Here is a 286029-nt window from a genome sequence, read left to right as displayed (position 1 = left end):
AGCAAGGCAAATGCTAGACTGGGATATTCTCAGGATAAAATTTTGTTTGTTTCTTTTATATTGTTTTGTGTTTTGTTTCATTTAGTGTGTTTGTAAACATTAAGGTTTCTGCTCATAATTTATCTGGATTAAAGGTGCTATACGAATATCAGTAGTTATAAAAAAATATGTCCAATGTCAGAATTAAGAACTCTGATTTAGGCACTATTCTATAATAGTGTAATTCTTTGTAATGTATCATCTTATTTAATAGAATATTGGGTTGTTTGGGATTTTTTTCTTTTCCTTACCCTGAAGCTTGTAGGATCTTGGTTCCCTGACCAAGCATTGAACCTAGGCCCCGAGCAGTGGAAGCAAGTCCTAACCACTGGACTGCAGGGAATTCCCTCTTTAATACAATATTGAATTAGTTAAAGATTTCCTTACTGATAAAGAAGGTAAGAGGCTTAATGGCTGAGGTTTGAACCCACCTTTCAGTGTTCCACATTCCCTCCAGAGCTTTCCTCACTGTTTGTTGAAGATACTTTCATTGACTATTTCTCCAAATTGCCACCAAAAGTTTTACGGCTGAAACAACAGGAAAAAGTGGGAGAAGTTTGTGACCTCTACAATATCCGTGGGAATAATAATTATATAATTAGATACTGATATAAGTTCTGCCTTGTTCAAAGGTGAATCTTAAAATTGAGAAACACATCAAAAATTCTTTACATCTGTTTTATTTTAATAAGTCTCTAGTTGTGATAAAGCAGTTGCCCCTTAATTAACAACTTTACAAATTAAATCTATTGATAAGTGACTTGGATTGGAACAAAGTGATACAATATTTGCCTTGAGCTTTATGTTTTTCTAAGGGCAGAAAGAACTATACATAAAAGGTCTTAACGACCTGGATAACCATGATGGTGTGGTCACTCACCTAGAGCCAGACATCCTGAAGTGTGAAGTCAAATGGACCTTAGGAAACATTACTATGAACAAAGCTAGTGGAAGTGATGGTTTTTCCAGTAGTCACGTACGGATATGAGAGTCAGACTACAGAGAAGGCTGAGCACTAAAGAACTGTGGTCCTGAAGGAGACTCTTGAGAGTCCCTTTGCAAGATCATGCCAGTCAATCCTAAAGGAAATCAACCCTAAATATCCAGTGGAAGGATTGATGCTGAAACTGAAACTCCAATACTTTGGCCACCCAATGGGAATAGCTGACTCACTGGAAAAGACCCTGATGCTGGGAAAGATTGATGGCAGGAGGAGATACGGGCAGCAGAGGATCAGATGGTTAGATATCATCCCAACTTAATGGACATGAATTTGAGCAAACTCCAGGGAATAGTGGAGGACCGAGGAGCCTGGCATGTTGCTATCCATAGGGTTAGAAACAGTCAGACATGACTTAGCAACTGAAAAACAAAATCTTTCTATTTAATCCAATGTTTAAAAGCTTATCATGGAAATTCTTAAAAAGAAACCTTGGGGATACCATATTTTTATTAATGGAGCAACTAAAGCAAAATTTCTATAAAAGAAAATTCCGCCAACAACCTAAAGGGATTATTAAGGCACTTTAAAAGATACAAATAAGTGCTATAAAAGAGATGATAGCATAGTGCTATGGGAACTCTGTAACATTAATACTGAAGAGAAACATTCCCTTTTTATCATAATATTAGTTTGCATGTTGAGGGAAGAAATTAAACCCTCAAGCTAATAAACTATGATGTTAATAAAAAACTGACAATCTATAAGTCTATACTACCCCAAAACTATAAAGTTAAAATGTTGAATCATTTCTGGCCATTTAAAGTAGTCTAACTGTATTTTTAAAGAAAATAAGAGGTCATTGCTATCAGTGAAAAACTAATGTTGACACTGTTTTGCTTAAATATTAGGATCAAAATTTAATCACTTCTCTGAAAAATCATCTAGATGGAAAAAACTTTATAAGCAAATATATGTAAGTATGTGTGTGTGTGTGTGTATATGCATATAAACACACATCACCAAGAGTGGACTGCTTTATAAAATAAAATATTCCAAGAAAGAACAAAACAAGTGAGTTATTTTTTAAAGCAATTTAAAGCATGCTAGTGACACAGCAAAAGTGGTTTTGTTAGTGTTGTTATTGAAGTCAGTGCAAATGTCCTCAAGGGGGAAAAAGAAAAGTGCGTCTACAACTAGAACAGGTTCTCCGCTGGACAGTGAGGTAGAAGCCCTGGTGTCTCTCTGCTGCTTACTTGTTTCTGTTCTTAAACCAAGCTCCGGGCCTCGTAGTTTCTAATCAAATGCTGGAGGAGTACCTGCTGCTTCCTGAGTTGCCAGAGTGACTTGTCTCCTACCCTTCTCTCTCTAGTAGGGTCAGAAACATATCATAACCCTAGTAGGGTTAGAAACATATCATCTAGGCCTTCATTTAAACACAAAAGCTTCGTAAAAATAGATTTGCTAAATTATGGAAATTCTTTTATTTCAGTGGTCAACAGACTGTCATGAGTCAATATCAGATGAGATGTGGTTAGAACATGTACTTCCTATTCCCCAGTCAGCTGTATTGTGACTCTGCCGTTTGCTACAGGTTTTCATTGCAAATGTATTCTCTTTAGAGTAATAAGGTGAACATTCTGATTTCTCAATGTTGTATAAAATTTTTTGTAGAATTTTCTACAATATTAAAGTGTTTCTTCGGTTATGTATGTTCTTAACATAGAACTGGAACTTCCAGAAATCACCTAAAAGGTCTGTCTCTGGGCAAATACAAGTCTAAACCATTTAAAACAGTTCATTCTGTTTTAAAAGGTTGGAGTTTCCATGCTTGTCCTTGAAAACCTGTCTAGCACGTTTCATTATGTGAGTTTCAAAATCATCTTTTCTCTAACCATTTTAAAGTACCTACTTTTCAGCTGTTTCTTATATATTACACCTAAAGCACAACTGACAAAAGGTAGATAAGTTGGAATTCATCAAAATTAAGAACTTTCGTGCTTCAATGGACACCATCAAGAAAATGAAAAGAAAACCCACAGACTGGAAGGGAAAATTTTGCAAATCATATTTATATTATATATATATATGTATATATATATAGAGAGAGAGGCCATCCAGCATATACAAAGAACTCCTAAAATGTGACAATGAAAAGTCATCTCAATTTTTAAATGGGCAAAGAATTTAAACAGGTATTTCTCCAAAGAAGATGGATATACAAATGCCCAATACACACATGAAAAGATGCTCAGTGTCCTTAGTCATGAGGGCAGTGCAAAACCACAATAAGATACCACCTCATTTCCACTAGGATGAGTGTGATCAGAAAGACAATGACAAGTGCTGAGGAGGATGTGTAGAAATTAGAACCTTCTTACATTGCTGGTGAGAATTAGTGCAGCTGCTTTGGAAAACTGGTAGTTTCTCAAAATGTTAACGATATGATCCAGCAAGTCCATTCATGCAAAAACTTGTATGTGGGGACTTCCTGGTGGTCCAGTAGCTAAGACTCCACCCTCCCAATGCATGGGCCCTGGGTATCAATCCCTTGTCAGGGAACTAGATCCCACATGCTGCAACTGAGTCTGCATGCTGCAACAAAGGCCCAGTATGGCCAAATAAAAACTAAAAAATAAAAAACCAAACCTGTACATGAATATTCACAGCAGAATTATTGATAGTAACCAAAAAGTGGGAACAATCCAGGTGTCCATCAACTGATGAATATATAAACAAAAGTGGTATATCCATTCAAGGGAAAATTATTCAGCCATAAAAGGAATTGATACATGCTATAAAATGGATGAAACTTGAAGATGGTATGCTAAGTTAAAAAAGCTAGACATTAAAGGCCTCTTGTCATATGATTCTATTTTATGAAATGCCCACTGATATGAATTATTATGAATAGGCAAATCCATAAAAACAGAAAGTAGATAACTGGCTGTCAGTGAAAGGAGGCTAGAGGGGAACGTGACTGCTAATGGGTATGGGGTTTCTTTTTGGAATGTGGAAAAGGTTCTGGAATTAGACAGTAGTGTTGGTTGTACAACCAGGAGAATATAGTTAAAAAAAAGGAAAAAAAACCACAGTACACTTTAAAAGGATGAATTCTGTGGTATGTGAATTTGTTATGGACTGAATTATGTCTCCCAAATAGATGTAGTCTTAACCCCTCCTGTGGGCGCAGGAGGGCCAAGAGGAGCCACTCCACGTTCAAGGTCAGGAGGGGTGGCTGTGAGGAGATACCCCTCGTCCAAGGTAAGGAGCAGCGGCTGCGCTTTGCTAGAGCAGCCGTGAAGAGATACCCCGCGCCCAAGGTAAGAGAAACCCAAGTAAGACAGTAGGTGTTGGGAGAGGGCATCAGAGGGCAGACACACTGAAACCATACTCACAGAAAACTAGTCAATCTAATCACACTAGGACCACAGCCTTGTCTAACTCAATGAAACTAAGCCATGCCCTGTGGGGCCACCCAAGACGGGCGGGTCATGGTGGAGAGGTCTGACAGAATGTGGTCCACTGGAGAAAGGAATGGCAAACCACTTCAGTATTCTTGCCTTGAGAACCCCATGAACAGTATGAAAAGGCAAAATGATAGGATACTGAAAGAGGAACTCCCCAGGTCGGTAGGTGCCCAATATGCTACTGGAGATCAGTGGAGAAATAACTCCAGAAAGAATGAAGGGATGGAACCAAAGCAAAAACAATACCCAGCTGTGGATGTGACTGGTGATAGAAGCAAGGTCTGATGCTGTAAAGAGCAATATTGCATAGGAACCTGGAATGTTAGGTCCATGAATCAAGGCAAATTGGAAGTGGTCAAACAGGAGACGGCAAGAGTGAACATCAACATTCTAGGAATCAGCGAACTAAAATGGACTGGAATGGGTAAATTTAACTCAGATGACCATTATATCTACTACTGCGGGCAGGAATCCCTCAGAAGAAATGGAGTAGCCATCATGGTAAACAAAAGAATCCAAAATGCAGTACTTGGATGCAATCTCAAATACAACAGAATGATCTCTGTTCGTTTCCAAGGCAAACCATTCAATATCACAGTAATCCAAGTCTATGCCCCAACCAGTAATGCTGAAGAAGCTGAAGGTGAATGGTTCTATGAAGACATACAAGACCTTTTAGAACTAACACCCCAAAAAGATGTCCTTTTCATCATAGGGGACTGCAATGCAAAAGTAGGAAGTCAAGAAACACCTGGAGGAACAGGCAAATTTGGCCTTGGAATACGGAATGAAGCAGGGCAAAGGCTAATAGAGTTTTGCCAAGAGAACGCACTGGTCATAGCAAACACCCTCTTCTAACAACACAAGAGAAGACTCTACACATGGACATCACCAGGTGGTCACCACTGAAATCAGACTGATTATATTCTTTGCAGCCAAAGATGGAGAAGCTCTACACAGTCAGCAAAAACAAGACCAGGAGCTGACTGTGGCTCAGATCATGAACTCCTTATTGCCAAATTCAGACTTAAATTGAAGAAAGTGGGGAAAACTGCTAGACCATTCAGGTATGACCTAAATCAAATCCCTTATGATTATACAGTGGAAGTGAGAAATATATTTAAGGGCCTAGATCTGATAGATAGAGTGCCTGATGAACTATGGACGGAGATTTGTGACATTGTACAGGAGACCGGGATCAAGACCATCCCCATGGAAAAGAAATGCAAAAAAGCAAAATGGCTGTCTGGGGAGGCCTTACAAATAGCTGTGAAAAGAAGAGAAGCAAAAAGCAAAGGAGAAAAGGAAAGATATAAGCATCTGAATGCAGAGTTCCGAACAATAGCAAGGAGAGATAAGAAAGCCTTCTTCAGCGATCAATGCAGATAACGAGGAAAACAACAGAATGGGAAAGACTAGAGATCTCTTCAAGAAAATTAGAGACACCAAGGGAACATTTCATGCAATAAAGGACAGAAATGGTATGGACCTAACAGAAGCAGAAGATATTAAGAAGAGGTGGCAAGAATACACAGAAGAACTGCACAAAAAAGAGCTTCATGACCAAGATAATCATGATGGTGTGATCACTCACCTAGAGCCAGACATCCTGGAATGTGAAGTCAAGTGGGCCTTAGAAAGCATCACTACAAACAAAGCTAGTGGAGGTGATGGAATTCCAGTTGAGCTATTTCAAATCCTGAAAGATGAAAGATGACCAACCTAGATAGCATATTCAAAAGCAGAGATATTACTTTTCCAACAAAGGTCCATCTAGTCAAGGCTATGGGTTTTCCAGTAGTCACGTATGGATGTAAGAATTGGACTGTGAAGAAAGTTGAGTGCCAAAGAATTGATGCTTTTGAACTGTGGTGTTGGAGAAGACTCTTGAGAGTCCCTCGGACTGCAAGGAGATCCAACCAGTCCATTCTAAAGGAGATCAGTCCTGGAAGGAATGATGCTAAAGCTGAAACTCCAGTACTTTGGCAACCTGATACAAAGAGTTGACTCACTGGAAAAGACTTTGATGCTGGGAGGGATTGGGGGCAAGAGGAGAAGGGGACGACAGAGGATGAGATGGCTGGATGGCATCACCGACTCGATGCACGTGAGTTTGAGTGAACTCCAGGAGTTGGTGTAGGACAGGGAGGCCTGGCGTGCTACAATTCATGGGGTCGCGAAGAGTAGGACATGACTGAGTGACTGAACTGAACTGAACTAACCTCTTTTACCTCAGAATGTGACCTTATTGAAAAACAGGGTCATTGCAAATGTAAATAGTTACAATGAGGTCATATTGCAGTAGGGTAGGACCTTAATCCAATCTGACTAGTGTCCTTGTAAGAAGAGAAGAATGCCACTGGAAGACACAGAGGGAAGATGTACATGTGAAGATGGAGGCCGAGACTGGAGCTACACTGCCACCACGGAGAAATGCCTGGCCCTGCCAGAAGTTAGAGAAGCAAGATCCTCCTTCCCCAGAGGCTTTGGAGGGAAAATGACCAGTCAACACCTTGACTTTGGCTTTTAGCTTTCAGAATTATGAGAGAGTAAGTTTCTGTTTAAAACAAGATTCTGGTACTTTGTAATGGCAGCCCTAGAAAAATAACAGATTTATCCCTCGAAGTTTCAAAGAAGGAGTTAGTTACAAAGAAGTTAAGAGACCAGGCCATTCTCAGCAGAAAGTAGTTGCTCACTATACAAAGTAAATGCAGTCTACTATGATGGAAGGAAAAGACATTACAAACAAATCTTTACTGTTCAAAAAATCAAAAGACTAATAGCTATGTTTTCAGTTATTTTACTTAGTAATGCTATTTCGGTTCCCAAAATACAGCACATTCTGTTGTTGCTTTTCTTTTCTGCCTACTGACTATGGTAAGGTGGTGTATGCAACTATGCAATCAGGAAAGCCACCTTACCATCTGGGTTTTCACTCTTCTCATTTACAAAATGTTCTTCTTCCTTCATATTTTAATGAGAAACAAATGACAGGGTGCATCTGAAAACACTTGAAACTCCAACTGTAAAGCATTTATTCTTTCAATGCCATGATTGTAGCTCTTATCTAAATTAAGCCTTATTCAAAAGTCTTAATTAAAATTTTCTTAAGGCTATGCTTACCAAACATGCTTGATCCTACAAATCATTGGAAGAAAACTTATAAAATCCAGATATTTGGAGCTCACCCTAGAACCACTAAATTAGAGTCTTCAGAGAAAGGGCCCAAGACTCTTATTTTTAGCTAGGCCCCGAGTGACTCAAAAGATCTCACAAACCTAAGAAAGAAATTCTTCTCTGTCAATATCTGCTTACGCGTAGTGTGCCTGGAAACATAAGGAAAGCATATTGAAAAAAATGAGTGCCCCTACCCCCACATGCCAGAAAGTAATAACATGCTAAAAACAAATGATCAAAACACAATGGGAACATGGAATAATATAAAATAAGTGTCCATGAGTTTATGCTAAATATAAATTATTGAATAAATGGTGAAAAATAGACAAATCCCTCATGCAAAAGAATTCCAAATAATTTATGTAAGGCCTAACTCCCTACCCCTTAAATGTGGGCTGCAGGTAGTAATTTCCTTTAAAAAAGAAGGGAAGGAAAGAAGAATAAACTTTACACTGGAGAAGCTTTAAAATATTAATTACCTCAGCCAGGTGATCAAAATTAACATCAATAATAAAAAGCCCTTGACACTGGGCTTCCCTGGTAGTTCAGCTGGTAAAGAATCTGCCTGCAATGCAGGAGACCCTGGTTTGATTCCTGGGTCAGGAAGATCCCCTGGAGAAGGGACAGGCTACCCACTCCAGTACTTTTGGGCTTCCCTGATGGCTCAGACAATTAAGATTCCACCTGAAATATTGGAGACCTGGGTTCAATCCTTGGGTTGGGAAGATCCCCTGGACAAGGGCATAGCAACCCACTCCAGTATTCTTGCCTGGAGAATCCCATGGACAGAGGAATCTGGCATGCTATAGTCCATGGGATCGCAAAGAGTCAGACACGACTGAGCAACTAAGCGCACACACACTCCTGACACTATATGATGAGAATGGCACTTTACCTTTGTGGTCTTCTTTCTAAAAACCCATAACCCACTCTAATTATGAGAAAAACATCAGACAAAACCATATGGAAGAGTATTCTATGAAACACCTGGCCAGTACTTTCCAAAGCCATCAAAGTTATCAAAAACAAGGAAAGTTTGAAAAACTATCAGAACTAGGAAGAGCCTAAGGATGATGACAAAATGTAACAAATTCTGGATGGGATCCTAGAACAGAAATGGGACATTAGTTAAAAACTAAGGGAATCTGGACTTCCCTGGTCATCCAGTGGTTGGAAGTCCACTTGCCAATGCAGGGGACACAGGATCAATCCCTGGTCCTAGAAGATTCCACATGCTGTGGGGCAACTGAGCCCTAGATCAAGAGTCCACGAGCCGTAACTACTGAGCCCGTGTGCTGCACTTACTGAATATTCCAAGCTTAAAGCCTGTGCTTTGCAATAAAAGAAGCCTGCACGCTATTGCTAGAGAAAATCTGCACACAGCAACGGAGACCCCGCACACAGCAACGGAGACCCCGCACAGCCAAAAGTGAGTTAAATTTTTTTAAAAAACTAAGGAAATCTGAATACAGTATGAACTTTAGTGAAGAAATAAAGCATCAGTTTGGTTCACTAGTTGAAATGTACCATACTAATATATAATAACATATTAATGGCAGGCAAAACAGGGTCTGTGGTATATGGCAACTCTTTACTAACTTCCCAACTTTTCTATAAATTTAAAACTGTTTTAAATTTTAAAGTTTATTTAAAAAGAAAGAGAAAATCTGTTTCAGAATGTCTGAAGTATATGGTCCAGTAATCTGCATTTTTACCCAACACTTGTTGTTCATCTTCCTTCTTGCTTTTTAGTGCTTCTACCCTAACTAAGGTCAGCTCCCAGCGTGGCTTTCAGCCTAAAGCAGAATGACTGTAGGCTGCCTGACCTCTGCCTACAAGAAATGTAACGCTATTTAACACAGGTACGATAAAGTAGGTCAGCTCTGCCTCTGTCTACCTCTGCTTTTAGGGACTAGTCAGAACAGGTAACTCTGTCTCTGGTCGCCAGCAGGAACAGGTGTGGTGGAACAGAAAAGCAGGTACCTGGCTTCCACTTTGAGAGTAACACCCATCTTAATAAGTCTCAAAACACCTTAGTCACTTCCCTTTTGTTGTTGCTGCACCCTTTTCATGCATTACTTCCTTGGGCTCCATTCCAGATAAAAGAAATCAAGTGCCAAGCACGACCCTACAGAATGAACGCCTGAAGATGGCCACAATAAATAATGCTCCTGGACCCCTGTTTCTAGCAGTCATTTCTCTAGTCTGAGTCAGCAGCTAGGCACACTCCTACTGCTTTTTCTGTCCGCTCCTAGAGATAGCACCCGCGCCTTCTGCAGCTGAAAAGACTGGAGCACTGAGTGGTATAAACAGCGGTGTTTAGACTAGAGATCACTAAGATCTAGGTATAACAGACTGAAGGATCCCTCGTAATCCATACTACTTTATCAACATCTGAATGTTAAGTATCCAGGGAAGAAAACTGGTAAGAAAAATAGGGCAGATCTCAGACCTAGAAGGACAAACACTGCTCGAGTTAGTTCCTTTTGAAGTCCTTGGAAACCACATAACACGAACAGCAGGTGATGCTATTTTCATCACATGGTCATTGCCGCACTCAGAGGACAGGGAAATAATGCACCCTGCTCATCGGCGTTCACACCCGTGTTGTATTTCTGTGTGTCCCCTGCTACAGTGTTGCTCAGCCAACCTGTACACACAGGTCTTTCCATCTTTGCACAATCCTTCTATTTTCTTAACCACTTCTGTCATCGTTCCCTAAACTTCCCTCCCCTTCACTCAGCCTATTCTGTTCGGACTGAAGAAGTAGAGACTCCTGATTCATGATGACCTTGAGTGAGATCACAGCTAATTAGGAATGATCATATCTGTGAAGAGCATTTCCCTTGAACTCAAAACCCAATCACCACAGAAACTTAAGCACCTATACTGTGCAAGGCCCTGTGGAAATATAAGGAAGGGCCAGGGCAGAAAGAGAACTGAACTCAAGCACCAATAGATATGGATTCTAATTCCAGATCTGCCTATGACTAATTTTGTCAGTGTGGGCAAGTCAGCCTCCTGGCTTCAGTTCCTTCTCTGCTAAATAACTGAGCATAGTGTGACCAACTATCCCAGTTTGTCTAGGATTGCCAGGGCCAGCACTGAAAGCTGTGTCCCAGGAAACTTGTCAGTACCAAGTGAGCCACGACAGTTAGTTCCCCTCTTGCACAGGCTATTTGACTGGTTCTGATACTTCTAAGCATCAGATGCTTCTCAAGGCATGTTGTTTATGACCTTTTATGAGTGCAGACTGAGTCACAGAGACACAGGGTGGTGGCTACAACGAGAAGAATCTGCACGGCTTCCTGCCTCTTGGGTTGTGACTCACCAGGGATGTTGCAGGGCACCATTCCTAACATCTCAGGGGAAGAGATCAGCTGAGAATGGTACACTAAGGCAGAAGACACTCTTGGGTTTCCCAGTGGGAAAGAAATTCAAAAGCAATGGACTAGTGAGAAGAATTTGCAGTAAATGTTGAGGCTGCCAGCACTCTTGTAAGTGAGCCAATGGCCTCTTAAGCTACATCTACAACTGACGAGCTTCTTGGCCACCACCCCAATGAAGGCTCCTTTCCCAGTTTAGACTATATTCAAATGGCTTGGCAGTAAGGCTTTTAGCATACTTAGATATACAGACTTACTCCAGCAAGAGAGAATATGAAATCAACTTTCTAATTAAGGCTTAAAAATTTTTTTAATGCAAAAAACAAAAACAAAAAACAGAGTGAGTGACTGCCACTGCTGAGGTTGATAACAGAATCTGTTGTCCTATTTTCATGAGTTTTAAGAAAAGGATCCTCAGGACTTCCCTGGTGGTCCAGTGGGCAAGACTCCATGCTTTCATTGTAGGGGGCACAACCTCTATCATCCTTGGTCAGGAAATGAAGACCCCACATTCCACATGCTGCGTGGCACTCCGGATGGGGTGGGAGATGCTAGCCTAACTTGAATAGAAAGACAGCTGAACCCAAGGCCTTAAGTAGATTTACTACATGGCAAACAACTATAGAGGTTGCCAGCTGGCCCTGAGCTGACTCAGAAAAATGATGTAGCTTGCTACAGATTTATACTTAATTTAGAAGCAGTCTTCAGAATCACCTTGCATATTTTTATGCGCTTGATTTCATTTTGACTTTATGCTTAAGATCAACTCCTATTTCAATCTCACCTTGCGGAATAAATCTGGCCTAATTTCCTTCTCAGTCATTCTTCTTAAATTCCTGGATCCAAAACACAAGCCCCAAATAATTATTGAGTGGAGATAGAATAAATGTACATGGAGAAAGTCAAAAGAGCTAGATTAACACAGGCTATTTAAGGAGCTAAGAAAGAAATCAAGGACTTTCTCTAACTCAAGAAATTAAGAGAGCAGTTTTGTAAAGTCTCTTACCCACTCTTGGCCAATCAAAAATACAGTAAAGTCATGGACTTCTCTGGTGGCGAAGTGGTTAAGAAACCGCTACCCATGGAGGTGACACAGATCTCTGGTCTGGGAAGATCCCACAGGCAGCGGAAAAACTAAGCCCACACGCCACAACTACTGAGCCAGCCCTCTGGAGCCTGCGCTCCGCAACAAGAGAAGCCACCGCAATGAGAAGCCTGCAATTAGAGAAAGCTCATGAGCAGCAACAAAGACCCGATGTAGCCAAAAATAAACAATAAATAAATGTTTTAAAAAATAAATTAAAAAATCTTTTAAAAAATACAGCAAAATCAAGTTAAACTGGTTTAATAAGTGTGTGCCAAACAGTATTATAGTATTTCCCCTAAGCAAATTTGCTCCTCTCCCCTGTTAGCTCTAGTGTAGTATAATCAAAAGCAATTAACAAAGAAAACATTTAGCTATAATTTCAAGAGTTAACTGTCTGGAGACTAACTATGACACAAATGAAAATGCATTTTTACCCATAACCTAGACAGCAGTAAAGAGATCTAATGACACGGATATCTATAGAAGACATTTTTGGTGACATAAGGTCAACATAGGATAGAATGGCTAAATAAGAAGACTCCGAGCATGGGACTTTATTTTATTTTAGCCACGCCATGTGGCCTGTGGATCTTAGTTCCCCAACCAGAAACAGAACCTATGCCCTTGGCAGTGAAAGCACAGGGCTCTAACCATTGGACCACCAGGGAATTCCCTAGGCTTGAGACTTAAAATTCTTTCACTTGAGGAGTATTCATTATATGTTACCTAACAGACTGTGAAGAAATGGAAAGATGTGTGCTGGTTTGCCTTGTCCACCCTGGCAGGTGATCAAAGTTCCCTTAATCAGCAAGACTGGGCCATCTGTCCTGTCCACTTCCCTCTGAGTTTGTTAATCTCTCACCTATGGAGCTGAGAGAGAGCAAGAGGAGGGGTTGTAACTTCTGTAAATCCTACCTGGGAGGGAATTTCTGACAGATCAGATGACAACAAATAGATTGAATCACAGCCTGATTCAGCCTAAGCATGTATCAGAACTATCAAACTCTTCTAACCAGATGTCAGTGATGTACTCACATCCCAGCAGACATCCTCTGGGCGCCTACTGTGTGCTGGGGACACTCAGCTTAGAAGGTGCATAAATTCTTCCTGATGGTTTTTTCCTATAAGATGAGGAGTTGTAGGTGTGGAGAGTTCAGGAGAAAACCCTATTTATATCAGTGACTTTTTGGTATTTTTAATAGTAAAGTTATATATATTAAATTGATCTCTAAAACTTGATCATCTAGGGTTCTGTTTGCCACCTCATCTTGGTCCTCTGAAAGCAGGAAATTTTTTTCCTTAAGTCACTCATTTGGGGTTAAGAATGAAAGTCATTTGCTATTTTATTCCCCTCCAAATCTCATACAGATCTAAGGTACCATTCTGTAAAGAATAAAAAGGCTAGATTCTTGGCTACATGCAGCTCTCCTAACCAGAACTCAGTATAATGGTGGTCTGGGCATGATGTGGCCTAATATGGACAAGAAGTGGGGCTTCCCAGGGGATGCTAGTGGTAAAGAATCCACCTGCCAATTCAGAAGACATAAGAGATGCAGGTTCAATCCCTGGGTGGGGAAGATCCCCTGGAGGAGGGCATGGCAACCCACTCCAGTACTCTTTCCTGGAGAATCCCATGGACAGAGGAGCCTGGCGGGCTGCAGTCCATAGCGACAAACAGAGTCGGACACGACTGGAGCCACTTAGCGACACACGCTCACATGGATGGGAAGTGCTGACTGGGGGTGGGGTGGAGGTCTATCCTGACTAGAGAAAGGCATTAGCACCACGTGTTCTTGGCCCAAATATTCTAGACCACAGGATGTGGTATTCCTATTGCAACCAAAACCTTAGAACTCCAGGTTCTAGTCCCAAAGAACATAAAATGCAATGAGGTGAATCTATATTTTGCCTCTCAAATGGAGTCACATTCTTCATCATGTTTCCAAAGTTTCCAGGAAAATTAAGCATTTTGTGCTCTTTTTAAAAAAAACAAAAAAAAACAGGTCAGTAATTTAGCCTGTTGGTATGAAAGTCTTGCTATAAAGTTCTGTTTTATCTGGCAGGCTAAAAAATCCCACCATCTTCGGATGTTGCTGCAATTAGTGAGATTCTGCACATTCTGCCCTTTTCATTTTTAGGGATAAAGTGAAAGTGTCAGTCACTCAGTCATGTCCAACTCTTCACAGCCCCAGGGACTATCATCCACCAGGCTCCTCTATCCATGGGATTCTCCAGGCAAGAATACTGGAGTTGGTTACCATTCCCTTCTCGAGGGGATCTTCCCCACCCAGGGATCGAACCTTGGTCTCCAGCATCTGCAGGCAGATTCTTTACCATCTGAGCCACCAGGGAAGCCCTTTTTAGGGATAAGTATATATGAAATAAGGCTTTTAAATACATTATTGTTATCATTATTATTATTTTGGTCACACTGAGTTTTGCAGGATCTCAGCTCCCCAACCAGGACTGAACCCAGGCCACAGCAGTGAAAGCCCAGAACACTAACCACTAGGCAACCGGAACTGCCAAGGTTATTGTTCTTCCTTAGTGCTATAAAGAAGAAAGGACTTCTTCCCAAGCAACTCAACCTTCCTGAGAAATTAAATGTCCATGTAAGTGTCCTTCAGAATAGCCACATATGCAGAACACGAAGGGAATGGATTGTCCCTCAGTAGTTTCTTCTGGTCCTAAGATGCAGACAATCTGAATCTTTATTATAAAGCAGTACATTTAATAGCTTATCCTGGCTTTCCAGTCTTAGGTCCAGATGATGTTGATACCCAAGAAAAACTGGATTGCCAAGAAGGATGATGGCCAAGAAGGATGTCAACAGGTCAAAGGACTCTAGCTGGCAAACAAGAAGCCCAACCTTCATGTTGTAAGGGAGCAAAATTTGCCACCTGAAGACATCCTCATGGCAGGCAGATTATTTCAAGCTGCAAATAATTAAGGCCCAAAACACTCAGAAAGAAACTTTGACCTTTCCCTTAACTGACTAAAAGAATGTAGGCAGAGGATCTCTTCTACCAGGAGCTGTTACCATAGATAACTATAGTATGAATTTGGTGTGGTTAGACAGAGAGAAACCTAACAAAGTCTGTTAAGTCCTCTCTGTGTCCCACTGTCTCTGCATGCCCAGCAAACATTTATCTACCAAACATTTGCTCTTCCATCTCTAAGTGCTTTGCCTCCTTACCCTTTGAAAGTCCCAAACCACTACTCCAAACATCCTCTTTCATCTTTAGCTAAAGATGTTCTTGCCTGGAGAATCCCAGGGACGGGGGAGCCTGGTCGGCTGCCATCTATGGGGTCGCACAGAGCTGGATACGACTGAAGTGACTTAGCAGCAAAGTTGATATTTAAGATAAAGGCTTCAGCCATTTTAGCAAGTTACTCAGGGCTTCCCAGGTGGCGCAGAGGAAATGAATTTGCCTGCCAAAGCAGAAGACACAAGAGAAACGGGTTTGATCCTTGGGTCAGAAAATCCCCTGGAGGAGGAAATGGTAACCTACTCCAGGATTCTTGCATGGGAAATCCCATGGACCAGGGAGCTGGTGGGCTATACAGTCCATGGGGTTCCAAAGAGTGGGGCACAATTGAGCAGACATACACACACAGCAAGTTACTCAGTTTACCTGGATCCCCTCCAGGTATACATGTGATTAAACTTCTGTTTGGTTTTCTTCTTAATCTGTCTCATGTCAATTTTTAGACAAGCCAGAAAAAACTAGAAGGGTAGAGGAAAATGTCTTCTTTCCGATAATGTCACGAGAGCCATGCAGTCTCCCAACTTGCAAGACTACTCAGGGAAGGGGCAGTTGACCCAGAGACACTTCAATGTGTCCCTTACCAACAGTGTAGCCAATATCACCAGGATTACCATGATTATTGCCATGATTTGCCTTTGAGATCACACCTGCCCCCCAGCACCACAGCTATCCTGAGACTGCCAGGCTAGCCAGAATGTCCTGAGAACAAACAACCAGCAAGACTCACCAGAGAGAAGCCAACAGAGACACCCCTAGATGGACCACTGGGGTCGGCAACCAAATTCCAGGTTAGAGGCAGATATGGTCATCAACTTGATCAGCCAACTCAGGCTGGAGGGACTGTTTTGTGTTGCATAAATCTGTGTTTTTTTGTAGAAGACAAAAAAATTTTTTTTTTAAGTACTTAGGTTCATTTTGGAGAAGGAAATGACAACTACTGCAGTATTCTTGCCTGGAGAATCCCATGGGCAGAGGAGCCTGCTGGGCTACAGACCATAGGGTTGCAAAGAGTCAGACACGACTGAAGCGACTTAGTAGCTGCAGCACCAGGTTCATTTACCTATTTGTTCAAACCTCTATGATTACAAACCTAGAAAAGCTTTTGAATTATGTTGCCTTATTTTCATTTATTTATACCATAAAATTACTATAGTCCCTTCTTGAACTAACACTCTATGTCTTTCATCATAGCATCTTCATGCTGTATTCTTTGGTATATCTTATTTGAAAATCACATGAAGAGAAAAGTTTTAACTTCGTTGTAAGGCCAACAGTCATGTCTTAGTGATCAATATGGTCATATATCTGCTGCTCAATAAATGTTTTCTGATGATTATAATGACCAATGCCTTTTTTCCATTCTTTGAACCCAGGCATTTTTGCCACTAATTGGTCACAAGCCTAATATTAGGACTCCTTACCTTTGGGTACAATCCTACCCTTAGGAATTTATTCTAAGTAAATATTAAAAACAACTGGTAAAAACATACAAAATAATTTATTTGAAGGGTTATTTATAATAATTCAGAACTTTTTACAGCCCATGCTGTGCAACAAGGGAAACCACCACAATGAGATGCCCGTGCATTGCAACTAGAGAGTGGCTTCCGCTTGCTGCAGCTAAAGAGAGTCTGCACGCAGAGATGAAGACCCAGTGCAGGCAAAAATAATAAATAATGTTTTAAGTTCATAGACACTGTAAGATAAGGATTTGTTAAAAAATGTATAAAATCCAAGTGCTTCTGGGATCACTGAATGCTGTTTCTCAGTGCCAGAAATAAATACTGTGGGATGTATTGAGATGAGAGCATACATACTTTGTTTTCTGCACCCAGGAATCCACAACACTGAGTGGACTTGTGTTTTTTTCTCCCTTCCTTCTGAGAACACAGAACTCCATCAGGGCCTTATGAAATATAACCAATGAGGCTATGAGGTATTTCTGGTGAAATATGGCAGAGCTATTTCCAGGAAAAAGGTTCCTTCCCCTTAACGTAGGAGAGAACTCTGCTTCCTACCCAAGTAGTCTGAAGAAACACTGTTTCATAAAAGTATATCAAGAAACTGGAAAAATGCCGTTCTTTTCCTTGCTATTCCAGTTTCTGACTGAAAAAAAATACTGGCGACCTCACAAGCTGGAAGTTATTCTGATCAATCTCAGAAGTCTGGTTTGCTCTGCCAGGATCACTATTTTAAGCCTGTTCCTGGGGCTCTGTGCCACCTTTGCCTGCAACAAGGGAACGGAAACCCTCTGCCTTTTCTCCATAGCCAAGGGGCATTTGTACCTACCTTCTCCAACCCTCCTCCCCTCTCCCATTGAACAGTCTGTGTTTCTTGGCTTGTTGTACCTTCAGTCAAGGGGAGTATCAAAATTCAAAACTCTGGAAAGACTTGTCTCCCAGTGTGAGAAAGGTAACACAGGTGAGATGGGCGTGCCCCACATCACTACAGCAGAGAGGAAGGGGTTTCTGGCTGCCCAAAGTGAATGTCTAGACATATGTTAAACAAAGCACAACACGGTTAAACAGTGATTAAGAGTCTCCAACTACGAGTACAGCCTTATATTTTGAAGACGTCAACTACAAGTACCCTGGAAGCTTGAATTAGAGGCCTAGCACTGCCTATAGTGTAACATCCCTGTCTCGCCCATGAAGCCACTCACCATTTGTAGCACTGTACAAGAAAATGCTCTCAAAGCCCCAGATCATAAATAAACCAGAGAAACAAATCAGCAACTCCCCCCACCTTACTCTTACACTGACCTGGGACTCCACAACTTGTTTACCCTGGTAAATGTGCTGACTTCATGTATCTCCATTGTATACACATTTCTACTGCAAAAGACTGAGAGAAAACTTTAAATCCATTTAGAAAAGTTTTGATGATCCTCAGCAACAACAGACATGTTGAGAAACAGGTACACACACTCGCCATTGGTAGAAGAGTACCTGGTACAACATCTTAGGGTCCAGTTATGTAATAATATCTACTTTTTCACTTTTTTTTTTTTTTTGGCCATACCACACAGATTGCAGGATCTTAGTTCCCTGACCAGGGATTGAACACACACCCTGAGCAGTGAAAGTGGAAAGTCCTAACCACTTGACCTCCAGGAAATTTCTAATACCTATTTTTTTTAAGTAATATATATGTTTTTATTTTTAAAAGTACATATAAGTAACATAAATGTCCATTGCTAAGACTCTCTGATTAAAGCATAATATAAATAAATAAATATTGGCATAATATGAAACTAATTCTTTTCAAGGAGCAAATCAGTTGTGCTGGTGTGTGAAAATGTCCAACAGACAACTGTTGAAAAAAAAAAAGCTGCAAAGCAGAATGTATATTATGCTCTTATTTATGATTCTATTAGTAGATCATATATGTGTGTTTATATACAAGTTCTTTGTTGAAGCATGTATGTGTATGTTTGTATGTGTGTGCTTTTATTACCATGGAAAATTTCCAGAAGGATATATAAAGTGAAAGTGAAAAGAAAGTGAAGTCACTCAGTCGTGTCCGACTCTTTGCGACCCCATGGACTGTTGCCTACCAGGCTTCTCTGTCCATGGGATTTTCCAGGCAAGAATACTGGAGTGGGTTACCATTTCCTTCTCCACGGGATCTTCCCGACCCAGGGATCGAACCCAGGTCTCCCGCATTGGAGGCAGGCACTTTAACCTCTGAGCCACCAGGGAATATATAAGAAACTATTAATGGTCATGAAGAACGAGTACCAGGAAATCACGCTATATCACTATTTACTGCTGAAATTTTTTACATGAACACAGTTTATCATTTAAAATGCTGACGAATAAAAAAAATATCAGTGCATTTAGCATGCTACCTTAGGCACAACTCTGGAAACATAATTAACCTTCCTTAATGCTAAAAATCAAGAATCTCAGAGTTGGTTCTGTGTTGAACAAAATTCTGCCTTTTGCTGGCAGCTTCTGAGCCCCATTAGTAATTCTGGCTACTGAACAGCCCAACAAGAAACATTAGTGCGTAAAGACCTTCCATGAACCTCTGTGTGTCAGTAAATCGGTGTCTAGAAATGAGAATGTGCCCACGATATTGTTATAAATCACCATACACACACTGCCTTACATGCTCTTCAGTTTAGATGCTTAGCTGTTTTCAACGCCCCTCCCGTGGGGTAACTAAGTGAGAAGATCCTTCTGGATTTCTATTCCTTAGAGGAAGGAGGGCAGGTAGGTCCCAAGGTGACTCTAGTATTTTCTAATTACTCCATCCACCTTCCAGCTAGCCACTAAGAGACTGAGAGATCAAAGGACTGGGGACTACTGGCGAAGTTTCTGTTTTGTTGAGTCATTGTAAATACACCCTCTCATTTCTAAGGCATCAGCTTCTTCGATCCCATCACGATGTTTTATCATTGGTTACTTTTATAGTAACATTTATTTGTGTTATTTAAGTGTGTTCACTGGTCCCGGGGAACTCTGTGGATTTAAGCGCTACCATCCGGGGAAGAAGTTTATGCTCTGTCCTCCAATCACCAATGAACGCAAGCTCAGATCCAGTAGCTGCCAGGCTACTGGAGAGAGGAGTGACTGACAGCCCAGAGTGAGGAAGTCACACACTCAGAGCTCGCGCAGGGCGGCTGGGGTGAGGAAGGAGAGCTGCCCGCAGAGGCAGCCAGCTTGTGCCCTGCTCTGAATCCTGGAGGATGGTGGGCAGAGCCCTACTCTAGGAAGAGACAAAATCACACACCTACCAATGGAGCTCCCTGAGCCACGGTGATGAGCTCCAGGCTCAAAGAAGGCACTGAGAAAAGAGAGCAAGAGGACGGAGGAGCAGGCAAACATGGAGCACAGCTCTCTCCACAGACCCATCAGGAATGCACCTCAAACAGAAGTGCACACAGAATACCAGCTGGGAGTGGCCAGGAGTACCTGACCAGCAGAAAAGAACCACACAAAACTCGGCAGGGTGAAGGAACTAGTGGGGAAACAGGAGTGTTAGTAGGACTGGACCTGCCCTCTGCAGGTGGGGGAACTGAAGCAGGGGTCCAATCCCCACATCGGGGCAACTGTCTGAGACAGCAGAGAAACATCTAAGGCTGAGAGTGAAACCGCTGATCTGTGGCAGCCTAAATAGAATGAGAATCAGATAATCCTTGCTACAGCCATACACGCCCTGGACAGAAACGCTGGTCCTCTGGAAGGCACAGTAGCTGGAAGCTAGAGTTTAGGGACTGCGGATCAATCCCACAGTGAGGGCTGCTGTTGGCTGAACAATAGAGAGGCTGGCCCATCAAATGCCTGACACACTGAACTGCAGAGCAGGACCCCAGTCAGGGTGCCCCTCTATGTGCCTGACGCGCCAAACAACTGAGAAGGACCCCAAGGCAAGGGAGCCCTCTAAGCGTCTGAACAGGTGGAGTTACAGAGAAAGACTGGTCAAAGAGGCCTTCTGATTGCCTGCTACAAGAGGCTCAAAAAAAGACTCTGACAGGGCCATAACTCCTGTGGCAGAAGCAGTCATGTCCCTGCATACTTGGTGCCTCCAGGGTCCCCACAAGCCAAGCAGCTGCACCATCGTCACACTCAACTCTCAATGGGGCAGAGCTGCCACAGGCAAAAAACGTCTTGCGCCTATCCATGCAGGGTCACTTTGGTCATGCCCAGCTCTGTGCAACCCTGTAAACTGTGGCCTGCCAGGCTTCTCTGTCAGGGAAGGGGGTTCTCCAGGCAAGAATACTGGCGGGTATTGGCCAACACTGGTTGCCATACCCTTCTAGAGCACTATATTTCCTGCTGCCCTAGCCACCAACTCCCCTGAGTACCTGGTGTTGCCAGAACCTTGCAACCCAAGCAGCTGCACCACCCCCATACCTGGCCCTCACAGGGGCAAACCCAAGCCCTCCAGGGCAGCCTCAGGGGCAAACCCCAGGGAACGATCCACATGCAGAGGTGGAGATAAAACCACAATTGAAACCCAGGCCAGTGTGGCTAAGGAAGAAGACCCGAAACCCTCCCACCAGCTGTACAAGCTGCAGATTAAACCCACACGATCAACTAGGCAGACTCTGTGTCTATGGAATATATATAAAAGGTCATTGAGAGCTCCCACAAAGAAAACACACTAGCTCTGATAGCTGTGGACATTGGAGGCAAGAACACACAGGAGTAGGACCAGATTAGAATCTGAGCTGCTCCCACAGCAGACCCAGAGATCAGTAGTGTTGGAGGGCATCCTAGGGAGGTAAGGTGGACTGTGACTCCCAGCGAGGGAAAGGACTCTGACAGCAGTGACTCAAGAAAAACATTTATTATTCTCATTTTTTGACTTGTTCTGTAGATGCTTTTGGATTTTTTTTTTTTTTCATTCTTCCCCCCTCTGTTGTAGTTGTCAATTTTCTTGGCACTATGAAGATGGTGACTGAAGCCATGAAATTAAAAGACGTTTACTCCTTGGAAGAAAAGTTATGACCAACCTAGATAGTATGTTCAAAAGCAGAGACATTACTTTGCCAACTAAGGTCTGTCTAGTCAAGGCTATGGTTTTTCCTGTGGTCATGTATGGATGTGAGAGTTGGACTGTGAGGAAGGCTGAGCGCCAAAGAATTGATGCTTTTGAACTGTGGTGTTGGAGAAGACTCTTGAGAGTCCCTTGGACTGCAAGGAGATCCAACCAGTCCATTCTAAAGGCGATCAAGCCTGAGATTTCTTTGGAAGGAATGATGCTAAAGCTGAAGCTCCAGTACTTTGGTCACCTCATGCAAAGAGTTGACTCATTGGAAAAGACTCTGATGCTGGGAGGGATTGGGGGCAAGAGGAGAAGGGAACGACAGAGGATGAGATGGCTGGATGGCATCACGGACTCGATGGACGTGAGTCTGAGTGAACTCCGGAGTTGGTGATGGACAGGGAGGCCTGGCGTGCTGCGATTCATGGGGTCACAAAGAGTCGGACACGACTGAGAGACTGAACTGAACTGATGAAATCCAATTTAGCTTTTGAGCTTTGTTTTGGTCCCTCAGTTACATTTTTTACTGTTGTTATAAACCTCTGCCTCTACATTGGGCTTTTGCAGATCTGTGGAGTTTTCCTTTTTTTTTTTTTAATTTTTTTAAATTTTAATTTTTTAAACTTATTATTATTTTTTCTACATTTATTCCTTTGTTTGCTTTTCCTATTGTTCTTTTCCCCTTGCAGTTAATCTTTAATGTATATAAATCTTCTTTATCTATCTCTTTTTAACTTTGCATATCCTTTCTTTCTTTCCTTTCCACTCAACATATTTGTTAGTTTTATTTTCATTGGTTTATTCCCCAATTGGCACCTTGCTTTTGTTTTGTTCCAGTAGATATAATTCTTGGTTTACTTTGTTGGCCATGTCAATCTATTGTACTTTATTTTTTGTTGGACTGTTTTGATTTTGCAGTTCTGTGAGTTTTCCTTTTTTTCCTGTTTTTTCTTTCTTCTTCTGTTTCTTCTCTTTTCTCTTTTTAATAGTTTTAACTTTTAACTTTTTGTTTTAGTTAGTTTTGTTCTTAACTGGTAAATATAATTTTTGATTTCGTTTGTTCGCAGGGTCAATCTACTTTATTTTTGTTGGACTGTTTTGACTTTGCTCATGGATATAATTGTATATGTGTATATTCCATTATTTTAATTATTATTTGCCTGATTTTGTAACTGCTATTTCCCTGGAGTTCACCTTCGGTTTCTCATTTTTGGATATTCGTTTTAATCTCACTTAATGCCATACAAACCACTTGTGGAATCTTCGTTCCTGACCAGATATCAAGCCCTGAGCATTTGTAGTGGAAGCACTGACTCTAAGACCCTAGATTACCAGAGAACTAACCTAGGGAGTATCAAAAAGTGAGAACTCACACAAACAAAACCACTTGAATACAGACCCAGCATCACTCAACCACGAGTAGCACCCTGTGCAGGGGGCTTCATCTAAACAACGAACAAGACAAACACACAAATCCAATTATCAGCAGACACGACTACCACCTCACTCAGCCTTGCTCATCAAAGGAAAAACAAACAAACAAAAACTCAACCCAAATCTCACCCTGTAAGAAGCTTACACAAACCACTGGACCAACCTTAGGAGGGCAGAAAACAAAAGGAAGAAAGAATTCAACCTTCTTCATGGAAAGAATTCAACTTCCCTTGAAGCCAGGGAAAAGGAGACCTCAAACACAAGAAGTTAAAAAAAATAATAATGAAAAGGCAAAGGAATACTAACCAAATGAAGGAACAAACTAGAAACACAGAAGTCCAAATAAATGAAGAGAAAATAGGCAAACTACTTGAAAAAGAATTCAAATAATGATAATAAAGATGATCAAAAACCTTGAAAACAAAATGGAGAAAATGCAAGAATCAATTAACAAAGACCTAGAAGGATTAAAGAATAAACATGCAGAGACAAACAACAGAATTACTGCAATTAAAAATACTCTAGAAAGAATCAACAGCAGAATATTTGAAGCAGAACAAATCAGTGAGCTGGAAGATAAAATGGTGTAAATAACTTCTGAAGGGCAGAAAAAAGTAAAAAAAATGAAAAGAGCTGAGGACAGTCTCAGAGAGCTCTGGGACCATATCAAACATTCAAATTATAGGGGTCCTAGAAGAAGAAGAGAAAGAGAAAGGGTATGAGAAATTTTCTGAAGAGATTATAGTTGAAAATTTCCCCAACATGGAAAAGGAAACAGTCAATCAAGTCCAAGAGGCACAAAGGGCTCCATACAGGATAAACCCAAGGAGAAACATCCCAAGACACATACTAATCAAACTAATAACGACTAAACACAAAGAAAGAATACTAAAAGCAGCAAGGGAGAAGAAACAAGTAACATACAAGGTAAACCCATACGCTTAACACCTGATCTTTCAGCAGAAACTCTGCAGGCCAGAAGGGAATGGCAGGATGTATTTAAAGTACTGAAAGGAAAAAATCTACAACCCTGATAACTGTACCCGGCAAGGATCTCATTCAAAATTGATGGAGAAATAAAAAGCTTTTCAGTAGCACCAAACGCCTTTACAACAAATGTTAAAGGGACTTATATAGTCAAGGAATACAAGAGAAGAAAAAAGATCTACAAAATCAACTTCAAACAATTAATAAAATGGCACTGGGAACATATATATCAATAATTAATTTAAATGTAAATGGATTAAATGCTCCAACCAAAAGACACTGGCTGGCTGAATGGATACAAAAACAAGACCCATATATGTGCTATCTACAAGAAACATATTTCAGATCTAAAGATACATATAAACTGTAAAGTGAAATGATGGAAAAACATATTCCATGCAAATGGGAAGCAAAAGAAAGCTGGAGTAGCAATCCTCATACCAGACAAAATAGACCTTAAAATAAAGAAGATTATAAGAGATAAGAAAGGACACTACCTAATGATCAAGGGATCAATCCAAGAGGAAGGCATAACAATTGTAAATATCTATGCACCTAACATAGGAGCACCTCAATACATAAGACAAACACTAACAGACATAAAAGCAGAAATTGACAGTAACACAATAACAGCAGGAGACTTTAACACCCCCCTCACACCAATGGACAGATCATCAAAACAGAAAATTAATAAGGAAACACAAGTCTTAAATGACACATTAGATGAGATGGATCTCATTGATATCTTGAGGACATTCCATCCAAATGCAGAAAAATATACCTTCTTCTCAAGTGTACAAGGGACATTCTCCAGGACAGACCACATCTTGTGTCACAAATCAAACCTCAGTAAATTTAAGAAAACTGAAATTGTATCAAGCATCTTCTCTGACCACAATGCTATAAGACTAGATACCAATTACAAGAAAAAAACTGTAAGAAACATATACACCTGGAGATTAATACATTTCTTAATAACCAACAGGTTACTGAAGAAATCAAAAGGGAAATAAAAAAATTCCTACAAACAAATGAAAATGAAAACATGACAACTCAAAACCTGTGGGATGCAGCAAAAGTAGTTCTAAGAGGGAAGTGTATAGTAATACAATCCTACCTCAAGAAACAAGAAAAACCTTGAGCAGACAACCTAACTTTACACCTAAAATAACTGGAAAAAGAACAAAAAAACCCTAAAATTAGTAGAAAGAATAAATAGACAGATTCTTAGAAAAGTCCAAGCTTCCAAGACTGAACAAGAAAGAAACAGAAATTATGAACCACCCAATTAAAAGCACTGAAATGAATCTGTGATCAAAAATCTCCCAAAAAACAAAAGCCCCGGACCAAATGGCTTCACAGGAGAATTCTATCAAATATTTAGAGAAGAGCTAACGCCTATCCTTCTAAAAACTCTTTCAAAAAATTGCAGAGGAAGGAACACTTCCAAACTCATTCTGCGAGGCCACCATCATTCTGATATCAAAACCAGACAAAGACAACACAAAAAAAGAAAACCACAGGCCAATATCACTGATGAACACAGATGCAAAAATCCTCAACAAAATTTTAGCAAACAGAATTCAGCAACACATCAAAAAGCTCATACACCATGATCAAGTTGGGTTTATTCCAGGGATGCAAGGATTCTTCAATATATGCTAATCAATCAATGTGATACACCATATTAACAAATTGAAAGATAAAAACCATATGATAATCTCAAAAGATGCAGAAAAACCTTTGACAAAATTCAGCTCCCATTTATGATTAAAACTCTTCAAAAACTGGGCACAGAAGGAACCTACCTGACACAGTAAAGGCCATATATGATAAGTCTACAGCAAACATTATTCTCAATGGTGAGAAACTGATAGCACTCTCCCTAAGATCAGGAACAAGACAAGGGTGTCCACTTTCGTCACTATTATTCAACGTAATTCTGGAAATCCTAGCCACAGCAATCAGAGAAGAAAAAGAAATAAAAGGAATCCAGATCAGAAAAGAAGTAAAGCTCTCACTGTTTGCAGATAAAATGATACTGCACACAGAAAACCCTAAAGATAGTATCATAAAATTACTAGAGCTAATTTAGCAAAGTTTCAGGATATAAAATCAATACACAGAAGTCACTTGCATTTCTATATACTAACAATGAAAATTCAGAAAGAGAAATTAAGGCATCAATCCCATTCACCATTGCAACAAAAATAATTAAATATCTAGGAATAAACCTACCTAAAGAGACAAAAGAACTGAATGCAGAAAATTATAAGACACAAATCAAAGACAACATAAACAGATGGAGAGATATTCCATGTTCCTGGGCAGGAAAAATCAATATTGTGAACATGGCTATACTACCAATCACAATCTACAGATTCAATGTGATCACTATCAAATTATCAATGGCATTTTTCACAGAACTAGAACAAAAAATTTCACAATTCATATGGAAACACAAAAGACCCCGAATAGCCAAAGCAGTCTTGGAAAAGAAGAATGGAGCTGGAAGAATCAACCTTCCTGACTTCAGATTATACTACAAAGCTATAGTCATCAAGACATTATGGTACTGGCACAAAAACAGAAATAGAGACCATTGGAACAAGACAGAAAGCCCAGAAATAAACCCATGCACCTATGGGTACCCTATTTTTGACAAAGGAGGCAAGAATATACAGTGGGGCAAAGGCAGCCTTTTCAATAAATGGTGCTGGGAAAACTGGACAGCTACATGTAAAAGAATGAAATTAGAATACTTCCTAATACCATACACAAATATAAACTCAAAATGGATTAAAGACCTAAATGTAAGACCAGATATTATAAAACTCTTAGAGGAAAACATAGGCAGAACACTTGATATAAATCAAAGCAAGATCCTCTATGACCCACCTATCCTAGAGTAATGGAAATAAAAACAAAAGTAAACAAGGGGGACCTGATTAAACTTAAAAGCTTTTGCACAGCGAAAGAAATTGTAAGCAAGGTGATAAGACAACCCTCAGAATGGGAGAAAGTAATAGCAAATGAAACAACTGACAAAGGATTAACTTCCAAAATATACAAGCAGCTCATGCAACTGATTGCCAGAAAAGCAAGCAACCCAATCAAAGAGTGGGAAAGAGACCTAAACAGACATTTCTCCAAAGAAGACATACAGATGGCTAACAAACACATGAAAAGATGCTCAACATTGCTCATTATTAAAGAAATGCAAATCAAAACTACAATGAAATATCACCTCAAACCAGTCAGAATGGCCATAATCAAAAAGTCTAGAAACAATAAATGCTGGAGAGGGTGTGGAGAAAAGGGACCACTCTTGCACTGTTGGTGGGGATGTAAATTAATACAACCACTGTGGAAGACGGTATAGCGATTCCTTAAAAAACTAGGAATAAAACCACCATATGACCCAGCAGTCCCACTCCTAGGCATATACCCTGAGGAAACCAAAACTGAAAAAGACATTTTTATCCCAATGTTCACTGTAGCACTATTTACAATAGCTAGGACATGGAAGCAACCTAGATGTCTATTGACAGATGAATGGACAAAGAAGTTGTGGTACATATACACAACAGAATAGTACTCAGCCATAAAAACGAATGCATTTGAGTTAGTTCTAATGAGGCAGATGAACCTAGAACCTACTATACAGAGTGAAGTAAGTCAGAAAGAGCAAGATAAATACTGTATTCTAATGCATATACATGGAATCTAGAAAAAATGGTACTGAAGAACTTATTTCAGTCAGTCAGTTCACTCACTCAGTCATGTTTGACTCCTTGTGATCCCATGGACTGCAGCATGCCAGGCCTCCCTGTCCATTACCAACTCCTGGAGTTTACCCAAACTCATGTCCAAGTCGGTGATGCCATCCAACCATCTCATCCTCTGTGGTCCCCTTCTCCTCCCACCTTCAATCTTTCCCAGCATCAGGGTCTTTTCCAAGGAGTCAGTTCTTCACATCAGGTGGCCAAAGTACTAGAGTTTCAGCTTCAGCATCAGTCCTTCCAATGAATATTCAGGACTGATTTCCTTTAGAATGGACTGGTTGGATCTCCTTGCAGTCCAAGGGACTCTCAAGAGTCTTCCCCAACACCACAGCTCAAAAGGATCAATACTTCTGCGCTCAGCTTTCTTTATAGTCCAACTCTCACATCCATACATGACTACTGGAAAAATCATAGCTTTGACTAGACAGATCTTTGTTGGCAAGGTAATGTCTCTGCTTTTTGATATGCGGTCTAGGTTGGTCATAACTTTTCTTCCAAGGAGCGAAATATTTATTTACAAGGCAACAATGGAGAAACAGACATAGAGAGTAGACTTATGGACATGGGGAGAGGGGAGGAGATGGTAGACAAATGGAATGAGTAAAATGGAAACTTCTATTACCATATGTAAAATAGACAGCCAAGCCAGAATTTGCTGTATGGCTCAGGAAACTCAAACAGGGGCTCTGTATCAACCTAGAGGGGTGGGATGGTGAGGGAGATGGGAAGGAGGTTTAAAAGGGAGGGGGATATATGTATACCTATGGCTGATTCATGTTGAGGTTTGACAGAAAACAACAAAATTCGGTAAAGCAATTATCCTTCAATAAAAAATAAATTAAACAAAACAAGAAGGCACTGAGCCACTGTTTACCCCTCAGTCCAGCTGTTTTTTGGGTCTCCCTTTGGAGTATAGCAGAGAATCCCAGCCTGGATCTTGTTCTGAACTGAGTTGATAATTCAGGTAACAGGAAAAACAGTTGGGACCCTCATCTGGAGGTCGCACACTGTTGCCTTTATTATTTAAGTCAGGATATCCTGTTCTAAGGATACATGAGGGGCTTGGGCTTATATACACACTGAAGAGTCTGGGGGAGCAAATTCCCCTAAAGGGTTTCTCTCAAGCCCCCTGAGTAACTGCAGACACTCATATCCCCCAAATCTGTTAGATTTTGGATTAGGGAATTTTGAACTGTTTTTTTTCTTTCCCAAGGATCTACTTTCTCGCCATTCTTGGTATAAATAGCATTCTGAAAAATAAAGGTAACAGCAAACAGACAAACAAACAGAATCAGATAGTTCAGGAAACCAGAGCGACCGAAAAGAACCTTTCTTCCCCTCTAAAGAATATGTGTGTGGGGCAGGGGGGGTGGAGGGGGGCACGTGTGTCCTATTTAAATCATAAAGAGAGTTATACTATACATTGTCTTGTAACCTTTTTTCTCTCGTCTCTGATCTTGTTTCTTTGCCTGCCTCTACCCCTCCTTCATTTTGCTTCTATCCTCATTCTTTCGTGAAAGAATAGATAACGTGTCTATGGTAAGAAGGGAAGGCTCAAAAACATCATGCATGACAAGGGAAAACATGTAGCGCTTAAGCCAGACTGACTCTTAGCTTTACTACTAAGTCAAATTCTAATACTTAACCTCTGTCTCCAAGCTTCTCTACCTGCAAAATAGTGGGGCAGATAATAATGGCATCTACTTCTTAGGGGTATGGACTAGATTAAATGAGATCACAATTAAAGCAGTTAGAGCAATGCCTGGGATTTGGTAGGTGCTCAAAATATTTTAGTTCTTAGTTACTAAGAGCTTCTCTTTCAGTGTTTGCATATTTTAAAAATAGAGCAGTTCTCTGTCTCCTTTTGCTACCATAACCCCTTCTCTGCTCTTCCTTCTCCTATAGGCTCTTCTTCCCCCTTTCCTTCCTCTTCCTGTCGCTATAAATTCTTATACTCCTCTTCCTTCTCTTACATGCCTATTCTTTTCCCATTTCCTGTAGCTGCCACTGCAGACACAACAAGCCATGAAGAACCCTGTCCCCATTCAAAGGCACTGCCACACCTTGGGGCTGTCACCATTTCCACTGGCCCAGTTCAGGCTCTCAATCAGATTGCTTCCTTGGCTGGAGACAGGCCATCATGGTGGCACAATGCCTCAGGAGCCCTGGAAATGACTCACCAAAAGGGGGTGGAGACTCACTCCTGAATATCTGTGAGTCTGGGGACACCATAGGGCCTGGAGCATTATTAAACTTTTGTAACATTTTTAAATGTGTTTTTGAAGACTCGGCTCTATTCCTGAGCCTCAGAACAAAATCACGGGTACTAGGGAATAGAAAAGGAACATAGAGGATTGTCAAGGCACAAACAAGGTGCTCTAAACATACTGATTAAATTAAGAAGGGCAGGGAGCTTCACTGGTGGCTCAGTGGTAAAGAATCTTCCTGCCAATGCAGAAGACACAGGTTTGATCTCTGATCTGCGAAGATCCCGTATGCCGCAAAGCAACTAAGCCTGTGCACAACTATTGAGCTTGTGTCCTAAAGCCCGGGAGCTGCAACTACTAAAGCCTGAGCATCCTAGAGACTGTTCAGTTCAGTCGCTCAGTCATGTCCGACTCTTTGGGACCCCATGAACCACAGCATGTCGGGCCTCCCTGTCTATCACCAACTCCAGGAGTTCACCCAAACTCATGTCCATCGAGTCGGTGATGCCATCCAGCCATCTCATCCTCTGTTGTCCCCTTCTCCTCTGGCCTTCAATCTTTCCCAATATCAGAGTCTTTTCAAATGAGTCAGTTCTTTGTATCAGGTGGCCAAAGGATTGGAGTTTCAGCTTCAACATCAGTCCTTCCAATGAACACCCAGGACTGATCTCCCTCAGAATGGACTGATTGGATTTCCTTGCAGTCCAAGGGACTCTCAAGAGTCTTCTCCAACATCACAGTTCAAAAGCATCAATTCTTCTGCACTCAGCTTTCTTTATAGTCCAACTCTCACATCCATACATGACCACTGGAAAAATGATAGTCTTGACTAGACGGACCTTTGTTGAGAAAATAATGTCTGCTTTTTAATATGCTGTCTAGGTTGGCCATAACTTTCCTTCCAGGGAGTAAGCGTCTTTTAATTTCATGGCTACAGTCACCATCTGCAGTGATTTTGGAGCCCAAAAAATTAAAGTCTCACACTGTTTCCACTGTTTCCCCATATTTGCCATGAAGTGATGGGACCAGATGACATGATCTTCGTTTTCTGAATGTTGAGCTTTAGGCCAACTTTTTTACTCTCCTCTTACACTTTCATCAAGAGGCTCTTTAGTTCTTCTTCACTTTCTGCCATAAGGGTGGTGTCATCTGCATATCTGAGGTTATTGATATTTCTCCTGGCAATCTTGATTCCAGCTTGTGCTTCACCCAGCCCGTACTCCACAATAAAAGAACCCACCACAATAAGAAGCCTGTGCACTGCAACTTGAGAGTAGCCCCTGCTTGTCGTAACTAGAGAAAAGCCCATGCAGCAACAAAAACCCAGCACAGCCAAAAATGAATTAATTAAATTTAAAAACTGATTTAGATTATTAAAAACAAAACAGTTGGTAACTGCAGGGACTTCCCTGGTGGTCCAATGGTTAAGAATCCGCCTGCCAATGCAGGGGACTTATGTTTAATCCCTGATTCAGGAAGATCTCACATGCTATGTAGCAACTAAGTCCGTGGGCCACAACTACTGATCCTGTGTGCCCAACTACTGAAGCAGGTGCACCTTAGAGCCTGTGCTCCACCACAAGAGAAGCCACTGCAATGAGAAGCCGGAGTACTGCAAGAGAGCAGCCCCCGCTCGCCATAACTTGAGAAAAGGCCAAACAGCAACAAAGAAACAGCTCAGCCAAACATAAACAGACATACACATATATACATATTTAAGTGTCAACTGCGGGAAGTGCAATGAAGAGAGTTTGAGTTCTCTATTGCTGCCAACCAAACTACCCTGCAATTTTCTATATAAAACACCAAGAGGCTCCTCCTCATCCTGCTCTTGCTTTTCCTTTCTCTCTCCCCCCATCCCCTGCCCCTCCTCCTCCTCCTCATTATCATCATCATCTAAGGGTCCTAGGGGTGGGCTGGGCTCAACTGGAGGTTTCTGACTTGGGTTTTCTCATGGCATTTAAGTCAAATGGTGACTGGGGCTGCAGTCGCCTCAAAGATTTCTCTCATATATCTGGTGACTGATGCAGCTGATGCTGGCTGTCACCTGGGACCTCAGCAGGCCAGCATACATACCAGAACACATTCGAACCCAGGAATCCAACTAGGGTCTCCTGCATTGCAGGTGGATTCTTTACCAGCTGAGCCACCAGGGAAGCCCCCATGAGAGTTATAGCCATCCATATGACAGAGAAGAGGGATCAGAATCCAGCTCCTGATGGGAAGAGTGCTTAGGAATGTAGACATGTTTTAAAACCACCACGGTCTTCAAGTTCTGAGTGCCGGGGACTATTTGGAGTATGCCAGCTGAGGGTACTGTGTTGTCAAAATTAAAGGAATATCAGACAGGGAACACATTCACTTCGTTTTCACAGGAATGTATCTTTGATCCCATGTTCAAAGGTCTTCGAGCTCTCTAAGTCTCTATGTCTTAGATTATCAGCCTTCCTCTCAGGTCTGATGCCTAGAGGATAGCAGGATGAGCCACATACCACCTGTGGTCCTGTGGCCTCCCTACCAAGTTTCACAACAAATGTAACAGCCCTTACTATCCTCATTCAATATTTACCATCCCTTCCTTCTAGGGCTCACTCAAGATGGAGGAATCTGGGATCTGCTAGGGCTAGAACAGTCTACAAAGAACTGGACATATACAAGACAACCAACATCTTATGTTCTCTCTTTCTGAGGCCATAACCACGAAAATCAGTAGCTAGAAACAAACATAAGGAAATTATCTATGCTAAATTACACACTCGCACATAACTTAGCGACTGAACACAGAGAGAATGTGCTGGCTGACAGTACAAGCTTCCCAAAGACACAGTCCTCATCCTGGCTCTGCCACTTACTAGCTATGCATAAAGCAAATCATCTATCTTCTCACCTCCCCATCTATAAAATGGGAATGATAATAATAATGATATCCTACCCTATCAAGGATTATACAGGATGGTATAGGGTCGGTAAACTTAAGCCTAAAAACACGTTTGTTAGAAGTAACATTTTAAAAATATTTATAACTCTATTTGACAGCTGATGTGCACCTCCCCAACCCTCTCCCCACCCTCCTACCCCCTTCACCCCCGCCAAAACAGTCATTCTAGGCACTTTGCCTTGCCCATCCAATGGGGTTGTACCAAGAATCACACAAAGTGCTCAGGCCCCAGTGTATGGTATATGTTTAGGTATGTGTATGTGTTCTTCTGATCAATAACCACTGATCCACACAGGTAACAGCTGAGGTGTCTGCTGTCTCTGTTTTTCAGCACTCTGAAGTACCTACACCATTCAGAAAGCAAAGGAATTTTCTGCTAAGATTTCCTACAGTCTGTCTGCCAAGGTACATTATACAACCATTTCTTTCTGAAGTCTCGCTGCCTCCCCATGATGGTGACAAAAAGTAAGATGCTTTTCTCCAGTTTTCTAGAACTTGCAGGCCTTCCTTTATCCACAACCTGGGGGAATGCTGTTCAAGCCCCAAGGATAATACCTGCTTTCCCCGCTGCTTCTCAAGACACCCTTGCTCAGTGGTTCTCAACATGTGTTTCACAGACCCTGAAGGGTTCCTGAGACCTTTCAATGGTGTTGGAGAAGTCAAAAATATTTTCAAATTACAGTAAAATGTTATTTGTCTTTTTTACCAGGTTGGCATTTGAACCAATGATACAAAATAGTGATGGGTAAAAAATGGTGGTATTGTAGCACTAATTAAGATGATGGTACTGAAGGGGTCCAGAATTTGCTACTATGGCATAAAAATTATTTTGAGCAGAAGGCATTGGAGTTCCTGAAGTCCCTTATCTGCTTAAAAGTAGAGGCTCCCAAAGGAACTCAACTGTCATAAATCCCCTGCTCTGGAGCAAGTACTATCCCTGGAAATGAGAAGTCTCCAAACCACCCTCCTCCCCTCCAAAAAAAAAACAGTTTCTCCTAAGGGGTCATTCATCTTTCCAAAAGATCATTTGTTTTCCTTTCAGTACCCTTTCTCCCCAGACCCTTATTTTTTAACCTTTTATTTTGTATTGGGGTATAGCAGATTAACAATGTTTTGATAGTTTCAGGTTAACAGTGAAGGGAGTGAGCCCTACATATACATGTATCCATTCTCCCCCACACTCCCTTCCCATCCAGGCTGCCACATAACATTGAGCAGAGTTCCATGTACTACACAATACATCCTTGTTGGTTATTCATTTTAAATATAGCAGTGAATACATGTCCACCCCTTATATCCCTTTCACCCATCCTTCCCCCAGGCATTCATAAGTTTGTTCTCTAAATCCCCAGACCCTTCTTAAGTAAAGTCAACTGTTTTCCTTTAAGTGCCCTTCTCTCTCTTTCCCATAATAAGGGGGCATAAAAGCCCCAAATTTTAATTTCATCCAAATTCCACCTTCTTGAGTTACATTTTTCTGTGAACTCCAGTGTATCCTTATTTGAATAAAAATCTGTCTTGTCTTTTGCTAACCTGTTTGCCAGTTTAATGTGGAGATACTCAAGCACAGAATCTAAAAGGGTACAGGAAAAGTTTTTTCTCCCCAACAGTACCAAACTACAGTAACAGTTGTATTCTGTCTACCACACACCTGCAGTAAAGAACAAAACAGTTTCACTTAAGAATGTCCTTGATGAAACAGTAAAAAGTGTTACTTTCATTAAATCTTGACCCTTGTGTACACATATTTTTAATACTGTGTGTGATGAAATGGGAAATACAGGATATGTCCTGCTACAGAGCACTTCTGTTACAAAGCACTCAAGCAACTGAGCTGTGAGCTAAACTAGCTTTTTTTTTTTTTTCCATTATAATTAAAAGAATGACTAACAGACAGTTGTCTTCTTTGTACCTGGGCTTTAGGCTGGTATTTTCTACCAAAGAAAGTTAGCCTGCTAGTTAAATATAAAGAAGTGACAACATTTATTGCCAATGATAAAATACAGAATTTTCGGAAAACCTGTACAGCCTGATGTGTTAATGACTTTTATGATGAGATCAATGGTGACGACAAATGTATATAATATCACCATTTTGATATTACATGCTGAAAGATGTTAACATTTGGAAGATCTGCATGATTCGTTCACTCAGTGAGCCAATATTTTTCTGAACGTCCACAGAGGATGTTACAAATTCATGAAGGGCAGAGAATCCACTCTTAGTGCAACACACAGATGCATGGATTTAATGTAATGGTACACAAAAAGTTAATTTATCTGGTTTCAGATTCTACACTATAACTATACTATAAGGAAATTACCACTTGTTGAGTTTTAGTATAGTACCTGTTAAAAAACAAAATTCAGCGGAGCAAATGTGAAGATCTAACTGGTTTTACTCAACAATTCATGAACTGGACAACATCCTGTCTAGAAAGCAGGAGAGCAAAGGTAAGGTTTTTAAAGGCAGAAGGAGGGTGGGGCAAAGCCGCTATTAACAAAAGAAAAGAAAGGATGGTTTCAGGCCAGGTTTCCTTCTTTCAGGATAAGGATAAGGATCTATCATGCAGATTACCTTTTCTTCCTTTCCCAGGGGAAGAAGGATATACAAGGGTGCAACAGATTATCTCACTGGTGCTGACCAACCAGAGAATCCCAAACTGGCAGATTAAGCATACATTCCTGGGTAAGATCAAAACTGCAATGATAACCGTATTTAATCCACGTTTGGTATCAGGAGCTTCAGCATAAGTGACACTATCTGGGGCTCCTGATTTTCTCTGAAAAACAAAGTGAAAGTGTCAGTCATTCAGTCATGTCCGACTCTTTGTGACCCCATGGACTGTAAACCGCCAGGCTCCTATGTCCATGAGATTTCCCAGGCAAGAAAAGTGGAGTGGATTGTCATTTTCTTCTCCAGGGGATCTTCCCAACCCAGGAATCGAATCTGGGTCTCCTGTATTGCAAGTGGATTCTTTGCCATCTAAACCACTAGGGAAGCCTAGTTTTCTCTTTAATATACCCCAAAAGAATATCCACAAATTATCTGAAACTAACATGCAAAAAAAGACACTTTTTGGTTTTAAATAATATTTAAGAATATAAAGAGGTCTTAAGATCAAAAAGTTTGAGAACCATTGCTCTAACTATTCTTACAAATCTACTTTTCCCTTTTACCTTCATAAACTCTCCAAGTTCTTCTTAAGACTCAAGGTAAGCAAAAGACAGAGAAACTTATAGGGCACTTTTATTATCTGTGTTGATACAACCTCTGAGGAAAGAACTAACTGACTGATAAGAATGGGGGGAAAAAAGAGGAAAAGAGAGAGAAGAGATAATATCTCAAAATATTATCCAGCACACATGTAAAGCACTTGGCATAGTATCTGCCCTAAGTAGCAGTCAACAAGGCCAGTATCACCATCATTATCTTTATCTTCATCACAATTATTATTATTGTTTTGTCCATGTTTCTAAATTTTTTAAAGATCTTTGTTTATTTTTGGTTACTTGGGTTCTTTGATGCTGCATGTGGGCTTTCTTGGTTACAGCGAGCAGTGGCTACTCTGTTGTGGTATTCCCACTGCAGTGGCTTTTCTTACTGTGACGCATGGGAGCTAGGGCATATGCGCTCAGCAGTTGAGGCTCATGGGTTTTGGAGCACAGGGGCTTCAGGAGTTACAGCTTGCTTAGAGGCAACTCTAAGCCAGAGGCAATGTGGGCTCTTGCTTCCCTGGTGGCTCAGTGGTAAAGAATCTACCTGCCAATGCAGGAAACACTGGTTCAATCCTTGTGTCAGGAAGGTCCCTTGGAGAAGGAAATGGCAACACACTACAATATTCTTGTCTGGGAAATCCCATGGACAGAGAAGCCCAGTGGGGATGGGTTGCATAAGAGTCAGACACGACTTATAGAGTAAACACAATAATGTGGGATCTTAGTTCCCCATCAGGGAACCCTCTTACCCTGCTTTTGAAGGCAGATTCTTAACTGCTGGACTACCTGGAAAGTCCCCTCTAATGGTATTTATATGCCAATGAATCTTATATTTCCACTGTCTTGAGACAATGTATCCTAGAGTTTTAAATTCGGACCTTTCCATTTCCTTATGATTAAAAATACTGTCACCTCCTCAGACAGAGTGGGGGCCTATGACACTTGTAAACAGGTCACACTTGAGGAAATGTTTCCTCTTTTATCAACCTGGGGAGGGTTTAGGTTTTGAAATTACTATTTCTCTGAAGACCTTATATATATATAGACAGATACAGATATAGACACACGTTTTATTGAAGTGTACTTAACTGACAATGCTTTACTATTTATTTTCAGTTGTATCTCTGAAGGTTTTTTAAATCAGGGGTTATGCTTAAGCAGAAAGACTGAACTAAACATAACGAAAACCAGAAAGTAGCACTGTTACTGAGTCCAGGCTTGCTCTGCTCGCTATACAACAGGCCAATGAATCCGAGGGATGAGGTGTTGAGGCAGGGAAAAATGCCTTTATTTGGAAAGCTGGCTGACCGAGGAGACAGTGGACTAATGTCTCAAAGTAACGATCTTCTGGGAGCCTGGGTGCCAGGTTCTTTTATAGAGTCAGAGAGAGAAGCAATGAGAAACTAAAGTCAAACTGCAGAATAGAGAGGAAGAGGGTGAGGAAGTAAAGCAACAAGGGTCTTCAGTCTTGCAAAACATCTCAGGGAAGGGTCCGGCTTTGGAAGACATGTGTTAATCTCTTCTGTTCATAGGGGGGCAGTTCAGTTCAGTTCAGTCACTCAGTCTTGTCTGACTCTTTGCAAACCCATGGACTGCAGCATGCCAGGCTTCCGTGTCCATCACCAGCTCCTGAAGCCTGCTCGAACTCATGTCCTTCAAGTCGATCCTCTGTTGTCCCCTTCTCCTTCCACCTTCAATCTTTCCCAGCATCAGGATGTTTTCAGCTCGTTGCATTAGGTGGCTAAAGTACTGGAGTTTCAGCCTCAGCATCAGTCCTTCCAAAGAATATTCAGGACTGATTTCCTTTAGGATGGACTGGTTGGATCTCCTTGCAACTCTCAAGAATCTTCCCCAACATCACAGTTCAAAAGCATCAATTCTTGTCTTGTCTCAAAAGCATCAACTCTTATTTTTTAGCTTTTCTTTTCAACAACTACTTTCCCCCCACTTCTCTTTTTTTACGTGCCCCTAGACTTGGTAAAACCATAAAGAGTTCTGCTTCAAAGATTATTGTAGAACCAGTGCTAAGCAGGACAGTGGTTACATGCAAAACAATTTTGAGTATCAAAGTCATGGACAAAAACGCTACTCAATACTGAAAGAAAATAGAATGTGTGTTCTTTCTATAAACTGAACACTGTTTTTAGCTTTAGGAAAAATGTCTTCACTTGCTTCCATCGTATATCTCATTCTTGGCCATGGTCAATGAAAATCTACCGCTAACTTGACATAAAAAATTAAAAGGTGATCCCTAGACTTCATTCTCTCATTTTAAAATTTCAAAATACTAGTGAACTAAAGAGCTGTTTTTTTTTTCACTCTCATTCAGCAAAATACATCATCATGGGTTCTCACAGAAAGGACTGGTATGTGACTACCAAACCCCACATCTCAGTGCTAAATAAATATAAACACACTAGAGAATATAGGAATATTTACTAAATCACTTCTCTTTAATTGTTGCCCCTGCTAGGGTAGAACTTCTCAATTTTATGGTACTGAAAAGTCATCTACGGTGTTTAATAAACTATAGATTCCTAGACTCCATATTTAGAGGTTATGATTTGGTAGGTCTCAAGTAGAATCCAGGAATCTCTCAATTACTAAATATCTTAACTGATTCTGATTCAGGTGATCAGAAATACTATCCTGGGATTTTTACTACTGACTTGAAAGCTAAACATTCTTATCAGTTCTATTCTTGGCCAATTATTTTCAAATTTTTTAGTTTCTCCATTTTTCAAAACTGAGGTGATCAGGCTGATCAATCTGATTCCTTGGGATAGGTAAAGTTGAACATAAATATGTTGACATTTATTCCAGAAGACAGAGACCAATATGTTGAACAAAAAGAACTGCCTGCTTTAAATGAATGAGTGATTAAAATAACAAAATACAAATAATAAGCTAAAATCAAAACTGGGAATGGAGAAAGGAATGGAAGGGGAGTGTGTAACCTTTATGCAGGTAAACCAGAATCATCTCTCTCTATCAGGTAGTTAGAATAGGAAAAAGGAGTCCAGAATGGCGGTGGCTAAAAGACAAGGAAGGGAAAAGCCCACGAAAATAAAATAAAGGAAGGTCCAAGGACTGGAGTGAGGACCTTAGAGAAAACAAACAGCACTCCTGGCTAGCCCAATTTACATAGGGCAGGCTCAGGGGGAGGAGAAAAGAACATATAAAAAGAGGGGCCAAAATTGGGCCAGGGGGCCTCCCTTCTCTTCAAGTCTTTTGGGTTGGCATGCCCTCATGCCTCGAGGATATCTTTTCCTTTACTTTCTAAATAAAACTGAGCTGTAACACGGACCTATAACACTGGTCCATTAGAGGGCTGTAACGCTGGTCTGTTGCTTCAAAATTTGTTGCGACTAGACAGAACTGAGGAAATTACAAACTCCCCCAACACTGTGATAAAGGTTCTCAATCCTAATCCATAATATCCTCATACTGCAGAGAGCTGTCACAGAGCACACTTGCTTATGAGGCAAATTTTTCTTTCATCTGTTAGCCTGTCCAGCCTACTGGGGTGTGTCAAGCCTGATAATTTCTGAATGAGAAATATAAGCCACCAACATCAGAAACTAAGTCCTGATAAACATGTAACTTCCATTTACATTAATCATTAAATTCTCCTACAAAGTACCTATCCTAAGGAAAAATCTAAAATATAATATATATATATACACACACACATATTATAAACAGAACATTTGGGCTAGTGGTTATTTCTGCAGGGAAAAAAGAGAAGATGATGCAACTGAAGAGAAGCATACAGACAGGCTTCTAAGTTACAGGTAATGTTTTATTTCTTAAGTTGTAAGTGGATACTCAGCTGTTCCTTTTATTATTAACCTTTACCTGTTCATATATGCTTTATATAAACTTTTATATAAACCACCTGAAATTTTTAAAATTATACTAAAAAGTTGTATCTTAAATTGTAGTCATTTCAGAGTTTATTTTATTATTAACCTTTACCTGTTCATATATGCTTTATATAAACTTTTATATAAATCACCTGAAATTTTTAAAATTATACTAAAAAGTTGTATCTTAAATTGTAGTCATTTCAGAGTTATTCATAATAACAAGCAGTCTATTTGTTGGAATGTTTAAAGTGAACATTGGTTCAGCCATACACTGAATGGGAAGTCATTCAATTATTTTAAATATGGTTATGTAGCACTATGGGCAAAAGAAAGCTTATGATAAGTTACCAAAAATTATGTGACAAATCTTTTAACTGTTAAGTTTTAATAACACGGTTGTTACAACCAAGTGAAACAGTTCAAAAAATAGGAATGTATGCTATTATGATATCATGATTATTTTCAGGAAAAAAATAATAAGCATTTCCCCCCTTGCTTTTTCTAATTATCTTTAGTGTCATTGTGTTGTTTTTAATAATTAAACTTTCTATTACAACAACAACAAAAATTCCCCCCAAATCAGTTTTTGGTTCCACTATAAATCAACATGACCAGAAATTGCGCTGGCTTCTAAGATTTTATACAGGTGAAAATTTTCATGAAAAAGCAATAAAAAGTCAGAAAATAATATCTTTCCCTTAGATGCTTCTCAGTAGCCTCTCAGACTCTGAACCTCAAAGGCAAATGCCTTGTGCTAAGATTCAATTGTTTGCCAACTGCTGAGTTTCCCCTCCTTTTGGTTCCTATCATTGGCCAGCTTGCCTTTCCATCACCAACGACCTCCAGTATCTTAGTCACACACACCTCAAGGCAAGAAGCTGACTAATCCTAATGCTGGGGCGGCAACCTTTCACATAGTGCCCATTGCTACTCATTGCACAATATATTTGACGAGGAATGATAAACGCCATGGTTTACATTCGACTCCAGTCACCCTGTCAGTACCACCTGCTTAAGTGGGTAAACATCACCCACTGCCTTTAGAAAGTCACTGACATTATGTTTCAGGCTCCCTAATGTTGTGTAACATGAGAGTGGGGAGCAGGGCAGAATCTATGAGGAAGAATTGGAAGCAGATGAGGATATTAATCAACTTGGGCCTTATTTATGAAGGAAATGAAAAGCTGAACACATAATGAGTTGTAGCTACAAATAAACTTATTTTCAAGATTTAGAATTTAAGGACTTGAACAGGTAAATGAATTAACCCTCTTAACATGTTTCTATTAGTCCACGATAAAGAAGTAAATCTCTCTAGGAGGCAGGAACATTTTTTCAGTTGACCAAAATAAGCCAAATAGGGAAAAGCAATTGTCCTACTGTCTAAAATTCTGTCATAATTTTATCACTTTTACAATACAGAATGTGTTTGACTGAAGAAACCCTTATAAAAAGAAGGTTCTGTGGTTTGTTTCTTGAGATTGCAATTGCCTCTTAAAAAAACCCTATAGCCATTCCAGCTGTCTCAAGTCGGTAAAGAACATGCCCACAATGCAGGAAACACTGGAGATATGGGTTCAATAGGGGTTAATTCCTGGGTCGGGAAGATCCCCTGGAGGAGGGCATGGCAACCCACTCCAGTATTCTTCCCTGGAAAAATCCCATGGACAGAGGAGCCTGGCAGGCTATAGTCCATAGTTCACAACGAGTCAGATACAACTGAAGTGACTGAGCACACAGCACACAGCCACTCTCAGGTGAGGGGGGAAGACGGGGGATAAAAAACCCAAGTGAGAGGAGAACAAGGGTTTCAATCGTGATTTGCTCTAAAAATAAATATTATCCTCCCTAGATCGTTCTGTCTGTGGGAATACGCAGCACACACAGTTCGGTCCATTTACTGCGGCTAGATTAGTTATTCTTAGTCTTCTATCTCCCCTATGTACATAGTGTGGCAGTAACACTAATATAAAAGCCACACGCAAATTTTGTTTGCTAACAAGATTCCAGACCACTAAAGAAAGGACATGGGGTTCTTTAGCTAAAGAAAAGAAGGAATAGCAAAATTACTTTTTTTTTTCCATTGGCTACAAGGAATGTGCTTTGAAATTGGGTGATAGAGAAAGGCAAAAGCTAGCTTCCCTTTGATATGGTAGAATCATATAGAAAGTTATTCAATGGTTAGCAAGATTACATTCTAATCAATCTGGCTACATCTCCTCAAGACTGAGGATAAAGGAAGGTCCTTAGAATAACTATCTTTGTATAATAGGTCTAAATCATACTAAGACACACTAACCAGATTATCTACTTTGACTTGCTCTTTCATTAATATTCAGAAATCACCATGGTTGGAACCTCATTAACTGACAAAACTTGAGCGTGGAAGGTGTTTCAAACTTGGACTTGTTTCCAAAAGGAGCGAAAGGCAAAACTCACCTTCTGCTTGATGAATCACCAATAACTACCCCACTGTTCTGGGTATAACTGGTCCTCCTGCTAAAATTCAATCCTTAAATATCTGTGATGAAGAATTTCACCCGTGGCCCCTAGATGCACAGGAATTATTTTAAATCTCATTTTACCACAGTTATTATTTTACAGTGGGGGCAAAAAAAAGAAGACCAGAATAGATTTTATGGGTTATACTCCAAATGGTGGTGATGCTAGCCCCGGCTTGTTATGTCCAAGGGGAATATGATTATTTTCTTCCCTAAAAACAAAACAAAACAAACTGATAGGAAGAACAGACCTCAGGAAACAGGAGACTAAGAAAACATATTCAATCTACTCTCAAGACTTGGGCTTCCCAGGTGGTGCTAGTGGTAAGGAACCCACCTGCCAAAGCAGGTGACGTCAGAGACATGAGTTTGATCCCTGGGGCGGGAAGATTCCCCGAAGGAGGGCATGGCAACCCACACTAGTATTCATGCCTAGAGAATCCCATGGACAGAGGAGTCTGGCGGGATGCAGTCCACAAGGGTGCAAAGAGTCAGACAGTACTGAAGTGAGTTAGCATGCACTGAAGACTCAGATATAATCCGTCCCCCTTCCCTCACTCGCCCGTCAAATTCACTTCAAATAGCTCAGAGTTAGGGTTATACTGGGTTATGCCTGGATTTTTGAAACGAAGTTAGCTGAGGAATAGGTATTCACTATATTGGGGAGTATTCATTATTTGTATTTTCTTCAGAGAAATATACCTAGGAAGCAATTTGCAAATTGAAGGATTTTATGTTTTTTACAAAGCATATTGCAAATAGCAATTGATCATCTGAAGCAGTTTTCATAATTTATTTATTCTCAGTCATTTTCTCCCTCCTGTTGGAATACTAGCCTATAATGTTATTATGAAGGTTTTGAACTCCTTTCTGTTCATTAGGTACTAGACTAGAATTACAAGAGAACTTCTGTCATCTGTGGTAGGACCTATAGTAGGGAGAATGGTACATTTAAAGTCAGCAGTCAAACATGGCCAAATGCTATTCTCTCTGCTTTCAAGTTAAGGGAATCGAAGCCTTGATAAAGAATAAATGGTTTAATCCAGATTACAAAATCAATCAATGGACTAAAAACCATTAGCAGATGCTAAGACTCTTGATTCAAAACTCAGTCTTTCCACTAAACCACATTACTTTAGATAATTGCAGTGTAAGAAACTATTGAAATGGGAAAATATCTGAGGGAAGTAGCGTATGTAAACTGAATATTTTGAAAAGAATTTAATAAGAGTCTAAAATAAGCCAATACATGATGTACAAAGCACTAGTAAAGGTAAATACACAGGTAAACATAAAAGATAGTATAAATGTTATTTTTGTTTGTAATTCATTCTTGCATCTGATTTAAGAGACAACTGCATAAAGTACTGATTATAAAAATGAGTTGATGGGTATATGATGTATAAAGATCTAATTGTATGTCAATAATAGCACATTGGAGAAGGGAGGAAATAGCTACATGGAATAAAATTTTTGCATACTCTTGAAATTCAGTTGCTATTAATCCAAGCTTGATTATTTTTATATTAAGATGTTAACTCTAATCTCTAGCATAACCACTAAGAAAACAACTCAAAAACATACAGAAAAAGATACAACAAAGGAACTGAAATGATATACTAGAAAATAACTATTTAACAAAAGAGAAAGCAGTAATGGAGAAATATACATAAAACACAGAAAACAAGTAACAAAATGGCCAATGTAAAAACTATGCTATCAACAATTTCCTTAATTGTAAATAGACTAAACACTCCACTCAAGAAGCATACATTTGCAGAATGGATTAAAAAAATTTCAACTATATGCTGTCTGAAAAAAGACAAGCTAGATTTTCCAGGCAAGAGTGCTGGAGTGGATTGCCATTTCCTTCTCCAGGGCATCTTCCTGATCCAGGAATTGAACCCGAGTCTCCCACATTGCAGGCAGACACTTTACCGTCTGAGCCACCAGGAAAGCCCCAGATTCAGGTACAAACATATTTCCCCGAAAAGAATGGAAAAATATACACCATATAAACAATAACCCAAAGGGAGCTGGAGTGGCTATACTAACATCAGACAAAAGAGATTTTAAGGGAATCCCCTGGCATCCAGTGGTTAAGACTGCTTTCATTGCCTACAGCCTGGATTCGATCCCTGGTCAGGGAACTAAGATCCCATAACTCGAGTGCCCCCCTCCAAAAATGATTTTAAGACAAAAATTGTTACTAGAGGCAAAAAGGCAAAGAAAGATATAGTTTAACGTTAAAATGGTCTGTCTGTCAGGAAGACATAACTAAATATATATGCACTTAACAGCAGATCCCCAAAATACATGAAGTAAAAACTAATAAAACTGATGGGAGACACAGACAATTCAACAATAATACCTGAAGACTTCACTTTCAATGATGACTAGAACAACCAAACAATTGATTAATAAGGAAACAGAAGACTTGAAAAATACTATTAAAAAAAATACTACAAACCAACTAGACCAAAGGATATTCACTCAACAAAAACAATATACATACAAACATCTTCATGACTTAAAATAAGTACAAAACATGTACACTGAAAGCTATAAAATATTACTGAAAGATTAAAGATGAACTAAATAAATGAAAGATATTTCATGTTTATGAGTTGGAAAATGTTATTAAAATGGCAATACTTCTCAAATTGATGTACATATTCAGCATACTCTCTATCAAAATCAGAGTTTAGTTTTCTTTCTAATTAATTTTTCTTTTTTTAATTTGTGGCCACACTGCATGGCTTGCAGGATCTTATTTTCCTGAGCAGGGATCCAATCCAGGTCCCCAGCAGTGGAAGCTCAGCAGCCTAACCACTGGACCACCAAGGAATTCCCATCAGACCTTGTTTAGACATTGAAGCAATCTAAATGTCCACTGACAGATGAATGGATAAAGATGTGGTTCATAGGTACAATGGAATATAACTCAGGCGTAGAAAAGAATGAAATAATGTCATTTGCAAAAATATAGACAGACGTAGAGATTATCATACTAAGTAAGACAGAAAGACAAATATAATATGATATCATATACATATGGAATAGAAATAATGCTACAAAAAAACTTATCTATAAAACAGAAATAAAGACACTGACGTAGAAAACAAACTTATGGTTACCAAAGAGGAAGGTTCAGTTCAGTCGCTCAGTCATGTCCAACTCTTTGCGACCCCATGAACCATAGCATGCCAGGCCTCCCTGTCCATCACCAACTCCCGGAGTCCACCCAAGCCTATGTCCATTGAGTCGGCAATGCCATCCAACCATCTCATCTTCTGTTGTCCCCTTCTCCTCCTGCCCTCAATCTTTCCCAGCAACAGGGTCTTTTCAAATGAGTCAGCTCTTCGCATCAGGTGGCCAAAGGATTGGAGTTTCAGCTTCAACATCAGTCCTTCCAATGAACACCCAGGACTGATCTCCTTTAGGATGGACTGGTTGGATCTCCTTGCACTCCAAGGGACTCTCAAGTCTTCTCCAACAATACAGTTCAAAGGCATCAATTCTTCTGCACTCAGCTTTCTTTAAAGTCCAACTATCACATCCATCACGACTACTGGAAAAACTATAGCCTTGACTAGACGGACCTTTGTTGACAAAGTAACGTCTCTGCTTTTTAATATGCTGTCTAGGTTGGTCATAACTTTCCTTCCAAGGAGTAAGTGTATTTTAATTTCATGGCTGTAATCACCATCTTCAGTAATTTTTGGAGCCCCCCAAAATAAAGTCTGACACTGTTTCCACTGTTTCCCCATATTTGCCATGAAGTGATGGGACTGGATGCCATGATCTTAGTTTTCTGAATGTTGAGCTTTAGGCCAACTTTTTTACTCTCCTCTTTCACTTTCATCAAGAAGCTCTTCAGTTCTTCTTCACTTTCTGCCATAAGGGTGGTGTCATCTGCATATCTGAGGTTATTGATATTTCTCCCGGCAATCTTGATTCCAGCTTGTGCTTCCTCCAGCCCAGTGTTTCTCATGATGTACTCTGCATAGAAGTTAAATAAGCAGGATGACAATATACAGCCTTGACGTACTCCTTTTCCTATTTGGAAACTGTCTGTTGTTCCATGTCTAGTTCTAACTGTTGCTTCCTGACCTGCATACAGGTTTCTCAAGAGGCATGTCGTGGTCTGGTATTCCCATCCCTTTCAGAATTTTCCACAGTTTATTGTGATCCACACAGTCAAAGGCTTTGGCATAGTCAATAAAACAGAAATAGATGTTTTTCTGGAACTCTCTTGCTTTTTTGATGATCCAGAGGATGTTGGCAATGTGATCTCTGGTTCCTCTGCCTTTTCTAAAACCAGCTTAAACATTTGGAAGTTCATGGTTCAGGTATTGCTGAAGCCTGGCTTGCTTGGAGAATTTTGAGCATTACTTTACTAGCATGTGAGATGAGTGCAATTGTGCAGTAGTTTGAGCATTCTTTGGCATTGCCTTTCTTTGGGATTGGAATGTGGGGAGGGATAAATTGGGATTGATATACACATGCTACTAAATATTAAATATATAACTCATAAGGACCTGTACAGTACAGGGAACTGTACTCAATATACTGTAATAACCTATATGGGAAAAGAATCTAAAAAAGAGTGGTTATAGTCATATGTATAACTCAATCACTTTGCTGTACTAGGACAAACTTGTAAACTAGCACAACATTGTATATCAACTATACTTCAGTAAAATTTTAAAAATAAATAGAAGTCTGACACCCATCTGGAAAAAAGTGAAAAGTCAGATACCAATGTAAAAACAAAAAAATCAAAGTCTGTTTTTTTGAAATTGACAAATTAATGTTAAAATTTATATGGAAATGGAAACAACCCAGAATAGCCAAAATGATCTTGAAACAGAAGAACAAGGTTGCAGAGTTCATATTTCATCATTTTAAAACATATTACAAATCTATAGTAATCAACAGAGAGTGGTGCTAGAATAAAGACAGAAATTCAGATCAATGAAACATAATTGAGAATCCAGATAAATCTTTACTCTTATGGTCAGTTGATTCTCAACAAAGCTTCCAAGGCAAGCCATGGGAAAATAATAGTCTTTTCAACAAATAGTGATAAGATAACTGGGTATCCATCCATGTGCAAATAAGAATAAAGTTGGACTCCTAGATCATAAACTGAAATATACGAGTTTAAACTGTAAAACTCTTAGAAGGAAACATAAATGTAAATCTCCACAATCTTGGATTAAGCAATCATTTCTTAGATTCTGAAAGCACAGGTGACAAAAGAGAAAACAGGTAAACCGAACTTCATAAACATTTTAAACTTTTGTGCTTCAAAAACACCATCAAGAAACTGAAAAGGCAATATGCAGGATGGGAGAGTGTATTTGCAAACTGTATCTCTGACAGGGGACTTATATCCAGAATATATAAAGAACTCTTACAACTCAACAATGAAAAGACAAATAACAAAATCTTAAAATGCATGAAGAATCTGAACAGACTTTATCCAATAAGCACATAAAAAAATGCTCAACACCATTAGTCATTAGGAAAATGCAAATCAAAATCACAAGATACTACTCAAACCCACTAGGATGGCTATATTTAAATAGACACTTCAGGCTGAAATGGACATTTTCCAGTATTCACCAAAATGACACAGAGGGAAAGAGGAGAAGCACCTGCTCTATGTTCTCTAGGCCTTTTAGAAAACATGTTGCTATTCCTTTGGCCATATACATGCAAATCTACAAAGAAGGTGATACTGTAAACCTGAAGGGAACAGACACTATTCATAGAGGAATTCCCCACAAATGTTACCAAGGCAAAACTGAAGCATCTACAATATTACCCAGCAGGCTGTTGGCAGTGTTGTAAATAAACTGGTTAAGGGCGATTCTTGCCAAGAGAACTAACGTACATATTGGATGTATTAAACACTCTTAAGAGCTGAGACAGCTTCCTGAAACATGTGAAGGAAAATGACAAGAAAAAGAAGGAAGCCAAAAAGAAAGGTAGTTGGAGTCAACTAAAGCACCAGCTTGATTCAGCCAGGGAAGCACACTTTGTAAAAACCAATGGAAAGGAGTCTGAACTGCTGAAATCCATTCCCTATGAATTTATGGTATGAAAGGTATAAGAAAAATGAACAAAGGGCCTCTGGACTGTTCCTTTAAAATGATTAACTGTTTATTCACTATATTTCAATAAAGCTACTATCAAAAGTATATATATATATACACACACACACACATAATGTATACACATATGTATAAACTATATATTTAAATAGGTATATGATATATACAATGTACACATCAGAAAATTGAATATAAACTGAAAGTAAATAATAAAAAAACCTTAAAATCCTGAAAAGATTTCAAAGAAAATGAATATCAATAATGATATTCAAAGAAAAACTAGTACAGATAACATTTCCTTGAAAGCTTGGTGTTAATTTCCTTGGTCAAGAAACTCTTTGCCTTAATCTCTAGATTACCTCAGCATATATGCACATTCTCACATCAATAATACATATATACAGTCTGCTGGAGAAGGCAATGGCATCCCACCCCAGTACTCTTGCCTGGAAAATCCCATGGACGGAGGAGCCTGGTGGGCTGCAGTCCATGGGGTCGCAGAGAGTCGGACGCGACTGAGTGACTTCACTTTCACTTTTCACTTTCATGCACTGGAGAAGGAAATGTCAACCCGCTCCAGTGTTCTTGCCTGGAGAATCCCAGGGACGGGGGAGCCTGGTGGGCTGCCGTCTATGGGGTTGCACAGAGTCAGACACGACTGAAGCAACTTAGGAGCAGCAGCATACAGTCTGCAGGTATTATCAAGCCATTGGCATTTACCTAGTAAATCAAACACTATTTCCTGGGCTCCAAGTTTATATTAAATTCTGATTTACCTTCCTAGGTGTTATAGACAAGGATTCTGGTAGGCTGTGGCAAATGACCTTAAGGGAAGTAATTTTGTCTCTGAATGACCTAGACAGATTTTTCTAAGCAGCTTTACTTGAATAACTGCTCACCTCTAACTCTACTATGGCAGACATTGATCTCTGAGAGTATAAGTTTAATCCTTAAGGCTGAAGAAAACCAGCTAGTTTTCTCAGCTCAGATAATCAACTGGCCCTCAGGCATCTTTAGTTAGCTGATAAAAGGGATAAAAAGGACTCCTTGAACAACACATGAGATGAGATGGTACTGGGTAGATGAATTTTGGACTTTGATGATGTAAGAAGTCCAATAAAAGGGCTTAAGACTTGTTTAATGTCATTAACTTCATATTGCTTAACATGGTCATAATATATATATGCAATATATGATTTTAATATAACATATACATTTATAATACATGTTAGATATATATTATACATATATATTTACATTTAGAAAAAAGTCATGTAAATATTATCAAAATCCTAATAATAACCTCAAGGTGGCAGGTGATTATTACTAATTTTCTTTTCATTCTATTGGACTTTCTCAACTTTTTAACTGTATATATTTATTACATTAAAAAATTTTTTTAATTGCCAAAGTGATTGTAAAAGAAATTTAAACACTAAAAAGATATATAAAATGAAAATCAAAGTGCTCTCCTTTATTCCCTTGCTTCTGACTCTTTTCAGAGGAAATCATTTAACAGATTGATGTATCTTCTTTTAAATTCTCCTTTTATGCTTATTCATACTATAAAGAGTTTTTAAATGGGATCTTGATGTGTTTATGATTCTGCAACTTTCTAGTTTTAAATATCTGTCATTTTTTAAGTCAATCTTCTTTGAAACATCGGCACAGATTAAGTGAATTTGTGTAGATTTCTTCATGTTGCCATTGATGGGACATATAGGCTGTTTCCAATAGTCAGTAATCTTAAAAGCACTGCAATAAATGCCCTCGCATATTTATTCTTCTATACTCATGCTATAATTTCTATATGCTTGATTCCTCAAGCTGTATTTTTATCATGGTGTGTATGTGTGTGTGTATGTGTGTGTGTGTGTGTGTTGAGGGGATCATGAAATCTGGATATATAGAGCTTCTGCAGCCAGGCTTTCTGGATTCAAAACCCATCTTTGTTGTTTGCCGACTGTGTAACCTTATACAGATCACTTAACTTTTATGGGCTTCCCTTGTGGCTCAGCTGATAAAGAATCTACCTGCAATGTGAGAGACCTGGGTTCAATCCCTGGGATGGGAAAATCTCCTGGAGAAGGGAATGACTACCCACTCCTGTATTCTGGCCTAGACAATTCCATGGACTGTATAGCCCATGGGGTTGCAAAGAGTTGGACACAACTGAGTGACTTTCACTTCACTTTACTTCACTTCACTTTTACAGGACTTCATCTCCCCATGTGTAAAATGGAGACAATAACACTATCTCCCTTGCAGGGTTGTTAGGAGATTAAATAAATAAATAATTAAAAAGCACTTAAAAGGGTACCTGCACATAGTAAGTAATCTGTATGGATGTGTGTGTGCTTAGTTGCTCAGTTGTGTCAGATTCTTTGCGACCCCATGGACTGTAGCTAGCCAGGCTTCTCCGTCCATAGGGATTCTCCAGGCAAGACTACTGGAGAGGGCTGCCATGCTCTCCTCCAGGGGATCTTCTCAATCCAGGGGTCGAACCCAGGTCTTCTGCATTGCAGGCAGATTCTTTACTGTCTGAGCCACCAGAGAAGCCCAAGCTCTCTATAAGCATTCTTAAGTGAATTTTAAAAATACCTGTTCCTTTCATTATCCCCTATAATGCAACCTCTTTAATTTATTATTTAACAAAAACGTATAAGAATACACTTACTCAAATTATTTTGAGTTTTAAAAAGCTTAAACAGTGGACATCCCTGGTGGTTAAGACTCAGCGCTCCCAATGCAGGAGGCCCAGGTTCCATCCCTGGTCAGGGAACTAGATCCCACATGCTACAACTAAAGATCCTAGGCAGCCAAATAAATAAACAAATAAATATATTTAAAAAGCTTAAGTAAATAACTATAGCGATCTCTCCATTGACAATAGGTTAAATGATGCTATAACTTAAAAATTAAGAAATATTTCTGTAAGATTGCCTCAAAATGCCATTATTGCTTCCTTTAACCTCTCACACCTCCCAGATTGTTTTTAAAAATCATTTTTATTAGGGAATTTCAAATATACACAAAACTACAGACACTAATATAATGAATCCCCACTTATTACCCAGATTCAATAGTTATCCTCAGTTCAGTTCAGTCGCTCAGTTGTGTCCAACTCTTTGCGACCCCATGAACCATAGCATGCCAGGCCTCCCTGTCCATCACCAACTCCCGGAGTTCACCTAAAGCCATGTCCATTGAGTCAGTGCTGCCATTCAATCATCTCATCTTCTGTCGTCCCCTTCTTATCCTGCCCTCAATCTTTCCCAGCAACAGGGTCTTTTCAAATGAGTCAGCTCTTCGCATCAGGTGGCCAAAGGATTGGAGTTTCAGCTTCAACATCAGTCCTTCCAATGAACACCCAGGACTGATCTCCTTTAGGATGGACTGGTTGGATCTCCTTGCACTCCAAGGGACTCTCAAGTCTTCTTCAACAACACAGTTCAAAAGCGTCAATTCTTCTGCACTCAGCTTTCTTTAAAGTCCAAGTCTCACATCCATACACGACTACTGGAAAAACTATAGCCTTGACTAGACGGACCTTTGTTGACAAAGTAATGTCTCTGCTTTTTAATATGCTGTCTAGGTTGGTCATAACCTTCCTTCCAAGGAGTAAGTGTATTTTAATCTCATGGCTGCAATCACTATCTTCAGTGATTTTGGAGCCCCTCAAAATAAAGTCAGTCACTGTTTCCACTGTTTCCCCATCTATTTGCCATGAAGTGATGGGACCAGATGCCATGATCTTAGTTTTCTGAATGTTGAGCTTTAAGCCAACTTTTTCACTCTCTTCTTTCACTTTCATCAAGAGGCTTTTTAGTTCCTCTTTACTTTCTGCCATAAGGGTGGTATCATCTGCAAATCTGAGGTTATTGACATGATTCCAGCTTGTGCTTCCTCCAGCCCAGTGTTTCTCATGATGTACTCTGCATAGAAGTTGAATAAGCAGGGTGACAATATACAGCCTTGACGTACTTCTTTTCCTATTTGGAACCAGTCTGTTGTTCCATGTCCAGTTCTAACTCTTCCTTCCTGACCTGCAAATAGGTTTCTCAAGAGGCAGGTCAAGTGGTCTGGTATTCCCATCTCTTCCAGAATTTTCCACCAGTTTCTTGTGATCCACACAGTCAAAGGCTTTGGCATAGTCAATAAAGCAGAAATAGACGTTTTTCTGGAACTCTCTTGCTTTTTCGATGATACAGTGGATGTTGGCAATTTGATCTCTAGTTATTCTGCCTTTTCTAAAACCAGCTTGAACATTTGGAAGTTCATGGTTCACGTATTGCTGAAGCCTAGCTTGGAGGATTTTGAGCATTACTTTATTAGCGTGTGACATGAGCGCCATTGTGCAGTAGTTATCCTCAATGCATGGCCAATTATGTTTCATCTTAACTCCACCTACTATTCTCTCAAACAATTTTGCAGCAAATCCTAATTATCGTATCACTTCATCTGTAAATATTTTAGTATGCTTCTCTAAGCAATATGACTCTTTTTTTTTAGGAAATATAACCATTATATCATTATCATACACTAAAGACAATTAACAATAATCCCTTAATAGCAAAATATACAGGAGAAACTGTAAATTTATACAATCATTATATGTTTTTCTCCTAATACACTTTTAAAAATATGTAATAAAATAGAATTATTTACAGAACTTAGGTTCTCGAAAGTTTTCTATGAGCTAATTTTTTTCTATGAACTAAATCAGATCCTACTTTTCCTTTAAGTGATAAAGTACTTATTATGCACATGAGTAGGCTAATGAAGAGTTAACAGCTTTTTTTTTTTTTTTTTTTTAGCCTTGGAGCAAGAACACCTACTAGGAACATAAAACACAACTTTTACAACTATTATTTGTTTTTTGTCTATTGTATCAAGGGACATATGATGGATACAGTGAATTTGTAAAAAAGCGTCAAAATTCTAGAATTTATTTTTAAATATATCATTTTTGAAACCTTTAGAATAGAAGAATGATTCCTAGAAGACAGCATTAGTAAGAATTAGTCATCTCAAGCTAAACTTACTATCTTGTTCTTTTAACTTTCAATTTTGAAATAAGTTTCAGTTCAGTTCAGTTCAGTCGCTCAGTCATGTCCAACTCTTTGTGACCCCATGAACCGCAGCACACCAGTCATCTCTGTCCATCACCAACTCCCGGAGTTCACTCAAACTCAAGTCCGTCGAGTCAGTGACGCCGTCCAGCCATCTCATCCTTTGTTTAGACACACACAAAAAAAGAGAGTTCCTACATATATGGAGTTACCCATGTTCCCAAAATGTTACTAGGATGCCATAGTTGAAATTAGTGAGTTTCAAGAAGGCAATTGACAATATTTCCTCCAAAATTTTGGATATAAATATATTCATTTTGTATTATAAGACTCAATTTTGGTTTCCATTTTCTTAGCATTGTGACTTTTTAAACAAAAGAACATTAAAATTCCTATCATCAAGGAGGAAGTAAGCAGGTCAGGTTATAAATACTGTTAGGTAAAGCTGTTACCTGAACAACTACACCATGAGAATATTATTTAATGGATAAATAACTGCTTGGTAAAAGGTTTATCATTCATCAGAGCCTTTGTTTTGGCCATATTCTGTCCAACACCTTTATCTAATTGACTACTAACAAAGAATTTGGGGGGACGGCTGATACCTTTCACTACCCAGACAGGATTCAAAGAGATTGCCATAGGATGCAGCATTGACCCAGAACCAACAAGACAAAATTTAGTAAGTCTAAGTATTAAGGAAAAAAATATCAACTGCTAAATTAAAAGTCTGAAGGAAAGTTGGCTTGGCAGTTCAGGGAGCAAGAAGTAAGGGCTTTAGTTCAGCAAAGTCTGTATGATGTGAGTGTCACTCTCTGAACCCAATGCAATGGATGATGGCATTCCTCTGTCCAGGTCTGACCACCTTTAAAACACATTTTCAGGCTTAGGAGTTCTTAGTTAAAGTATGTCAGAAGACATCAGAACATGACCAAGGAGGGTAAAGCCATTGCAGGAACTAGACTTATTTTGCCGGGAGAAGAGAGGGTATGGGAATCATGACTGTTGTCTTTGTTTGGTGACATGTCCTATGGAAGAGGGAGCAGACCTAGGATGCCACACCAGAGAGCTGAACTAATAATGTAATATTATTAATAGCAGGCACTTTTGAGTGTTTATTTAATATGTGGTAGGCATTTATATGCTTTATCTTGTTTAATATAATTATTCTATGTGGGGTTAGTTTCTATTATCATCTTAATCTTATACATTAGGAAAACAAAGCTCAGAGAGGCCAAGGCAACATACACAGCAAGTCAAAGTAGCTGATGTCTATAGTGAATTAATATTTGTAATACATTTAGAAGGGTGTTAGGACATGATAAATACCTAATAAAATCTAGCTGCAAGAATAATAAGTATTATACTAATTATATTTAAATATTATTGTTGTTGTATTGACTTAGGCCAGTGGTTCTCAGCCTTGAGCCTTGGCTATACAACTGAATCACTTCAAAAAATACTGATGTCCAGATTCTATGTTCAGAGACACTGATTGAACTGGCCTGAGAAATGGCCTGAGCATCTGACATTTTAAAGTTCCCCAGGTAAAGAAAACATTCACAAAGACACATCTGATAAATACTATTATCGAAATACACAAAGAACTCTTAAAATTCAACAATAAGACGAAAAATCAGCTTAAAAAATGGGCAACAGATCCGAACAGACACCTCACTGAACAAGATATACAGATGACAAATAAGTATATGAAAAGATTAAAAGAAAAGTATATACTTTCATAAGTATACGAAAAAAATATGTTCCATATCACATCAGTAGGGATTTGCAAATTAAAATAATATACCATTATACATCTGTTAGGATGGTGGGCAAAATCCAAAACACTGACAACAACAAATGCTGAAGGGACTGTGGAGCAACAGCAACTTTTACTGCATATGGAAATGCAAAATGGGGGAAATTCCTTGGCAGTCCAGTGGTTAGGACTCAGTGCTCTTGATCCTTGGTCAGGGAACTAAGAGCCCACAAGATGCGTGGCAGTGTCAAAAAAAAAGCAAATGGTACAGCTACTTTGGAAGACAGTTGAGCAGTTTCTTATAAAAGTAAACATATTCTTGCGGGAGGGAGAAAGAATTAGTTGAAGGTAGTCAAAAGGTACAAATTTCCAGTTATAGGAAAAAATATGTGCCAGGAATGTAATTTATAACATAATAATGATAATTAACAATGCTGAACATTATAAGTGGAAGCTGCTAAGAGATTAAGTCCTAAGAGTTCTTTTTCATCACAAGGAAGAAGTATTTTTTAATCTGTAATGTGTTATCTATATGAAATGATGGATAGGTTCACCAAACCTATTGTGGTAATCATTTCATGATATACGTAAGTCAATTAAAATATGTTGCGTTCCTTAAGATTACACAGTGCAGTGTGTTAATTACATCTCAATAAAAATGGAAGAAAAAAAAATTCTTACCATACAATCCAGCAACTGTGGTCCTTAGTATTTATCCAAATGAGTTGAACACTTATGTCCATGTAAAAACTTGCACCTGGGTCTTTATAGCAGTACTTTTATCGCCAAAACTTGGAAACATTCAAAATGTTCTTCAGTAGGTGGATGGATAAACTCTGGTACTTCTAGACAACAGAATATTATTTGGCCCTAAAAACAAGCAAACAAAAAAAAAAGTTATTAAGCCATGAAGAGAACCTTACATGCACATTATTAAATGAAAGAAACCAATATGAAAAGGCTATATATTATATGATTTCAACTATGCAACATTCTGAATAAGGTAAAACAACAGACTCAGTGAAAAGATTAGTGGTTGTTAGGGGCTAGATGAGAGTGGGATGAATAGGTAGAGCACAGGTGATTTTCAGGGCAGTGAAAATATTCTGTATGATATTATAGCAGCGGATATGTCAAGATATGTTTGTCTAAACCCACAGAATATATACCACACTAAAAGTGAACTCTAATGTAAACTATGGAATTTGAGTAATAATGGTTTATTGACATACATTCATTGTCAGAAATGTACTAGGTCGTGGAGTACTTTTGACAGCTGTGCATGTATAGGGGCATTTATAAAACATTTGCATGTATAAAACATTTTTAAGATTTATTTCTTCTCCATAGGAACTGTCTTCCTATTGCCAAAAACTAGACCCTTTCTCTCTCCACTGCTGGAGGATTTTTCCAATCTCTCAGTTAATCTCCTTTTCAAGGTAGTTCCTATTAGCTATTCTGGTCACTCTCGCCCTATACATCTTTGTAAGACTCTTTAGAACTTTTCCAGTCAATGTTCTAGTCCAGAACTTGCTACTTTACCTCAGCATAAATTCTGTATCGCACACATTTAAGTCCCTGCTGACTTTTGCTCCTATTTTCTCCATCATTGCTTAACGCTGGTTTTTGCTTGAGGCACAGGTCCTCTTTCCTTTGTTTTATAACTGATCAGGCTTTGCTTTCTTCTTCCTCCTCCCTTGTAGTGTTCACTTTATACCCATTTCTTCGGGGTCCAAATAAATGCCACTTCCTCCTTGAAGATTTTCCTGGCAGCTCCAAGTCACATTCATAGCTCTCAATCATTCTTATGTGCTGTAGTTGGGACAAGATAGTGGAATCCTCAACTCTTATCTCTTAATTTGACCTATGAGCAGGAGACCTAGGAACTTTACCTGCTATAGTGGGACATGTATCTATAGATATTCGAGGTGCAAATGCGTAATTTACAAAATACTAGTTCTTCAAAGATATGCAACAGCTCCTCTGCTTAAAGGAACACGCCTCAAATACACGCATTTTTGTTTTTTAAATACAGTGGGTGTAGGAGCATGGGTTTACTTATCTCACAAACCAAGGGATTCATTTCTTGATTAAAAAAAAAGAAAGCTATATCACATTTCCAACTAATTACGTCTCAACTGTCTCCAAGAGCTTCTCATAAGCAGGCATATTTTGTTTTCAACGCGTGTGAAATAAAACGTTCGAAGGGAATAACTATCATACTTAATATCACAACCCATAGGAAAAAGTCGAAAACACACTCGAGGTACTGCTGCTTCCTGGGAACGCCACCGGGCCTGAATTCAAACCTTTTGGAACCTCAGTTCTCTCGTCTGTACATAGAGAGGATACTTGACATTATTTACCTCCCAGGGTTGTGGTCAAAGGTTTTCTTTCTGAACTGCCGGGCAGTTTGCCTCCCAGGACCGAAGGGTGGCGCTTTTCTTCCCGCGACGCACTTCCGTGCGCGAGGAGGGGAGACCAGCGAGGAGAAGCTCTCGCCGGAGGCCGGGCCAGGACAGGTTGGGCCGCAGCTTCGACGTGCAGCGTTGGGGCTTTCAGCAGGAGCACGCCAAGTGTATACACACCGTGCAAAACACGCTCAGCGTGCGTGCACCCGTATGTGCGCGGTGCTGGGAGCGCGCTGGAATTGACAACGAAACGTGAAGCCGCAGAGCGTACGATAGGAAAGCGACAGCTGACGAGGCCGAGGGAGCCGTAGACCTTCTGTAGCGGCGACGAAGCTACCGGTCGCTCCGCGCCCCTGCGCTCTGCGACCCTGCGCCTCGGGCCGACGGGTCTCCACAGCGCCCCACGTGGCGGCCAGCGGGGTCGCAGCCAGAGGAGCCCATTTGCTCCGCCTCCGCGGCGCACTGCTGCCCTCCTCAGCTTCCCCGCCCGGCTCTCCCCCAGCCCTCTTCCCTTCCCCCTCCCAGATCGCGATGGACGCGGTCTCCCCGCGCCGCCGCCGCTGGCAGCACGGCGCGGGCCTCTAAGCTGCAGGGCCTCTGGAGCCGCGTGCCGGGGTCGGGACGTGAGCTGGCTGCCGCCGGTCTGGGGAACCTCTGGCTTTCCTGTCAGCAGGTCCCCGCGGAGGAAGGGGAGGGACAAGGCGCGGCTTTTCCTGTGCCGTCAGCCCGGCTCGACCTGCGCGGCCTGCGGCTTCCTGGGAACTCGAGGGCCGCGGCCGGGCCTGGCTCAGCCCGCGGCCTGCTTGGAGCTGGACCGGAGCGGTTTGAGACGACGGCCTGGGTAAGAGCTTGAGGAAAGGGGACGCAGGAGCGCCTTCGGCGGTCGGAAGGGTCAGGCCTGGTTCCGGGATCAGGGATGCCTGGCGGTAGCCCGGGAGCGAGACCCCAGCCCCTGGTGAGGTCGGCGGGCTGCCGCCGACTCACCCGCTTGGCCCCTTTGTTTACCTCCCCCGACTCTGCCCACGGCGGGCCCCGGCTTGTCCGAGCCAGAGCCCATGGCTGGCCCGCCTTGTCCTTGAGAAAGGATCGCCGCCCGACGGGACCAGGGACGTCCCGCCGGGCCTCGGAGTTCCGGGCGCCGCTCCCGGGAGACCGATCGCCCTGCCTGCTCCGGCCTCCTTCTCTCGGGTAGAGAGGCTCGCAGCTCCACCTCCAAAACTTACCCTCCTCCTCGACACAGGTAGCTAACTTAGCCGGGTTTGGTTCGGGAAAACCGGAGCGCAGTGCCTGCGTCTCCCGGCGCCGCGTCGGCAGGGCCCCGAGTTTTGGGTCACCCTTGCAGATCGCCGCCGTTGGGTGCCCACCGGAACCTGCCGCTGGATTTATGCACCTGCAGCTGGTTTACAAGGGACCCAACGCTGTCCTCTCGTCAGAGTGCTTTTGAGTTTTTGTATTGACTTGCCAGTTGGGGCTGCTTCTCTGTTGTTGGCTGCTGTTGTTTTTAACCAACTGCCCCGTTCGGTGAGGATGGGGAAGGAGGACCGCAGATTGGCCTGTGTTCTGATCTGTAACGTGTTAGTCCATTGCACTTACTTGTAGCATTTCTTTTTAAACTTTTAAGAACAGTTGCTGCTACTGCCAAAATTCCTAATCAAATCATAGATGGATCTTGTATATCGTTTGTATTTGGACATCTTAAGGATAGCAGTAAATTAAATCAGCAGAATTTAAGAAATTGAAGTTAATTTTAGAGACTTGATTTGGAGGGGAATTGAATCAAAGTGCTAAGTTTCCTTAAAATACTGAATCTAATCCTTATCAGAAAATCAGCTTTGGGTGACGGAGGGGGAAAGAAGTTTTCTGGGGAAAAAAAAGAACCCTTAGTAAGGTGGTGTTTGCCTTTTGGCAAACATGTTCGTGATAGCAATAGTGGGATCCGAAGCTTGTTTGACTGTCTTTGACAAAGACGGCTCTGGTTTCCAGTTTAAGCAGCAGCCTAATCAGCTTATACTCTTGTGCAAAACTGGTTTTATTTAGTACAATGTATGAAGTTAAACCCGAGGAATAAGGAAAGTTGGAAAACTACGGTTAAGTACACTATCCAAACATACTTACAAGTCTTTTCTAATTCCTAGGACACCAAGAAAATCTGGCTCTAGCCGATGTAAAAGAAAAGAAAAAAAATTAAGCCCACGCTGTTCAGTCCTGGACATTTAAAGGAATTTTTGCCTTTGCTTTTTAAATTTAAGCAAAGAAGCCTAAGAAACAATGGCAGATGTGGACCCAGATACTTTGCTGGAATGGCTGCAGATGGGACAAGGAGATGAAAGGGACATGCAACTAATAGCCCTTGAACAGCTCTGCATGCTGCTTTTGATGTCTGACAACGTGGATCGTTGTTTTGAAACGTAAGTACAACCCTTCATCATTTTCATTTGGGGATGCTGTAGTGACATGGGCATAACGTGTTTTCAACCATCTGCTGATTTGAGTTTGTATAGAATTTTTCTTTAGTGAGTTTTATTTTTTTAATATAAATTTATTTTAATTGGAGGCTAATTACTTTACAATATTGTATTGGTTTTGCCATACATTGACATGAGTCCGCCACAGGTGTACATGTGTTCCCCATCCTGAACCCCCCCCCCCCCCATCCCATCCCTCTGGGTCATCCCAGTGCACCAGCCCCGAGCACCCTGTATCATGCATCGAACTTGGACTGGCGATTTGTTTCACATATGATAATATATATGCTTCAATGCCATTCTCCCAAATCATCCCACCCTTGCCCTCTCCCACAGAGTCCAAAAGACTGTTCTATAAATCTGTGTCTCTTTTGCTGTTTCACATACAGGGTTATCGTTTCCATCTTTCTAAATTCCATATATATGCGTTAGTATACTGTATTGGTGTTTTTCTTTTGGCTTACTTCAGTCTGTATAATAGGCTCCAGTTTATTTAGTGAGTTTTAAAACTTATCTTTTGAAAAGCTTCTGTAGTTTTGCATTAACAATCTTCTGAGAAATAAAAATTGGTAGGTAAACTAACTCCAGTAATGATAATTGTGATGACACAAATACGTGTTTGTTGACTGAATAGGAATTAGTAGAGAATGCTAATTCTACCCCATAACCTGACTGATTCATTTTCAAAACATGTTATGAACTGAGAAAATGCAAATGCTTCTTCATTTCTGTATCAATAAATTGACTTGAAATTGATATGAAAATACAGATAATAATGAATACATTTCCAACTGCCCTTTTGTCATTGGTAAGTTTTAGGACACTGTGTTTTTTTGGCATTGTTGTTTTTGGGGTTTTGTTTGTTGGTTTTTGTTTTTTTGGTGGCACTTTGCGGCTTTCTGGATCTAAGTTCCCCAACCAGGGATTGAAGCCAGGCCACTGCAGTGAAGGCACTGAGTCCTAACCACTAGAACACAGACTGTCAGGGAATTTCCTGTACTGTTAAAGCAACTTATGGCTTTGTAAATTTCAGTTTGGAGAGGGTATAAATTGAATGTTAACCACATGGCATAGTTTTTGGAATAGTAGAAGCAGATTGAGATTTGAGAGTTTAAGCAGTTTTATTTAGAGGATTATGTAGAATTTGTGCAGAAATGTTAAGGAATCATTACTAGGTTGGCCATTAATGCCATGTTTTTCCTCTTATGTGATACTTGCAAATACTGAACACATTTGTTTTTTATTTATTTTATATTTATAGTTTTGAATTCTGGTGATAAGTAAATGAAAACTCAGATGCTTCTTTATTGGTTTTAATGCCATTTTGAAGTAATTAGTAGAAAATGTTTGAGATGTTGACAAAATTTGGTATAACTATCTTAATTTCTTTAAGGTGGGAATAAGGCTGTATTACTCAGTAAATTGATGTATTTTTGATCATCTTCATTTTTGAATGGATCATTAATGAAGATGAATTAATAAATGAATAATTAATAATCTTAGTTGTAAGTCCCATTGAGGCGGTTCCAAATCGCAGTCTGTGGCTCATTTATTTCAAGTAGTTATTGGCAAATTTTGAGAACATAATAATCTAGCCCCTCTGTTAACACTTGTTTTGGTCAGAATCATAGAACAGTGAAATAGATTTTTGAGCGTTCATAGCTTTCATTAGAGGGTTTTCATTAACCTGAGAATTACATCTGGTATTTTAAAGAGTTGTATGTACCAGTCACATCAACTATCATATCTTCCATTAAGTACTAACATGTAGTAGTAGAGGTATTTGTAATGACATTTTTAATAAGTGTCATTATATTAAGACAGTTTTAAAGGAAATTGTTAAAATGTCAAACTCATCAATGCAAAATCCTACCATCCTAATATAATTGTTATTCTTTTCATTATCCTTTCCAGACTTTGGTCATATTTAATATAATGTGAATGAAATTAAAACCAGATTCAATTTATATTTTTTATTTACTAAGTGTAGGTATAAGAGAATTTCAAATTGGAATGGTTAGCCTTGTTTTATTTAGTATATCAGTAGCTTGTCTATCAAAAGTAGACAATTGATTAAATTTATGGCAGTTGTTTTTTAAACCTTTATTTAGCTTGCTTTCTTCATTCAGGAGCCAGATTTTCTTGTTGTCAGAAGGAAAATTGTCTTTAGTTTCTTTAAACCAGATATTCAGCATGGTGAGGTGGAAAGAATGGCTGTGTGTCATCAGAGACCTGGGTTCAGATTCTTGTTTGCTAAATGAAGTTTACCCCTTGAGAGCTTTACTTTCTTCCTCTGTAAAAATGACAGTAATCTCATATCTGGTTCGCTTCTTGTGAGGAGTAAAGGAAAGAATGGATGTGAAAAGTGTTTTGAGTAAAGTGAGCTAACTTAATGTCATTAAATATCTAATGTTGAATTTTATTTGGAGACTTTATTTCATGAAACTGTGGTGGGTTTTGAAGAACCTTTAAAAATTCTTTTGAAACAGTCAACAAATAAGACAGGAGAAAAGTAGGATGATGTGCACATTTTAAATATGGGTGAAAATATCTCTTTTAACTTAATTTCATAAGATAGTAGCAAGAAGTCCTTTTAGTTATGTCAAGTAAAGCAAAAGATGCCTATATATTCAGATAGGTTTTTGTCTGATTAGCTTTTATTAGTAGTTATATGTTTGTTTAGTCAGCAAAGGCGTATAATGTGATATATAAATAATGGCCTTTGGAATGAGATAGACATGAGTATAGGTTTTCATGGAGATTGAATGTGATAATACAAGTGAGATGCCTAACAGTGCTTTAAACATAACAGTTAAGTGTTTCTTTTTCTTTAACTTAATATTGTACATGGCTATCCATTTTTTGGTACCCATTCTGACTTTTTTTTTACTTTGTTTTTTGCTGTGCTGGGTCTTCGTTGCTCTGCAGGCGTTTCTCCAGTTGTGATGAGCAGGGGCTCCTCTCCGTGGGTTGTGCGAGCTTCTCATCCCCGTGGTTTCTCTTGGTATGGAGCACAGGCTCTAGGCGCTTGGACTTCAGTGGCTGCAGCCTGTCGCCTCTGTAGTTGCCGCACGGGCTCCAGAGCTCAGTAGTTGTGGCGCGCGGGTTTAGTTGCTCTGAGGCATTTGGGATCTTTCCTGACCAGGGATTCAACCCGTGTCTCAGGTGGATTCTTTAGACCACTGAGCCACAAGAGAAACCCCTTGACGGTCTTTTTGAAGTTAAGGGATATACGTTTTCTGTGAAGCTGTGATACTTCTTACTAATGCCTAAACTTAACAAGGTAATGCTCTAGAAAGTAAAATTCAAGTTCAGAGTTAGTTTTTGCTTTCATCTGTGATACATTAGTGAGTTAAATTTAATATGTTATACATTTGAGATAAATTTAATGAGTTATAAATGAGTAGTTTTGCATTCGCATCAAAATAGATGATCATTGTACATATTCTTAAAAGTAGATAAATCCTGGGCAGTTGTAGATCCTGCTACTAAATCTTCAAGTAATATAATTTATGTCTTCTGGGAAGAATCTAACATCTCCCCAGAAGATCCAGTAAATGGAATATTAGGGATAGTGCTTTTAGTCACCAGAAAGCTCATATTAAAAAAATAATCATTTTACTTAATTATGAAGATGCAGAAGGATATACAGTAAAGTGTAAGTCTCTCCCTTTCCTGTCTCCTGGGTGACCAGTTCTCCTCTCCAGAGGCAACCACCATTAATCATTTTCCTGGTGTATCCTCCCAGAGAGAAATATCCTAAGAAAGACTGCCTCAAGTTTGGATTCCAATACTGAATACAGTGGTAAAAGCCTCCTATTGTGTATGTACAGTAAAAGCTATTTAAAAATATCTACACCAGTGATAAATCTTTTAATCTTTTAAATTGTCTTCCTACTTTTTATTGTTAAAAAAAAAATGACGAAAGCAGATAACAATCTCTGCTCTTACGGTGCCTAGTAGTCTAATAAGGAACACATATTAAATAATTATAGAAATAAAATTGTGATTACAGGCTTTGATAAGTGCAGCGAAGGAAAAGTTCAGAGTGCTGTGACAGCAGGTAGCAGGGGCATGACCTGGAGGTAGTCAGAGTGGTTTTTCTTAGAGATACGAAGGATGAGTAAGAATTTAAAGGATGAAGTATAAGGTGGTGAGATAGAAGGATGTTTAAAGGGAAGGCAACATGTGAAGAATTTTGAAGTGGGATGAGCATGTCGTGGTTGAGGAATTTGGAGAAAGGTAGTATGACTGGGCATGGAAAGGTCTCTGGAGAACTGTGTTGAAAGTTGGGGCAAGAGCAGATGGAATCTTGTGTATGCTTTTGGTTTTTTCTTAAGAGCAGTGATGTAAAAGAGTGAGTGATGGAATTAAATGTGTCTCTTAAAAATACTAATTTTTTCTGCCCTATGGATAATAAATGTGTGATGAGGACAGAATAGATGCTTGTAGAATAGTCAAATAGTTGAATGATTGGATATCAGAGTGAGAAAGAAGACAGTACCATGGATAATTCAGATTACAATGGATGATGCCATTCAGTGAGAGAGAAAGTCAAAAGAGCACCCTCTTTTTGTTTTTTTTGGTCACACCACATGACTTGTGGGATCTTAGTTCTCCAACCAGTGATTGAAACCGGACCCCTGCAGTGAAAGCATTTAAGTCCTAGCCACTGGACCACCAAGAAATTCCCAGGAGGACCATGTTTTGGAGGGGTGGAGATCATGAATTTGGATTTGGCTAGATTCTCATATCTGCTTTGCATTTATTGTGTTGCATTATGTTGTTTTGATTGCAATATATGAAAAAATTATCATCCTCCAATAGATGTAGCTGGGAAAAGGAGGAATGTTGTAATGATGTCTTTGCATAATTTTGTAGTCTCCTTTGATATCATACCCAAAGTGGGCAAAGTGATAGTTTCTTAAGAGTTAGTTATAATGTGGATTCTGAAATCATGTCAATGAACTTGTACTCTTGTAGATTAAAATCTATTGGCCTGTTTGGTACTTTGGGTGGGTGGTTTTTGTGTTTTTTTTTTTTTTTTTTTAACCCAAGTGTAAGTTTAAAAGATCTTGCACTGGTCATGTGAAAAATACTGATCTGTTGAGTTATACAGATATTCCTGGTGTTGCTATATACCATTCTACACTGTCACAAACTCATATTTGTTATTATAAGTACTTAATCAGAAAAGTCTTCAAATAATGGGATCTGTCAAGCTCATGGTGGCAGGAGCAAGTTTTTCAAAGTTGTAAGTTTTGCTTGAAAGCTCAGATGTTATCATTGGCACCAAATACTGTCAGTTGTTTTTCCTTGAGGTGGAATGCTTGCTTGGTTAATTTTTGAAAAAATGTTTGCTAGATATCCAAGTCTGAGTAACCACAATTTGTCTAAAGTTCTTTCAGGTAAAAAAGATGTTGCATGAAACAAGTGGCTAGTTCAACTCTCCAGCAGTTGTGAACTACATTTCCTTGACATAACCATCTTTCTTGAGTATGCAGAAGTGCTTTATGCTTACTTCCTATTTGTTTAAGTAGAATATTAAAAAAATACAAATTAAAAGGTTTGAGATTGTGTGGCAGAAACCAACACAATATTGTAAGTTTTTTTAAGTTAATTTAAAAAGGCTTGAGGTTTAATCAAATGTATGCATATATATATATTTGCTTTATCAAAGTAGTGAAGTTGACCTTTTCTTTTCATGTGATAGCTTGGCAATGAAAATACAAAATGATTACCAATGGTACAGTTTAATGCTGCTGCCTTGATTCACGCTAAAGCACCAGCAGTTTTATCCACCATTGCTTTTACATCATTAGTGTACATGTCAACACAAGAAAGAGTGATTAAAGAAGAGAAAGGACAGTTGTGCTGAATACGGGTGAGAGGTCAAGTATGGTGAAGACTCAAAGATGTCCTTTGGATTTAGCAACATTCTCAAGATCATTGATCTTAATGAGGACCAGACTTGAATGGGTTGAGGAGTAACAGGAGGAAATGGAGACCAGAGTGTGGAAAACTTTTGAGACAGTTGTATTGGGAAAAATAGTGTGGGGCTTTTTCTTTTAGAGGTCATAGAGGAGAGAGAATGGAGAATTCGTAGTATTCAGATTCTGAGAAACTGGGGGAACGTTGGCTGCTGTCAGTAGTAGTGCTTTTTAAACTTTAATGTGCATACTGTGAAGCACCTGGGGAACTTGTTAAGATGCAAATTCGGATTCATTTGGGCTGGTGTGGTGCCTAATATTCTACATTCCTAGTATGTTCTCAAATAGCGCTGAAGCTGTCGGTCAGAAAAATCCCACACAGAGTGTCAAGGCTCTGATGCACTGATGAAGAGATAGACTTATGGTAATGTGTTTCTTATTGTAAGGCAGGGAAGATGAAGATTTTTAGGTTTGATGGGAAAAACTTGGAGAGATTTATGTCTGATGACATCTATTTTCTCCCTAAAGTAAGAGATTTTAAAAGAATGGTAACACTGAGAATTGGTTTGGGGAAATGATTATGTTCAGGTAGTGCTAGTGACTTCATAACAGATGCCCCTGCCTATAAGCTAACAATACGCAGAGCTACAGTCATAAAATATTTTTATGGTATTTTTTCCCCCAGTTTTATTGAAGTGTAATTGACTATATTCTGAAAATACTGATTTGAATGTATCATTCCCTTTTATAAAATCTTTTGTGCTCTTTACCTAGTGAATACAATTTAGATGCCTTCAAAGACCTCTGCTGTATCTCACACAGACATACTGTTACTTTTGTTTTCCATTGCTAAGCATAGTGCCTGGTGTACAATAGCTAATAGCCAGATACTGAACACCTTGAAGAGGTTCTGAACAACAGTAGAGTCTACATATTGAAATTTGACTTACTCCTTTTCCTTTTAGAGGGAAAGCTGTAATTTTCAACTGTTACGCTAGGAGTTATTGTTAGCTAAGAAATACACAAAGTCCAGAATGGGAGCAGGGGCAAGAATGGAATAGAAGATAAAGTGGGGTCAAAAGATGTTATTTATTATCTTCAGGAAACAAAATGTATTAATCTTTTACATTTAAAATTTTTAGTGTTTTAAAACTAAGTGTTCACTTTACAGACTATATTCAGTAAAACATCGCTATTATAGATAACTTTATTTTTAAAATGTTTGCTTTCTTAATATTGTACATTTCTGAAACCTTGGCCCAAGTCCAAGTGATCTAGTGTGGAAAAGCATATGGTAGTAATAGTATAGAAGATATTGCAGTTCTCAAGAGAAATTCTTTGTAACCTCATGAAACTTTTTTTGTTCTTGTTTTAAGTTATCTCTACTTCCATTAGCGAAAGATTCTTTCGTCACTGCAAGTAGTATTTTGGAAAGTTGCTTAAGTTGAATTCATCTGAAGATTCTACTTTGTCTCATTTTTGTGGTTGACTGGTCTGACAGTAGTTCCGTGGAGACTGAGTGATCTTAAACTTTCCTAATTTGGCCACCTTTGGGTCTTTAAGTTGGTCTAGTATAGAACTAGATTGGATTTAATATGTAAAAGTAATTTCTACCTATGGTATAAGAGGTAAATATTTAGTGAGTTTAAAAGTTTTAATAACCATTTAATTGTGATGCATCTAAACTTTTGTGCCATAGATGTATTCTTTCAGTACCATTCGGGAAGGACTGTGATTATTGTATACACGCAATTTAATTTTCTCTTAACTTTATTTAAATGACATATGGATTTTGACACACACAGAGTCATGTAACCACCACAATTGAAATTCAGAACAGTTCTATGGAAAATGAGAGATAAAAGTGGATTCCCTTTTTGTGTTGTGGGAAGGTGTAGGGCAGGGGAAGGAGACCTGATGGAGACTGGGCTTGTGTATGGGGATTAGAGAAATGTTAGAGAGGGACTGGGCATAAGGATGAAGAAGCAGATCACTAAGAGAGCTGATGGGATTCTTTTTGTTTGGTTTCTCTTTCTATAAGCAAGAAAGTTCTTACCTTTTCTTGATATCATTCATTAAGCAAATAAAACTTGAGTATCTTCCCATATGCAGAGAACCCTGTTGGTTGCTGTGTGAAGTACAACTCTATTCCCAAGGAGCTTGCAGATTTTTAGGAGAGAGTTACAGTGGATAACAGAAAATGAAATATAAATTGTCAAAGTAAATTAAAACCAAAAAAAAACCAAAAACAGGAGTCTTGTTTGGGTAGTTAGAAAAGGTAAGCCTGAAATTGAGGAGGTAACATTTAGGCTCACAGGAAGGATGACAAAGAACCAGCCATGGGCAAAATTGGGAGAAAAGCATTTTAGGCAGAGGGATCATCTCACACATTAGTATCTATTTGTTTTTATCCTTCTATCTGTTCATCCCTGCTGAGTTCATCCCCAGTTCAAATCTAACATCGCAGGGTTCATTCTAGTTTTCTTTTTTGTGTTTCCATCTCCAGGCTACAATGAGAAATCTGGCTCCCATTGTCCTCCATATATTTATATGCTTATGTATTTGATCACTTCCCTCGTCTGTATCAGTTGCTCATTACTGGGACATGCCCCTCCACAAAGGCTCTCTTTGTCTTGCTCATGCTCTTACACATTATTCCAGACAGACTTCCTCTTCCCTCTAGAAATACCTTCCTCAACAGTGGATGTCCAGGTGGCTATTTCAGTAGTTCAAACAAGAGTTTGAAGTTAGTTAAGATTAGGTTTGTAAAAGATGGTGTGGAGAGAAGTGGACAGATTTAGGATATATTTTAGAGAGAAAATTGTTGGGGTTTAACTAATGGATTGGATGTGTAATGTGAGCAGAATTAAGGGGGAGAACTAAAGATGATTGTCCGGTTTCTGGATTTCTGTTTGGCTGTAACCTTTGCAAAGCAGTGATTTGGGATGGAGGCATATTTGTTTTGAATATGTTTATTTTAATATGCCTGTGATAATTCTAAATGGAGATAGTGATTTAGTTGGTCTGGAGCAGAGATAATATTTTGGGAGTTTTCACAGTATGTAGATGAGATTTACAGCTATGGTGTATGAACAAAGGGAATAGATGAGATCAACTAGAGAAGAGAAGGGAGTTTAGAACTGAGGCGAGAATGGAAAACCAATGGAGTCACTAAGCCAAGAGAAAATTGAAGACAAGGTGTGAAATAACTCATTGAATTTTCTTGATTATGTAAATTTTTTTCTTCATATCTGTCACACCAAGGAAAAGTTGTGTTTGTAGTTGTAGCCTAGGAAAAAGGAAAGAAATGTGAAGGTCTTGTTCATAAGAACATAGTCAAGTGCTTATTGAATTATCATGAAGCTCAGGTTGAATTTAAAGACCTAGATGAAATACCTGTCAACACAGGGTTACTTTGGAAATGATAGAAAGAAATTGATACTAACCAACAAGTAAAAAGATGGTTTTAAGGCCTTATAAATGTTTATATCATGATGACTGTCTTAAAGCAGGCTATCAAGCAGAATGTTAAAAAAAAACCACTTGTGATAATTTGTTTTAGTTGCAGTATGAACTTTCAAGTAATATAACTATAGTTCTTTCAACTATTCTGTGCTTTTCAGAATCCATTAATTACTCTTTACATGTTTTCTCTACTTCTTTTGCTCAATTTATAGTTAATTTGTATTGTTGAGGTTTTTGTAAATTGCTTTGGTTTCTGAATTGAAAAACTAGTGAATATTGCCTAAAATACTTTCTCATGCTTGAAAAAGTAACTCAGGAGCTAGGAAAACAAATTTTTTTTTTCTTGTCCAACAGCCAAAAGTTTACAACAGATATTTTATACCACACCTTTAAAAAGTTCCCAAAGCAGGTTTTCATTGTACCTGACATAAAATAAGCTTTTACTTATGCAGAGTACTTTTATTTTTCTCTTAGAAATAAAATTAATCATAGTTAAAAGCTGAGGATCTGTTTAGAACATTCTGATGTTTGTTTTTTAATTGTCCTTTTAAATTGTTCAAGAACACGAGCAGGGAACATAGCTTATTCCCCCAATAAGATACCCATTTCCCCATGAAATATAGATAATTATACTGAAAATTTCTCTTAAATTTTGTGTTTTGATGACTAGTTTTTTGTACTGTGAAGATGAATAATTTTCTTATTCTTAATATAAAGCATATGGTAGATCCATTCTTGCCATTTACTGTGACGACTGTCAACTTCAAAATTTTATTCTTTTTCAAAAGCTACTGTTTTCTCGGCGGGGGGTGGGTGGGGACTACTTTTTAATAAGACTGTGTTGTTTCTCAGTAGTATTAACGCTTTTACAATCTTACCTCTCCAGTATATTAATACTACATATACCAATGCAGAGAGCAGTAAAAATGCTTCAAGATTTCAATATGCTAGTCATTCTAATTTTCCCTGAGAACTACTGGACTGTCTTCCATAATCTAATCTTATCCTCCTCCTCAGAAAAATTACAAGTAACTAAATTTGGAAAGGAATATGTCAAGGCTGTATATTGTCACCCTGCTTATTTAACTTATATGCAGAGTACATCATGTGAAATGCAGGGCTGGATATGAATCACAGGCTGGAATCAAGATGGCTGGGAGGAATATCAGCAACCTCAGACAGGCAGATGATACCACTTTAGTGACAGAAACTGGAGAGAAACTAAAGAGCCTCTTGATGAAACTGAAAGAGGAGAGTGAAAAAACTGGCTTAAAAGTAAACATTCAAAAAACTAAGATCCATGGCATCCAGTTCCATCACTTCATGGCAAATAGATGGGGAAAATGCGGATACAGTCAGATTTCATTTTCTTGGGCTCCAAAATCAGTGTGGATGGTGACTGTAGTTATGAAATGAAAAGACGCTTGCTCTTTGGAAGAAAAGCTATGACAGACCTAGACAGTGTGTTAAAAAGCAGAGGCATCACTTTGTCAACAAAAGTCCATATAGGCAAAGCTATGGTTTTTCAGGTAGTCATGTACGGATGTGAGAGTTGGACTGTAAAGATGGTAACAACAATCCTATATGGAGGGCAGCAAAAGAGACACAGGTGTAAAGAATAGACTTTTGGACTCTATGGGAGAAGGCAAGGATGGGATGATTTGAGAGAATAGCACTGAAACATGTATATTACCATATGTGAAATAGATGACCAGTCCAAATTCCATGCATGAAATAGGGCACTCATGCACTGGGACAACCCAGAGGGATGGGATGGGGGGGTTGGGAGGGGGTTCAGGATAGGGGGACACATGTACACTCGTGGCTGATTCATGTTGATGTATGGCAAAACCCACCACAGTATTGTAAAGTAATTTGCCTCCAATTAAAATAATTAATTAAAAAACAAAGATGGCTGAGCGCTAAAGAAATGATGCTTTCGAACTGTGGTGCTGGAGAAGACTCTTGAGAGTCCCTTGGACAGCAAGATCAAACCAGTCAATCCTAAAGGAAATCAACCCTGAATATTCATTGGAAGGACTGATGCCAAAGCTCCAGTACTTTGGCCACCTGATGCAAAGAGCTGACTCATTGGAAAAGATCCTGATGCTGGGAAAGATTGAGGGCAAGAGAAGGGTGAGACAGAGGATGAGATGGTTGGATGGCATCAGCGACTCAGTGGGCATGAGTTTGAGTAAGCTCAGTGAGAAAATGAAGGGCAGGAAGCCTGGCATGCTGCAGTTCATGGCGTCACAAAGAGTTGGATATGACTTGGCGACTGAACAATAGCAACAAAACAATGTGACCTAGGTTGCCACTGATGCTGGCTAGTAAAACCCACTTGTGTTTAATCACTGAATGCAAGAGGCCTTTATCTTTGATAATATTTCTGCTGCTGGACCGCTAAAGTGAACATCATCCAAGCAGATTAGAAAGGGCAACGTTACTTTGGCTTTCATACAGATATTTTTTAAAAACTGTTAAAGATATGTGCAGACTAAAATTTGGACGGAAAACAGTTCAGCTGAAATGTTGAGAATACAGTAAGCTTTCTGTATCCACACTATTTAATTTATGAACTTGAATATCCTGAGATTTTGGTATCTACAGGGGGCCCTGAAATCTTTCCTCTTTGAATATGGAGGAATGACTATAGTGCCTTTTGCGATATCTGTAGATCATTTAAAGTTCAGTTTATGCAACTAGGTTAAAGTGTTTGATGGCATATAACTGCGATCTCTACTAAATGTAATTTATGTTTTTTATTATTTAGGTGTTGATAAAATGTTGATTTAAAAATGTAAAATGTGCTTTTGATAAAGCTGTCTTATACAGGTTTATATAGCACACATTAGCTATTCATAGGAGGGAAGGGGAGCTAATAAATTAGTTTAATATGGTGCCAAGGTACTGAGCTAAGTGTTGAATGTGTATAATTTCACCAAATCTTCATAACATCCATATAAAATAGATATTGTTTAGATATTATCTTTGGTTTACAAATGAGGAAACAGGACCAGGAAGGTTACACAGCTGTTGTCCTGTGTTTTACCCTGGTCTGTTAAACCCTAAATCAGCATTTGTTTCCATGAAACATGAATTGAACAATTCCCATAAAACATGAATTGAACAACATTCCTGGCATTCAGGAACTCTTAATGTAAATAAGGAAATAAAATGATACATTAAACAGTGTGGGTACTGTTTTTATGAGGCCTTAGGAACATGAAAGTACCACTTAACTATTTGCAGAGGTTAGGGAAGGTTTTACAGAGTTGATGTTGGAGCTGAGTATTGAATAGGAGTGTTTTCTAAACATGGTTTCAAGTTAATGCTGCTACTTTAAACTGTTTACAACCTGATATTTTCAGCAGTGATGAAATTAGCATGTGACTGTTGTTATGGCAACAAAAGCAATATGAGAAATATTACCTAATATACATGTGGAACGGAGTATTTAACATAATGTATTATGTGATAGTTTTTCCTATCTGTTACATTGGTGACTTTTGGATGTTAAGAATTTAGTAATCCTGGGTGTAATATGATTTCTTTCACTACAGATGTCCTCCTCGCACTTTCTTACCAGCCCTCTGCAAAATTTTTCTTGATGAAAGTGCTCCAGACAATGTGTTAGAGGTAACAGCCCGTGCCATAACATACTACCTGGACGTATCTGCAGAGTGCACCCGAAGGATTGTTGGGGTAGATGGAGCTATAAAAGCACTTTGCAATCGTTTGGTTGTGGTTGAACTTAACAACAGAACAAGCAGAGACTTAGCTGAACAGTGTGTAAAGGTAAGTCTTCATTATTTATTGGTACATGTGAAGATCTCTCAGAGAGTAAACAATACCTGTTTTGTAGGTGAAAAAAATACAAGCATAGTGAGATTAAGTAACTTGCTTGGGGTGATACAGGTAGTTAGTGGCAGAGAGCCAAGATTCAGTGATGAGTAATTTGAATATTAGGAAGTCTGAGTCTAGGGACTGTGCATTTAATTATTTTGCTATACTCCTGTTAGAGTTAGCCGTTTCATTTTTTTCTTGGTGGGACCAATCATTAACTTTATGTGACTCTAAAAGCACCAGTACTGGTAAGTAGTTTATTGGAGCTGCTTGGTGAACATATTTAGACTTTATGTGATTCACTTTTTTAAAAAATTCCCAAATATTTTCATTCTTTTTATGATTCTTGCTGCTCTCAGTTTAGTTCAGTCGCTTAGTCGTGCCCGACTCTGCGACCCCCATGAATCACAGCATGCCAGGCCTCCTGTCCATCACCAACTCCCGGAGTTTACCCAAACTCATGTCCATTGAGTCGGTGATGCCATCCAGCCATCTCATTCTCTGTCGTCCCCTTCTCCTCCTGCCCCCAATCCCTCCCCGCATCAGAGTCTTTCCCAATGAGTCAACTCTTCGCATGAGGTGGCCAAAGTACTGGAGTTTCAGCTTTAGCATCATTCCTTCCAATGAACACCCAGGACTGCTCTCTTTTAGAATGGACTGGTTGGATCTCCTTGCAGTCCAAGGGACTCTCAAGAGTCTTCTCCAGCACCACAGTTCAAAAACGTCAATTCTTCGGCACTCAGCTTTCTTTACAGTCTAACTTCCACATCCATACATGACTATTGGAAAAACCACAACTTGGACTAGACAGACCTTTGTTGGCAAAGTAATGTCTGTGCTTTTTAATATGCTATCACTAGTTTAGCAATTTTCAAACTTTTTGCCTCAGGATCCCTTTATAAGTCTTAAATTATTAAGGACCCACAAAGAGCTTTTGTTTATGTAGGTTCTGCTTGTTTCTATTTACCATCTTAGATATTAAAACAGACTTTAGAAACATTTATTCATTTATCATAAAATGACAGGCTCAATATGTGTTAACATGCATTACATTTTTAATGAAAATATACCCCGAAGAAAGAGAAATTTAGTGAGAAAAGTAGCATTGTTAAGCATTTTTGTGAGTGTCGTTTGAAATGTGTGACTTAATAGAAGACAGCCAGATCCTAATATTTGCTTCTGCATTCAGCCTTTTGCTATATCACAATTCATATAACTTTTAGAAAACTCTACCTTACACTCCTAAAGGAATAAGAAAGAAAAAGACAATTACTGTTATAGTATTATTATGAAAAAAAAATCAGGGACCCCTGAACATGTCTTCCCCATGCTTTGAGAGTTGTTTTTGTAGGTATTAATATCTTGACTTTCATCTCTGTGTTTATAGTTGTATTTCTGTCTGTGTCTGGCCTCGGAGAAAGAGGTATCCGTTTTTCTGTTCAGAGATTTTCCCCCTCTTGCTCACATCACTTCAGTTTTCTTCCAGAACTAGGACTTTACTCCATTGCATATATTCACCGAGCTATATTTTCAAACTTTTTCTTATCTGTTAATACCCTGCTCTCCCTTTCTCTCTTTCCTTTGCAGATTATTAATTCATTCATCACTTCTTCAGTGGTAGTATTTCCTAAGGTTCTGTTTTTACCTTCTTAAAGCTATATATTTAAGCTTTAAGATGAGATTTGTCTATTTGCCTAGACAATCTCATCTATGAGCATCAGTACCATTCATATATAAATATATGCCCTTTACATCTTTATCTCTAGAAGTGACTTCTCTCTCAAGTTCTAGACTCCATATTCAAAGGCCTGTTGGACATATTCACCTGGTTGCCTGAATTCATTCTTTCATTACAGATAAACTCCTCTCTTGATAAGTGGCATCAACTTGTACTCAGTCACTTTAGACAGAAACCTGTACTTTATCTTTTATTTCCTTTTCTCCACTCCGCACATGTAATGAATGATCAAGTGCTTTTCTAGTTTATTTCCTTCTATTTGTTCCTGCCGTTATTGCCTTGGTTAAGCCCTCATCCTTTCAGGAATATTAATGCTTGAGTTTTTGCGTTTGCCTCTATACTCTTCCTATACCCTGTTTTCCCCAGTTATTAACTGGAAATCCAATCATATTATTTTCCCTGCTTAAAACATTTTTCTTGCTTATAGCATAAAGTCTAAATTTCTGGTATGCCTGTAAGAATTATGGACCCTAGTTCTAGTTCTACCTGAATGTATTAAACATCATATAATTTAGAAAATAAAAGTGATTTTTATTTATTTGTGTTTAAATACTTATTTGGCTGCTCTGGGTCTTTTAGCTGTGGGATCCTTACTTGCAGCCTGCAAAGCACTGTGGTTGCAGCATGTGGTATCTAGTTTTCTGACAAGGGAACCTGGTGCCCCCTGCATGGGAGTGTGAAGTTTTAGCCACTGGGTCACAGAGAAGTTCCAAAAAGTAATTTTTTAAAATGTATTTTTAAACTTTTTTATAGTGAAGCAAGTAAGATGTTTATTAGGAGGAAGAAGTGTACAGTACTTGTGGATAGACACATGGGTGGGCTCAGAGAAACTTGCCCCCAAAGTGATTTTTAATGTCTTAATATTTGAGAGTAGTGTGAAGATAATGAATAGTGTAATAGTTGGCATTTATTGATTTGTTTTTTAATGTCTAGGACTTTTATAGACTTTTGCTAAATTACTTGTAGTTCTTAGTTTGCCGTACAGGCTTCACCACCTAAACCAATGCTGTCTAATACGGTAGCTATATGTGACTGTTGAACACTTCAGATGTGGCTACCCCAAATTAAAGTGTGTTTTAAGTATAAAATATACATGGGTTTTTGAAGACTAAACGTACATGTACAAAAGATACCAATAATTTTTATATTGATTACATGTTGAAATAATGACACTTTGGACATATTGTGTTAAATAAAATATATTAAAATTTATTCTGTTTTGCTTCACTTTTTTTTTTTTTAATGAAAGGTTAAGTGTGTACAACAGGCTCCAAGACTTCATTCTAGCTATTGATAGCAGCTTTGTATGGTAGGAAATCCGGATGTTTAAATAAGAATGGAATTAAAGATCATTGCCTCAGGCACAAGGGACAGCTTTCTGCCCGATTTCTTAATTCCACTTGTGGCCAGGGGGCCCTTTTCACGGCCTGCTCCTTGAGTTTCTTCTTTTCTAATTTCTGTTTCAACTTGAATGCCTTATCTTCCCTGTCCATCTTGTTGGTCACCTTCTTGGGCTATTTCAGGGACTACTTCTTGCCGTCTTCACAGCCAGATATGGCTCCTGCCTCTCACACCCACCCTTTCTCAGACCCTGCCCTTACTTTTTAAAATGTGACTTCCAATATATTTGGAGGGTGTATCATGTTCTGTCATTGTTGAAAATGAAAACTGGACTTACTGTATTCTTCTGTTAATTTTATTTTACTGTAGGTTTTAGAACTAATATGCACTCGTGAATCAGGAGCAGTCTTCGAGGCTGGTGGTTTGAATTGTGTGCTTACCTTCATTCGTGATAGTGGACACCTGGTTCATAAAGACACCTTGCACTCTGCCATGGCTGTGGTGTCCAGACTCTGTGGCAAAATGGAACCTCAAGATTCTTCTTTAGAAATTTGTGTAGAATCTCTGTCTAGTTTATTAAAACATGAAGATCATCAGGTAATTAAATAGCTTCTGTATACTTTATTTTCAAAAAGTGATTTTATAGTGTCCTCTGGTTATAACTATGATATAAAGTTGACTCTTAAACAACCTGGGGGATAGAGGTGCTGACCCTCTGTACAATTGGAAATGTGCATGTAACTTTATAGTCTGCCATCCCTATCTGGGGTTCCAAAGCTATGGATTCAGCCAACTCTTGATTGTATAGTTCTGTAGTATGAATTTAGGGGGGGAAAATATCCACATATAAGTGGGCCCATGCAGTTCAAACTCATGTTGTTTAAGGGTCAGTGTTAGTGTAATTGGAACTTTTTGTTTGATGAGGTAGAAATAATTTCTCTTTCTCTCATTTTATATTTCTATATGGTAATCTTTTTGTTTGTTTCTTTGGCAATGAGACACTTTAGAATATAAAAGTGGCATGTGTTTATTCTTAAGATTTAAACATTATAGAAATATATGATTTCTAAAGCTGCACTTAATACCCAGTGAAATTTGTTGGCTCAGCACAATTTTGCTAAATGGTAGTTTTCATTCAAGTAAAATAATAGTTTTAAAAATTTTAAATGTGTAAATTTTTGTTAAATTATCATCTTTTGAAAATAAAACTTGACTTCTAGTGCCTTTTTACCATGATGTTATTTTTAGCTATTCATCAATTATCTTGGCCTAGTTATGCATAATAATAATAAAGATTTATTGAGCTTTTTACTGTTCCTCTAGTTTCTTGACATATATCATCTTTTGAGCTCAGACAATGAATTATAGGTACCGTTACTATTCCCATTTTGCAGATAAGAGAATTGAGGAACAGTTAAGTAATATCCTCAGGTTATACAGTTACCAGAATGAGGAGCCAGGATTCAAATCTAGACTGGTGGTATCCTTTGCTGCAATTGCCTTTCTTAGTAGTTCACTGTTGAAATAAATAGTACTAGTCCTTTTTAAGTGAATTTTATTCACATGTATATTCTTTACATCATTAGGTTTCAGATGGAGCTCTGCGATGTTTTGCGTCACTAGCTGACCGATTTACCCGTCGTGGTGTTGACCCAGCTCCATTAGCCAAGCATGGATTAACTGAGGAGCTATTGTCTAGAATGGCTGCTGCTGGTGGTACTATATCAGGGCCATCATCAGCTTGCAAACCCAGTCGCAGCACCACAGGAGCACCTTCCACAGCTGCAGATTCCAAATTGAGTAACCAGGTCTCAACAATTGTAAGTCTGCTCTCAACACTGTGCAGAGGCTCTCCAGTAGTAACGCACGTAAGAGTGGTTTTTTTCCTTATTAGTCTTTTCAAAGATGTGTCTTTGTATAATGAGAATAGATTAAAACTTTCTTCTCTCCCATTCTCTTTTTAGGATCTCCTGAGGTCAGAGCTTCCAGATTCAATTGAAAGTGCATTGCAGGGTGATGAAAGATGTGTGCTTGATACCATGCGTTTGGTTGACCTTCTCTTGGTGCTATTATTTGAAGGACGAAAGGCTTTGCCAAAATCTAGTGCTGGATCCACAGGCAGAATCCCAGGACTTCGGAGATTGGATAGTTCTGGGGAGCGCTCACATCGGCAGCTTATAGACTGTATTCGAAGTAAAGATACTGATGCACTTATAGATGCAATCGACACAGGAGGTTGGAAAATATTTTTTTAAATATAAAAAGAAAACAGATAAGGAATTATGTTTAATTTCTAGGCTTTTTTTTTTTTTTTTTTAATTTTAAAAATTTATAGCAGTTGTGTCAGAAAACAGAATGGCCAATGTCTTCCGTATCTCCTCTCCCTATATATATAAATTATCAGTCTGGTGCATGGTAAGATCTGAATAAATGCTTTTTGAATGAGTAATGAAATTAACCTGTTTTATTGCCAGAAGGAAGTCATACCAATTCTAAGGTTAAACGCAGATTGAATTGAGGGCTGTTGTTTTCTTAGGATTAATGGAAACTGACACAAGTGAATTTTCATAATATATAGTACATTTTTTTAGACTGCTTCATGAGCTGATCAGCAAATATAAGCTGGTGAAGGATACTTCTGGGGGACATCCTTGACGGACTAGTGGCTAAGACTCTGTACTCACATTGCAGGGGACACTGATTCGATCCCTGGGGTAGGGAACTAAGATCCTGAGTGCCGCACAGCATGAAAGTGAAATATGAAAGTATTAATTGCTCAATCGTGTCTGACTCTTTGTGACCCCATGGACTGTAGCATCTGTCCATGGAATTCTCCAGGCAAGAATCCTGGAGTGGATTGCCATTCCCTTCTCCAGGGGATCTTCCTGACCCAGGGATCGAACCTGGGTCTCCCACATTGCAGGCAGATTCTTTACCATCTGAGCCATCAGCACGGGGAAAATAAATAAATAGAGAGATGTTATAATAAAAAGAAAAGATCTCCTGGGTCATCAGACTTTTGTTTTGAGTATAGATGTGGTTTAGCTTCTTTTCCTCAGTTACAGCATGAGGCAACTAATACTGTCTAGTTTTATTGTATATTTAGTTATTTTATTTCTTATGTTTATTTCTAAGGCTTATAGCCTTGTGAATCCCCAGTGATTTAAAAATCTTGGAATACTTTTTCTTAGCAGAATTTGTGTTTGCTGATTATTTACTACTGTGTAGTTGACCTAAATGTTTAAAACTGGCTGTTTAGTGATTATTAGTTAATAATAGTCTTTAAATGGTTCCTACTTTAGAAAAGTTTGTTATTATTTTGTTGCCTTTAAAAAAGATTTATTTTTTTCCTTTAAACTTTCAGCCTTTGAAGTAAATTTTATGGATGATGTAGGTCAAACTTTATTAAACTGGGCTTCTGCATTTGGAACTCAGGAAATGGTAAGCTAATAAATAAAAGTTAATGTTTTAAATCAAAGACATGTTAATAAGGCAACTTTATGATTCTCCATTATTTTACAGGTAGAATTTCTTTGTGAAAGAGGTGCTGATGTTAACAGAGGTCAAAGGTCATCATCATTACATTATGCTGCATGTTTTGGAAGACCTCAAGTAGCAAAGGTAAAATCCAGGTTTTTAAATTATTAATTTAATATTTAATATTTACATTGCTCTAAAATTAGAATAATATAAAAACTTTTATTTGGAGAAGCCATACTTATATACTGTCTTCATTCCTTCCGTTTAAATCTTTTCATTGTTTTTTTAATACAGGTACAAGCAAGAATATATATGCTTTTTTTTAATACAAAATGTAACATATATACTGATCTATACTTTGCTTTTTTCATTTAAAAATACACATTGTTATTATTTAATTATTGTTTAATGATACACCAGCTTCCCTGGTGACTCAGATGGTAAAGAATCCTCTTGCAGGGCAGGAGACCCAGGTTCTATCCCTGGGGTGGGAAGATCCCTGGAGAAGGGAATGGCTTCCCACTCCAGTATTTCTGCCTGGAGAATCCTATGGACAAGGAGTCTGGTGGGCTACTGTACATGGTGTTGCAAAGAGTTGGACACAACTGAGTGACTAAGTGCATATGCAATACACATTGAGATCTCTCCCTATTAGTATATAGAGATCTTTTATTACATCTGTATACTTAACCTGTGCAAATGTTTTCAACCAGTCAGCTATTGCTGAAAACTTGTTTTTTCCCCTGATTTCTTTCTCCTGGTAATGAATAGCTTTATACATGTTTCTGTTATTTCTGTTTATCAATATAGCAGATATTCTGTTTGCAGAAGAATCATAATATCTTTGATTCTTACTTTAGCAAAGGACTTTTGTTGTTGTTTAGTTACTCAGTCGTGTTTGACTCTGCAACCCCATGGACTGCAGCACACCAGGCTTCCCTGTTCTTCACCATCTCTGGAGTTTGCTCAAATCTGTTTTTTACATTTGTTCCTTTATTTTTTAGATTCTTTACATAAGTGAGATCATACAGTATTTATTTTTCTCTGTCCAACTTATTTCACTTAGCGTGATACCCTCAAGGTCCATGCATGTTATCACAAATGGCAAGATTTCATCCTCTTTTATGACTAATATTTCATTGTATATGTATATATACCATGGATCTCAGTTCCCGAACCAGATATCAAACCTGTGTCCCCTGCAATGGAAGTGCAGAATCTTAACCACTGGACTACCAGGGAAGTCCCTTCTAGCATTATCATGGTGATTAGGAAAAAAATACTTGAAAAGCACTTAGTATAGTAGTTGGCACATTGTATGTAGACACTTAAATGGTAGCTGCTATTATTGTCATGTTTATGTTGTTAAGAAAATTTTTTGTTAATAACTTAGCCTTCTAGGTGATCTCTTCAAGGTCAACTTCTGTCAGCTTGAATTGGTTAATTTTTAGAGGAAATGATATTTCTAAGGGTAGTAAAAAATTTTATTGAACATTTTTTTTTTAACCCATGCTGGTTTTCTGGTATCTGAGAGGGAGAAAAAGCCAAATGAATTGTATCTAATCTTAATCTATGTTGATTATATATTAGCCCACAATGAACTATAGCTGCCGTTACTAATAATGATATAATAGGTACTCATTAAGCACTTATTCTGTGCCAGCCAGGGTCTTAAGCATTTAACATGTTTTATCATTCTTCTGGAGAAGGAAATGGCAACCCACTCCAGTACTCTTTCCTGGAAAATTCCATGGATGCGGGAGCCTGGTAGGCTACAGTCCATGGGGTTATAAAGAGTTGGACACGACTGAACGACTTCACTTTCTTTCTTTCTATAGTTCCTTGTGGAGAAGGAAGTGTCAACCCACTCCAGTGTTCTTGCCTGTAGAATCCCATGGACAGTGGGGCCTGGTGGGCTGCAGTCTATGGGGTTGCAAAGAGTTGGACACGACTAAGCAACTAACACACACACATCATTCTTCACAGGTTCTTCTGTTTTTTAATTGATTCCAAGATACTACCTCCCACCATACACATGTCAACATCTTTTAAATAGGAAAGTCTTAGAATTGGTGTTGGCCAGATAGAAGTTACAGCATAGTTATTATTACCTGTCCATGCAACAAAAATTGTGGAATGGATTTTAGTAACTTGGGTGAAAAATCCTGTCTGGCAGGGCACTCTCAGAAACTCTGTGTCACTAAACTCATTATGGCACAGATGACAGCATTCTCTGTTATACAGATTGAATACTAGTACCTCTGTTAAAGTAAAGAAATTGAGAGGAGAGGCTTGATGGAGAAGATGACAGGTTCAGATGTGAACATACTTAATTTGAGATGTTAATAAATAAGTGAAATTAATCTATACTTTTTTCAAGATGTAAATAAACAACTTTAGAGTTGTGTGCAAAGGCAGAGATTTGAATTGATAGTCTGCTTGGTTAAGTAATTCTGTAAATCTGCATTATGAAGTATGTGGATGCTGTTGAACGTTGCAGAACTGTACATTGAAGGTGTCCATTGAAATGAGGTGTTGATCACCAATATCCATATTAAATGCTTTTCTTTTCTAGACTCTCTTACGGCATGGTGCAAATCCAGATCTGAGAGATGAAGATGGGAAAACTCCATTAGATAAAGCCCGGGAAAGGGGCCACAGTGAAGTAGTAGCTATTCTTCAATCTCCAGGTGAGTAGCAGTATCTTTACTTTTATGCCATCTGCTATTACTTTTCAGCTTCACTTCCATAAAAGTAGCTTTTTGTAAACAAATGAACTCCCTTATATAAGGAAATAATTAAAGTCAAGTGATTTTACACACATGCTCTTATATTTGATAAACCTATTACAGTGTACTGTTCTGTGTTCTTTGAGACTGTGGCTGCATGATTCCAAAAAGACCAAATCACAAGTTTAAGGGTATAGGAATGTCATAAAGAATAGTTGTTTGTTGTGTAGACAAAACACTTTGACCAAACTTTTAAGTTTTCATAAAGTAGATGAATGCAGAGTCTCTGAAACATTTTTGAAATTTTTCATGGGGTTGCAAGGAGTTGGACACGACTGAGCAACTGAACTGAACTGCGAGTGTCCAAATTTATCTCCTTGTTGTGATTCAACTCATTGGAGATACTAATGTTCTTTAGTATTTTTATGAACATCTTTGATAGATACAGTATTCTAATTTGATTATTGTTAATTAAGATAGCTATCATTGAGTACATTTTAATATTTTTTCCCTGAAAATTTTTCCAAAAAGTGTATTTTATTGAACAATATTTGTCTGTAGGTGATTGGATGTGTCCAGTTAATAAAGGGGATGATAAGAAAAAGAAAGATACAAATAAAGATGAAGAAGAATGTAACGAGCCGAAAGGAGATCCAGAAATGGCACCTATATACTTGAAAAGGTTGCTGCCAGTATTTGCACAAACATTTCAACAGACTATGCTGCCTTCAATAAGGTAGTTATTCATACTATTTGTATTTACTAATTATGTAGTTTATCTATCTCCCTTTTCCAGAAGAATGTGACATTGTTTTAATATTGAAAAGGTATGGTAAGAATAAAAATTAGATTGGAGAATTAAATCTTTCCTTCTGATGATCTGACTTAAGAGAAGTAATTTAGAAAATCAAGAAAACTTAACCTAACATAGTTTTTGTAACTCTCTGAATATCAACTCTAGAGAAAAATTTTAAGTACAGCTAACATTTATTGAGCATTATGAAGGCCTTTTTGATAGAGTCATTGTAAGCCTGCCACTAGAGGAGTTAACCAAAGAATTAGGAAGAATTGGCCCTCTTTATCCTTGCAAGCTAATAAGGAAGACATGAGTAATAATATAGAGTGCTAAGTGGTAGAGTAAACATGTAAATGGCAACCCACTCCAGTGTTCTTGCCTGGAGAATCCCAGGGACGGGGGAGCCTAGTGGGCTGCCGTCTCTGGGGTCGCACAGAGTCGGACACGACTGAAGCGACTTAGCAGTAGCAGCCCTGGGAACATAAATGATTTAACAACTAATTGGCTGGGCAAATTGGAGATTTTATGCAGAAATGAGATTTCAATTGGGGTTTAAAGGATACTTGGAAGTTTTCTAGGGAGATAGATTTAGAGGGGTCAATGACAAGAATATGTACAAAGGCATGAAGTTATGAGTCGTTTCATCCTGACATGTCCTGGTGGCTCTCCCTCTACAGTGTGTCCAAAACCTGCCATGTTTGTCCATCTGTTGCTAATACTCTGGTCCAAAGTACCATAGTCTGTAGTTTGGCTGCTAAGGTTGCCTCTTACCTAGTCTTTCTCCTCTTTTTCTGTCTTGTCCCTCTATAGTCTTTTCCTACATATTAGGCTGAATTCATTTTTAAATCATGTCACATCACCTGATGTAAACCCTCCAGTAGCTTCTTCTTGTTTTAGTCACTAAGCCATGTCTGAGAGCTATGTCTCTTCTGCAACCCCACAGACTGTAGCCTGCCAGGCTCCTCTGTCCATGGGATTTTCCAGGGAAAAACACTGAAGTGGGTTTTTCCTCCTCCAGGGATCTTCCCGACCTGGGGATTGAACTTGCATCTCCTGCTTGGCAGGCGGATTCATTTCCACTGAGCCACTTGGGAAGCCAAGTAGTTTTTAATTGGCCTTAAATAAAACCTAACTCCTTAACACTCAGGCTTGGAAGGTGTCTTGTTTAAGTCCCAATCAGCTCTCTGATCGCATTTAGTACTATCTAACTCCTAGTCTATTGCACTTAAACTATGCTAACCTTCTTTCTGTTTTTGAAACTTTCTATGTCCATTCTTACCTTGAGACTTTTGCACTTAGCTCACTTCGGTGGAGACTTGTCAGTCTCCGGAGCCTTTGAATGGTGGGTTGCTTCATTCAGGCCTCAGTTCAAATGCTTATGTCCAGTGACAGTTAACCCACCAGATTTAAATTTACCCCTAAGGCATTTTGCATATCAATCATAATATTTTACTGTCTTCACAGAATCCACACTGTCTGAAATCTTGGTCTTGGAGCTTTTTGTTTCATTCTCTGTCTCTAAAGCTGTGTTTAAGTGATATGAGGCAGTATTTGTCTTTCTCTGGCTTATTCACTTAGCACAATGCCCTTGAGGTCCGTCCATGTTGTCACTTAATAGATTTTTTTAAAAATCCATTTGTGAAGTATGGATTCCATACTGATGCACATTCAGTATGTATGAAAATGTTTAGACTCCGGGATCAAAGAATCCCTCTACTGAAGAAATAAAACTGTATAAAAATAATATATAGTATATGAAATAATAATAGTATTAAATATATTAAATAATAATAGTATAAAAATAATACTATTGTATTGATTGAAAAGTCTGTAAGCTAAATGCTCACAATTTATATAATACTGTTAAACAGGAAAATTTTATTTTATGTATATTATGCATGGTGAATTGGTTAAGAGATGAGTTTGAGTTGAGGCTCTTTTTTTTTTTTTTAAATATTTATTTATTTATTTGGCTGCATCGGGTCTTGGTTGCGGCACTTGGAATCTTCGATCTTCATTTCAGCATGTGCTATCTTTTAGCTGTGGCATGTGAGATCTAGTTCCCTGATCAGGGATTGAACCCCAGCCGCCTGCATTGGGAAGGCAGAGTCTTAGCCATTGGACCACCAGGGAAGTCCCTGAGTTGAGGCTCTTAATTTATTAGCTCTCTGACCTTAGTAGACTTACCTTTCTTTGTGACCTTTTTTTTTCATCAGTAAAATTGAGCTAATAAAACTGCTTCATAGGGTTTGTTGGGTGGATTAAATGACATGTAAAGTTTTTAAAATACATACAAGTGTTCCTGGCTTATAATGATTCAGCATGATAGTGAGTGATAGTAGCCAGATAGGTGGACAACATGTGAACATTCTTATGTTATTTTAATTGAGATAAATCAAAACATAAAACTATTATACATAAATACTGATTTTACAACCATATATACATAGGTATTAACAAACACTGGAAGGAACTGATCCAGTTAGGCCAGTTTGTCCTCCTTTTGCCTACTGTATTCTGTTATATACTTGAATTTGTAATAAAGGATATTTTAAATTTAAGGAATGCATAGTGTTACGAAATTCACCTAGGGAGAGTTGTGAAATACATGGAGGCCGCATTCTGAGGGAATACCTCTGTGTCACATGCCCCTCTTAGATCTTGGTAGTGATTTTTGCCTCTCCACCTTTCCTGTGGAGGAGTCACTTCAAGGGCATTGATATCTACAGCTTGGTGCTCAGACTATTGCTAGATGCTCAGAAAACGTGTGTTAAATGAATTACTAACTTTTATGTAATAGACCAGTGTATTATTTTAATGTCTGTGTGTGTCTTCTACTTTAAAAGAACAAATTGCTTATTATAAAGTTGAGGTTAGTTTATGTGACATTATTGAGTATCTCCTATGCTCTGAGCAAAGCAGTAGCTAAATAGAAGGGAAAGGAGTCATGTAAGTTGTTAACAATGGGAATATTTGAGGGCATGGGGTTACTAGGGTCTCATTTAGAGAATATAGTTATAATGAACAGTCTTAAGTTTGACAAAGGATGAAAATGCTTGATTAAAAATTTGATTTCAATATAAACCATCAGATGTTTTAAGAGTTTTGTGTTAGGAGTTATAGACACCATTTATCAGTAATGGTACCATTTTTGATTTTCTAAAATTATCATGGAATGTTAGCAATAATGCTGCTTAAATATGACATAGCACATGTAAGTAAATTACAAAAATAATTTGTTTTAATGAGCTCAATTAAGAATAAAAAATGAAATTACCTAAAAAAAAGAATGTGTAACTAGTTTAATATTGTCTTAGTTTGATTTTGTATTAAAAATATTTTTTTATTGGAGTATAGTTGATTTACAACGTTGTGTTAGTTTCTGCTGTACAGCAAAGTGAGTCAGTTATATAAACATATATCCTCTTTTAAAAAATATTATTTTCCCATATAGGTCATTACATAGTACTGAATAGAGTTCCCTGTACTATTCAGTAGGTTCTTACCAATAGTATTCTTATATTAAGTATATTTTCAGCAGACTGTTTAAAACTTAAATTAGATATTTTAATTTTCATTATTATTATTATTTTTTTAATTTTACGTATCATGGCTACCTACCTAAAAGTCCTTTTTTTTTTTTACTTTTCAAGGAAAGCAAGTCTTGCTCTGATTCGAAAAATGATTCATTTTTGCTCTGAAGCACTCTTAAAAGAAGTTTGTGATTCTGATGTTGGTCACAATTTGCCTACAATACTAGTGGAAATAACTGCAACTGTTCTTGATCAAGAGGTAAGTTTATTGTCATTTTTTGAAACATCTATAGTTTTAATTTCATTAACTAGTAGTAAAATCAGTTGCATCCTAAGTTAATTAAATCATTTTGTCTGTGCAAATGAGTGCATTTGCCTATTCCATGCTGCTAAACTTATTTTTACCATTTTCTTTTAATTTCCTTCTTTTTTCTCCCCAGGATGATGATGATGGCCACTTGCTGGCTTTGCAAATCATAAGGGATTTAGTAGATAAAGGTGGCGATATATTTTTGGATCAGCTAGCCAGACTTGGTGTTATTAGCAAAGTGTCCACTTTGGCAGGTCCTTCCTCTGATGATGAGAATGAAGAGGAATCAAAACCAGAAAAAGTGAGTGGTGTTGATTGCAATGGTATCTATCAGGAATAGGGTTTCTTTTGGAGAAATGTAGTTTCAATCATGACGGGTTTTGACAATTTGACAAAATAATGGCAATATGGAGTCACACTGTGGTTTTTAAAAATTTGGTCACTTTTCTTTTAAAATGTATCATGGATAAACCTTAAAACTTGCAAAAAAAGTTGCGTATAAAGAATATCAGGACATTCTCTATCCAAAATCACTAATTACTGACATTTTGCCCCATTTGCTTAATTACTTACAAAGACAATGTGTGTGCATGCTCATTTAAAATATATTATTTGAGGGAATTTTGTGGTGGTCTAATGGTTGGGACTCTGCGTTTTCACTACCTAGTGCTGCGTTCAATTCCTGGTCGGGGAACTAAGATCCCACAAGCCTCTCAGCATGGCCAGAAATAAAAATAGACAGAATAAAATAAAATATATTGTTTAAGAAAAATAGGATACATTGTGTCCCTTTTTATACCTAAATTCTTCACCATAAAACCAGGACATTGTCTTACATAATCCTAGTATAGTTATCAAAATCAGGAAATTTAATATTTATTAAAAAAACTATCTAATCCAGAGACTTATTCCAATTTTCTGTTGTCTCTAATAGCAAACCCTACCTGTGCCTACAACCTTCCTACCTCTCCACCTCACACTTGCAGAATCCAGTCCAGGAGCACATTGCATTTAGTCATCATGTTGTTCCATTTCTCAGCTTTCTCTTGTATAGCCCTGGCATGTTTCTGAAGAGGAGCGATCCCTTAATTTGGACAATGATCCTTACATTGTGTTTGTGCCATGTTTCTTCATGACTTGATTCAAAACACAACGTGTTTTTAGCAGAAAGACTATAGTGGTGATGTTACGGTGATTTTGGTGTAAAACCTGCCTTCTAAGAGGCGTATGATGTCTGTTTGCTCTCCTGCTGATAGTTAACTTGGATCAGTTTATCATGTCTGCCTCTGCCAGGTTTCTGTATTGTAAAGATACTTTTTCCTTTTGTAGTTAGTAATTTATGAGGAGATAATTTTGAGACTGTGGAGATATGCTGTTTCTCATTAAACTTTAATCCACTGGTTTCAGTACCTATTGATAATTCTTGCTTTAGATTGCATGTCAAAAAATGCGCTTTATCTGTCTCCACCGAGTGCCGGCAAGGGTGAAGTCCTGGCATTTAGTGAATGCTTCCTAAGTATTAGCGACTGAGTAATACTATTTTTGAGAGAATGATAGAGTATGGTTTGTAGTTATAGAATCCTTCCTGGTTAAGGATGAATGTGTATATTTCCTAAATTACTGGACATTTAACATAAACCCAACAAGTGTTATCTGGGTTCATCCCCTTGGAATTCTTTCAAGAGATAGGTTACAGATTCCATCAGTCTTTGTAGAAATTAACAAGCAAATTCTACATTTATATGAAGATTATAGGAACCTGGAATAGCCAAAGCATCCTTTGAAAGAAAGCTGTAGTAACTAAGAAAGTGTGCTAGTGGTGTAAAAATAGATTAATGACCCACATATATATGGTCAATTGTTCAAATAAGTGCCAAGGTAATTCAGTCAGGAAAGGGTGATCTAAAAAATTATGCTTGAACAAGTGGATAACATATGCAGGAATATGAAATCTCGCCCCTTTTAATGGAGAATAAATCGTGAACTAACATTTGTGGGCTAAAATTGTAAGGTTTCTAGAGGAAAAAGAAGAAAATCTTAGTGACCTTGAGTCTGCCAGAGGTTTTTTAGATAGGGCATTAAAAGATTATATTATAAAAGGAGAACAACAACAAAAATCAGTAAATTGTTTTCATTAAAATTAAACTTTTATTCTTCAAAATACATTACTTAGAAAATGGCACGACAAGGCAGAAAATTCTTTGAGATTTAACTTGTCTGAAAATACCTTTCTTTTTTTTTTTGGCCATGCTGCATGGCTTGTGGGATCTTAGTTCCCCGATCAGGGAGCAAACCTGTGCCCCCTGTCGTGGCAGCTTGGAGTCCTAACCACTGGACTGCTTTTGCCCCCCTATTTTTTTCGGTTGTACTGAATCTTTGTTGCTATGCACATGGTCTTTTCTAGTTGGAGTATAGGGGCTTCTTTTCCATACGTGGTCTTCTCATTGCAAAGACTTCTCTTATTGTAGAGCACGGGCTCTAGGGTTTGTGGGTTCAGCAGTTATGGTGAACGGACTTAGTTGCACTGTCTTCCTGGACCAGGGTTCATACCTGTGTCCCCTGCATTGGCAGGTGGATTCTTAACCACTGGACTACCAGAGAAGTCCTGGCCTTGATTTTTAATGGACATTTTCAGTGCCTGCAGGGATTCTTGGCCAGCCTTTTTTTAGTACTTGAAGAGATACCCCATTGTCACTGGATGTGCGTAGTGTTATATACTGTTAAGTTTGCCTTATTTTTTCATCTTGTTCCTTTGTGTATATTGAATCTTTTCTTCCTCTGGCTATTCTTAAGACTTTATAACTTGTTTTTAGCAATTTGTCTTTCATGTGTTTAGCTGTGTTTCAGAGAAGGCAGTGGCACCCCACTCCAGTACTCTTGTCTGGAAAGTCCCATGGACAGAGGAGCCTGGTAGGCTGCAGTCCATGGGGTCACTAAGAGTCAGACACAACTGAGTGTCTTCACTTTCACTTTTCACTTTCATGAATTGGAGGAGGAAATGTCAACCCACTCCAGTGTTCTTGCCTGGAGAATCCCAAGGACGGGGGATCCTGGTGGGCTGCTGTCTATGGCGTCATCACACAGTCAGACACGACTGAAGTCACTTAGCAGCAGCAGCAGCTATGTTTAGCTTCTATGTGTGCATGCACATGTAGGGGTCTGCCCCGGCTCAGGATTATTTAATTTTCTCTGCTCTGTGGGCTTACAGTTATCATCAGATTTGGAAAAAGTCTCAACTATTGGTATGAAGATTTTCCATTATGGCTGTTTGGAATGCAAACGTATGATCACCATGTGTGACTTCTGAATTTTCCAGCTTATCGTTTTCAAATCATTCTTTGCCCAGTCTTATGTGTAACATCACCTATACACAGGTGGTCTGATACTCAGTAGAGATGTCCTGGAGATCACTTTGCACATTTCTAGAGGTCTTTTTAGCTTGACTCCCTGATCCTGAACTCATCTACCATGCGTATTCCATTTGCCTTAATCTCTTCAAAGACAGATTTCCTTACACGGCTATACTCTGTGTTCCCTTTTCTTAAGACCTTAACCAGAAAACTGTCTGAGCCTAAGAGGCTTACCTTAGGCTTAGTTAATTGTTTCTGTTTTCTAGAGATCATGCAACCTGTGTTGCTTGTTGTCCAGTATCTGAAAACACTTTTTCATATATTTTCTCTGGTTTTTAATTTGTTTACAATGGATGGTCAAGCCTTAATCTTTATTAATCTCTCATGGTCTGGAGCACAAGTACTTACATTAGAGAAATTTATAATCCATATTTTGCAATCTTATTTTCGTGTTATAAACTACTACTACTTCAGGGAAGAAACATGTGAAAGATGCATTAAATTTTTAAAAAATATTTATTTATTTGGCTCTGTCAGGTCTTCATTATGGCATACTGGCTCTTCGTTGCATCATGCAGGATCTTTCATTGAGGTGCTTGTACTTTAGTTGAGGTGCTCACACTCTGTAGCATGGAGGCTCAGTAGCTGTGGCATGGGCTTAGTTGCTCCATGCCATGGGGGATCCTAGTTCCCCAATCAGGGATGGAACCAAATTCCCTGCATTGGAAGGCAGATTCTTAACCACTGGACCATCAGGGAAGTCCCTTCAAGTTTTTTTAAGTATAATAAGTCTATAAAAGTTTAAAAATACTTTACCTATACATGCATACATGTATACACTTGCCAAGATCATATGTTGATGATGAATATTCTTAATATTTAATTGTTATCAACAAAATCAAAACTTTTAGGATGCCAGGCTAGTCAAACAATGTTTACAAATTATTTTTTTTTAAATGTGTTACAACTAACATTTTTATCATTATAGGAATGATCTAGTACATTTGATTCACTTGGCTAAGGGTGGGGCCTTACAGTTTACTGATAAAACACATCTCTGATGGTTCTTTTACACTGCTAGGTTTGGATACCATTGATTTAGTGTAAATATCCATGTTTTTACAAATAATCTCTTAGGCCCAGGGATACGGTGAGTTTATCAAGTCATAGATAGTTAGGTAATTGTGTTTAGAGCTAATCCATTTGTTTTCTTTACCTATATACCTGGAAATGTCATAACTTAGGTCATGTGAATTTCTTAACCATTTTTAAGATGGACTTGTAAGATGATAATTAGTTGAATCATAATACATGTTAAACTACAGGCAGATGAATATTATATTCAGGATGTTTTAATTCTAAATTTGATTCATGGTCATGTTTTTATAAATACTTACAAATATTTGAAATATAAATTATTTTCCACATTTCATTGAATAATTTTACACATTCAGGAAGATGAACCACAGGAAGATGCTAAAGAGTTGCAGCAAGGTAAACCATATCATTGGAGAGATTGGTCCATCATCAGGGGAAGGGACTGCTTGTATATATGGAGCGATGCAGCAGCCTTGGAGTTGTCTAATGGCAGTAATGGATGGTTTAGATTCATCTTGGATGGAAAGCTAGCCACCATGTATTCAAGTGGTAGTCCCGAAGGTGGATCGGATAGTTCAGGTAAGATTTTGTTTCTACAAAATCCTTTTACTAGTTTCTATAATTTTGATAATTTGTTTTTCTGCTCATTTCTGCGACCATTGTCAAAGCAGTAGCATATCCTTGATGATCATATGGCCCTTTCTTTAATATCACCATAGAAAGTGATTGTACCATGAAAGCATTTCATGTCTTTCTGTTGTGTGAGACAAGGATTACTCTCACCCTGCTTTTATGTAAAGGTTCCTCTTACCATGCAATAATGAACTGCACATGTTTGAGGCTATCTCAAATTGTATATTTTCCCAAAAGCCAGAGGATTGTTTTTATGCCTGAACCTAAATAATAGCAAATCAGTGAGAGTATATCAAAGAACAAAACTTTAGTGAATTTTTTTTTAATAAAACTGATATTCCAGTAGGTAGTTTCATTTTTTTAATGGTATATTTGAAAGGAATTAAGTTTTAAAACAAACATTTTGTCTTTATAGAAAGTAGAAGTGAATTCTTAGAGAAGTTACAAAGAGCACGAGGCCAAGTAAAGCCATCTACTTCAAGTCAACCTATACTCTCAGCACCAGGACCCACTAAACTCACCGTAGGGAATTGGTCACTAACATGTTTGAAAGAAGGAGAAATTGCTATTCATAACTCAGATGGCCAGCAGGCAACAGTACTGAAAGAAGATTTACCTGGATTTGTGTTTGAATCTAATAGAGGAACCAGGCATTCATTTACTGCAGAAACTTCTTTGGGTAAGTATGTAGGTATGTCAGTTTAGCAGAATGAATGAATATGTTAAATTGCACATAAATTGTTAAATTTCACAAAATACATTCTGTAAAATGTCTTTTTTTTTCTTTTTAAGGTTCAGAATTTGTGACTGGCTGGACTGGCAAAAGAGGAAGAAAACTAAAATCTAAATTAGAAAAAACTAAGCAAAAGGTAAATTTGTAGAATTTGATTTGTTTTGTCTTTTACACGGACATAGGGTTTTAGAGGTAGATTATTGGCAGTTCAGATACTGAGGCATATAACATAGGCTACCCTAGTCTAATGTATTTTTAGTTTTCCTTTTTCAGTGCTCATTATCTCACTTTTCATAATATGTATACATTTAGTTATTTTCTGTCTATACACTAAACATCAATATTAAAAGAAATAAAATTGATGAGATAAAGAGTAAAATCTAAATTATTTTAAAATCATCTTGAGTTTTTAATGTCACCAAAGCTTTAAACTTATGCTTTAATTAATGATAGTGGTATTTTTAGTGATACAGGGAGATTGAATATGCATTATTTTATTTCATAATCCTGATTAAATACTTTGTGATAAAGCAGTTTGAATTCCTGGATCTAGACCCAGGTAGTTTGCTACTTAGTTTAATGGCCATCTTAGATGAAGTCACCTCTCAAAAAGATACAGAAGCAAATGTTATTGACTCATATTACTAATTTTTAAATTCTATCCATTTAGTATACATTTTTAAATAAATCCATTATGTTTCCATCTGTCATATTAATTGCTATTGAATTTTTTTATTTTTAAAAAAGAAAGTAAAATTTCATAGTTAGATTCATTATCTTCTGATGAAACATTTTTATTTTACATACAATAATGATACAGTTTTTTCATACAGTATGTAAAGAATGCCTTTGAGTGATTGAGATGGGAGGGTACTTGTGTTTGCATGGCTTTGGCCATAGAAATAGTAGTAAGGGATTTTACTAGAAGCACTGTATATGATTTATGAAGGCATTACTTATTATATATAATAATTTCCAGTTGTAAATGTAGACTCTGAAGCTACAGATTCCTTCTAATTCAGGATATCTTAAGGGCATTTGAGGAAGAAATATCTCAATTGAAGGTAGCCATTATATGGTAAAAGGAATTTGGACTAAATACAATTTTTTTTCATGGTAGTTATGTTCTGTAAAGTTTCTGTGAATTGCTTGTTGGAGAAATAACAGGTGTAGGTTCCTGTGAGGCTGTGGTCACACTTTTTAAGTTTTTGCTGCACTGCATACACATGCCCACAAATAACTGTGAAAAGTGCTACAAGTATTGATTTGTGGATTACAAATAAATTTGAGTGACTAGTTGATTTCACAGGTATGAAATTCTCAAATGATGAAGCTCAGCTCTTAAATTCTTTATAAACTACCACTCAGCTATCTCAGGAGCTTTTTGGAATAAAATATGAAAGTGTTAGTTGCTCAGTTGTGTCTGACTCTTTGCGACTTACGGACTGTAGCCTGCCAGGCTCCTCTGTCCATGGAATTTTCCAAGTGAGAATATTGGAGTGTGTTGCCATTCCCATCTCCATGGGATCTTCTCAACCCAGGGATTGAACCTGGGTTTCCTGCATTGCAGGCAGATTCTTTACCGTCTGAGCCACCAGGAAATTATATTAACCACCCAAATCTAGATTAACTCACAGGGAAATGAGCTTTATAATACAAAAGAAAACTAAATCAAAGAGAGCATAGTCTCAGTCCTCTAATTTAATTTTCTTAAAAAAAATACAATTATTCGTTCAGTTTCTTGAAATCAGTAGTAACTCAGTAATCATGTGGTTATTCTTGTGTGTGTGAAAGCTGTATGTGTCAAAATATACTAACTTTAGGTAAAAATATTTTTATTATAAAGTAATAGATAAAATATAAAAAATAATTTTGTATACACACAGTTTTAACCTGTTTTTATTTCTTAATACTATTTATAAAGGAATAGTTTCTTCACTGTTGCCCGATATTCAGAACTTACTTACCTTTTAATTCTGAGAGGCATACTAAAATAGAATAGTAACATACTATTATTTCATGTAGAGAGCAAAATTTTTTCTATTAACATTACAGCTATGCTAGGTTAGTTTGTGATATAAATGAAATTGTAATAAATCATAAAAACAGTGTTATGTACAAAATTTCATCAGACCAAAGCCTTGGACATGTGTGGGTTCCTCTCTCAAATAATATTACTTTAATTTAAATGAGAGCTAATTAGTGCCCAAAATGACAATAGTCATTTTTGCTCTTGATGTAACATATAAATACATGAGCATCATATTTTGTGTAAATAATATAATGTAAATAGAAGAAAGACATATCAAGTTAAAATATACCCTGGAATGTTAAAAGGTTCAACTTCAGTTGATGGAATTATAGATGGCTTAATTTTCTTTTCTTTTTTCTCGCCTTTATTTTTGCTTATTTGTATTTTCTTATTGGTTCACTATCAAACAGATTGTTAAAAAAGAGCAGAGTTACCTTTTATAGCTTTAATTTTATTTAAATGAAATAAGTGTGTATTTAGTATATGAACATAAAGTTTGAATAACCAAAAATTAAAACTATATGTTCTTTGAGTTGTCTAAAATCTGCTAGAGTGGTTTTTTAACCGTTAAATCTTTTTGATGTACATGCATAGAAGTAGTAACGTTTTTGCATCTTGAAACTGGCCAAACATCTTAACTTTAAAGGTTATATATTTAAAAGGAAGATTTGGTAGAATTATTAATTGTAGTAAAAGTTCACATTTACTATTTTTATTTTGGTAGGTACGAACTATGGCTCGAGATTTATATGACGACCACTTTAAAGCTGTTGAAAGCATGCCTCGTGGAGTAGTGGTAACACTCAGAAACATAGCAACTCAGTTAGAGTCATCTTGGGAACTTCATACAAATAGACAGGTATGTTAGCCTGTAGATTTTATGACAGGCAGTGATCTTAATTTTTCTTCTTTATCCTTACTATTCCAGATATTGATTAGGGAGTCAGCAAATTATCACCCATGGGTTAAATTTTGTATGGTTTTGTTTCTAAATGGTTGAACACATACCAAAAATAAGAACAATATTTCATGATTTCTGAAAATTATATGAATGTGTAATTGTTCTGTAGTAGTTTTATTGCATACAGCCACACTCATTTATTTCCCGTTGTCTGTAACTGCTATAGTGGCTACAATGACAGAGTTAAACAGGTGTGACCAAGATACGTGGCCTGTGAAGCCTGAGATATTTATAATCAGCCCTTTACAAACAAGGTTGCCAAGTGTGGTAGAGAAAATTTGCATTAATAATTTGAATTTCTTAATCTTGTTTAATGTCTAATTTCATGGTAATTGATATTCTGATAAATTAAGTATATTAAGACCTGTTGGTTTTTATCATCATCCTTATTTAAAATTTCTTTTTTCTTTTAGTGTATTGAGAGTGAGAACACTTGGAGAGACTTAATGAAGACAGCTTTAGAAAATCTGATTGTACTTTTGAAGGATGAAAACACAATTTCACCATATGAGATGTGCAGTAGTGGCTTGGTGCAAGCGCTTCTTACTGTTTTAAACAATGTAAGTAGTACAGAATCAAGTGTATAATTAGAAAATTATTTGTAGCTACACTTTTGACAGAACAAGGTTTACTTTATTTTGTCAAGGAGTATTAAAAACTGTAGTAAACGTTAACATCTATAATTTCTCCAGCCATTAAGTTTTATCAGTAGTTTGAGCCAGTTGAATTGAACAATTGAGTTTAGATTTTTTTTAGTTACCTGATTATAATTTATTCAAGATTTGTTTGTGAAAAACGCTTTAACATTATTCACTGCTCTGATTTCCTCATAACTTTTGTAAAACAGAGTTAGTCTGTAGTTAGTCTGTAGGCCTTTTTAAAAACCTAAAATATTTGGATAAGACCAAGTTATGAGCAATGACAATTTAGGAAGTTCATGTGAATATTTGACAGGTATCAATATTTATCAGTAGACTTATATTTCCCTTCAGTTTAGTCTGTGTTAATCTCTTTATTGTGATTAATTTTTTTCCTTTATTAAAATTATCTTGATGTATCATCACTTTATATGACTTAATGTCTATGAAATCATTTTTTTTATATACCAGTCATATTTTTTCTAATACTAATTAATGTAAATAGTACAATTAAAATGTTCGTAAATAATCTGAAAGTAGCTTGTATACACTTTGAGGAAAGGAATGTAATTGCTGTCCATTATAACATTGAAGATATTGGAGAAGGAAATGGCAACCCACTCCAGGGTTCTTGCCTAGAGAATCCCAGGGATGGGGGAGCCTGGTGGGCTGCTGTCTATGGGGTCGCACAGAGTTGGACATGACTGAAGTGACTTAGCAGCAGCAGCAACTGGTCATATAGTAAAAAATTTTAATTGAAAGAAAATAATGATTTCCCTTAGATTGTATTGATAATTTTGTAGTGTATATTAATATTCATCTTTGGTATTTTTTTATTAATTTCAATATCAGCCATAAAACTTTCTTTTTTTTTTAAGAGCATGGATTTAGATATGAAACAAGATTGTAGTCAACTGGTAGAAAGAATAAATGTTTTTAAAACAGCCTTTAGTGAAAATGAAGATGACGAAAGGTAAGTCCCCAAATTTCTTCTAATTTCATGTTTAAAGTGTTTGTAAGTTGATAGGTTTCCTTTGAAATAGTCTATTATAGTGTTCATATACAAAGTAGGTACTTTTTTATTCAGTACAAGAGTAGCTTATAAATATATAAAAAGAAAGATTTTTTAAAAGTATTTTTTAATTTAATGGAATAAAAGAAAAAAATCCATATCTTCTGTGAATGCAGCTGACCACTTAAATTAGATAATCTTTAAGATACAACCAGACATCTAAACACTGATTACATATTTGATGATATTGAGTAGTCAGTACTCATTCCTTTTAGGTGTGGTGATGATATGATTTTATTTTTTAAAACTTCTGTAGAGGTACATACTCAAGAGTATTTCTGGGTGAAATGCTTTGACATTTTCTTCAAAATACATGGAAAGGGGAGAAATGATTGGGGATATAGCTAGAAATCAATTGGCCATTAATAGGTAACTTGAGCTGGGTTGTGAGTTGATAAAGGTTCATTTTATGATTTAATTTACTTTTGAATGTGATTGAATTTTTAAAATAATAAATGAAATTCAATTCCATTAATTTTATAAAACCATTTTAAATGAGTGTGTATTATATGGATATATAATCATTTATTGAAACATTAGTCTATTAAACATATTAACTCTTTGCAAATTATTGCTAATACTGAAATATACTTGTCTTGGTAGAAATGTTTTTTTATATAAATTGCTTTTAAATGGTTTTAGTGAGTTGATGATTTTTTAAAACTTCTCGATATAACTTGTCATGTTATTTGCCAGAAATATTTTACCAGTGTTGCCTTGCTAACAATACCATCATTTTCTAAACTTCACTCCTTTATATATTCTATGTATCAAATATTATATAATGAAATTGTTTAAACTTTAAAAAATAAAATACACGTTAAATTATGCATTACTTTGAAAGCAGTTGTGAAAGTTTCATATGAAAAGTGAAATATTTTAGTAAGTAAAGAAATTTAGTTATGAGATTATCTTTGCTTACTCAGTTATAGTCTAAGGCAAAACTAGACTTCACTTTGCATTAATACAGAAAGTAGGAGTCTGTTTGAGGTTGGCTATTGCAGATCCTGTATGAAGTTTAGCTATGTGGAAGTTCTTAACAATTACTTGTTTTCCTAGCCGACCAGCTGTTGCATTAATCCGAAAGTTAATAGCTGTGCTAGAGTCTATTGAACGTCTACCTCTCCATTTGTATGATACACCAGGATCCACTTACAACCTCCAGGTAACCATGAAAATGCAATTGCTTTTATTGCTAAATACATTTAGAAGCAGTCTTACTTTTCTTAAAAAGAAAAACAAAACAAAAAATATGTTTTATTTTATTAAAAAAGATTGTGATTATTTAAACATTGTGACAAATCATTGTTTAATGATTGCTTAATAGTTAAATTCTTCAACGCTCAGTGCCTTTTGATTGTTCTTTTTAATGACTCTTGAATGTATTAGTATTTCAATGTTTATTTTTAGTAGTAAATCATATTTAATAGATCATAAGCAGAAAATGACACTCTCAGTTGGAAAACAAAACAGAAAATCCTTTTGTTTTAGAGTTAAGTCCCATCTGTTTATGAATTAAGTCCCTTCATCTCTGTGTGGAACTCAGTGTGTAAGAAAATGTGAAAATGTTTCTGGCACGATTTTTTTTTCTTGTGTTCTGTATGTCATTAAGTAGAGATGGCCTTCCTTAGCTGTTTCTATTGATTCTTTTGGAAATCTGCCATTATCACATGGTTTCATAAAAAGCCTATTTTCTTCCTAAATATTATTTGGTTGTCTTTCTTATTAATTCATTAAATTATCCTTATGTTAGCATCTAGTGTCCCAATATGAACAAATAAAACAAATATTCTTACTGCTAATATCCCAAAACAGATCTTTACCTTTTCTGTAGGTTACTTTAGTATTTACTTACAGATTATTTGGGCTTGAGTCTTGCTTTTGTTTGACCTTTTCTGCATTTCTCTGCATCAAATAGTTTCTTTTAAATACAGCCTTTAATAAGTGACTAAAAAACTGTATTTGCACTAACAATGCCTACTCAATACAAAAACTTAGCATTCCCTCAAGAACCCATTAGTGTTCCCAAAGGCACTAGATTTCCAGACTAGAAAGCTTGTTCAGAGAGTTACAGTATTGTTACTATATCTGACATGGTGCATATATTAAATAAGTTGTAGAGGTCTACTTTTTGCTTTATTTCAAACAGAACATTATAGAGGAACAAGGGGATTTTTGTCTATTATTTTAAAGGTTTTATCTTTGATAGGTGAATGAGATAGAAATAGTCTCAAAGACTGGAGATTTCCCAGCTTATACAGTCATAGGAGCACCAACATGTTTTATTGTATGTATATCATTTCAGGAGACTGTGCACGATACGAAGACAGGAAAGCTAGGGATGTGCCCTCTGTTAATTTTGTAGTCTAAAATACTCCCCAAATGTACATATAAATGTTTAATTCTGTGGCTATAGAAATTAGTTAAAATTTATACAGAAATGAAGCACATACTTGTTTTATTTACTGAAACATTGGATTGGAAGCTATTAAAATGTCTTGTATTCTTTTAGTTTATTAGCCATAGATTATTTAATATATTCTCACTTTAATAGCATAAGTTAATTAGCTGTTTTTTATAACTTAGTTGGAAAATTGCAGGTTATCAGTTAAGGCTGTAATATTTCTGTTAATCTGTTAAGTGATTTATAATAATTTTATTTAAACCATGTATGTTTGAAGTTGTTTAGAGATCAGTAGTTTGTTTGTTTCTTGAAAATATTAACTTATTCAGTGAACTTCTTTAAAATATTTTGTAGGAAACAGATACTGATACTTCCTTTATGGTTATACTTTATTAATCTCAATTGCTGTGTTATCTAACATTTCTCATTTTCAAAATGTTAAGATAAAAGCACAGTGTTCCCTGAAGCATTTTAATCATTTCTGTGTAGATACTTACAAGAAGATTAAGATTTCGGTTGGAACGTGCACCTGGTGAAACTGCATTAATAGACAGGACTGGCAGAATGTTGAAGATGGAACCCTTAGCCACAGTTGAATCTCTGGAACAGTATCTCTTAAAAATGGTGAGTTTCTAGCAAGGACATGGTGTGAAATAAGCTTTTTTTGCTATGGTTTAGCCCTTTAGAAAAGTGGTTTGGGAATTCCATTTTAGAAAATAATGTTTAGACTATGAATGGTTTCTTCATAAAGATGTCCATTATAGTTATTTGTACTACTAAAACAATGAGCAAAAACTTAATGCTAATAAGTAAAGGAATATCAATTTGGTAATTATTTCAATTAGTTTGACTATTATTTGGCTATCATAATATACAGACTGATAAGAGAAAAATGTTTTTGTATAGTATGATTGAGACTTTCTTTTACTCTTTCTGTTGAAATAATAGACTAAAGAAATACTCTGATATTAATAGTGGGGTGCTACGGTTAGGGAATTTTCTAGTTATTTTTCTTTTTAAAATATTTTGTAATGAATATTGATTTTTTAAAAAAATCACATTAAAGGGTTAGGAACAAAGTGGTCAGTGAACTTCAAAATATCATCATTAAGGTGTCTTCCATATTTTCTTTGGTTAGGTAGCAAAGCAGTGGTACGATTTTGACCGATCTTCATTTGTTTTTGTTCGAAAATTAAGAGAAGGCCAAAATTTTATATTTCGGCACCAGCATGATTTTGATGAAAATGGAATCATTTACTGGATTGGAACAAATGCCAAGTAAGTCACTCTATTTAATGTAGATTGAAAATAATTCACCTGGAAAAGAAATCTAGGTAATAGAAACCATTCTGAATATTCTGTCACTCTAGGAATTTCATCTTTTAGGTTAAATATAAGACCATCCAAATTTTTCTTTTTATGAAGAAAAGTTGCTTAAATTATTAAATATAGAATTTTTCTTAATATAATTTTATGTGGAAAAAAGGTAGTCTGAGCAAATGCAGTTATTTTAGAAGTGTTAACTGTTAACACTGTTTAAGAGTATTTTCTTTGTTTTTATGTAGAACTGCATATGAATGGGTTAATCCAGCTGCTTATGGACTTGTAGTAGTAACATCATCAGAAGGACGAAATCTACCTTATGGCCGCTTAGAAGACATATTGAGTCGTGACAATTCAGCTTTAAATTGTCATAGCAATGATGATAAGAATGCCTGGTTTGCCATAGATCTGGGTCTCTGGGTGATACCATCAGCATATACACTTCGTCATGCTCGTGGTTATGGAAGGTCTGCACTGAGAAATTGGGTTTTCCAGGTATCCAAAGATGGACAGAACTGGACTTCTTTGTATACCCATGTTGATGACTGCAGTCTCAATGAACCAGGGTTAGTTGAGGAGTCTTTGTAAATTGGAAAACTCAGTAAAGAGCTTTGTTTATTTTTATAACTGTATCCTTTTAGAGCTCTCTATTTTATGAGATACTGAAACAAGATTTTCTTGCTAAAAATACCACTTGGTACTATAATTTAGGTGTTAAAACTTTGAAAAGTGACTTTATGAAAGCCATCAAATTCTTTAAACTTTAGTAGAAGCTGAACTTATTTAAAAAGAAGTTGATGCATAGTTATATATATGTGTATATAGCACACTGATAAAAGCAAAAAAAAAAAAAGAATGAACTTTTTAACTAAATTATCCATTTATTCACACAGTGTATGTGAATGTTTGAGAAATTAACAGTGACTATTGATTTTTCTTATTTTATGTATCTGTTTTCCTAAATTTTATATATTGATCATATGTATTTTTTTTACAGGCAGAAAGTCAGCATTATGTTTCTAAAAAGTTTAGTCTAATACTGTTTAACTGTATATTGTGGCACATTTTGAGGAGTAGATAGAGTGTAGATTAAATTATTTTTTGTATTTGATGTATGGAGGGAGCTTCTTAACATGATTAATAGGTAATATTTTCAAGCTTTAAAGTTGCTGTTTTAATATCTCATTTAAAATTTTGCAAATAATTAAATCTTTTTTATCGTAAAGACATTCGTTACTCATAAAATTTCTTATTTCTTTGGATTTTATTAATTATAAATCTTTTAGCGTTATGAATCAAATTAATCATATACATTTAACATTTCATTTTTCATTTTCTTAACTGCTATTTTTCTTTGATTTCTTGAATTTTGTGTACAAACTGTTGACTTAACATGAACGTTGCTTTATTTTTCACATAATTTTCTATTATGTAAAAAAGATCTTTGCTACCTTAAGCATCTTTTTCATATATTTAAATATTTTCCCTAACATTCACAGGTCAACAGCCACCTGGCCTCTTGATCCACCAAAGGATGAGAAACAAGGGTGGCGACATGTGAGAATTAAACAGATGGGAAAGAATGCGAGTGGACAGACCCACTATCTCTCACTGTCTGGATTTGAACTTTATGGAACTGTAAATGGAGTATGTGAAGATCAGCTAGGTAAAGAGAGAACAGTAGGTTTTTCTAACTTACTAAAACAATTATAGAAGGTGTCTTTGACTGTATTTCTCTAATTTCTACATTATAGGAAAAGCAGCTAAGGAAGCAGAAGCTAATCTTAGACGACAGCGACGTCTAGTTCGCTCCCAGGTACTGAAGTACATGGTTCCTGGGGCTCGTGTGATCAGAGGCCTTGATTGGAAATGGCGTGATCAGGATGGCAGCCCACAGGGAGAAGGCACGGTCACAGGAGAGCTGCATAACGGTGAGCAGGTGCTCAGCGTCTATAGTGCGGAAATGAGTGTTTACATCACAAAGTATTTTTCTTTTGTTATTTTGAGGTAGTTTATAAACTGAATAAATGTTCCAGGAATAATAAGAAGAACCCATCTATTGGTTTTATGTTAAAATGGAAAAATCATTTACTTAGATACTGGAAAAGTTTTTAATTCTTAGGTTTTGACTCAAAACTTACTGCTAATAATTTGGAGTAATTTTTATGAATAAATTAGTATAAGGTGTACACCCTAAAAGACATATTTCTCTGTTCCTTTTGTTTGTTCTTTTTTTAGTTTATTATTCATAAGTTTCCACTGATCTTAATTTCTTATGCTTTTATCTTGTTAGCCTCACAAGAATCAGGCAGAGAATTTTTGTTCAATTATAAGTCATATAGAAGAAAAAGCATTAGTGTTTTTAAGTTAAACATTTTTCAGTAAAGGACAGAACAAAAACTGTAGCATTTTCATTTGTTAGTAATTATATTTGAAAATGTTTCTCAGTCTACCAGTTTTTCTGTTCCATAAGCAATATTTTTAAAAATCCAGTTCATTTTAACTTTTGATTCTGTAGATTTTAAGGAAGTTCATACCCACTTTATGCTATTAACTCCCAGAAGCAACTATAGTGGCTAGATTTTTTACTTATAACCTAAAAGGCTCATTTAATAGTGGATAATTTGCCTAACCAGTAGTGGTTCTTATGAATTTTGCCTACCATTTAAAAAAGTAAAATGTTCATATTGTCAATTTACACCAAATATTGAAAGAGATAATAAAAGTGATGATGCTTAAGAGAATGACTAACATTTGATATCTTAACTATGTGATAAAAGCATCTGTTTACTTAAACTCTTTTTGCTTTTTACTATGTTAAAAATTCTGTCCCTGAAATTATGTTATGAAATGCATTTCTGTTTAGTTGTACCCTCATTTCAGATTATCATCATAGCAGGTTTATAGTGAATGAGCATGTATGTAGCTGCCAAAATTAATAAAAAAATAGTAATACTTGAATAATAATAGTTCAATTCAGAAATTTCCAGTGTTGTTTTTGCACATCTTAATGATACTTAGTTAATAGTCTATTTCCCCTAAAATGTTTGACTTTTAAATGTGTGAGCCAGTTAGGGATATATAAGCAGCACTGTTTTTCTTCGTTTGGAGTCAAGTGAAGCAACTGCATAGGAAAATTGGAATCTTAATTTCAGAATTTAGCATATAAGAAAGGCTTATTTTTGCTGATCTGACATGTAGAAAAGCCATACCTTAAAACCATTATGTCATAGAGAGTTCTTAGCTTTCAAATACTTAAGCTAACCATTTTTATTAATGGCTAGTTGTTACTGACTCTTTTTATCTAAAGAGGACTTCAGAGTTTTGTAAATATCCACTTTTGGATATGTACCCTTTCTGAGTTCCTGTCAGTGATCAGTTTAAACATATTCTGAAGCATAATTGAATGGTTTACATTTATTAGTTATTTTTCTATGCTGTGTCAAATCTCTTCCCTTTCTACAGAACATTTGTGTTGGTAGGAATATCCATTTTTTAATTTATCACAAATATGAGTGCCTATTATGTAAAGGTACTCTATTAGACTTCAGATATGCAGTGGTCAACAAAAAAGTACAATCCCATGCTTTCTGGTAAAACAGATAAAACATAGTTACAGATTTTGACATGTGCTATGAAATAAGTCATCAGAATATTTTGGGACCAGTTAATACATTACAAATGTAATTTTTATTTGGGATTGGGGTATGCTTTTGAACTTTTTCTTTTCTCACACTTTTCCATGTTGCAGAAGAGATAGTTAAAAGTTGATTCTTCAGAGGTTAATTCAGCATACAGAATTAATTGAGGCAATTGAAATCTCATCTAAACTAGATTATGTAGATTTGGGGCAGTCAGTTTCCTCTCAAACAACTTGTATGCAGATAATCCCCACAGGTAATTTAATATTACTTAAACCCCTCTGAGTTTCATTGTAAACATGTATGAACTTGGCATGTGTGTGTGCATATATGCATGAGAGTGTGTGTGTGTGTGTGTGTGTGTGTGTGTGTGTGTAAAGTACTTTTAAAGTTTTTAAAGACTATTTTTATGTGCCTTTTTTTTTCCTGAAGTAGTTAGCTTATAACACTAAAGTGAGATTGTAAAATTTATACTAATTTTATTTCTAATAGGCAGTTTATTTTGTTTTTGGAAGTTAATCACCATTTTTAAAAAAGAAGTATTTTTTTCCAAGTATAAGTAAATATAGATTTAATATGCTCACTAGTTCTTTTCATGTTGTTAGCTTTATCATATAGGTTCTATCTAATAAAAGAGCTTAGCATACTTTTAAAATTTTGGTTTTAGAATTTTGTGCTTATTCAAATTTATTAATTTTAATCATAAGAGAACCAAGTAACCACTGAACTTTGAGAACACAACCGAAATGCTAACTTAGTGTTATTTGAGCTAGTGGCCTAGAATTTCTACAGTGATAAATGAATATTTTGTCCGTCAATTATAGGATTTAGCCCAAACTTAGAAATTAATGGTTAAGCAGCACTTTTTCTAAAAACATTTGACCACATGATCGTATTTAGCAACTAAAAAAGCTTTTACTTAGATTTCATGTATACTTGCTGAAGTTGCAATAGTTTAGCATTTTTATCCGTCTTTTTTACAAGTTTTAACAGTTCTTCCCCTTGAAAGATACTCCAGTAGTTATAAACGTGACCCTTATGTTGTTTTTAAATATTAACAAACAGTTCAGAAGTAAGAGAAACAGAAGGATTCAGTTTTAGTTGGCAGACCTTACATGACTAGAAATTCAGGGAAGTACAGCGCTGATGAAAAGCTGATCCCATATTGTGGAGCTACTGTCTGACACGCTCCTATCTGCTTTCTGCTGGGTCTCACAAACTCCTGTCCCTTTCCAGGCTGGATTGATGTCACCTGGGATGCTGGTGGCTCAAACTCTTACCGTATGGGCGCAGAAGGAAAATTTGACCTCAAGCTTGCACCAGGGTACGACCCTGATACAGTGGCATCACCCAAACCTGTTTCATCCACTGTTTCAGGCACAACGCAATCATGGAGCAGCTTGGTGAAAAACAACTGTCCAGACAAGACATCTGCTGCTGCAGGCTCCTCAAGTAGAAAAGGAAGCAGCAGTTCTGTGTGTAGCGTGGCCAGTAGCAGCGACATCAGCTTGGGTTCGACCAAAACGGAACGGAGATCAGAAATTGTAATGGAACACAGTATAGTTTCAGGAGCTGATGTCCATGAACCAATTGTTGTTCTTTCATCTGCTGAAAACGTCCCTCAAACAGAAGTAGGGTCATCTTCCAGTGCAAGTACCAGCACCTTAACAGCGGAAACGGGAAGCGAAAATGCTGAAAGAAAGCTAGGCCCTGATAGTTCTGCTCGTACTCCCGGGGAGTCTAGTGCAATATCCATGGGAATCGTTAGTGTTAGTTCTCCTGATGTTAGTTCAGTATCTGAGTTAACTAATAAAGAAGCAGCTTCGCAACGGCCCCTTAGCTCTTCAGCAAGTAACAGACTGTCAGTGAGTTCTCTGTTGGCTGCCGGGGCCCCTATGAGCTCTAGTGCGAGCGTACCTAACCTGTCCTCAAGAGAAACATCTAGCTTGGAGAGTTTTGTAAGGAGAGTGGCAAACATAGCACGGACTAATGCCACCAACAACATGAATCTAAGCCGAAGCAGCAGTGATAACAACACTAATACTTTGGGGAGGAATGTGATGAGCACAGCAAGTAAGTGAGCTTTTCCTTATAGAACCCAATGCTTTTTCCACTCTGAGGGATGCAAAGTAGGATTTGTTTAGTGGATTCTGGCTCTAGTCTTTTACCAGATCATTAAACCCTGTTATATACAACTGTGTCACGTTTAGCCCTTCAGGAATATAAGGTTAAGTTCTGTAGAATTGTGACATTTTAAGAATTCTGATCAGGACCTGATAAAGAACCTCTTATTCTAATTCTGAAGAATAAAATAAAAATTTCTGTTTTTCACTCCTCTGATTGTTAATTACAAGAGGAAATAGATGGCTATTAACTATCATCAGAGTCAGCCGAAATCAGAGCATAACAGTGGCATAACTTTTACTTAGGTCCTGAATTGATACTAGCTTATGAAAGTTTTTAATTCTAATTAAAGCTACCAATGGGTCAAAGTAATTCCCTTGGAAAATTCCATTGGGAGTAATTTCAGTGCCTGTTTCACTTATTTTAAAAGCTAGGCTTAACATTCTAAAAAATAATAATACTATAAAAACAAGAATTTCTAGTTGGATTTCAGTTGGGTTCCCAAAGTTGTTGCTTTTCAGCCTTTTAATAATCAGTGTTTCATGACTGCATTCTTTTTTCTAAATATACAACATAGTTTTTCTAAGGTTTATATAATCCTCCCTTTTTTGTACTAATTTGCTTCATTTTTATCCTTAGCTTCTCCTCTTATGGGTGCTCAGAGTTTCCCTAATTTGACCACACCTGGTACTACATCGACAGTGACTATGTCAACATCCAGTGTTACTAGCAGCAGCAATGTAGCTACAGCAACAACAGTTTTATCAGTTGGTCAGTCTTTAAGTAATACTTTAACCACCAGCCTCACATCAACCTCCAGTGAGAGTGACACAGGTCAGGAAGCAGAATATTCCTTATATGGTAAGTTACAGTATAAAATAGTTAGATTATGTGGTGATGTTTTTATCACATTTTTCTCCTGGGGTGTTTTAAATTTTCGATTAGAAAAGGATTATTCTCTCTTATAAATATGGCAGCTTTATATGTGATGAAAAAACTCAAAGTGATATGAAGAACTGTTAAGTTACCTGGTTGTAAATAGACATCTAGGAACTTCTATGTGTCATCCTTTTCTTGGCTTTTTGTCCCTAGTGAAGTTTTATTAGAAGAACCGTAATAATTTGACATCTTTATAAGAAAAGAAATGTGATAGATTAATAAGCTTTGTAAATTGATAATTCTTTGTACATTGTAATATAAGAGGAAAAATACTCCTGTGTGTCTCGTCTACTTACAGTACCCTGCTCATGGACAACTTCACTTCTGCACCTCTGACCACCAAGTGTGTGTAAAGTCTTCCCACAATTCTGACACTACCTGCCTACCTGGAGATAGTATCAGATCCCACAGGTTAAAGTCTCAGACCTCCAACACTGCCCATCCCTCACCTTTGCCCCTTTAGTCACTGTCTGGCTATAAACTGGAAGTTTCCACAACCCCCTCTTTGGGTTAGATTAATTTGCTGGAGTGGCTCACAGGGCTCAGAAAAACATTTATGTACTGGGTTACTGATTTTTTATAAAAAGGATATATAGGGGATACTCTGGTAGTCCAGTGGTTAGGACTCTATGCTACCACTGCCAGGAGGCCAGGGTTTGATCCCTTGATTGAGAACAAGATCCCATAAGATGCTTGATCCGGCCAAAAAAGAAGAGGAGAAGAATATATAACTCAGGAACAGGCAGATGGAAGAGATGCACAGGGTAAAGTCCGGGAGGTCCCAAGCACAGGACCTTCCATCCCCTTGGAGTGTAGGAGCCATCCTGGCCTGTCATTTTGTTCATGTGTACAACCTGGAGGCTTTCTGAACCCCCAACCTTTCAGGGCTTTTATTTTTTGGAGACTTCATGATTTAGGCACCAATGATTAAATTATCAGCCATTGGTGGTATGGCCACCAGTCTCCAGCTCCTCTCCCCAGAGGTCTAAGGGGCGAGATGAAAGTTCCAGTTCTGATTGTGGTTGGTTCCACTAACAACCAGCCCCATCCTTAGATTACCTAAGGGCTTTCTAAAAGTCTCCTCATTAAAACAACTCCAGTTATAAATAACAAACGACACCTCTATTGCTCTTATCTCAGGAAATATCAAGAGTTTAAGAAAACTCAGTATATATAACAGAGATGACCAGATTTTCCTTATTATAAACCACCATATCACAACAGTTACCAAAAGTCTTCTGGAAATTATTCTTTTTTTAGGTAACATTTGAAATATTCAGATGAATTAGTTCTTGCTTAGAAGGTTTTTATAGTTACATTATTGAATGTAACTGTGGTATGTAGTCAGTGATTAAATTAAAATGTTTCTAATCATCATATTAGAACAGTAAAAATTTTTATAGAAGGGAAATATTGAAGCAAATAAAAATCATCTAGTCCCTATCATTGTTGTCATTTGATGTATCTGTTCTTAAAGAAAAAAGGAATTCAGTCTATCCTTTCTGGACAGCTGTTTTCACTGAGTACACTGTAAAAATGTTTTAATATAGTTCAGTGAGTTTCTACAACATAGAGTGGCTGCCAGATATTCCTCTGTTTGACTGTATGATCATTATTTAATATTGATTGGATATTTAAGTTACAGTTTTTCATTACCGTCAGCATTGTTATGAGTGAGCAACCTTTATATTTTTGTGTATCTTTTTTAGGGTAAATTCCTAAAGGAGTAGTTGTTGAATTTCCTTCCAAAAAGGTTGTACTCCAATCATTATTGTTTCAGAATACCCTTTATCACAATCCTTGATCACCTGAAGATATATTTTAAGTACTATCTTGTGTGTGCATCATTTTAATATGTTTACATTTTTTTGAGAATGTGGTCTCTCGTATTCCAAGCTACCAACTGGATCTGATGATCTATGATTTTAGGAAAAGCATTATGTTTCTGTTTCTACTTTATATGTTAAATAAGTATGTAGCAAAATGATGATGATAGTTACACCAAAGTATCGTAAATTCACCAAATAAGCATTTCTACTTTGGTTTTCCTCATGGAGGCCTTCTGCTTCTCCCTATTACTATGTTAACTTTAAGCTTTAGTTCTGTTAATAAATCATGTGAAGGTTAAGAAAGTTGTAGGTGTATTAATGGGAAAGAATATTGAGGAGTCAGGGCTGCTGACTGCCTTTTAAAAATTATTCTTTGGTGATTAAAATCTCCTTTTCTGCATTTCTAAAACTGGAGGACTCTTCAACAGTGCTGTTGTATGAAGGATCAGAGTAACATCTGCATTATAAAATAATTTCTATATATCCAAATGTTCACTGTGTTATGTTTTGAGGGACATGATTTGGTTGTGTGATATAATCAAATGTGTGAAATAAGGAGCTTTTTAAAATATATATATTATCCTTGTGAAGTGAAAATGTTAGTCGCTTAGTTGTGTTCACCTCTTTGCAACTCTATGGACTGTAGCCCGCCAGGCCCCTCTGTCCATGACATTCTCTAGACAAGAATATTGGAGTCGGTAGCCATTCCCTTCTTAAGGAGATCATCCCAACCCAGGGATCAAACTCATGTCTCCTACATTGCAGGCAGATTCTTTACCATCTGAGCCACCAGGGAAGCCTTATATAATATACTAAGATGGAAAAGGGAAGATAAGTAAAACCACTGACTTCAGTGAATTGTAACAGATGAAAAATGGAATTTATATACGTACATATTTTTTCCTTTAAGAAATAAACCTAAAAGTGGAATTTATTTTGTGTACCTGCCACATCATATTCATGAGGACCATTACCTAAAATGCAGGATGGCACTTGACATGTTTGTTGTTTAGTCACTAAGTTGTGTCTGACTCTTTCGCCACCTCTGTGGACTGTAGTCTGCCAAGCTCCTCTGTTCATGGGAACTCCTAGCCTAGAATACTAGAGTTGGTTGCCAGTTCCTTCCCCAAGGGATCTTTCTGACCCAGGAGTTGAACCCGTGTCTCCTGCATTGCAGGCGGGTTCTTTTACTGCTGAGCCAAAGGGTTAGGGTAATATATTTCATCAAATTTAAGATGCTGTAAATTATAAGATTATTTTATGTCATTAAGGAAAAAATGTTGCCAATTTAGCTGTGAATGTTCTGAAATCAGTATGTGTCTTATAAGCAATGGCAAGTCATAGTAAAAGGCATTGAATTTTTAGTCTTGTAGAATTATTAGACATAAAAAATTGTATTTGGTTCAGAAACCTGTAAATGCAAGTTCCTACTAAATAATAATAAATTGTTTTTTGGATATTCTTTTGTAATGTATATACTGCCTTCTTATCCATAGAATTTTTTTTTTAAATTCCAGATCCAATAGAAAACTCCTGTTTTAGTCCCATTATTCCTCTTTTTATTTTCTGTTCCTATGGAGAACAGCTTCTCAACATGTTCATTATGTAGGGCAGTGTAAATTTGACCTAATCTTCACTGAAGGATGGAGGGGAGAGAGCCTAACAAGGAGGGAGACAAAAAGGATTAAAGTTTATTTTTTATGTGCTAGATAATTTGGATGATATATAAAGCTGTACCTACATCATTCCATAAAATAGGCATTATCTTTAAGTACTCATTATCATTAAGCAGTCTCTCCAGTCACATAGATAAATTCAGTTCTCTCTGATCAACTTAAATTCTGTTCTTTTCCCTTTCACAGTTTATGTATTCATTTGTTTACTTTTTAAATGTCTGTCTCCCCTGTAAGCTCTACGGGGGCTCATACCATGTCTATCGTGTTTACAACAATGTATCAGTTCAGTTTAGTTCAGTCGCTCAGTCCTGTCCGTGTCCGACTCTTTGCGACCCCATGAATCACAGCATGCCAGGCCTCCCTGTCCATCACCAACTCCTGGAGTTCGTTCAGACTCATGTCCATCGAATCGGTGATGCCATCCAGCCATCTCATCCTCTGTCATCTCCTTCTCCTCCTGCTCCCAATCCCTCCCAGCATCAGGGTCTTTTCCAGTGAGTTACCTCTTCCCATGAGGTGGCCAAAATACTGGAGTTGCAGCTTCAGCATCAGTCCCTCCAATGAACACCCAGGACTGATCTCCTTTAGGATTGACTGGTTGGATCTCTTTGCAGTCTAAGGGACTCTGAAGAGTCTTCTCCAACACTACAGTTCAAAAGCATCAATTCTTTGGCACTCAGCTTTTTTCACAGTCTATACCTAGTGCCTAATGCAATTTTGGCACATAGTAGGCACTCAAACAGATGCGTGTTGAGACAGCTAATGATTCCAGGGTGTTCTCTTTCCACCATTGTATTTCCACTGATTTATACAGAGAATGTGATAGGGCTTCTTTTATATTTTTAAAATACCCCATATTGTTGACCTTTTTAAAAAATGATTTAGTGAATACAGAGTTACTTTATTACCATCCTTTATACCACGTCATTTTCTACCATGCTTGGGACTATTTACTGCTGTTACTCACCCTTGTGTGTGGTGGTAGAAGAAGAGTGGCATCACTAAATGCCTTTATACCTGAACTTTTGAATTTTACCTGTGTATTATAAAACAGATTCACAAAGGTTCTCTGGTATGCTTTGTTACTTGTGTTAAGAGGAAGATTGTTGGTTTTGTTTTCTAGATTTCCTTGATAGCTGCCGTGCCAGCACTCTGTTAGCTGAGCTAGATGACGATGAGGACTTGCCAGAGCCAGACGAGGAAGATGATGAAAATGAAGATGACAATCAGGAGGACCAAGAATACGAGGAGGTTATGGTAGAGAGAGAGTCCCCCATTTTCTTAACTAAGATAGGATGTTGATAATTGAAATGAAGAAAAGAAAAGCAACATTCTAGTTAAACTTTGAAGCAAGAAAATAGAGCACCAGTGTGAAAGCTGTGCTGATGTTTTTACAGGTTTAAAAATGTGAAGAACTGCAGTAATCCTAAATAATACAATTTTCAGGACTTCCTCTGGCAATTCAGCAGTTAAGATAAAGGACCCAGGTTTGATCTCTGGTTGGAGAACTAAGATCCTACATGCCATGTGGCATAGACAAAAAAAAAAAAAAAGCTATACTTAGAATTTTCTGCTATCTACTGTTTTGCAGACAGTATCTATATTATCTCATGAGTCTTTACACAGACCTGTGAGATAAAGACACAGAAAACATAGTTTGCTCTAATTAATCAGAGTTAAGTAGGAAAGTAGAACCCAAGCTCAGGCAGTATGATCCAGAACCCCTAGTGTTTGTTAACTATGATTGTCTTAAAATTGAACTTCTGCTTGAAAATGCCTTTTAACTTCATGTATAATTATAATTTCCTTTTATAAAGTGTTAGACGATTAAAGCATTTTTTCCTAAGTTGGGTTTTAGTGGGGTAGAGAACTTCCAAGAAATGCTTTTGTATACCTTTCTTGGAAAATACATAGAGCATGGGCACGTTTCTTCTGAATGTTAGTATATGATGTATGATGAATTTAAAACTTTTCTATAAATGGCTAATGAAGTTTTCTAATGACAGTTTTGATAACATGGATAAATAGTTTGGGTCAAGGCTGAAGAGGGATATATATGAGTCACGTGATTAGACATGTCTCTTTCCATTTTCTGTATCAGATTCTGAGACGTCCATCCCTACAGCGCCGAGCTGGCTCCCGCTCTGATGTAACACACCATGCTGTCACCTCACAGCTACCACAGGTCCCAGCTGGAGCAGGGAGCCGACCTATTGGGGAGCAGGTAATATCTTCATGTCTGCCTTCCTACAGTGGAGTTTTTTCCTTCCACAGTAAAGCACTGACTGAAATGTCTAGGAAAATCTACAGAGGGGGCAGGATGAGGGTAGGAAGCAACCAGAGTTAACAGAAGGATCCTTGCCCAACTACGTGGGTTCCATAAACCAGGTAGAGTCCATGATGGCTCTCCCGTAATCCAGACATGGTTTTCTTACTTGAAACACCCCCCTTGGCCTTTTTCTGGTAGTAAACATATATTAAAATCAGTTCAGTTCAGTTCAGTCACTCAGTCGTGTCTGACTCTTTGCAACCTCGTGGACTGCAGCACGCCATCAACAACTGTCCATCGACAACTCCTGGAGTTTACTCAAACTCATTGACTTGGTGATGCCATCCAACCATCTCATCCTCTGTCGTCCCCTTCTTCTCTTGCCTTCAGTCTTTCCCAGCATCAGGGTCTTTTCAGACGAGTCAGCTCTTTATATCAGGTGGCCAACGTATTGGAGTTTCAGCTTCAGCATCAGTCCTTCCAATGAACATTCAGGACTGATCTCCTTTAGGATGGACTGGTTGGATCTCCTTGCAGTCCGAGGGACTCTCAAGAGTCTTCTCCAACACCGCAGTTCAAAACCATCAATTATTTGGCGCTCAGCTTTCTTTGTAGTCCAACTCTCACATCCTGACTACTGGAAAAACCATAGCCTTGACTACACGGATCTTTGTTGGCGCAGTAATGTCTCTGCTTTTTAATATGCCGTCTAGTTGGTCATAACTTTCCTTCCAAGGAGTAAGCGTCTTTGAATTTCATGGCTGCAGTCACCATCTGCAGTGATTTTGGAGCCCAAAAAAATAAAGTCTGACACTGTTTCCACTGTTTCTTCATCTCTTTGCCATGAAGTGATGGGACCGGATGCCATGATCTTAGTTTTCTGAATGTTGAGCTTTAAGCCAGTTTTTTCACTCTCCTCTTTCATTTTCATCAAGAGGCTCTTCAGTTCTTCACTTTTTGCCATAAGGATGGGGTCATCTGCACATCTGAGGTTACTGATATTTTTCCCAGCAATCTTGATTCCAGCCTGTGGTTCATCCAGCCCAGAGTTTCTCATGATGTACTCTGCATATAAGTTAAATAAGCAGGATGAAAATATACAGCCTTGACATACTCCTTTTCCTATTTGGAACCAGTCTGTTGTTCCATCTCCAGTTCTAACTGTTGCTTCCTGACCTGCATATAGGTTTCTCAAGAGGCAGGTCAGGTGGTCTGGTATTCCCATCTCTTTCAGAATTTTCCACAGTTTATTGTGATCCACACAGTCAAGGCTTTGGCATAGTCAATAAAGCAGAAATAGATGTTTTTCTGGAATTCTCCTGCTTTTTCAATGATCCAGCGGATGTTGGCAATTTGATCTCTGCTTCCTCTGCCTTTTCTAAAACCAGCTTGAACATCTGGAAGTTCACAGTTCATGTATCGTTGAAACCTGGCTTGGAGAATTTTGAGCATTACTTTACTAGCATGTGAGATGAGTGCAACTTTGTGGTAGTTTCAGCATTGTTTCACATTGCCTTTCTTTGGGATTAGAATGAAAACTGACCTTTTCCAGTCCGGTGGCCACTGCTGAGTTTTCCAAATTGGCTGGCATATTGAGTGCAGCACTTTCACAGCATCATCTTTCAGGATTTGAAATAGCTCAACTGGAATTCCACCACCTCCACTAGCTTTGTTCATAGTGATGCTTTCTAAGGCCCACTCGACTTCACATTCCAGGATGTCTGGCTCTAGATTAGTGATCATATCATCATGATTATCCGGGTCATGAAGGTCTTTTTTGTACAGTTCTTCTGTGTATTCTTGCCACCTCTTCTTAATATCTTCTGCTTCTGTTAGGTCCAGACCATTTCTGGCCTTTATTGAGCCCATCTTTGCATGAAATGTTGCCTGATATCTCTAATTTTCTTGAAGAGATCTCTTGTCTTTCCCATTCTTTTAGCCTTTGCCCTGCTTCATTCTGTACTCCAAGGCCAAATTTGCCTGTTGCTCCAGGTGTTTCTTGACTTTCTACTTTAGCAATCCTGTCCCCTATAATGAAAAGGACATCTTTTGGGGGTGTTAATTCTGGAAGGTCTTGTAGGTCTTCACAGGACTGTTCAGCTTCTTCAGCATTACTGGTTGGGGCATAGACTTGGATTACTGTGATATTGATGGTTTGCCTTGGAAACAAACCAAGATCATTCTGTCATTTTTGAGACTGCACCCAAGTGCTGCATTTTGGACTCTCTTGTTGACTGTGATAGCTATTCCATATCTTCTAAGGGATTCTTGCCCACAGTAGTAGATATAATGGTCGTCTGCATTAAATTCACCCATTCCAGTCCATTTTTGTTCACTGATTCCTAAAATGTTGACGTTCACTCTTGCCATCTCCTGTTTGATCCCTTCCAATTTGCCTTGATTCATGAACCTAACATTCCAGGTTCCTATGCAATATTCCTCTTTACAGCATGGTTAATAGCTATTTTCTAAGATTTGTAGTTTACACAGTAGAGTAATAGAAGTATTAGCCTATTAGCTAACATTTATTTATCTTTAATTATGTGCTAGATACTGCTTATGTATATTAACTAATTCAGTGCTTTCAACAACCCTTTTAAGTTATTATTAGTCCCAGTTTTCAGATGAAATGATTACTAAAGATCACACGTAGAAGTTTTAGATCCCAGATAAAACTGGTTTCAGACCTATCAAATGTCAGTTTGATCTGCTGTAAAGGTTCATCTCAATTAAGTGTTATGAGGGGGCTAAATGTGTACATTTAAGTATTTACATAATTATTGTTTTAAAATTATTACATTAGACATTTATAATATTTATAATTCATTGAAGTTTTGTTGATAAAATTAATAAAAGCGAAGAAGAGGAGAAAAATGTTCCTTAAAAACCCTTTTATTATGGAATTTTTTAAACATGCCAGAAGTAGAAAGAAATATTGCAGTGAATCTCCAAGAAGTCATCATTTGACAAATCAATACTTTGTCGAACTTGTTTGAGCTATTTGCCCCAGAGTAATTTAAATCAGCTTCAAGCACTGTATGTGTTTTGTATGTAATTCAGTTTACACTTTTTTAAAAAGCACATTTAAAAATAATTATATGTTCACAATGAGTTGCAGAGACTGAAAGTCTTGTGTGCCTTTTGTCCAGTTTCTTCCAGTGGTTACATCTTACATAATTACAGTATCAGAACCAGGAAGTTGACCCAGTGTGTGTGTATGGTTCTTTATCATTTTATCACATATGTAAATTTGTGCAACCACCAGTAAAGGTGCTTTTTTGTTTTTTAAGAAAATATTCGTGTGTACTTTAAAAACGTGTTAAAAGGTCTAATTTACAAAAGCGTAAGCCTTTTTACAATTTCATTTGTCTTTTCCAATATTTTTGACAACTTTAAAGAAGAAGCTGTTAAACACAATTCATAAAACCACTGTTTATAAACATTTTCTCCAAAACCTACTTACTTTTGATAAATAATTAAGAAATGTGTATATATCTGTATCTATACATGTTTGTGTTGGCTCATTTTGTGCTTAAGAAATATGGCTGAATAAGAATATAAAATACCTATAGAGAGAAGTACTCAACATATACCTTATTTTATAGATAGCATACCATTGTTGCAATTATGAAGAGTTTTATGTTTATCTGTACGTGGAATTTTACCTCAATAGGAAGAGGAAGAGTACGAAACTAAGGGGGGCCGCCGGAGAACATGGGACGATGATTACGTGCTCAAGAGGCAGTTTTCAGCTTTGGTTCCTGCTTTTGATCCTAGACCTGGTCGAACTAATGTCCAGCAGACAACTGATCTAGAAATTCCACCCCCAGGTATAAGATCTTTTATCTTTTGTGATTTAATTTTAATAGATTCTAGATTAAGTAGTAAGTACTATATAGTTTAAAAAGGAAGCTACTACTTGTATATGCAGATTATAAATAATAGGTTTCAGGAAAAACTATATATCAGCCACAAATCCTTAAAAAATACAGCTTTTTTTTTTAAGAAGGAACAAAATACAGTATTTTATTTTTTCAATTTTTATTGGAGTATAATTGCTTTTCAGTGTTGTGTTAGTTTCTGCTGTACAGCAAAGTGAATCAGCTACACACATACATATATCCTCTCTTTTTTTGGATTTCCTTCCCATTTGGAGCACCACATAGCATTGAATAGATTTTATTTTTTATTGAAGTATAGTTGCTTTACAATGTTGTGTTATTTTCTGTTGTATAGGAAAGTGATTCAGTTATACAGATATGTACTCTTTTTCATATTTTTTGCATTATGGCTAATTACAGGATATTGAATATAGTTCCCTGTGCTATGCAGTAGGCATTTGTTTATCTTATATATAGTAGTTTATATCTGCTAATCCCAGTCTCCTAATTTATCCCTCCCCCACTGCCTTTCCCATTTGATAATTATAAGTTTTTCTGTATCTGTGAATCGGTTTTTGTTTCACAAATAAGTTCATTTGTATCGTATTTTAGGTTACACATTTAAGTGATATCATATGGTATTTGTCTTTCTCTGACTTATTTCACTTATTTGTCTCTAACATGCTTTACTTTACTAGTATGTTCATATCTAGGTTCATCCATGTTGCTGTAAATGGTGTTATTTCTTTTTAATTGATAATAGATAAAAATATTAAGTATTTTATAAATAATTTAATAAATATTAATAATTGATGAGTGTTGATTAATAATTTTTATGTATGTCTAGTTCATTGTGTGTGTGTGTATACACACCACCTCTTCTTTATCCATTCATCTGTTGTTAGACATTTAGGCTGCCTCCATGTCTTGACTTTTAAATTAGAGTATTTTGAAAATACACTGTTTTATAGTTGTATTAATTTTAAAGGAAGGCCTCATTTAAAGGTAGATACTTTGTATTCTTTTTCCTACGAGATTAAATTGTTAAACATTACTCCCATTCAGCTTTTCTTTGGAAAGCTATGTAGTGGTTTTAGTTATGGCCTCTGGAGTCAGTCAGCCTGAGTGGTAGCCCCATCTCTTACAACTCTGGTTTGGATGTGGTAGGCACACTAATGGCCCCATGCACTCCACTGCCCTCCCGCCTCCACCCTGAAAGCTGTGTAGGTCCTAACCCCTAGAGTCTGTGAATATGTCACCTTAACATGAGAAAAGACTTTGGAGATGTGATTAAGAATCTTGAAATGGGGAAATTACCCTGATTTTCGGATGAGCCCAGTGTAATCACAAGTGTCCTCATAAGAGAGCGACAGGAGGGTCAAAGTCAGAAAGCCGCAATCACACTATTGAGGGGCCATGAGCCAAGGAAAATGGGAAGCTTCTGGATGCTAGAAAAAGCAAGGAAATGGATTCTTCCCTGGAGCCTCCAAAAGAAACAAAGTCTTGCCAGCCCATTTTAGATTTCTTACCTCTAGAATTATAAGATAATACATTTGTGTTCTTTTAAACAACTCAGTTTGTGGTCATTTGTTACAGCAGCAATAGGAAACTAATAAACTGGGCAAATCCCTACCCTGTGCAAGCCTGACTTTCCTCATCTCTTATATGGGGAAAATAGTAGTCCTTGTTTGACCATGTAGTTAAAAGGATTAAATGAGGTAAAATATAGAAAGTGCCTAGCATGGTACCTGATGTGTGTCTCAATAAATGTCAGCTATTGCAATCAACATATTATCCTTCAAGAAAACTTAAATGTTAGTGTGGAATGTACTTTTTACTTGATAGAAAGATTCTTAAGTTAAATGTGAAAGTACACTTTATAGTATAACATGTGGTATATGATGTAGTATAATGGTGAGAAAGAGTATGAATAAAGATGTCTCAAATAGGAAAATCTATTCTAGGGAGTATGAATAGGTACAGATTTTCGACAGAGCTCTTTAGCAATGTATTTCATATTTTTACTGCTACAAATTGGTATCATAGAAGTATTCCCTGTATACACAGATGATTACAAACGTATTTTTTAAAACTTGGAAATGACCTTCATTATGTTTTGAGAATGGAATTGTTTCAGTTAAAGTACAATGGAATGTCATGCGGTGAACAAAATAATACCTTATAACACTGTATCATGCTATGAGGAAAAGATTCCTGAGATTTAAAAAGAGAGTACATCACTAAATACTTATGAACCTAATTGTCTTTGTGTGTATGTACTTCATAACACACTCATTCAGTATACATAAAAAGTTGACAGATCTTTAACTGAGTATGTGATTTTCTCTGGATGTAAGATATTAATAATTTTAGAGTTGTCTCATTTATAAAAAGAAAAATTTTCTGAAATACTCATAGTTGTCATGTATATCGTAATAAAAACAAGAGATTCATATCATATGCGTAAATTCTACTCTAGTACCCTTTAAGTAACATAGGTATATTCCTCTTATTTACAAAAAAAAATTGACACCAAGAGAATCTTAAGTAGCTGATCTCTTTAAATTATTTATGTCAGAAGAGCTTAGATTTCATGTGACCTGTCTCCTGATGGCACAGTACTCTTTCTGGACTGCTTGTTTTAATGTTTTTCACATCTTCTGTATTTTTAGGAACTCCTCATTCAGAGCTTTTGGAAGAAGTTGAATGTACTCCATCACCTCGATTAGCCCTCACTTTAAAAGTAACAGGTCTTGGAACAACTCGTGAAGTTGAATTACCACTCACTAATTTCAGATCAACCATCTTTTACTATGTACAGAAATTGCTTCAGTTGTCATGTAATGGCAATGTGAAATCAGATAAACTTAGGCGTATCTGGGAGCCAACATACACGTAAGAAGTTTTAATTTAATATTTTAAGTAGATATTTTCATAGTATACAAGCCAAGTATTGTACTTTCTATTTTTTGTATTGTAAGAACAGAAAAGATTAACTTCTCTCAGTTTATAGGAATAGATAAGAACATTTTTGACTCCTGATATATAAAGGTTAAAGCTTACAACTGGAAGGAGCTTTAGACTAATTCCTCATGTAATGATTGTTGAACTCTTTGACTGGGATTGTATATGAAATAGTAAATATTTTCTATATTTGTTTGGGGTCTCTTAGTTAAGCATAGCTCTCTTTGTTCATTCATTTATCTGTTCAACAAATAATTGTCAATGACCTTGGGCAAAATTGATATAACATTTTAGTACTTTGTTTTCTAATCTGTAAAGTGAGAGTAGTTGTGAGGAATCCGTAAATTAATAGATATAAAGTAGATTCAATACTATCTGGGATGTAGAGGGTGCTCAGTAAGTATGACCTATCATAAGATTTATTATGTAGTAATATAAATTTATATAATTTAATATTATAACTGTTACAGTCATCCTGCATGACTTAATTTTTCTTAGTTTCTATATCTGATGTTCTGTTAACATCATTGATAATCTTATATAATGTTTAATAAAGTAATCTAGGTCTTTTTGAGACAACAGAAGGTCATCATGGCACACTCTTCCTTCAGTTTTAATTGGAATAATTAAAGCTGACAATTTGATCTCAACTGCCTTACATGAACAGAAGGGCTCTTGGTCCTTCTTATCCTTATCCATCTAGATACAAACACGTCTCATTTTTATAACAGTATGTGAAAGCTATAATATAAGGTGTAGCATATTCATTTCTTTAAAAGTTCCAGGTTTGATATATGTTTTCTTCTTAATAATGCTAAATTTATAAGCCACAATTTTTTCAGGAATATGATTTCTGCTACTTTGCCCGGTTTAACAGATTAATACTTTTTCTTAATAAATTCTCCAAGTTCAGTGTTTAAGCATATAGTGACCTCATCATATGTTTTTAAAGAATTGAAACCTTATTGGAAATAACACAGATCATTTGATTTATGAATTAACTTGAATAATATCTTCATGTTTAGAATTATGTACAGAGAAATGAAGGATTCTGACAAAGAAAAGGAAAATGGAAAAATGGTAAGTATTTTTAGGAAATGAATCTTTATTCTTGGCTACTTAGTAAAAGAAAAAGCAAAGCAAAGAAAAACTAACACTGTGTTTCAGTTGAACAGTTGAGGGAGAAATCAGCAACATGGGATTCTTCAGATTAGCTTAAATGCATGATCTTGAAGCCACCTTATGAAATGCATGTGAAATAGCATAGACTTTATAATCAGGAAAGGCCAACATTTGGTTTTTCCTATTGTAGGGTTGTTGGTCTATAGAGCATGTGGAACAGTACCTTGGCACTGATGAATTACCAAAGAATGACTTGATAACCTACCTGCAGAAGAATGCAGACGCCGCTTTCCTGCGCCACTGGAAATTAACTGGCACTAATAAAAGTATTAGGAAAAACAGAAATTGTTCTCAGCTCATAGCTGCATATAAGGTATATATTGGCATCAAGACACTGTTTTGATTGGGAATGGCTTTGCTTTGTTTGCAGCTTTTTAAGTATTCTTACAGAAGAGCAGTTCGTTGGGACATACTAAAAAATGAGGTTGAATTAACATTGTTAATATGCCAATGCTAAAATTTCAAATTTGGTTTGTGGCATTGGATCTAAATACATAGTTTTAACTGTGGCTTTCAGTAGTTATATTTTGAGAATTTTATTGGTTTAGAATACATTAAGCCTTGACTTGGGTGATACTGTTTTTATTTTAAAAGAACGCAGTTGTTTTTTTTTTTTTTAAGAATTCGAGCTTTTTCCCATTAATACTAATAGGATGATATATTGTTTTTCTTGAAAATGATTAATGGCTGGTTTTCCTGTTTCTATAGGATTTTTGTGAGCATGGAACAAAGTCTGGGTTAAACCAGGGGGCCATTTCTACTCTTCAAAGTAGTGATATTCTTAATTTGACAAAAGAACAACCTCAGGCCAAAGCAGGCAATGGGCAGAATTCATGTGGTGTGGAAGACGTCCTTCAGCTCCTGCGTATTCTGTATATAGTTGCAAGTGACCCTTACTCAAGAATATCCCAGGAAGGTCTGTAAGAATCCTTGTTTCATTTCTGTGGCATTTAAACAAATAAGTCAGTTTATATTTTTATTAATTCTATTACTTTTACAGAAGGTGATGAGCAGCCTCAGTTTACTTTTCCACCAGATGAATTCACTAGCAAAAAAATCACAACAAAAATTTTGCAGCAAATTGAGGTAATAAAACCAGATAGTTGAACTCTTGAATCTGTTGGACTTTCAGAGTATTACCTCTCCTCCTTTTTCTTCCTTCCACCATTTCTCCTGTTAAGAATCGACTCCCTTTTGTCTTTGTTAATAATAGGACTTTGTTATTTGTTAATTTGCAGGAACCGTTGGCATTGGCAAGTGGAGCTCTGCCAGACTGGTGTGAACAGTTAACCAGCAAGTGTCCTTTTCTAATACCATTTGAAACTAGACAGCTTTATTTCACATGTACAGCGTTTGGTGCATCAAGGTAGGAAGTGTGTCTTTTTATATTTTTGGAATAAATGTCTTTTTTAATGTATTATATAAACTTAAAATGTACTTATACTTTATATCAAGACTGATGCAGAGAATATATTGGTTTCTTGGAAAAGTTGTCAATATTTGGGAATTCCTTGATGGTCCAATGGTTTGGACTCCACACTTTCACTGCCAAGGGTGAAGGTTCAGTTCCTGGTAGGGGGAACTATGATCTTTCAAGCTGTGTGGCATGGCCAAGTTAAAAAAAAAAGAGTTGGCAACATTTAAACATTTTTTGGTTTCTGATTGTACCTAAGCACTCTTAGAACAGTGTGGATTTAAGTACTGTGTTTTCCATAAGCTAGCATTTATTGTACAGTATTTAAGTGGTTTACATAAATTTTTTGTTGCTGAAATTCCCAAGAATATAAAATTTAATGCTTGAAAATAGCTTTGACATAACATTAAAATATATCTTTTGGTCATTATTTTTCTCTTGCTACCAGATAACATACTATAAATTTTACTTTTTGTTTTTCTGTCTCCTTCATTAGATGAAATTTCATGAGGGCAGGAATTTCTGGCAGTTTTGTTCACTGCTCTCATGTATTGTATGTTGTACTGTATGTAATGTATGTATATTGTACTGTTCTCACTGTAGTTGCTCCATAAATATTTGTTGAATGATTGAATACCCAGAGTAATTTCAAAGTAGATGTAAAAAAGTTATAATTTTAATGGATCTGCCTGTTGCCCTGATAAGTTACATTTGTTGTAGCATTTTATATTCTTTACCAAGCATTTGTGCGCATAACACTGTAGGCAGTAAAGAACAATGAATGCTAACCGTTAGACCACCAGGGAACTCCCTGATTTTTATAAGTGAGGAAATTGATTCTCAAAGTATATAGCTGATTGGTCTCAGGGTACCCAAAAAGTTATAGCACATATGGTAGATCTTTCATCTTGTTTTTCTTAGTTCAGGAGTCTTTCTTTCATCCTAGATGGGTTAGCTCTGCATTGTTACAAAGGAAATGTTTCAAACTCACAATACTGTTTCAGTGGTGGATTCAGTTATTTAATAAAGATAGCTTAACCATTTTTATATTCTCTGATTTAGGAAATGTTTGTTTATGTTATTAGGAATTATGAGTTTGTCAATATTTTTATGTGTTGTGTGGGATTGGACCACAGACCTTTATTTTGATCTGCTAATTGCTAAAATAAAAAGGGAGAATACAGACTCAGTATTTTCTCAGTTTAAGGAAATTTAAAAAAAGATTAGTGTATTTGATCACCTGATAAAATACTATTTTAAAAACATTCTTAAATCTTTTGAATTTTGTTGCTTGTGTAGTAGTACAATCAACTGTTACTGTAGGCTACAGCTACAGAGATGTTTTTCTATTTCAGAGCAATTGTGTGGCTACAAAACCGACGTGAGGCCACTGTGGAAAGAACAAGGACCACAAGTAGTGTGAGGCGAGATGATCCTGGAGAGTTCCGTGTTGGTCGTCTCAAGCATGAAAGAGTAAAAGTTCCACGTGGTGAATCACTGATGGAGTGGGCTGAGAATGTCATGCAAATACACGCAGATCGGAAATCAGTGCTTGAGGTACTGCTATATAAATTTCTTTTAGTGTGCAGGAATGACAACTAGAGAGTTAATCTCTCTTCTTCCACCGCATAAAAACTACATTAAGAAAAAAAACTGCATTAGATACAAGTGTAGAGGGATTCCTCTGCCTTCTGGGCAAAGGCCTTCTCCTCTGGCAGGGCATCTTTCATGAGAGGATGTTAGCTCACCTCCTCAGGGTCAGGATCTCATGGCGTAATGAGCAGCAGAGAATATCTTCACTCATGAAGTGGGAGAGTGCTTGGTCCGTTTGAAGGACACCACTCATTTCTTAGCAAAGCCTGAACCAAGTAATTGTATTCCACAAAGGATTCTGATACTCCAAATTTTACCTTTATATTAATTAATGGTGTGCCACAAGATACCTGCTTTCTTTGGAGCACATGTGTTTTGTAGTATTGTTTAACTTAAATTGTGCTTGGTGTTGTATCCTGGGTTTTTATTTCTGTATTGAGAAATTTTATAGCAATTGGCAGTAGGAAATTCAGTATGTTTACTGCAGAGATGTTATTGTGGGCATTGTTGATTATATTCCTTATATATGAGAGACAAAGAAATACCTCTCCTGTCACAGATGTCAGCCCCCTGATGTGTGATTTTTTGGATCACAGACTGTGGTAAATGAGATACATCTCTAGAAAATTAATACGCCTTATGGCTTTCACTTTAAAATTTCTGTGCCTGGGAATCCCCTGGCAGTCCAGTGGTTAGGGCGCCACACTTCCACTGCAGGGCACACTGGTTCAGTCGCCACGCGGATCAGTCAAAAAGAAGAAAGAAGTTTCTGTGCCTTCATCTGTTCTTTTACCCATATATTCCTCTAATGTAGATAATTCTTAATTATTATTTTACCATGTACTGTATATTTTTATAAGCTGCCTCAGATTTCTAGAATACATGGACTATGTATAAAAATCCTTAAAGTGATTGCTAGAAGTCAGAAATAAGTGAAGGAGTTTAGGTTTTAGTGTCACATAGACAGACACACAAACACACAGATCTGTATACCATCATCTCCTCAAGCAAATGATATAACCTCTTTATCTAAAATTTGGTTTGCTCTGATGTGAAAAGGAGATGATAGTTTATTTTGTAGGTTTGTTGTGAGAAGTAAATTGATGTATGAACAGTGCTAACCACAGTGTTTGAATATGGAATAGTGTACAACAAATCAAGTTTCTCTTTAGAAAAACTAAAATGGAAACTGTTGTGTGGCTTATATTATACCACTGCTATTTAAAAAGAACATGTATCACAGTAGGACTGGGTTTTGGCAAGAATGGGATCATTACAGAAATGATTTTTTTTAAAGCTTACTTTCCCTCATAATTTATTTGTTCATGTTTAGGTTGAATTTTTAGGAGAAGAAGGAACTGGTTTGGGGCCCACGTTAGAGTTCTATGCTCTGGTAGCAGCAGAATTCCAGAGAACTGACTTGGGAGCTTGGCTTTGTGATGACAACTTTCCAGATGATGAATCTCGTCATGTAAGATTTATTTCCTATTTCATGATTTGATTTGCGATTCAGCTTTTAGAAAGTTAAAAATTGGATATGCTTTCAGAACATAAGTCAGGTTTTCTGACTCTGCTTTTATTATTGAATAATCTTGATATTATTAAAAGATAAAATTTAGTCAACAAAACATATTTAATAAAGTGTGTTTATAGATACTATATAGCACAGGTAAGATGTTTAATGTTTATGGGTCTTTTGATTTTATTTGCATTTCTCCTCCTAAAAATATCAGGTCGATCTTGGAGGTGGATTGAAACCTCCCGGATACTATGTGCAGAGATCATGTGGACTGTTTACAGCTCCATTTCCACAAGACAGTGATGAGCTTGAAAGGATCACAAAACTCTTTCATTTCCTTGGAATTTTCTTGGCCAAATGCATTCAAGACAACAGACTTGTGGACTTACCTATTTCCAAACCTTTCTTTAAACTTATGTGTATGGGGGACATTAAAAGTAATATGAGCAAACTGATTTATGAGTCACGAGGTGACAGAGACCTACACTGCACTGAAAGTCAGTCTGAAGCCTCTACAGAAGAAGGGCATGACTCACTCTCAGTAGGAAGCTTTGAGGAGGATTCAAAATCAGAATTCATTCTAGATCCCCCCAAACCAAAACCGCCAGCTTGGTTTAATGGAATTTTAACTTGGGAAGACTTTGAACTAGTAAACCCACACAGAGCCAGATTTTTAAAAGAAATTAAAGACCTTGCCATCAAGAGGCGCCAGATTTTAAGCAACAAAGGTCTTTCTGAAGATGAGAAGAACACAAAATTACAAGAACTAGTGCTGAAGAATCCATCAGGTTCTGGGCCTCCACTTAGCATAGAGGATTTAGGGTAAGCTTTACATATATATATATTAATTCACTTATATATATACTTTTATATATGTGTATATACATACTTCAGCCTCATTGATGAGTAAGGTCTAAAGCTTTTGTTCCTTTGTCTTCAGTAATTTGCAATAAGCCTGGTCCCCAGTGGTTGCATTAACTAACTAGGATACTGCAGATTTTTCATAAAATTCTATTAATTTGTATCCACTTAATTATTATATCCTTGTTAAGTTTAACCGTGACTTTGGATTGATTGTAAGGCTTGAAAGCAAAGCCTTTTTTTCCTTTTTTTTTCTTTTTCCTTTTTTTTTCCTTCCTTCTTTTGATAATATTGAGAAGTTATGTTTAATATATTCAAGGTTTGATTTGAGGTGAGAATAACGACAGAGCATTAGTAACTTGCATAAAGCAACAGGTTCTGTTTTTGTAAAAAAAATCTTAGAAACATGTTGCTGCCATAATTCATTGCAGAAATCTTTAGTTCATTAATTTTGTGCCATAAGGAGGAAGTGAAACATGGAAACATGAAAGGTGATGTTTCATGCGACCTCTGCAAAACCAGGTTTGGTAACAGTTGTCCAGATAGTTTTCCTGCACAGGGGTTTGCATTTTAAAAGGCCCCATATGTAACATCCATCTGGTAGAGTGATTTTGTTATTGTTGAGTGTAGGGAAGGGTTCATGGTTTTGGCAGCAGTGTTTTAAAATTAAACACCAGTGTTAGTTGAACGCTAATCTAATTCTTTTTTTTCTGCCCTCCCAGTTTAAATTTCCAGTTTTGCCCTTCCTCAAGAATATATGGTTTTACAGCTGTGGATCTCAAGCCAAGTGGTGAAGACGAGGTACAAATTCGCTTTTAAAATGTTTGTAAATTCAGAAAAATCCTCTTAAAATATTCCTAGATATTAACAATGACCATGACAAATTTTCCTTTGCAGATGATAACAATGGATAATGCGGAAGAATATGTGGATTTGATGTTTGACTTTTGCATGCATACGGGTATTCAGAAACAGATGGAAGCCTTCAGAGGTAACTTCTAAGGGTCTTTAGCTTAATCCCTCTCCTTTTACTTTGAGACACGGAAGTTAAGGTACTGCTGTGCTCAAAAATTAGACTATGCTAGTGATCTCTAGATTGGTCATCTAGTGTTTGGTCTTCCCGACAGTTAGGTCCTACAGGGTACCCAGAACAGAGTGAAACACTTTCAAGCTGTAGCATACCCTGAGCTGCTCTTCCTCAGTAATGAGGGACCTACTTTGGCTTCTATTTTTTCATTTGTAAGTAGATGTAAGGTTGCATACATGATCAGGATGAATTAAACTATATTAGAACCTAAAGTCTTAAGGTAAAGAGTGAGGCAAAATATATTGAACTGTTTTATCACTTACTAGTTTTAAAAATGAGAACTTTGCTTTGGCTGGCTTGTATGACATAAAGAATTGGTTGGGAAATTATCAGAATTTGGCTACTGACCATAGTGTCTGAATATTCTCTCTACATATACATCTGTGATACTAAGCAAAGATTTCTGTACTTAAAACCCTAGCACAGATTTTATTTCAAGCTACTTTAATTTTTATTTGCTTTTTCAAATATTTATATTTGTCTTCTGTTCATTTAGTTAAGTATTTTGATTTGAAATTGGTGATTTTGAAATTGTAACTTGGAAACTCAGTTGTGTTTTGTTTTTTTTGTTGTGTGTAAAATGTAGATGGGTTTAATAAAGTTTTTCCAATGGAGAAATTAAGTTCCTTCAGCCATGAAGAGGTCCAAATGATTCTTTGTGGAAATCAGTCGCCATCCTGGGCAGCAGAGGATATTATTAATTATACTGAACCTAAGTTGGGTTATACACGTGACAGGTATGTGTTGGTTATTTTCTAAGATAGACAAATTGTTTATGTTTATCTTAGAATGGCAGGTTCTCTAAATGACTCAGTGAATTATATGCATAAAATGAGATAGCAATTAAGTCTTACATTATCAAGATGCATATTCATGGATAAGCCTGAGTTTATATAGAAAGTCACCTGAATCTTGGTTAATGTTAAGATTCCTTTACTCACTATATTTTAACTGTTCATCATCTTAACAATTGGGTCATTTATAAACCCTTAGGCTTTATTGCTTTTATATTAACCTTTATTTTTAAATATTTTAAAACTTAAAGAAAAGTTGAAGAATAGTTAAGAATTCTTATGTATTCTTTACCCAGAATCACCAGTACTTAACATTTTGCTGTACTTTTACATTATATCTCTACACACACACACACACACACACACACACACACACACTTTTTCTGAACCATTTGAGTATACGGTGCATATACCATCACATACCCATACTTGTTAGGAAATTCGTGATTCCATATTACTAGTTAATCCATGGTGTACATCCTAGCTCTGTTGATTATTCCAGTGATGTCTAATAGCACTCAGTTCACTCCTGTTCGCCACATATCAGGAAATTGTATTTAGTTGTGATTTATAAGTTTTCAAAGTAATGTAAATGAGAAAGTATTAAACTTAAGTAACATTGTATATATAGCTTTTTTAAAGTAAACTTTTTATTGAATATAACAGAGAAGTGTACAAATTGCATGTAGAACCTGAAGAATTTTCACAGAATGGACACACCTGCATAATCGGTACCCAGAATGAGAAAAAACTCCAAAAATCTGTCCCCATTTACTATTCCTAGTCATTAAATCACTATTTCCATTGAACTTTTCTGATTTGCTGGCTTTGTTGCATATTTGATTCCTATATGCCTTTGTAAGACAGTCTTTGAAGGATATTTTTTTAGTAGTTTGCATCAGCTCATTTCATACTTACCCAAAAGTCTCTAGATATGTGGTTCTTTTGACATGTGGATATTCGTTTTGGGGGGTTATTGCTGGCTTATAAAGTAGTGGTAGTATTTCTCATTTAAATCAGATCACTATAACTCTGTTTTTCTTCTTGTAGCCCTGGCTTCCTTAGGTTCGTGCGGGTTTTATGTGGTATGTCTTCAGATGAGAGGAAAGCATTTCTGCAGTTTACCACTGGTTGTTCAACTCTGCCCCCAGGGGGACTGGCTAACTTGCATCCCAGGCTCACAGTTGTACGCAAGGTACACACTCTAGCTACTGGACAATGTAAACCAAATTTAGTTACCTAAGGGTTGAAAGAAATGCGTATCTGAAGTCATGGTCTTCTATTATTTTCCATTCTGTTTCTGTGTAGGTTGATGCTACTGATGCAAGCTACCCATCAGTGAACACATGTGTGCATTATCTCAAGTTGCCAGAATACTCTTCGGAGGAGATCATGAGAGAGCGTCTGCTTGCTGCTACAATGGAGAAAGGCTTTCATCTCAACTGAGCTTTGAAGTGCAATGGGAGACATCAGGGACTTAAAATTCTAGTGAAGCCTCTTGTGTTTGTTTGCAGAGAAGTATATGATCCTCCATGCTAATGACACTTGCCTTTTTTTCCACCATTAAGGCTTTAAGAACACATGGAATAAGTTTGTTAGCTGCTAATGACAAAACAAATCCTTTAACTATCCAGCCAGCAAGTACATAGCACAGAACACTGTGTGTTGCTACAAGGGCTCATGTGACTGGAATAAGGTGGTTCTACTTGACTGTTCCAAAGAGCAGCTTCTCAGATCTTCAGTGTTCACTGGCAAATTTCTAACAGTGTATTTGTGTAAAGTTTGTCATTTCATACTTCATACACTACAGTTGCCATCACTGATCCCTGTTTTGCTGGCTTTTAAGCTACTTGGTCAGAAATCCTGCTTCCTTAAAACATAGAGAGTTAATGAGCATCTCAAGCTTTTTCTTTTCCTCTTTAATGATGCCTGCACTATCAGAGTATATCTAGTGTTCTCTCTTTTGTTTGGCATATAATCATGCACAACCTTTTTATTTCTTTGAGGTGGGAGTATATTTTTATTTCCTAAATGCCATACTATAAAGATCAAATTCTTAAGTGTGTTTGTGCAGTTCAAAAATAAAAGATATATTAAGGGGGGGAGGAAAAAAACACTGGTTTAGATGCAAGGCACACTTAAAGCAAGTTTTACTTTTGGTTGTATTTTCTTTGTATATTATAAACATTTATTTAACTTGTTGCAGTTTGAAGTAAAAAAAAAAAATTTCCAAAATGTATGCTTAACAATAATCATTAAAATGTTTGCAGCGTACAAAACTGTGTCATGTGACTGTTTCACTGCAGCCATCAGACTAAGAGCTTAAATACCTGTCATTCTGAATCACTGACATTTCATTTTTTGAAATTACTACAGGAAGAAATGTTTTTTCTATGTAAATACACTTTACTGAGGTTGGAAAACTAGCAGAAATACATAGCCACTTGCTTGTGATCCAACTCTTGCGTTCTATCTTAAAGTATTCTTCAGCTAAAAATAGCCATGTTTTTGTGTTAACTTTTTAAACACCAAACTGCTACTTACCATTTGTATCTTCAGTGATATGTAAGTCTCAGATCCAAGAATAATTTTTGAATGTTGTGTTGGTGTGAAAAGAAACCACTGGGATAATGCTGCTTCCTCCTTTTTAAAAGGGGGCTCTATTTCCATTTTCCAAATTGTTTTGATTTATCATATCTATGCATTTAGGTAAAAGTAAAGTCACTAGGCCTGATTTAGCCAGATGGTTTTTATAGAAGTAAGAAGCATTTTTGGGAATCACCCACTACCTGATTAAAAGGTACCTTTCCTTTCTACATTAGAGATTTCTCCCACTGCAGTCAGTCATTTGAGTAGTGTTTCGATTCTCTGCATGAGAATATTGTGACTGTAATCAAAGGCAGCATTTAAATAATTCACCTTATTGTTAGCTTCACAGTTCTCTGTGAGAATAAAAGTTAATAAAGCATAATAGCAATATTTAAACATATGACCAAGGCTTTAATCCAAAAGCAGTAGTGGTGATTGTCTCAAAAAAGTCATGGGTGCATGACTAGAACTTTAGCGGTAGAATTAACATCCAGTTTCTGTGTGTAGTATTGCCATTATTCAAGTCTCTAAAACATCTGTCAGTAGCCAACTTTTATCAAGACTAAGTCCAGTAAGTACATGCGTGCTCAGTGGCCCAGTCATATCTTAACTCTGCAACCCCACGGACTGTAGCCCCCCAACCTCCCCCCGCACGCCTGCTCCTCTGTCCATGGGATTCTCCAGGCAAGAATACTGCAAATGGTTGCCATTTCCTGCTTTAGGGGATCTTCCCAACCCAGGAACTGAGCCCGTGTCTCCTGCGGCTTCTGCACTGGCAGGTTGACTCTACCACTAGCCACCTAGGAAGCCCCTAGTCTAGCACAGGGGTCAGCAAACTCTGGCCTGCTATTTGCTTTTGTGTGGGCCATGAACTAAATATGGTTTTGAATTTTTTTAAGTAGTTGAAAAAACTCAAAAGACTAAAAATATGATGTGAAAGTTTTATGAAATTCAGATTTCAGTGTCCATAAATAAATGGTTTTATTAGAACATAGCCATGTTGATTTATTTATATATTATCTATGGATCTTTTTGCATTACAATGGCAGAACTGAGTGGTTACAGCAGAGACCATATGGCCCACAAAGCCTTAAATACTTATTCGATCTGGCCCTTTGCAGAAAAGGTTTGCTGAATCCTGGTCTAGCAAATTGCTACAGCAGATATAATTGATGAGTCTTGTTATACAGAGAGTAACTCTGAAATGCCAGCAATCTAGAATGAAAAGTCCAAGGACAAGGTAAAGCTGCCCAATCTGAGACATAACTTTCATGAGTGTGAAAATCATTTAGCTGGTAGTCACAGTTGAACAAGAAACCTGAAATGAGATGACACAGGCTGTCACAGACGGAGAGTCACATTGTAGTTCACTTTGTATGAGTCAAGTATTACGAGACATCTACTTGGGTCTCCACATGGAGTATTTTTTCCAGTGGTATCTACCTAGTATTTTTTTGTTGTTCTCTCAAGGTACTAAAATCTGTGCCAACATGTTATTTAAATGCTATTTTGGTATGACCCAAAAATTAATTTTATGCACTCCCTCGTTACTTCTGGTGTACCAGTTTCAGCAGTTACCTGAATGTGCTACTGATTAAGTGCCTATCAACTAGGACAGTGTTTTCCAACTAATGTCTCAGAAAGTCCTCCAAAGCACTTTGATCTAGACTGGGCTTTCCCCAAACCTTGGTTTCTTGATGCATACCATTCACTGTTCTGGCAGGTCAGAAGCTTTTCCTCTGCCTTCCTGAACTCAGTCCAGAACAAGATCTGCTTTGGGAATTCATTATTGACTGGCTGCCTTGGTCTTCATAAATGCAAACTTTTGAAGTATATAAGGGAACTTTTAGAAACAAAGAATTTTAACAAAATTCCTCCTACACATACACGAGAGAGTGAGAAATTAATAGTGAATGAATTAGTACCTAGAATGTCCATTTATGTCCTCTTTTGGAGGGCAGAGTGTTGTAGGTAAAGTAACTCTTGGAATTCCATAGGATGGCACGATATCTTCATGTATCAAGACTATATTTCTGCTTCCTCCACTGTACCTGCCCTCCTACCCTTAACGTGCACGTGCACATGCTGTTACCTAAGGCAGTTCTGCATCTTCTACTGTTGGTGAAGCAGCAAAAGCACAACTATAGAATGGTTTGGGAGGATCAGGGCATTGCTCTTCTATAGTGGCTTAGCAGTCTTCTTTGCTTTAGGACATTCCAGGAGAAGGGGTTGAAGGAATAAGAGAGGGTGGATGCATTTCAGAGTAACCTGAATCGATAGCCTCCTGCATTCCAGTTTTAGACTTTGAACTAAATTTCATTTACCAATAAATTTACTAATAAGATAAACCCTTTACAGTATGGCACACAGGATAGTCAGTTCTCTGCTCAATCGCTCAGCTGTCTGACTCTTTGCAGCTCCAAGGACTGTAGCCCACCAGGCGGCTCTGTCCATGGAATTATCCAGGCAAGAATACTGGAGCAGGTTGCCATTTCCTCCTCCAGGGGATCTTCTGACCTAGGGATTGAACCTGTGTCTTCCTGCACTGGCAGGATTCTTTACCACTGAATCACCTGGGAAGCCTTCAGGATAGCAGTAAGTGCTGTCTTAATGTTTGGCCACTCATTATAGTAACATTCTTTGTAGAGTTAATTACATAATGGCATTGTAATTGTTAAGTACCTATAAAATGTGTATCAGGTTTTTAGAAATTGGAAAGAATTTTTCATTACATTTGGTAAACTTTTGACTTTTTAAAGAAAGATAGCATTCAGAAAACTTGAATTCAAAGTCTTCAAGTTAATTTTAACAGTTTATTGGCCAATGGAGAGCTCTCTCATTTTCTTCCCACCCGGTGGTGCTATTCATGAATTTATCTCTTCGCAAAGTCAAGCAGAGACCAAAAAGTTTCCCTTAGTACTACACAAAATCTAAACAAGTGAGGGGGAAAAAAAATGCTTATGGTCAGAAAATAAAACTTGTCTCTCTGTTTAGAAAAAATTTTCTTTGTACATCGTATTTTAAAACACACTTTTGTTTTCCGTTTAGGAACTGTGGAAAACACCTGTTTCAAAGTCTTTGGAAGGATAGCCCGTTTTGCAGTGTTTGGTCTTCCAGGTTCTTGGGGGCCAGCGATGTTGACAGGCACTCCACGGTGTTCTCGTTTCCTTTGAGGCGATGTTGTCTGGCAGAGCCTCTCTGTTTTCAGCTGTCTGACATCTTATCAAGAATTAGTAGAGGGGCAAGAATTCTTGCCCTGTTCGTTTCCACAATGCAGCCATTTAATATCATCTCATCCAAAATGATGTGTACTTTATCCAAATTAAACATTATCTAGGGTTATTATTAAGGAAGTTAGTTATAGAAACGTTAACATTCAGTAAATAATAACTTATGACTTGGAATTTTTCTAGTGTAAATTAGTCTAAACATGCAGTTTTTTTTTAACAGATCTCCTAAAATTAAAATTGGTGTTTATACTAGAAATTATTACCTCATGTACACAGGTACACCTAGTTTCCCCTTGGTTAGGCTCACTGGACAATAGACATAGAAATGGAGCAGCTATATACCCTTTAGCCAGAGGGAGAGGGAATGTACTAAGAGCTGGAAATAAAGCAAGTAAATTTTGGTAAGAGTGTGTGACCTGACCTCAAGAACAATGTCTTCCCAGACAGCAATAATAACAGTAAATAGCCATGACTTACTGAATACTCATTATGTTCCAGGCATTGTGTTGAGTGTTTTACATATATTATTTCAGTCTTCTCTTTGTTTCTGTGATGTATGTGCTAACATTATTCTCATTTTACATAGGAACAAAGAGGCTCAAAGCTATTGTCCATGGTCACATGGCTAGTAATTGTAACGGGAATTTACATCCAGAGTTTTGGCTCAGCTGCTCTGGTTCTCGACTTCTCAGGAGAGGCCCAAGGCTGCTGAGTATACACCCTCCCTCTCCCCTCAAACTTCCACCCCCAAAAATACCTTTTCAAAACAGCACCCTTAGCATGAGACAGGCTAAAGGAAAAAACAATCACTAGGAGAAATGAATAAAGAAAAGCAGGCAATGTTGACTTAATTCCCAAGGAGATAAAAATGCCAATTTTCAAGGGAGTACTTATAAATGGGGCATTCTGAAAACACTCATTTGAGAATTAGGGAGCCACTTTAGCTTCCTGATGTTCCTGGTAGAAAGTCAGGACAGGGCATAGCGGAAGAAGAAAATATTGTTAGACTATGACATCCAGCTAATTAGAAAGAGCCAAATTCTTTCCCCAGGAGCCCCTTCATTTGAGTACCTAACTTTTCCTTTGTGAAACTGAACTGGAAGAAAGAATTAAACTCTGAGGGTGATGACGACAATGGCTGAATGTTTCTAAAGTCTACACTTTACTGTCTTAGGTTTTCATTACCAAAGAGCAGGATCTTGGTCTGTTTAAAAAAAAACAAACAAAAACTGATCAATTATTTCAAACAGACAAACTTCATTCAGCAGGGAGTGATTAAATATACAAGGAGAGCTCATAATTAGTAAATCTTTGAAAAATGAGTCACTAGTAATTCCAGATGTTCAAGGCTATTGTACTTGTTTGGTGAAGTACATCTACAGAGAATGAGACAATCCTGTGAATGACTTTTAAGTTTCTATTAGGCTCTGTGTTAATACCTCATTAAGCTCTGTGAAAATAGTCCTTCCGCAGAATAAACTGTTTTTCAGGAGCCCATGGGAACTGTCCTTAAGTGACCCAGAAAAGAAAAAAAAAAGCTTTGTTACACCTAATAATGTCTTCCAATTAGATGGATGATTGATTGCTTTATCCATGGCCAACCTGGGACTGGAATATTAGGCCTTTGACTTAATCCTGTTCACTGGACCCAGAAGCCAGAACTTAGAAGCCACAACAAGGCAGGAATGACAGCAAAGTATTAAAAAAAGGCAGAAGCACAGGTGGCTGCGTGAAAAAATGCCCTATAGAATCCCCCTGTTGTATTTTTTTGGTGGCAAGGTGGTGTTTTTTTAACTAGAGTTGACTTACAATGTGTTAATTACTGCTGCAGAGCAGTGATTCAGTTATACATACACACTCATACATACATATGTAACACTGATACTCCTTTTTAATGTTCTTTTCCATAATGTTTTATCATAGGACACTCAATATAGTTCTCTGCTATACAGGAGGACCTTGTTTTAAGGCCTAGTGCCTCTGAAAATGTCAGTCCATCCAGGGTGATGCTCAGATAGAAGGAGATCTCATTTTAATGTAGTCTATTTGAATTGATGCAAACTGCTCTGAAAGACTGCTCCATCTCTGGCAAAAAGATGATCAGCAATTCAGATATCCCCTTGAACAATTAGCCCAATGTTTTGAAATTCAGATTAGAATTTACTGCTGAATCTTTTCGACCACTGACATCTTTACATTACAAGGTCAAGATCCTTCAGTAAGTTCTGAATTTCTCAACATCCTGGAAACATGAGTTGCTCAATGAGGTCATTCTGTACTGTGGGCATGTGACAGCCTGTCTATCTGACTATCTGGCTCAAACCCCTAATAATCATGCAAGTTTCTGGAACGCTACAGGGAAACCACAGACCAAATCCAATGTGAGGCAAAGCCTGAAAGCTAATTTCCTCTTAGAATCATGTGATGCCTTTAAAATAAGAATCCAGCTGTTTGTATCTTTATTTGGCTCATAAGCAAATTGTACACACTGGCAAAGCCAAGAGTAATGGCATTTGGGCTACTAGCCAGGTGAACAGGGACCAAAAAATGCCCTATATGCCAAGGCCCATGGCAATAAACAGGCAAACACACTTCAGCCCTGACATCTGGAATAGGAGGAGGCAAGAAAGGCATAGGCTGATGGTCTATTAATGTGATGAGCTATAATGACTATTTTAAGAGGGTCCAACTGCAGATGGTGATTGCAGTCATGAAATTAAAAGACACTTACTCCTTGGAAGGAAAGTTATGACCAACCTAGATAGCCTATTCAAAAGCAGAGACATAACTTTGCCAACCAAGGTCCATCTAGTCAAGGCTATGATTTTCCAGTGGTCATGTATGGATGTGAGAGCTGGACTGTGAAGAAGGCTGAGCGCCGAAGAATTGATACTTTTGAACTGTGATGTTGGAGAAGACTCTTGAGAGTCCCTTGGACTGCAGGGAGATCCAACCAGTCCATTCTGAAGGAGATCAGCCCTGGGATTTCTTTGGAGGGAATGATGCCAAAGCTGAAACTCCAGTACTTTGACCACCTCATGCGAAGAGTTGACTCATTGGAAACGACTGTGATGCTGGGAGGGATTGGGGGCAGGAGGAGAAGGGGATGACGGAAGATGAGATGGCTGGATGGCATCACTGACTAGATGGACGTGAGTTTGGGTGGACTCCGGGAGTTGGTGATGGACAGGGAGGCCTGGTGTGCTGCGGTTCATGGGGTCGCAAAGAGTCGGACACGACTGAGCGACTGAACTGACTGAACTGAACCTTCAGGTTATACTGAACTCATCTGACTTAAAAAATCCTTGAGGAAATTTGTTTCCTCTCATGGGCACCCTAAGGTTGGAGCTGACAGGAACTAAAAATATCTTCTTAGAGAACAGATTCATAAAGCCGCATCTTTTCTCAACCCAGAAACCTAAGAGCCTTTCTGAATTCTGGGTAATGTGGATTGGAGTCAAATACTGTAGGGCCCCAGTAATATTTGTGCCACTTGAAATCATGTTTTTAATTAAAGTGATTGAAGTGTTTCTGGTTTATATATTGGAATTTTGATCTCTGGATCATGAAACACTAGTATTTTAATGCCATTCTGGTGGTCTAGTTCTCCTTTAGGAAGAGAAAACTGAGGCGCATACATTCAAAGAGGACCTCCAAAGCAAGTCCACGCAAGAACCCTGCCTAGGAACTAAACTTTCTGATTTGATATTTTGCTCTCAGGTCCCTTGTCTTCTTTTTCTTTTTTTTTTTTAAATAAGATCATCGCTAAGCAAAGTTCTTTAAGTAGGGTGGGGGGAAAAACATATTCTCACTTTTAATACTTGAACTCAATTTCTCATATAATTAGATTAAGTTGCAAAGAGCTAAGTTGTTCACATTTCCCACAGAAAATCAAATACTACTGTAAAGAAGATTATCATCCTGAGGCTTCTGCATAGTTTTGGATATATTCTCCCTGTAATAGTCTTCTGTTCACTTTTATGCTTTGTATGGTCTTTTGTTAATTAGGTCACTGAAAAGGAGTGTTGTCTTTTTTTGTTAAGTAGGTTTCCCATACCCACTCCTATTCTGAGAGCAACAAAGACAACTGTGATTTTTTTTTTTTGTAGTTTACATAGACTTATGTAAAATAACACATATATCAAAGTCAGAATTGGGGTCAATGAACCTGTCATTTCTTGTGGTCCCCCCCCCAACCCCCGCCACACACAACTCTCTGTTGCTTCTCATAACTTGCTTCCACTGTTCCTGAGTAAATAGAACCAGAGGCATGGAACCAAAGGAGTTGGGGTAAGACAGAGGGACCTGGTGAGGAGGGAGAGGAGGGATAGGAGGAATAATAGTAGGGGGTGAATATGGTATCTACAGGATTCAGAAACACATGTAAAGGAAACAGAGACAGTGAAGGCTAGGGAGAGCCAAACAGTCTCAAAGGCAGATCTGTTTAAACTGGAACTTTCATATCCCTTTCCCAGGTGAATGGCTTGGAACAATCCCTTGGGGACCGTTCCTAATTCTGCTAACTAACTGCTCCTAACCTGACTGGAACTCATGCTGGAGAGGCCCATGGTCCTCTTACCCCTCCATGCCTGCCCTTCCCAAAGACTGGATTAGCTGCACAAATTCCCTTGGGTCCATGGGCCAGCTTTCTTCTCTTGCAGCCCTGCCTCCAATGGACATAGGTTTAAAAGGGGGGAAAAAAAAGATGTTTAGAAATCTCTGAGGTGAACTTCAATTTTGGAAAGCAAGCTCTTATCAAGACATTCAGGTACACTCTTCAAAATGTTTCGTAGTTTCCAACTCCTCCAACCAAACAAAGCCCAGTGTTTCCCTAAAACGTCTTCTCTAATTCAGAAAACACCAAGACAACAAATGGTGACAGACACTTCATGCAAGTTTTCTTAGAGACGAAATTGCTACTGTCTACTCCCGATGATTAGGAATTTTCAAAACTGTGTCAAATTTAAGCTATCAAACGTATAGCCCTAGGATCAAAGGCCCTGAAGCCCAGGGACCAACAGCAGCCCTGTCACAGAGCAGCACCGTGGGCGCAGGGCAGGCACCAGCCCTGAGCCTCAGCCTCCTCGTCTAAAAAGTGAGACTTTAACTTGATGACTATATCGTTTTCTTCCAGCTCCAAAGTTGGCAAACCCTCTGACTCTTCAGGGAGAGGAAAGCTAGTTTACTCCTTTCTGATATTTTCAAACCATTCCTGATGTAATCACATGCTTCGCTTCAGTTCATTTCAGTTCAGTCGCTCAGTCATGTCCGACTCTGCGACCCCATGAATCGCAGCACACCAGGCCTCCCTGTCCATCACCAACTCCTGGAGTTCACTCAGTCTCAAGTTCATCGAGTCAGTGATGCCATCCAGCCATCTCATCCTCTGTTGTCCCCTTCTCCTCCTGCCCCCAATCCCTCCCAGCATCAGAGTCTTTTCCAATGAGTCAACTCTTCGCATGAGGTGGCCAAAGTACTGGAGTTTCAGCTTTAGTGTCATTCCTTCCAAAGAAATCCCAGGGCTGATCTCCTTCAGAATGGACTGGTTGGATCTCCTTGCAGTCCAAGCGACTCTCAAGAGTCTTCTCCAACACCACAGTTCAAAAGCATCAATTCTTTGGGGCTCTGCCTTCTTCACAGTCCAACTCTCACATCCATACATGACCACAGGAAAAACCATAGCCTTGACTAGACGGACCTTAGTAGGCAAAGTAATGTCTCTGCTTTTGAATATGCTATCTGGGTTGGTCATAACTTTTCTTCCAAGGAGTAAACGTCTTTTAATTTCATGGCTGCAGTCACCATCTGCAGTGATTTTGGAGCCCCAAAAAATAAAGTCTGGCACTGTTTCTACTGTTTCCCCATCTATTTCCCATGAAGTGATGGGACCGGATGCCATGATCTTCATTTTCTGAATGTTGAGCTTTAAGCCAATTTTTTCGCGCTCCTCTTTCACTTTCCTCAAGAGGCTTTTTAGTTCCTCTTCACTTTCTGCCATAAGGGTGGTGTCATCTGCTTCACCATACCTCAAAAGAAATTCTTTTGTAATAACAATTAATTACTGTAAATTTCTGAGAGAACATTTCAGTTCCTTTAGAAGCTGCTGCTTCAGCGTTGGATGACTTCCCTGGAGAATTTCTTTGGTCTTTTTGCCAATATTTCTGTAGCCCCAAGCTGAACAAGTACTTTGTGATTTCTCATTAACTCAGGCTGGAGTTATCTCCTATTTCGAGAAGCCCTTTTCTGGTTTCTGGACCTCTAAAGGTATTTGGGATTTTAGGAAAGTAATGAAGGAACGACAGCCACGCTCCCCACTGGGGCCTGGCAGGGCCTGACGGCAAATCTTGGTAGTGTTGCTTACTGTTGACAGGGTCCCTTTGTTCCTCCAACTAGCTGAGTCACAGTGCAGACAGGATGGAGGCCTTCCCTGCTCCCCACCCTCAGCTACAGTAAAGGCGGCGTGTTCCGCATCACCCATATGAGCTTTAAGGTTCTGGAACTAATTGCTCAGGCTTTTGGGCTTTAAGCACTTGTGAAATAAAAATATAAGTCTTCTAAAGATTTTTTTTTTAAGATATTTTTGAATGAAGAAGACATTTCTGGATTCTAGACCTAGCCTGTATTTGTGGGCACAAGAATATAAATAGGGATCCCAGCCTATTCCTGACTTTTCTTCTCATGCATGTGTGTGGAATACCCTTCTTACCATGCCAGCCTCTCCATCGTTCCTGCCGTCAGTCCTGGGTTACGAATGGGAGAGAGGCCTGCAGAGGCCCTAGCGGCAGGCACTGGGATGTCCAGGTATCCACTAAACTCCTGGGATCCAGATAGCTCAAGGGTGGTCAAGGGGTGGATGCGGAAGCCTGCAGGCTCTGGGTAAGCACCCTTATTCCAGAGAGAGGGATGCTCCTGAAGGAGAGCTAGAGGGGCTCCTCTAGAGCACGGGGCCCAGGAAGGGGACCCTGGTTGTCCAGGTCTAAAGGCAGCACTACTGCATTCCACTCCAGCCCAAATAAACGAAGTTTTTAAGCCTCTTCAAAGGCACCAAATGCCAAAAGGGGTGTCAAGGTTTCTGGTGCCTTCACACACAGCAGGTGTGCACCGAGCTGGGGAGGAACTGGGGCTTTTCCCACGCAGTGCTGTTCATTGGTGCCACCCTCTGACAATTTAGCAGAAGGGGGCTTGAACTGCTCCTTTGAATTATGAATTGTCTGGAGAGTTCAGCAAACCTGGGGCTCTGGAGCTGAACACATTTTGAGAGGCTCATCAGTTGGTTCCTAAGAACTATCTTGATTTGTGGAAATTGAAGTCTTTAATCCATCTACCAAATATCAGGTAGGGTCAGCTTTCCTGAGAGAAGCCCTCAGGCACTAAACAGCCCCACAGGCGGGGTGGAATGGGAAGAGGGTGCGGGAGCGGCTGCAGTGCAACACGAATGATTTAGGTCACTGTTGTGCCTGGTCCCTGGGGTGCAGGCTGCCCTACCCGACACTACTCTGCACCAGAGAGTTCCCACTCAGTACAAGGGTTTTCAACAAGCCAGAATCTCTGTCCTGATTTCTGGAGCTTAGGTCGTTTCTTTTTAACATTCCATCTGCCTTGTTCTATGACGTTAGTCTTATCAGAAGTAGAACAAGCCCGTACTAGGGAGATATGTAAATGGTACTTTGAATTTCCCAGTGTCTAACCCTGCAGGCTCTGGAAAACTGCCCCCTCCTTTAAAAGCTATAGGGTGGTAATGTCTCTGGAGAAAGACTGTGAGTAAAGAGCTTCTTGGGAATTCCGTGAGGTTAAATCATGTCTGTTCCCATATGGATTGACACAGAGGACTTTCCTAATCTAAGCAAACACAAAGGTCATGACCTGTTCCGGGTAGCTGGCTCCAGGTTGCAACTGAGTCAGCTGCTGGTTCAACGTTTCAAGGCCTAAGAAAGCTACTTTCCGGGCACAATGTTGGTTGCTCTGGCAGGTTCCCAGGTACAAGCTACCAGAGCGCTGATGCAGGGTGTCTATGGGTGGCACCTCTAAAGGGCTCCCTTGTCTTCCTGTTAAAAACTGGTGTGGAGAAGTCGTCCCTGGATATCTTTGATGTGACAGTTTAAACAGAACTATGTATGAGGCAGAATAGAGTTGTGGATTTGTAATGTGACTTTTTTTCAGATGGCTGAGGGTAGAAACCCTTTAAGAAGGTCAGTAGAAGACCGGTGCCCCTGCCCTGCCAGCTGCTGCGCTTTTAGACCACAGGAGGGCCACGTGAACTTCACCTCAAGTACAGACAGACACTTCCGGATCTGCACACTTAGCTCCCTTCTCTAAGTGATGAAAAATTCCTAATCTGTCAAGTGGATGTGCCTAAGTAACTGCTGAGGGACAGTAAATAGGATAAGTAGGTCAGAGCGGAAGAGAAGGCAAAAATGAAGCTAACTAAAATGATGGGAAGAGACAGAAATCGTGTGCTTTTGTGTGAAAATGAAATTCAAACAAGAATGCTGGAGCTCTATTACACTGACCCATGCTATACACTAGACAGATACAAAGACAAACCCATCTCTACTTCTAATAAACACCTAGTCAGTCTATAAAACACATCAACACAATGAATCCAAATATAACACATGCCCTACTGCATCTGACCCACTTGAATTCTGAATATCTAGACTTGAAAGACTCTCCCATCCTGCTCGAGGTGTAAGGCAACTCAGCTCAGTTATCTAGAGTCACGGCAACATCAAACACTAAAGCTGAGAGGGTATTAAAGCTCTTCCAGTTTAATTCCATCATTCTGAGATGAGAAGTTTATGTGTTTTGTCTGATACACACCCCCAACTGGTGGCAGGACTGAAAGCAGAACCTGGGTGTATTTCTGGTAAAATATCTATTAAACGCTTTTGCTAACTTACTGTGGGTGCATGCTAAGTGGCTTCAGTCATGTCTGGCTCTGTGACGCTATGGACTGTAGCCCACTAGGCTCCTCTGTCTATGGGATTCTCCAGGCAAGAATACTGGAGTGTACTGCCATGCCCTCCTCCAGGGGATCTTCCCAACCCAGGGATCAAACCTGTGTCTCTCAAGGCTCCTGCATTGCCAGGTGGATTCTTTACCACCAGTGCCATTACTTCTTAAATCAAAAGGCATTTTTATTATTCCCCTATATAAGGAGGAAGAGATTTATTTTGAATTCCTTTAAAAGATTTAGTTAAAATGGAATATTACATGCTGAATAAAAATACACCCAAATATGCAGCCTGGTCTTGGGTCTCCTAGGTCAAAAGGACCATAGATTTAGGTCACTCACCACTAGAGGGCGCGCAGATTTCCCTGGTTAACTTACAGAGGCTTCCAAACACAGCCTGCAAATGAACTTTATCAACATGCCAATTTCTATCAAGAGTAAAAAGTAAATGGCCATTTCCCCAAAATATACTGGCATACTGGTGCTGGACATAGGTTTCTAATGTGTGTGTGTGTATACACACACACAAATATAGGTATGTATATATGTGTGTGTGTATATGTATATATCGAAGAAGGCGATGGCACCCCACTCCAGTACTCTTGCCTGGAAAATCCCATGGACGGAGGAGCCTGGTAGGCTGCAGTCCATGGGGTCGCGAAGAGTCAGACATGACTCAGTGACTTCACTTTCACTTTTCACTTTCATGCATTGGAGAAGGAAATGGCAACCCACTTCAGTGTTCTTGCCTGGAGAATCCCAGGGACGGGGGAGCCTGATGGGTTGCCATCTATGGGGTCACACAGAGTCGGACACAACTGAAGCGACTTAGCAGCAGCAGCATATGTATATATGGGATTCCCTGGTGGCTCAGAAGATAAAAGAATCTACCTGCAATGGGGGAGACCTGAGTTCAATCCCTGGGTGGGGAAGATCCCCTGGAAGATGGTACGGCAACACACTCCAGTATTCTTTCCTGGAAAATCCCTATGGACAGAGGAGCCTGGCGGGCTACAGTCTATGGGGTTGCAAAGAGTTGGACACAACTGAGCAACTAAGCATACCACATATGTATATATACATACATAACTGCTATAATTAATATATATTTATTATAATTAATGTTACTATTTTAGATCCAAGCGTAATGTTTTCTCAAAGAACTATTCTATTTATTGCTTTTAAGCGGTAAGCGGATTTCTTAAGTAAAAATTAAAAAACAGCTTGCCTCCAGAGCACTCACACAAAGGTTGGTAGGCTCCTGCCAAAATCAGCAGTATTCTAAGCAAATCATGCTGTTCTTGGGCCCCTTGGATACTTTGATTTAAAAGGGAGAAGAGAGGAAAAGGAGAATTTCCTCTGCTATAAAAGGAAATGAACACAAGCCAGGCAATTTCATTAACCTTCCAGTTTATCATCCCTGGAAGCCTTCTTGATCATGTGGGGAATTTCTGGAGATTTATACCTGGAGCCATGAAAATCCATTCTCTGTAGGTGGACCAAGCCCTCTCTGGCTGTTTTATCTGAATTCTGAAAAAGTCTATTCGATATATGTAAGTTGAATTAATATATAACAGTGATCATTAAACACCATCACAGAACAGCATTGCCCTGTATGAAAAATATAAGAATTGTCGTGCAAAAGGGTAGAGAGTTTCTGCAAATCACCCGTACCTCTAAGTCTTGTCAGAGATATTGACGGTGAGTCTTCTGGATACTGGATTCCAAGCCTTTGGCACTTACCTGATCAGGACTAGCCTGTCCTTTGCCAACTAGTGTGGAAAACTTGGCTCACAGCACTGAAAAAGGATACATCTAGTTCACTCTGGAAAAGAGAAAAGAGTCCAAGGATGAGAAGGAGACACCGGGCCATGATGCAGAGACACTGTCACTTAGCAGAGACAGTGCCTGCCCTGGCCGCCGGCCTGCAAGCAGCGGGGACAGGCTGCTCTATAAGCAGGAGCTGGAGCCCGCGGAGGCCGAGCTTGGGATGGTGATTCAAAAAAAAAAAGAAATAGGCTGCCGCTTGGAGGACATTTATAGGCCAGAACAATTCACTTTTAGAGTGTAGAGGGAATACACTAATTCAACCTTTATAGAACATAGGTACTTTGATATGTATATCAAAAAATGTAATAATGTGCACACACTGTGAATCCATCAGTCTTACTTCTAGAAGTTTATCCTAAGGAAACAATTAGATAATGACACAGTGATGTGTGCTAGGATATTCAGGGTAATGTTATTTATAGTAGCAAATTACTGAAAACAAGCTAGGTGTCTATCAAAGGAAGGACTAGTTCATAAACGATGGCAAATCCACAAATGATGACACAGATACATAAGTCCTGCCTCTTTTGAAGCTAACTGGGCTGGCTCTGTATTGAAACATGATGCTAAGATGCTTCTTTCAACCCAGACAGCATGAGACTGATCTCCAAGTTTAAGATCTGGAAACTCCGAAGATTAAAAATAGACCAAGAAAGAAAGTTTAAAACTCACAAACCTAAAAATAAATCTTAGATGACAAGGCATTCTCCAGGAGTGGCGTGGATTTTCTTTTATTTCCCATGGTACTCTTCTCTCTCCTCCTTCTCTTCTTTTTGCTACTGTCATCCTAAACCGGGTCATCCCTTAGTACTATCCAAGTCCTGTATAATCACCTGGTTTAAATTAAATTCTAACCTTCACTTCTGTGGTTTATGTGGTCACCGACTCTCTCCCAAAAATAACAGCTATCATTCAGCAACCTGCTATTTATTCTCAGTTACTGAATATCATAATTTTACAAACCTTAGCAATGATAGTGCTTGGACCGACTCTTCATTCTCCCAGATTTAAAACATTGCTATTTGGGGAAATTATATTCTACTTGATAGGTGTTCTCTTAAAGTGGCTAACCATGGCCAACTCTGAATCACAGACCTTGACTTGCAACAAGTCTGTCTTAACAGAGTGGTCGTCAAGAGATAAGCATCTCTTTCAGCTCTGGAGGGCACCAATGCCTTCCTAGCTGGATGTACTACTGTGTCACACGCCACTCAGCCACTTCCCAGCTCCAGTGGTTGAATTAGGAAATGGCTGACAGCAAGCCTCATGCATTAAAACTGCTCTCAAACTGAAGCAGGCATCAGAATCACCTGGAAGGCTTGTTAAAACACCATTTGCAGCACCTCAACCCAGACTGATTCAACAGTCTGGGGTAGGCCAAGAGTTTATCTTTCTAACAAATTCCCACGTAATACTTATGTTACTGGTCTAGGAACCATACTTTTCAAACTGAGAACAAACCTCATGAAGGCAATGAAAACTGGCTAGTTGATTGTCCCACAAAGAAAGGGTTTGCCAAACTTTACTTCTGGCACTAGGAGTTAAGCTGAAGATACAACTTTCAATATGAGTTTTGCTCAAGATTACTAATTATGGAGCAGATTCCACTCACTGCCTCAAGAGGAAGCAGCCTGGAAACAGCTCCTTCCTAATCTCTGTATTTAAGAGCAAAATGAAATAAACAAAACAATTTTGAAAAATTAGCCTGTGTCACTACTGCTTCTTAAAAATGTCTAACCAAGTCTCAGGAAAGCCTATGGTAGCAGAATAAAACATCTTCACTGATTCTTTTTTAAAAGACTGTTGGATTTCAAACTAACCACAAAGCTAAAGTCATCAAGATATAGTGGTACTGGCAGAAGGATACACATACAGATCTGTATACAGAAACATACAGAAGACCAGAACGGAAAATCCAGAAAATAAAGCCTTACATTTATGGTCAATCGATTTTTCTGACAACGTGCCAAGACAATTAAATGGGGGTGGGGTGAGGAGAATAGTCTTCTCAACAAATGGCACATGGACAACGGGATATAACATGAAGTTAGACCCCCTACTTCAAACCATGTACAAAAATTACTCAAAATGGCTCGAAGACCTAAAAGCAGGAGCTAAAACTATTATACAAATGAAACAAATATAACATTGAAATCAATAAGGTTTGAGCTGGGGAAAAAAGAAAAGAACACATAAAGAGTAAATCTTTATGACTTTAGGTTAGGCAAAAGCCTTTTTAGACATGACACCAAAACATAAGCAGAAGAATAATTCAACTTCTTCAAAATTAAGAACTGTTGCGTTTCAAAAGACAGCATCAAGAAAGTAAAAAGAAAACCACTGAATGGAGACAGCATTTTCAAGTCATGTCTGATAAGAGATTTATACTCAGACTACATCAAGAACTTTCACAACTCAACAATAAAAAAGACAAATAATGCAACTGAAAAATGGGCAAAGGGTGTGAACAAACATTTCTCCAAAGAAGATATACAGAGGGCCAATAAACACATGAAAAGATGCTCAACACTGTTATTCATCAGTGAAAAGCAAATAAAACTCACAACTTATTTATACCATTTCATACCCACTGGGATGGCTATAATCAAAAACACAGATAATAACAAGGTTTGGTGAGGATGTGGAGAATTAGAACTCTCATATACTGCTGGTGAGAATTTAAATCATGGAGCTATTTTTGAAAACAGTTTGGCAGTTCATCAAAATGATAAACATGGCGTTACCATATCACCCCCCCAATTCTACTCCTAGGTAGATACTCAAGAGAACTGAAAACATGATTCCACACAAGAAAGTGTATATAAGCGTTCACAGTGGTATTACTCATAATAGACCAAAAGCATAAATAACCCAAATGTCCATCAACTGAAGAATGAATTAACGAAATATCCATAGAATAGAATATTATTCAGAAATAAAAAGGAAAGGTGTACTGACAGACATTACATTGTGATCAATGTCTTGAAAACATTATGCTAAAGTAAAAAATTCAGTCATAAAAGATCACATATTATTGAACTTCATATAATTCTATTTAGATAAAATGTCTAGAATAGGCAAACCTATAGCGACAGAAAGTAGATTAGAGGTTATCCGGGGCTTGGAGCAAGTGGAGTAGATAAGTGGGAGAGAAATGCTAATGGGTATGGTGTTTCTTTTTGGCAAAATATTTTTAAATTTTGTGGTAATGGTTTCACAACTCTGGGTACATACTAAAAACTATACACTTTGAAGGGGAATTGTATATCATTAAGTTACATTTCAGTACAACTGTTAAAATAAAGGACTGTTGGAAAGGAACTCATGTATTCCTTAAGGGGAGTTGGTTCTGATCCTCACAGCAAGGCTTTGCATGGAAATCAATCTTAAACTAAAAGGGTCTTGGTGTCCTAGGAAGGGAAGCAGAAGAAAGAAGGGATCGATTTATATAGCAGAACATCGTAACTGAGAGAAAGATACAAGAAGTTCTTAGTCTTACAGAACTGGCTCTGTATACAGATCTAGACATAACATAGTTTCTTACACTTTGGATGAGCCAGAAGGAAAGGTCAAGAAAATCTGGCATCATTTGATTTTTTAACTTTTACACATTAAAGCTCTATACTAACACGTTTTTTTTTTTTTAGACCTATTTCTTGGAAATTGGGCAAAGGACGAAAACCATTTTTAAGTCATTAAACTTACCACTCGGCTGAAGTAGTCATCTAAAACTTCCACAAAGTTATGGATGAATTCATAAATTGCCATCTCATTCTGAAATAAAAAAGGAATGATGTAAATAATTTCAGTGTGACGTATAGGGAAAACAGAAATGGAGCCGCCCCGTCAGCAGGCAGGTTTTAGAGCATTTGGCTTGGTAAACAGATAAGGTGAGCAAAGTAGCTTCCTATCAACAAATATTCAGAATAATTCTAGGACTTATTTGTTTAAAGGAAGCTTATCAACAGGGGAAATGTAGAAAACCTTAACCTCTAAGATTTTTTGAAAAGCCCGTGATGAATCTAGCTGCATTGAAACTAGATTGAATCTAGTGATTAGAATTTTGAGGTTTACTCCCTGACTTCAAGACCAATGAATGGCTAAAGCCAGTTGTTCTTTTCCTTCAGGGTCTTCAAGTTGTCATTTTTCTATCTGTAGAAGATGGGGAAACTGTTTCAAAGTTTGGTGCATGGGTGAAAAACAATCAACTGAGATTTCAAAGTATTTTAGACCTTAAACACCCTTTTCAGGGATTCCATGGCCAAAGGGGCTATTGATCTGGGAATGACATTTCTGAAAAGGCGAATTACACCTGATGAGACGTAATCCCAGCACATTCACATTCAGCTTGCTCTGGCTTCTGTCATGTCAGCCGAGGTTGAACACCACCATTGTCTGGCCTCTACCCTTGGCTTGGTGGCCCCCCTCTGCCGCACAGAATGAGGGCAGGAAACTGGCACTGCTTAGGGTCCAGGAAGGCATTCTGTGGTCTCATGCTTCTTCACAAGCTGCTCATCTAATCCAAGAAAAATCCTAGTTTATCTCTTCCACATAGCTTTCCCCAAAACCCAACACCCTTAAAACAAAAAACAAACAAACAAAACAATATCCTTCCAGAGTCAAGATAATGCTCGTGGAGGTAAGTGGGGAAGAAAATGTCAATTTAAAGAAGAATAAAAAGCAGACTGTTATTCCTAATTTTCTTATATTTTCCATAAGCTCTTTTATTATCTTACCTCTGTGTCATTAACTCCAACCACAATGAAGAGAGCTGCGTACTGCCGGTATATCAGCTTAAAGTCCTTATATTCAATGAAAGAGCACTAGACAAAACACAATTAGATATTAATTCCTACGGTTGACGGGGATTTCTTCAAAATGGCATGCATAATTTTAGGTTCTGATCTGAGGATCTGTCAACACATTCCTAGAAATATACAACACTAAGATGTTACACGGGGCTTCCCAGGTGGCACCAGTGGTAAAGAACCTGCCCGCTAGTGCAGGAGACGTAAGTGACAGGAGTTAGGTCCCTGGGTTGGAAATATCCCCTGGAAGAGGCATGGCAACCCATTCTAGAAATCTTGTCTGGATAAAATCCATGGACAGAGAAGCCAGCGGGCTATAGTCCATGGGTTCGCGAAGAGTCAGAACATGGCTGAGCGACTAAGCACAGCACAGCACAGGCTCATTTTAAAAATTATTTAAAGATGGTTTTTATGTGACAGATACTAGACAAAAATTGTCCATTGTAAATGGTGCCTTATAAGAATTAATTGGAGAAGGAGATGGCAACCCACTCCAGTACTCTTGCCTGGAGAATCCCATGGAGGGAGAAGCCTGGTAGGCTACAGTCCATGGGGTCGCAAAGAGTTGGACACGACTGAGTGACTTCACTCACTCACTCACTCACTCATAAGAATTAATAAATAACTTACCACTATTGACTAGTGGAGAAAACAACTCACTTCCCATTCATCTCTCCCCTAATGTCATTATATAAAGAGGGAGAGGAAGATGCTGGATGGATAGGAATTCAACCAGCAGGATGAAGGCACAGTGTTGCCCTTCCTTTAGACTTTTGGGTTTGCTTGACCAAACGTGATTAAGAACTGTATCACTTTTTGCACTGGGATATGTTGCTCTATGACATTCAGATATACCTGGGAATGAAGCTTCAAGGTTTATTTTTGACCGCACTGTGTGGCATGCAGGATCTTAGTTCCCTGCCCATGGATCAAAACCATGGGCATGGCAGTGAAAGGGGAGAGTACTAACCACTGCTGCTGCTGCTGCTGCTAAGTCGCTTCAGTTGTGTCCGACTCTGTGCGACCCCATAGACAGCAGCCCACCAGGCTCCACCGTCCCTGGGATTCTCCAGGCAAGAACAGTGCAGTGGGTTGCCATTTCCTTCTTCAATGCGTGAAAGTGAAAAGCGAAAGTGAAGTCCTCAGTCATGTCTGACTGAGCGACACCATGGACTGCAGCTTACCAGGCTCCTCCGTCCACGGGATTTTCCAGGCAAGAGTATTAGAGTGGGGTGTCATTGCCTTCTCCACCTAACCACTGCACCGCCAGGGAATTCCTGAAGCTGCAAGCTTCAATTATGGCATTTTTTTCATGGGAAGCCATTCGACAATCTATATAATGGAAGGGTTTGAGGCTTTTATTTGCAATTAGGATAAAACCCATTAAATCCAGGACCATTCTACAGCTTTAGGTTCACTGCAGAGCCAGTATAATTTCTGCTCAGTCAGATCTTTCAAGGAATCCCTTCCTATCTGAAAGAACTGAGGAACATTTTTCAAAGTCTCTCAGGAGTTTCTGACATCCAAAAAAACTATCAAAGCACCTCTGTGGATAAAATAAAAATGAAGCTGAGACTGTGTTACTTTAGGGTTCCCTTTAAGATCTAAGATAATTTAGAAGGCTTCAAAAATATCTAACGGTATACTCATCCCAAAGCATATATTTCAGAGAGTGAAATATATCAGTGAAAATGATGTTTGAAACCGTGGAGTGCCTGCATTCTGTACAAAGATTCAAACAGAAATGCTTCTTCAGTCTGTTTACCCTTACTTAAAGTCTATGGCTATTAACACAGTTCTTTAATAGTTTCGGTTTCCTTTTGACAACTACATAAAGTAGTGTGTGCCACGGCAGGCCAAAGCAGTAATTCAAAGAGGACTCTAAGATGTTCCGAATGGAAAATCAATTTAGAAGCCAAAGGAAACACAGTGTCGATGTGTCCCTTCTGAGCACTGACGCACCTTAATGTTTTATGACTTACCAGTGGTTCCTACAGGCAGCCTTTCTACATAGTCAGTGAAATGGAGAAATGGTAAATTAATGGGTGATTTATATAGGCTTTCTGATTTTGCCTTAGTTTGCTCCATGATTTCCAAAGGATTCCAAGTTTAGGGCCTGGACTAAGTAATTCTCCAGTTAATATCCCTTGTAAAAGTAGACTCAGTTTTTAAAATTCCCATTTAGTATTATTTTAATGATTCAATTTAACCTCAATTTTGGCAGAATGGATTGATTAGTTATTTCACATGCATTTGCTAACTTTCATTTCTCTCATCTATATAATAAGACAAGTTCAAATCAAGTTTGTTTTGTTTTTAAATTACTTGTTCCAGTTTTATGTTGCTGGTAAATTTGTAAAAATGATAAGCAGAATAAAAAACACCCCACTCCACATGAGAATCATGTTATTATCCTCTGGTACAAAGTGGGTCTTGAGTGTCTCCCTCTATCCTGGTCATCTGACCTCATCTTTTGGCTTAAAGAAAGCCATCTGCTACAGGCACTCCTGAGAGTTCCAAGGGCTCAGTTCTCATGAACAAAAAAAGAAGGTATGTCTATTAGCAGGAGTAAATTTGCCACTTCCATAGTGCAATGAGACAAATATGCTGACCTAAATACGAACCCAAGACTTTCCCTGGTTTTCTTTGCTTTTAGTTTCCTTAAGGGGATGTAAAGAGAACTGTGCACCAGTCTTCATTTCACTTCATTTGTTTTTTTCTCTAATAGCTATTGAAAGAATGGGGTTCAAAGAAAATGATGGCCCTTGAGACTCAGTAATAACAAATCTCCCACACTGAGTTGGATGCAGAGATGAAAGAGAGAATCAGACTTACTTGTTCATTGGATCGAGAGAGACAGCTCTTTATGACTTCTGTTTCCAGAAGCGTACGCTTATTAATCTCCACATGTTCATAGTACTTAGAAAGTCGGGTCTGCCCTTGCTTATTCACCATGAGGAAAAATTTTATCATTTTTTTTCCTCTGGCCACTATTTTTCCAAGTATAATTCAAAAGATATGGCAAGGGATGGCTGTAACCAGAACCTGAAGGACAAAAAGAACAACAGAAAGACAAGATCAAATTTCTCAAGAATCGTATTCAATGTGTTCCACAGATAAACCAGAAGTAAAATGTCTTCTGATAACATTGGTCTTCACTCCTGTGAACTAAATGAGGTTTTAATAAATAAAGATAAATTTTCATTAGTTATCCTCCAAAAACATTTTTGAGTATCCATAGTGCTTCTACTCATATTCATTCCATTGTTTCATCAGTCTTCTTGGGTGCCAACTATGTGTCAAGCACCAGAAAGAAGTAATGCAGATGAAGAAGTAATGATTTCCGATCTTCCGATCATGACACCTAGCAAAGGTGCCGGGCAGGTAAGAAAGTAACAGCATTACAAAGTGCTAAGTTTTACTGGGACAGGCAGACTTCTCTGGTGCACAAAAAGGAGGGGCAAGGAGCATCACCGGAGAGTTGGGAACGGCTTCCCAGAGAAGGAGCATTGAAACAAGACCTTGAAGAATGACCCAGAGGGAGTGACTCTGAGGCACAGAAATTAGGGGAATGAAAGCTCTGGGAAAATTCACTTTGGTTGCAGGTCAAGGGGCAGGAAGAATGGTCATAGGAAGCTGAGCTGCTCACCTAAGATAAAATTGGCTTTAGAAGTGATGCTAAGGAATATAAACTTTATTCTATGGACAGTGGAGACAGGATCTGTACTGAAGTCCCTCTTTTGTTAGTGCTGGGAGCCACAGTAACATCAATTATTTGTCAAAGTCCTCAAACAAGGCCCTACAACAAGTCCTGCAAGGTCCTGTACTGAGCAGTTTACATACGTTATTTAGTTCTCACAATTTTCTGCAGCAGTGAAGTGAAGTGAAGTGAAGTGAACTCGCTCAGTCGTGTCCGACTCTTTGCAACCCCATGGACTGTAGCAGGGACTTCTGTTATTCCCATTTCAAGGACAAGCAAATTGAATTCTATGGATGTTATGGCGCCCAATATTCCTGGATGACTGTGTGTCAGGGATGAGACACAGCTCGGAGGACAAGACAGACCCCTAACGCTCTGCTCCTAGGGGTTCATGCTTGCAGTTTTATTTCCAACTCAGCTATAATGCAGCTTATGTTCATTGTTCTTATACTTAACTAGTTTTCCAAATAATCAGTGCAGAAGCACGCAATATTGACCGATGGCTAGTTCTTTCATCATGAGCATCAGAGCTGTCTCATCTAAAGCCAATACTATCGTATCATATTCACATTTTGCAGTATCTTTGAAAATCAGTGCAAAAGACTAAGGTTAAGCATAGTTAGTACTTAAGTGAAATTTTAAAAGTTGGAATAATTTTACAGAAGAGTTGCAACAGATTACAATATTTGAACTAAGTTTTACATTATATTTTTGCCCTCCCAGCTCATCTCTCGTATCCTAAACCCTGTCACACAGGTGGTTATCTCAAAACAATTCCAAACATTAAGAGTGGGTTAGAACTGGATCCAGGCTGGCAAAGCTTGGGGCTGCTGCATTCACGTAGAACAGGATGCCATCTAGACCAGCTCAGCTGGGGACTTGCCAGCAGGGCCCTGGAGGAGGCCTGCAGTCATTCACTCTCTTTTCCAGGAAGATAGACTCACTACTGCAGGTGGGATTGCAACAGCCTTTGTGTTATTTAATCACATGGCAGCAAGTGCTGCTTTTATTCTCCTTACAAATGACTGCCAGTAAATTATGGCAGATGACTAATAAATTCAGACTACCATCCTTTCTTTTACTCCCTTTCAGCAAAGTTATTTTAAAACCATCTTTACGAAAGTTAGAAATATACCCTGGATTCCAACCGCCAGGTAAATGACCAACAAGGAGAAAAAAATATTGTCTCAAAGGTACTCACAACCAAACCTTCGCCTTTAAATGCCCTAGCTGCATTAAGTGGTAAAATGAGATGTGAAATGACCCCACTAAGATGCTACACCAAGGGATCAAATTGGTTTCTACCTTGTAAGCACAGCATTCCTTCCCACTGACTTCAAGAGGAAGGGTGACCAACAAGGACGCGCTGAACTGACACTCATTAGCACACAAGGTTTGAAAATAGTACCTGAAGGCATCTAAAGACTGGAATACATCATTTTTTTTTTTTTGCACGCTCATAAACAATTACACAATTTACAACTGTAGGATTACACAGTGGTAATAAAGTGGACAAGCCAAACTGTAAACTATTTGTATTATAAAATACACAACACCAAAATATACATGGCAGAGACTTGGAGACAGGTACATGTTTGAGAACTGAAGATGAATGACTTAAGCACCTACCCTGGTTACTAATTATGAGGGAGGAGGGAGATTAAATAACTATGAAACCAGGGTAGGGCAATAAGAAGGAATCTGCTTAGACAAGTGCTGGGAGTGGTCAGGGAGCAGGTATGAACTTCCTCTCTTAATAATCTTTGCATTCAACAACACACAGGCTGGGGAAGAGATTTTGACTGTCAAGAAGTTACGAGATTCTACACCCAAGAACTTGTGTGAATGTACATGAAAAATCAAGGAAGAAAAAAGAAAGGAAACTTTACTGGGAAAGACATTACACAGAGGGTGCTAGGATGCCTATAGGCCAAGGTTAGGGGAGGTTGGTAGAGTCACAGCAGAATACGAGCCCCCTACATGATGTAAACTTAATGCTTAGAGAGAAGAGAGACTGGAAGGATGGAAGTAAATATTGAATTGAGCACAGTTTTTATATTTCTGATGATATATTTCTGGGAGTTAGAACTGGAAGAATCTTTATAGTTGTACTATCCAAAGACGAGAAACATATTTCAACTTGGGTGCCAACTGTGATTAACTGTACTAAGTGCTTCGAGCACTGTGTTGGGAAGGATTCTGAAGCTGTTTTCAGGTTCTGAACAAAACGATGTCATGAATAATTAGTAATGTCAGCTGTGGGTTAGGAAGCAGGGTGTGGCAACGTACGTCCCTTGTATCTGTCATCTCTGATGTGCACTTCCTTTATGGGAAAACCAGTAACCTGAGATGCAGAGTGAAGTCCTGAATTCGGCTCTCTTGACTCATAATATAACGCTGCCTTTAATTCATCACGTTGCCTCTGCCTCACTCGGTGTACTAGTGTAATTAAATGTTCATTTAAGCTTAATAGGCATCAACTTCGGGTAGCTGTGGGAATGATCAACTCGACATCATCTTTTCTAAAGCTGCTGCACAATTAATTTGGAAAATACCAAACAATTCACTTGAAAACAGTAGAGCAGGAAGTTTCTAAAAACAAAGATGATATTTGAAGATGGCTCTCCTGGAGAAGGAAATGGCAACCCATTCCAGTATTCTTACCTGGAGAACCCCATGGACAGGGGAGTCTGGCAGGCTACAGCCATGGGGTTGCAAAGAGTCGAACATGAAACTTCACAACTGAACAACAACATCCTTTCGAGCTCTAAATGCTTTCTATGTAGCCCAGAATCACAATATTGTCTCACACACACACACACACACACACACACACACACACACTCAGGTAATATCAAACAAAAACTTTTTTTCTAGCCCCATGAAAGTGACCGAAATAAAATCTCTCAAGTTAAAAAGCCAATTTCCACCCCAAAAAATTATATAGTATTCACAGAGTGTAACAGTCAAAAGCATGAACTAACTGAACAGAACTTGACTGGCTCTACTACTTATTAGCCTTGTGATTCTGGGCAAATTACTTAATCTTCCTTAATCTGAAGTACAATGGGAATAATGTTAGCACTATTAGACCTTCTGGGCTGTGAGCAGTAGTTAGTGTACGTAACATTCTTGCAACAGTGTTTGGCAGTTGGCATCAAGTGAGTGCTAGGTAAGTGTGGGCCCACATCATTATGATAATATATCACCTTTTCCTGAGACAAGCCTTTCCCCGCTATCCCAATCTCTCTTTCTAACCACAAAATGTTGGCTACATTTTCTTTTAAACCATCACTGCATTTTACAAAATCTGTCACCCTGGTCACTATTCAATTACATTCTGAGTTCCCCTACCAGACCAATGAGTTTCACCTTCTTGTGATATATTTTACATTGTGACATATTTTACAAATACGGGTACATACATATTTGAGCAGAAGTTCATAAAACAATACTTGCTCACACTTGGTGGACTGTACTCTAGTATCTTCTATGACATTTCATTGTGTAAAAAAAATGCAGTTGTGGGGAGTTTGGATTACATAGACATGGATTTTTTTCAAAACTCACCAAATGTGAAGATTTACCCTTTTATTATAAGCAAATTTTACATAAGAAACTAATACTCTAGTTAATGATACATATGCTGAGGTATTTGGGGAAAATATACTGATGTCTATAATTTACTTTGTTTTATTTGGGGGGGCATGCTGTGTGGCTTGAGAGATCTCAGTTCCCTGACCAGGGATTGAACCCGGGGCTACTGCAGAGAAAGCCCACAATCCTAACCACGAGGCCACCAGGAAACTCCCTATAATTTACACCAAAAAAATTAAATTAATGGATGGGTAAATAGACAGATAGACAATTAGGTGTATGATAAAGTAAGTACAGTTGGCCCTCTAGATCTGTGGGTTCTGTATCCACATATTGAACCAACCGCAGATTGAAACTATTTGGGAAAAAAATTCCAGTAAGTTACAAAAAACAAAACTTGAATATACTGTGCAATGACAACTATTTACGTACCATTTACATTGTACCAGGTATAATTAGTAATTTAGAATTATTTCTAGATTACTTTAAATTATTTTAAAGTATATGAAGGACGTGTGTAGGCTGTATGCAAACATGACACCATTTTACATACGGAACTTGAGCATTCACAGGATTTTGGTATGTGTGGGAGCCCTGGAACCAATCCCCCGTAGATACTGAGGGATGGATGAAATAGTAAAGCATTAATGGTAGAATGGAGTGGCAAGTATATGAGAAATCACTGTGAAATTCTTTTCAACTTTGCAGTATATTTGAAAATCGTCATAATAAAATATTGAGGAAAAAATGCTAGCTGTGGCCCACTGATGTCTTTCAGTTCCATAGATTTTATTTTTTAGAACAGCTTTAGATTCACAGAAAAAATTTCAACATATAGAGTGTTCTCATATCTCCACAAAGAGATTCCCCTATTATCAACATTTCAGTTAGTATGGTACATCAGTTCAGTTCAGTTCAGTCACTCATTCATGTCCGACTCTTTGCGAACCCGTGGTCTGCAGCATGCCAAGCCTCCCTGTCCATTAGCAACTCCCAGAGTCTACCCAAACTCATGTCCATTGATTCAGTGATGCCATCCAACCTTCTCACTCTTTGTCATCCCCTTCTCTTCCCGCCTTCAATCTTTGCCAGCATCAGGGTCTTTTCAAATGAGTCAGCTCTTCACATCAAGTGGCCAAAGTATTGGAGTTTCAGCTTCAACATCAGTCCTTCCAATGAACACCCAGGACTGATCTCCTTTAGGATGGACTGGTTAGATCTCCTTGCAGTCCAAGGGACTCTCAAGAGTCTTCTCCAACACCACAGTTCAAAAGCATCAATTCTTCGGTCCTCAGCTTTCTTTATAGTCCATCCATACATGATTACTGGAAAAACCTTGATGAGATGGACCTTTGCTGGCAAAGTAATGTCTCTGCCTTTTAATATGCTGTCTAGGTTGGTCGTAACTTTATGTTACAATTAATTAAATTGATACATTATTATTAACTGAAGTTTATACTTTATTCAGATCTCCCCATGGCATGTGGGATGTTCCTGGATCAGGGATTCAACCCGTGTCCCCTGCATTGGCAGGCAGATTCTTAACTACTGGACCACAGGGAAGTCCAAGAGATGTATTTTTGAATGCATCAAAAGGACTTCCTGTTGAACTACAGGACTTTCCTGTAGGTACAGTGGATAAGAATCTGCCCATCAATGCAAGGGACATGGGTAGGATCCCAGGTCCATGAAGATCCCATATGCCACGGAGCAACTAAGCCCTCGCGCCTCAGCAACTACTGAGTCCATGCTCCAGAGCCCACCAGCGGCAACTAGTGAATCCCCCACATCTAGAGCTCATGCTCCACACAAGAGAAGACACTGCGATGAGAAACTGGCACACTGCAACAAAGAGTAGCCCTCACTCACCGCAGTTAAGAGCCTGTGCACAGCAAGGAAGACCCAGCACAGCCAAAAAAAAAAAGAGAGAGACTTCCTGTTGAACCAATCTAGCTTAGGCCTTCCTGGGTCTTTGTCCCATTGGTCCGGTGCCTTGGCTCCATTTCCTGCTCTGGGCTCAGTTCTTAATGAAATGGTTTGAGTGTCTATCATCTTCTACCACTTGATCTTTGGTATCTGCCCTTTGGCTATAACTCCAAGGGCCTTTGGCACTCAGTCCCTGTACTGTCAACTGAGAATAATAACTAACTTACAAAGTGGTGGCAAGGATTAAATGAAGTAATAATACAGTTCTTGTAAAATATTTAGCATGCTGACGTCTTTCATTTCCTTCCTTTATGTGTGTTAAATTAGAAAAAAGTGCTGATAAGGTTATATAAGGAGACAGATATGTGTGTATATATATATATACATATATATATATAAATGATCTCTTAATTTGTTATTAATTGGAAAAGACCCTGATGCTGGTAAAGATTACAGGAAGGAAGAGAAGGGGACAACAGAGGATAAGATGGTTGGATGGCATCACCAACTCAATGGACATGAGTTTGAGCAAACTCCAGGAGCTGGTGATGGACAGGGAGGCCTGGAGTGCTGCAGTCCATGGGCTCACAAAGAGTTGGCCATGACTTGGCAACTGAACACCACCACGATTAATTTGTTGTAAGTTTTCTATAATGTAACCTGGTAGAATGTACCAAAAAGAATCATGAAAATGATTCTACTTTTCAACTCAAGCATTTTAGTCTTGGGGATTTATCCTAAGGTATAATTAAAAATCCATATGCATGAAAAAGTTTAAAGCAATATCATTCACAGCAGTGAAAAATGAAACAAGCCCAGATACTACAAACTAAGAATCATGTTAAATGAATACCAGCTTGGTGTCCTTTTACCATTAAAATAAATATGCAGATTATGAGATGAATGGGAACATATGGCAACATAATGTTAAGTCACAAAAGCACACCACCAAATTTATACCCATATGATTAAAACTATGTAGAAGGAACACCTGAATAAAGATTTAAAAGGCCAGACAGAAACCATGCAAAACCAATAAGAAATAAAACAAACAACAACAGCAACAAAAATAAAAAGATACTAAACAGATGAACCTTATAAACACTGTGCTAAACTGAAAGAAGCTGTCACAAAGAGGACACAGTCTATTTATACGAAATGTCCAGAACAGGCAAATCTACAGAGACAGAAAGTAGATAAAGGGTTGCCAGAGGATGCCGGCTTGAAGGGTGAGTTCTGAGAAATGTGGGGTCATGGTGATGGTTGCACAAATATATGAGTACATTAAAAGAATTGAATAATATACTTTAAATGGATGATCTTTATGCTATGTGAATTATATCACATTAAAAAAAAGTTATATTGCTAAGAAGAGACAGACTGATACATCAGACAATGTAGAAGAGCTTCCAATAGCCGAAACTAGAAAGATGTGAATAGCAAATAACATAGTACTGGATTATAACTCAAAGTATAAAATAAGTATACCTGAGTGCCTGCATGCGAGTTCAGTCGCTTAGTTGTATCCATCCAACTCATTGTGACCCCATGGACTGCAGCCCGCCAGGCTCTCCTGTCTATGCAATTTTCCAGGCAAGAATACTGGAGTGGGTTGCCATTTCCTTCTTCAGGGGATCTTTCTGACCTAGGAACTGAACCCATGTCTCCTGCATTGGCAGGAGCATTCTTTACCACTATGCCACCTGGGAAGCCCCAAACATGAGTACAGACCGATTTAAATAAATGGGACAGAAGAATCCCAACATACATTTTGACACTCTCTGCTGCAGGAGGTGGAGCTTAATTCCCCACCCCTTCCCCCATCCATTTGAGAGTGAGCTGAACCGAGTGATTCACTTTCAAAAAACAGAAGATGGGAATGGAAACTAGTAACTTTAGGAATTTCCCTGGCAGTCCAGTGGTTAATACTTAGCTTTCCAATCCAGGGGGTATGGGTTCGTTCCCTGGTTGGGGAGCTAAGATCCCACATACCTTGCAATCAAAACACCAAAACATAAAACAGAAGCTATATTGTAACAAATCCGCTAAAAGACTTAAAAAAAAAAAAGTATCTTTACAGTTGAAAACCTGGCACACACTACCTTAGCCAAGTAATGAAGGCTAAATCATCAATGATGTCATATCCCTCCACCATATGATATGGTGAGAATGCTTCATCTCTGTGATATTCTTTCCTAAACCCACAACCTATTCTAATGATGAGAAAATACAACAACCCCACATTAAAGGACGCTCTAAAAAATATCTGAGTTGTACTCCTCCAAACAGTCAAGATCATGAAGAACAAAGAAGGCAGGAGAACCTGTCACAGGTCAGAGAAGATTAAGGAGATAACGACTACATGCAATATGGTACCCTGCAGGGGCTCACAGAACAGAGAAGGACATTGATGAACAGCCTGAGTCTGGTTAATAATAATGCTGCCTATGTTGTTGTTTTTTTATGACAAATGTACCACAGTAACACAAGAATATAACACTGGGGAAGATAGGTGAGGCTATACAGAAATTCTGTTATATCTTTGCAACTCTTTCATAAATTAAACTTTATTATAAATATTGGAGGTTCACTTGTAGCCTCATGGTTAGGCTATCCAGGGTCTTCTGTGTTTCCATACACATTTTTTAATTATTTAAATTATTTGTTCCAGTTCTGTGAAAAATGCCACAGGTATTTTGATAGGAATTGCACTGAATCAGTAGACTGCTTTGGGTAGTATGGTCATTTTAACAATATCCATTCCTCCTATCCAAGAACACAATGTATCTTTCTATCTCTTTGTGTCATTTTCAGTTCCTTTCATCAGTGTCTGCTGGTTTTCCAAGTACAAGTCTTTTACCTCTTAGGTACATTTATTCCTAGGTATTTTAACCTTTTTGTGCCATGTGGCTTGTGGGACCTTAGTTCCCCAACCAAGGATGGAACCCACATTCACCCCCAGTGAAAGGGCAGTGGACTGACAGGGAATTTTGATGTGATGATTAATGGGACTGTTTCCTTAATTTCTCCTTCTTATAGTTCACTGTCAGTGTTTAGGAATGTAACAGATTTCTGCATACTAATTTTGTATCATGCATAAATGTTATAGCTCCTATGGAAAACAACTTGGCAGTTTCTTTAAAAAAGTTAAAGATGAACTCACCATATTATCCATAAATTCTACTTCTCAATATATACTGAAGAGAAATGAAAACATATATCCATAAAATTAACTTGTACATGAATGTTCATAAAAGCATTGCACTTAATAGACAAAAAATAGAAACAAACCAAATGTCCACCAGCTAAAGAATGGATTAAAAGAAATGTGGTGTATCTACAGACAGGGGAAAACTATTCAATAACAAATAAGAAAATACTGCTGTGCTCTTAATACAAAATGGATGAACCTTTAAAACATTAAATGAAAGAAGCCAGATGCAAAATACCATTGCACAAAGTCTATTAATATGAAATGCCCAGAAAAGGCTAATCTATAGAGATAGAAGGCATATTAGTAGTTACCTAGGGCCAGGAGAGAAAGTTTTGGGGGAAAACAAGGATGGGGTTCCTCTTCAGGATGATGAAAATCTTCAAAATCTGGATTTAATTGCATGGTAATATCTACACAGCTTTGTAAATTTACTAAACTTATATATGCACATGTGTATTATACAAAGCTCAGGGCTACTATAATAAGCATGAAAGGAAGCAGTTATACTAAAAGGTATTTGCTTAAATCTGGATGGTAGAAATAGGGGCAATTTTAGTTCTCCATCCTTACTTTGCTTTCTTCCCTAAGTTTTAAGACATATCTTACTTAATGTGTTACACATACAAAAAGTTTGTTTAAAAAATGTTGAGCTGCATTATATGATTTTACAAAATTAGCCAACTCAAAACTAAAAGTTTAATAATAAAGCTATTGTTTCATTTACTGTGGCATTTCTAAATGCCATACTTCTTTAAAATACATACTGTTTTTCAAAATCAATGTGCTGAGAGCATCTAATCAGTATGGCCTAACCCAGGAAAAACATAAATAGCAACTGCTAGATACTATTTGCCACACCATGCTTTTTCATTCTATAGGCCTCCAACTTATTTAGCTGTTGCTGAATTTCTCCATCCATAAAAGAGAGGAAACAATACTGGTCATTAGCAGATTAGCACCTAATTTGGAGCACCTCCCTTGGAATTCATATGTTATATATTCTTTTTAATACACTAAAATGGCTTGTTTCTTTGCTTACTGGAATTCTATGATAATTCAGTTTTCTCATCTACCAACTGGGGAATAAAGACAGCTGCTTCACAGACCTTTTTGTGAGGACTTAAAGAGATAAAGGAAACATAAAGCACAGAGTCCCCCCTTTCCCTCCTCAAGACTTCTTCCCCAGTGTAGGTTGCATACTATTCCTCCTGAAGTTCTAAGACTACAGAAATCTGCCTTCAAGAAATCCATCACCATCTGCTTTTCTTTCCATCCATTCTCCTCCTTGCTCCCTATCTCTCTCTAAATCTCTCCTTTATGATTTAGAATGCATGTTCCAGCAGCTTCAGCTGAACTTTCACTTTCTGCTAAATCTATGGGTCACTCAAGAAATATTTCAATCACATTTGACTTATCTTGCTTGCAGGCTGCTATTTTACTTAGGTAGTTTTAAAATCATTAAAATATTTTAAAGTGTTAAATTCCAATCAAATTCAGGATTTGTGGGAACCCTGAAGCTGACAATTGTGCAGAAAAATTATGAAAGTACTTTGAGAATAAACCTTTATAGTCTGGTCTACCATTTTTCTGGTAGTATATCTGAAAATTTTCTAAAGCTTCATGTGACCCTCAAATGTTGATCTACAGCCATTTTGGTAAATTGATAAAAAAAGTCTTATCAGAATTTTCCTGGTGGTCCAGTGGTTAAGACTCTGCACTTCCACTGCAGCGGGCACAGGCTCGATCCCTGTTCAGGGAGCTAAGATCCTGCATGCCCTGCAGCATGGCCAAAAAAAAAAAAAGTCTCACTGAATTCTGGTATAAGAATTTAAAATCCAAATAAGCATGGTTTTTTGTACATCAACATCATTAATCCTTAGGAAAATGCAAATTAAAATCACAACAAGATACCACTTCACACGCATTTAAAACACATACATAAATAAAGGCTGAGACAAGCTGAAAGTTTCACTAAAAAGGACAGATGTTGTATTTTTGGAGATGTTCAAGTATCAGACTTTCTATCCTAAATCAAGGGGTATCTTCACAGCAATGTGATTGAAGCAAGGGAGAAAAGCCATATTTCAAAAACTAAGGATGAAGACTTTATATACTATAAATAGACCATTACATTGTACTTGTTTTATTTTTATTCATTAGTCATGTGTGTGTGTGTGTGTGGAGTGGGGGATGGAAGAATTGAGAACAGACTGTTAGTCATTTGCCAGGGAGGTGCTATCAGGTCTGGTGGTAGTGGGAGGTGTGAAGTTTAAGGAAACAAAATGTTAAAGGCTGGAGATCATGGTCTGTTCTTGTGGTTGTTATCTTACCTTCCACTCTTCTTAGAATAGAAAAGTTGCTTTCAGCTAAGTAACCAGACTCAACCTTCCCATTACTACACGAAATGGAGTAACAACAGGCACCTTTCAATATCAAAATAAAAATTTTTCTTCTAAAATTATATTATTTTCAGCTTTAATGTTGAGGATAACTTATTCTGAAATTTAAAATAACATTAAAAAAGGGAACTAAATGTTTACTTTGACAAAACATGGGCATGGGCTAGAAATAGTGAAGAGATACTTCTGGTAGTTAATTTTATTCCAAATTGTTTGGTTAAAATCAGCCACGCAAGTTAAGTATTTGTGCTTAGCAACTAAAAATCTTCATAGAATTTTTTGATTAATAAAGACATTTAATATTTTAATTTTAGAGAGGAGGCAGTGGGGGGCAAAGGTCTAGGGGTCTTATAGGTAGGCTCCTTCCAGGATTTGATACTGTAATGTTACAATGTGTCAGTAAGGAGGAACTCCAGCGGGCTGAAGTAGGATTACTATGTATTACTTTCCACTCCCATAAAATGGTATATCAAGTTATTTCTCAGATTGGAAATACTTCTAACAAGATGTTCTGGATTTTGATAAATTTAACTCTGCATTTCTTAAATTAGGTTTGTTAAATCTTGTTAAACATCTGATTTCCAATGAAAACTGTGAAAGACATACACAGATAGATTATTCTTGCATATTTTTCCCTCTCTCAAATAGTTCTGTTAGGGTTCAAGTGATAAGCCTGTAAGTAGCCTTACAAGGTCAAATACAATGTTACAGATTTTAAATTCAAATCAAACTAAAGGAATTGAGGATTCAATTTTGATTTGCTGATGGCTCCTACAGTTTTATGGGCTTCCCTGGTGGCTCAGAAGTTAAAGCGTCTGCCTGGAAGGTGGGAGACCTGGGTTCGATCCCTGGGTCAGGAAGATCCCCTGGAGAAGGAAATGGCAACCCACCCCAGTACTCTTGCCTGGAGAATCCCATGGAGGGAGGAACCTGGTAGGCTACAGTCCATGCGGTCGTAAAGAGTGGGACATGACTGAGCAACTTCACTTTCTTTTCCTACAGTTATATGTCAAACAAAGAAGAAACAAACAAATAAACAAAACCCCACTGGGACACCAAGGAATCTTACTTTATACAAATGTCTATTGACTTTCCTGGCAGTCATATGTTCAATGTCCCCTACAGGGGACCCAGGTTCAATTCCTGATTAGGGAAGTAGGATCCTACATGCCATGCAGACAAAAAAAAAAAAAAAAAAAAAGGAAAGAAAAAGAAAAATGTCTATTAATAGTTCTTAATAGAACTTAATCCAACTATTAAGTCTATAGAAAAGACAATTTTAAATTAAAGCGCAAAACTCAAATTATGGAAAATGTTTCTATAAAACCATCACTCCATTAATTTATCTGCAATTAATTTGTTTCAACATTATAAAGTCTTTTAATCTAATGTTCACATTAGCTGGGGGGAGCAAATTCATAACGATGTGGATATTTTCCTTAAAAATATCTAAGAACACAACACTATAAAACTACATTTATACACTCACATTATTAAGATCTTAATTAAAGTGTGTCCTAAGTTAAAATGAAGTACTATTAAAAGTTACATGAACATTTTTTAGTCCTAAGGATATCGCTAGAGAATTATGGCTCCATTTTGCAGATAATCACTTTGAGAGAAAGAATGAAACATAAAAACGGCTGTATTAAACTTAAATTTGGGGATCAGTTTACTCAACCAACAGGATCCATCTTTTTTGTTAGTTACATGGCCACAACTAACTCTAATTCAAATAATTAATTAATGCTCCCAATATTTGATGGTGGTCATGAAAGAACTCCACTGCTATAACCTGAGAGCCATTAGTCACCCTTTCTGATAAGATGTGCTAATAACCCAATAAAACTACTCTTGAAGACAGATAATAACAATAGGAAACACTTACACAGTGTTTACCAATCAGACAACTGCTATTTTGAATACTTTACCTATTCTCATTTAATTCACAAAATAGCTTTATGAGTTAGGGAATGTTTTTATCTCCACTTCACAGATATGAAAACTTAGTCACTCGCCAAAGGTCACTAAGTAGAATGGCTGAGGAAGGACCCAATCATGTTAGCTGGGCTCCAGCGTCTGTGCTCTCACTCACTGCTCTTTCTCCAGGTTTGCCTCAAAACTCCAGTGATTCAGTGACAGCTATTATTGTGACCATGGGCACACAGTTTCACTCCCCATTCACTACTGTAGATCAAGTTCCACCCAGTTGTATCGTCTATTCAAAAGCAGTTGTATCGTCTATTTTGGCAGTTTTCATCTTGACTCCAGTGCATACCACAAAAGGTGTAATTCTAACAATTTGCTCTTAGTTGATCTCAACATGGAGCCTGAAGTCTGAGAAGTGGCTCAATCAGATAATGTGCAACTTTAAGACAGGAAAGTTCCTACTGCTGCATTTGGAACAGTGTGTTTAACATTTGTGATTAGACCTCAACTTCCAAAGTTCTTCTGTCTGACTTACTCTCTTAGCGAGTTCAGCTAATCTCCCTTTCTACTTCCAATAAATAAAACATACCCGGCAAATGCCATCCAGGGTAAGTTTGCAGACATGTATTTCAATTTAGTATCATTCTCGTTCAGATCAGGTGTCAGGGTAAACACTGAGCCTTTCACGTGGCCTGCTTGGTGGCCCTTTATCCAGCATCACTTTTTGCTTTTCTGAATTTCACAACATAGTACAGCAACATTGTACAGCTCCTGGCTAAAAATGTAAACAAGAGATTATAGCTGTCAGATGAGAGCCTCCCAACTGTTTCCAGTGGATATTCATACTTAAATTTATACTGGCTTATATCACACATCTAAGACCAGAAAAAGTCACAGTTATTTTAATAGAAGTCAAATGAGCCATTTCAATAGCAGGAATCTGATAAATAAATGTAGGTCAACTAGCAGGCAACTTAAACTTTGAAACACCAAGAGTGCAGAGAAGTGAGGGAGAGGAAACAGCAGCAGAGCAGTTTCGGAAGTTCCTAGGATCTTCTCACAGAAAACAGTTAAGAGCCAAGAGGAATGCAAAGAAAGAAAAAAGTGTGCAGCAACATCTTTACCAAAAACCAAGTGAAAAACATCCCCTGGAGCTCTAGAACACTATCTACTCTTAACACTAGAATGAGGAAACCACAGCTGCGCTGTTTTAATGGCAGAAGTGGAGGTCTGAGAATGTGGTCTTGTTAAGGGTCAAAAGAGGCTTCCCAGGTAGCTAAGTGGTAAAGAATCCATCTGCCAATGAAGGAGATGGGGTTTCAATTCCTGGGTGGGGAAGATCAAGGAAACAGCAAGCCACTCTAGTATTTTTGCCAGGACAGACAAACCTGGACATTTTTTCCTTGGACAGAGGACCCTGGTGGGGCTACAAGTCCATGGGGTCGCAAAGGAGTCAGACACAACTTAGCAACTAAACAATAACAGTCAAAATAGCCAAGGAACCCAGTACCAAGTCATCATTGAAAGGAAGGGTGACCCCCTCCCCTCCCCTGCTTGAAGTGGGAACCCCAGGAGAGAATCTGAGCACCACACCGAGAACTTGGAGGATCTCTTTTGCCAATGATGGTGGTGGTGATTTAGTGCTAAGTCAAGTCCAACTCTTTGCAACCCCATGGACTGTAGCCCACCAGGCTCCTCTCTCTATGGGATTTCCCAGGCAAGAATACTGAAGTGGGCCGCATTCCCTTTTCCAGGGGATCTTCCCGACCCAGAGATCAAACCTACATCTCCTGCATTGCAGGCAGACTATCACTGAGCCACCAGCGAAGCCCCTCTTTTGTCAATGAGTTCGAGGAAAGGTCCCATCCGGGATCCTGGAGGCTCAGCAACATCCAGTGGAAGCTCTTTTATAGAAAGACAGACACCATACTGAGCAGAAACCGTTGGAGTAGAACATGATAATATGTTTCAAAAGACAGTTAGCTAGCTCAGCTAACACTGACAATAGCTAGATCAGGCTGATCAAGTTTAGTACATTACAGTGGTAAAATTGAGACAACTGGGCATTCTGTGCTGCCTGCTATGGTGCAATAGAAAGTACACTGTAGCCCCAATGGAGAAGTATTTTCATCCCCAAATATTAAAACCTGAACCAAACCCAGTCTCTAGACCTAACTTCCAGCTTATAGACAATATGGAGGAGAAAGGAATATGCTAAATAATACAATAAAAATGCAATCAGCCAAATGTGGGAAATTCTACAGGATAAATAATCTCATCTCTTCAACAAATAAACGATATGATGATGTGGGGCTGAGAGGAAGACAAATCAAAAAAAAAAAAACCACCTAAAGATACAGCAAATAAAGGAAATATGTAGATTTTGTTTGGATCCTAGTTTGAAATCACCATCTTAAAGATAATTGGGGAAACTATGAACTAGGGATTAGACTGTATAATGGAATCACCATTAATTTTACAGATGTGATAATGGTATTGTGGCATGTTGAAAAAAAACAAAAGGTCCTACTGTGTTAAAAATACACATATAGAGAAGTATATGCCAATGAAATAAAATGATGCTTGGCATTTACTTTAAAACATTCCCAAGGCTGGGCATGGGAGGGAGTGTGAGAGAGGCCGTGAATTCTGTTTCAGAGTATCTTTGAGCTTGCTGAGTATACACCATAAGCAAGGCTCACCCCCTTGAGTTAAAAAAAGTTATGGACAAGAAGTTATCACTGAAATTAAATGGTGATGGACATGTCCAAGAAGTCTTTGGGGATTTGATTCCTTTATGAATCATGCAATATATGCATGTGTCGAAACAACAATTGGTAGGTGACACAACAATAGTGGAATGGCAGTAATATAAGAAACTTGTCTCATCATTTTTAGAAACCTTGGAATGAGTATAATTCACACATATAACACTATGTTACACACAGAGGTTGTGTGCATCAAAGAAATCAATTGCTTCCACATGTCCCATCTCTAAAGGGCTAGATTTACTACCATATAAAAATCAAGCAGTGTATATTTTCACAGTAAACTTTTTTGTTAAACTTTTTTAATAGTCAAAAAAATTTCTACTCAGAAAAAAAAAAGTGGAATAGGTGAAATAAGAATGGCAAAATATTGATAATTGTTGAAAATGGCAGTTCAACAGACGTTTTTCTATTTTTGCATGACTGAATCCAAAATTAAAAAGTTAAATAAAAAAGTCTACACACAATACAATTTATAATATCCAATTACTATATTGAAGGCTATAATACAAAAGGAGGAATAGGTGTTATTTTAATATGCTCAAAGGAATTCTTGAATCTTTTTTTGTAGGATAATTGTCATGTACTTTAGGTTGGTCTATTAATAGACAAAACTAGAGGTTACCATCTTTAAAAATGTGTTGTTATAAAGAAAAAAGTTTCTGTGAATGTTTGCCAAATTTAAAATATTTTCCAAAGAAAACACTATCTTCAGCAGAGATTGCCCAGGCAAGGTGTCCATGTCTGGTACCATTCTTCTGAACCTTCTCGCCGCTGCTGCCACAGGAGACAAACCACATTTCCAAGATTGTTAAATTATTACTGAGGAAAGTTTTGGCAATGTCCCAGTGTCACATTTTCCAGTCATTTGGTTCTCATGTTTACAGACCTGGTCGTTCATTTTAAGCCAACGTTCAGGAGGAACTGGGTTCTTGGCAATCCTTTTTTTTCCCTTCAGTTTTGACATCTCTATGAGTTGGCTATTAAACAGTATTATCACAGCCTACTGCCTTCTGACTCATATTACCCGGGAGACAATTCAGGAAAGAACTTGGATTCGAATTTTATATAGCATGCTGAATTTCCTAAAGGTTTTGGTGCCTATCTTTCTATAACCTGCAAAGGTGCTTTGCCTTTTCTTTTCCACACAATACACTATTTGAATAGTTCAAGTATTGTGCATATATTTTTACACTTTTCCTAGCCACAGGCAGCAGCTTTAATGAGAGGTAGGTATCTGATCTTATCATGCAGGTTAAACCGCGGTGCAGGTCAAAGCTGCCTTCTTTTCTGTTACTTCTGCATTTCACAGTTTGCTCCTTTGGTTTTGGAACACATGTCAATTTTTTTCTCAAAGATCTTTCTCTGGGCTCTAATATTGGTTTCTTGTCTATATTTATAAATGTAAATGCTATACAATTTTCCCAAGTGACTGAATCACCCCCAAACTACCTTAAAAGTGATTTCAAAAGTGCAAATAATTTGTGAGCCAGAGATAGTAAATACTGAACCCACTGACAAGACAGGAGGAGGCAGAATTGTGAAAGAAAACTTTATTTTCGTTTTCAAATAAACATGTATACTCACTGATCTAAGAGTAGAAACACTTCCTATTCTACCAAGAGCTGTGGAAGTGACCCAGAACTCTTATTTCCGCTTTCTCTCTTCATGGAGATAAAAATATTGTCACAATCTTTTCAGATGATGGAAAAAGATGACTAGACCAGTGACTGTGAATCAGTCTGAGCTCTTTGTTAGAGGGATGTCAGGTATATAGTCAGCAAGGCATGAAACTGGATGCTCAGGTGAGTAATTACAGGAGGTTATACAGTTCTCCAAGTCAGGGTCAAAACACTTTGTACATCAGGTATTGCAGTAATTAGGGAGAAGGTATCTGAGCGTAAGCCACTCTGACTTTTTTAAAAGCCAGAATTCCTTAACATACTTTTGCTGATATATGCACATGAAATATTAATATGACAAATCTCTTTTGGGTCAGATGTAATAAGCACACAGGTGTCTAAGATTAGCTAATGGGGAAAAAAGACCCTTAAAATTCAAAATTGATTAAAGACATAAATAGGCAGCCATTCTTGAACATCAGCAGATGTATACTGAAACTGGGAGAATCAATGGGAGTGGAGGAGAGATGACCAAGACTGACGAAATGATACAACAAACAGCAAGTTTCAAAGGTTGATACTGAAGACAGGAAATGACTCAGCCACAGTTTAGGGAGGACATTCCAGTCAGGTAAGTTGTAGGTGAGCTTGGGAAAGCTTATTACCTACAGAGGTCAAGATTCTAGGAGCTTGCTGTAGAGTGTCCACAGGAGTCATGTACACAAAGCACAATATCAATGGTGTAAAATATATTTTCCCCAAAGAGGAGATGATTTTGTTGCCTTTACTACTAGTACTCAGGACAGTTCTGGTCATTGAACCTCAAGAGACAATTGGTACAATGGTAGCAAAAACTGATAAAAATGATTGAAGTGAAGAAAAAATATTTACATAAGTCCAGTCTGAATTTACGTGATTCATCAAACATTTATTGGAGATTTCACTGTGCCAGGTACTGGGGGTACCATTTCCAACAACAGAGGCGTAGAGGCATAGGTCCTGCCCCTCCAGGAGGTTACAATCTGCAGATAAATGACTATGATCTGGGAAGAATATGGTTTAGGATTGCATTGTTGGACATTTATGAAACCATAGACAAAGTGAATGTAGAGAAGTTCAACTGGAATTCTTCAAATTGAGAGCACAAGAGACAGTTTTAAGACAGATCTGGACAAGAGTTTGAGAAAGAAAGAGAGCTTGGTGCTAAGTAATTAACCTAAAACTAGACTGGAAAGTCTGTGAAGGCAGAGATTATGTCTGTCTGATTCTCAGTGGATCACCAAGGACTAACAAGAGTTTCTGAAAAATAGCAGCCAATTCAGAAATTAAAAAAAAAAAAAGCAAAGATTTATAGTACCTGGTATCCACAGGTCTTGCTTTCACAGTGTTTAGTATGAGTGTTACTGAGGAATACATATATAGACAACTTAAATACAATGTACATTAACAAATTGAAGGATAAAAACCATATGATTATCTCAATAGATGCAGAGAAAGCCTTTGGCAAAATTCAACACCCATTTATGATAAAAACTCCCCAGAAAGCAGGCATAGAAGGAACATACCTCAACATAATAAAAGCCATATGTGATAAACCCACAGCAAACATTATCCTCAATGGTGAAAAACTGAAAAAAAGCATTTTCCCTAAAGTCAGGAATAAGACAAGGGTGCTGCCCACTCTCACCACCACTATTCAACATACTTTTGGAAGTTTAGCCACAGCAATCAGAGAAGAAACAGAATAAAAGGAATCCAGATTGGAAAAGAAGTAAAACTCTCACTGTTTGCAGATGACATGATCCTCTACATAAGTCCGGATCCTCTACAAAGAAAACCCTAAAGACTCCACCAGAAAATTACTAGAGATAGTCAATGAATATGGTAATGCTGCAGGATATAAAATTAATACAGAAATTCCTTGCATTCCTATACACTAACAATGGGAAAACAGAAATTAAGGAAACAATCCCATTCACCATTGCGATGAAAATAATAAAATACTTAGGAATGCTGCTGCTGCTGCTGCTGCTGCTAAGTCGGTTCGGTTGTGTCCGACTCTGTGTGACCCCATAGACGGAAGCCCACCAGGCTCCACCATCCCTGGGATTCTCCAGGCAAGAACACTGGAGTGGGTTGCCATTTCCTTCTCCAATGCATGAAAGTGAAAAGTGAAAGTGAAGTCACTGAGTCATGTCCAACTCTCAGTGACCCCATGAACTGCAGCCCACCAGGCTCCTCCATCCATGGGATTTTCCAGGCAAGAGTACTGGAGTGGGGTGCCATTGCCTTCTCCGGTACTTAGAAATAAATCTACCTAAAGAAACAAAAGACCTATATTTAGAAAACTATAAAACACTGATGAAAGAAATCAAAGAGGACACAAATACATGGAGAAATGTACCATGTTCATGAATGGAAGAATCAATATAGTAAAAATGAGTATACTACCCAAAGCAATCTATAGATTTAATGCAATCCCTATCAAGCTACCAATGGTATTTTTCACAAAACTAGAACAAATACCTTCACAATTTGTATAGAAATACAAAAAACCTCAAATAGCCAAAGTAATCTTGAGAAAGAAGAATAGAACTCAACCTGCCTGATTTCAGACTATACTACAAAGCTACAGTCATCAAGACAGTATGGTACTGGCACAAAAACAGAAATATAGATCAGTGGAACAAACTAGAAAGCTCAGAGATAAATCCACGCACCTATGGACACCTTATCTTTGACAAAAGAGGCAATAATATAAAATGGAGAAAAGACAATCCGTTTAACAAGTGGTGCTGGGAAAACTGGTCAACCATCTATAAAATAATAAAACTAGAACACTTTCTAACACCATGTGCAAAAATAAACTCAAAATGGATTCACAATTTAAATGCAAGACCAGAAACTATAAAACTCCTAGAGGAAAACATAGGCAAAACACTCTGTGACATAAATCACAGCAAGATCCTCTATGACCCATCTCCCAGAGTAATGGAAATAAAAGCAAAAATAAACAAATGGGACCTAGTTAAACTTAAAAACTTTTGCACTACAAAGGAAATCATAAGCAAGGTGAAAAGACAGCCTTCAGAGTGGGAGAAAATAACAACAAAAGAAGCAACGGACAAAGAATTAATCTCAAAAATATACAAGCAGCTCATGCAACTCAATATTAGAAAAATAAACGACCTAATCAAAATATGGGTCAAGGAACTAAACAGACATTTCTCCAAAGAAGACATACAGATAGCTGACACATGAAAAGATGCTCAACATCACTCATTATCAGAGAAATGCAAATCAAAACCACAGTGAGGTACCATCTCATGCCAGTCAGAATGGCTGCTATCAAAAAGTCTACAAAAAATAAATGCTGGAGAGGGTGTGGAGAAAAGGGAACCCTCTTACACTGTTGGTGGGAATGCAAACTAGTACAGCTGCTATGGAGAACAGTGTGGAGATTCCTTAAAAAACTGGAAATAGAACTGCCATATGACCCAGCAATCCCACTGCTGGGCATATACATTGTGGAAACCAGAATTGAAAGAGACACATGTACCCCAAGGTTCATCAAAGCACTGTTCACAATAGCTAGGACATGGAAGCAACTTAGATGTCCATCAGCAGATGAATGGATAAGAAAGCTGTGGTACATATACACAATACTCAGTTATTTAAAAGAATGCATTTGAATCAGTTATAATCAGGTGGATGAAACCGGAGCCTATTCTACACAGAGAAGTAAGCAAAAAAGAAAAACATCAATACAGTATACTAATGCATATATATATGGAATTTAGAAAGATGGTAATGACGACCCTATATGCAAAAGAGACACAGATACAAAGAACAGACTTTTGGACTCTGAGGGAGAGGCGAGGGTGGGCTGATTTGAGAGAATTGCATTGAAACATGTATGTTATCATATGTAAAACAGATGACCAGTCCAAGTTCCATGCATGAAACAGGGCACTCAAAGCCAGGGCACTGGGACAACCCAGAGGAATGGGATGAGGAGGGAGATGGGAGGGATGTTCAGGATGGGGGACATATGTACACCCATGGATGATTCATGTCAATGTATAGCAAAAATCACCACAATATTGTAAAGTAATTAGCTTCCAATTAAAATAAATTAATTTTTAAAAATAAAACAAATAAATAAATGTAGTGAGTATTAGGAGTTCAGCATGGGATACTATTACTAAGATCAGGTCTCTATAAATAATAAGCTTCTTGGAGGAGGAAATATTTAAGTTTTGAAGGAAGATGGGAAGGAAAGCCAGTTGGGTATAGCATGTATTAAATTCTTGGAAATGAAACAGCATAATTTACTTTCTAAACTCAAAATGGTGCAGTTTAGCTGGAGAGAAGAATGGGGTATCATGATGATGTGATGGTAGATTAGGCAATAAGATGGACTTTTATATGCTATGCTAAAATTTGGGCTTTATTCTAAATCTGGTCATCATTAATACAGTGTAACCAGGGAATGACAGGATCAGACCTACCTTTTGAAGATCACTCAGACATCAGTGGTGGTAGAAAGTGGGTAGAGTAGAGGTGGAAGGGTTTAAACTAAGACATGTATGAAGATAATGGGATAGATAAAAGATAATACTGAGAAAGGGACTGGAAGGTACTAGAATGAATGACTGCCAGGCCTCAGGTTTGAATGCAGTGCCATTTAACATGATGGGTAATAGAAGAAAGTTTGTTGTTTTGAAGGTGGGTGAGGAGGAAAAACATAAACCCAGTCTTTATTTGAGCTTGATGTACAATCAGGAAATGTTAGTGGGTATATTCCTCTTCTTTTGATGCCAATGTAAGCGAGGTCAGCCACATCTTCTCACAAATTCCTTTTAGTGTATACTAGGTGTTGAAGCAGTATAGTGTTTGTAAACTTTTAACCTGCTATGAGGTCCCTTGAAAAAGAACAAGATTGAATAAGCAGGTTGTATGTTAGATTGAATAGCCGGCTGTCTCTCTATAAAATGGAGAGATAGTTCTTAATGCTGTGATCTCAGACCTTATTTCATATATAAATAAAATATGGCAGCAAGGGTAAGAAGTCCAATCTGCTTTCCATTAAACAATAATAGCAGTAAAGCAGACATGACAAAACAAGACGTATCACTTTATTTCTCTGAAATTACACTCTAAATGGTTGTGAAATCTTTATTGGTAGTAGAGAAAGAAAAAAATTAATGCAGTGAATTTTATATGCGATTTCCTGGCACAGCTGTAATGAATGAATCTTTTCTCTTAGGTTGTTAAATATTTTTGTCCTATTTTTTAACCAAATTATTATTAGCTACATTAACTTTTAGAAGCTTACTAGTTCATTAGGAATGTTTTCTGGCAACCTAAGCACACAAAACATGTACTATTGTACTTAAAAAATTAACCTTGTCTTTTATGTGTATATTATATTCACGCAAACAACCAAGAAAAACATTTTTAGCCACTCATCTAGGATTTTGTCGTCACAATGCTCTTATTTTCTATTTCCATCAAAAGATTCTGCTATGAACTGTTTATAATACCCAGTACATGGAAGCAACCTAGATGTCCATCAGCAGACGAATGGATAAGAAAGCCGTGGTACATATAGACAATGCAATATTACTCAGCCATTAAAAATAATACATTTGAACCAGTTCTAATGAGGTGGATGAAACTGAAGCCTATTATACAGAGTGAAGTAAGCCAGAAAGAAAAACACCAATACAGTATACTAACGCATATATATGGAATTTAGAAAGATAGCAATGACAACCCTATATGCGAGACAGCAAAAGAGACACAGATAGATATACAGAACAGTCTTTTGGACTCTGTGGGAGAAGGTGGGGGTGGGATGATTTGAGAGAATAGCATTGAAACATGTATATTATCATATGTGAAACAGATCACCAGTCCAGGTTCGATGCATGAGACAGGGTGCTTCGGGCTGGAGCACTGGGATGACCCAGAGGGATGGGATGGGGAGGGAGGTGGGAGGGGGGCTCAGGATGGGGAACACATGTACACCCATGGCTGATTCATGTCAATGTATGGCAAAACCACCACAAGACTGTAAAGTAATTAGCCTCCAATTGAAATAAATAAATAAAAAGATTCTGCTCTGAATGACAATATTTGTGAGCCCCATTCACTTCTAAAACGTCAATCAGCCTCCTTTAAGTTTTCTTTCTCCCTCTACCCACTATCAAGATCTAAAGTTTTTCACCTTCCCTTCTCCCAAGAGAAAAATGAAAACAATCGCTCCTGCTCCTCTCTCAAACGCCCCAAACACAGCCCACCCCAGAATTGGAAAACAGTGAGGCAAAGTGGTACAGGTTGCAACTTGCGACTGGGGGGAGCACAGACTTTGGAACCAGAGCCCGGAGACAGGGTATCAGTCTTCACTTCCTGGAGGATCTGGGCTATTTGTCAAAAGAGAACGTCCCCAAAGCCCCGGGAACTGACTGGTGCTAGGAAACCAGAGAAAGAGCGGGTGACAAGCAGAGAAAGAGGCCCGATCCTCTGGGACTGCCAGAAACACGCAAGGAATGCAAAAGAAACGTCAGGAATCCGGACCGGCTGCGGCCGGCCAGAGGGACCACTCAGTTTAAAACCCGACTCTGAAGGCAGGAGCGCCGATGAGACTCTTGAGTGGGAAACGGCGCTGAGTGGATTGGCTGAGCGAGGGAAACCCACTCCTGAAAAGGCAGAAAGCGACTCCCTCCCAAATGTCGGAGACGGTGACCCACAATCCGGTCCCAGCCACCAGACACCTCCAGCGAGCCTGGGGGCTGGCCTAGGGGCGGGGCCGAGCTCTTCCTCCGCCTCTAACGGCAGGCCGACTGCGTCCTCAGTACGCCTGCGTAGGGTGAGGCCGGACTCTATTTGGCTAGTAGGCGAGCGGCGGCATCGGCGTTCTCTACCCAGCATGCTGCGCGGGAGCGGCGGCCCTACGTCTATCCCCTTCCCAACCCTGCCCCCGCTTCCCACTCCCGCCGCGGCCCCCCCCTTCCCCTAAAGTGAGTGAGTGAGACGGGCAGATGGAGGAGGGACTGTAATGGCGGCGGCCGGCAGCTCCCTGCTCTGACCCACGGCAGGCATACAGCAACGACCCCCTCCCTGCCCCTCTCTCTGCCGGCCTCCGCCCCGCCGCTAGCGCGGGGCCACCCTCTCCGGCCCTTCCCCCAGCCGTCGGCGTCTCGCCCTGCGCCCCGGCCGGGGCCCCACACAATGGACGAGCTCGCCGGAGGCGGTGGTGGCGGCCCGGCGATGGCGTCCCCTCCACGGCAGCAGCAAGGACCCGGGGGGAACATGAGCCTTTCGCCAGGGGGGAATGGAGCGGCGGGCGGCGGGGGTCCTCCGGCCGCCGAGGGAGCGGGTCCCGCGGCAGGCCCCGAGCTGTCCCGGCCGCAGCAGTACACTATCCCAGGGATCCTGCACTACATCCAGCACGAGTGGGCTCGGTTCGAGATGGAGCGGGCGCACTGGGAGGTGGAGCGGGCCGAACTACAGGTACCTCGCTGGGGTCGGTATGCGGGACGGCTGCGGCGGCTGGGTTCCCGGCCGGGGGTGGGGGGGGGTGGGGCCGGGACTCCCCTCATTCGGAACTCGAGGCCTTGGGAGACCGAGAGGAACCTACCTGTGCAGCTCGGGGGGGCGATAGTCCTGGAGACGGCTCTTCTAGAACCCCCCTCCCCCTTTCCCGCAGAAGCTTGTTACCCAGACCTCACTGGCTGCGCGGTGCGGGCTTCCTCGGGGCAGCCATTTTGGCTTTTAGTATGGCGTCTGCGGGGGCTCCTCCGGAGGCGTTCTGCGCGGGCCTCCGGGGTTTGGGGCCGAGTTCCTCTCTGTGGGAGAATCCGGCGTGGGGCTGTCGGGCACTGCGCTGGCTCCTGTTTGTGCCTCTTAAGATGGAGAACCCGAGGAGAGGGACTGGGTTGGGGATTTTACCACCTTTTCCCGGATCACCCCCCTGTTTCCGATTTGGCGTGACTGCCCCCCTCCCCCGGAGTTGGGAGCCCTTACTCTTTGACAGCCACGCTTCTTTCCAGGGCTGCTGCCGCGCACAATGGCTTGCGGCTGACCTGTGAAGTTTTCATTTCCTACCGCCAACTTTTAAGTACCTTTTTACCTGGGATGCTGCCTTATTCACTTCGATTCCCTTTGAGTTCGTCCTTAGTGACTGACTCATCAACGCTGCTCTGTACCGACTTTTTCTTTTAGAGTACCCTTCACCAGGCCTTCCTCTCCTCCATTCCCATCTTTACACACAAAAAGCCAAACCAGACTATCTGTGCCGTCCTCAGGAAACGATTGAGAAAAGATTTAATGTTAGCTTGGAGTAAAACGTATTTGTTTCATGTTACCAGCTCGCACAGGGGCAGCAGAGTTAAATATCCTTAGGAGCCTTCATAATTGAGCCGGACTGAGTCTTAAGGTGAAACTTTGGAGATATTGGTTCACCTAACTTCTGGAAGATGTTGGTAGTTCAAGGGCTTATGTCTTGGATTTCAGAAGAGCTACATCTTTTTAACAGGATTGTTCAACTCTTTCGGATGTTTGTGTTTATTTTAAAATCACTTTCCAAGGCAAATTTAGGCTTAGAAGGAAAAAAGCATGCATCTAAATAGTGCTGCACCTGTTCTTCAGACTGCTGTATATTTAGAGTGTATGTGGTATTGTTCACTGATATACATGTCATATATGTCTGGGGTGAATGATTAGGGAAATGGAGCGTTGAAAGAAGATTGGATTAGCTTAAAAGGGTTGTCCTCAAACAAATACATACATCTTCAGTTTGATATTGAACCAGTCGACTTTTTGTCTACAAAGTGGGGAAAGTCAAAACTTTTAAAAAGTAAAACATATATTTTGACACTCTATCAAAAAGTGAATTCACTTTATCAAGTTGGCAATTCAGCGTTTTAGTGCTTTGATACACTATTGGGCTTTTAAAAATACAACATATCAAAAGTGTTGTTTCTTTTGTGTGTGCTCTGCTTTAAAATATCTGGGACAAACAGAATTCTGTTGATGAACAAGTTTCTATTACACCATGTGCAAAAGGCATTTATTTCTGAAAACTGCATTTACAAATGCATTGAAGCCTAGGCTCACTAAATAATACTTCACCAGTCCCTAATACAGCGTTTATAACCTTTGTACTGTTGTGGAAAAGCTTTAAACACTTTCTAAGTTAGTGAATACATTAGTCATTGGTAAGCTTCACAAAATGTCTTACTTGTGTCTGAATTAGTAAAAAATCTGTGCAACTTGAGGTCTACATTGTTTACCTTAGCTTTTGGTTTGCCTTCTAATTCTCCTCTTGACAGAAGTCTCTTAAGGAAAATTCGTTTTGCTTGCTTGCTTTCAGTCTATCTACTGTTGGCACGTTAGTTCGGATATAGCCATTTTAAACTTTTTGTTTACTTACTTTGAAGAAGTTATACGGTGTTTGTCTAGAGTCTTGATTTTTTTTCCCTCTAGGAATTTATATTATTTCACACTGATTCTTTTGGAACAAAATGTTCCTGATTGTGTGTTTTTCTTCTATATATTTCTCTATAATGTTTTATTGGGCTACTTAGTTAATTTAGAATATTGAATTTGTTTTACATGTCCAAAGTCTTTAGTAAGAATGCTTGTGAGATGTCCATTTTAAAATGTATGGAAAATGTATTGGGAGAGTTTACGTGAAGCATGAATAGATTTAAACTGTAAACTTAGACTTAATTTAAGAAAGATAACATAGATGTAAGATAACTTGCATATCATTTGGTATACAGCCTTGAGTATACTGTTCATCTATGCATTACTTAAAGTGTTTAGTACTAAAACTATTCAGTAATGACTACAAAGTAGCTAATGTATACCTCCTTTTGATGTAAAATTTCAACGTGGATTTTATTTTTCCTGGCTTTGGAAAGGTTTTTAAACCAAAACTTCGCAATATGGTTCTCTTTTCTGTAAAAGGAATTTTGGATAAAGCTCCTTCTTAGAAGATTGGAGCTAAACCAAAGAATATCTTAAAACTCTTATTTTTGTGAGGGTTCCTTACCTGGGACTCAGGTAAAAACTCTGTTATGTTAGTAAGGCTCCAGGACAGTGATTTCTAAGTGAGAGTGCTACTGACAATCACTGGAAATCCCTCCCGCCCCAACCCCCCTAATATGCAGGCCTCTGTTTCATTTTCCAGAGATTTGGATTGAATTGGCCTAGGACTTGAAAAAAAAGGACTGTTTTTAGGATTTAGCCAGTTCGCATTATATAGAATGAAACTGCCCTTTCATCAGTATTTTAAACTGATGAGGTCAGTATCATTCCTGTTTTACAGATAAGGAGACACACTTCAACAATGTAAGTAACTGTTTGCCAGCTATGAGTATTGCAACTCAGATTTGAACCTAGGTTCATCTGAATCCAAAGCCTTTGGTCTTCGCACCACTCTTGAAACTGCTGTTATTGTCTTAGTATATTTTGTAGAAATAGAGTCTGACTTAGAATTTATTATAGAGACGTGGGTTCAATCCCTGGGTGGGGAAGATCATCTGGAGAAGGAAATAGCAACTTACTCCAGTATTCTTGCCTGGGAAATCCCATGGACAGAGGAGCCTAGTGGGAAACTGTCCACGGGGTTACAAAGAGTCACACGTGACTTAGCAACTAAACAACAACATACACACCACTGCAGTCTGTTTCAAAAGAGTTTTATTGAGTCCCCATGACATGGGTAGGTCTAGTTATGACACAAGTGATAGGTAGAAAATATAGTCCTGGTGTTTGTATTCTAACATTACTAATTCTCCAGCAAATGTAAACCTTTGGTGTCTGTGTTTGCATACTCTGGCATACAGGTTTGTCATTACTAGACAGATACTGCCATTTAAAGATCTTAAATTAATAGGAGATATTTCTCTCAGACATAACTTGATTTGTTCCTTTTGAATTGGGGGCAGTAAGTGTTTCTCTTCTAACCTATTATTGTCAGAGTTTCCTTCGGATAGTCTAGAATAATGATTTGCAAGTCCTGTTCCTTTTTTATTACAAAATTTTTGTGAATCTACTATGAAATTATAAAAAAGGTTTTTCATTAAAGTACTACTTTTATTGAGAGTTTCAGCCTTCATAAAGTCTTGCTGTTATGCAGTTTTTCTATTTCAAATGATGGTGACACAGTAAAAAAAAAAATTATTTGGTAGAATTAAGAGTCCATAATCTTATGTCATAGTCTCCCTGTTTTTTAAGTCTTGGAAACAAATAGTCTGGGGACCATTAATACATAACTCTTTTCTCCATTTACTTTTTAATCCTGTATAATCTTTTTGCTCTATTGTCTCATTACTCCCCACTGAGCTTTAATAGGACCCTTTTTTCTGTCGGTGGTTGACCTTCAAATTGCCAAATCTTGCTGCCTTCTTACAGATCGTAAATACTTAACCAGCACATTCTGCTGTTGAGAGTTCTTCCTCAAAATCCTTTTCTTTGGTCTCTACTCTGTAATCCCTTATTTTCCTTTTGATCTACTTACCATCTTTCTTCATATGTTTCTTCTACTTTGGTTTCAGTTATTGTTACCTGGGTTTCTGGTTCTTTTTACTGTAAATTCTGAAATACACAGTGGGTTTTTTGTTTGTTTGCTTGCTTGCTTGCTTGTTTTTGCTAAGTGTTATTCCAGTGCTTCAGTATTTCGTCCTTAAATCCTAAAAACCCAATGAGTTGGGCACAGTTGGTTTCTCTTGTTGTTGTTATTTTGTTTAGTTTGATGCTAGGCTATTGGGCCTAGAGGTTAAGTGATCTAAGAGTAGCAGAGCTGGAATTTAACCCTGGGCAGGCTGCCTCTGGAAGCCGTGTTGTTAGGCACTACTGTATCTTTGACTTTAAGATATCTGAGAAATATTTCTAACTTTCTGTGTAAATTTTCTGCTTCAGAGTCAATACATCCATTATTTATTTCATCTCAGATGTCTCCCTCTTCCCCCCCCACCAAGGCACACTTAACTTGATCATTCTCCTTTATTCCCTGTTTTTGTTAATGTTTGTTATCATCCTTCCCATTGGTAGATGCTAAAGAGATCAGTAGGTTCTTCTAAAAATGTTGAGTCTTTGGGTTTATTGATTCCAGTATGACTATTCATTGAATATATTTGAGTGTTACTTTGTGCTGTGTACTGGATATATAATGATGTATGAAGCAAGGAACTTGCTGCTGTTGGAAATTGTACTCTAGACATAATAAAATGTGATAAATCAGAAATTAACAGGATGTTGAGAAAATAAATAGAATGGGAAACCGTTGTAGATAGTGAGCTTTCCCTAAGCAATTATTGAGCAGTTTTTATATGCTAAGAATTATTTTAAGTTAATACATAGGTTGTTGTTTGTTGTTCAGTCACTAAGTTGTGTCCGACTCTTTGCAACCCCATGAACTGCAGCACGCCAGGCTTCCGTGTCCTTCACTATCTCCCAAGGTTTGCTCAAACTCATGTCCATTGAGTCAGTGATGCCATCCAGCCGTTTCATCCTCTGTTACCCGCTTCTCCTCTTGCCCTCAGTCTTTCCCAGTATCCAGGTTTTTCCAGTGAGTCAGCTGTTTGTATCAGGTGGCCAAAGTATCGGAGCTTCAGCATTAGTGCTTACAGTGAATATTCAGGGTTGATTTCCTTTAGGATTGACTGGTTTGATCTCCTTGCTGTCCAAGGGATTCCCAAGTTTTCTCTGGCACCACAGTTGGAAAGCATTAATTCTTCAGTGCTCAGCCTTCTTTATGGTCCAGCTCTCACATCCATACATGACTACTGGGAAAACCATAGCTTTCACTATATGGACCTTTGTTGGCATAGTGATCTCTGCTTTTTAATACACAGTCTAGGTTTGTCATAGGTTTTCTTCCAAGGAGCAAGTGTCTTTTAATTTTGTCGCTGCAGTCACCGTCCACGTTGATTTTGGAGCCCAGTAATATGAAATTTGTCACTGTTTGCACTTTTCCCCCATCTATTTGCCATAAAATGACACGACCAGATACCATGGTCTTCATTTTTTGAACGTTGAGTTTTAAGTCAACTTTTTCACTTTCCTCTTTCACTTTCATCAAGAGATTCTCTAGTTCTTCACTTTCTGCCATTAAAGTGATATCATCTGCATATCTGAGATTGTTGATATTTCTCCCAGCAATCTTGATTCCAGCTTGTGAGTCATCCAGCCCAGCATTTAGTATGATGTAGCCATAACCCATTTAATTTTTGTGAAGCCTTTATGGGGATATGGACACTTTTAGATCTCAAGTATGAGTACCTAACTATAGGTATTTCAGAGGAAAACAACAGCATTAGAAGAAGTTCTGAAGCAGGAAAGATCTTCACTGGACATGTGAACTTTACTATAGTGATTCAAGGGACTTTCTAATATAGATAGTCTCAATAGCCTAATACATGTATTTTAATCTAGTGATTGTTAATTTTTTGGAAATAGTCTCCTTTGCATATAGACTCAAAGCTTTGGAGCTTTTTCTAGTTAAAAAAAATTTTTTTTTTGGCTTTTAATATCTTTGAAGCCTAGCTACTGACGTGAGGAAATAACCCTGATTTAATCCATGCTTATAATTCCTTTACTACCATTGTTTTAGTTCAGAGTGTTCCTCCTGCATGATTTCTCTTGAGAAATCTAGCACTTTTCCTCCATATATGCTCCTCTCTTAAGAGTTCATCCTTCATATTGTAAGTATGATTGTATTACATGTACTCTTGCTTTAATTTTTAAAGATGATGGAGAGTTTTAAACAAACACAAATAACATAGTTATCAGGACTTCCCTAGTGGTGCAGTGGATAAGACTCTGCCTACCAATGCAGCGAACCTGGGTTCAATCCCTGGTCTGGGAAGATTCAGCCGTGCTGCAGAGCAGTTGAGCCTGTGGCACTATAACTGCTGAAGCCTTTGCTCCTAGAGCCCATGCTCTAGAACAAGAGAAACCACCACAATGAGAAGCCCAGAAGCTCTACAACGAAGACGTGCCCCCGTTCACCACTAGAGAAAGCCAGAGCAAAGCAGTGAAGACCCAGCACAGTGAAAAATAAATACAAAGAACCACCCATAAACTTGTCACTCATCACTCAGTAACAACTCATGACTAGTCTTATTTTACTTATACTTCTGTCCACTACCCTATCCCAAGTTATTTCAAAGCAAGTCCCAGAAACATGCAATTTCATCCATGCATATTTCAGTATATATCTAAAAGATAAAGATTTTAAAAGAGAATTGTAGTTGCATTACCAAATTATTAAGAAAAATGAGTAATTTCTTAATATTATCAAATACCTGCTGTTTGAATACTAGTTTTCACACTTATCTTTGAACAATTTGTTTGAATCCGGATCCAAATAACACATTGTGATTGGAACCACCCCCTCCATCTTTCTTCCTTTTCCTTGCTACTTTCTGTTGAAGAAATCAGTCTTTGGTCCTGTAAAGATTCCCAGAGTCCTGTTTTGCTGCATGCTTCCCTAATACAGTTTAACACATTCCATTGTCCTGTTTGTTTTCCCCTGTAATTTAGTTAGTTGGATATAGGGGCTTGATCCAAACTGGCTTATTTTCTTCTTTGGGGTGGTGTTGGAGGATGAGAATACTTCACAGGTGGTGATGAGGTCTTCTGTCAGAAAAGCACAAAACATCTTTCCTGATGTTAGCTCTTGATGTTAAGTAACTTGGGAACATTCATCCATTAGGGCCACCCTAAGTTCTTAACGAAATTGCGATATAATTCACACTTGTCCCTCAGTATCTGTGAATTGGTTCCAGGACTCCCACACCCACCTTACCCCTCTATCTCTGGATTCTGAAGTCCTTTATAAAAATAGTGTATTTGCATATTCTTCCTGTACTTTTAATTACTTCTACGTTACTTGTAATACCTAGTACAATGTAAGTAGTTGTAAATACAACGTAAATAGTTGCCTGCAGTTGCAAATTTAAGCTTTGATTTTTGGAACTTTCTGAAGTTTTTTTTTCTGACTATATTCCATGCACAGTTGGTTGAATCTACTATGGATGCAGAACCTGTGGATACAGAAGATTGACTACATTTCTGTGGTTTTTAGTGTATGACTGTGTTGTGTCCTCATCATCACTCTGTAATCTCAAAACATTTTTATCACGTGGAAATGAACCGAGTTTAGCAGTTAGTCCCTGTTAGCAATTAGTCCCAATTCCCCCTTTCCGTTGGCAATCACTAATTTCTGTCTCTATAAGAGTGATTTTTATATCTCAAGGATTTGCCTATTCTGGACATTGTATATAAAAGGAATCACAATATATAGCTTGTGAACAGATTCTTTCACTTAAGGAAATGTTTTCAAGGTTCAACTGTGTGTAGCAGATTACAGTATTTCTCATTATGGCTGAATAACATTCTATTGTATGGGTATACGACATTTTGTCTGTCAGCTGGTGGATATTTGAATGTTTCTGTTACACTTTTTGCTAACATATATGCACAAGTTTTTGTGTGAATGTATGTTTTTCAGTCCTCCTATTATATACCTAGGAATGGAATTGCTAGGTCATGTTTAACTTCATTGAGGAACCTGCCAAAATGTTTTCCAGTGTGACTGCCTCATTTTACTTTCCCACCAGCAACGCACGAGGATTCCAGGGCCTCTGTTACTTTTTTTCAACTTTGAAATATATTTTTCTTATTAAAAAAGCATTTTTTAAAAAATGCCATTTAATTTTTTTTTTTTTTTGCAAGTTGTGTTTTCTTTCTCAGAGTTTAGTTTTTAGATCAATTTTGTTTTTTAGTTGTTTAGACTTTTTGTTTAGACTTTAGTTTTTAGGGCAATTTTGGCTTTATAACAAAATCTAGCTGAAAGTACAGGTTTCACATATGGAAAGGAGGAGAAGGGGACGACAGAGGATGAGATGGCTGGATGGCATCACCAACTCGATGGACATGAGTTTGGGTGAACTCCAGGAGCTGGTGATGGACAGGGAGGCCTGGCGTGCTGCCATTCATGGGGTCGCAAAGAGTCGGACACGACTGAGCGACTGAGCTGACCTGACAGTTTCCATATAACACCTTGCCCATCAAAACCTCCCCTAACATTAGAAGCTCTACTGGTGTGGTACATGTTAAAATTGATGAACCCAACATTATCAACTAAAGTCCATAGTTTACATTAGGGTTCACTTTCTGTCCTGTGTATTCTTTGGGATTTGACAAATACATAATCACATGCATCCATTTTTATGGTAACCAATAATTTTTCACTGCCCTAAAAATCCCCTATGTGCCACCTATTCCTTCCTCCCTAACCCAAATGCGTGACAAATACTGCTCGTTTTGTTGTTGTGTTGTTGTTTGGTTTTGGTTGCACCAATCCAAACCATACTTGGAACTTGCAACTCCCAGTTCCCCAACCAGGGATTGAACCTGTGCCCCCTGCAGTAGAAGTGTGGAGCGTCAACCACGGAACTGCCAGGAAAATCACAACTAGTGCTCTTTTTAACCGTCTTCCATAGTTTTGCTTTTTCCAGAAGATCACATAATCAGAATCATGCAGTATGTAGTTTTTTCACATGGACTTCTTTGACTTGGTGGTGTGCATTTAAGGTTCCTCCTTAACTTTTTTTGTGGCCTGATCTTTTTAGTCCTGAATTAATATTTCATTGTACGTTTGTACCACAGATTATTGTCTCCTCACCTTATTGAAGGACATCTTCGTTGCTTCCACGTTTTGGCAATTATGAGTAATTGCACATCGACATTTACTCTACATAGCAAGGAGCTTAATTGCTCCAGTGTATGGTAAGAGTATGTTTAGTTTTTTAAGAAACTGCCAGTGTTCCAGAGTGGCTGTACCTGTTTTGTATATCCGCCATCACTGAGGAACAGTTTTTGTTGCTCCATTTTTCGTCAGCATTTGATGTCAGTATTTTGAATTTTAGCTATTCTAATAGGTGTGTAGTGATACCTTGTTTTAATTTGAAATTCCCCTAATGACATACGGTGTTAAGCACCTAATGTACCATCTGTGTGTCACCTTTGGTGAAGTATCTGTTTAGAGCTTTTGCCTTTTTGAAAATTGAATTGTCTGTATCTCCTCTTGACATTCATGGGATGGAATGGTCTTGGGCATTGTTTCCAGTCATTTATGAGTAATTGTTCAGTAAGTGGTAGTCATTACTTACAACACTTATTTATCTTAAAAGGTGCTTTAATGACATAATTTAAAGGAACAAGTAATTATAATATCCCCTTCCCTTCACTTGTCCTTCCAGTGAAGCTACCAAAGGCAATGATTAAATTTATTTTATCTGAAGATAAAATAGTAGTCTCTAATTGTAAGTAAGATCTGTGGTGTTTCCAATACCTAGTTATAATAATCATGATACAGCTTCTCACAGTTGTTCGCTGGTCATTGTGATTCAGTAGTCTGGAGTTGGAATCTGTGTTTTTAAAATGTATAGCTGGTGATTCTGATACTCAGCCAGATCTGGGAACCGGCATGATAAAAGTCAGTTAAGGATTTTGGTAGAATCCGGTTCTCTAAACACTTTCCCTATAAGATTGTCATTGGTTCTACTGATAGGCTAAGCGAGCAGTATATCACTCACAGTGGCTTGCACTGTGTATGTTTACATTGTTGTGCTTTTCTTTTCTTTTTTTTTTTTTTGTTTTCACTTTCTGCTTTCCAGTACTTTGAAACTACTTGTTGATAAGAACTTCCTGGATTTTGAGTATGCTGCAAATTTTTGTTGGATTCATTTGAAACACTCTGGTGTTTGATTACATAGATGAAAGCAGTATGTGTCCATTAAAAAAACTGTTTAAGAATAACACCTGTTTTTTTAATAATTTATTTGTTTGGCTGCACCAAGTCTTAGTTGTGGGTTGTGGGGTGCAAGCTCTTAGTTTCAGCATGTGGGGTCTAGTTCCCTGACAGAGATAGAACTTGGGCTCTCTGCATTGGGAGGAGGGAGTCTTAGCCACAGGACCACCAGGAAGTCCCACACCTGTTAACATTTAAAGAGTGTTTTCTGTACATTGGGAATCATTCTAATTTTGACGCCCTCCCTAAATCATAGGTAACAAGTATTTCTGTTTTAGAAGGAAAAATGGGCAAGAGTTTAAATGACTTGTTCAACATAAAACAATAAACAGGTAATGAAGCCAGGTGCTGCTGAGTTGCTTTTGACCAATATGTTTGCCATCTTAAGGTAATTCTGGGACTACCTCAGTAGTAAAGAATTGTAAACAAATGACTAAATGAATAGGCTCAGTGTCACAAGATTTAAAAGGCTGTATGTAACTGAGCAATTATAAATGCGTAGTGATATTTTGGATCATCTTTAGATAGACTTTGTAAGTTTTTGAAACATTTCAGACTCTCTATTTTTTGAATAGTTAATACATGCTGCTGCTGCTAAGTCGCTTCAGTCGTGTCCGACCCTGTGCGACCCCACAGACGGCAGCCCACCAGGCTCCCCTGTCTCTGGGATTCTCCAGGCAAGAACACTGGAGTGGGTTGCCATTTCCTTCTCCAATGCATGAAAGTGAAAAGTGAAAGTGAAGTTGCTCAGTTGTGTCCGACTCTTAGCGACCCCATGGACTGCAGCCCACCAGGCTCCTCCGTCCACGGGATTTTCCAGGCAAGAGTACTGGAGTGGGGTGTCATTGCCTTCTCCAAGTTAATACATGGTTCTGAATTAAATCTTGTGCATACCATGAGCCCATCCACCCTTAGTTCTGTATTAGTAACCACTTTCATTAGTAATAGATGTATCCTTCCAGTGTATTTTTTCTTTTAAAAAAAAAAAACTTCTATTTATTTACTCGCTTTTGGCTGTGCTGGGTCTTTGTTGCTGTGAGGGCTTTCTCTGGTTGTGGTGAGTGGGGGCTGCCCTTCGATGCGGCACGCACACGTCTCACTGCAGTGGCGTCTCTTGTCGCAGAGCACAGCTTCTAGGCGTGTGGGCTTCAGCAGCTGCTGCTCCTGGTCTCAGTAGTTGCAGCTTGTGGGTGGACTCAGTCGTTGTGTTGAAAAGGCTTAGTTGCTCCACAGCATGTGGAGTCTTCCTAGATCAGGAATCGAACTCATGTCTCCTGCATTGGCAGGCGAATTCTTAACCACTAGCCCGCCGGGGAAGTCCTGCTTCCAGTTTCTGTGTCATATAGATGTAAACAAATAGGTATACTGATTTTCTTCTCTTTCTGATACGACAGTTCATAAACTACATACCTATTTTTCCCTTTGCATTTTCATTTAACGTTTCCTGGAATTTGAAGTCTGTTAGTGGAGAACATTCGCAATTTTTTGGTTGGTTGGTTTGTTTTAATAGCAGCTGCATAGTAGTCTGTTTCTTATACATGCCATAGTTGATTTAACTACCCCACTATTGTTGAATGGTTGTGTTGAAGTTTCAGAAAACATTTGTATCTGGTGGTTGTTGTGTGTTTTTTTTTTTTTCTTTTTTTTTTAGTATTCATTTATTTATTTGTCTGTGCTGGGGTCTTAGTTGAGTCGTGTGGAATCTAAGGATTGAGCCCCATCCCCCAGGCCACCAGGGAAGTCCCTGCACTGTGTTCTTAAATGTGTGAGCAACCAGCCCTCTGCCTCAAAATAAACTCTATTATATTGCTTTTTTGTTTTGTAATATTTGAACTAAATTTTGTATGATGCTTTGTTGTTTCATGGCTTGCATTTAGTCTGAATTTTAAGTTAGGAATCACAAATGTTTTAGCTTTGAAAGCCATTAATTAAGCAGTTCTATTTAAGCTGTAAGTCTGTTACTGAAGTCCTGAGGAAATAAGGAGTGAGAAAGACAGAAAAATGAAATAGGAAAAAAGGGGGTGGGTGGATGAGAAGAGGAATAAACACAGTGATAGAGAAACAATGGATGGGTGTGATAATATGCCACCAACAGTTGTCTCAGACAATAAAACTATTTCAGAGTGGCCTAAATTAACCTTTGTTGGTTTTTTCCCCAGAGTTTTAAAAAGTAGACCAGACTTTCATAAGCTTATATTAAAAAAGAGAGGGTGGGGTGCAGTTGAGATTCTAAAATGTATTTAATTTACACATCTTTATACTTTGCATATATCAGCGTATACCCTGGTCATTTTGCTCTTAATATTTACTGTAACTTGTAATTCTAAAAATACTCCCCTCCCTCTTTAAGATTGATTGTAAACTTTTTGAAAGGAGGGCTCTATCTCTTTTTAGAAAACTCATGTATACCTAATGTGACAGTAAAGGGTCTGGCACACAATGGTGATAGTCGTTGTGGTTTCGTTACTAACTTGTGTCTAACTGTTGCAACACCATGGACTATACCCCATCAAGCTGCTCTGTTCATGGGATTTCCCAGGCAAAAATACTGGATCCAAGGGAGTTGCCATTTCCTTCTCCAGGGGATCTTCCAGACCCAGGGACTGAACCTCTGTCTTCTGCATTGTAGAGGGATTCTTTACCACTGAGCCACCAGGGAAGCCTCATAATAGGTGTTTGCTAAATCTTTGTTAAATGAGTGAAGTTGCTGAGGACATTCCACTTAAGTTATTAGATATGAGAAACTGAATTGTAATTTTTGTAGTACGTAATAGGGAAAAAAGCCCACCAGATAGAGATAACACCAGTAGTAAATGACTATTCTTCCCTTATCTCTTCATTTGATATTGGAATGAAACCAAACTTTGTTTTTTATTATAAGATATTTTTTAAAAAGTTCTGTCTCCCCCTTGTGGGAAATAGAGTGTAAGAGATCACAATTTCAGTTAAAATGAATCTGTGCTTGGGATTAATGCATGGGAGTGGGGATTACTATTTTCTGTCAAAAATAGTGAATGATTTTTAAGAAGAATATTTAATGACTAGACAGTGCTTATGATAAGCTGAAAAGCAGAGATCCATGTTACGTGTGAAATCAGCTATGTTAAAAAATATATTGAACAACGCACTACAAATGTTTTGAAATAAACTTTGTGATCTTTGGGTCGTAGGATTACTGGCAACTTTTCTGTTTTCCTTATTTAAAAAAAGGCCCAGCAAACATTGTAAGATAGGTATTTTCTTTTATTGAAACAAATATTTCAGAAATGAATTGTTTCTTTATGCATATGTATAAAGAGAGGAAGAGAGGGAGACACAGACACTGTTGAAGGATACTTTATCATCAAACAGCAAGTTGAACTTTGTACTTATAATGAATTATCTTTTCCCCATTTTCTTTTTTGATTGATTTCTTTAAAAGCTTAACACATACCATTGTTTATTCATGAAGATCTTGTTTTATGATGTTTTGAATTTTTGTTGTGTGGTTGGACTTAGTTGCTTTTATTTATTTTGTAAATTTTTTACATTAGTTTTTAATTCTTGCTGCTACTGCTAAGTCACTTCAGTTGTGTCCGACTCTGTGTGACCCCATAGACGGCAGCCCACCAGGCTCCCCTGTCCCTGGGATTCTCCAGGCAAGAACACTGGAATGGGTTGCCATTTCCTTCTCCAATGCATGAAAGTGAAAAGTGAAAGGGAAGTTGCTCAGTCGTGTCCGACTCTTAGTTATTGTTAAAGTAATATATGAAAGTAAGGCTACAGAAATGTCAAATATAGTGATTCTTTTGATAATCTTAGTTTTCTAGGAACAACACTGCTTTTGGGTGTATATCTTTTCAGAACTTTTTCTCTTCGGTAGTCCCCTTTTATCAGCAAAAGGTATATTCCAAGACCCCCAGTGGATGCCAGAGTCCATGGATAAAGGACCTAACCCTGTATATGCTGTGAGGGTTTATCACACTTCTCACGTCTCCTTTTACTGTATTTCAGTATAGGTAATAAAGTTAGGTAAATCATTAACGTTTATGTTACTATGACCATACAAATGATGAGTCAAGTCTAATAATTTATGTATAATTTGTGGGACAAAAAGTGTACTATGAGTCCTGTTTCTTTTCTGTAAAGTTTTTGTTTTTCTTGAAGTTACTTGCCCCGTCCCCCGCTTTTTTAAAATTTGCTTAGTTTCCTGTGTACCTGTTGCTATTTTTCTAAAAGCTTTTACTAATCTGTCAGGGTTTTCAGACTCCAGCACATCACACTGTCTGTTAGTTCTGCCTCTTTTTTGTGGAGGAATTGGAGTGGGGAGAACTTACTTCAGAACTGTCATTCTCCTTGCTCTGATCTAGACTTTTGTGTACAGTTACTATTCTGAAACTTCTGCCGTCTTCATAAAGGGGATCCCCTGTACGACCACCACCCTTCCCACCCCTCCCCCCTACCTGTTTATATTGGTTCCCTTTCTGCCTCCTGTTTGGCTTATTTAGTCTTTTATTTGGCTGAAATATGTTATCTGGTTGTTTCCTGAGAAAAGGTGCACAGGAGGTAAATTTTAGGGACTTGTATCTTTTTAAAGAAAAAAAATCTGTTTTATTTTGATTGGTAGTTTGACTGGAAATAAGTTTCCATCAACATTTCGAAGACATTTCTCTTGTCTTTGAATTTTCAGTGTAGCTTTTGAAGATTCTGATGCTGCTCAGATTCTGGTTTTTCGTTTGCTTGGTTTTTTCTCTGAAAGCATTCATTTACTTGGTTGCTCCAGGTCTTGGTTGTGGCATGCAGAATCCCCGATCTCCACTGTGGCATGAGCGATCTTTCAGTTGGGGCACTTGGAATCTTCAGTTGCAGCATGTGAACTCTAAGTTGCATCACATAGGATCTAGTTTCCTGACCAGGGATGGAGCCTGGGCCCTGTGCATTAGAAGTGCGGAGTCTAAGCCGCTGGACCACCAGAGAAGCCTCTGTTCAGATTCCTGATCCTTTTTTCTCTTGTATGTGTTATTTGAATTTTTCTAGGTATCTTTTGTTTGTACTGGTGGTGATAAATTTTATGAAAATACATACCGTGTCAGGCATTGAGAGAATTCTTTTTGTCCACAGTCCAGTGTTTCTCATGGGCATTTAGGTAGTACTGTTTTTGTGTTGAGCTGTATTGAGTTGTGAGGGAGTTGAGCACTGTGGCTCCCAGGAACTAAATGCCAAAATAACTCACTAGTTTTGAGGACTTCTAGAAATGTCCCCAGATGTTTCCAAACACCCCCTTTAGGGGAGGTGGTACTAATCTTTTTGAGAAGGGTTATCGCAGTCCAGTCCTTAGGATGGTTTTTTTTGTTCAATTGATGATGGACCTACTGATTTAAAGTTTTTCTTCTGTTTTCCTGAATTTCTCATTTTGGCTTTTTTTCTGAGATATTTTCTTCAACTAATATGTTTCTGTCCTATTATCTTGAAATTGGAAAGGCATTTTCTTACTTTTGGCTGTGCTGGGTCTTCATTGTTGCACAGACTTTCTCTAGTTGTGGTGTGAGAACTTTTCATAACGATGACTTCTTGTTGCAAAGTACGAGCTCCAGAGTGTGCAGGCACAGTAGTTGTGGCTTATGGGCTCTAGGGAGCAGTCTCAATGGCTGTGGCCCATGGGCCTCGTTGCTCTGCGGCATCATGTGGAATTTTCTCAAGCCAGGGATTGATATGTGTCCCCTGCATTGACAGGAGGATTCTTATCCATCGGATCACCAGGGAAGCCCTGGCCCTTTTCTTAAAATTCATTTTCATTTCCATTTTTTCCCAGAATGGCCTTCCTAATACTGGTTTTTAAAAGTCACTGATTGTAATTTTAATCTTTGGCCTTTCCATAAATTTGTTTTCTTAAATCTTTAACTGTTTATAATGGGTCTCTCAGTTGTTATTCTCTGAGTTATTCAGATAACTTCCTATATAGACTGCTGTCAGTCTTAAATGTCCCATCATTGTCATTTTTTCAAATTTCATCTATATGGCAATAATTTACTGTTCTTGTGTTGCATTTTGTTTGGAGCCTACCTGCAGGATAGTATTCTATCTCTGCTGAACTTTTTGGACTCTAGTTTTCTTCAAGTCTTCTTGTTCTTTCCAGAATCTTTCTTATTTCTTATGTCTTCTGTTGCAGTCATCCCTAGATTCTTTTTTTTCACTGTGCTGAATCTTAGTTGCAGTGCACAAGTTTCTCTTTAGTTGCGTTGCACACAGACTTAGTTGCTCCGTGATATGTGGGATCTCATTTCCCGTAAAAGGGATTTAATCCACATCCCCTGCATTAGAAGGCAGATTCTTAAGCCTGGACCACCAGAAAAGTCTCTCTCCCTAGATTCTTACCATTTTCCAGTTTACCAGCCTTAAATAAACTTTAGGTACTTGACTGTTCTTTAGTTATTCCTGTAGCCATGCTGTATCTTTCTGGTTGTAGTGCTCTTGTGTTCTTTGCTGCTGTTTATTGTTTCTGGAGTTTGTAAATATTAGTTTTTCTAAACTACGTGGTTTTTTGTTAAGTCCCCTTCTCTAAGTTGGTATCTCAAACCTTTAGTGTCTGTTGTGTTGTCTGATATAAACAAATATATGACACCTGGTATAAATTAGTTTTATTTACATCAGTCTCTAAAGAAATTTTTTTTTTCTTTTAAAATAACTATGTTATTTATGCTGCCCTTTAATATATGGGCTTCCCTTATGGCTCAACTGGTAGAGAATCCACCTGCGATGCGGGAGACCTGGGTTCGATCCCTGGGTTGGGAAGATCCTCTGGAGAAGGGAAAGGCTGCTGCTGCTGCTGCTGCTGCTAAGTCGCTTCAGTCGTGTCTAACTCTGTGCGACCCCGTAGACGGCAGCCCACCTGGCTCCGCCATCCCTGGGATTCTCCAGGCAAGAACACTGGAGTGGGTTGCCATTTCCTTCTCCAGTGCATAAAAGTGAAAGGTGAAAGTGAAGTCGCTCAGTCGTGCCCGACTCTTAGTGACCCCGTGGACTGCAGCCCACCAGGCTCCTCCGTCCATGGGATCTTCCAGGCGAGAGCCCTAGAGTGGGGTGCCATCGCCTTTGCTGGAAGGGAAAGGCTACCCCCTCCAATATTCTGGCCTGGAAAATTCCATGGGCTGTATAGTCCATGGCGACACGGAGAGCTGGACACAACTGAGCAACTTTCACTTTAATACATATTCAAATAACTGACATCCCCCCCCAGTTTTTTATTGTGGTAAAATACACAGCGTCACTTGGGTGACAAAGGTCCATATAGTCAAAGCTGTGGTTTTTCCAGTAGTCATGTATGGATGTAGCAGCAGCAGCAGCAGGAGTTGGACCATAAAGAAGGCTGAGCACCAAAGAACTGATGCTCTCAAACTGTGGTGTTACAGAAGGTTCTTGAGCGTCCCTTGAACAGCAAGGAGATCAAACCAGCCCATCCTAAAGGAAATCAACCCTGAATATTCGCTGGAAGGACTGATGGTGAAGCTGAAGCTCTGATACTTTGGCCACCTGATGCGAAGAACCAACTCATTGGAAAAGACCCTGATGCTGGGAAAGATCTGACGGCAAGAGGAGAAGGGATGACAGATGATAAGATGTTTGGATGGCATTATTGACACAATGTACATGATGTTGAGCAAACTCAGGGAGATAGTGAAAGACAGGGAAGCTTGTTGTGCTGCAGTTCATGGGGTTTCCAGAGTCGGACATGGCTTAGTGACTGGACAACACGACAAAAACAGTTTACTGTCTCAGTCATTTTTAAGTACATCAGTGGTATTAAGTACATTCATATTGTGCAACCGTCACCATAGTTCATCCCTAGAATCCTTTTCATCCTGTAAAACTGAAATCCTGTACTGTTAAGTGGTAACTATTCATTCCTCTGTCCCCCTACTCCTGGCAGCCATCATTCTATTTTCTGTCTCTATAAATTTAATTATTCTAGGTACATCATATAAGTGGAATACATCAGTATTTGTCTTTTTCTAACTGGTTTATTTCACTCATTGTTAGGTCCTCAAGCTTCATCCATGTTGTAACTTGTGTCAAAATTTCCTCCATTTTTAAGGATGAATAATATTCTATTATATACATTACCACATTACCACAATTTGCTTATCCATTTGTCAGCTGGTGGAAATTTGGGTTGCTTCCACTTTTTAGCTGTTGTGATAACACTGCTAAAACATGGGTGTACAGATATCTCTTCAAGACTTTGCTTTCCCATCTATGGATATAACTGACTTTTACTTAATAATAAAACTGGTGCATTCAGTACCTAAAGGTTATAGACTGTTATGATGCTTTTTTCAAACTCTGTTCAAAGCATTCATTTCTTCTTACTGATCCTTCTGATTCTTTTTACTGAGCATTTTTTTAAGTTATAAGAATGCATGAAATTTTGGTGTACAGTTTACGTGAAATCACATGACTCTGTTTTAAGGCAGTAGTGCTCAGAATTCAGAATTTGAATCTGACTTATATTTTAATTTCAATAGAAATGAGCTAGGCACCTAGCTACTCTCCATAAATCTTCAACCCTACTGTCTCCTACTACGACTAACCAGTTGTTTTTACCTCCTACTTAACAGAGAGCATAGAAAACTTATAAAGTTCCTCCTTCTCAATCTACAAATTGTACATGTGCACATATTTCCTTTCTCTTAGGCTACTCTTAATGGGAAACATTTCTTATGAGGCTTAGCTGTACTGACTGTTCATTTATTTGTTTATTTTGGGGGTGTTTACCTTACTCAGTAGCTGTGTGTGAGGCACTGGGGAGCCTGGCAGGCTGCAGTCCGTGGGGTTGTAAAGAGTTGGAGATGACTGAATGACTAACCACAGATATCTTTAGTGTACCACTGAAACTTCCTTGTTCTTTTAGTGTATTGTTGTTGTTACTTTTTTAGTGGTTCTGGGGCTTGCCATTACCATTTTACCTAGTTGAAATGCTAGTTCCGTTGCAAGAGCATCTAAAGACTTTCTTCCTGTAGAGCTGCATTCCCTTTCCCCTCCATTGTGTTGTCATTACCCTACAAGTTGCATCTTTATCCATTGTGTAGTCATAAACCATCCTTCTAATTATCACTTGAGGTTTTTGTCTTGTAAGTTAAATAGGAAAAAAGGAGTTACTTACGAAGTTACTTGTACTGGTGCTTTGTATTTTCATAATGGATTTGAATTACTATTTAGTGTCATTTCATTTCAGCTAAAGTATTTAGCTTAGTATTTCTTTTAGGGCAAGTCTACTGGTAACAGCTTATTCAGTTTTTATTGATTAGGAATGCCTTCTGCGATTCTAAGGGAAGTCTTGTTGGATATAAAATTATTGATTGACATTTTTCCGCACCACTTTAAATATGTTGTGCCACTGTCTCCGTGATTTCTGATAAATTAGCTAGCTGTTAGTCTTGGGAGGAGCCTTTATTTGTGATAAATTGCTTTTTTCTCTTTCAACAGTTTGATTGTACGTGTTGGTGTGGAACTCTTCTGTTTGAAACTTTTTGAGCCTCTTGAATGTGTTTTTTTTTTTTTTTTCTGAATTTGAGAAATTTTGGCCTTAATTTCTTCAAATACTCTGTCCTTTTGTTTGTCTCCTGTCTATTTTATATGTAGGTCGGTATTCTTAATGGTGTCTCAGGTTTCTGAGTCTCTGATCTGTTTTTTTTTTTTCTTTTCCATTCTGTTTCTCAGACTGACTGATGTCAGTTGACCTGTTTTCAAGTTCGCTGGTTTCTTATCTACTACTGAGCTGCTGTGTCGACTTTTTCATTTCATCTTATATTACTCAAACCTATTATTTCTATTTGATCTTTTTTTAGAAAGTATTTTTTTTTTATATTAAGATTGTCAGTTTGGTTGAGATGTTGTTCTCATACTCTCCTTTAGTTGTTTTAACGTATTTAAAATAAATGATTTAAAGTCTTACTCTAGTTAAAAGTTCAATGTCTGGGCTTCCTCAGGAATAGTATATATTGCCACGTGCCCCCCCCCCCCCCCCATTGTCTGTGTGTGTGTAGAATATACTTTCTTGTTTCTTTGCATGTTTTTAATAAAATTTTTGGTAAAACTGGACATTTTAAATAATGTGGCAGCTCTAGAAATCATATTCTCTCCCCGTGATTGATTGATTATTTATGTATGTACGTGAGTAACATATACTTTTTGGTATTAATACTATAAAGTCTGTTCTGTGTGGTCACTAAAGTGTCTGTATAGTTTGCTTAGCGGTTAAAGTAATGAACAGGCGTAGGTTTCCTTGGATGCCTGAATGATGTAAATCTTCTAGTCTTTGCTAAAGGCCTCAATGTGTGTTGAGACATGCCTTCAGCACTCAGCTAAGCAATTTATAGGTTTGTTTTTTCTTGCTTGTACAGAGCCTAAGTGTTCACCAGCGGTGAGCGTTTAGGGCTTTCACAGCTCTTTCCTGAGAATGTGCACAGGTTATGTGTGAGTGTGGGCTCCTAGAGTCCCAAGAATATGCTGGAGCTTTCCAAAGCCCCCGTGGACATCTCATTCCCCAGCTTTTTGATCATGCTGTTGTTTGCCTCAAAAATTGTCCATAATCTCAGCTGCAGTGTTTGACTGTTGCCTCTGATTGATTGTTTTTGACCAGAAAGAAGGCTGTTTACTCTGGATGAGCTCCGAGTCAGGTCACATAAAGACAGCTTTGATAGTAGAGTCTTCTAGGAACTACCAGACATGTCAAATAATTACAGTTCTCTGAGAGTAGGACTTTGAAGAAGCTCCAGGTCCGTTGTGCTGCTTCTAGTGTTTGTTGATATTCACTATGATTGCAGGTTTTCACGAAACTGTGAAGGGGTTAGAATGAAAACAGCCACAAAGGTTGCTCTTCTTACCAGAATTCAGCCATACTGCTGAATAAACACTCCGCAGATTGCTTCAATTTTTTGTAATTTCATAGTTTGAAAAAGATCATTCTTCCAGCTTTTGCCACTATTCTCACTGCTTTTATGAAGAAGATAATTTTATATGTCTTTACTTGGTAATTCTTGCTGGTGGGAATATCAACTGCATTTAAGAATGTGTGGGTTCCGTCTGCAAGTTCAGAGGACTCAAGGAACCTGAGGATTGAGAACTTTGAGGTTAATCAGTCCATGTCTCTGTATCATTTTTTCAGGGTTCCAACTTGTTCTTGTTTTGTATGCAGGCCTTAACCTTGGCATAGCAGACATAGACTTGAACTTTCTTTGAAGCCCTGCTACTTTTACAGTAAGTCTTGGCTCTTAGCCTTTTGTAGAGATTTTATGCTACCAAAGAACCGTCTGGCTTTTTGACATTTAGTTTTTAATTCCCTGTTACTCATTTTTACCCTCCTGCTATGTTTTTCTGAAGAGTCAGTTGCCTTTAGCAACAACAACTCATTTTCATGGTCTTGATAATTACTGTTTTCTTTCTATTTCTCAACTATCTGATACATTGCACTTTCTAAGTTCAGGGATTGGCAAACTATGACTTATAGGCCAAACCTACTCTGGGGCCTGCCTTTTTTTGTCATGCCCTATTTTTAAAGAGTTGTAAAACAGGAACAACAAAGAAGAATATGAAATACTATCTGGTCCTATTTAAAAAAAAAAAAAAGGGAAAAATCTGCCAACATCTGCATTCTCTCCACAGAATACCCACCCAGTTGACCAACAGTTGACGCTTCCTGGGAGGAAGCTTTGCACTGCCACCTTGTGCTAGGGTTCTGCATATTCCTCACCAGTGGTGATAGTGTCCTTTGCCAGCTGGGTGGCTATGTGTATTGTGACCCAACTTCAAGGCTTTATTATTAGCCTATTTTCTTCTATCTCCTCACCAGTGGCTGCAAGTTGGGTTCCTGGTTATGTTACCTGTGATTAACATACAGAAGTTTATTAGGGAATGTTCTTAGGATCAACATCTGTAGAAGGAATGGAAAGGAAGCAGAAAGGATAAATTGTGCTGAATTGTATTATCAACAAAAGTCACTGTTACCCCCTTGAGAAACTCTGAAGCTGGGATAATCTGCTGAGTTGTCCAAAATTGTGACAAGGTGCTGGGCCCTTAAACCCCTGTTTTGGTCAGCTGCTCCATGAAGGCCGCTCAGGCATGCAGCTGTCTTTAGCTGAGGCACTTCCTGAAAAGACCTGACAGGTGAAGGCTGTTTTCCAGCAGCTGGACAAGAAATCCTTCACTTCTGAAAGGAGATCTGCATAGCACTTCAGTATCTGTTACATATAGCTTCATGTGAGTTCTTCTGATTATAATTTTATTATAAAATGTTTTAAAATCGTTATTTTCTTTAATAAGTTTTTTTATGAGAGAGCTGTAAGATATAATTTAAGAACTATATACATTTAATTCATAATATGGATAATTTTTCCCAAGGCATTTTTGAAAAACTGAGCTAGTTTACTTTTGATTTGTGTAATTAGTTACTATTTTAATAACTAGAATGTCATTATAGAATTCTGAAATGCTAATATTGGAAATTGAAATTTACAACCAGTGAGTCTTAGTTCAGTCCAGTTCAGTCACTCAGTCGTGTCTGACTCTGCATCTCCATGGACTGCAGCACACCAGGCCTCCGTGTCCATCACCAACTCCCAGAGTTTACTCAAACTCATGTCCATTGAGTCGTGATGCCATCGAACCATCTCATCCTCTGTTGTCCCCTTCTCCTCCTGCCTTTAATCTTTCCCAGCAGCAGGGTCTTTTCAGATGAGTCAGCTCTTCGCATCAGGTGACCAGAGTATTGAAGTTTCAGCTTTAGCATCAGTCCTTCCAATGAATATTCAGGACTGATTTCCTTTAGGATGGACTGGTTGGATTTCCTTGCAGTCCGAGGGACTCTCAAGAGTCTTCTCCAACACCACAGTTCAAAAGCATCAATTCTTCAGCACTCAGCTTTCTTTATAGTCCAACTCGCGCATCCATACGTGACTACTGGAAAAACCATAGCTTTGACTAAATGGACCTTTGTTGGCAAGGTAATGTCTCTGCTTTTTAATACACTGTCTAGATTGGTCAGAAGTTTTCCAAGGAGCAAGCGTCTTTTACTTTCATATCTTCAAGTCACCATCTGCAGTGATTTTGAAGCCCAAGAAAATAAAGTGTGTCACTGTTTCCATTGTTTCCCCATCTATTTGCCATGAAGTGATGGGACCAGATGCCATGTTCTTCATTTTCTGAATGTTGATTTTTATGCCAACTTTTTCACTCTGCTCTTTCACTTCCATCAAGGGGTTTTTTAGTTGCTCTTCACTTTCTGCCATAAGAGTGGTATCATCTGCATATCTGAGGTTATTGATATTTCTCCCAGCAATCTTGATTCCAGCTTGTGCTTCTTCCATTCCAGCATTTTTCATGATGTATTCTGCATGTGAGTTAAATAAGCAAGGTGACAATATACAGCCTTGGCGTAGTCCTTTCCCAATTTGGAACCAGTCTGTTGTTCCATGTTCAGTTCTAACTGTTGCTTCTTGACCTGCATACAGTTTTCTCAAGAGGCAGGTCACGTGGTCCGGTATTCCATCTCTTTCAGAATTTTCCAGTTTGTTGTGATCACATAGTCAAAGGCTTTAGCGTAGTCAATAAAGCAGAAATTGATGTTTTTCTGGAACTCTTGATCTCTGATTCCTCTGCCTTTTCTAAAACCAGCTTGAACATCTGGAAGTTCACGGTTCACATATTGCTGAAGCCTGGCTTGAGAACTTTGAGCATGAGTTTACTAGTGTGTGAGATGAGTGCGGTTGTGTGGTAGTTTGAGCATTCTTTGGCATTGCCTTTCTTTGGGATTGGAATGAAAACTGACCTTTTCCAGTCATGTGGCCACTGCTGAGTTTTCCAAATTTGCTGGCATATTGAGTGTAGCACTTTCACAGCATCATCTTTCAGGATTTGAAAGAGCTCAACTGGAATTCCGTCCCCTCCACTAGCTTTGTTCGTAATGATGCTTCCTAAGGCCCACTTGACTTGGCCTTCCAGGATGTCTGGCTCTAGGTGAATGATCACACCACTGTGATTATCTAGGCTGTAAAGATCTTTTTTGTACAGTTCTTCTGTGTATTCTTGCCACCTCTTCTTAATATCTTCTGCTTCTGTCCATACCATTTCTGTCTTAAGAAGATATCTAATTTTTGCCTCTCATTTGACAGATGAGGAAGCTGGGAATAAGTGAGCCTAAGGCGTTTGAAGCTAGTTAGTGACAAGTTAGGATTAGAACGTAAGTCTCCAGACTCCTAGACTAGTATCCTTTTTTCAGTACTCCTTACCTTAATTAGTTTCTTACAGTAATTTCTAAGAAGAGACTATCAGGATTCTGAAACTGAGCAAGAGGTTTTTATAGCCTTTAAAAGTCATTTTGTTGCTCTTGGAAATAATGGTAAATAGTATGTAAATGCTTAAGTGACAACAGCGTTAATAATAAAGTCAGCTTTTGGAGTATATAGTTTTCATCAGTCCTGAATTCACTTTGGACAAATGAATCTGATTTATTTTTAAATTTTCTGGAAGATGATTCCACAGTTAGGTTTGGAAACTTCTTCATGATGGCTGTGGGTTACCAGATAGTGGAAACTCTTCACTTGATTTGCTGCTAGGATCATACAGTGGACATATGATTACCAAATGAGCTCTGAAAGTTCTATAGAATGTAAAAATTTACCAATTTTATCTTCTGTGGTAGATTGTCCTAAACATGTTCTGGATCATCTGACTCACAATTAAATGCTTTCATTTGATGCTGTGGTTAGAATGTGCGTTTTTATTTGTTTTTGGTGGTCCCAGGTGTTACTGTTTTGATTGTTAGGTGGTAATATTAAGGAAAAGAATAGAAGTACCGGTCTTACTGAGTAACATGCCTTTGAGTTTTTAGTGGAAACCAAATGCTTTTTAGCATGTTGAATTAATCTTTTATTGTAATGTGAAATTGAGAAAATTTTACATGCTTTATTATCATGAGACATTTAGTACAAGCATTACAATCTAAAAGGCTTATGGTAATGCATGCCATTTTTGTGTTATGAGCAGAGATTTATTCAGCAAGACCATGCCATTTATTTTTAAGTGTTTGTGTTCAGTTGAATTTTGTTAGATGCTTTTTATTTATTTGGCTTTATATTTATGTAAGATTTGTATGTGTAAAGAGTTTACCTAAATATTTATGTTTATAAACTCGATTCCAATAAAACTTATTTTAAAAGGTTTATGTTTGTGTAGGTTTAAATAACAGTAGAATTATAATTTTTACAAACTGAAGAAACATTTTTCCTTTTTTAAGATGTCTGTATATTGCTATAGTTTGAGAATCTCTTCAGAGTTGTAAGTTAAAGAGGTTGATGTTAGATTACTTAAAAGTACCTACTTAAACTTTATGAACATTTTAATGAAGGTGCAGTCGTAGTATGTGTGTGCACGTGCACACGCGCAGGCAAGCAAGGAAGAAAGGGGAGATTTTGTGTAGAAGAAAAATATTATCAGTTATAATGGTAGGAATTAGATTTCTTGTGAATAAAGTGTTTGATACCATCAACTCTTGGGAGGAAATTTTGATCACTTCAGTCTTCAAAGATTCACTTTGCTTTTCATGTTATATTGAATTCCTTTGAATGCATTGATTAACTTTAAAAAAAAAGTTCCATAGTGAGTCTTGTAATGAAAAACCTCCTAATTTGTTTTGTAAGTTGCAGTTTTGACGGATTGCTGTTTAGTATAAGTATTTGTGATGGACTGGTCATGATCTACCTGGTGAGATCTAGTCAATATAAATCTGTTAGTAGATAAATACTTGTTTTGGGGTCAGGCACAACTTGTAGTTCACTCACATTATTATATAATCAGTTCAGTTCAGTCGCTCAGTCGTGTCCGACTCTTTGTGACCCCATGAATCGCAGCATGCCAGGCCGCCCTGTCCATCACCGTCTCCCGGAGTTCACTCAGACTCACGTCCATCGAGTCAGTGATGCCATCCAGCCATCTCATCCTCTGTGGTCCCCTTCTCCTCCTGCCCCCAGTCCCTCCCAGCATGAGAGTCTTTTCCAGTGAGTCAACTCTTCTCATGAGGTGGCCAAAGTACTGGAGTTTCAGCTTTAGCATCATTCCTTCCAAAGAAATCCCAGGACTGATCTCCTTCAGAATGGACTGGTTGGATCTCCTTGCAGTCCAAGGGACTCTCAAGAGTCTTCTCCAACATCACAGTTCAAAAGCATCAATTCTTCGGCGCTCAGCTTTCTTCAAAGTCCAACTCTCACATCCATACATGACCACTGGAAAAACCATAGCCTTGACTAGTCGGACCTTTGTTGGCAAAGTAATGTCTCTGCTTTTCAACATGCTATCTAGGTTGGTCATAACTTTTCTTCCAAGGAGTAAGCATCTTCTAATTTCATGGCTGCAGTCATCACCTGCAGTGATTTTGGAGCCCACAAAAATAGTCTGACACTGCTCCCACTGTTTTCCCATCTATTTGCCATGATGTGATGGGGCCAGATGCCATGATCTTAGTTTTCTGAATGTTGACCTTGAAGCCAACTTTTTCACTCTCGTATTTCACTTTCATCAAGAGGCTCTTTAGTTCCTCTTCACTTTCTGCCATTAAGGGTGGTGTCATCTGCATATCTGAGATTATTGCTATTTCTCCTGGCAATCTTGATTCCAGCTTGTGTTTCTTCCAGCCCAGCGTTTCTCATGATGTACTCTGCCTATAAGTTAAATAATAGAGAAATACAAATGTGTATGAAGATAACTGTGAAGAGAGCAGCTGAGTATAGAAGTTTTGAATCCTTACTTTTGAGAAGATATTTCACTAATTTTAATTTATAATCTTAATAAGATGCTGTTCGTCACCATAATTTTCCTTCTAATTCTCATCCATCTCTCTGTCATTGAACTTTGCACAGGCCTTTTTTTTTTTTCTTTCCTTCTTTCCCACCCGTCCCATCCCCTTTGTTTCTGGCCTGCTAGTTGCCCGACACTTTTCTAAATGCTTGGGATATAACCATGAACAAGCAGTCAAAGATTCCTGCTCTCATGGAACTGAAGGGAGGAGACAAGCAATAATATGTAAGTAAATTAATTGAAAAACTATGAATAAATAAGAAATTTTTGTTAGAAAATGAATAAGTGTTGTGGTAAGGAAAAAAGTAAAGGAGGGTTAGAGCAATTGAGGATGTATGGAAATGTGGGACAGTGTGTAATTTTTAAAGGATTAGTTAGGCTAGGTCTCACTGAGAAGGTGATATTTGAGCAGAGTTTTAGTAAGGGAGTTATTTATGTGAAGGACTGCTCACACTGTGTGTGTGTGTGTGTGTGTGTGTGTGTGTGTAGTGTATCTCACATGCTAAGACAGGTGCATTCCACATACACCAGTGTATTGCGTATAGTCCACTACATATTATGCAAAATGCACATATAAACTCTATATTTCGCTTTAGCCAGAGAACAAAAGTTGGATTTTAATATTCATTTGTTTTAACTGGTAACAGAGCTATTCAAAACCTGAAATTCAGCAGGAGGACAAATTGTGTGGGAGAAAAAAATTATGTATATTTTTATCAGTGTGAGCAGAGAAAAGATAAGTGAATGTTTAGAGAGAATGTTAAAATTGATAGCAATTTTTTTGTTGGCTGTGCCAAGACTTACATGATCTTAGTTCCTGGAAAGGGACTGAACCCCGAGCCACCTCAGTGAAAGCCCCAAGTCCTAACCACTGTTGGAAGTTCCCAAAAGCAACATTCTGTGTGTGTGTGTGTGTGTGTGTGTGTGTGTGTGTGTGTGTGTGTGAAATATTACTTTTTCATTTATCTTGCAAGCCTTAGAGCGTGCCTGCTCCATTAGTTGCAGCACTCAGGCTGGGTTGTTGCAGTGCAAATGCTTAGTTGCTCTGTGGCATATGGAATCTTCCCCGACCAGGGATCAAACCTGTGTCCCCTGCACAGGCAGGCAGGAAAGTCCTATTGGCATTCTTGATTTTAAAATATTTTTCTTTTAATTGTGGAGGACTGACTATAGAAACGTCTAGAAAAGAAAACAAAAATTGTTTATCCAGGCACTCAGAGATAATACTTTGGCATTGAGGTATGTGTTGAGTGATATTTTTAATGTATTTCTGCCTGAACCTGTAAATTGAAGTATAAATAACATTCATTTAGTAAAATACTCCAGTCTTAAACATACAAATTAATGAAATTTCACAGACTGTGCACCAGTATAACTACCACTCAAGATAATGTTGCCAGTGCCCTAGATGTGTCTATCTCGTTTTCACTTAGTCAATCTGCACCAGCATCCCCCTGACCCACACTGGCCCCTAGAAATAACTACTCTTCTGCCTTCTATCATCCCAAATTATTTTGTGTTTTTACATGTTAACTTTGCAATTTTATAGTAAGTTTCTAGATTTTTTTCCACTCTGCATTGTGTTTTCTTATCCTGTGTTCCTTTTTTCACTTGAAAACAATTCTCCATGTTATTTAAGATTCCCCCTCCTTAAGAGACAACAGATTACAACATGTGGACATGATTTAACCAAAAAAGCCTATAAAAATATGTATTTTTGTTTAGTCTCTTTTTTCCCCAAAGCATAGTTGATTTACAGTGTGTTAATTTCAAGTGTACAACAAAAAGATTCATTTTTAAATACATATATGCATATACATGCATGCATATATGTATATTCTTTTTCAGAGTCTTTTCCGTTATAGGTTATTGCAAGATACTGAATGTAGTTACCTGTGCTATACAGTAGGTCCTTCTTGTTTATATATTTTATATATAGTAGTTTGTATCTCTTAATCCTAAACTCCTAATTCATCCCCCACACTTCCCACTTGGTAACCTTAAATTTGTTTTCTGTCTCTGAGTCTGTTTCTGTTTTGTAAATAAGTTTATTTGTATAATTTTTTAGATTCCGCATATAAGTTGATATTTAATATTTATATTTCTCTGAACTTAGTATGATATTCTCTAGATCGATCCATGTTGTTGCAAATCGCGTATATATTTATGTAATATTTCAGTGTGTATTCAGTGTATATATAAACACACACACAGTACATCTTAAATCAGTTGTCTGGTGATGGGCACTTAATTACTCTTAATAATGTTGCTGTAACATTGGGGTGCACGTATGTTTTCCAGTTAAGAGTTTTCATCTTTTCCAGATATATTACTGGGAGTGGGATTGCTGGATCATATGGTAACTCTGTTTTTAGACTTTTTAAAAATATAATTTAAATAAATTAATTTTGGGCGGTGCTGGGTCTTTTTTGCTTTGTGGGCTTTTCTCTAGCCCTAGTGAGCAGGGACTAATCTCTAGTTACTGTGTTGGGCTTCTCATTGCCTTTACTTCTTTTGTTGCAGAGCATGGACTCTATCCACAGACTTCAGCAGTTGCAGGTCTTTTAATATGCTCAATTCATTACAAGGTTCTTCAGTCTTTGTTACTACCCCTGGCACAAACTCCTTACCTAAAAGAATACATGTACAAAATTTTTGTTTCTTTTTTGGAAATTCTGTTCTTTAAAGTTACCCACTGCCCAGTAAACAGTCCAGTTCATGTCATAATCAGCTGTGACAAAAACACCAATATGGGTCTACCTTCCATCCTCAAGGATGTGCCTTTTAAGCAAGTGAAAGTTGCTCAATCGTGTCCGATTCTTTGTGACCCCATGTACTATACAGTCCATGAAATTCTCTAGGCCAGAATACTGGAGTGGGTAGCCTTCCCCTTCTCCAGGGGATCTTCCCAACCCAGGGATCGAACCCAGGTCTCCTACATTGAAGGTGGATTCTTTGCCGGCTGAGCCACAAGGGAAGCCCGAGAATATTGGAGTGGGTACCTATCCCTTCTCCAGCAGATCTTCCTGACCCAGGAATCGAACCAGGGACATGGGCTCAGTAGTTGCAGATCCGAGGGCTCTAGAGTGCAGGCTGTAATAATTGTGGCACGTGGGCTTAGTTGCTCCGTGGCACGTGCGAGCTTCCCAGTTCAGTGATAAACTCGTGTCTCCTGCATTGGCTGGTGGATTCTTTACCTCTGAGTCATCAGGGAAGCCTCTGTTCTTAGTTTTTTAAGGGACCTCCATACTGTTCTCCATGGTGGCTGTGTACAGTTTATATTCCCACCAACAGTGTAGGAGGGTTCCCTTTTCTTCGCACCCTCTCCAGCATTTATTATTTGTAGACTTTTTGATGGCCATTCTGACTGGTTATTGATTTGCATTCCTGATTAGTATAACCATAATTGATTATTAGAAGTAGTTTAAGAGGAAGGATAATAAATTAAGCTATTCTTGAAAACTCACTTATTATTATTTGTAATTATTTTCATTAAAATGTTAGAAATATCTCTTTAGGGGGTTAAAAAAATAATTTCAAGAAACATAACAGTCTTGAGAACAAAAGTTTGCCCTCCGGTAGTAACAAGAAAAATGTTCCCTTCCCAGTTGTAGTCATGTAAAAGCCATTTTGCTCTTTTATAGTAGTACAATAATCTTCCTTTTAAGTCAGCATTCTTTTGTTACTGGTTTCCCCAAAGAATCAGTCTTGTCAGCACAGATATGAAGCAAATAATAAAATCTGGAAGTGGCTTACATAGAAGCTCTTCCCATTTAGTTTTTAAAAAATTTATACCGAGCCGTATTCTTAAAAGAATTTCATTCTCTTTTCAAAGATACATAAGTAGCAATAAAGTATGTTAGACAAGTAGTGTACATTTATTCTTATCGCTTCCTAGCCTGGTACAAAATAGGATAAGCTGATAAGGTTATAAGCTAATAAGGAATGGTTCTGTGCAGCTAAGGGAATGTGTTAATGTGTTGCTATTCTGCAGATTCTAAATCACTGCTGTTAACATTACTGGCTTTTGCAATATTTTAGTCTCTTTATGAATTTGTGTTGATATTATTTGTAACATACCTTTTTTTGGAAAGGTAATACTAATTTTACTTTTTTTTTCAGTTAAACTTTTTATTTTGTATTGGAGTATAGCCAGTTAACAATGTTGTGACAGTTTCAGGTGGATAGCAAAGAAACTCAGCCATACATGTATCCATTCTTTTAAATTTTTAAAGCTCTACCGCGTTTGTTTCTAGTGGGTGCCAATGGTCACCTGCTAAACTCGCAACAGGTTTTACATTCAGCCTATGGGGTCGCACAGAGTCGGACACGACTGATGTGACTTAGCAGGAGCGAAGAGAATCTGGCCATTAGCGTACCAGGCCAGAGGCACACTGGGGAGGCTCTGCCTTGCTACTGGTGTTGATAACTTCTTGCTTCAGTTCATCCAAAATGATTTTTCCCTCCAAGTCCCACTTCTTGATGCTAGGGCCAGTAGCAGTTGGGACTGAAGCACAGGGCATTCACTGATCATGTCACCACCATCAGTGTGTAAAGGTGTTTGCCTTCACTGATGTCTCACAACATCGTTATCCATTTTAAATATAGCATTGTGTACCTGCCCATCCTAAACTCCCTAACTGTTCCTTTCACCTGCCATTCCTCAACCCACCCCTCCAACCCCCAGCAGCCGTTAAGTTCATTCTCTAAAGTCTGTGAGTCTGTTTCTGGGTTTTGTTTATATTTTTTTGATGTTGCTGTGAAGATTTTTTTTTAATTTGGTTTGTTTTTGTCTGTGCTGGGTCTCTTGTCTCTCTTGTTGTGGAGCATGGGCTCTAGAGCACATGGGGTTCAGTGGTTGTGATGCATGGGCTTAGTTGCCTGTGGCATGTGGAATCTTCCTGGACCACAGGCTGAACCCATGTCCCCTGCGTTGGCAGGTAGATTCTTTTTCTTTTTTTCTTTTACTTTATTTTACTTTACAGTACTCTATTGGTTTTGCCATACATCAACATGAATCCGCCACGGGTGTACACGTGTTCCCAATCCTGAACCTCCCTCTGACCTCCCTCCCCAGGCAGGTAGATTCTTAACGTCTGGACCACCAGGGAAGTCCCAGCTCTATTTCTGTTTTGTAAATAAGTACATTTGTGTAGTGTCTTTGTAGATTCTGCATTTAAGGGATGTCATACGATGTTTCTGCTTCTCTATCTGAGTTACTTCACTCAGTATGACAGTCTCTAGGTCCATCCATTGTTGCTGCAAACGGCATTATTTCATTCTTTTTAAAGTCTGAGAAATGCTTCATTGTGTATATGTACCACATCTTTATCCTCTGTCAGTGGACATTTAGGTTGCTTCCATGTCTTGGCTATTACCAACAGGGCTGTAATAGACAGTGGAGCGAGTGTATCCTTTCAGATCATGTTTTCCCTGAATGTATGCCCAGGAGTGGGCTTGCAGGCTCATAAGGTAGCAGCTCTATTTCTAGTTTTTTAAGGCACCTCCATACTGTTCTCCATAATCGTTGTACCAATTTATATTTCCACTAACAGTTTAGGAAGGTTCCCTTCTCTCCACACCCTGTAGCATTTATTGTTTGTGGATTTTTCTACTGGTGTGAGAGGTAATATCTCATTGTAGTTTTGATTTGCATTTCTGTAATAGCAATGTTGAATATCTTTTCATGTGCATCTTGGCTATCCTTGGAGAAATGTCTATTTAGGTCTTCTATCCATTTTTTGATTGAATTGTTAGTTTTGATCATATTAAACTTCATGAGCTATCTGTAGACTTGGGAGATTTATCCCTTGTCAGTCACATCATTTGCAAATATTTTCTCCCAGTCTGTGGTTTTTTGGTTTATTTCCTTTGCTGTGCAAAAGCTTTGAGTTTAAGTAGATCCCATTTGCAAAAAGTTTTTAGATTGGTCAAGATGTCACTAAACATGTGCTTTTATTTTTTCTACGTAAAGAAAAAAATTTTTTTTAACTTATTTATGAATTTATTTATTTGTCCATGCTGCACAGCTTGCAGGATCCCAGACCAGGTGTTGAACCTGGGCAATGACAGTGAAAATGCATAGTCTTAACTGTTGTACTGCCAGTATGGTGGTGGTTTAGTGGCTAAATCATACCCGACTCTTGCGACCCCATGGGCTGTATCTAGCCTGCCAGGCTTCTCTGTCCACGGGATTTTCCAGGCAAGAATACTGGAGTGGGTTGCTGTTTCCTACTCCAGAGGATCTTCCCGACCCAGGGATCGAACCCTGCTCTGCTGCGCTGCAGGCAGATTCGTTACTGACTGACTGAGCCACCAGGGAAGCCCAAGGAGTTCCCTAAACACGTGTTTTTTAAAAAAGTCCATTAAAATGGTTTATGGTTTGAAGGGGTAAATTCTTCTGCTTATAGAAAATCCGCTTATACTTGGAGCTTTATGCTTTCAGATGTCAGATAAATGAGAATTTAATGAAATACAGATTTGATTGTTTAAAATTGGAAGTCTCTTATGCTTTAAACCAACTATTACCATGTAAAATTACTTTGGAATTTTAGAGGATGATTGTAGTATTTCTGTTAAATTTTGTATTAGACTCATTTATAAATAGCAGAGATTAAAAAACTACAAGTTTTATTTGCCCCTGGAAATCTTAGTATTTTGTGTTTCTCATTTCCTTGTAATTGTTAGCTATATATAAAATTGGAAAAGGTTATTTTTACGAAAAATCTTACAGGTTATTGCAGGCACGCTTTTTTGTTCATTTTTCTTGAAAAGATAGTATACTTTTTTAGTATCCTGTACAGTATACTTTTTGAGTGTACTGTACGTTGTTAAGTGGGGACTGAGCGCTTGAATTTCAAGGGGGTTATACAAAAATTTCTGTGTAGTTCCAGTTCCTCAACACACTGAATCATGAATCTAAGTGTGTTTGTGTGTATAAAATCTAGCCTCCTTGATATTTCTAATTAGCTGGTTTTTGAAACTTCTATAAATTACTAACTTTTCTGTATTCTGCATTCATATAAAATTCCGTGAGTCACCTGACTATACTTGTAGTTTGAATTATTTACAGCTGAACACGGATTGACTCCAAATATTAAGTGCTTAGAACAGAATCACCTGTATAATCTGAGTTGCCCCTTAAAGGGAAGAAGGTACTAACATTTGTTGCTGCTGCTGCTGAGTCACTTCAGTCGTGTCCAACTCTACGCGACCCCATAGACTGCAGCCCACCAGACTCCGCCGTCCCTGGGATTCTCCAGGCAAGAACACTAGAGTGGGTTGCCATTTCCTTCTCTAGTGCATGACAGTGAAAAGTGAAAGTGAAGTTGCTCAGTTGTGTTCGACTCAGCGACCTCATGAGACCATACTATTTTAAATATTAACATTATGAATTTATTAGTTGCTGTAACCTGACTGTGTTCAGTTTTCTTCCATATCTAAAGTATTTAACACTTTTCAGTTCCTTATCTGTTAATTTGAGCTTAATGATGTTGTAGTTTCTAAATATTTCTTTTTTTTAATGAATTCTAAAGAATGTTTTAAAATCATTAGATAAAATCACCTATATCCAGTGTTTGCATTCAGTTTAAATATGGCTTAAAGTAAGAAAAATCTTACAATAAAATGTTTTGTTAAGTTTTTAAGTAGGATACTCTTATTTTAGAAATGTTGGAAACTACAGTAACAAATGCTTCAGGTTGATAGGATTTTAGCTGAGTCAGTGCTGGATGTTTTGCACTAGTGACCTCTAGTGGTCTCGCAATTTAAAAAAGTGCTGTGCTGTCAGTGTCAAAAATTTTTTTAGATTGATATGTGATAATTATATACTGATTGTTGGATAGCTCAGATGATAACACATAGACCCAGTGAGTACCTTGGGGTTTTGATAGAGATTTCACTGAACCTGTAGATCAGTTGGCTAGTATTGACATTTTAGTAATAGTCTTCTAATTCACAAATGTGGAATGTGTTTACACTTATTTCTGTCTTTAATTTCATTCGGTGATACTTGTAGTTTTTATTTTAGCAGTCTTTCACCTTTTATAAGTGTTACATTAAGTATTTTGTTCTTTTTGGTGCTTTTGTAAGTGGAATTGTCTTCATAATTTTCTTTCATTGATAGTGTATGGGAATGCTGTTGATTTTTGTGTGTTGACTGTGTCCTGGTATTTTGCTTAATTTGTAGTAACAGACTTGTGGAATCTTTTGGATTTGTTTCACATATAACATCTTCTGTACAGAGATAATTTTTCTTCTTCCTTTTTAACTTAAGTCCCTTTTATTTTCCTTGCTTCATTCTGTGTATGACTTCTAGTACTAAGTTGAACAAGAGTGTTAGAAGCAGACATCCTTGTTCTGATTTTTGAGTAGAGGCTTTCAGTCTTGGTATGATGTTCATTGTAGTTTTTCATAAATGGCTTTTATTATGTTGTGAGAGTTTCCTTTTTGTTCCTAGTTTTATTTACAGTTTTTTTTTAAATCAAGAAAAGGATGTTCAGTTGCATCAGATTCTTTCTTCTGTATCAGTTGAAATGGTCATTTTTTTCCTCCTTTGTTCTTTTCATGTAGTATTTTATATTTGTTGGTTTTCTTGTGTGGAACCATCCTTGCGTTCCAAGGATAAATCTCTCTAGGTCATGATTTGTAATCTTTGTAATATGCTGCTGAATTTGATATACTGGTATTTTTTTGAGAATTTTTGCATTGGTATTTATACTGATCAGTGTCTATGGTTTTCTTGCAGTGTTTTTTAACTTTGCCTTTTCAGGCAGTATTGGCCTCATTGAACTAAGGAATGTCCCTTTAAAATTTTTGGAAATGTTTTAAAGATTCGTGTTAAATTTTTAAATGTTTGGTAGAATTCACTAGTAATGCAATCAGTCCAAAGACTTTCTTTGTAGGGAAATTTTAAATTATCAATTTAATCTTTTTATTATAGACCTTTTTCAGATTTTTTCTTTTTTTCATTATTCATTTTTGGTGAATTTTGTGTTTCTAGGTTACCCAGTTTGTTGGTTGGTGTACAGTTGTTTGTGGTACTTGTCTAATCCTTTTCATTTCTGTAGAATTGGTCGTAATGTACCCCCGGCCTTTCATTTCTGAGTTTAGTTGTGTGTGGGTATGTGTGTTTTTCCTTAGTCAGCCCAGGTAATGGTTTGTGGATTTTGTTGATCTTTTTGAAGAACGAAGTTTGATTTTGTTGGCTTATTTTTTTCTGTTTTTCTCTTCTCCATTTTATTTCTGTGCTTTAGTGTTTATTATTTCTTTCCTTCTGCTAGCTTTGGGTTTAGTTCATTTTTTGAATTTCTTAAAGTTTTAAAGTTTTCTTGTTGATTTTAGTTCTTTCTTGCTTCTTAACATAAGCCTTTATAGCTGAAAGTTTTTCACTTAGCACTGCTTTTGCAGTGTCTCATAAGTTTTGGTAAGTCTTGTGTTTTTTATTTTCATTCCTAAGTATTTTTTAATTTTCCTGATGATTTATTTGTTTTATTAGTTATTTAAGAGTGTATCGTTTAATTTCCAAGGGTTTGTGGCTTTTTCAAGTTCTTTTTTCTGTTATTGATTTCTAGCTTCATCTACTGTGATCATAAGAATTTAAATATATCCTTACTTATTTGGCTTTGCTGGGTCTTCATTGGTGCATGAACTTTAGTTATGGCGAATGGGGGCTACTTCTAGCTGTGGTATGCTGGCTCCTCATTGCAGTGGCCTCTGTCACTGCCGAGCACCAGCTCTAGGGCATGTGAGCTTCAGGAGTTGCGGCACGTGGGCTTTCATTGCCCTGTGACATGTGGAATCATCCTGGACCAGATATTGAAACTGTGTCCCTTGCAGTGGCAGGTGGATTCCTAACCACTGGACCACTGAGAGAGTCCCATAGGAAATATTTTTAATGCTATTTGTGTTTTTAAATTGATTAGGCTTGATTTGGTATTCTGATGTATGGTCTGTCTTTGAGAATATCCTGTGTATATTTGAGAAGAATGTATTCTGCTCTTGTTGGATAGAGTGTTTCTTATATATCTGTTAGATCTCAGGTTTATTGTTGTTCAGGTCCTCTATTTCCTTATTTTCGGTCTTGTACTTCTATATGTTACTGAAGTGGAATATTGAAGACTCCAGCTATTATTATCGAACTTTTTCTCCCTGTAATTCTGTCAGTTTTTGCATTACATATTTTGATGGAATCATTGGGTACATAAATATAATTGTTGTATTTTCTTATTGTCAGTTTAGTTGCCCAGTCATGTCTGACTCCTTGCAATCCCATGGACTGCAGCACGCCAGGCTTCCCTGTCCATCACCAACTCCTGGAGCTTCCTCAAACTCACATCCACCATGTCGGTGATGCCATCCAACCATTTCATCCTCTGTCATCCCCTTCTCCTCCCGCCTTCAATCTTTCCCAGCATCAGGGTCTTTTCAGATGAGTCAGTTCTTTGCATCAGGTGGCCAGAGTATTGGAGTTTCAGCTTCAGCATCAATCCTTCCAATGAATATTCAGGACTGATTTCCTTTAGGATTGACTGGTTGGATCTCCTTGCAGTCCAAGGGACTCTCAAGAGTCTTCTCCAACACCACAGTTAAAAAGCATCAATTCTTCGGCACTCAGCTTTCTTTATAGTCCAACTCTCATCCATACATGACTACTGGAAAAAACATAGCTTTGCCTAGACGGACCTTTGTTGGCAAAGTAATGTCTCTGCTTTTTAATATGTTGTCTGGTTGGTCATCACTTTCCTTCCAAGGAGTAAGCGTCTTTTAATTTCATGGCTGCAGTCACCATCTGCAGTGATTTTGGAGCCCAAGAAAATAAAATCTGTCACTGTTTCCATTGTTTCCCCATCTATTTGCCATGAAGTGATGGGACCGGATGCCGTGATCTTAGTTTTCTTGTTGTATTGAACCTCTTATTAGTACATAGTGTTCTCTGTCTTTTGCAGCCTTTTATCATTTAAGTCTGTTTCATCTAATATCGGAAAGTTTGCAAACTTTAATAGTAAATATACTAGGCTTTGCAAGTCACATTGGGTCTGTGTTGCCTCTTCTAGTTTTTTTTAAACCATTTTTCACTTCGGATTGTCCAAAAGGTTACTTTATCTTGAACAGAAAGTCTTTAATTGTAGTGGATTTATCTATCCTTTTCTTTATTGGCTGTGTTGGATCTTTGTTGTGGCAGACAGGGTCTTCATTGAGGCATGTGGGATTTTTTAGTTGTGACATGTGGGATCTAGTTCTCTGACCAGAGGTTGAACCCAGGCTCTTTGCATTGGGAGCACAGAGCCTTAGCCACTGGACCACCTGAGAAGGCCTTGGTGTCTTTATCTTATTCAAGAAATCTTTCCTTAATCTGAGATTATGAAGAGATACATCATAAAAAAACATTTGCTGGCACCTCATTTTATTGCACTTTGCAGATATTGCATTTTTTACATATTGGAGATTTATGACTACCCTTCCGTCAAGCAAGTCTGTTGACACCGTTTTCCCAATGCATCGCTCCTTTTATGTTTCTGAATATCACATTTTGGTAATTCTTGCAACCTTTCAAAGGCTTCATTATCAGCTTTTCTAATTCTGTACACACACTTTGGGAGTATATTGGAATTACATTAATTGTTTTGAATTACGTTAATTGTTTTGGTTAATGTGTGTGTGAAAATTTATGTTTTCCAGTGGTGAGTTTGCTAGTCCATTTATCTTTTGTCTCCATTAAAGTTTTAAACTTTTTGTTTAGAGATTTGTATATCTTTGGTTTATTACTAGGTACTTTTGGTTTTTGATGCTATTGTAAAGATGGTTTTTGCCGTTACTTTTTAAAAGGTTATTTGCAAAGATGATTCTATCAATGGTGCATCATGACATGTAAAAACAATTGAAAAATCTGTTGTCCTTGATCCTTTATTGCTGTTGTTATTCAGTTGCCAAGTCATGTCCGACTCTTCACAACCCCATGGATTGCAGCACACCAGGCTTCCCTGTCCCTCATAATCTCTCGGAGTTTGTCTGAGTTCATGTCCATTGAATCAGTGATACTAATCCAACCATCTTATCCTATGTTGCCCTCTTCTCCTTCTGCCTTCAATCTTTCCCAGCATCAGGGCATTTTTCCAGTGAGTCAGCTAGCTATTTGTATCAGGTGGCCAAAGTATTGGAGCTTCAGCTTCAACATCAGTACTTCCAATGAATATTCAGGACTGAATTCCTTTAGGATGGACTGGTTGGATCTTCTTGCAGTCCAAGGGATCTCAAGAGTCTTCTCCAACACCACAGTTCAAAAGCATCAATTCTTTAGCACTCTGCCTTCTTTATTGTCCAGCTCTCACATCCGTACATGACTCTTACATCCATATATGACTACTGGAAAAACCATAGCCTTGACTAGATGGACCTTTGTTGGCAAAGTAATGTCTCTGCTTTTGAATATGCTGTCTAGGTTGGTCATAACTTTCCTTCCAAGGAGTCAGCGTCTTTTAATTTCATGGCTGCAGTCACCATCTGCAGTGATTTTGGAGCCCCCAAAAATAGTCTGACACTGTTTCCCCATCTATTTCCCAAGAAGTGATGGTACCAGATGCCATGGTCTTTGTTTTCTGAATGTTGAGCTTGAAGCCAACTTTTTCCCTCTCCTCTTTCACTTTCATCAAGAGGCTTTTTAGCTCCTCTTCACTTTCTGCCATTAAGGGTGGTGTCATCTGCATATCTGAGATTATTGCTATTTCTCCCGGCAATCTTGATTCCAGCTTGTGTTTCTTCCAGCCCAGCGTTTCTCATGATGTACTCTGCATAGAAGTTAAATAAGCAGGGTGACAATATACAGCCTTGATGTACTCCTTTTCCTATTTGGAACCAGTCTGTTGTTCCATGTCCAGTTCTAACTGTTGCTTCCTGACCTGCATATAGGTTTCTCAAGAGGCAGATCAGGTGGTCTGGTATTCCCATCTCTTTCAGAATTTTCCACAGTTCATTGTGATACACGCAGTCAAAGGCCTTTGCATAGTCAATAAAGCAGAAATAGATGTTTTTCTGGAACTCTCTTGCTTTTTCCATGATCCAGCAGATGTTGGCAATTTGATGTCTGGTTCCCCTGCCTTTTCTAAAACCAGCTTGAACATCTGGAAGTTCACGGTTCATGTATTGCTGAAGCCTGATTTGGAGAATTTTGAGCATTACTTTCTAGCATGTGAGATGAGTGCAATTGTGTGGTAGTTTGAGCATTCTTTGGTATTGCCTTTCTTTGAGATTGGAATGAAAACTGACCTTTTCCAGTCCTGTGGCCACTGCTGAGTTTTCCAAATTTGCTGGCATATTGAGTGTAGCACTTTCACAGCATCATCTTTCAGGATTTGAAATAGCTCAACTGGAATTCTATCACCTCCACTAGCTTTGTTCTTAGTGATGCTTTCTAAGGCCCACTTGACTTCACATTCTAGGATGTCTGGCTCTAGATGAGTGATCACACCATCGTGATTATCTTGGTTGTGAAGATCTTTTTTGTACAGTTCTTCTGTGTATTCTTGCCACCTCTGCTTAATATCTTCTGCTTCTGTTAGGTCCATACCATTTCTGTCCTTTATCAAGCCCATCTTTGCATGAAATGTTCCCTTGGTATCTCTAATTCTCTTCAAGAGATCTCTAGTCTTTCCCATTCTATTGTTTTCCTCTATCTCTTTGCATTGATCCTTTACCAAATGCCAAATCTGTTATTTAATTGTTCGTTATTATCACTATAAGACATAACCTTTATCTTTTTAGTCTGTACAAATTGTAAGGTCAATTCCAATAGTTATGTCTTTTCCATCGTTAATCTGTTTTTTTACCCCCCTCTTCATGTTTTTTGAGTTAAACTATGTCCTTTTAAGGTTTCTAAATTTTAATGAATTCTTACCATTTTGTTGTCTTGTGTCTTTCTAAGTTATCCCCTTTTGGCTCCTGTTCAGAAATTGCTTCGGTGTGCCTGTTATTTTACATGATTGGTGCTGCTTTGTTTCATTTATTGGATTCTCTAGGTATGGATGATTTTTTAATACCAAAATTCCAAAAAAAAGACTTTTTTGAAGTTTTCAGTGCCTTTTTCAACCTGAAAATCTCCAGTTACTCCTTATTACGAAGTAGAACAAAATGAACTTCTTTCATCATCTGGTGCTAATTGTAAAATACTTCTGAGATCTGGAATTTGGAGTCACGTATAGTACGTGATTCATTTTTTTTTTTGTCCTAAGCCAGTGCAGAAGAAAACCTTCAATCAGAAATTCTTGATTCCGTATAATGAAAATGACATATTTTACCTTTGCTTCACAGCTTAAAAGAGTCAGAAGTGCTGCTTTTCTCTTATGGATCTTAGACTATTATTAGGTTTTGAATCTTTATCATTCTTCTAGATCTTTATTTTTGTTTTGAAACTTGCATTTAGACTATATGTTATATAGCTGCGTATCATTTTCAGGTCTTCTGGAGTTGTGGGCGATTTTACTTAATTTTCCCAAATTTAATGTGTTAAATCATCCTGATGAGTTCATTTGTTATGATTCTGTGTTCACTGAAACTTTAAAAAAAAAAACTTCTTAAATTAACCATAATTTAGGTTATTGAGTAGCTTACTTTCCATTAATGAAGAAATACATCTGTGGTTCATCTCAGCGAAACTATGAAAGTTAATTTTATTGCACGCATATTTATAGCAGGAAATACCTCATTCAGATGCCAGTCTTATTAAACATATCACTCTTTAATGTGGGTAATTAAAGGAGGCTGACAGTCTGGGAAGGGCCAGAAAAAGAAGGAGACTTGTCTCTCTAGGGAAATAAGGCAATTAAAAGGGAAAAAAAAATTCACTGTAGAAAAATGATGGTAGAAAGTAACGATGTTGAACATATAACTTCAGTTGTTAGATTGGTACAAGAAGTAATTGCAGAAAATAATTGCTGTTTTGCATTCTTGAACTTTACCATTGATATTGGAATACATTCTTAAATGTGATTATATTATACATCATTTTTTTCTTATTAATGACTCATTACTTGCTGTTTATTTTATATGTGCTTTAGACTAGGGAATTGATGTTAGACAAAAAGCAAATTTGAATAATGTTCTTATTCAAGTTCACAATGATTGTAAAGCAGTGGAGACAGCTCACAACATCATCAATGCATTTGGCCCAGGAACTGCTAATGAAGGGACAGTGCAATGGTGGTACAAGAAGCTTTGCAAAGGAAATTAGAGCCTTGAAAATAAGGAGTGCAGTGGCTGGCCGTTGAAAGTTGACAAGACCAATTGAGAGGATCATCAAAGCTGATCCTCTTAAAGCTACACAAGATGTTGTTGAAGAAGTCAGTGTCAACCATTCTACAGTCATTCAAAATTTGAAGCAAATTGGAAAAGTGAAAAACCTTGATAAATGGGTGCCTCACTAGTTAACCAGAAATTTTAAAAATTGTCCTTTTGAAGTGTTGTCTTCTCTTATTCTACTCAACAACAACAAACTATTTCTTAATCAGATTATGACCTGTGATGAAAAGTGATTTTGTATGACAGCTGCCAACAGTCAGCTCAGTGGTTGGATCAAGAAGAAGCTCCAAAGCACTTCCCAAAGCCAAACTTGCACCAAAAAAAGATCATGTCACTATTTGGTGGGCTGCTGGCTGACTGGTCCACAACAGCTTTCTGAATCCCAGTGAAACCATTACATTTGAGAAATATGCTCAGCAGATTGATGAGATACACAGAAATCTGCATCACCTGCAGCCAGCAGTGGTCAAGAGAAAGGGCCCAGTTCTTCTCCACAACAATGCCTGAACGCATGTCACACAGCCCATGCATCAAAAGTTCAGTGTCTTGGGCTGTGAAGTTTTGGCTCACTCACCTGATCTCTTGCCAACCAACTACCACTTCTTAAAGCATCTTGACAGTCTTGCAGAAAAAATGCTTTCCAAGAGTTTGTTGAATCTTAAAGCTCAGGTTTTTATGGTACAGGAATAAACAAACATATCTGTCATTTGCAAAAATGTGTTGATTGTAATGGTTCCTATTTTGGTTAATGAAGATTTGTTTTAGCCTGGTTATAATGATTTTAATTTCTGGGTCCAAAGCCGCAATTACTTTTTCACCAACCTAATATTTGTGATACTTTGGATAATTGTTTCAAGAGTTGAAAGATTTTGAAGTGTGGTGGTCAGAAAGGGGAAGATTGTAAATTTTTAAATGTTTCATGAAAGAAATGCTTTTGAGGTAATATGACTTTTAAAAACAACCAGTATGTAATTTGAGGAAAAACGTGAATATGATAACTTTCTGTTCTTTGTAACTTGTTTGTTAGGAATTAGGTATAATTTTTACATGTAAAATTTCCTTTTAAAATTATGTGAAATCTGTTAGTAGTAGAGACCATACAGATTATATGTAAATAGCTAATTTATAGTTATCTTTATTTTAAAGTGACTATTTTCTAACAAAGAAAGTTTGATCAACTACTTCTATGAATTTTAAATCTTGCTATAAATGAATAAAAGTGCAGAATTTTATGTTTATTGCTTTCCTTTTTTCAATTTCCTGTGTATAGTTAAAAAGTAAAAATAAATGAACTTTTTATATTTTTAGGCTCGGATAGCATTTTTGCAAGGAGAAAGAAAAGGTCAAGAAAACTTGAAGAAGGATTTAGTAAGAAGAATAAAGATGTTAGAGTATGCATTAAAACAAGAAAGGTAGGTGTCCCTTATTTTCTTGTATGAATAAAATAAAAGTAGAACAATATTATTCTCACATGTTATTGTACAGTGTATTTGAAAACTGTCTGAAAGATACAAAGATTTGCCCAAAATAAAGGATGATACTTTGATTTGATCCTTATATGGCAAAAGAAAAAAGATTAAAATCTTTAAATTGAAGTAGTATTCTTTATTGTAGAGTCTAAGTTTCGGGGTTTTTTGCTTTTTTGTAAACAAATTAGGAAAAATTTATCTTTACTTGGGTGTGTATCTTATTTGGATAATTTATCTTTTTTTTTTCCCTTGTACGTGCAGTATATTTTTTCCCTCTAACTTCTTTTGCACTAAAGTTTAAAGAAACTGACATTCGTATGCTTGTTTAGTTTGTCACTGAAGAAATATATACCAGTAGTTATTAAACTGTAGAAAGAAATAAAACTTTTTTTTTCTTTCAACAATTTATTATTAAATTTTCAGGGCAAAATATCACAAATTAAAATATGGCACAGAACTGAACCAAGGTGACTTGAAAATGCCAACCTTTGAATCAGGTAAACTTGATTCTTCTGTTAATCTCGCCCTCCATCCCCTCCATTCTAGAAAAACTGGTTTAAGCTCACTTTTGGTAACAGACATGTTCTCTTTTCCTCCATTTGCTTTGATAGCATTGGTTACTTATATTATAATGCTTTCTAGAATTTGAGGGAAAATAAAAAGTTAATAAAAGTTTCATCTACCTCCTCATCAATCCTGAGGTTATTTGTCTTATTTTTCTTGTTTTGAAACCTGTATAAAACTGGCTGTATTTTTGGTCACAATTAGAAGTGAAAGGGAATGAGTAACTCTCTGTACCACCTACAGGCAATTTTTGTTTGATTCTACTTAAACTTGTGTGTGTTAGTTGCTCAGTTGTGTCCGACTCTTTGAGACCTTATGGACTGTGGCCCACCACATTCCTCTGTCCATAGAATTTTCCAGGCAAGAATACCAGAGTGGATTGCCATTCCCTTCTCCAGGGGATCATCCCAACCCAGGAATTGAACTCTCATCTCCTGCATTGCAGGCAGATTCTTTACTGTCTGAGCCACCAGGAAACCCCTACATAAACTTAATTTTGTGCTATTTAAAAGTTAACTTTTCCTAGAGATGCTGTGATTAACTCAGTTTAGTCCTAAAGAAATTGGAAATTTGAATTTGGGAACTATGGAGGCAGCCAGATAAAGATAACGAGAAGGAAAACGTTTTCTCCAGTTGACCTTGCTCTTTACTGAAATAGTGAGTGTAAAAGCAGAATGTCATGAACAATTATGCAGGGAAGAGAAAAGCTGGATATAAGAAAAGGCTAATAGTTCAGTGTTAATTTTAGGGTTCCATATGATTACAATTTGAGTAGACTAAAAGTTTAATAAGGAACGAATCTTTTGATTTATATAATATTGGAAATATTACTATAATTTTCTGATATATATAGAGAGCCCATTTATATATGCATTTTGCTAGTGCAAGCAAGCTGAATTTTATACTGTTCTTGACTGCTGGTTACGAAGATAAAGAAAAAATATGTCTTCATTTGAATATACAGATTTTCTTCTTGTATAGTTGCCTTGTTGTTGTTTAGTCACTCAGTCATATCCAAGTCTTTTGTGACACCGTGGATTGAGCCCACCAGGCTCCTCTGCCCATGGGATTTCCCAGGCAAGAATATTGGAGTGGGTTGCCATTTCCTACTCCAGAGGATCTTCCTGACCCAGAGGTCATACCTGCATATTCTGTAAGTCTCCTGCATATTCTGTAAGTCTCCTCCATTATAGGTGGATTCTTTATCACTGAGCCACCAGGAAAGTTATCGTTGCTTTCATGGCTAGTAAAGTTAAAGCATATTTAATAGGGAAAATAAGAAAAGTGTGAGTTTTTATTTTTACAGTTAAATGTTATAATAGATTTGTAAAAATTTAGCTAATTGGCTTTTACTTTAATATTAAGTACTTAAAAAAACTTGGCAGAAACACCCTATATGTACAGTCTGCAGTTGATTTATTTTTAGGTCTTCTCTGCTTACCAGTTTTAGCACCACACTGTATCTTCCTGTCTTCCTTGATGGCTCAGATACTAAAGAACCTGCCTGCAGTGCAGTCAACCCATGTTCAGTCCCTGAGTTGGGAAGATCCCCTGTATTGTTGGAGAAATCCATGGACAGAGGAGCCTAGCAGGCTATATATAGTTCATGGGGTCACAGAGTCAGACACAACTGAGTGACTTAACAGAGACACACACACTTATTTTCCTAGTTGTTGTCATATATAAAATTAAGAGAGCAAGATAGTAGTGGCATGAATTTCCTTTGATCTGGCTTTTAAGGGGTTATGAAGACTCACTGATGAGTCAGGGACAAGATGCCGTCTCCCTTGGAAAAGCAACAGTAAGTGATATAAGATGCGAAGCCTGTATATTTTCAGGATTACTTTCTTTGCTATAGCAGTCCTCCATAGTTTGAGGGAGTACGGTGGTTCACCACAGAGGAAACCTGATGCCTTCACAGCTTTCCTGTAACTCATTTTTTTTCTAATATGGCTAGAGTAGTCAGAAAATAAGCAGTCACTTTCTTTTTTGTTTTGCCTGTGCTGTGTTGTGTGGCTTGCAGGATTAGTTCCCCAACCAGGTATTGATCCCGGGCCCTGGCAGTGGAAGCGCTGAGTCCTAGCCAATTCCTTGGACTGCCAGGAAATCCCCTGCTTTCTATAACTTGAGGACTGTTCTCCTCACTTGGTCTGTGTAAATGTGAAGAGGCTAGTTGCAGCCCCACTGTTCCTAGAGCTAAAATCACAGTTGGCTAACTGGTTTTGGTGCAAGTTTGTATAAAGTCAAGTCATTAGCAGATAATCTCTCCTGCCCACAGCAGCTATAGGATAAAGACACATCTGTTTCTATCTGTATAAAGTGAAAGTGGCTCAGTCATATCTGACTCTTTGCAACCCCATGGACTATACAGTCCATAGAATTCTCCAGGCCAGAATACTAGAGTGAGTATCCTTTCCCTTCTGAAGGGGACCTTCCCAATGTAAACTTAACTATTAAAACTTCCTTAAATTGAAGAATAAAATAGCATCCAAGTATTTTATTTATAGGAGCCACAATGATAACAAATTATTTTTACTGATGTAGAAAAGCTACTCAGGATGTTTAGTGGAAGACAGACAAAGGAATGGGCAAAAATACACCATGCCAACAACAGGACAAAATTCTTTATGTCAAAGTATAGATAGAGATAAACATTCAATCAGTATTGCCTTTTTTATACTTAAAATGTTAAAGGAAGATGTACAAAATATTGTTTTGAAAGAAGTATGAGATGTGTGTGTTTCTATACACTTGTCCAAGTAATACCAATACATATATCCTAAACTTAACCCTATGAAAGAATGTGTATCCAGTTCTGTAAAGAACTCCTATTTCCCTCCATTTTGGGGAAAAATCTACAACAGTAGAAATAGGGACAAAAAGACTTGAAAAGTCACTAATAAAAGAAATGGCCAGTAAGTATATGAAATGATGCTCAAATGTATTAGTTATTGAGGAAGGGCAACTTAAAACCACAATACATTACCTATCAAAATGGTGAAAAGAGAAAAAATGTCTTTTTTTTTCAGTGTTGCTGAGGGTGTGGATCAGCCAGGAATTTTGCACCTACTGGTATTGGAATTCTAAATTGATAAAACTGCTCTGAAAGTGATGTCAATACAAATAGCCCCCACTGTCCAAAAGTAAAACATTCCCATTCATAAGCCAAGGTGACACAAGGCAAAGGTGTAATTTACCTTTGGACACATCTTGTTAATGGTGCACAAAATAAATGAAGATAAAGCACAGATGTGGGGCTTAATATGGAGCTTGGTGGTGCCTCTTGCTGCTTGTGGGTGCGTGCTGCCATTTTTCAACAGCTTACTGCAAAACAAATGCTGAAGAGGCTGTTTTTTTCCCTAACCTTTTTTCATAAAAAGTGAAAAAGGTCTCTGATTTTTTTTTTTCAGTTAGGCTAGTGAAAACAGGTATTACATGCAGGTCCTTCAAAAAAGTGATGTGAGAGCTTTGCTGGTGGTCTAGTTGGTTGAGAATCTGCCTGCCAGTGTGCAGGGGTCTTGGGTCCCATCCCTGGTCTGGCAAATTACCACATGCTGCACAGCTGTGGAGAAGGCAGTGGCACCCCACTCCAGTACTCTTGCCTGGAAGATCCCATGGACGGAGGAGCCTGGTAGGCTGCAGTCCATGGGGTCGCTAAGAGTTGGACACGACTGAGTGACTTCACTTTCACTTTTCATTTTCATGCACTGGAGAGGGCAATGGCACCCCACTCCAGTGCTCTTGCCTGGAGAATCCCAGGGACGGGGGAGCCTGATGGGCTGCACTGTGGGGTCGCACAGAGTCGGACACAACTGAAGCGACTTAGCAGCAGCAGCAGCAACACAGCTACTGAGCCCGTGAGCCACAATTACTGAGCCCCCAGACTGCAGCTACTGAAACCCATGCGCCTATGGCCTGTGTTCTGCAACAAGAGAAGCCCGAGCACCACAGTGAAGAGTAGCCCCCATTCGCTGCAACTAGAGAAAGCCTGTCCGTGTACAGTGATCAAGACCCAGACCAACCAGAAGTAAATCTTTAAACAAGAAAAAAAGTGAAGTCACATAAAGCTTTGAAAAGTGGAAGATAACTGTGTTGCTAAAGGGAACACAGGCATGTCCTGTGGTACAGTAATTCTACTCCTTGAAATGTTCATCACAAGGCTTGTGTAAGAATGTTCATAGTATTATTACTTTCAATAGTAAAAGACTGGAAACAACTCATGTTCTGTATTGATAGGATAGATAAGTAAATTGTGGTATTTTAGTGTAAGAAAATGTTATTTAGCAAGAAAAGAAAATAAATTATAATCAAACGGATGGTTAAATAGTATCAGTGACTCAGTGGACATGAATTTGAGCAAACGCCAGGAGATAATATAGGACAGGGAAGCCTGCCATGCTGCAGTCCTTGCAGTTGCAGAGTCGGCCACAACTTAGCAACTGAACAGCAACAACAAACCTGACAGCTTCCACTTTTTCGCCTTCTGTTTGCCATGAAGTGAAGGGACCAGATGCTGTGATCTTAGTTTTTTAATGTTGAGTTTCAAGCCAGTTTTTTCACTCTCTGCTTTGACTCTTTAGACCAAGTAGTCAAGGCTGTGTTTTTCTAGTAGTCACATACAGATGTGAGAGTTGGACCATAAAGAAGGCTGAGTACTAAAGAATTGATGCTTTTGTGCTGGAGAAGACTCTTGAGCCACCGTTGGGTTGCAAGGAGATCAAACCAGTCAGTCCTGAAGGAAATCAACCCTAAATATTCACTGGAAGAACTGATTCTAAAGCTATAATACTTTGGCCACCTGATGTGAAGAGCTGACTCATTGTAAAAGATCCAACTCATTGTAAAAGACCCTGATGCTGGGAAAGATTGAAGGCAAAAGGAGAAAGGGGAGAAGAAGATGGTTAGATAGCGTCACTGACTAGTGGACATGAATTTGAGCAAATTCTGGGAGATAGTGGAGGATGGAGGAGCCTGGCATGCTGCAGTTGATGGAGTCGCAGAGTTGGACAGAACTTAGCAAATGAACAGAAAACTTGACAACATGAGTGGGTCACATAAAATTTTGAAATTGATATAAATGGTTTCATATATATCAAATTCAAAAGTTAACCTGTGCTGAGAAACCAGGGTAGTGTTGATACTTTCTAAGGAGTATATAGTGAGTTGGAAAAGGGCATGAAGAAAGTTTTCTGGGGTGCTGAGGCTGTATATTGTCACCTTGCTTATTTAACTTATATGCAGAGTACATCATGAGAAATGCTAGGCTGGAAGAAGCATAAGCTGGAATCAGGATTGCCAGGAGAAATATCAGTAACCTCAGATATGTAGATGATACCACCCTTAAGGCAGAAAGTGAAGAAGAACTAGAAAGCCTCTTGATGAAAGTGAAAGAGGAGAGTGAAAAAGTTGGCTTAAAGCTCAACATTCAGAAAACGAAGATCATGGCATCTGGTCCCATCACTTCATGGGAAATAGATGGGGAAACAGTGGAAACAGTGTCAGACTTTATCAGCCATGAAATTAAAAGACACTTATTCCTTGGAAGGAAAGTTATGACCAACCTAGATGGCATATTAAAAAGCAGAGACATTTGCCAACAAAGGTCCATCTAGTCAAGGCTATGGTTTTTCCTGTGGTCATGTATGGATGTGAGAGTTGGACTGTGAAGAGGGCTGAGTGCCAAAGAATTGATGCTTTTGAACTGTGGTGTTGGAGAAGACTCTTGAGAGTCCCTTGGACTGCAAGGAGATCCAACCAGTCCATTCTAAAGATCAGTCCCGGGTGTTCTTTGGAAGGAATGATGCTAAAGCTGAAACTCCAGTACTTTGGCCACCTCATGGGAAGAGTTGACTCATTGGAAAAGACTCTGATGCTGGGAGGGATTGGGGGCAGGAGGAGAAGGGGACGACAGAGAATGAGATGGCTGGATGGCATCACTGGCTCGATGGACGTTAGTTTGAGTGAACTCCGGGAGTTGGTGATGGGCATGGAGGCCTGGTGTGCTGCAGTTCAGGGGGTTGCAAAGAGTCGGACACGACTGAGCGACTAAACTGAACTGAACTGATGGTGTTTGGTTTCTTAATCTTGGTACTGGTTACATGGGTATGTTCAAAAATTCATTGAACTATATATGCTTGGGTGTACTTCAAGAATATCCTTTAGCAACAGTGAAAACTGGAGCCAAATTTCAACGTTAAGGGACTGGTTGAGTAGGTGTATACTTTCTATAGAATATTATATAATTATGTGATGTTTATATTTATTGCGATAAAGTGTTTAAGGTCTATTGAGTGTTAAAAGCAGCTTGTAGTGCAGTCCAGATCACGCCTTTTTTTTTTTAATGAGAGGAGACGCTCACCTATGTTATCTTCAGATGGAAAATATGGAATAAGAGAATCTCAAATATTAACACTCTCAGTGATGGGATTTGAGTCAATTACATTCTTTTTAAAAATGTGTTCTTTTGGCCAATGATTTTATGTTATATGTGATTTAAAAATAAAATGGTGTAAGTAGGAAAAAGTCATAAAAAATGGGGGCTATAAGAAGGAGATAATTCTAGAAATTATAAATATTTCTACATATAGGGGAAGAATGAGAGGGTACTAATAATGGGTTGTTAGGGCTAGAAAAGTTATGCCTTCAAAGAATATTTGAATTCCTGCCAATAGAGTTCACATGACTCTGAGGAGTCTAGGAGACTAATGACAGTAAGCCATGGTAGGAGTTCATTCACTGTGAGTGCTTGTCATGTATGGCCCTATATTCATGCTTTATCTTCATTTTTATAATGGGAAATTACAGGAAAATATTTCTGTATCATTAGTGCCAATAAAGTTTTAAGAACCACTCTGGAGATACTTGTTAAGAAGTTAACTCATCTGAAGTTATGCTGTTCATTAAACTCTTTTTTAATGTATACACTTTGTTACCTGAGAATAAAATATGACTTTTTACATACAGTAAAAATGTTTTCTGGTTTAACTTTTAGTTCTAAAAGTGAAACTGACTGTATTGAGTCTTGTACGTAGACTTAGCATCTACCGATACAAACTGTATGTTACTCATTATATTTATATATATAATCATACACACACCTAATTTCTTAACAGTGTTGATTTATGTAAATAGTAATTATTTTTAATTTCAGAAGCATTCAAATCAGCAGAATTCTGGTAGTTAAAAAATTGAATTTAATAATATTTCAAATCCTGGGCTTTTGTTTTTTTAATTTCTTATAGTTAATATACACTTGGCTTTTCCCAATTTTAAAACAAGGAGAATGGTGCTTAAGTGTTTGGGCTGTCAGGATAAACACTTAAAATTAATAACCCACAGTGAACACTCAATAAAAGTTAATTTTCTTATATCCTTTGTAAAATATTTTGCTATATTTTTGTGGGACTTTATGATAACTTCGGCAGCGTTATCAGGAGTTGAAGTAACATGTATGAAACTTGTCTTGTTTTGTTGTTGTTATTAATTTTTAGAAGAAACCAAAGACACAGAGGCTCCCACAGCACCTCAAAATAGCCAGTTAACGTGGAAGCAAGGCAGACAACTGTTAAGACAGTGAGTAATGCTTCATTTTCAGCTTTAAGGATTTAGGTATGAAAGTGTTTACTTAGTCAGTTGGCAAGTGAAAATTATTTAATGATAGTGGGACAATGTGTATAGCTCTCATATTGTTTCTTTTTTGTTTTGTTAGATTTTGAATCTTTTTAAAGTTTGCATCCTCTGAATGTTTCTTTAAACATTTCTCAGAATGATCTTATTTTCTTATTTGTGGAATAGAATGTCAGAAACAATTGAGGATTCATACTTACAGATACACTCATTACTCTCACTGCAAAATTCACATATTTGGTTTTAAGTGAGATTGTGACTGGTTTAGAGAAGGAATTTATCTGGTTGTCAGAAACTTTTCAGCACTGGCTTGCTTACTAAATTTACTTGAATTTTTTAGGAACATTATTGATGTTTTAATTCTTTGGTGTGTTAGAAGTACTTCTGTGGCAAATCTTTTTACTATTTATCAATTAGAATAAATAAAACAGATTTATTTGTTCTTTTCCCTTGTGTTTTGAAAACTTTGGTACTTGAATGCAACTGAAATCTTAGGTAATTTGTAATTGTTCACCCTTCTCAACCCTAGATATCTTTATCTTTGCTTCAGTAACCCAGTAAAGTGTGGTCAGACCCTTGGTCTTATTATAACCTATAACTGTTCTACCTCTGGAATGATCTGACAGTTCGTATTCCACTTCTCTTAATCTGGTTCCCCTGTTATTTGCTCTCTGATCTGATCTTGACTGCTTCATTTTCTGTATCTCCTCTACCAGTGGTCAGTTTGAATTTGTTTTTTTCTTGTGGTAGGGTGTCTTGTTTCTTTTTATTACTTCGTTAGCTCCTACTTTGACCCCATGATCCTTTACCCTTTTGCCAGTACCCTTAGCTTTCTTGCTACCCACCTGTTACCCCTCCTCATCCCACCAGTCATTTTAGTGTACCTACCTGCAGGATTTCAGCCCTAGTTCTGTATACTATCTGTTGCTTCTGTTTCTAATTAATTTTTGGAGAAAAGTCATAGAATTGTGTGAATGCCATTACACATGCATGGTTTTCTGTCCAAACATTTCATGGAGCCTTTTTCCACATCCCTTGTCGTCTCTTGCTCCTGTTGCCCTCAGTTTGCCCTCCTAAACTTGCACTGCATCTCAGCCCATTCTTCCTTACTCTCATTAGAGCACCTTAGGTTCTACTTCACTGAAAATACAAAGGCTATCAGGTGAGAACTCTTCACTTCTTGCTTTTTTTTCTGTAAATGTATTTAAACCTCATATTTATAATCTCAGTTTCTAATGTTCTATTCAAAGAAATTTTTATCAATCTGAACTCTTGGTGACTAAAATTCAGGTTTTAATAAAAACAGGTTATTGCTTGGAAGGATGCCAGGGTAGCCAGCTGAGTTAAGGGAAGTGCTGGTTGCCTAAGAGTTGGGAACACAGGAGCTGGAGCGTCACTGGAGGACTTCTCAGGGAGTGGGGCATCCAGGATGTGATCTTAAACTCTTTGGTGTTCTGCTCCTCTGTGTGTCAGCTTTATTCTTTTCTCCTGAAAACCACTTCTCTCCAGATGACAGAGGATCCCTTGTTTTATTCAGAATACTTTCTGAGGATTAAATTTGTCTTCACTTGATTGAATAACTACCAAGTCAGTTGTTTTTACCTGGCTTGTTTAGATTTTGTTTAGGATTTTGATGGCCTGTTAAGACCACATGGTTAGAACGTGGAGGTTTTTTTCTTTCCTCCAAAAGAAGATCACATTTTTTAGAAAAGTTTGATGGTTCTAGGGAAAACAGGTACACAGAATTTCTCTCATAAATGTCTAATCCCATTGTTTGGCTTTATAGTCTCTCTTCTTACCTTTCTCTAAAAATAGTTTATGTGAATTGTCTTCCTTGTTCGTTTCTCAGCTAGTTTCCATTTTCGTATTTCCCTGAAGCTTCTATCACAAACATATTTATGAGACCCTTTTGTTCATTTGACCCTTTGGAAATACTTGACATAAACTCCTCATTTCTTTTTGAAACTTGGTTTTTCTTACTTTCATGAAATTACTCTTTGCTGCTTATTTTTACCCTAACTTCTTGTATTCTTTGCTGTAATTTTTCTTTGTGGTTTTCTTACTTTTCCAGTACTTTAGCTGTTTTTGTCCTCAAGCTTTCTGTTTTTATTTATGCTTTTTCTTTGGGTAACTTCATTTAAATTCATGGCTTCAAATATCACCAAACACTAATGACTCCCAAATCTGTAAACCTAGTCCATTCTGAGCTTTTGACCTTTCTTATCACTGTACCTAATAAATGTTATCACTTTGATAGATACTACATGATTATTTGATGAGTACCCTGTAAAACCAGATTCTGGCCCTTTATTATTCATTTTACTGAGTAGAATCACCATTCAGTCATCTCAGCTCGAAACCTGAAAAATTTCCAAAATTCTCACCTTAATTTACTACTATATCTACTTCTATGGCAAGTTACTTGGATTTTATCTTATTTTTCTCACATTTTTTTCTCTTCTCCAGTTTTAGTTCTTGCTGTGTTAGTGTCCTAACCAGTCTCCCTGTCTTTAGCTTTCACTTTAAAATCTTTTGTTATTTTGTCAGTAATATATAAGGCTTCTTTTTAACATCTTCCCTTAGCCTGTCAAATTATCAGTACTTTGGTAAGAAATTTTAAAATTTGTTACACAAGCTCATTCATTACCCATTATCTGTATTTTAGGTCTCATAGTAGGTCCTTGTAGGTAACCTGGTTTAGCTAAGAAGGAAAGTTTGAAAACCACAGGTCCATAGGACTGCAGTGAGATCTTAGATCTTAGAAGGAGAACTGAACTATCCATTAACCTCTCACTAAAAGCCAAGCTTTCAAGGTGGCCTATCATTGTTCAGAGGTTTAATTCTATTCATCTTTTACAACTTTCTGGATTTTTTTTTTTTTTTTTGAGTAATATATATGTCGGCTCCTAAAAGGTTTAGAGCTTTTTAGGCGTCAGGATGATTGGCTCTTAATTAGTATTAGCCATCTATATGCTTTCTCAATTAAATTTTGGTTTGTAATCAGCCCTTTAAAAAAAAAACTGGAACTAGTCTATAGAGAAGAAAGATATTAGGGAAAGGAAGAGTATATTTTAGAGTATTATGGATTTTTCTAAAATCCTTTGATGTAATTTTTATTTAACAAGTTTGCAGGTATTAGCAAATTATGGGATTTAATATTTTTAATTTTCTCTTATAGATATCTTCAGGAAGTAGGTTATACAGATACAATATTAGATGTACGGTCTCAGCGGGTAAGATCATTACTTGGACTGTCCAATTCAGAACCAAATGGATCAGTAGAGACAAAGAATTTAGAACAGATCCTGAATGGAGGTGAATCTCCTAAGCAAAAAGGACAAGATATCAAAAGGTATGAACTACACTTACTTGTTGTTGCTCAATCGCTAAGTTGTGTCCAACTTTTTGCAACTCCATGGATTGTACTACGCCAGGCTTCCCTGTCCTTCACTGTCTCCTGGAGCTTGCTCAAACTCATGTTCTTTGTGTCATTGATGCCATCCGCATTCTCATCCTCTGTTGCCCCCTTCTCCTCCTGCCCTCAATCTTTCCCAGCATCAGAATGTTTTCCACTGAGTCAACTCTTGACAGCAGGTGGCCAAAGTATTGGAGCTTCAGCATCAGTTCTTCCATTGAATATTCAGGGTTGGTTTCCTTTAGGCAAGACTTTTAATCTCCTTGCTATCTAAGGGACTCTCAAGAGTCTTCTCCAGCACCACAATTCGAAAGCATCAATTCTTCAGTGCATAGGTTAACATTATTTGTATAACAGGTATTATGAATCTCTTTAGCTTTTTGTTACTACTGTTAACAAATTTTAAAGCATGCAGAGGCTCATCCTTGGTGGTCCAGTAGCTAAATCTCCACTATCCCAATGCAGGGGGCCTTGGGATTGATCCCTAGTCAGGGAACTAGATCCCACATGCCACAACAAAGAGTTTGCCTGCTGCAACTAAGCCCTGGCACAGCCAAATAAATAAATAGATGTTTTTAAAAGAAATGTGTAAAAATTAAAAAAAAGTTCTGTAAAAAAGAAGCATGTAAAGTTCAGATTTAAAGTGTTTTTTCCTAAATGGCATCATGGACAAATAAACTTTTTATTTAGGCACTTTTTAAATTTATGTATCTTGAAGTTTTGAAGCCAAGAGAATGACTGAATTATCTCTGAAATAAGTGCAAAATTAAAACTTGAGAGTGATTTCCTGTAGTTTAGAGTTATTTTGAACACCTTGATTTTTGTTAGAGTGTTTTGAATAAATTTTAATACTACTCTGTGATTAGAATAGTAATGATTGTTCAGTCACTGTTGTGAAAGAAACAAGGCTTTGCATTGTGTTTGGGCTCAGAAAGCTACCAGATCTAATTTAAACTTTTAATGTCTTTATTAAGATACAATTCACCTGCCATAAGTTTCACCCATTAAAGGATATAAGTTTAACAGTTTTTAGAGTATTCACAAAGTTATTCAGCCATCACCATAATCTAAGTTTTGAAAATTTTCATTGCTCTGTAAAGAAACCTTGTACTCATTAGCTGTCACTCCCCATCTTTCCTATATACCTCGCACTCACCAGTCCTAGGCAACCATTAATCTACTTTGTCTCTGTAGATTTGCCTATTCTAGATATTTTATGTAAATGGTTATTTTGTGAGTAGCTAGTTCCCGTTAGCATAGTGTTTTAAAATCCATGTTACAGCATATGTCAGTAACTCATTTCTTTCATTGCCAAGTAATACTCTTTTCTGTGGATATATTACATTTTGTTTATCTATTCTTTGTCCAACTGATGGCCTTGTCCGTTGATTCCACATTTTGGAGTAATGAATAATGCTGCTTTGAACATCAGTCTGAAAATGTAGACATGTCTTTTCAGGTCTCTTGGGTTTATACCTAGGAGTTGAACTGTTAAGTCATACAATAACTCTGTGTTTACCTTTTTGGTGAATTTCCAAATTCTTTTCCAAAGTGGCTGGGCTATTGTACATTACCACCAGAAATGTATAAGAATTCCGGTTTCTCTACATTCTCATCAACACGTCTACCAGATACACTTTTGATTATAGTACAGATATAATAAATGCAAGTAGTCAAGCAAGTGGAACTTTTTTCATTTTCTACCATTAGATATTACCTTGAATTTCATAGGTCGGAAGGACAAAGAAAAGGAGAATGGAAAAAATAAAACTAGTTCATGTAGAGCTTAAAATAGTATATACAGTTTATAAACTAGCATTACTTCATACCTTAGATATATATTGGAATAATATGTTGATAACTTTCAGCATAAGCCTTTAGTTTTGGGATTTTATTTCTGAGAAGTAAGATCTCTAATAAAAACAGTTTGACATCTAATAGAGTCCTTATTTTCTTTACTCTGGATTTCAGGAATCAAGAGTTTTCATAGCATATGAGAAAAAGCAAGGATATTACTATGTGTTTTAAAAACTAAATTTGTGAGTTAACCAGGTTAAGTAGTTAATAGGATTTATAAATACTTGGGAATGTAGTTTAGTGTATCACACTTGAATCTGAGTTAAAGATCCACAGCAGACTACATCTTCTCCTTGTAAAGCTTTTCACCCTTACAAGATTAGTAGTTTTTTGTTTTCTGTTTTGGTAAAAAGCATATAACATGAGATCTACCTTAAAAGTTTTTAAGTGCACAGTGCAGTGTTGTTAACTATGTAAGCACAGTATTGTAGAGCACTTCTCTAGAAGCTTTTCATCTTGCGTGACTAAAACTCCATACTCATTGAATCAGTCAGTTCAGTTCAGTTCAGTTCAGTTCAGTGGTATGATCATTCCCCTAGAGCCAGACATCCTGGAATGTGAAGTCAAGTGGGCCTTAGAACGCATCACTACGAACAAAGCTAGTGGAGGTGATGGCATTCCATTTGAGCTATTTCAAATCCTGAAAGATGATGCTGTGAAAGTGCTACACTCAATATGCCAGCAAATTTGGAAAACTCAGCAGTGGCCACATGACTGGAAAAGGTCAGTTTTCATTCCAATCTCAAAGAAAGGCAATACCAAAGAATGCTCAAACTACCACACAATTGCACTCATCTCACATGCTAGAAAGTAATGCTCAAAATTCTCCAAGCCAGGCTTCAGCAATACGTGAGCCGTGAACTTCCAGATGTGCAAGCTGGTTTTCGAAAAGGCAGAGGAACCAGAGATCAAGTTGCCAACATCTGCTGGATCGTGGCAAAAGCAAGAGAGTTCCAGAAAAACATCTGTTTCTGCTTTATTGACTATGCCAAAGCCTTTGTGTGGATCACAATAAACTGTGGGAAGTTCTGAGAGAGATGGGAATACCAGACCACCTGACCTGCCTCTTGAGAAATCTGTATGCAGGTCAGGAAGGAACAGTTAGAACTGGACATGGAACAACAGACTGGTTCCAAATAGGAAAAGGAGTACGTCAAGGCTGTATATTGTCACCCTGCTTATTTAACTTCTATGCAGAGTACATCATGAGAAACTCATTGAATAGCGACTCCCTATTTCCTCCTCCCCCTAGTACCTGGGAACCACCATTAGACTTTTTCTGTGAGTGACTACTTTAAGTATGTAAGTGGAAATGCACAGTATTTATCTTTTTGTGCCTGGCTTATTTCATTTAGCATGATGTCCTAAAGGTTCACTCATGTAGCATATGACAAGATTTTTCTTCTTCTTCCTTTTTTAAATTGTTCTGCTGTCAGTAAGGATTTTATTTATTTTAAAAAATCATTTATTTATTTGCAAGATTTTCTTTGATTTTATTTTAAAAAGTCATTTATTTGCAAAATTTTCTTTAATTGATGGATAACTGTTTTACAATGTTGGTTTCATTTCTGCCAAGGATTTTCTTTTTTGTGTCTAAATAATAATTTGTTGACTGTATGTACCACATTTTTCTTGTCCTTTTATCTGTCCACAGACTTCTAGATGATAATTGTTTTTAATCAAGGCCAATTTCCTTCCTAATGAATATACTTGTATTCAGTTCAGTTCAGTTGCTCAGTCGTGTCCGACTCTTTGCAACCCCATGAACCGCAGCACGCCAGGCCTCCCTGTCCATCACCAACTACTGGAGTCCACCCAAACTCATGTCCATCGAGTCGGTGATGCCATCCAGCCATCTCATCCTCTATCGTCCCCTTCTCCTCCTGCCCCCAATCCCTCCCAGCATCAGAGTCTTTTCCAATGAGTCAACTGTTTGCATGAGGTGGCCAAAGTACTGGAGTTTCAGCTTCAACATCAGTCCTTTCCAGTGAACAGCCAAGACTGATCTCCTTCAGGATGGACTCGTTGAATCTCCTTGCAGTCCAAGGAACTCAAGAGTCTTTTTGGTGCAAAAGTAATTGTAATTTTGGACCATGAATTTTAAATTAGTATAACTAGGCTCAAACACATCTTTATTAATCAAAATAGGAACCAGTACACTCAACAGACTTTTGTCAATGAGAAATAAGGTTATTTACTCCTATAGCTTAAAAATCTGTTTGGGGATTCAGCAAACTATTGGAAAGCAGTTTTCTACATCCTGCTGGTTGTGGAAGTGTTTTCCCACAAAAAGTTGTCAAGATGCTTGAAGACGTGGTAGTCGGTAGTGGTAGTCAAGAAGTCAAGTGAATGTGGCAAATGAGGCAAAACTTCGTAGCCCAATTTGTTCAACTTTTGAAACGTTGGTTGTGCAGTGTGCAGTAAGGTGTTGTGGAGAGGAATTGGGCCCTTTCTGTTGACCAGTGTCAGCTGCAGACATTGAAGTTTGCTGTGTATTGCATCAGTTTGCTGAGCAGACTTCTCAGAAGTAATGATTTTGCCAGGATTCAGAAAGCCGTAGCGGATCAGACCTGTAGCAGACCACCAGAGAGTGACCATGACCCTTTTTTGGTACAAGTTTGGCTTTGGTAAGCGGCTAAGAGCTGCTTCTCAGTTCACCCACTTGAGCTGCTTGTTGCCTGTTGTCGTATACAATCTGCTTTTGTCACGTCACAATCCGATCAGGAAATGGTTTGTTGTTGAGTAGAATAAGAAAAGACAACACTTCAAAAGGACGATTTTTCAAAATTTCTAGTCAGCTCATGAGGCACCCATTTAATCGAGTTTTTTTTACCTTTCCAGTTTGCTTCAAGTGCCAAATGACCATAGAATAGTTGACGTTGATTTCTTTAGCAGGTTCTTGTGTAGTTTAAGAGGATCAGCTTTGATGCTCTCAGTTGGTCATTGTCAACTTCTGATGGCTGGCCACTACTCTCATCTTCAAGGCTGTTGTCTCCCTGCAAAACTTCTTGAACCACTGCTGTACTGTACATTTGTTATCAGCTCCTGGGCCAAATGCATTGTTGCTGTGAGTTGTCTCTGCTGTTTTATGGCCTATTTGAATAAGAAAATTGCTCAAATTTGCTTTTTTGTCTTAGTATTATTCCCATAGTCAAAAATAAAAAACAGCATTTTATAAGTCATTAGCAAAAATGCACATTAAAATGATGTAAAACATAACTGTATTCATTTAAGGATGTATTCCAGTATCAGATGGCAAATTTCAGTAGTGCAAAAACTGCAGTTATGTTTGTACCAGCCTAATATATTGCACATCTGTATTAATGTAGGTGTGTATGGTTCAGCTAGAATTAGGGCCTTTGAAAATTCTAAGAAATATGATCTAATATATTGATAGAGATACCAACAAATACATAGCTATCATATTCTTACTTATAACAGTAAAAATTTGAACCAGTCTTCATGTTCAACAGTAGAAAAATGATAAATTATAGGCCATATTGTTAGAAATAGGATGCTCTGATTTACCTTTCAACCTCTAGTAATTGCCCTCTTTCTTTTTATTCTGAATGAATCTTGCCATACTTGTAGGGTTCCTTCATTTCTAGAAAATGCACTGACTCCTTTTTACCCTTTTATTTTTTTACTTTTTTGAGTTTGTTAAGTTTATTATTTTTTTTTAATTTTTTTACTTTACAATATTGTATTGGTTTTGACATACATCAACATGTATCCGCCAGATGAATGGATAAAGCTGTGGTACATATACACAATGGAGTATTACTCAGCCATTAAAAAGAAAACATTTGAATCAGTTCTAATGAGGTGGATGAAACTGGAACCTTTTACCCTTTAAATTACCAGCCTTACTCTTGACTTCACTCTGTTTTCCCTTCATCTGGATATATAATGTTAAAAATTCTATTGATGATCTTTTTAGAATGAAAAGAGACAGTAAACAGATAGTTGGCAAAGAAAAAAAATATAAAATTCCAGATGTAGATGTCCACTTAAGCATGGTGGATTAAAGAGACATTTTACTTTCGTTCCTTATCAATCCTCTAAGATGTTCATTAAAGACTTTTTAAAAATACATTAACATATAAGAGCAATAAATTGAGTACATAGGAAGAATGAGAAGGATATACTATCCATCAGATAGGGAGAACTTAATAATTTTGGAATCTGGAAAGAAAAGAAGTCAATTCACATCCCAAAATGCCAATAAAGTTACAAAAGGTAAGGAATTAGCAGTATCAGGTACATCTGTAGTCAGATTTAGAGGGAGTTATTAATAGAGAATTAGTTTCAAGTTTAGGTAAGAGGCAAGTTTCAAATTTATGAAAGAATTTCAAACTCCTTCTTTTTTAGATTTATATATATATTTTTAAATTAATTTGTATTTTAATTGAAGGATAATTGCTTTCCAGAATTTTGTTGTTTTCTGTCAAACTTCAACATGAATCAGCCATAGGTATACATATACTCCCTCCCTCCTGAACCTCCCTCCCATCTCCCACTCCATGCCACCCCTCTAGGTTGATACAGAGTTTGAGTTTCCTGAGACATACAGCAAATTCCCATCAAACTCCCTCTTTTGTCCTGTGTAGCCATTTGAAAACCCCTCCCCTATCCCAAAGAATGGTGGTACGTTTTCTGGTGAATTCTGATTTCTGACAAATTGCAGTGATTTCCGATTTCTTAAAAAGTCAGGCACCTGTAGGGTGAGCTACTATGTTGAAGACAGGAGGAGGATCTGAAAATATCTAGCTGAGCAGTGACATCTCTTGTTTTCTTCTGCTTGGCTTCTGGTATGTTGGCAGCTGATCTTAAATCCTTTCCAGGCAGAAGTATGATCTATTAATGGTAGAGAAGACTTTCTGATACTGACAGTTGGGAACTGCCAATGAAATGTTTGGGTTTCTGCGCTCAACACAGACGGGAAGCTAACTTCTTGACAAGCCTCACCCATGTACACAATATATCCAGTTAGCTTTTCTATGCTTCACTGTTAAATGCTAACGGTTAAGGAAAGACTTTGATGTGAAAATTGGAGACCGAAGGAACCAAATCAAAAAAAGGAGCTTGGAGAAGACTTTGAAAAGTTTACTCTTCTGTAAGCACTGAGAAAAATAATACATCCGTAAAACAATAAGATGCTATTTTGTAAGGTTTGATGAGAAGTCAAAAAAGAGCTAATAGAAATTTTAAAGTGTGGTTTAAATAATTTTTATGTAGAACTTGGATGATAAGGTTAAAAGACTCTCCCAGAAAAGAGCAAAGGGGGTAAAAAAGAAAGTAGGAGTGAAAAAATAGGAAAATATAAAGATGGGTCCCAGAGGGCTAACATCTGAATAGGAGTGTCAGAAAGAGAGAACTGGTAAAATGGTGTTGAAAGGATTATTAAAGTAGTAATTTTTAAAAATTTGTGTAATATATTTACAGAATGTATTTCCAAGCATTTTTGTTTCCACATTGAAAGGGTTTTTCCCTGGTTACACTGTAAAATTAATTTTAAAAAATCCATTCAGGGTCATCATCATGATTGCTAAAAAGAAACATCTCAAGAGTAACAGCATATTAGCTTGCAAGTGGGGCAAAGTTCAGACCCTTCACAGGCCCTGGTTGCTTTAATTTCCATTTTCCTAAAGACTGCTGACGTTGAACATCTTTGTATACCATACATGTCTTTATTTTTTTAATGAATTTTTTGAATAATCTCCCCATGCTCATTGTTTTTTTTGGATACTAAGATTCACGTGTTCTGTATATAGTCCTTCATTAAATATGTGATTTGCAAATACGTTTTCCCAATCTGTAGACTTTTCTTTAAATTGCCTTAGCAGTGTCTTTCAAAGAGCAAGGGTTTTTAATTTTGGAACGATTCATCAGTTATTTCTTTTATTGATTGTGCTCTCTTTGACTTTTTAAAGTCTTATGCATATATTGCTGTAACCAAACACAATTTTAAAACCTAAAACATTCATTCTCATTTTAGAGACAGGAATTCATATCCAAGAAATGACAGTACTTAATTTTTCAAAGTTCAGAACAACACTGTCATGTCTTAAATTTATGATTCTTAAATTTTTCTGTCATTGATGTGCCGATTTTGTCAAATATTTTCTTTGCCTTTCATTTAATCCCCCAATATTGAGACATATTATTGATGTTGAGCTGAAAATTATGTTTTGTTATTATGGTAGTTTTTTGTTTGTTCTTACTGATTTGCACTTGGAAAAAAAAGTATCTTTCTACATTCAGTTTTTATACAGGTCCTTGAACCATGTACTGAATTAGGCACAGTATAGTAGACCTATTAAGACCCTGTATCAAAGTACTATTAAAAGCTACTCTGAATTGTATGATACCCTTAATTTAGACTAATAGAACCAGTCAGGGATAGGGGAAAAACCTAACTTTTAGACTATTATTCTTTTTGTTACCATGTACTCATCGTATTGGTCAGGATATTTGAGATCATCTAGTTTAATTCCCTTTCTTTGAGATCGGAATGAAAACTGGTCAGTCCTGTGGCCACTGCTGAGTTTTCCAAATTAGCTGGCATTTTGGCAGTTTTCCTTCCAATCCCAGAGAAAGGCAATGCCAAAGAATGCTCAGACTACCACACAACTGCACTCATCTCACATGTTAGAAAGTAATGCTCAAAATTCTCCAAGCCAGGCTTCAGCAATACGTGAGCCGTGAACTTCCAGATGTTCAAGCTGGTTTTCAAAAAGGCAGAGGAACCAGAGATCAAGTTGCCAACATCTGCTGGATCATGGCAAAAGCAAGAGAGTTCCAGAAAAACATCTGTTTCTGCTTTATTGATTATGCCAAAGCCTTTAACTGTGTGGATCACAATAAACTGTGGGAAATTCTGAGAGAGATGGGAATACCAGACCACCTGACCTGCCTCTTAGAAACCTACATGCAGGTCAGGAAGCAACAGTTAGAACTGGACATGGAACAACAGACTGGTTCCAAATAGGAAAAGAAGTACGTCAAGACTGTTTATTGTCACCCTGTTTATTTAACTTCTGTGCAGAATACATCATGAGAAACGCTGGTCTGGAAGAAGCACAAGCTGGAATCAAGATTGCCAGGAGAAATATCAATAACCTCAGATATGCAGATGACACTACCCTTATGGCAGAAAGTGAAGAGGAACTCAAAAGCCTCTTGATGAAAGAGGAGAGTGAAAAAGTTGGCTTAAAGCTCAACATTAGAAAACAAAGATCATGGCATCCGGTCCCATCACTTCATGGGAAATAGATGGGGAAACAGTGGATACAATGTCAGACTTAATTTTTTGGGTCTCCCAAATCACTGCAGATGGTACCTGCAGCCATGAAATTAAAAAACACTTACTCTTTGGAAGGAAAGTTATGACCAATCTAGATAGTATATTCAAAAGCAGAGACATTACTTTGCCAACAAAGGTCTGACTAGTCAAGGCAGTGGTCATGTATTGATGTTAAAGTTGGACTGTGAAGAAAGCTGAGCGCCGAAGAACTGATGTTTCGAACGGTAGTGTTGGAGAAGACTCTTGAGAGTCCCATGAACTGCAAGGAGATCCAGCCAGTCCATTCTAAAGGAGATCAGTCCTGGGTGTTCGTTGGAGGGACTGATTCTGAAGCTCCAGTACTTTGGCCACCTCATGAGAAGAGTTGACTCACTGGAAAAGACTCTCATGCTGGGAGGGACTGGGGGCAGGAGGAGAAGGGGACCACAGAGGATGAGATGGCTGGATGGCATCACTGACTCGATGGACACGAGTTTGAGTAAACTCTGGGAGTTGGTGATGGACAGGGAGTCCTGGAGTGCTGCAGTTCATGGGGTCGCAAAGAGTCAGACACGATTGAGTGACTGAACTGAACTGAGTTTAATTCCCACAGGTAAAGAAATTAGAGCCACAGTGTCTAAATGACATGGCCAAATTCAGGCAGCTAGTCAGTGGAAGAATTGAGACTTTCACTGTGAGAGACTATGTTCAGCTGAAGCTTTCACTGTTCTGTTGCAGCCTCTGTTTTTAGAGATTTAAATAACTATTTGAAAACTGTTTTTTGTACATGAATGAGGAATTCAGATTATAGTTTTAAAATGACTTAATAGATTAAAATAGATTATGACTGTTAATCAATTGTAAGAGTGGTTCTGAAACACTTGAAATATTTCTTTAGTATATTAATAATCCTGTTTTGTAGGTAAGAAAAACCTGTGAAAAGGATTGGAATGTTCTATATCTGATTTACCATTACTTTAAATCTTAGTAGCCTCATAAATTAAACTTCAGTTTTAGTCCTTAAACATTTGGACCACATTGTAAAAGGTTGTAGAGCTAAAATAAATGCTGAGTTCAAGTTGCTTAATTACAATAACTTTTATTTTGAGAAATAATACTACATTTGAGTGCCTAGTAACTATAGGGTTTTTACTTTGATGCTGTAATTACTTAAAGTATCATTGTTATAGAAACTTAACATCTTTAATTGTAGAACATAAATGATCTTTCATTTTTGGGTACAATATTTAGATAATACATTATAAGTAAGTTTTAATTTGAATCTATCTACTACCTTCAAATACTGTTTAAAAATAGGAGACGGAAAGAAATACTTACCACTGGGATATTTTGATTCATCTTTTTCCTCTCTTACAGGACTTCTGGTGATGTTCTTGAGACATTCAATTTCTTAGAAAATGCTGATGACAGCGACGAAGAAGAGGAAAATGACATGATTGAAGGCATCCCAGAAGGAAAAGACAAACATCGGATAAATAAACACAAAGTAAGAATTCTCTTGACTAAATACTGAATACGTTGTGTTAGTAACTAAATACAGTGTATTTAATAACTACAATGTATTTAGTCATGTGCATGGAATAGAAAATTTCAAGATGTCTTAAGTTACATTGGAAGTTATTGATTTTTTATTACGTCATTTGAAAGTTTTTTATATAGTTCTTATTGAATTACCCTACATATAGTAGAAATTATTATCTACTGTATTATTAACTAATTGGCAATAAAGGGTCTGTTTTTATGGGACTAGTCCAGTGTTTTGGAACTTTTTTGAAAACAAAAAAAAACAAAACTATCCTATCACAATTAAGAATCACTGCTGTAGAGTATCTCTTGAGGTACAGTAAACAAGTGATAAGTTGTAACTGATGTGGGTTGATAATTCCCACCCTGGGTGAGGGAATAAACTAAGAAATGTAAATGTTTGTGTCAACACTCTTCACTCTTTGTTAAGGATTAATGAGTTTTCTTTTGCTTATAACGTGGGAAACACAGTGATGTATTTTAGTGTTGATACAGATTATTTATAAGAGCAAAAATAGATTAGATGATTGATGTGTGAATTATCGTAGTAGTGTATGGTATTTCAACTGTGGTTTTGAATTCCATTGTTGGTCTTTGGGATTTTACAGTAATGTGGGGAAAATTCCAGTTTTCCTCAAATGCCTCCAGTCTGTAAAAGCAGTTTTCAGCCTTTCTGCCACATACTCATGTGAAACATGGGTGAACAGATGTTTTGATTTTTTTTTTTTTTTTGGTGGTTGTTCTGAGAAGCATTACTATAAATTCCACAGCTATTGACTTGCATTATTGTCCTTATTAACTATGCCATATCCTTATGAGTTATGGACTATAGGTGCAGTTTTCAGTGAATGAGGTCAATTCAACACAACATACTGGAATGTAAGTGACTGCACAGGTCTTTAATGGAGTTACCTGTAAATCTCTTGTAGCTAGAGACATTCTTTGTGAGGATCATCATATTTGAAGATCAAGATTTTAATCATTCTTAGCCACAACACTACTTGCATCACACTTCAGAGCACTATTGACAACCATTTCTCTAGGATATAATTTGAGATTGTTGAACTCTCTGGAAAATCTTAAGATTTTTGTTTCTAAATAACCTAAAAATGGGAGTGCAAAAGTAAAGATAATTGTGTGAAAACATAAAGGACACCTTTACAATTTATCATAAAGGTAATTCTTGGCTTGTGTTCCCTTTACAGATAGGTAATGAAGGCTTAGCTGCTGACCTAACTGATGATCCAGATACTGAGGAAGCACTGAAAGAATTTGATTTTTTAGTAACTGCTGAAGATGGTGAAGGAGCTGGAGAAGCACGAAGTTCAGGGGATGGCACAGAATGGGGTAAGGTGATAAAGAAATACAGGGGTGGGAAAACATCTAGGCCTTAAATATGTATTTTATTAAATATTGTATGTGGAATGTGTGTATCTGAATGTATGCTGGCAGTTAAATTAAGAGCAAGGAGAAGAGTGGTATTCAATAATCTCAGAGTATTTTGCATCAGTTTATTTAGATTTGGTGGCTAAACTGTTTAATATATGGCTTTTGTTGAATTTTGATTTTTGAAATTTGTCTTGATTTAAAATTGAAGCATTCAGTTAATTTAGAAGTCCAGTTCCTTTCTTTTTAGCAGATTTTTTTTAAGCATGTACACAGTTTTAAATATTCCCATGATTTAATTTGGTAATAGATTTGGGTTTCAAGAAGGTGACTCTTCAGTATGCCTGTATGGTATACCTGATCAGATAATACCATACAGGCATACCGAAAAGAGTCATCTTGAAACCCACATCCATTGGGTTGCAAATAGACACGACTGAGCTCGCATACACACAGTAAAGCTATTAATTCTGAATAATAGCTCTATAATGAACGAGATTTATTGAAACTACTGAACTTTATTACATATAACATTCACTGTACAAACATGTTAAGAGCCTAGCCTTTGGAAGTGATCTGCTGCTAATAATAATCCAGCTATAACTAAAAGGGTTAAAACAATTCTATTTATACAGGGTTTAAAAAGCCCATTAGAAAGTAAAATATAAAGCGTACAAAGAATTTTAAGATAATAGCTTAGGTCCAGTGTGATCAATCTTTCAATTAAAAATGTTTATTCTGTACTTAAACAGCTGATTTCACATTGTATGGCAGAAACCACAACATGGTTCAACAATTATCCTCAATTAAAAATAACTTTAAAAAACATGTTAATAATAGACACACCAAAAAAAAGTTCATTCAGTCAACATTTAATACCAACATGTTCCTGGTAGGGAGAACTCAGCTTTATTGGAGAAGAGTACTAAGTATTTTAATGCATATTTCACATGAATACCAAAATTGCTTAATTACTAGCAAGAGAAATTATCACTTGATTTTTAAAAACTACTTTGGTGATAAGGAGACACACTTCAGTTTATAAAAATGCCTCATGTATATATTTAAGCTGAGTATTGCTAATAGCAGGAGAGACAGAACCTGAGAGATAACGTTTATTGACTGTCCTGATACAAATTGAGTACTTGAAAAGTCTGGATTTTGTTATCAGCATTCTCATTGTTGATGATTGTCAAGCATGATTTTTCAGATCTTCTCCTAAGTGGAGGGAGAGGAGGCCTATTAATTGAAAATTAAAAAAAAACAATTTCCACAATTGTCTTCTAGACTTTGAATATACATGTTTGTACTTACTCTTTGAAAATTGCTAAGTTATAGAAGTTTACCCTTCTTAAGAATTAGTCTTGCTCAAGAGGACAGTAAAAATATCTAATTTTCTTCTTTCTTTACTGTGCAACCTATCAATGTTGGAGATACCTTATTTTTTCCAATAGTTTCTAAAGTACTATTTATTTTTTCTAAATTTTAAAATAATTATGGAAATATATTTAAATTATATAAATATTTATCTTATAATTCATTTGGTTTTTTTGAAGGTTTAAAACCCACAGATACATGTATGGAAGGAAATTAAAAATCATCAATAACAATGTTATGTAGAGAGAACCATGATTAACATTTATATCTGTCTGTGTTTAACAGGATTTTGCTGTGTGCTGGTTTATAACCCACACTCCCACTTATTATTCTTCTGTGACATTATTTTTAATAAGTGCATAATACTTTGTCATTATGTTTGATTATTTATTTATCTGGGCACTACTGATGCCCAGATTATTAAAGGGAGAAAAAAAGATGGAAAGCGGTTTTCAAACATTTGTGTAGCTAAATCTTGGCACATTTCCATTCCTATTCCCTTCACCTAAAATTGCTGAAAGTTTAACTGTCCATCAGAAGAATATAAAAATTTTAGGAATTTAATTTGTATAAAATGGCATTACTTCTGTCATAAAAAGTATGCAGTTGATTAGTCCTCCTGTCCCAAAACTTTTGACTGTAGAACAGTTTCAAGAGAGGACCTAATTAGTGAATGATGACTGTTGATACTTTTATTTACTTCTGCTTATTAATATTTGAGAATGACCTGAATCTTTTTGTGTAATGGAAATAACCAACAAAGTCTCTTCCTTCCAGACAAGTCTAAAGTATCTCTAAAGCATTTTAAGTTCTTAAGATGGAAAGGACTCTGTTAAGAACAAAATGATTCAAGTAATTTCTTTCCCTAAGAAATGAAAACTATCACAGAATCTGTGCAGTGTTTTTTATAAAGGATCTATGCAGCAATTTTGAATTTTTCATTTTTACTCAATAGGTATCATACTCAGGTTTTTTTCCCAAAGCAAAGAGGCTGAATATACAAATATCCCTTTATATTTATTTACTTACAATTTGAGTTTACTTACAAATGGGAAAGTGATTTTCAGATTTAAGTTACTGGGTAAAGGACAGATTTTTTTTTTTTTTCTTTCTAACTAGTGTGTAATAATAAAACATCCCTGTATTCACCCACATGGGATAATCTGTGTTATTTTTATTTTGTATACTAGCATAGTACTCAAATATCTCTGATTTTGAATTCTTTTGTTCTATGAAACCACTCCTTTTTAGAAAGCTTTTAAAACTTTTTCGTCTGTTAGGGTAGTCTGGATTTAGTTTTAATAGTTCTTAATTCTTGGCATAGTCAGAAATATTGGTGAGCATTTCTGATTTTGCTAAACATTTTAAAGATGTTTAGTTATTGTCTGCTGCACTTTCAAACTGTGGTCTGTAGAATTTATAGGACTACAAAATACTGACTGTGTTTAAATGGATAGAGTACTAAATACTTGAATAAAATTAGTTTCAAGTTTATGGTACACTGAGTAGATTTAATTTCTTTGCTTTGGTAGTTAGAATCACAATAGAATTTTAGGCTTTTGTGGTTTTGAGTTGTCAAGGATCAATTTTTCGTGTGTATATTTGTGTTTTCTTATTTAAAAAAAAAAAAGTACCCCTAACTTGTTCAACCTCATTTCTTGGTATTTTTTCCCCCCTAGATTTTTTTAAAACAGCATTAATATGTAGAAGATTATGCTGCCTCTTCCTTTTTGCTCTTAACTATTTCTTATAAGCAATATCAAATCAGCTGTTACTTACCAGGCAAGTTTCAGGATGTTTGTGCACATATGCATTCACCAACCTGTTCTCTGCACTGCCTTAAGTTTACCTTTGTTTTCTAGATTCAAGTTTATCTTGCAAGTAATATTTCTTTTTTTCTTAAGCTTATCCTTTTTACTCCCTTTGCTTTCTCACTTCGCTACTCTTTGCTACTCCAGTTATAGCATTCACAGCTTTACTTTTTATACAGAGGTCTTTTAAAAAACTCCTGTTTAATTTCATGTGTAAAGTTTATACCACTGAAGGTTTTTGTTGCTGTTTCTATGAGGTTGACAAAATTTGCTCCAAATGTGTCCGTTTGTCCCTTTTAAAAATAAGAATTACTAGTTTTATTAAAATGAGCACAAAGCAATTAATTCTTTAGATCGCTTTTTTCTTAGCGTATTAGATAAATTGACAGAACGATTCTTGATATAACATTGTTTTCAGGAAATTCATGAGTAGAGTACAGGAAAAGTGAATTTTCTCTTTAAGTCAGTATTACGACAGTATTACAATTTGCAGATTTGATAATCACATGTGTAAATTTCAGGCTTTGATAACCTAGTTTCAGCTAATTCAAGTTAGCATATTAAAGTTTTAAGTTTAGCTTTTTACACACTGACTACCTAAGGTAGAAAATGATGGCTGTTTTAGTAGGAAAACCTCAAGGTACAGAAAATTGAATTTCTGTGTACCCTTTTTTTTTCCCCCTTAAGAGGCTTGCAGAATCTTAATTCTGACCAGGAATCAAACTTTACAGGCAGTGAAAGCACCAAGTCCTAACCACTGAACGACCAAGGAATTCCCTGGTGTAACATTTAAATATGAGGATCTTTTATGTTTGCTACAAATAACTGTCTATAAGGAAAAAGGATGTTTTTTATGTCCACCGTATATTGAGGCCTATGGAGTTTATAAGCCTTATAAGCCAGAAATATAATAAGTTATCAAAAATTGTGAAAGTATATTTTCTCTAAAATCTCCCTTTTATATCAGTCTTCTTGATTGACTTAACTTACGTGTTTTGGTATAATTTTTATTTAGTAATAGGGTTATGTAAATTAACTCTTCATTGATCTTCAACAGAATGTTAAACTTCCAAATAACAGCTTTAAACTTAAAAAGTAACAGTTTAAAACTTAAAAGATGGAAAAGCCTTTAATACGTAAAATAATTCAAATAGACATATTTTTGTTTTGCCTTTTTTTAATGCTGTTTTCCTCTAGTATTCTATAGGGTAAATTTTTTATAGGCACAAGTATTTACTTAAAACAAATATGGATTTGTTTATTCAGCTAAAATAGCTGAAGTACCATCTGTAACAGATGTACAGCAATGTATGTTTTCACTTCTCCATGCTTGTCACTGCTTTTATCTTACCCTAAAAATATCAACTCTTAAAAAGTTCTTCTGTGGAATTTGAGTTTTTTTTTGTTTTTTTTTGTTTGTTTTTTTGCTAATCTTAGTTGTAGACCAATGGAAGAAGGTAATGAGATGTTGAACTATTTGGATGGGATGGGGGCAGAGGTGGGATTCTCTGAATGCTTTGTATGGATTATTTGAGACGTATTTTGGAATTACATGTATGTATTATATTGGACTAGAATGCCTCTCCATTAGTACAGTTAATCTTGTGCATGCAGAATCAATGTGACAGAAGGTGCATGAATATTTTCATCAATAAAACAGCACTGACCTTTCCAGCTTGCACTTTTTTGAGTAGTTCGCATGTAATTCATTTATTTGCTTTTATGATGCTGGCTGAATAATTTTTTATTAACATTTTTATAAAGATGCAGTGATCTAATTTTTGTAACAGTAGATTTCTATTGTCAATCCATTGTAAAAATATCAGTTACCACAAGAATAATAACCTTCAAATTTGTAATTCATAGAAATGAAGCACCATTTAACTATTGTTCGTAGTACTAATGTTTAGAAACTTACGAGATGGGCTTTCAGAGTTTGACTTGTGAATACCAAAACTGAGACTGCACCTTTAAAGTACTTTGAGTATATACTGTCAGTACATTTTTATTATGATTATATAAAGCTATAACAGTTTATTGCGAACAGCTTGCATTGCCAACTGCTGATTTTTTTTCTTTTAATAATATGCTGCATGTAGATAAAGATGACCTCTCCCCAACTACTGAGGTTTGGGATGTAGACCAGGGACTAATAAGTAAACTGAAGGAACAGTACAAGAAGGAACGAAAGGGGAAGAAAGGGGTGAAGAGTAAGTGCAGATTCTATTATAATTCTTGTGTTCCAATCTTTGAGAAAAAAGAAATCTTCAATTCTGATTTTTTGTCTTTAACTTCTTTATGTTTCATACAAGGGGCAACTAACTTTAAACTTTGTCTGTTGTATATTTGAAATTTATTTGAATATAATTTAGGAGGTATGGGAAAATCAAGTGGGATATTATTTTAAATATGTGGATAAGGATGAAGGAAAGATTTTAAGGTTTTTGTCTGTAAACTTTGAAAAGTTTGCAGAACTCTTAAGGAATATTGGCCTTCAGATGAAAAATAATAGAAATTTGTTTAAAAGGAAGAAAGTATAAATTTCTCTATTTTTGATAGAGTATTACTGCTGTAACTAGATCTTATCCAGGTTACATTTCTTAGTTTCTTAGAATTCTGAAATACAGTGAATGGGAAAGCCCTTTCCGTAGTTTGTACTGTCTGCTCTTAAGCCAACCTCAAACAATAACAGTAGCAAAAGAAAAAAAGCTCTCCTAGGTAGTATTTTCTTGGCTACTCTGGTAGAGTAAGGTCAGGGGAGTAAGGTAGTGGTGGCAGTAGGGTTTGTTTGGTTAATAGCTAAGTAGCTTTGGATGCCTTGTTGTATTTTTCACAATTAATATCTTGACCAATGTATTTTGAAAGTATATATTTAGCTACAGCACCTCTCAGTGAAGTAATTCATTTCCATTTTGTGAATCAGGTTTAAGAACAGCCACATGAAAATCATCTTCAGACCTAAAAGTATTGAATGAAGGAACTGAAATTACTTTATTTTGAACTGGCTGGCCATTGATTCCTCTAGTCCAGCTTTTTTGACTGTGTCTAGGAGAAAACAGTAGGTGACAACGGCAAAAACCGTATAGACGTTCTTTCACGTTCCTTCTCTGGTGACAGAGATACTAGTGTATGAAATGGCAGTTGCAGTGGAAAAGGGTGTAAGTTTCCTCCAGTAAAGCAGCTTTTGAGTGGTTTAATGTCTTGTAGAGGAAAATAAGGAGTTTTGGAAATTTTACCTGTTATGCACTTCTCTTCTATAACCTTTTGCTAATTTATGTTGTTGCATGTGAATTCAAACTGTTCTCTAAGAAATTTCTTACTGTACATTGAATTGCTTAGTGTATTTAAAGATGTTTAATGCTGGGCAGGGACTGTGTTTCAGCTTTAACATCTCTTCCCTATATAATTAATGCATGTTGAGTATAAAAGTACTTTTGCATGATTGAGCATTGTAATATAGATGTGGTGATATTAGAATTTTAGGGTTTAGATTTTTTTAATTTCTTTTTAGAAATGAAGTAGTTTACTTAAATATTAGGTTACTTATTTTGTATGTGTTGTTCATAAACTGACTTCCATGCTGAAGATTTCTTTAGAAAATGTTAGGTAGTGTTGCTTTTAATTCCAAATATAGACACCCCATTTTTTTCCTGATAGAATGTTTAGATCTCTATCTGTTGCTGTTGTTTAGTTGCTAAGTCGTGTCCAACTCTTTTGTGACCCCATGGACTGTAGCCCGCCAGGCTCCTCTGTCCACAGGATTTCCCAGGCAAGAATGCTGGAATGGGTTGCCATTTCCTTCTCCAGGGGATCTTCCTGACTTAGGGATCAAATCTGTGTCTCCTGCATTGGCAGGAGGATTCTTTACTACCTAACCACCGGGGTTTTTGGTTTTGTTTTATTTTTTACACAAATGGAAGGTTTCTGGCAACCTTGCTTTTTTTTTTTAATGAGTATTTTTAATTAAGACGTACTTTTTTTTAAAGGCGTAATGCTGTTGCATACTTAGTACATTATAGTGTACACATAACTTTGTTTTTATTTTAAAGTATATATTTATTTTTGGCTGCACCAGTATTTACATGTGTGATCTTCATTCTTCCTTGCAGCCATGTGGGATTTTTGGGATTTTTAGTTCCAGCATGCGGGATCTAGTTCCCTGATCAGGGATCAAACCCAGGCCCTCTGCCTTGGGAGCGAAGAGTTTCAGCCCCTAGACCACCAGGGAAGTCCCAACACATAACTTTTATATGCACTAGGCAACCAAAAAAATTTGTGTGGCTCGTTTTATTGTGACTGAACCCTCAACATCTCCAAGGTATGCCCGTGCCTTTTTGACGTTTAGAAAGAAGATAAAAGTCAACTTAAGGGTTTTCTTGTTTTAGGTTTTACATTTTTCTGAAATTGTTTTTTATTGAAAAAAATACCTGTTTAAGAACTGTTAGAAACTGATGAACTGAAACTAAAGTCTAAAATTCCCATACAATTTTAATTAATTTTATTTAGTAGGATCATAGTATACAGTTTTGTTATTTGCCTACTCAGCTAACAATTCACAGAAAATATCCGTTCATGTCAATAAATATTGTGCCATACAACATTTTCACTTGTTTAACACTTTAAACATTAACATTAACATTGTTAAACAATCACTTGTTTAACATTTTCATTTGTTTAACTTTCTTTAAACAAAGCTACCCTATTGTCAAACAGAATATTTCAGAACCCGATATGAGAAATGGGTAAAAGGAAACTACTGTGATTAAATCAGGAGCTGGCGACTTCGGATTCATGCCCTGAGGTTTTCATGTCTCAGTACTGTTTTCTTACCAAAATGCAAAATGTGTACCGTGTTATTTAATTTTTATTTTGTGTCTGTCTTTTTAAATGAGCTAACTTTGTTTAAATAGCCATAAAAGTAATATATGCTTAATGTAAGTATTATATAGAGACACAAAGAAAAAAGTAAAAATCACTTGCAGTTTGATAACTCAGAAATTATATTTGGCATATATTCTTCCAGCTGTTTCTAAATGTTTTTATACATAAACCTCCTTTAACAATTTGCAACAAGAATATCATTGCTTTTAACTCATTTTTTCTTAATTTTCATTAGAGTAGATGACTAAATACAGTTTGACTGGTTATATAGTATTGCATTTTGTGGATTTATCCTAGCCTCCATTAGTTAATCCATCAGATTGTTTCTCATTTTTAGTGTTTTTATGAACACCAGTGCTTTTAACGTTACCCATGTATATAGATAAAAAGCTGAGGTTTCCAACAGTGTCTCAGGAATGAATAATTAAGAAATAATTGTTCCTTTTTATACTTCCTTTGTGAATTAGTTAAAAACTTTTTACTCTTAAACATAGAGTTCACTGTAAAAATGTTGGCTTTGAATCCCTGCCGTGGAAATAAATTTTTCTTTAAATTGGTGGGTAGTAAATTTAGGTCTTAATCTAGGTAGAATACCATATTAGTGCTAAGATACAGCTTTTCATGAAAAGATTGAATTCATGGAATTTAGTTAGCATTTTTATTATCTGTTTTCATTGGGTTTTCTGATGTTTTCCCAGATGTGGCTTTGTATAATAAGTTAAACTAATTTATAAACTGAAGCCTTTTCTTTTTTTCCTTTATTCCAAAGTGTGAATTAGTCATACCTTTTGGATTGTAGCACTCAGTTTCTACAGATTTTTCCAGCTTCTTAGAAGAAAATTATTTGCTTAACTTTAGCACATGAATTCAGCAGATGTAATCCAATCTAAATGCCTTTTTTTTTTTTTTAATGGGGAAAAGTGGCAAGAATGCCAACTTTTTAACTTTGTAAAGTCTCGACCATGATTTGACTCTTAAATGGAAAGGGTTCTGAAATCAGAATCCAGGAAGGTAGTGTTTATCTGTCTTCCAGCTTGTCCACTCCATTTCACCCTGCTTTTTTCCTACCTTAGGCAAAAGGAATGACTTAACAGTGAACAACCTTGCCTTGGACTATAAACACAATTCAGTATTAATTTCTTTCTAAGTGACATATGCTTTTTCAATTAGTATTTCTAAAAATGAAGACCATGAAACTAAAGAGATTTGTTACAGTTATTTTGGTCTCAAGCTTCAGAAGAGTTAAGCTTCCTTTTCCTTGTAACATTTTCTTTTGACATAACTTCAAACTTAAGGAAAAGTTATAAGAATTTCATGCACTTTCACACAGTTTCTTTAAATGTTAAAATTTTACTACATTTGCTTCATCCTCTTGTCTCTTTAAATATGTACTTTTATTATTTTGAACACTTCAGAAAACTAAGTAGTAGACATGTTGTTCCTTAGATACTTTAGTGTGTGTTTAGTTCAGTTCAGTTGCTCAGTCGTGTCCGACTCTTTGTGACCCCATGAACTGCAGCACGCCAGGCCTCCCTGTCCATCACCAACTCCCAGAGTTCACCCAAACCCATGTCCATCGCGTAGGTGATGCCATCCAGCCATCTCATCCTCCGGCGTCCCCTTCTCCTTCCCCTAATCCCTCCCAGCATCAGAGTCTTCCAATGAGTCAACTTTTGCAGGAGGTGGCCAAAGTATTGGAGTTTCAGCTTCAGCATCAGTCCTTCCAATGAACATCCAAGACTGATCTCCTTTAGAATGGACTGGTTGGATCTCCTTGCAGTCCAAGGGACTCTCAAGAGTCTTCTCCAACACCAGTTCAAAAGCATCAGTTACTTTACCACAAATGCATTCTCTTATGTGATCACAGTACAATGGTGGAAATCAGGGAATTAACTGATACAATACTATTATCAAATCTAAAACTTTGTTTTCTGTTATCTTTAAATATGTTCTAAGCTTTCTGTAATTGGGGAAGAAAGTTGGGGGGGGGGGAGTTCTGAGTTAGTCTTTTGTTAAAATCTTTGATAGGACTTCTCCAGCTTTCTATGGTCTCTCTTTTTGCTGTATTTCACATATAAGTAAAAACATGTAGATCAATAACAAATCACACTGTGTGTAGCAGCTGAAATAAGGGTAAAACATCTGAAGCTTGGAACCTTTATTTAGAATATGAAGGAGGAGGTAATAATCTTTTTAAGACTTTGATATGTGTTTCAGTTTTTTCAATGTGGAAGGTTTAAATTATGGATTATAATATGTTTTCCTTTGATAAGTGCTCTTATTCTTGCTTTTTGTTACTCCTATACTATTTTGTACTTATAAAATTGTAGCTTATAAAGAAAGATTAGATTATTTCATATCCTTTCTTCAAAAGATTTATATGCTTTTCCCATTTCAAAGATAGGGAAAGATCTCCATTTCAAAGGTTCACATTCTGAAACATTTATGTTTACAGATCTGAGTCCTGGTCAATGAATTTGTCTTAATTGTTCTTATTTATCTTACGTTTCCTGTCTTCCATGTGTAGAATAAGATTTGTCATTCCCCTTCTTTACTTTACTCTTGTTACTGAATAGCTATACATCTCCTGACTTGGTTATTATACATTGGAAAACTTTTTCATTATTTCTTTTAATGCAAATTATAAGTATCCCTGGATAATTTTCTAGTTTTCCTTTTTTTTTTTCTTCTTCTTCTTTTTTTTAGTTTCATAGTAGTATTTGTCATTTGCTATTCCAGATTCAGGATAACAAACTTTCAAGAGGGAATGAAATTTTTGTATAGTATGACTTAAGTACAAATATCTTTTTATTAGGCATTTTAGAACATTTAAAGAGAAATTATTTTGTATCAGTAACTTTTAATAGGCCTATAAAAACACCTTGACACATACTATAAAGTGACTATGATGATTATGCTGCCTCTATTTTGGAGGGAGTATAAGGAGTCCATAAAACCATTCAGTATCCTGCGTCAAATCAAAGACAAACAGTTGTTTCATAGTAAACGAGTATTACTTTCAACTAAGAGATGCGGTTGTTTTCTGTTTCTGTCTTCAGTTTCACACTGTTAAAACAGACCATTCAGTTCTTCAACTCGGTTTCTCTTTTTTTTTTCCTCCCCCGAGAAAATAATTGAAGCATTTTGACAAGGGGCAGAAAGTATCAGTTTGACGCTGTTTTCAGTCAGTACACATTTTCAAGCTGCAGAAACACTTTGCAGCTACCTAGTTTTTCTTTACTACTGTGATGTCATTTTTTTTAAGATGCCAGTTGTCCTATAAAAACTTTCTTTCAATTAGGGTGATAGAACATATAACAAATCTAGCAAACATGATATAACTAAACCCTTTTATTCTAAAATAAACTTAAACCTTTGCCAGATTGCCTGCTTCACTTCAGAATATAAGGCTGATTAACAAAGGGAGGCATATTTGAGAAGGGAAAATGTTAGATTCAGTTTAAAAAAAAATACTGTTTTTTTTATAATAATAGAGTAATGGAAAGATAAATTTCATGTCATGAGTGTGTATATTTGTGAGTGTGAATTTAAAAATGCTAACAACAGCAGTTCAGTCCATCCATAGTTTGGCTTTTGCACAACATACTGTTTTTCATTTTCCTAGAATCTATTCAGAGGATTGTGCATTGGTATAGACTTGATGGCTGTGGTTACGAGGTAGATGGGTTATTATATAATTCATAGTGGTAGAAGAACATCTTTTCTTGCTGTTAAAATTAGGAAGAGTATTTCCTCTATAGATTATAGAGTAGTAATTGAGAATCAATTCTTGTTTAATCCTTAGTGAGTCATCTTCAGTTATGCCGTTGAACATTTTAATAACATTATGTATGATCTATTACACTAATACCATTACAGTTTTCTCGTTGCGAATCAAACTTCAAAACTTTCATTTGAAATTGCATTCGTTAGAATTGTATTTAGAATATTAGATTTAGAAAGAGAAAAAAGAGCGTTAAATGTGTTGTTAGTTGAAAGATGTTCTACATGACAAGTGCTAGATAAGACTGTTAACTTCTGGTTAAGAAATCCGCTTTCATCTTTTAGCAGTTTTTGAGAAACTAGAATTAAAGCAGGGACAATTCCACCTTTTCCCTAAACTTGCCACTGTGCCACACAGAAACTAATGTTTGGTTATAGTATACAAAACAAAAAAAGTAATAATAATTATATGATTTGGGAGCCTTTGTTGGAATGTTGCAGGAAGGGGCATCCCTTCCCCAGGCCCAAGAGTGGACTCTTGTCTAATACTTAAGAATGAATTGTCAGAGGAGACACACATGCTCCCAGAGCATGAGACTCTGTTGGAAAGGGGCCTCTGGCTGGAGCACAGGAACGAATGGGAACCTAGGAGGACTGCTCTGCCTCGTGGCTGATAGTCTCAGGTTTTTTAGTGGTAGAATTAGTTTCTGGGTTGTCTCTGGCCAGTCATTCTGACACAAGGTCATTCCTGATGACCTGAGCATCCCTCAGCCAAAATGGATTTCAGCAGGGAAGATTCTGGAAGGTTGGTAAGACATAAGGACTGGCGTCTCCTTTTGACCTTTTCCAGGTTCTTCCAGTTGGTGGTGGCTTTTTAGTTCCATGTTCCTTACAGGGCCTCCTATTGTAAAATAACTCATACAAGTGGTTACTGTGGTGCCTGGCCAGGGTGGGCTGTTTCAGTCAATGTTTCCTGTAACATGAACATTAAATTTCATGTTGTTCCCTATTTTCCTTTTCTTCCATATTTCCTAGTCCGTGTATTCAGGAAGATGTGACTTGATAGGATCTGTAATGATAAAACTTTTCTTGTCTTTATTATATTTATCATAGGATGAAATTGTTTATAAGTAGTATCTAATGAAGTAAAAGTTTATGGTTTACATAAGTATAATTAGAGTCAGCAGAGGAAGATCAACAAAAGCCTCACGGAGGAGATGGAAGTGGGTGCAGGAAGTATTCTCACCTTTCTGGGGAATAAGTAAAGACAGATATGATAAAAATACAGAAGAAGAAACCCTGGTGAATATATTGTAGGGAAACTGCTCTGACTTGAAAATTAGGGAGACCTGTATTATGGAGCGCTGAAAGATGAGATTGGACAGGATCATCAGGAAGCACATGCAGGGTTAAGTACAGGATTTTAGTTAGCTTTGATTCAAAGAGTATTGAAGTGCTGCTTGTGATTTCAGAGGAAGGAGTGATAAGATCAATGTGATGATTTTGGAAAACTAATCTAGCCAAAGTATTCAAATGTGGTGGAAGGCAAATGGAGTTGGGAGATAGGAACACCAGTTAGGAACCCTGTGCAGTAATTTGTAAGAATGAAAGCATTGAGTAGAATAAAGTCAACAGCAAGAAAGAGATTGATCTGAAGAGCACATAAAAGGAGGGTTTGTTTTTTTTTTTTCAAAACAGATTCTCCTTCATCTCCGCTTATAAGCTGGAAAGGAATTCTTAGGATGTAGTTACAGAATTTTAAGAACAGAAATCTAATCAGTGGTGTTGGTACTCATAAGTGGGAAAGTTATAAAGGAGAGCTATTTTGTGAGAAGAGGTAACATTGATCTTCTTTCATGTTGACTTTCACTGATGGTTAGACATCCAGTTGGCAGTTTTTCATTTATTAGAGAGTTTATTTAGTCACTTTGTCAGGGAGAAAATCCTCAGATAATAACTGAGTTTCTCCATTGTATACTTTAGAAAAAAAATTCAGACTACTTGACACATTGTATCCAGAAAGAGTTACTTAAGCATTTCTAAAAAAGTTAGGGATTGCTGTGAAATAGTTAATAAATGAAAAGAAAAAGGTAATAAATGTGTAAGATTCCACCTGTTTGCATTAAGCCTTACCATTGTACTACCTGGCATTCTGTTAGGGATACATAGATGAATGATAGTTCCTTTGGAATTGCTAATATTCTAATAGCTGTAGTAAAATTGAGTGATTATATAGTCTTAATTAGTCCATCAGTATTAATGTTAGTAAATATAGTCTTACTGTGTGGCCTTGGATTTGCCTATTTTAATTGTTTCACTTATATGTTGACTATAAAGCATTTTCTTTTAAAACTATTTTCTTTCAAAATACATAAGAGAAATGATTCTCTTGTCATTTCTGACGTTCATAGTTAAAGAGATCCCATGATATTAGATGGTCCTGAGCTTTGCATATTTTGGCCTGAATTATCCCATGTACCAGTTGAAATTCTCTCCTTAAAGCTTATGCTGTGATTGACTTTTCATACTATGATGAGAAACTGAGAACTCATGGGTGAATCAGGTTTTTCAAATTTGGGAAAAGAGAAAAAACATTTGAGGAAAATTGGAGTTGATTTCTTAGTGACAGATTTGTGTGACTATAGCAGGAAAATATCCACATAAACACAGGGAAAGTTAAATGTTTGTTGCACCCTCGTAAAAATCATTTTTACTTATTTCTTTGTTAACATTTTTAAATAGTGGATTAAGTTGGAAAACCTGTTTTATTCTTTACATTGTTAAATGTTAACTTAAATACCACAATTTTTTGTTTTAATATCTTCTGTGTCTGAGCTTACAGAACTTTGAGTAATAAACAGCTCAATTTTGTGTGTGTATCTCCTATTTATATATATGTATCTCCTCAGAAATAGGAAATATCTTAAGTGTTAAAATTATTTCCATATTTTGGTGGGGAGGTTGATATGGAAAATTGAAGACACCTTTGATTATATGAGGTCTTTAATAACTGCAGCTTCTTAAAAATAGCCTGTTTTGGTAATAAATTGGTTTTTAAGGGTTCTAGCAAGTCAAGCAGTAGCTGTTAAATGAACCTCTACTGCTGACATTAATTTACAGGGGTCAACAGGACAAAACTCTGCGACACGATAGCTGATCTGGGAGATGATGAGCTGCCCCTCATCCCTTCAGGAATCATAAATCAGTCTAGGTCAGCCTCTACTAGAATGACTGATCATGAAGGTGCAAGAGCAGAGGAAGGTACAAAATTTAGCTACCATGTTTATTTACATTGCAGATGACATTAATTCCAAATCACATTTCCTTAATATACAAATTTGCTGCTGTTTTAAAATGCTGAAGATCAGCTTATATGATCTTCAGAGAAGGTTTTGGGCAAGTTCTTGGTGTAATTGTCTTAGAAATTTTGAAATTTTTGACTTTTGCTTCCTCATGATTTTTTTGCTTTTGATGTTAGGTGGAATTGTTTCTGTTATGTATGATTTCAAAGTACCTTTCTGAACTGTGACTTTAGTTTACAGATCTAGTATTAGGAAATTAGTATTTTTAAAAAGACTTAAAATAGTACATATGGGAAAGAATTATTTAGTTATTTGTCATATTGGTTAAATTTAGCAACTCGTAGTAACTCACTTGTTAGGAGACAGTTAAGTGCCAAACATTGTGCTTGAAACTTTATGTATATATTATTTCTAAAAATGTATAAAATGATTGCCTAATTTAATCATTTTATAGAATAAGGCAACATCATTATTCTTTAACCCGGTACCAAGCATGTACAACTTAGTAATGAATTTTAAAAAATTTGCCTAAATTAGAAATGGGCAGGAATTGAAACTGTTTAGGCTTTTTTTCCCATAACTGATTTTAGGTAAAGATAACATAGATAACTTGAGTACTTTATAAATCTAGGTTGAGAAAGTTATAATTCTAAGTTATGAGACTGAATTTTAAGGTTTATTGTGACATATAATACCTACAAAAAGGATAATCCATTATCTAATAACTTGACATATATATTGAATTTTATTGATATTTCTACTTTGCTTTGTAAGGTAATTTCATGCCCCAGTCAAAAAATTTTGAATATATCTTATTCTCTTCTGAGTTCTCTACTAGCACATATGGCTTAAAGCTAAATAATACTGCATTTTCCTTTAAAGTTGTCTCTGCATGTATTTACCACTCATCCTAATCTAAGAATATTTGAGGAAGGGTGAAGAAAAATCGATAAAATAATAAAACCAAAACAAAACATATTAAAGCATGAAAAATACTAGGACAAGTAAAATAGTTTGTTGATTTTCCCTAGATCTCTTTACCACTGTTACACTATTTTCCTGTTTTACCTTAGAGAGTATTTTCTAAAATACACATACCAACTCCATTATTCTTCATCTCATGCATTCAGTAGTGGTTCAGCTTCTTTAGCTTTTGATGTATTTTACCAAATATTGCATAGGATATTTTGCTAAAATTTTTGTAGTAACACTATACATTTAAACTGTAGATTTTACACCTTAAGGCAATACCATATTAGCGGAAATTAGGGACCCTTTTAAATGTTTCAAACCAATGACCTATAGGGGGAAAAAAACAGTTAAGACCTGTACTACTCAAAAACCAATGTAGCACTTGTATGTATATGTCTAGTTGTGCTTTTTAAAGAAAAAATATAAGTGATCTGACTCTGTTAATAGTGGAAGGATAAAGAGGTGGAAAGATAAGCATGAGCCTTATTACACTATTTAAAGGGTAGATGCTATTAGAATTTGTTACTACAAAAAATTAAGTTCAGTTTGACGTAGAACTAAGAGGGGAATATTAGCATTCATAATCTCTTATTTTCAGAGGCCATCTCCAATTATGCATTCTTATTAAAGACAGTGTCATACTTCATTTTGTAAAGGAAGAAAGCTTGTTTTCAGGGAGAGAAACTTACACATTAGAAACTTTCAAGACTATTTTTGGTAAAGACTTAGGTGTATGTATACCATGTTGCCACTGGCATGAATGGAATCAGTTACTGAGCTGTGTTCTTTAGATTTTATAAAAATTGAAGGAGATAGGAAGAGCTTGATATGTTAGCTACAGGTTTCCTTTGTCATTATTGTCCATGAAAAGAATTATTAAGTCCAAAAAGGACCTTGCTTATAAGACCTCATTATGTAGACCCTAAGATTTCCATAAAGGGAAATGCTAATATAGTAGACTTAAATTGCTTGATGAAATCTTTTAGGCTTTCTAATAAAAGATATCATAGTTTCCATCATTAAAAATTACTTATTTTAGTAATTTTATTTCTCTTTGAATTGCTAATATTTCAATGCTATGTAATCATGTGCTGAAGATAATTATGTTAACATTAATAACATGAATTTATAGAATAAAAATTACTTCTGCAAATAAGGGCAGAGTATTTACTGTGCTTACTGTATGCCACAGTAATGGGTGATTGTGGAAAGTAGAAATATAGCTTAAAAGATTTTATTCACTGAGATGTATATGCAGTATGCCGAGTGAGCAGGATAGTTTGCTATATATAAATGAATATATATGTGTATATACAGATAGAGAAATGTAGTTGTGTGATTCATTAGAAATTGGCATAATACTTTTGCTTAATATAATTAATATAAAACTCTAGTAAAACTAGCTAATATTGGTTAGACATTTCCCTTCACATGCTCTTAAATTGGTCAATAACTGATCAGAAATCTCTCTGCATAAAGAATGTATAATGCATTATTTTGTTAAAGCTATTTTATTGGGCTTTTATCAAAAGTTCTTTTATTGAGTGTGAGTGGGAGGAATTTTGGCATTTTATTCTAACTTGTTTTGCAAACAAATTATGTGCATAAAAGAAAAACATGTACTGGCTAAAATTGCTTTGAGAAAGTATTACCTTAATGAATTTTATATAACTGTTCTTAAACATAATTTTAAACTATTGGTTTTATAATTCTCAGCATCTTCTCATATTACCAATAACTGCATACTAGATACTAGTAGGAAGGATCCATGCTACAGATTATTTAGATTCAGTAGGTTTAACTTATAAAATTAAATACTACTATCCCTGCATATATTTTCTATCAGATTTACTCTGTGTCAGTTGCTGACACATAGCTTCACTTTATGAATGTCATTCAGGACCCTGTTTGAATCAAATTATGTAGTTTACTTTGATATTACAGATTACTTTAATGATAAAATAAGATACTGTAAATAAGGATGAATTTTACTTTTATATGGTATATATCTAAAAGAAGCAGACTTGTATCTTCTCAGAATGTTTTCAGTAGTGTTAGTGATGACTGATATTTCATTGCATCTGTTTCCTATAGTGTTTTAAATTTATATCATTTTTCATGAAAATTTTTCAGAATTGACAATTAGCTTGAATTTTTATGTTTCCCTTTTAAAATTGCTCATCGATTTTAAATGTGTTTCGATATGTTGTTTTGTATTAACAGTGATTGATGTACTTTCCCCCTTGTATTTTAGGATTAAAATTTTGCTTTCAAAGCATGTTTGAAATGATATGGAGAATTGTTGCTTATAATTACAATAACAATACATAGTAGTATTTGATTTTAATGGGTCAAAGTATCAGAAGTTTAAAGTGCTATAGTCAGTATAGATTATTTATTTTAGGAGTATATTCAGTAAAAAAAGTCAAAATAAAAAAAGCATAGACAGAGTTTGAAAACTGGAAGGCATTCTGAAGATCACATGGATTAACCATTTAGGGAAAAGAAACTGACGCTAAAGGTAGAACTGCCCTTTTCCTAGACCATTGAGAAATCTGAGCAATTTAAGGCTTTACTTCAATAAGCTAAAACACTGTATAAGAGACTGGAAGCTCATAACATGTGAATACTTGCATTAACTTTCTATCAGGGATGAGAATATCTAGCATTTTCAAACAAATATGATGGAAAGCGAAAGGACTTAGCAATAACCTATTATGTTTAAAAAATACTATAATTATAGTTGTAACAAAGGGATATAAATAGATAAAGCTCCCACCTTGAAATAATACATCAAGTGCATATTTTATTTGTGGGAAATTATGCTCAGTTCTGAAATAAATAAAACACTTGTTTATTACTGCACAGTAATAGGATTTTTTGAGTAGAAGAAATAAGGAGGGAAGTGGGAAAATAAAAAATTAATTATATTACTGAATATTATAACTGTTAAGTGCTTACATTTCCCCACAATATTGTCTTGTACTGTATGATTTTTCAGCATTTAAGAAGCGGTTTTGTTCTTTATAGCTGAACCAATAACGTTTCCATCTGGAGGAGGCAAGTCATTTATTATGGGTTCTGATGATGTTTTGTTAAGTGTACTGGGCCTTGGAGACCTTGCAGACTTGACGGTAACAAATGATGCAGACTATAGTTATGATGTAAGTGCAGTTTTATTTTTAATTTTTTAATGATTTAATAGAAGGCTCCTTATTTTTTGGAAACACTTATAAAACAGAATTAATGTCAAGGTGCATGGAAAAGATAAAGTGTGACATTGTGTTTATTTGGAGTGATATATAGTTTTTTTCTTACAACTACTTTCTTTGTGGTATTTAAATTTTTCTTGGGTATTGTGGTGTATTAGGAGTTTGGGGTGATTGATTACCTAAAAATACTGATTGATAAATACCTACCCTTAGTAGTCAACTCTCAATTACCTACTCAAATTAAGCCATACTTTGCTGTTAACAAGAGAAAAATAGGTAACCTGAATCACTTATCTGCTTTCAGGATAATTCTTTAAACACATTTTAGTTCTGAACTTTTTTTTAAAGGATAATGTTAAAGTTAGTTTATCATTTCCTAGATACTTAGTCTTTCATTTGAGGGATGGGGAGAGGATGAAGAGGGAATGGAAAAGACAGTGTTAGAGGTGAAACTAGTCTTGGATTAAATTTTTTATAGACAATAACCACTCAATTGAGAGTTAACTATACTTAGATTTTGTATTAGTGAATTTGCAGATTTTCAGCAAATTAATTTTTCCTTTTATAAACATTTTTTTCTATGTTTTATACTTATATTAGAATGCTTTTTAGAGACATCGGCCTTGGTGGGCTGGATTATTCTCATTAATACTTTTAAAGTATGTAAGCAAATAAATTCTGTAATAACCTTTTGACTGCTTTAGAAGTGGTTTCACAGCCTATCTTTAGAGATGGAGAAATGAAGGTAAAAAGATTAACTTCTTACCAATATCAACAAAAAGTGTCTTTAGTTCAGACTTTTGAAAAGTACTTTAACTTGCTGCCTTGAAAAATGTCACATGCTGATTTTCTAAATGACAAGTGTATTGTTAATATTGTACCCTTGGATTTTTGGTAGTAATTTATTTAATTTTTGTTTTCATGTAAAATGTTGCAACATGGTAGTTTCTTTGTGTGTTTTGTTTTTTCCCTCATTTTAATGTTTAGTAGGACTTTGGGTTTACCTTGATCATTAGGTAAAACAGATTAAAGGACTCATTCGATCTAAGTATTTGAAAGCTAATGAAATGATTCTTCTTAGTTCTTATTAAATGATAAAGATATAAAGTTTTTAAGGTGTGCTAAATTTCCACTGGACATTTTAGCAAAGCACTTTTGAATGTACCTTTTAAACACAGCAAAACAAACAAAAACTCCATATGCCTATCAGTTCATTACTTTTACCACTAAATATAGTGCTCTTTCTTTCTAGTTGCCTGCCAATAAAGATGCCTTTCGAAAGACATGGAATCCCAAGTATACACTACGTAGCCATTTTGATGGAGTTCGGGCATTAGCTTTTCATCCTGTAGAACCTGTGCTGGTTACTGCCTCTGAGGACCATACTCTGAAACTTTGGAACTTGCAAAAAACAGTTCCTGCCAAAAAGCAAGTATTTTAATGTTAGCCTGTTTTTTTCTTCCAAATTTGCTAATTATAAGTAATTATTATTCTTTATGGTCTGTATCTTTTATGCACTTATTTGATCTTTCCTGATGACTCTTGTATATCAACCAGTGTTTTACCGTTATTTATCTTCTCCCCTCCCCTTTTTTCTCCCCTCTTTTAGGAGTGCCTCTTTAGATGTAGAGCCTATCTACACATTTAGGGCCCACATGTAAGTTTTATTGAATTAGTACTTAATTAACAGCCATAATTATTGTTAACTATTATTTATCACTCCTAAAGCCTTGTAATTTTTTCATAATGTTTGTTTTACATTAAGAAAGACATTAGCTGAATAATACTACATTTGATTAATAATTATACTAATGAGAATATAATTAGTACCGTTCAAATGTACATGTTAACTTAAACAGTTTTAGATACCACATAAATTTAGAGAGAGGTGGGAGGGGTACAAATGTAAGTTTCTTTGTAGGCTTTCTCAGTAATTTTTCCCTCTTTTCCTGTGATAGTGGTCCTGTTCTGTCACTAGCTATTAGTTCCAATGGAGAGCAGTGTTTTAGTGGTGGTACTGACGCAACTATCCAGTGGTGGAACATGCCTAGTCCTAATGTGGATCCATATGATACATATGGTGAGTAAAAGGCTCAAGATGTGTCTTTTTAAATGAATGGCGCTGACAGAAATAATCACCTCAAATATTATTTAAATATGTATTAAACTTGTCATTTAGTCTTTCCATTTACTAGTAATTTGCCCTATTAAAGAGAAAAATTAAGAAATAATCATGCCATAAATATTTTAGCCTGCAAGTTGGTATTTCCTATATTGTGTTCAAAAAGTTTTTTAAAACTATATTAATTAAAGCATTAATTTCTATACTAGAAAAGAGAAATTTAACATGAGGAATAATTGTTTTCAACTTAGCTACTTTACGTAGTTCAAAAATAATTAGTGCAAGACTACAGAAACAAATGGGAATTCTCAGATGATGCAGTGGTAAGGCATCCACCTGCCATTGCAGGAGACTCAGGTTCAATCCTTGGGTTAGGAAGATCCCTTGGAAGAGGAAATGGCAACCCACTCCAGTATTCTTGCCTGGGAAATTCCACGGACAGAGGAGCCTGGCATGCTATAGTCCATGGGGTCGCAAAGAGTTAGACATGACTTCGTGACTGAGCATGCATGTAGAAACAAATAAGGACATGAGGGTATAAATCAGTGAACTTGAGGGACAAAAAATTTCTTAATTTAAAAAAACTGAAACTTTCATTCATGAATGCCATTTTTAGAATCTGGCCAACAGAAATACCTGTGCATATATTTAAATATAATTACAAGGACATTGTTTGTAACTATAAAAAAATTAAAATGAATGTTTATTAGTATGAGAATGGTTAAATAAAAAATGGTCTACTTAATGGTTCATTTTAAAAGAATTTAAGAACTCTTTGGTCTTTTATTTAACACACTGAGCACCTAAATTTGCCAGATATTAAAGCATACATCAAGAAATGAGAATTAGTCTAATACAAAAGGAAAAAAAAACAGATTTTAAACACATAACCAAGAGAATGGATAGGTACAAATTGTGATAAATAATATGAAGATACAGTAATGTAAGAGAGTAACAGCCAAAGTCGTCTTTAGATATAGTCTAAAATAATCACATTCAAGCCAAAATCTATATAAAAGTTAACTGTCAGTGAACAATTCTAAGCCAGTAAGTGACCTGGAGAGTAAGATTTAAAAGTTAACTCTGGCTTTTGCAGGGAGAATAGATTGGAAATGAGAAAAGAGTAGAGAAAGCAATACCAAGGTAATGTTGTAAAGTTATAACATGGTGATCTGGTAGATAGGTGAGAAGATGATGTTGCCAAGAGTAGGGTGGAAATAGAGCAGTTAGAGAGAAGTGGGTTTAAGACATACTCGGGAGACAGAGTAGAATAAACAGGATCTCTGGATAAATTGGATTGAGTGGATAAAGTGATGGATTAGTCATCTTTTTTAACAGCTTTATTGAGGTATAATTCCCATATGATAAGATTGACCCTTTTGAAGTGTACTGTTCAGTAGTTTTTACCATATTCACAGGGTTATGCGGCCATTACCACTAACTCAGAACTTTTTTCCATCACCACTTGTGCATTTTTGACATAAAAAACTAAATATATGATGGTAGCTTATTGAAATGGGAATGTGAGAAGATAAAGGATGTTGAGTTTGGTCTTTAAGCATGTTAAGAGGAAGGCAGTATCAAGTAGATACCATCAGTTGTGAGAAGGCAGACTCCTGAGGGACTCTGACATGTAGGGGTGGGGTAACTAAAGCAAGAGATTTAACCAAAAAAAAAAAGTAAGAAGGCGTGCCTGTGGGGTAGGAGGACATTCAGGAAAGTGAAATCATGACGCATACCAAAAGAAGAAGCCATTTTGAGAAGAAAGAAGCTGTCTGCACTTTCAAATGTTGCTGAGAGGTCTAATAATATTAAGTATAGAAAGGTAATTGATCACCCAGGTTTTGGCCGGCCAGAGGTTGGATGTTGGGTCTGAGACCACAAGGTAAAGGGACTTGTGGATGACCTTCCAGGGTATACTCTATGGATGAAAAGCAAAGTGATGAAAGGAAGAAGGAAGGGAAACTATTAGATTTGATAGAACCCATCATTGATGATTTTAGCAAGGGTTGTTTTGTTGTGGTGATAGTATCAGAATGATTTAGAAAGTAAATGGAAGGTAAGAAAGCATATTTACTGAATGTGCTTTTCTTCTGTTTGGTTGGAAGTTGATATAAGTTTTGTTTGTTAGATTTAGAGATTTTGAAGCATATTTGTTTGCTGTGGTAATGATCCCAAGGAGGAGGATAATCTGTATAGTAGAAAAACTAAACGTGAAAGCAAGTTAGTGTGGGAAATGGAATCCAGAATACCTGGTGGAATTCTCCATTTCAGGAATGGAGGGCAATTCCTTACTTGTATCTGGAAACATGGAGAATATGGATTTAGACACTAGTCGATTTATAGGTTGGGTGACAGAAAAGTAGAGGAACAGTCCCTCTTTCAATGCTGTATTTCCACAGTGAATTTATTATGAGAGGTAATTATTCATGTGAAAGGGAGGTTGTGAACTGTGAGAAGTATCTGGAAAATGGGAATTCAGTAGAGAAACAGAATTGTAGGACAGATGATGTTTAATGTTTTTAGCCCCCATTGTCCTTCAAATGATGACTGGATAAATAAAATGTAGTATATCCACACACTGGAATATTGTTTGGTAGTAAAAGGAAATGGAGCACTGATACATGCTGCAACACAGGTAAACCTTGAAAACATGCCAAGTGAAAGAAGGCAGTCAGAAAGGGCCGTTTGTATAAAATGTCTGGAATAGGCAAATTTATAGAAACAAAATATGCAGTGGTTGCCTAGGGCTGCAGAGAGGCAGAAAGGAAAATTGAGGGGAAATAGCTAACAGGTGATGAAGATGCCCTAAAATTGATATGGTGATGACTGTGCAACTTGGTGAATATATTAAAAATCATTGGATTGACACTTTAAACTGGTGAGTTTTATGGTATGGGAGTTATATCTCACTCAGTAAAGCTGTTTATTTAAAAGTGGATGTTCCTTTTTTAGAAAATTGCAGAAATACAGGAAAGTATTAGAAGGTAGCATATAAATATCCCAAAACTCCACAACTTAGAGACGGCCACTGTGTACACATTGGTTTATCTGATGACCTTTATGTGTAGTCTTTGTACTTAATTATGTAGTTATTTTTATATACAAAAGCATTTCTTTTAAACTTCTTTTAGCTAATTTTTGTTTTGTTTCTTTTGTTACAGAGCCAAATGTTCTAGCTGGCACTTTAATTGCTCATACAGATGCTGTCTGGGGTCTTGCTTATAGTGGCATAAAAAATCAATTACTGTCTTGTTCAGCAGATGGCACTGTTAGATTATGGAGTCCACAAGAAAAATTGCCATGTATTTGCACTTACAATGGAGACAAAGGTAAGTAAGTTTTGCCTCTTTGAAAAGTATCTTTTTCTTTCTTTTTTTAATTTAGAAGATAAAAAGAACAAAGTAGTTTCACTACTTCCTGACTGCTCAGAAGAGATACTGAAAGAATTTTACAAATCTGTGATAATCTTTTTATTCCTAGTCATATTTTTATAAACAAGAAAGATGCTTTGCAGGGATAGCCTATAGCTCAATGCCTTTTTAAAATAAATTTATTTTTGGATGCACTGAGTCTTCATTGCTGCGTGTGGGCTTTCTCTTAAGTTGCAGCAAGCAGGGGCTACTGTAGTTGCGATGCTAGGGCTTCTCATTGTAGTGGTATCTCTTGTTTCAGAGCACAGGCTCTAGGGCACATAGGCTTCAACAGTTGTGGTGCTTGGGTTTAACCCGAAGAATTGTGGGATTTTCCCAGATAGGGATTGAACCCATGTCCCCTGTATTAGCAGGTGGATTCTTAACACTGGACCACCAGGGATGCTTTGCAAGTATATCCTGTAGCTCAGTAGTTTTTTGACCTTTTTCAGGACATGTCCTATTTAAAAAATAGAACTATTTGTATCTAATAATAAAGTAGGCAAATGAGGCTACTCATAGGAACAGCAGAAGGCCCTCCAGCAACTCCAGGTAGATACTCACAAAGACAGAAAGGCTCATGGTCTCAGGTAAACCTGTAAACTACATATGAGCACACTGTTTGAGAAGTCTAGCTATAATCATTGAAATAGCACCATTAAATGGGAGGTGCAAACTGAGTTACAGGCTTGATTTCAAATCTTTTCCTGTCAAAGAAGGATTTAATATACCTCGTGACAATATTTATGTGCATCTGTTTATATTATTTGTATATTGGCATCATTTCCCAAGTTATTTTAAAAAATCATACCTTTTACTATAAATAACTTTGTTTTAAAACATTTTAGATGAACATTTGAACATTTATGCTTAATTTTGTTGAATCTCTAGGATACTTCAGTGATTCTACTTATTTTTTAATTTACCTAAACTTTTGAGATGAAAATTCATTTAGGTAATTTGTTTCTTGCTTACTCCAGAATTCACATAATTGTGCATTGATCTGGACAGTTGAATTTATTAACATGTTAAAGAGAGAAATTGATGCTTGATCTACTTAAGAGTGTTACTGCATCAGTGAATTCCAGAGTCCAAAGCTTCATTTTCACAGATCCAAAAATATTATTTGCATTTGCTACTTGAAGCTAACCAGTGTCAGACAAGTGAACAGTCTCCAAAGGTAGTGGTGTACGAATGCTATTTTATCATTTTACAGTCAGAAATATAATGGCAGGACTTCCCTGCCAGTCCGGTGGTTAAATCTTAGCCTTCCAATGTCAGGGGTGCAGGTTTGATCCCTAGTCAGGGACCTAAGATCCCACATGGCTTGTGGCAAAAAAAAAATAAAAAAATAAAAAACAACAGAAGCAATATTGTAACAAATTCAATAAAAGAGTTATTAAATGATCCACATAAAAAAAATTTAAAAAAATTTGCAGGTGGGCCAGTAAACTCACCTAGGATTTTTGTCTCTTAGAAGAAAATGCATAGAGCAATAGCTTTTGTCTGTCTGTCTTTCCTCATGTGTTCCCTAGATGTGTTTTTCTTACAGTGTTACAAAAACTTCTAGTAAATGAGAATAAGTTACCTATTATATCTTACCATCCTAACACAGTTGCTTTTTCATTGTTAACATTATTTCAAGAATACTCAAATTCCTTTTTCTTATTAGAAAAGCAGAGATTTCTAAATTATTATGTTTACCCTTTATCTCTTCGGGCTCCTTTCAGAGCATGGAATACCTACATCAGTTGACTTTATAGGCTGTGATCCAGCTCATATGGTGACCTCTTTCAACACTGGTAGTACAGTAATTTATGATTTAGAAACATCACAGTCATTGGTGATGCTTTCATCACAGATGGATTCTGGTAAGTTTTCTGGTAAGGTTGAAACCTTAAAAAGGATTGTTTTACAATAGAGGATAACCTTTTACTTTTTATATTTTGACTATTTTAATTTAGAATGAAAAAAAGAATAACTTTCAATGTATACTTACTTACTTTATTTCTGCTATTTCCTCAAATTATGTTTAAAAACTTGGATAAGTATGTGGGTACAGGTAAGTGTGTAGAGCAAATGTAAAAGTAAAAGAAAACAAGCGAAATAATTTTAGGTTTTTAATGAAAACACGTGTGGAAGTGGAGAAATATATAATGAACCTGTCTTCCAGCTCCAGTAGTTGTGTATAAATGGCCAAGGTTGTAAGTATAGAATGTGATATATGTATTTTACAGTTTATTCAAAGAGGGATCCAAATAAGGCATTGTGATTGGTTGGTAGGTCTCTCACATCTGTTTTCATGTAGATTCCCCCTCTATCTCTTATATTTCCCTTGCATTTTTTTTAACTGAAGAAATTGGGTTGAGTTTCCCATAGTTTGAATTTTACCAGTTGCATCCTTGTGGTATCATTTAATGTGCTCCTCCTGTTCATTTCCTGTAAATTGTTTGTAGATCTAGAGGCTTATTCAAATTCAGGGTCAAAATTCTATTTGTTGTCTTCTTAAAGTTTCTTAATGTTTTTGGCAAGACTATTTCATAATAATTTGTGAATTTTTATCAGAAGTAAATATTCTTTGGTCTGTCTTTCTCTTAGTTTCTAATCATTGCATGGATCCATTAATTTATTAACTGTTCAAAAATAGTTTTTTTTTTTGCTCTTTATTTTATTTTATTTTTACTTTACAATACTGTATTGGTTTTGCCATACATTCACATGAATCCGCCACAGGTGTACATGAGTTCCCAATCCTGAACCCCCCTCCCACCACCCTCCCCATATCATCTCTCTGGGTCATCCCAGTGCACCAGCCCCAGGCATCCTGTATCCTGTATCTAACCTAGACTGGCAATTCATTTCTTACATGATAGTATACATGTTTCAATGCCATTCTCCCAAATCATCCCACCCTCTCCCTCTCCCACAGAATCCAAAAGTCTGTTCTGTACATCTGTGTCTCTTTTGCTGTCTCGCACACAGGGTTATCATTACCATCTTTCTAAATTCCATATATATGTGTTAGTATACTGTATTGTTGTTTTTCTTTCTGGCTTACTTCACTCTGTATAATTGGCTCCAGTTTCATCCATTTAATTTTATCATTTCTTTTACACATATTAGCTAGATTGCTTCTATAAGAAGGAACAACCCTCATCAGTAATTTGGTTACCTGGAGTTAGCAATTATAAAGGAAAGGCAAGATAAATGATTACTTCCCACTCTTCCCCTTTATTTACTAGTTTTTAAAATGATTAAGTGATTCCCTAGTATCCTCCAAAGGTGACCAGTGAAGTGAGTTTTTGGGGTGTTGTTTTTTGTATCATTATAATCTTTCTTGGAATAAATGCATTTAATGTATTTCAGTCTGTTACATATTATCTCTATTGCTACTCAGATTATTTCATCTTTGGCCCGTGGGAGCTTATTCAGGTTGGCTCCTAAGTCTCCCCTTTTGACATAACCCTGTTAGTTGTTGATGCTTTTCTTTCTGGTATGATAAGATGTTTTAGGTTCATCTTGTTCATTTTGCACCCCAGATCTGAAATGGGCCATTTCTCTAAGGAGCCATGGTTTCTTTTAGTGGAAAATGACATTTAGAGACTGCAAGATAGGTGCTCTGCTATTGATGGAGTCAGTCCTCCTGGCTTTCATGGCTCTTGAGTTGGCCATTGGTTTAGACTTTTTCAGTAGACAGAGATGAAGAGTACATTTTTAGTAAAGGAAAAGACTGATAAATTTTATTCAGATGCTTCCAATAATGATTCAGATTTATCTCATTGGTTTTATATTTTTATCTTATTTTAACAATATCAAAACTCTTGATTCTCTGCAAAATGATCATGATTTCTCATTTATCTAACAGTACAGATAAAGTCATCTCAGAATAATAATTGCAGTACCACCAAAAAGAATTTCGTTACTAATAGAGGGTATATTCTACTAGATACAGACAATCTAGTTACTGTGCTTTTAAAAGTCACTTGTGCTTATAATACCGATTAACTATACAGTTAAGTTCATTTTTTTAGTTTTACTTCTGATTTTTCATGATTGATGTTTTTAAAGTCACTTTATAATTATAAAAAAATATCTAAATGGTTCTGTGATCAAATCTAAAAACAAATGATATGCAGTGTGTTTTTTCAACCCTAGTTTCTTCCTCTTACATAGATTATTTTTTTCAGTGTGTTTAAGTTCAGTGAAGAGTTCTTGTATACGTATAGAATGATCAATTTACTTAGTCTAATAAATGCTGACAGTATTTTCCCATTAGTTTTGATCTCTCTTTTCTCCCTCATCACTAATGTGAACAAAAATTAAGAACTTGGTAGTAAAGAAAAGGTCTCATTCCTAAGAACATCAATTCCAGTTCTTCGGTATTTTTGGTCATTGTGGGAGGGATAGGGTTTGTTCTTGCAAACACCTCGTTGTCACTTATGAATTTTTTTCCTTCATTATTTGACTCTTAATTCTTTAATGGACTGTTTATTAAAAGCAGTGATTTGTGGATTTGGGATAATTTAAAAATTCTAAACCACCCTATATTGACAGTCTGCATTAAAATACTTCCAGTTTTTTTTTCTAAACTTGAGCATAGTGCTATCCATCCACATTATAAGACATACTAGCTTATACATTTTTTGAGAAATTGTGTCTTTAGAATCTTAGTTTTATTTCTCATATTTTTTGTTTTATATATAAAAGCTTTAGTTTTTAGTGATTGTTACATTTTGGTAAGACTGCAAAGGCCATCATTTAACTTTTAATTGAAGTTTTTGTTTCTTTTTTATTTGAAATATAGTTAATGGACAATATTAAACTAGGTATATTATATAATGTTTCTCATTGAAATATTATTGACCATATTCCTTATGCTGTATATTTCCTTGGCTTATTTATTGTGTGACTGGAGGTTTGTACCTCTTAGTCTTCTTCACCTCTTGCCCTGCCGCTGGCTCCCCTCCTGTCTGGCAACTACCTATAACTACCTGTGTGTTTCCTGTGTCTGTGAATCTGGTTTGGTTTTGTTTTGTTTGTATTTCTTTCTTAAGATTCCACTTTACATTGAAGGTTTGAATTTTGGTGTGTTTTCCTCCTTTGTTTTTTAGGTTTACAATCCAGTAATCACATTAACAGAGTAGTAAGTCATCCCACACTTCCTGTTACAATAACTGCTCATGAAGATAGACACATCAAATTTTTTGACAATAAAACGGGTAAGTAGGTTATCTTATTTTCTGTATTGACTTCCTAGCTTGAAAATTGCCAAGTTAATCTGTCTTAACTCAGATTTTTGCTTTAGTTAATGTAGCACACTTAATAATGTTGGTTAATTTTTACCCTTGTTAGTGCTAGTTGCTCAGTCATGTCTGACTGTTTGCAACCCCATGGATTGTACCTGCCAGGTTCCTCTGTTCATGGAATTCTCTAGGCAAGAATACTGGAGTGGGTTGTCATTTCCTTCTCCAGAGGATCTTCCTGACCCAGGGATCAAACCCCGGTCTCCTACATTGCAGGCAGATTCTTTACTATCTGGGCCACCAAGGAAGCCCAAAATATCTTGTTTACCTATTATGATTTCTTCATGTGATGACAGTTATAAACCCTTCTGTTTGAAAATTTGATCTTTATATTCTGTTGTGAATTAGTATAACATAGAAGATCACTTTCTAATTTGGGCATTTTAAATATGTTCTTAAAATTATCAGTGGATGAAATGATACAGTGGCAGTTGTTTATTGTCATCTTTCCTGTGCTTTTTGGTTGTAGGGAAACATACCAATTATATAGAAATCATAAATTTTAATTTGGCCATAGAATTGTTTGTTTAAGGATATCTGTATCATTTGTCGTTACCCAAAATACTTTGTAAAGTATTGTTTGCTCTCTTTTGGGAAAAGTCTGATAGCAAAGAGAGGCTTCTTTGATAAGCTAAAACAATTAGAGACGTATTGAAAGACTTCCAAATAAGAAACTAAAGTGTTAATTGAAACATTATTGCAGGACAACAAATTATCAAGCAAGACAACAAATCAGAACTACAGATTTTTCTTTGTAGCTTACATAGGATAGGACATGGTTGTAATTTTTAGTCTGAGTTTTAGATAAATATCTTTCTTCAAATAACACTTTTCTTGGACAGATTCCTGAACACAGTAGAACAAGTTGAGAAGAGAAGGGAGACTCATAGGTCTATATGTTGCATGGGAAAGAAGATTCATATTCATGTGAATGTCTCAATTTAACACCGTATCAAATCAATTCTTTAAACATTTTTATGAAGCTTAAAGATCTTCCTTTGCTGCAAGAGCAGAGAGAGAATTTCTTTTACTACCTTTCTAAAACGATTCTTTGTATTAATTATTGAAAGTTTACATTTGTAAAGAAAGGTTCAGGAATTTTAGTAGTTATAATAAAAGGAAAAGGTGATTCTTTAGAGCTTTTTGTCTGGCAGAAATCAGAAATAAGGTGCCTGTAGACTTTTAGATTGTTTACAAATTCTACCAATTAATTCTGTGTTAACTAGCTAATACCTTATCTGTAATGCGAAGATAATTAAAGCACTAGGCTCTAAACAATGGAAATTTTCACTCTCATTTTCTCTCTGTTATATACAGAGATACACATATATACAACCCTTGAGTGTAACTGTAAATTGAGTTCATATGTATTCTTTTTAACAAAATTCATCTTGAAAACTGGCAATTCATTTAAATATGATGCACTCAAATATCCCTATAATTGGTGTTGATGGTTAGCTAAATTTTTAATAGGATGCTGTTCTATCAAATGAATAGTAATTTATTGGATTTCTTATCTGAAACATTATAGAAATTGGTTGTGTGAATGGACTCAGTGAGTATTTAGATTGTAACAATAGAAGTACATTTAGTATTTTGCACTGCACTGGCCACTATCATGTATAAGTTATTTCTGCTTTCTGAGGTCTTAGTGTCACCTGGGGAAAACAGTATGAGTGAGTGCATACGCACTCGTACATGCACATGCTCATGCATAATGCAGTAAGATAAAGGAGGCTTCGTAGAGCTAAGGTTTGAGTTTTTCCTTGCAAGAATGATAAGGTTTTTGTTTAAGTGAAGAAGTTAGTAGGAAATTCCAGATTAGGGTATATTTTGAGTAGAAGCACAGAAGTGGGGATTTGGGCTGAAACAGAAGTTTCTTAGAGGTAAAGCCAAAGAGGTAAGTAAGTTTGGAGAAGGAAAGCAGAAACTACTGAGCCAGATTTTTCAGAGCCAAGCTAAGAATAATGGATTTTTGTTTACACTATGCACTATGAAAACCACTTGAATATTTGACCAGGGATTTGCAATATTGGTTTAGAAAGATACTCAAGTCACACTGTATGGTAGATCCTTGACTATAGAGGATTTAGAAGTTTCAATTTATACTGTTTGTTTCAGAGAGATCTTCAGGGCTGGTGATTTTTGAAATTTTGGTAGAGACACAAATTTGAATTGCATATGCTGTGACCAAGACTTAGCTAATGGGTGAACCTGCAAGGAATGCGGGGGAGTTGGGGGAAGAGGGTTCTGAATTGGTTATGACCTCATTCATTCAGCAAAACTTACGAGTATCTGCCATATCCTCAGCACATTTCTTGATCTTTGGTGAATAAAACAAAGTGTCCTGTCCTCTTGAATCTTACAGACAAGTGGTACATTGCTTTCTGTAATTGAGATATTGGTATTAGTCTGTTTTTTAATTTCACAGATTGTACAAGTCAAAGGGCTTAAGGTTCTGGGGAAGAGAAAATCAGTGCCTGCATGTGTCCTTTTTTTCCTAAGTTATAGGAAGAAAGAATCTTGGTGGGGGAAGAGAGATGGTAGCAGAGCCGTGGAGCAAAGGTGAATTCGGTTAAATGTGAGAAGCTGCGTATATATGCTGGTGAAGAAAGGGGCAGAAACTGACTTCTGTGGTCACTAGTGGAAACCCAACATCCAGCTTGATTCAGAATTGCACCTCCTTATAATTGGTCCAGTCTAAAGGGTCACTCACATTTTGAAGTGACTTCAGGCTATGTAGAGGAGGGTTAACTCTAAATTGACTCAACATATCATAGTTAGGGGTGAAAGAATTCTTCGGTTTAAGACATGATAAACATAGGAGATGTACAGTCATTCTCAAAAGAGAAGTCAGAACTAGATCTGTGAGTTAAGAGTCACCACCACAGAATTAATGTTTTAAGGGAAGCTAATGATACTTCATAGTTATCCCCCTAATGTTTTGAGATTATTGGGCTGGAGGCCAGCTCTTCATACTCTGAATTTTTTTTTTTTTTAGTATTGAGAAGAATAGAGTCTAGAACCAGTAGATGAATTATGTTGGACTAATAGTATGTTGTGATGTTTCCCAGGTGGCGCTAAGGGTAAAGAACCCACCTGACTATGCAGGAGATGAAAGTGACACGGGTTCGCTCCCTGGGTCAGGAAGATCCCCTGGAGTAGGAAATGGCAACCCACTCCAGTATTCTTGCCTGGAGAATCCCATGGACAGAGGAGCCTGGTGGGCTGCTGTCCATAGGGTCGCAAAGAGTTGGACACAGCCGAAGCAACTTAGCACAATAGTATGTTGAATGATTTTTCTGTTTCTCAGGATAGTAGAGAGAAATTGTTATGGTTACTCTGTTAATATGAATGAAAAACAGACAAATGTGGCCTAAATGATGAGACTAATTTTGTCTTTAATTGATAAGCATTTAGTATCGCCAGAAAGTCGCAGACTTTTTATGTTCTTCAGAGTAACTTTTTGCACATTTGATTATGTTGTGGGTTTGTGTTCAGGTCAGTGACCGAAGCCCCATGGCAGATAACAAAAGTAGGTCTGTTTCATGTTTCAGTGTGGAACGTTTCAGGGGACAAGCAGCATATCAAACGACTGTAAACAGAATTCTGGAGAAAGACCTCCATCTCTCATTAGGAGAAGTCCAGGCATTTGAGTAATACTCACTCATTGCTGAGTGAAAGGAGAGGAAATTTTTGTAACTTTTTTATTTTATGTTGGAGAATAGCCAGTTAACAGTGTTGGGATAGTTTCAGCAAAGGGAGTCAGTCATATGTATACATGTATCCATTCTCCAAAAGGGAGGAAATTTTTTAAGATATCAATATTTGCCATTTTATTGTTTTTTGAGTGAATCGACTTAAACCGCCTTTCAACCATCAGAAGTATATGTTGCCAGTGCAGAGGCTGATGCCCTTGCCCCAAAGTATGCAACACAGTTTATATTCACAACTTGTTTTTAAATTTCAACTCAGTATTGAATCTATTTGCTTGCCAAGAATTCAGTGAAGTTAAATTACATTTTATAGAATAGTGCTTTTGTTACTATCTGGGGAAATCCAGAGTAATTTCTCTGTTGTACTCCCAACCCTTCTCCCCTTTCTTGCTTCTTATATATAAGATGATTGACATTTCAAAAGATAAATGATGCTCTCAGAATCTTTAGATAGTAATGTATTCTCTGGTGATTTAACATTAACTCTGTATATAAAACAATCTCTTAAATAAAGCATCTTAATGAGAAAGATTCTGTTTTCACTCTTAATTCCCCTTTAATATGACCTTAAGCTTTTAATGCAGTTCTACAATCATTGTTTTCCACTATCAAATACCATCAGTTTCATGTTACACAGATGTCTTTTGAAGTAATTGGAAAAGTTCTGCATTAGAATTAAAATTCTCTTTAGAATATTATTGTAGTGGAGGAACTAAATGACAGAAGGCAGACCCAAAAAGCCACATATTATTGTAGGATTTCATTTGTATGAAGCATTCAGAATAGGCCAGTCCATAGAGAAAAGGGATTAGTGTTTACAGGGACTTGGAAGGAGGAATAGGGAGTGACTGTTTAATGGGTACAGGGTTTCCTTTTGCAGAGATGAAAATGTTCTGAACTAGGTAACAGTGATGATTGTACATCATGATGAAAGTTCTAAAAGCCACTGAATTGTACCCTCTCAAATGTTTAAAATGGTAAATTATATGTTGTTTATTGTTGCTGAGATTGTTTTATGTTGATACTGTATTATGGTTTCTGATTGCCCAAGTTAGTAACTATTTGAAAACTTAATCTTCTCTGTTATGTTTTATTTAGGTAAAATGATCCATTCTATGGTAGCTCATTTGGATGCTGTTACAAGCCTAGCAGTAGATCCTAATGGAATCTATTTGATGTCTGGAAGTAAGTCTGAACTGCCTGTCCTGCCCACAAATTTTATAATAGAATTATTACTCAGTAACATTTTTTATTTATTCTTTTACAGGCCATGACTGTTCTATTAGATTGTGGAATTTGGACAGCAAGACATGTGTGCAGGAAATAACAGCACATAGGAAGAAACTAGATGAATCAATTTATGATGTTGCTTTCCATCCATCAAAAGCATATATTGCTAGTGCAGGGGCTGATGCCCTTGCCAAAGTATTTGTGTGAATCAACAAAAACTCTCATCATAACAGCAGATTTGCTTGGACACAAAGGGTCTGCATCACTGCCATCAAAAAAATTGATATGACACTACATATGATCTGCCTGGTGAAGGCTATTTGGGCAGGCATAAATTGGTGGAAATCACATCTTAATGTCAGGCTCATTAATTTAATTGTAATTACTGTATTTCGTGGGACAAAAAAAGGACTCCATTATTTGTGGCCTGTACTGGATATGAACTGAGCGTATGTCTGTCTTTTAGGTATCTTTAAGCCAATGTGGAGTCTGATCTGACAAAAAGACTTTTGTTTTGGACTCTGTGTGCTGCCTTAGGGTTAGGAATGTGGTGCTCTTGTTGGGGGGAAGTGAGCTCCAAGAGTAGCTTTTTTCATCTCTTAGTGATCTTCTGTTTATTGGTTGAATGCCACAGATTCCCTTTTAAACTTATTTTGCTTTAAAAAAAAAAAAAAAGAAAATTTAACTTAAGATATTTTAGCATTAGTTGCACAAAATGTTTGGATAAAATTCTAGTTTTTATAAGTCTTTTTATATATTTAGCCTGTCACAACAGTGCTCAAGATTGTATTGAAGTTTTTCTGCATTAAACAACCCTGAAACACAGAGATCTCACTGACCCGCTGCCGTGTAACCACACTCTTTCCTTCTTTTGCATAATACAGCTCAGCTAAGTCTTTCCATAAAGATGCTAAATCACCATCATCATCACGTAACTGTCTTCTTAAACCAAGGACTATTAAGTGTATTAAAATGAAACGGTGGGGTTTAGTACTCCAAATGAACTCTTAAAAAATAAAAAAATAAAAAAAACTAATCTTGGCATCCTATCACTATGTGATATTTTGTACATCTTACTGTATTTACAAGTTTATTTATCAAGGATTATCCATCTTGCTAATAGCCTATTATTTATTTCACTTTTTGTTGGTCTTTATATCCTTTTATTAATGTGCTAAAGGAACCTGTATATCTATTTTGGAACTCTTTGATAGTCTAAAATAGACTAAAAATGGAATATTTTATAGTTTAAGTTACAAACCAAGGTGACTCCCCCAGATACATATCTTGGTTTACCATGATTCCAGACAAAACTATCTTGTTTTAAAATATTTGGAGTAAAATTTGAAATACAAATAAGATACAAAAATAGTTGAATCAGGATACAGAAATCTGCTGTGTTTGGACTAGTTATCCCTGTTTTATTTTTTCAGATGTGCTTAATTTTATGGTGTAACTAAAGATTTTGTTTGTGTAATGCATGATTAAGACAATAAAGTATTTTTTCTAGTCTTCCAAAAAACTTTTCTGATCAGTTTGCGAGTTTTGATGAGTTTTGTAAGGTTTTTGTTTTACAAACTATGAATCAGCAAATTTTTAAGATTGTACCACATAGCGAACGTACCGCTGTTGAAAAATAATGTATATAAAATGCATATAATAAATATTAAATTGTGTACCTGTATGTTACTGTTGGCTACATTATTTTGTGTTGAATAATAAAGTGCAATACTTTACTCTCCATTGTTAAACTAGGTAATGGAGATGATTTCTCAGTGAGTCCTTCATTTTTATGCTCTTCTTTTAAATTTTATACTGTTTACTGATAATCTTCAACAAAATTAGAACAGTTAATACTACTAAGAATGTTTTTTAAAAGTATTTCACCCCATTTGGGGATTAAAAAAAAATCTTCTATTGAAGTTCAGATAATTCAAAATAAACCCCCCCCAAAAAAAAAACAAGTTGCAGAGATGCGGTTTTATATCATATCCTTAAGCTATCCTACTACTTTAAGTCTGAATTTCAGTTACTATTGTTATTTTTCCTATCTAGCCAAACCTATTTCCCACAGAAGAGTTTAGCAGAGAATAAACTGTATTACTCATTAATTAAAATTTATCCTCATAAGTGATGTTAAGTATTAGTATCTTCAGACTTTTCCTTCAACAAGTAATATCCTTTTTCTTTGAAGGGAATTGCAAATGGACTTAGAAGGTAACATGAGAAAACTTTGAAAACATTAGAAAGATTTGGCAAATTCTATTCTAATATCCCTAATGGTAGGCATTCTATTTTAATGCCTACTGCAAAAAAATAAATACATTATACATACTTTGAGATATTTTGCCACCTACCATAAAAATTCAAGTGGCAATTTTAGTCATGGCTGGTGAAACACTAAAACTTTTCAGAAGTTTTCCTTAAAATACTGGGGTTTTGGTTTTCTCAGTTGAAGATTCAACTTAGAGATGCATTTTGTCTTCCTCTCCCCCCCACCCCTTTGTTTTTAAAATAATTTAAGAGCGAGCTTTCCAAAGCTTAGTATTGTTTTCTGGCAGCTGTTCCAAGGCAGTGATTACTGTTTTAACTGAAATATGATTATCATTATGGCAATGCATAAACACCATTTTTGGAATGTGTTAAAACTGAAATGCATAAAAACAGTATCAGTATATGTTTTTCTTCTTATTCTACTTTGGTTGTATTTTCTCTACAATATTAAACATTTCGAAGAGACTAAAAGGATGCAAAAAGAATATCATTTTCATTTTGTGTGCTTTCATTTGTGATTTATGGGAAATTATGTAGATTCATTTGACTATTAAATGGTGATTTATATGTAAAGTTTAAGAATATTTTTATATACAGACTTTCACATGTTAACTTTTTCAGTATTTAATAGTCTTTTCATATTGTGTACTTTTTTCTTATTCTCCAAGTTATCCACTGAATACCAAAGTCTCATTTAATACATTAAAGGTTATAAATGGGCTAGCATAATTGATATTAGGCATACCTGCAAAGTTTAATTATATTGTTTTAAAAATCCTCTTTTTAGTTAATGCTTTATCTTGACTATGTTTACTTCTAAAAAGTTGATAGTAATTTGAAGTGTTCATTTATGCTCTCTTCTTGCTCTTCAAGTCAAAATATAAGCTCCCCTGGTTACCTCAAAACTTTTGTTCCTTGTAAAATTTTTAAAAGAGCTAATGACTAGAGGCTGGGCATTTGTTTAAATTTTTTAAGGAGTGGTCTTCTCAGCCTAAAGTTGTCTATTGTGGAAAAAAATGTTAAACCTGTTTTTCCGTTGCTAAATGAAAGTTCTTACATGAATTGGTCATATTTGTGGCTTTATAAGGGGCAGGCGGTGGTGGTCAGGGGAGTCATTGACTTCGCATTCTCCTTTTTGTCAAATTTTTATGTAGTATCAAAGACAATTTCACTTCTGCCTTTGATACATAGCCCTTTCATTTCTTTTACACAAACTA

The 286029-nt window shown here is 37.3% G+C and overlaps 3 protein-coding genes and 1 non-coding gene across 10 annotated transcripts; 3 read left to right on the top strand and 1 right to left on the bottom strand.

The window, feature by feature from the left end:
- Positions 1-58869: 58869 nt before the first annotated feature.
- Positions 58870-132085, top strand: HECTD1 (HECT domain E3 ubiquitin protein ligase 1). Of its 6 annotated transcripts, none has more exons than XM_052659458.1 (43): positions 58870-59007; positions 60416-60574; positions 73590-73824; positions 77321-77548; positions 78538-78819; positions 78916-79186; positions 80316-80392; positions 80474-80572; positions 83007-83121; positions 83722-83896; positions 87610-87748; positions 87930-88100; positions 92604-92826; positions 93296-93559; positions 93673-93749; positions 96370-96504; positions 97020-97166; positions 98123-98217; positions 99376-99481; positions 101210-101344; positions 101859-101998; positions 102286-102609; positions 103543-103709; positions 103798-103974; positions 106921-107757; positions 108448-108669; positions 113376-113509; positions 114354-114476; positions 118195-118351; positions 121075-121297; positions 122392-122446; positions 122679-122861; positions 123257-123464; positions 123549-123634; positions 123787-123914; positions 125318-125519; positions 126889-127026; positions 127289-127896; positions 128658-128736; positions 128833-128926; positions 129609-129759; positions 130867-131011; positions 131125-132085. In XM_052659458.1, exons 2-43 carry the CDS (start codon positions 60435-60437, stop codon positions 131260-131262), a joined length of 7833 nt encoding a protein of 2610 aa, XP_052515418.1. In that variant the 5' UTR covers positions 58870-59007; positions 60416-60434; the 3' UTR covers positions 131263-132085. The 6 variants fall into 6 exon arrangements, with proteins under 6 accessions (XP_052515418.1, XP_052515420.1, XP_052515419.1 ...); XM_052659460.1 differs by having other exon boundaries at positions 58872-59007; positions 60302-60574; positions 107062-107757; XM_052659459.1 differs by having other exon boundaries at positions 58872-59007; positions 60302-60574; positions 113376-113503.
- A 3144-nt stretch (positions 132086-135229) lies between these two features.
- AP4S1 (adaptor related protein complex 4 subunit sigma 1) lies at positions 135230-180482 on the bottom strand. Its single transcript, XM_052659489.1, has 7 exons — positions 180413-180482; positions 180027-180291; positions 154062-154271; positions 151155-151241; positions 150124-150192; positions 146402-146413; positions 135230-135738 (listed from the first exon to the last, which is right to left on the bottom strand). Exons 3-7 carry the CDS (start codon positions 154197-154199, stop codon positions 135610-135612), a joined length of 435 nt encoding a protein of 144 aa, XP_052515449.1. The 5' UTR covers positions 154200-154271; positions 180027-180291; positions 180413-180482; the 3' UTR covers positions 135230-135609.
- Positions 165350-165422, top strand: TRNAG-UCC (transfer RNA glycine (anticodon UCC)). Its single transcript has one exon. It is a non-coding gene; the product is annotated as a tRNA-Gly (tRNA).
- On the top strand, positions 179408-284354 carry STRN3 (striatin 3). 2 transcript variants are annotated; one of them, XM_052659487.1, is made up of 18 exons: positions 179408-179899; positions 223638-223741; positions 224222-224295; positions 231853-231934; positions 235167-235340; positions 245923-246052; positions 247296-247437; positions 252764-252874; positions 262389-262529; positions 266573-266706; positions 268007-268182; positions 268364-268411; positions 268713-268834; positions 272041-272208; positions 274020-274160; positions 277401-277508; positions 282407-282493; positions 282576-284354. In XM_052659487.1, the coding sequence occupies exons 1-18, from the start codon at positions 179618-179620 to the stop codon at positions 282743-282745; spliced, it is 2394 nt and encodes a 797-aa protein (XP_052515447.1). In that variant the 5' UTR covers positions 179408-179617; the 3' UTR covers positions 282746-284354. The 2 variants fall into 2 exon arrangements, with proteins under 2 accessions (XP_052515447.1, XP_052515448.1); XM_052659488.1 differs by lacking the exons at positions 252764-252874; positions 262389-262529 and having other exon boundaries at positions 282576-284350.
- Positions 284355-286029: the final 1675 nt, after the last annotated feature.

Source organism: Budorcas taxicolor, chromosome 21, assembly GCF_023091745.1.
Source record: "Budorcas taxicolor isolate Tak-1 chromosome 21, Takin1.1, whole genome shotgun sequence".
In the NCBI taxonomy this organism is placed as follows: Eukaryota; Metazoa; Chordata; class Mammalia; order Artiodactyla; family Bovidae; genus Budorcas; species Budorcas taxicolor.
Note: the sequence above shows the minus strand (reverse complement) of the source record. Positions and strands in the feature narration are given on the sequence as shown.

Coding starts and splice junctions, on each gene's coding strand:
- HECTD1 (XM_052659458.1), top strand. CDS start 60,435: ATGGCAGATGTGGACCCAGATACTTTGCTGGAATGGCTGCAGATGGGA. Junction 107,758..108,447: donor GAATGTGATGAGCACAGCAA/GTAAGTGAGCTT, acceptor TTTTATCCTTAG/CTTCTCCTCTTATGGGTGCT. Junction 128,927..129,608: donor ACAGATGGAAGCCTTCAGAG/GTAACTTCTAAG, acceptor TGTAAAATGTAG/ATGGGTTTAATAAAGTTTTT.
- AP4S1 (XM_052659489.1), bottom strand. CDS start 154,199: ATGATAAAATTTTTCCTCATGGTGAATAAGCAAGGGCAGACCCGACTT. Junction 151,242..154,061: donor TCTCTCGATCCAATGAACAA/GTAAGTCTGATT, acceptor TGTTTTGTCTAG/TGCTCTTTCATTGAATATAA. Junction 150,193..151,154: donor TTGGAGTTAATGACACAGAG/GTAAGATAATAA, acceptor TTTTTATTTCAG/AATGAGATGGCAATTTATGA.
- STRN3 (XM_052659487.1), top strand. CDS start 179,618: ATGGACGAGCTCGCCGGAGGCGGTGGTGGCGGCCCGGCGATGGCGTCC. Junction 235,341..245,922: donor AAAGGACAAGATATCAAAAG/GTATGAACTACA, acceptor CCTCTCTTACAG/GACTTCTGGTGATGTTCTTG. Junction 268,835..272,040: donor GGATCCATATGATACATATG/GTGAGTAAAAGG, acceptor CTTTTGTTACAG/AGCCAAATGTTCTAGCTGGC.